The sequence below is a fragment of the Mustela putorius genome, unplaced genomic scaffold, assembly GCF_011764305.1.
Source record: "Mustela putorius furo isolate JIRA1106 unplaced genomic scaffold, ASM1176430v1.1 tig00000743_pilon_pilon_pilon, whole genome shotgun sequence".
Taxonomy (NCBI): Eukaryota; Metazoa; Chordata; class Mammalia; order Carnivora; family Mustelidae; genus Mustela; species Mustela putorius.
The window spans coordinates 6717561-6971624 of record NW_025421464.1 but is presented as its reverse complement, the minus strand read 5'-3'; the positions used below and the strand labels follow the sequence as shown (position 1 = coordinate 6971624).

The window sequence follows — 254064 nt, the reverse complement described above, 5'->3', positions numbered from 1 at the left end:
ACCTCTCTTTTTCTCTCCCTGTATGGTTTTTTTTTTTTTTTTTTTGAGGAAACAAGGTCATTTATCCCACAGCAGTTCCCACAGTCTGGATCTACTGATTACATCCCTGTGGGGGTCATTTCATGGGCTTCTCCTGTCACCTGTATTTCCTGTAAATGGGGAGGCAGAACAAGAGGCGTGATCTGGTTTGGGTTTTTTGTTCTTGTTGTTTTTGGCCACACTCCTCCATAAGTGGTATTACTTACTTCCATCAGGAGGTGTATAATATCTGCTCTCTTATGAGAGCAGCGGTCCTTGGCGATCGTCACCTGGGCCCACTCCCTCATTAGGACACCTGGAGAAGAGCAGTTTGGTCCCACCGCGCCGGCGGCTTGCTGTTCGCGAGAGTACTTACGTGAAGGGAACATTCCTTCCATCAGCTATGCAGTAACCTTGAAGGAGTTTGTGTAGAAAAGCCAGGATAAATACTTGATTTTTTTTCAGCTAAGGGATTTAAAGCACAGATTATGTAAATGTGGGTCTACCCACCCCCCCCCACACACACACACACGCTAAAGGATCCTAGGAGTGACGAATTTCCTCACCATATGCATGGTGAGACTCCATCCGGAGAACTCCTCCTGTGCTGTAGATAACCCCACGCTCTATAAAACCGAGAAGGCAGCTGGCATGGGGATATACTGGCGCCCCCAGCCAGTTCTGGAGAGGCCCACTCATCTCCTACTAGGGTCTTCTCTGCAAGGGCATAAGATGTCTAGCTGGGACCGCTGGTGGCAGCTGCCTGGGTTCTGGTCTGGCTCTGCCACTGAGTCATCGGAGGCCCTCCCTCTCCTTGGGCCTCAGTTCTCCTCCCTGTAAAGTGGAAACCATGCACCAGAGAGACAGCTTAATCTGGGGGATCCTGGGTCTCTCCAGGAATCTGATGACATGACCTGCTTCCCCAGAAACGTTCCTCCTCTTCCCCACCCCCCAAGACTGCAGTCATCCACTATCTCATCTCCCGCTGGGTGGGTCTGCTTAGCTGACCTCACAAATTCTATGGACAATTCTAGAGCCTTCATCTATGAGCCTGCAGGGACCCCAAGTTACGAACCCCTGGAAGAGAGATAATCACTTACCTCTCTTCTAGTTTTAAGATTCTGGGATGATTTCCTTGGGGAAATGCCTTCTAATTGAGAGGACTGTAAGAAGATTCACAGCATTGTTCCCAATTCCACGGGGGACACAAAGTGCTAGGCTAATTGAATCTCTAGGTCCGGACAAATGAAAAACAGGTCAGAGAGGTGGTGGGACTTACCGAGTATTACCTGGCTTCCAGGGTAATTCAAGTAGTCTGCCTTCCCAGGGTGCCTGGGCATGGCAGGCCGTAATGGTGTACCAAGAGGCAAGGAAACACACACACACATCCTGCACCGTGGTGCAGCTTGGGCCCTTGGGAGGCTCTCCGGGAGATAATCCATGTGGGAGGATTTGCCACAGTCTTCCAAAAACCCATCTCGTCCTCAAAGAGTAAAGTTGCTTTTGGATTCCTGCAGGCAGATTGTTGCGCTTGATTTAAAAAAAAAAAGAAAAAAGAAAAAAGAAAACTAATTAGAGTGCCTCTCCAGTCATTATTATATCCAGGCAACTTTAATTTGAACCCATCCAGCTGACTCATTCTAGTCCTTGTTTACGTGGGCTTCTCAAAGCGATCGCTTCCCCCTGTTCAACCCAGCTGGTGCAAGTGAGGGTTTCTCTTTTCATTCATTCAGGGTTTCTGGGTGTTGGTTCGGCTGGAGTTAAGGGTAGGTACTGAAAGGCCTTGAGTTTGAGGTTCAGACATTGAGCTCTGACCTGCAGGCAGTGGATGCCTCCTGGGGGGGGTTCAGGAAAGCACAGAGATGGAACTGGGGTTCCTGCACAGGGTTGGGCGTGGTCCTCAGGAGGCTCGTATTGTAGAAGGAGCTCAGGTGACTCAGAGCTCCTTCGGCACTGGGCTTGGTTTCGGACTCTGCCCCTTAGTGCCTGTGTGACCTTGGGCAAGTGACTTTCCTTTGTTTTCCCTTCTCTAAAATGGATCCGCTGCCTTTGCCTCTTTGAATGGCTTCAGAGGGAAGAGTGAGTGCTGTTGTGTACACAGTGCCCAAGGTTTTGATGCTCTGCATCCCTTCCCTCCGTCCAAACCTACTGCTCACGGCTTTGGCAGGATACAATACATTGTCCTCTGGACAGTTCGCTGAGGGAAGAGATGGTTAAATCTCGGAGCATAAGCCCCCCTAGAAACTAAGGAGGACCCTGATGGAAGATGGTAAGATCCTGGTAGGACAGGCAGACTGTTGGCAGGAAGAGAGGATGAAGGGCAGTCCAGGCAAGGAAAATGACATGACGAAGGTATCCGGGCATCCCTGCCAATATCTGCATTCATCAGAACTCCTTTGGTTGCAACTGACAGGAGACCCGACTGAAACTGGCTTGAGCAGAAAGAAATGTCCGGGCTCAAGTAAGCAGCAGCACACCACCACCACCCCCTGCTCCAGATCCCACAGCCAGGCTCCGCATTTTAGCAGCCTTTCTTTATCAAGTGTCAAGGTCGACCACTAGTTCTAGGCTGAGGTTCTCTGAGTTGAACAAGTCTAGGAGAGTGTGCACCTCCTTCTGGCAGCTCCAAGCTCAAATCCTAGGATTAGTGCCTCCCGCTTGCTCAACAAGTCCTTCGCCCCAACCCAAACCAATCCTTGTGCATCCAAGCAGCTTTCGGGAAAGTTTCTCTGCACAGGGCCAGGTGGTGAATATTTTAGGCTTTGCAGGCCATAGGATCTCTGTGCCATCTTCTTGGATATTTTTTTTTTACAAGTTTTAAATGTGTAAAATCCTTCAAAAATAGGCCGTGGGCCATTCTTTTGCCCTTGGACCTTAGTTTGCTGGTTCCTGATCATTGCATTCTGCTGGCAGGCCTAGAGACAGGTGCTCAGATCTGCTCACCTAAAGCATATGGAGGCAGAGCTGGGGTGGAGTGGTTTCCTCCAAAAGGAAGCACTGCATTTGGTGGCCAGGCAGTGGGCAATGGTAATAGACAGCCACCACCCCATGCCTGTGGCAGGTGACCGGTGTGGCTCAGCATCCTGGGCGGGTATGTGTGAGCAGGTTGTACTCACTGAGGCCATATTTATGAAGGGCATTGAATGCCAACCTAGGGATTCCGGCCTTAACAGATCAAGTGGCCTTGGAAGGTTCTTGAACAGGTGAGTAATGCTCTGAAAGCAGCATTTTAGGAATATTCATCTCGCGGCAGCATCCAGGAGCAATCGGAAGGAGGAGAGACCAGCGATGAGATTGTGTTTTCGAAAGTCCCAGGACGAGAAAATGTACCTCTTCCATCAACCCCAAACTGTTTGACATGCCGTGGTTCATGGGCAACTTGAGGCACATAAATATGTGCTTTAAAGTTTAAAAGTAAGAAGTGAGATGAATGGAGCCTCTGATGAGTCTTCCTCCAGCTCGTGCCGGAGAGTTGAGAAGCCCTAGAAATGATTTTCCGCAGCTCCAGCCGTGATGAACAGCGCGGGGGCCCCTCTCCCTTTGTGTGACTTACCCCAGCCTCTGTGTCAGGCTTGATTGGAAGCGAAGTGCCCATACTGCCTTTCCTCCAGAGTACGGAACAGAGGCCAAATTTCGGAAAATAATTCTGAGTGATGGCTGACTCTGTCGAAGCGTTGATTGCTTTATAAATGGCATTCTCCTCTCTGTGCCCACCCCCGCCCCCCACCACCACTGAAGTTTTGGAGGCAGCGGCTTTTCAAATTACGCTTGAAAAGCAGCCTGATTTCCCACAGGAATCATCTCCTAGATTAGGAGCTGTTCTACCTTTTCCGACAGTTTTACCCAGAGTACAAAGCCTGTCGGCAAAGGGCGAGGAGGGAGCGATGCTGTCCTCCCTTCAAAGCCTTCAGCACAAACCATTTATGAAAATGTCTCTCACTGCAGCCATCTCCAAGCCCTCTGTCCGGAGCTGCCTGCGTCTGCAGCAGGAAAGGGTTAAAAAGCACTGATGAATGGCTGCCTCCACACACCCCCACCCTTCCGCTTTCCCTCCTTATATAATTTACCATTCTTTTTGCACAACAGCTCCTGGGTCTCAACCTGCTCTCTCAATCAGTACCCTCACGTCCTCAGCTTCCTCCCACACAGGCAGGCTCAGAAGTAAGGAAAGCACCTTTCAGAATCTCTGAGGCCGTTTCCAAGGGAGAAGATGTTGGTGGGGGGAGAGGCAGAGAGAAGTAGTGGAGAAGAGTCAGAAGTTCTTTCATGAAATAAAAATGTGGCATTCCCCAAGGCAGAGGTGTGGAGTAGACGCAGATCTCTGCACACCCACCTCCCCTTTGCCCCATCTCCGTGTCCTCTCTCACCTCATGGAACCTTTCCAGTGCACCCACACATTCCACCCAGGACACTGCCCAGTTCCCTAGAAAGGGGCAGAGAGGCCCCAAATGCTAATTGAACCATGCTATAGCTCACAGGTGACCTTGGGCACTCCCTCCCCATCCCTGGACCTCAGTGTCTCTGTCTGCTCCATAAAAGGTTTGAACCAGTCACTGTCCAAGCATTGTTCCCCTCCCTAAAACATCTGTGACTTGATAATAAAGTGTTGGCAAGTATGTAGGGAAACGGGCATGTAAGGTGGTATAAGCTCTTTGGAGGTCAGTCTGGCAGTATTACCAAATTTGAATGCGCGCACCTTTTGACCAGCAATTCTGCTTCTAAGAATTTAATGCTCACACATGTGCACAAAGATGTACGTGCATAGGCAATTCACTGCAACATTGTAATTTACAGAAACTCACAAATACCGAATGCCTGGTATGTGCCAAGCATTATGCCTAATGCTTTGCATTAATATCTCGAGAGACTGGGTGCAAAAGATAGAAAAAAAAACCCCAATCATAGGATAGAAACATCCATCCAAAAGAGACCAAAACACCCCCATTCCACCCCCGCCTCACATCACAGAAAATTCTGGCGAACTGTACGTACTGTAGGATGATCCATCACAAGTCATGAAATGTTAGTGTTCACTATTTCCTAAAAGTAAATATAGAAATTGAAAAGAAAGCAGGAGAAGAGCTTGGGGAGGGAGGGATGGATTGGTTAAATAAACTATGGTACAACCCTATAAAAGAATGAATAAAACAGCAATACTATCTAAATGCAGAATCTAAAATGCACATCCCCTTTGACTCAGCAATCCTGCTATTAGGAATTTCCTTTTCCATGTGCAAAAACGACAAAGTGTTCGTTGAAGCATTGTTTGCATTAACAAAATGTTGGAAACAACTTAAAAGTCCATCCAGAGAGGCCTGGCTTAGTGGGTCTGTGACTAACATGTAGTTTGCCATGTGGCCTTTAAAGGAAAGAGCTAGTTCTCTGTGTGTATCTCCGGGATACATATGAAAGAAAACGGCAAGTGGAGCAATGCAACTGTTTATGGGGGATGAGAGTACCTTAAGTGTGGAATTTCTCTTAAAGAACACCCAAGTGACAGGCTCTAGGAAGGGTACAGGATCAGCAATAAGAAGTCTTTTCACATTATACCCTTTATGCTCTTCACATCTTTAAAAAATATACATGTGTAACTTGTCCACTCACAAAAAATTTATTATTAGGGGTGCCTGGGTGGCTCAGTCGTTAAGCATCTGTCTTCGGCTCGGGTCATGGTCCCAGGTCCTGGGATCGACCTGCTCGGCAGGAAGCCTGCTTCTCCCTCTCCTGCTACCCCTGCTGTGTTCCCTCTCTTGCTGTGTCTCTCTCTGTCAAATAAATAAAATCTTTAAAAACTTTTTGTTATTAAAATAGACATCTGTGAGTCCATAATGCTATGATAAACTTACATTTTGGTGACAGGAGTCTGATATCATCGGGATTTCCTCTCCTGTGCTTTGCATTTCTCAAGTAGAACCAGGGCTGGAGGAGGAGGAGGCATTGCTTAATCCAAAAATGCAAAGGGATCTCGGAGAGGATCTCTTGAGGGAATGGCCAGGCACTGGGCAGGCAGCCCCTATCTCCACCCCCACGACTCCTGTGTGCATGTAGGAAAACCATTTCCCCTCTATACCCTAGCTACCTGAGTCGCTTAGAACCCCAAGAGAAGCAGGTCGAGCCTCAGAGACTTTCGTGACTGCCCAGACAGAAATTAGGGCTCATGCTTAGTGCTTTCAAGGCATTGCATGATGCCCTCTGTCCTGCCACAGCTCCGTTTGGGGCTTGCCGCCTTTTCCCCATGGAAGGGTCACCTTTCTTACCGCATCTTCAGCACCTTGGACAGGACTGGGGTTTCCCTCGTCCTCTCAACATTAGGATGACTGAGCTCTCCAGCGCTGGGCCCCAAAGCATCAAGTAAAGGGCAAACATAGGATTCGAACCTGAGGCTACTAACATCACATGACCAGTTATATCAGATTTATGCAACAGAATCCAAACTCTGCAGGTTGGAAACCAATTCAATTCAAAAAGCATTTGCCAAGGCTTTCTATGGACCAGGCCCAGAGACAAAAAGACATAAATGCTGCCTCCTAGGGGCTAGGCTCAAAGGAGAGCTAAACAAGACATGTCATGAGGAGGCAGCTATCTTCTGTATTAGGAGGAGGTCAGGAGCAGCTGTTAAGAGCATGGGCCGGCTGGGGGGCTGAGTGGATTAAGCCCCTGCCTTTGGCTCAGGTCATGATCTCAGAGTCCCGGGATCAAGCTCTCCGCTCAATGGGGAGCCTGCTCCCCCCACCCCCTGCCTGTCTGCCTACTTGTGATCTCTGTCAAATAAATAAAATCTTCAAAAAAAAAAAAAAAAAAAAAGCATGGCCTCTGGAGATGGACAGCCTGGCTTTGAATCCTCACCCTGCTGCTTTGGGCAAGTCTCTTCATCACTCTAAGAATGGAATGAAATGGGAATAAAAATAATACCTTGATGGAATGATAATAAAAATAATACCTCCCAAGGCACCTGGATGACTCAGTAGGTTAAGCATATGATTTCAGCTCAGATCATGATCTCAGGGTCCTGGGATCGCGCCCAACATCAGGCTCTATACTCAGTGGGGTGTCTGCTTCTCTCTCTTCCTTTCCCTGTGCCCTGCCTCTGCTCATGCACCCTCTCTCTTTCTCAAATAAATAACTAAATAAATAAAATCTTTAATGAAATATATATGTATTTCATTAAAGATTTGTATAAATATATATGTATACATATGTATACATATATATTTCATTAAAGATTTGTATAAATATATGTATACATATATATTTCATTAAAGATTTTATTTATTTATATATACATTAGATAGATAGATAGACAGATACTTCCCTGAGAGCATGTTGAGAAGTCAGCCAGTAAAGTGCTGGACTCAGGGCCTGGCCACTGAGCAGTGTGCTATAGGAGCTGGTCATCATGATGCAGACGATGGTACCTTAAAGGTATAAATAGCATCACAAAGGTTGAACTGAAAGGAAACTGGGAGACTTCGTGGATGAGAAGCCAACCAAGCTAGCTTGCAGTATTTGCCTGTCAGACACAGAGGGGAAGGATCCCTCTGGGTAGAGGAAGCAGCACACGTACAGAGGCTCACAAGCACATTCAGGGCGTTGCTCATGTCAGTGGGAGGTAAGAACCATTAACAGTGAGACTGAAGAAAAGGAGGAAGCTTGGGGAAGGGAGGCTGGTCTGTTCAATGCCCCTATGAAAATTAGTAATGAGAAACGTCACTATAATGGAGTGGGGAGGTTTCTGCAGAGGGAGCTCTCATGCCCTACCACTCATAGTCAATGTCAGACCCAGCAGGAAGAGACAGACTTGACCTTGGGCAGGCTTGACCTTGCACGTGGATACTACTCCACTACCCCAAAGTGGAGAGAGATGTTTTCTTTACCCGCCCCCCCAGCAACAGCTCAGCCAATGAGAAGCCATCATACTTCAAATTCCCAGTTTACTCCAGTGGATTTTTAGTTCCTAACAGCTTCCCAACTTACCCCTTTTCTCCTTATAAAAGTGTATCTCTCCTCTGTTCCCAACTTGCCTATAGTTTTGTTTGTCCCAGATTGCAATTCTCCTTTATTTCCGAATAGACCCACCTTTTGCTGGTAAAATAACTCATAATTTTACTTATAAGGTTAACATTCCAAAGGTGGACCTGGGCTCCCCTGCCAGTGGGCACCCGAAAGGTGCCTGAGGATTGGCTTGGTATTATTCCCCCGGGAAGTTGTTTCCTGGGACTTTTCTGCAGGGCTTCGTTTGGGGGAGGGCAGAGCTTACCCTTGCCATGTCATCCCCAAGCACCCCTCTTCCCTGTCCACAGTTTCTGAAGCCTGTAGTGTAAGCAAAACAGTCCTTCCAGAAGTGAAATGCATGGGGCTCTGAAGGCAGATTGCTTTTGCCATTTACATACTTTGCAGTGTGGGGGTCAAGGACAGGCCACCCCAAGATGAGCCGCTTTTGGCATGAACATTATTTTGAGTTAAAAGCAATCACATCCCATTCAGGAAAACTTTTTACCTTCTCCTCAATGGCCTGCTTGTACTGGGAAGAGAGCTATTCACAGAGATTCCTTTTTACCTCAGGAACTTTACCTGCACAACAGGACAACCTTTGTTTTCCAAACATCTCCGCTCACCTTCCTACTAATGGCCTTTCTCTCCTTTGTATCCTCAGACCCCTACCCTCACTCTCCTTAGCTCAAATAAGCATCATGCTGCTTCACTGTCTTCAGAATGTCCATGTCTGTGTGGATTCCCTGTGTGCACACTATTAAATTTTATTTTTTCCTATTAATCTGTCTCCTGTCAAACTGTTTCTTAGTCCAGCTAGAAGGATCTTGAAGGGCAGAGGAAATTCTTTCCTCTACAGCACTAACCATGTGATCTTTGAGAAGTCGGTTTCTTCCTCTGTAAGATAAAGATGATAATAGTAGCTCATCCCTGTAGCATTGTTTGAGAACTCCGGTAATTTAATGCATGGCACACACTGAGCCCTGAAGCTAGTTAACACTCAGACAAACATAGCTGTTTCTTTTCTGCAGAGCTACCACGCTCCTGGGAACATTAGGATGAGTAAGACCCAGGAATGGCAGACCCACCTAATGAAGCCCAAGACTGGGGAGAGCAACCATTTCTTCCTCAAGAGTCAGAGATGGCTTCCTGAGGAGACGTGTCAGCGTGGCAAAGAGAAAAGACCCAGGGCAAGACCCCTCCCCTCCAAACCTCAGTCTCCACACCTGTAAATACATATGACAATGGCCACCTGGTGGCTTTGGCTGTGAGGATTAAATGACTAGTGCAAAGCAAGTGTGACCTGGGAGCACCCTCTGTGCATAGGGAAAAGGAAAGAGGAACCTGTTTGCTAACAAGACCCAAAGAGTTCAGACCTATAGGGCTGCAGGGTAGCTACATCCTCAAAATAGACTTCCTCCCCGCACAGTCTTTCAAGGAGGATAATATCGAAGTGTTGACATTCCCGACCGCTCAGCTCCTTCTAATCTTCACTGCTAGCCATGAAATTGAATGCTGTGCCCATCGTACAGGGGCAGAACCCGAGCTTAGAAAGCTGGAGAAACAGGCCCCTCATGTGAGAAAGGACTAGGGTCCTCACCTAGGGTATTTCCAGCTTGTGAGCACCTGCTTTGCTGACATCTGGGAGGTCTGTACAAAAGAGGGGGTGCAGCCCTTGAATTTACACTCCAATGCGGGAGGCCAGACTTCCCTGAGAAACATTTTCATTTACTAATGGATTTAATGAGTGCAGAACTTCCCGTTTTAAACAAACAAGTGATTAGCATTGACTACAGAAGTGAAAATGGATCCTAATGAATTGCTAATTAGCCTCCTCCTCTTCCTGGGGTCTTTAGCTTGTAAATTCCCTCTCTGGCTACTGGGAGTCATAGTCAATCTGACTGGAATTCGTTCATTCACTTTTTCATTTTTTTTATTCATTCATTTTTTTCACTCACCATACATTTCTTGAAGACCTACTGTGTGTTGACAAGACAAGCAGGATCCCTTCTTTACAGTCATACAACAGGGAAGACAGGATTAACTAACTTCACATATAATGGCACACTTATAGGACAGGGAGCTGGGACAAAGTGCAACAGGAGGACTGATTCTTTTTTTTTTTTCTTTTTTAAGATTTTATTCATTTTAATTTGACAGAGAGAGAGAGAGAGAACAAGCAGTGGGAGCAGCAGACAGAGGGAAAGGGAGAAGGAGGGAGCCCTTGATCATGACCTGAGCTGAAGGCAGACACTTAGCCAACTGAGCCACCCAGGCACCCCTTGGAGGACTTATTCTTACTTTGGGGTAGTGATGGGGTGTCCCTCAAGGAAGGTTCCTTAGAGGAAAGGTCATCTGAGCCAAGATCTGAATAATAAGTAGACTTAACTAGATGAAAGGGAATGCGAAAGAGTTAGAAGAGTGTCTCAGACAGCTAGAACACTATATGCAAACGTCCTATGGTGGGAAGGAAACAGGGTAAGTCTGAGGAAAAGGAAGAAGCCAGTGCGAGAAATGTACAAGGGCGTATGTGGGGTGTATGTGGGGGTGTGTATGTATATGCATGTATGAGATGAGGCTGGGGCTAAGAATGTTGGTCTTGTGGGGTGTCTGGGTGTCTCAGTCGTTAAGCTTCTGCCTTTGGCTCGGGTCTTGATCCCAGCATTCTGGGATCAAGCCCCACATTGGGCTCCCCACTCAGTGGGAAGCCTGCTTCTCCCTCTCCCACTTCCCCTGCTTGTATTCCCTCTCTCAGTCTCTCTCTCTCTCTCTCTCTCTGTGTCAAATAAATAAAACCTTAAAAAAAAAAAAGTCAATCTTCCTCCTTTGTAGCAGACAGTGCTGAGTTCGCAGCCCATATCCTACTCAACTCACTACTCTAGTAGGCTCCAGCCAACTTCCAGCTGCCCCTTGTTTGCATCTCTTTGCCTGAGGACTTCCTACAGGTAAGGAAGGCCTTCTGTCTTTATACTTTGTAGGCCAGAAGTGCTGGTGAATTAACACCCAGAAGCAACTCTCAGTCAATGACTGAGGAAGTTGAGGTAGAAAAACCACAGGTCCCCAGGCCTTGGCAGGATGACTTTGAGGTGTGTGCTCTGCCCTGGCTCTCAAAGTTCCCAGGTAGGATGAGGCCCCACTTGCTCATAATGATCACTTGCATGACTATGCACACTTTCCCCATCTCATTTCCCCATCCCTTTACTGGTACTTCCTGGGATCACCTCCCAAGTAAACTCCTTGCCCTGAATTTTTGGCCCAGTATCTGCTCTGGAGGAACCCAGGCTAAAACGACTTTAAACAAGACATAGATACTTCCTACAGCTCTATACTCTAGTCATCCTTTCCTGGAAGCCTTCCCCTCTCTCATTTGTTCCCCGGACAGACTCTGGAGCCCAAAGACCATAGTGGCCCAGCTGGGGTCTGCCTGGCATAGTGTAGACCAGCCCCATCAGCTGCTCTCCTTCTTGGCACTCTGCCTCTGTTAATATGACCTGAGATGTCATCCTCTGCAACAGTGCTAGCCAATAGAACCTTCTTCAGTGATGGAAATATTCTATATCTGTGCTATCCAATATAGTATCTACTGGTCACATGTGTCTACTGAACATTTGAAATGTGTCTGGCATAACTGAGGAACTGAATATTTTATTTTATTTTCAATAGATCTATGCAACTGGTGGCTACTGTATTAGATACTCAGTTCTGGGACATACCCTCTGTAGACTTCTAAGTTTCCCAGAGCCCAAGCCTGATGAACTGTGAGAAGGGCGACCACGTGGGCCCAGCTGTCTGCACCCAGTTCAGTGATAGGATCCACCAGAGCTTTCTCAGGAAGGCCACCCAGGGTGCCAGGGAGCTCAGCAGCGTAGGCTCCCCTACAGAGCCCATCATTAATGTCCCCCATCTATAAATGCACCATCCTCCAACTGCTCCCGCCTGTAGCTAGAGCAGACAACCTTGAGGGAGGATCCAGGGTAGCTAATATGGATGGAGCCAGGGGCTTGGGCCTAGAAGTGCTGAGTGAGACACCTCCTATATCCACCAGTCTGTTCTTTTGCATAGTGAATTGGAAGTTTCTCCCTGGAGTTGAGGAATAAACATGTTTTTTAAATAATATGGTGTGTTGAGCCTAAAGTGCCTGGAGTTCAGGACAAAATCGGGCTCGCAGTGTGGCCTCCAGAAAGTGATCCAGTGTCTATCTTCCCTCTCCTCTGAGTAAAAGAGCCCTGCTATTTATCTAGGCACACAACTGTCAGAATAAGGACCACATTTCCCCATCTCCCTTGCAGCAAGATGTGGCCATGTGACTAAGTTCTGTCCCATGACGGATAAGCAGAAATGATCTCCATTGTCAAGCAAGGGTCTTTAAAGAGAGATGTGCCCTTCTCACCCTTTCTCCTACCTGCTGACTGAAATGCATGCCCCATGCAGGGAGGTGGGGTGGCCTTCTTGAGCTGTGAAGAGAAGCCTGACTGAAGGGATGGTAGAGCTCAGGGTAGAAATGCCGACTAGCTCAAAACAAGGGTTTTTGTGACATTTAAGGAAGGAGAAACAGGGCTCCCCCAAACCTCCTTTGATTAGATAAGAGGCAGTAGGTACAAACTTTGGCCCAACTCTTATGCGCTGCTAGTGTTTGTCAGAGACAAATCTTTATCTGTTGATTCATTTACAGAGTGTGTGCCGTCAACCCAGACTGGTGCTAGGCGCTGGGGATGCAGCAGTAGACAGGACACTTAAGAGTCTGTACCCTCACAGAGCCTTCATTACCATTCCTGGCATTTTATAACTCAGGATACATTCTAAAGTGTTTTTACGGTCACCTCCAGTCAAGATGGCATTGAATTCATGCTTTAAAAATAACCTGCTGCTCAACCAGAACCCTCAGACATTGCAGATGGAAATGCAAAATGGTGCGACCACCTTGAAAACCAGTTTGGAAGTTTCTTGTAAAGCCCAACATATGCTTAGCTTACCGCCCAGTAATCCCAGTCTTACATATTTACCTGAGAGAAATGAAAACACGTGTACACAAAGATTTGGATATGAATGTATGTGGACAATTTTTATATAATAACCTCAAACTAGAAACAGTGCAAATGTTCATCAGTAGAAGGATGGGTAAACCGATTGTGATAAACCCACAAACAAAATACTACTCAACGGTACGAAGGAATGAAGTATCGGTGTATATAATATGAGTAAATCTCAGAATCGTTTTGCTTAGTGAGAGAAGCCAAACACAGAAGAGTATCTACTGTCTGATTCAATTTATTTGAAATTGTAGAAAAGGTGAAACTAATCTACAGATAGAAAGCAGATCAGTGATGACCTGGGCTGGGATTTGGGGAAGAGGATTGATAGTCAAGGGGCACAAGGGAAGTTTGGCTGGGGGTGATGGAAGTATTCTTTTCTTGATTATAATGGTGATTACATGATTATGGATTTATCAAAACTCATTGACTTTTACACTTCACATTGGTGCTATTATTGGGTATAAATCATACTTCAATAAAACTGATGTAGGAAAGATTAACCACATTGTCCATGAATTAGTGGGGAAAACATAACCTCTGTTTGTACACTACAATAATATATAAATAATGTTTTAAAAATAAAATCACATAGACACATTCACAAATATGCTAAGCTTCTCTTTGGGGTGGAAAGAGATGAGAAATACAAAGTAAATGGAGGCTGAAACCTCAGATCCTCCAGACTCAGGTTCCAGAAGTGACTAGGAATTCAAGTCCTGAAGAGTAAATGGGACCACATAGATTCTTTGAGACCTGGAGGCCTAGCATCAGACTCACTGCTTAAAACTATATCTTGGGTAATGAGGGCACAGATGCAGATCTGGAAAGTGGGACCTGAGCTAAATCACCCTGACTCAGTAATCTTTTCTGTGACATCTCTGATATGACCCAAAACTAGGAATCTTGAGCTACCTTTAGGAAGCTTGGTTTGGGTAGGGTCCCAAGGGTCTGGGTTTAGACAAGGACAAAGAAAGAGAATGGACAGAAATATTCCTCTTAAAAATAAGCCTGTGAAGAAAACTGACAATGAGACCAGCAGTAAACTCAACTCTTAACGAATGGATTCATTTGTGATATGTGCAAATGTTAGAGCAATCTGGCAATGACTCTAAAATAAGTTTAAGACTTTAATAAAGGTAAAAGAAGGAATGACTTCCTTTCCTATAGAAAGGAAAAAGTTGTGAAGTAAAACAGAATTAACTATTTTTTTAAGATTTTTAAAATTTATTTCAGAGAGAGAAGGCATGCCTCTATTGTGAGGGGGTTGGGGAGAGCAGAGGGAGATAGAGAGGGAGAGGGAGAGAATCTCCAGCAGACTCCACACTGAGCATGGAGCCCACAGAGGGCTCAATCCTATGCCCCTGAGATCATGACCTGAGCCAAAACCAGCAGTCAGATGCTTAACCAACTGAGCGACCCAGGTGCCCCAAAACAGAATTAACTATTTTTTTAAATTTATTTATTTGACAGAGATCACAAGTAGGCAGAGAGGTAGGCACAGAGAGGAGGAAGCAGGCTCCCTGCTGAGCAGAGAGCCCAATGCGGGGCTCGAACCCAGGACGCTGGGATCATGACCTAAGCCGAAGGCGGAGGCTTTAACCCACTGAGCCACCCAGGCACCCCCAGAATTAACTATTGATGTGAAAAAGAAACAATGAGAAATATTAAAAATGAAAAGTATCATTATTGAAATGAATTCAAATGGAATAAACTCTAATCAGACACATTTGAAGAGACAATTAGTGAATTGATAAATATTCCTGAGTAATTCACTCAAAGAGAGAGAGAAAGAAATGGAAAATATGAAAGATCAGTTAAGACATAGTAAATAGATTGAAAGATTCCAATGTATGTGTAATAGAAATTCTAAAAGGACAGAATAAAGGATGTAATGGAGTTACAATATTTAAGATATGGTGACTGAGAGTATCTCAGAACCGAAAAGAATGTCCTCAGATGAAAAATACACACTAATGGTTAAAATAGGATAGTAAAAAATAAATCTCAAAAAAAAAAAAATCTCAACCAGAAAAATTACAATGATAGAGCAAAGTGTCAAAGATAAAAAGAAAAATCTTAAGAGTTACAAAAGAATAAAGACAAATTACTTATGAAAGAATGCCAATTGAACTGACAGCAGATTTCTCATCAACAGCAATGGATGACAGAGGTGAGAGAGTAATATCGTAAACATGCAGAGGGAAAACAATCCAGGGTGCCTGCATGACTCAGAAGGTTAAGTGTCTGCCGTTGGCTCAGGTCATGATCCCAGGGTCCTGGGATCAAAACCCAAGTCAGGCTCCCAGCTCAGCAGGAAGCTGGCTTTTCCCTCTCCCCCTGCTCATGCTCTTGCACTCTCTCTCTCCCTCAAATAAATAAATAAAATATTTTTTTTAAAAAAGAAAAACATTTAAAAAAAAAAAAAAGAAAAAGAAAAGCATAATCAACCTCTCTCAATACACAGCTAGAGGAACATTGAAAAAGAAGAGCAAATTACAACTTGTTCAGACTTTCATAGATTAATAGAGTTTACCACCCATACCCTCATTGAAAGGATTAATAGAGCCTGTACTTCAGCAAAACAGAAAGTGAAAGAAGAAAATCACGGAGTCAGAAATTGGACAACTATATTGGTAAATATTAATTTCTGATCATATAATATTAATTTTTGTGAAAAACAGTATAATTAAAATTCTAGACAATAACAAGGAAGATGGGGGTGCAGGGCAGTTCAACTGGTAGTTACATTGTGTTAAAGGGGTTGTCCTTTTTATTTTTTTAAGATTTTATTTATTTGACACAGAGAGAGAGACATCACAAGTAGGCAGAGAGGAATGGGGAAGCATGTTCCCCACTGAGCAGAGAGCCCAATGTGGGGCTCGATCCCAGGACCCTGAGACCATGACCTGAGAGGAAGGCAGAAGCTCAACCCGCTGAGCCACCCAGGTGCCCCTAAAGGGGTTGTCTTGACAGGAAAATAGAGATACTGAATAACTTTAGACTGTTAAGAAAACACATAGTTAATGGGGCGCCTGGGTGCCCCATGGCTCAGTGGGTTAAGCCTCTGCCTTCGGCTCAGGTCATGATTCAAGGGTCCTGGGATCAAGCCCCACATCTGGCTTTCTTCTCAGCAGGGAGTCTGCTTCCCCTGCCCCCCTGCCTGCCTCTCTACTTGTGATCTCTATCTGTCAAATAAATAAATAAAATCTTAAAACAAAACAAAACACATAGTTAAATAAGTATGTTAAAACGAAAATAAAATCACTAAAAGAAAAATGACTTATAGCCTTCAAATAAGTGGGGAGGAAAAGGGATGGAGTTCTAAAGTCATCAAAAGTCAAGAAAGAAGAAAAAAAATTAAACTAACCACATATGCTCTTCACCCTGCCTCCCCCCACCAAATCTCATGGTAATAGGAAAAACACAAATAACACACACACAAAATAAGATGGCAGAAAAGAAATCCAAATAAATCAGTAATCACAATAAATGTAAGTGGACTAAACTTAGCTATTAAAGACAGAGACTACCAGATGAATTTTTTTTTTTTTAATCAAAATCCGGCTATAAGTAAGCTCTGTATAAGAGATACTATACCTAAGACAAGGACACACAAATGTTCCAAGCAGACAGAAAAAGATCTCCCAGGCAAATACTAACCAATGAAAACTGGTCTAACAATGGTTAATATCAAGCCAAATAGAATATAATGCCAAAAGCACTGCTAAGGATAAAGTGAGTCATTATATTCATGATGAAACCAAGAATCCCATCAAGAAGGTGAAAACTCGTGAACATAACACCTTCCCTAGAATTTGAATGGAATCCTTTTTCAGCTACACTTATTCAAAGATTGATGGTTCATTAAATGCAATCTTTGAGCAGGCTTAGGTCCCTTAATGTGGAAAGAGATGAGGCATGAGGACAATGGGAGATTAAAAAATGAGGTTGCTTACTAAATTATTAACCATAAAGCTATGGGCTAAATCAACATAACTGCAACTAGAACAATAAAGGCCTCGCACACCCTCAATCACTTGTGGTTCATTTGCATATTATATGAGAACGTTTAAGTAACTGTAGCCTAGAAAATGGTCTTTATTAAAATGTGCCCACAGTTAACACTTTCAGAAACGAAACTCATGTGGCTCCAAATGCAACCCAGCAAGCCTAAGTCACTCTTTGCGGGCAGGAGTGGACACAGTGAAAGGGCTGAGTTGTGGGTGAAGGAGATATTGCAGGCTCAAGAAAGCTGGGGCATTTGACAAAAATCACATTTGACAACCTTGTAGACAAGAAAGATGAATGAGCTGGACGAGGCACAATTAGGTAAATTTATCTTGGGCCCCAAAGGACAGCTGATTAATGGATGCTATAAAACAGGAGGAGAGTTCTTCATTGTAGAGTTCTGTAAGCCAGGCTCAAATCCTGGTTCCCTCATTTATTGACCAGCTAGGTGACCTTGGGAATTTTTTTATTTCTCTGAATATTAATCTCCGTAGAGAGAGATACTGCCCATTTCAAGGATTATTGTTGTTTTGTTTTCAAGGATTATTGTAAAAATGAAAGGGAATGGGGTGCCTGGGTGGCTCAGTGGGTTGAGCCTCTACCTTCGGCTCAGGTTATGATCTCAGGGTCCTGGGCTTGAGCCCCATATTGGGCTCTCTGCTCAGAAGGGAGCCTGCTCCCCCCCATCCTGCCTACTTGTGATCTCTCTCTCTCTCTGTCACATCAATAGAATCTTTAAAAATAAAAAAAGAATGAAATGGGATAACTCATTAACGCACTCGACACATAATAAGCACTCAAGTGATGCTTCCCATTCTCTAGAATATGGAGACAGTTTAGGAGCCCTCTGTATGATAAAAATTTCAGATTTCTGGTGGCTTGGAGTTCAACGGTATAAAACAGCAGTTTATATATTGGGCTACAGTAGCAGGAGCATACTGTCGATATTGAGAGAGGTGATAGTTCTGCGTAATACTAGTCAGACCCGTGGCACCTGGGTGGCTCAGTGGGTTAAAGCCTCTGCCTTCAGCTTAGGTCATGATCCCAGAGTCCTGGAATTGAGCCCCGAGTTGGGCTCTCTGCTTGTCACGGAGCCTGCTTCCTCCTCTCTCTCTGCTTGCCTCTCTGCCTACTTGTGATCTCTGTCTGTCAAATAAATAAATGAAATCTTTAAAAAACAAAACAAAACAAAAAAAAAAACTCAAACTAGTCAGACCCCAGCTTGAGTAGTGGTTTCTTCTGGGGAAGCCATGCTTTTATAGGGACCTAGAACAGTGGTTCTCAAACTGTGGTCCCCAAGACAAGCAGCATCAGCGGGATAAGGGAATTTGTTAGAAAAGCAAATTATGGGGACACTCTCCAGCCTTCCTGAATCTGAAACTCTCAGAGTGGGACTTTGAAAGGTGTGGTTTTTTTTTTTTAAAGATTTTATTTATTTATTTGACAGAGAGAAATCACAAGTAGTCGGAGAGGCAGGCAGAGAGAGAGAGAGAGGGAAGCAGGCTCCCTGCTGAGCAGAGAGCCCAATGCGGGACTCGATCCCAGGACCCTGAGATCAAGACCTGAGCCGAAGGCAGCGGCCTAACCCACTGAGCCACCCAGGCGCCCCTGAAAAGTGTGTTTTAACAAGCTAATCTTAACAAACAGCATGATTCCGATGCATGCTGAAGTTTGAGAACCACTGACCTAGATCGACATACATTTTAGGGGTAGATACAGATCTCAAAACCATGTCTCCTGAGAACAGTTGAAGGACCTGAAGATGTTCAGCCTTTATTTAGATTGGGGCCAATCTAAATAAAGGTCAGAAAGAACGAAGGAGCTGACTTGTTTCTCCCTGTCTCTCCAATGATGGTCCTCATCAAGCATGGAAAATATGAGGGAACACAAATAATGGTAGGTTAAAGAAAGTGTTTTTGTCTGCAAGTCATTGACAAGTGACACAACTGGCCTAAATCATAAGAGACTTATTCACCTATGACAGGAATCCAGGGATAGGGAAGTTCTTATCTAACTAATAGACCAGATCAACCACATTCTCAAAGACCCAGGCTTTTCCCGACAGTTTCTTCTACATCTCAAGTGGATCAGCCACTCTCCACATGGTTGCCCAACGGAGGAAGAAATTCCCAAGCACACACGTTTAGACACTAAGAAGCAGAGGAAGCAAGTATGACTTCCTTGTACCTCCTTTGAAGAAACCTTTCCCAACAGGGGCTCCACTGTCCCTTCAGCAGATGTCCCTCAAATTTCATTGTGAAGGTAACACACCAGGTCACATGACACTTCCTAAGCTAATCCCCAGCTAGCTTAGATAACAGAATTGCCAGCGTTGGCTTAGACCAGGGTTCATCCACCTCTTCTGTGCCGTGGACCCCTTGGGCAGTCTGGAGAAACCTATGGACCCTTTCTCAGAAGACTGTTTTTGACTGCATAAAATAAAATGATGGGATTACAAAGGAAACCAATGATATTGAAATACAGTTTCTGAAATATATTTTTGAAAACGTGTGGTAGAGGAATAAACTCGCTTCTTTATTAGTGCATTAAATAACAAATTCTAGCAGCCGATCTAATAACAACCATAATTTCAAAGTAGTGATGAGTGTGAACAATGTTCCGAGATACTGTAATAACTTCTGTGATATGAAAACATTTGTGATTCCTACTGGGGACAAAGTCACAAAGTTACGGCTAACTGTGGTTTGTTGCTTATGTTCATAGCAGGAGGAAATGCTAAATTTCCGTTGGAGGGTAGTGAAGATGAGATCGATTATTACTTTCCCCCCATGCAAGTCTGTGAATCCCATGCACACTGTCCACAGACCCCTCACTGGGGTGAGCTGTGGACTCCCCGTGAAGTGCCCCTCGCTTAGATTAATCAAGATTCACACGGTAGGGCTGGGAGTGGGCAAGTCTTCACCGAGACAAGTGGCCTCAGACAAGTGTGGATTCCTAAGCTAAATCACGGCCAAGTCAAGCAAAACAGGAAGTGGGACTGGGGAGGGGATGGCGGAGCATCGTGGCAGAAGAGTGAGATGGCTATGGCTCCAGTGTTCCCTCCACGTAGCACCGGGGACTCCTTCAGAAGGAGAACCTCCTCACCACCGCAGCGAGAGACCTGGCAAGACCACTCGGACCCCACACGTGGCACATACCAGGATTCCCTTCATTTTATTTACTTAAAAAAATTTTTTTTTAAAGATTTTATTTATTTATTTGACAGAGAGAGAGATCACAAGTAGGCAGAGCATCGGGCAGAGAGAGAGGGGGAAGCAGACTCCCTGTTGAGCAGAAAGCCCGATATGGAACTCCATCCCAGGACCCTGGGATCATGACCTGAGCCGAAGTCAGAGGTCCAACCCACTGAGCCACCCAAGTGCCCCCCGCTTTTTATTTACCTTTGTTTCCTCACTGGTTTTTGAAAAATATCTCTATGCATATCAAGTTACAGGTGGAACACTTGCTCTTTGCAAATATTCAGCCTACTGGGGTGTGTCCCTTCCATTCCACTCCTTAGAAGTGACCGCAGGTCTCAGCGTGGCGGGTGTCTTTTCAGACAACTTGCTAGCCACGCAGGGCATCCCAACAGCTCACAAGGGAGCCTGTGGGGAAGCTTGTGAGCAATGCAGATTCTTGGGAATGAAAGCAGCTTCAGTGTGCCAAATGCTGATTTCACGGTGTTCCCTTAAATTCCGCACCCCTCTCCGTTTTTTAAGTTTGTCAGTGTTGTTTGGGGAGAACAGTTTGTTAAACTGCCTCAGACTGAAAGTGTAGATTTCTCTACCTGGTGCCGGTGATCTCCCACACACCTGAAAAACCTCAGGTGTGCCAAGCAGGTCCTAGAACCATAGCTAGAGACTCATCACCTGTAACGGCAAATCACTAGAAATAACTTAGCTGTCCATCCATAGGGGAGCCCTTAGGCTAACTGTGCTAGAGTATGCATCCATGTGCTGGAAGGCTCTTTGGTTAGCAGCCCCAGACCGCGCTGATGAGAAGCAAGGCCTGTTGCATGAGGGTGAGTGAAACAAACACCCACTCTTATATGAAAAGTTTTTGGTTTTTTTTTTTAAGTTACGTGTGTCTATCTCTTTAAGGGATCATATGGTAAAATTTTTCTCAAACTACCATCCATTGGCCACCTCCCTTGGAATCCTATGGGGCATACAGATTCTTGGGCTCCACTCTGGAACTCCTGGGTCAGAATCTCCAGGGACGGAGCCCCCAAACCTGGGTTGCTCACAAGCTCCCCAGACTCAGAAGCCCGGGTTTGGGCAAAGTATGGGCCTGGGCGGGTAGGAGACCCCACTCACTTCCAGGGTCCCTGGTGGGGCTCTTGAGTCCCTCCCCCCTCCCTTGGACCAGGCCCCCATCATCCCCTGCCCCTGACCTCATTCCTTATTCAGGTGCCGGGATGATTTCAGAACTGACCCCGGCCCTCTTAGTTAGCTAATCACATAGCCAGCCCTTGTCAGGACTAGGAGCATAGTCAGTCCTGCCCTGAACCAGGAGGGCCAACCCCTGGGTTGAAACCTAGTGGCTACACTCTTACCTCCTAAGTTGGGGCATTCCTGCCTCATACTCTGAATCCTGGGGTAAAGGACCAAGAAGGGGAAACAGAAGTCTGTCCTTACTGTCAGTTAGCCATCCCCACCCTGCACAGGGCAGAAAGAGAAGCTCTGGGACAGGGTCAGCAGGGGAGCCCTGATAGGGGCACACACTGGGGGGCGGGGCAGGCATCCAGGGTGTGGAAGGGGTTGGGGCCAGAATTCAGGGCCTTGGAGACCAAGGGAGCTGGGGGCTAGAGATGCAAGAGTTTGGGAGCAGAGCGAGTGTAGGGGAGGATGTCCCTGGTCAGGGGTCTGGTGCCTCTCAGGATCATGAGAACCACCTGGGGTTACTAGCTACCGACATGGGCAGAGATCTAAAGGCCAAGAGGGGGCTGGGGACATCCGAATTTATAACAAGCATACCACCTCTCCATTCTTACAACGCAGCACAAAGGGGACCATGGCCCACAACTAACCTGGGGGTGTGCAGAGGTTTACCTGGGATTCTAGAACAGGATGAGCTATAATTTATATGAACTTCCCTGCCCCAGGACTCATGTTTCTCTCCTGTCCTTGAGGGGGAGGGTACAACTTGGCTCTGGCTTCCATATAAAAGTCACAGCAATATTAATGGGAGCCAGAATCCCCTGGGGGCCTCCCATGTACCTGGTTGGGGCCCTCAGGCACGGAGCTGTAGTTAGGAGTACCCTCCTTTCCCTCAACAGATTTACTGAGATATAATTCATTCACCTATCCAGTTCACCCAGGGAAAGTGTACAAGTCAGTGGTTTTTAGGATTTCCACGGAGTGGTGCGTCCATCACCACAATCAATTTTAGAGTATTTCAGTCACCCCAAAAAGAACCCCATACCTACCCATTAGCCGTCACTGTCCACTCTCTTCTCCCCTGGCCCTGGCAACCAGCAGTCTGCCTATTCCTATTCTGGACAGTTCATATAAATGGCATCATACACTGCGGGACCTTTTGTGTCTAGCTGCTTGCTCTTAGAATAATGTTTCCACGGTTCGTCTATGGAGTAGCGTGTGTCAGGACTGCGATCCTCTTTATGGCTGAGTAATATTCCAGCGTCTGGAGACATCACATTCTATCCACCTGTTCTTCAGTTGATGGGTACCTGGGTTGTTTCCACTTTTTGGCTATTATGCAAAAGGTTGCTGTGAGCATGCATGCACATGCTTTTGTGTGGACAAAGATTTTCAGATGTCTTGAGTATATACACAGGAGCGGAATTGCTGGGTCATGCAGTAACTCTCTGTTTACCATTCTGAGAAACCCAGACTATTTTCCTAAGTGGCTGCATCACGTTATAATCCCACCAGGAGAGCATGAGGGTCCCAGTTTGGCTCCATCTTTGCCAATGCTTGTTATTATCTGTCTCTTTGATTCTCGCCATCCTAGTGTGTGCCAAGAGGTAACTCAGGATTTTGATTTCTATCTCCCTGGGAGCCTCCCCATTTTACAGAAGAGGAAACTGAGGCTCAGAGATATGAAGAGCCTTGCTGGAGGTCCTGAGGATGTCCCTCTGCGTGTAGGGACAGTGTAGGTGGTGTTCGTGGTTCCTGTAGGTGCCAAGGAGGGATCAGCTGGGTGTGAGGGGCTCACCTGAGAGCCCCAGAAGTACACACCCTCAGGCAGATCCTCAGCAGGACCATGGTGGGTGGGACTCTTGCCAGGGATGAGCCAAGGGGGATCCGAACCCAGGGCATGATGGGAGAGGCAGTGAGGTTCAGTGGGTAGGGGAGCGATGGGGGGGCGGTCCAGTTGTGGCAGAGCAGAGTTCAACAACTGGGTGACCTTGAGCAAGCTACTTAAGCTCTCTGATGCTGTTTCCTCGAATATAAGAAGGTGCTGGCAATCCCTGTTGAGGGCAAATGGGATCCCTAATGGGTCTTAACTCACCCTCCCGCCCCAGAAACACACCCCGGAATCTCAGGGTCGCACGCGCTGGGAGACATGGGTGAGAATGCCCTCAGCAGTGTTGCTGAGCAGATGGGAACACACCTTCTTGTCAACAGTAGGAAGAATCAGTAAGTTAAGTTGTGGGATATACATGCACTCATAAAAATGGACAAATTACAGACACGCAACAACATGGATGGATGTCCCCAGCAGAGGGGTGAGTGCAGGGATGGATGGGCTGAGTCCATGCATAGAAAGGTCTAAATGATAGACAAAACTCAACTCCATTGCTAAAGATGATGTATATTTAGGTAGTAAAGCTGTAAAAAGCACATGAAAAATGTGCCTCCCAAGGAAGTCAGGGTGGTGATTCCTCTCTGAGAGGCAGGAGAGGGTGTGAGCAGGGAGACACACGGGCTGGGCTGGGGGCTTCTGTTCTGGAGTGCTGAGCTGCATAGGTGACAGGCTCACCTTGATCTGCTTTCTAAGGTATTTATTGAGCAAACAGTGTAAACATGTCTTATGCACTCCTCTGTGTGTGTATCTCAAAATCTAAGAATAAATCAAGCACCCGGTAGCTGGACAAAGACCGGTTTCCCTTCGCTCTCTATCTGTGCCCAGCCAACTTCTTGTTCTGTGCTGGGGTGGGGTGGGGCGCCCAGAGCAGGAGTGAGAAGCTGCTGAGTGAGGCCGGCCCCTCCCCCGCCACACTGCTCCAGACACAAATGTCCCAGAAAGACACGGCCCAGAGGTTTCTTGAAACCGCTTTATTCAGGTTGGCTGGTAGTCATGGATTGGATCATGTGTACAGGTTACCCACACACCCCTGGGCAGAGCCCTCGGCCTCTCCCACATCCCAACTCCATCACTGAGGGGCGGCCAGAGGTTTGAGCCAGTTCCCAGGGGGTGGTGGGCCCAAGAGAAATATTTACAAATTACCAGGGGGTGGGTGTCCCCCTAATCAGAATTGTGAGGGGATTGGTATTGGGGGTCCTTTGGCTCCCAGCAGCCCCAGGCCCTTGGGTGGGTGTGGCATGGGCCCCAGGAGGGGGCTGGGATATAGAGGGCTGGCAGAGGGGGGCTCCTGGGAGAGCCTCGAAGACCCTTGAAGGGGTCCTGCTGGTGCAAATCTCTGCATAGGGCCACTGGGTCAGAGGGGAAAGGCCCTCCTTCGGACTTGCCATGTGAAGGGGCAGATTCCTGGTTCCCCCACCTCTGTGGACAGTGGGACAGTGAGCTGTTTCTTAGGTATAAGGAAGTTGAATGTGAAGAACCCCCTGACCCAGGAGGCCGTGGGGTATCTCCCTCTCCTCCCAGGATGCCTGTGAGTGACCCTGTTCACAGGCCATGGGCAAGGAGATCCAGGCTCTCCTGGGGGCTCTGTGCCTCTGTTCTTCGCCAGGGTAGAGGCCCTAGTTCTGCTCAGAAGATTCCAGTCCAAATTCGGGGAGGGGCCGTAGTCCACACCCCCAGGTTCAAGCGGAGGATGATGGGGAAGGAGGGAGAGGAAAGCTGGGAGGCCCCGGCTCGGGACAGGACGGGGGACAAGCAAGCAAAGCAAAACACTGGACTCCACGGAAGCTGGTGACAGAGAGGCAGCCTGGCCCCGGCATGGTGCCCGCCCCGGCATGGTGCCCGCCCCAGCATTTGGGGTGGTCGTCCCCTTGGCGCACAGAGCCACCTTCTCCGAGCCAGGTCACCGCAGGGGTCTGAAAAGGAAGGGTTGGGCAGGGTTTACATGCTGAGCGAGGGAGTGGTGGGCAGAGGGCCGACGTGGTGGCCACAGGCAGTCTTGGGGATGGGGAGGCAGCTGGACCCAGGCAGTCCCGTCCCCAGCGGTCCAGCGGCTCCTCATGCACTCTGTACAGCTGTAGGTAGGGGCGTGGGGCAGGTGGGTGGCCGGGTAGGCATCAGTCTAGAGGCTGCAGGCCTCCTCCTCCACAGAACGCTTCCGCAGCTCCTTGCCTGGCTTCGGCGGGGGCGGGGCGGGCGCGGCAGGTGGGGCTTCCGGCAGGTGCAGAACCGAGTTCTCTCCGGGCTGCACCCGAAGGTAGGCCTTGACCTTGTGGTGCCGGGCCTTGCCGTCACTGAAGTCGATGACACGGCACTCGTAGGTGCCTTCGTCTGTGGGCTTCACCCTTGACAGACGCAATTTGTGGGAGATGTTGCTGCCCACCACCTTGACCACCTGGGGAGGGGGAGAGAGAGACCATGACCTGGCCATCAGGCAGCAGCTGGGAAGATGGAGAGCATTGGTTCTGGGAGCCCACTTGTAGCTCAGGGGCCCCAGAGACACTCCCACAACGGCACTGAGAGGCTTGCGGGAAAGTGAGTCAAATAGCAAAAAAAGCAGAAACCACTTCAGTGTCCATCAACAGCACGAATAAGTAGGCGGTGGTTGATTGCATGAACTGCTGCCCAACAGTTAAAAAGCCTGAGCTAGAGCTGGGCTCCCAGACACGCGGACGCGGGGAGGAAGATCTCACGGCACAGCCCCTGCGGGGCCAGGCCGTTTCTGTAAACAAACACATAAAAACACTCGGTCCTGGCTTTGGAGACATGTGTGTGCAAGTGTGGAAACAGACTGGAGGGAATGCGGGAGTCCCAGAACAGGAGCTGAGTCTGGGCTGGAGCCTGGGGGAGGGCCGGGGAGCCACGGGACATAGCAGGGTCAAGTCTCAGCTTTGTGTGAAAGGTCCTACTGCCTCAAACACAAAACACACAAAAAAGAAGGCTGACCGCAAACATATCAGCATGCTAATAACCTCACACCGTTCTCAGGGATCAAGAGTGTCTGTGCTAGTTGTCTTTGTACTTTGGCTCTTTGCTTCTTTATTTATTTGATTAGGTTTTTACATTTTTATTTTAAAACTGAAATATACCTTGGAGGCAGTAAAGAACATAGAGTTTGATGGAATTGTATCCATGCACACCTGTGGGACCGCTGCCCAAAGCAAAGCATGGGACACTCAGAACCTTCTAGAGCCCACCCTTGTGGCTCTTCCTCATCAACACCCCACCCACCCTGACTTTTGTCACTCCAGACTAGTTGGGTCTGTTCTTGAACTCTTTTGTTTGTGGCCACTTTCTCAAAAGGGAATATTAGTGAGGCTGCTCCGTGTTGTTTGCCCAAAACTCTGTGCTTTTTCAATGCTGAGTAATATTCCATCGGAGAAATAGCCCACAATTTGTTTATCCAGCCACCTGGGTGGGCACGTGTGGGTGGTTTCCAGATCAGAGCTCTTAAGAACAAACCTGCAGTGATTATAATGCTAAAAGTTTTTCTTCAATGAAAAGAGAAGAGGCAATTGGCCAGTTTTATAAGATACATGGCTGGGGAAGCCCGGGGAAGGGCACAGGGGACTCTGTGATCTATCATTGTAACTTCCTGTGAGTCCGCAATTCAACGTAGGAAGTTAGAAAGTGGGAAGGGAGGTGGTGGGCCTGGAGAGGAAAGGTGGGAAGAGGCTTCCATCCTTCCCTGGCCCCTTCTTATTTGCCACTGAAAGGAGACCCCCCGCCCCCGCCTCCTGCAGCCCATGCCCTGCCCACACAGAATGGGGAGATCGGTCCCCAAGCCCCTGTCCCTGACCTCACCACCTGCCTCCCCACCTGGCATTACTGTAGGCTTTCCAGGCCCAGGCTGGAGCTGACTGGGTGTCAGCCCTCCAGCCCCAGCCCTATTGGCCCCTTACTCCCCTGAGTGGGGGGCGGGCATAGAAAATCAGCTGTCGGATTCTTGCCGCAAGCCCCAGGTCTCGGAGGGTTGGTCCCTGCAGGTCACCCTTGCCATGAAGAGGCCGGGATGCAAAAGAGGACAGTCTTCACATCTGCAGTGCGGGGCACATGCACACTTGACTTACAATATCTCACTGACCTGCTCGGACCTCCGGGCTTCTTTCAACTCCTCCAAACGCCAAGCTCTTTCTGATCTCATGACCTTTGCGCGTGCTGGTCTCTCTGCCCTGGTGCTCTTCCCCACCTGTCTTCACCTGTTTGACTCCTGTTCATTTTCAACATCACCTCCTCCAAGAAGCCCTCCATCACAACCCCCTGTTTAACTTCTTCATAGCAGTCATTACAGTTTGAGAACCAATTGTCTTGTCTGTCGACTTGCTTTTTGTTTCTCTCCCTGGCCAAACTATAAACACCATGAAGGCAGGGAAGATATCAATTTTGTTCATCTCAGTGACCCTCCAGGGCCTTGTGCCCTATAAATGACAGCGACAACATTTGTTGAATGAGTAGATTCCCTCTAGGTCCTTCTCCTTCCATGTGAAGTGGTACCCAGATATCGTGCTTTCTAACTTGAGGTCACGTACACATGACTATACCCACTTTACAGGTGAGGAAATGAAGTCTCGGAAAAGAGGAGAGGCTTCCTGCGGGCAGTGAGTCAGCGAAGGGCAGAGCTGGGAACTAAACCCAGGCCTGACTCCATGCATGCTATGCCTCCAAATAGTATGACCGGTTCATCCCTGGTCACCCAGGCTGGCAGGGTCAGAGGGGGCATGTCCCAGGCTCCAGAAGGGAAGAGGAAAAGTAGGTGAGCAGCGGCAAGGAGCCTGCCCGTCTGAGACCTCCAGCTGGCCATCACTTCCACGAAGCAGAAAAACTGTGGGCTTCTGGTGGAGCAGGAGGCATGAGGTGGGACACAGGCAGAGCTCCCGGAAGGAAGCAGCGGGAGGCTCCCCCCAGCCGCCCCTCTCGGCGTGGGGCTAAGGAGGACCAGCCTCCCCTGCCCAGCCATGGGATTGGCCCGGCTGGAGGCCACAGGCCCTGCTGATTCCATCACCTCTGACCAAGGGCACAGGGAGGCCCCGTGGCCCTGCCATGCTCTCAGGCGAGTTAGGAGATGCTGTTGCAAATGCACAGCGGGGAGCGAATTACCTCAACATCTGTTTCCCTCACGGATATTAATTATCCTTCATTTGTCAACCCTACAAGGCGCTAATGGAGTAATAATGCGAAGCACTGGGAGAAGCCGCTGCTAGGGAGGGAGCACCAGACGCAGCCCACCCCTCCTGCTCCAGACCCCAGGCGAGGCCCTCCCCTGACAGTCTGCGCCCCACCCCCACCCCCTGACCCTGTTGCCCCCTCACCAGCAGACAAGGTGGCCCTCAGGAGAGGGGAGGAGGGAGTCAGGGAGGGAGCTGGGAGGCTGTGTCTGGCCTGACTAGTCATCAGCACCCAGGCTCCCCGGATGCGTTCTTCCTGCACGTGGTGGACATTCAGCAGACGCCCGCTCTAAGCTGGGTGCTGGGTCACTGCTGGGAATCAGCCAGACCCCAGCAACGCTGCATGGACTCACAGAGAGCCAGACCCCACGCTGAACCGGTACTTCGGGAAGAGTCAAGCATGAGACACGGCTCTCTCCGGCCCTGGTGTCTATCCCCTGAAGCACCATCGAGAAGGCAAAGAAAAAACCCACAGCAGCCGTAACAGCAACACAGGCAGCCGGTGTTTACCGAGCCCTCGATCGCGGAGAGGTAATGGGCTAAAAGCTTCATACATCTTTTTTAAGTCCTGCAATCACCCTGTATTATAGGCCCTGCCAGGATACCCTTTGTATGGTGGGTCAGGAAACTGAGGCTCAGAGAGGTAAAGTACTGGGCCCAAGGCTACCCAGCTGGGGACAAAGATATCTGGGGCACCTCCCATGACCAATAAACCACAGGGCTACCTTTCACTCCCTCCTACCTCCTTCCCCAGCTCCCCAGCCTTCCTTGTCTTGGGGGAGCCCGGCCCATCCTCAGAGGCATATTCAGTGGGAGGGCGGCATCCTACGCCAGCTTCTTGGATGGGAAAGGAGCAGCCTCTTGGATTTCCTCATTCACACACTGCGTGGAAAACTCTATGGCCCAGCTGTCCAGGAAGACCGGAGAGGCCAGGAGGAGAGGAGACCCCGCACCGAGGTCTGGCTTTAAATCATAATCACCTGGGCACAGGCATCGACAGGCCTTCGCGTGTAATTAAGCACCTAATTATGCTGAAAGAGACACGGCGAGTCCATGCCGTGACCAAGCCCAGCCTCCTCGCTGCTCATCCTGGACCCGGGCCTTTCTGGGCATGGCAGGGGCACCCCGGGGCCCTCAAGGTTGGGGTCTTTCCAGAGCCAGGCTGGAAGGAATGAGTCATGCTGATATATGTTCGTGGGGTCAGACCTCTTTGACATGTGGCCTTATGGCGGAGACTGCGAGAGACAGGGAAGGATGGTCCCTGCCCCAGGCCAGGACCTGCTCTGAGCTCTGCCACTCCCAGGCCTCCATCAGCAGCTTCCAGACACTTCCACCAGCCCTCCCTGCCCCACACCGTGTGTTCACAATCCAGCTCAGGGTCCCTCTGAATCTGCACCCCAGGAGGCCTCACCCACTCCAGCCAGACCCTTCCAAGTCATCTCTGCCCTTGCTCCTTGTGCACGCTGGCACAGTCTGATCCAGAATTCCGCGCTCTTCCTTCTCACCACCACCGGGCCCCTCTCTTCCCCTCCAGAGTCCAGCCCCCTTGCACCGACTAGGGACCCAGCTTCTCCCATCTGCTCATCATCCCAGCCTCCTCCCAGGCTCCCTAAAGCCACCGTGGTCCCTTCTGATCTGCTCTCCATGACAGCCAGACAGATCTTTACACATAGAAGTTTCATAAGAAGTTTTCACTCTAATAACCACTGTCATTCAGATAGCTGATCTCTAGGACTTCCCAGGGTACAAGGTGATCTCGGTACAGGGATGCGAGGTGCCGGCCCCACTGTGTCCTCAGCACTGCTGACTCGGATCCTTCCCAGGGTTACCGCTGCAGCCCCAACAGGCCACAGAGCCCTCCTATACCAGGCTCTGGGAAGTGGAAGGTATTTCCTCCCCCAGAGCCTGAGGTCCCACGGCACCCAGGACACCTCGCTAGTACGTGACATGAGCTCAGCTCCCATGGTGATTTTCAAAGTAGGTCCCAACAGTTTAAAATCAGGAGCTGTCCATCATTATCAGGACTTTTAGAAGACAAGGAGTTATGGGGCCAAATTCCTGCCTGGCTCAGCTGGATCCTCCAGATACAGGGCCTGGGTTCTAGGCTCTCCCCATGAGCCACCTTGTGCCTTCAAGTCACCTGTATACATACGCATACAGGCATAGATGCATGGCGTGTTGGCAAGTCTGCATACCAAAATCTGTGTCTGGGTTTATACCACTGTTGGCCTGGGTGCCTGACAGTCATTCAGTTATTTATTGGGCACCTACTATGTCCCAGATGCTGTACTAGGCTCTGGAAATGTAACAATTACTCAGGCAGGTCCAGTCCTGGCCCCACGGAGTCTGGGGGTGACAGGGGACGGATATAAAACAAATTCACACATGGATGATTGCAGATAGAAATGCAGCCAGGACAGAAATGGGATGCCGGCTGAGCCACAGGGTTAAGGGAGGCATCCTGAGCTGAGCTCTGAAGGAAGAGAGGGGGACAGTTTTCTGGGTGGAGGAATTGCCCGTGCAAAGGCCAGGAGGTGGGCAGGAATGGGATGGTGGCAAAGCAGCCAGAGCTGGGAGGGGAGAGGGAGTTAGGTCAAGCAAGATGAGACAGCCCAGTGGGCAAGCAGAACGAGTTGAGCAGAGCCTTGAAGGCCATGGAGTAAAGTCTGAACCTTCTAGCCTGCAGGAAACCGGGCTGTGCATCTGTTTCCAGGTGTCGGCAGACTCCACGTCTGTGTATTTAAGAACTGCCGTGTGTGTGACACTGTCTGGACAAGGAGGTAGCCGATGCCTGTGTGTGAGTTTCCTCCCCAGACCCCCGGAGCCCCAGCTGGAGCAGGAATTGTGGGGGCTGCGGGTCGAGAGTGATTGCACCATCACGCGAGCACATTTATTTTATTTAACTAATTAGCATCTTTGCATTCCCCTCACGTGGGGCCTAGCAGCCTCGAATTCTAATCCTCTAAGTCCATTAGATTATTCTTCCCTTTGCCTGAGACACTCCTTAAACCCCAAACAAAATCCCAGGGGAGAGAGCTGCAGGCGTGTTAATGTATACACAGACCTCTACCCACCCAGGCTTAACCGCTGGGTGTCTGGGCAAGGAAGGGGGTATTGCCGATGGCTGTGCCCTTGGCAGAGGGTAAGGGGCAGGGGTGTAGGGGGAACTGCAGCTGTCCTAATCTGGAAGTGGCTGGAATTTCCAGACCCCAGCTGGGAAGGGCCTTGGGCAGACTGCACAAAAGTTGCTGTAAAGGCCCTTGTTCTCTAGTCTGCCCACCTCCTGTTCGGATGGTTGTAGGAGCTTCCCTGCCTCAGTTCTCCCATCTTCACTACCCAGCACGGAACCCCCTTTGCCTGCTGGGGCTCGGTCTTTGCGCTGTGACTTCTGCTCTGCGGCAAGGCTCTTCTGAACATCTGTGTCTCACTGGCCTTGGGGTCCGGAGCTCCCCCACAAACCCTTGAAAAATTGTGGAAGAATCAGCAGAGAAGAGTGAATTTGGAGGTCACTCCCTGCCCCATACTCACTCATACCCCTGTGGACACCTGCATTTCTGATGTTGTTAGTGGACTTACTAGCGACCTGGCGGACCTGATACCCCATGCACTGATCCAGTCCTCCTGCACAAAAACTGGCGCTCCCTGAGCCCCCTGGGTTCCCACATGAGGCCCCAGCAGAGTCTAGGGACAAGGAGCTCAAGCCCTGAAGACAGGTAGCTCAGACACATCATGGCAAATCTTTGAGCCCTCTAAGCCTCAGTTGCCCTACCTATAAAATGGGTGAATGCTTAGCTGTTCCCTACAGAGTTGTAGCAATGATAAAACAAGTGCATGTAGAAGACCTGGCCAATCCCAAAATCCTTCAGTTGTAGTTCTCAGCCCCAGGAGAACCTCATGTCCCATCTCAGCCCTGGGAGCCACATGACCCAAGTGACCGTGACATGACCCCAGTCAATCATGATGGGCCAAAAAAAGTCAGCTTGGTCCCATTAGACCCTGTTGGTTCCCCAAATTAAAAATGCTGCTGACAGAGCCACAAAGCATCCGGGCCACCCACAGCCTTGGTCGTGACAGGAGAGAATGTGTCTTCTCTCCCCCTGTCATTTTTTATGCCTGTCATTCAATGAACATGAAAAATCTGCATCTTTTAAAAAACAGAACGAAGCTGGTTTTTCCCCCCTTTCTTTTTTCTTCTCCATCTTCACACCCAAGCTCCCAGCTGAACTGGACCCTTTTTTTTTTTTTTTAAATTACAGCTGTGTCCTCCATTAGAGCCCTTGCAAGAAGTCATTACCAAAACTCACACTTATTTTGGTGGCGTCCTTCCCTGTGTCTTCCTGCTGAGATGCTTTTAGCTGTCGGGAGGGAGCAGGAGGGGCAGAGAGAGCAGAGACAAGGCGTTAGCATCATGGGGCGGGAGCACGGACAATAGCTAAGATTGTAGCTTCCAGGAGGACGAGCGATGCTCAGGGGGTCCGGAGTTGGGCATGCCTCGGCTCTGTGTCACCTCGGGGTGGGCGTGGGGGGTGAGTGTGAGCCAAGGACGATGCAGAGGGTCCCTGTAAAGCTACGTGTGCTGTGCATTTAGATAGGTGGGGATCTGTGGGGGTGAGTGAATCTGCCTTCTGAGTCTGTTGGAATGTCTGTCTCTACACTTGGGTCTCTGTCTGTGAACGTGTTCGTTCCTAGGTGTATCATACCCGTGGTCGTGTGTTTGTGGCAAATCCCAACAGTGTCCTGCTCACACACTACTCCCTGCAGTCCGACCGCCCAAGCAGCCAACTGCAGAAAACCCACAGGCTCTCTGCCTCCGGGCTTCCTTGGACCCCCACCCTCCCAATCTGCCTAGTCCTCTGAGCCCCGTGAGGCAGACTGAGAGTGTTGGAGAGTCGACAGCCCCCAGGAGCAAGACAGAGTTTAATAGGTATTTGTGAGGGGCACCTGGGTGGCTCAGTGGGTTAAGCCTCTGCCTTCGGCTCAGGTCATGGTCTCAGGGTCCTGGGATCAAGCCCCGCATCGGGCTCCCTGCTCAGTGGGAAGCCTGCCTCTCCTTCTGTCTGCTGCTCCCCCTGCTTGTGTGCTCTCTCTCTCTCTCTCTAATACAGGCATACATAAAAATCTTTAATATGTATTTGTGAACAAATAGAGGCTATTTCATGAACACGCAAGCATATGTGAGCACGCCCATGTGTGCGCATGCAGGTGTGCGAATGTCCGTGCTCGTCGGGGAGCGAGCGGGCAGATAGGCACGTGCTCGTTCATTATCTGCATTTACCCCCGTGTAAGAATGGAAGGGACTTTGTTTGGGTTCCCCCAGAAGCAGACCTTGTGACAAAGATTCAAGTGCAACTGGTCTCCCCAGGAGGGGACCCCAGGGAGCATCAGGAGGGGAGTGGGCGGAAGGAAGTCAGTAGTGTGCGTGTTATCCAGCCGGGACCACCGTGGGCAGCCAGGACGGATTCCCACAGCTTCCTTCACCCTCCCCCACCGAGGGAGAGAATGTAGAACTCTCTTGTCACCCCGGCTTCGGGGCGAGGCCGCTGGGGGATGCGGCCTCCAGCTCCGTCAGTCATTGCTGGGCTGCCTTGCAGGCCAGCGGGCTCTGTCACCCAGAGAAGATTCTGAGGCAGAGTGGCAGGGCTAGGGGTCGGTCGTGGGGTTGGTGGCAGGCGTGTGCACCTGGCACCAATAACATCCGCTCCAGGGAGGGCGTGTGCAATGATGGGGGTGCCTGCTGTGCCCGGAACCCTTGGCCTCAGTTTCCCCACCTGTACACTGATGGGAGGGCCTCTGTGCTCTTTGCAGGGCCCTCCATGCCGCCGCCACCCTGAGTGTTCAGCCTAGTTCTGCCTCCTGCTCAGAGCGCAGCAAAACGTCCGCACCCTGGAGGCCAGGGTGGTCCCAGCCCCGCTCAGGGGTCTCCCCAGGGGCTGTACCTGGTTCGAGGCCCATGCCTGCTTGTCCGTCCAGTCCCTGTGGCTCCGCACGTACCACCACTGGATCTCCAGCGAGTAGGAGGGCGAGCCGCTGCCGCGGAAGGAGCAGGCCATCTCCACGTCCTCGCCCGTCCGCGCCGTCATGTCGTGGGGCGTCTCTGTGAACAGGGCTGTGTGGAGAAGCGGGTGAGGAGTGGCTGGGGCTCAGGAAACAGCAAGGCCCGTCGGCGCTGGGCTGGCTGTTCGGGGAGAGGGTGGGAGCAGCCGGCTGGGAGTGGGAACGGCCCGGCTTCACGAGGGGCCCCTGGAGGAGCTCAGCGAGGCCGGACAAGGGTTGTGCGATAGCAGCTGGCAAGACATGGGTACGACGGGGCAGGTCCAGGGCCCTGAGGGTCCCACATGAGCTGGGTCTCTATCCCGGAGTCTGTGGATGCCACGGGAGACCCACGCAGGGCAGTGAGGGATCAGGGCAGGGCTGGGTTGGAAGGCGGGAGCAAGGAGACCTCGGAGGAGGCTGTGGTTTTCATCGATTCTTCCAGATTTTTCTAGTCACCCCCACTGGTCTCCCTTCCAGATTCTTCTCAACCCGAGGGCCCAGGAGCCAGTGCCGCAATTTTTGTAAAACCAAGTCAGACCAGGGGAAACCCCTGCTCAGAACCTGCTCTAACTCCCCACTGCCCCTGGGATAAAGCCCACCAGGCTGGGGTTCGGGGCCTGCCCACTGCCCCGTGCTCTCCTCTCTGTCCTGTGGGCATGCCTCGCTTTCCCCTCACTTTTGCCCTGACTGTGCCCAGTGCTGGGATGCTCTATCCTTGGTCTCTCTTTGCCCAGCTGGCTCCTTCAAGTCACTCAGGGCTCTAACATGACCCCTTTTGTCTTTGACCACCCAGAGCAGGAACCCCCTCACCCGACCTCCTGGCACCCCCCCCCATCAGACCATATATCTGTTCACTGCATGCACTGCCTGCTGAGCTCCGTGAGAACAGGGACCTGGAGGGTTTGGGGCTGTGCAGTTCCCAGCACCCAGCAGGCTCTCCGTGACTAGATTGAACATTCTCCATCCTCTGAGGGCCCCCAGAGTGCGCTGGGAGCCACATCTGCCTCCTGTCCTCCACAAGGCCCAGCTCCCCAGGAAAATTCCGAGGCAGGTGGTCCCCCCTACCCCCCACCCAATGACCTAGCAGGAGCCCCGCCCCCTCCCCCCCCCCACACCACCAGGTAAATGAGAAAACAAATCCCCATTTAATGTGGCCCGTACCCCTCCCCGCCATATGTTCTGTCTCTCTTCTCTCCAAACAAATATTGTCCTGAGATGTAATGAGAATTCTTTCCTCTTCTCAGGAGAGATTATCTCGCCCTCGAAAGACGCCTGGCAACATGCAGGTCACCCGGGGAATGTGTGTCCATCAGTGCTCCCACCCCCGGCCCCTCCTGGATGCTGCAGCCTGCAGGGGGCCCGTCCTCCCCAGTGGCAGATGTGCCCCCAGCCAGTCCCAAGGGTCCCCCCTGTATGTCCCCTTCCCCGAGCAGCTTGGGGCGGGAGGAACAGGGGGCCCTGGGCTGGGAGGTGGGGGTCCTGCTCCGGGGGCCACTTGCCTCCTACCCCTCCCCAGGATTCCGAGGGCTTTGAAAGCATCAGGATGGACAAGAACCTCCGTCGGGAAGCTTCTGCTTTTTCTGCTCTACACGTGGGGTTTCCATGTGGAGCTTGACTCCAGGAACTGGTTTCTGGGCTAAGAGAAAGTTTGTGAGGTCCCTAACCCCTGAGGTTAAAGGTTTATGAGGCGCTTTCTGGAGGCTTCCCACATTCCGCGAGGCTGGGAAGGACTGGCCACCGTCCCATGGACACAGCCTGTGTAATGAGAATGGCTGAACTACTGAACACAAGCCCAGTGAGGTGCAAGGTGCCCTCACGTGCAGTCGATCTGAAAGTTGGGACTGTCCTTATTCCCACTGGGCAAGAGACAAAACCGGCCCATGCCCACTTTTCCCCGCTGGGTGCCCAGGCCCCAGAGTCATCCTCGACCCCCCTCACCCTCCCTTCTAGCCTACATTCAGTCTGCAGGGAGCCCTGGGGACGCCACCTCCTGCCCATAGCAGCGCAGTGGCCTCCCACTGGCCTCCCCACGGCCATCTGTCCTCCAGACAATATCTTTGCAACTGGTCAGTGAGAGTTACCTCCGCAAAACATAAACCGATGCCGACTCCTTCTTTCCTCAAAACTCTCCTACGGCGTCTACCATGAAAGGGAAGGGCTTCCATGTTTGGGTCCGTCCCCTCTGGTGTCAGCTTCTGCTTTTCCTCTGCTTATTCTGTTCCCGCCACCATGGCTTCCTGGCTGTTCTCTGAACATTCCAGTTGAGATCCTACCTCAGGACCTTTGCCCTTGCTTGGTATTCCCTTTGGCTGGAACACTTTCCCCTCGACCCCAGATTCCCACATCGCTCCCACCCTCCCCTGCTTCAGGACTCTGCTCAGACGTCACGTCCTCAAGGAGGCGTACCCTAACTACCTCATGTACATTACGTCTCTCGCCCAAACCCATGCTTCAAATTACTGTTCCCTTTTAAGACTTTATTGGTGCCGTCTGACAAACTTTCTGCAATGAGGAAAATGCTCAATATCGGAGCTAATCCAGAAACCACCAGGCACACATGTCTACTGAGCACCTGAAGTGTGGCTAGTGCAGATGAGGAACTGAATTTTAAATTTAATTTCATTTTAATTCATTTAAAGTTAAACAAATAGCCACTTGTAGGTAATGGCTACTGTACCAGACAGCACCGTGAAAACGCTTCTTTTGTGTTTATTGTCTGCTCTCGTGGGAGAAGGGACTGTCCCTGAGCCTGCCTTATTCACTGATATATCCTCAGCTCCTAGAACACTGCCTAGCACCTAGTAGGTGCTCAGTAAATACTTGCCGGGTGAACAAAAAGACAGATAAGACTGGGCAGTGGTGGAGCAGGGTCTAGAGCCAACAGGTCCCCACCTTGAGCATCCTAGGCCAGGCCCAGCCCCCGACACCTTCCTTGATGCCAACCTGCCAGCTCAGGTAGGACTGCAGGGGGCCATGGAGGCTCTGAGCCATCAGGAGGGACTGAGAGGGGATCACAGTGAGTGCTTGGCCCCTTCTCCTGGAACAGCTGAATTTTGATCCAGACCCAGTGGCCTTTGTGAAGAGGGGAGGAGGAGAGTTGGATCCAAAGCTGCCAACTGTGAGACCTGGCTGGCTAAGGGACAGTGAGAGGGACACAGCTGTGACCTTCTCCAGGTGCAACTACTGAGCCACAGGAATCAGAATGTGCTCACCATTTTTCCTCCTGCACCTGGGTAAAAGGGGTCCAGGGCTGTAGGACAACAGATTAGGAAGGCCGGAGCCGGCCCTGGAACCCGGGCCTGTATGACTCCACCCCCCCGCTTCTCCTCCCCTAGAGATGTGTGAGTGGAGGAAGCATGTCTGGCCAACAGGTATGTGGAGGGTCTCCTGGGTGGCAGGAAGGGCAGAAATGGGCTTTCCCTGGGTGGGAACTCCAACGGGGGACCTGGAGAAGGGCCAGGCCTTCATCCACCCTAGCTCAGCTTCCCCCGCCCACGGGCACCCCCAAACTGAAAACCCAATCCTAGCCCACTGGTTCTTTTTACTGATGTATCAAGAAAGGCTCAGAGGGGGTGGGGTCTGGCCTGGCATCACACAGCAGCCAGGGGACAGCAAAGTCAGGTGCCAGGCCCTGAGTCCTTCACCAGGCCCTTTAACTCTCAAACACACTTGGGGGACGACCCCTTCACCCAGGGGGCACCTGTCCTCTCCCTTGTCCCAGTAATGGCCCTCTAGAGGGCGCTGTCCAACAGCCCAGAACGCAAGCCCAGAACTGCAGACACATGCAGAAATTGCCATTTTCTAGTAGCCACGTTTAAAAAGTTAAAAAGAAATTTTTTTAAACAGATGAAATTAATTTTAATCATGTATTTTATTTAACCCAAGATATCAAAAAAATTATTTCGACATGTAATAGAAATGATTAATGAGATATTTTACATTCGCTTTTGCTCTAAGTCTTAGAAATCCAGCATGAATTGGACACGATTACAGTACATCTCAATTTCAACAAGCCACATTCCCAGTGTTCAGCTGTCACAGGGGCGGGGCGCGTGTTGGCAGGTGAATCCTTCCTCCCCATCACACGTCCCCATTGCTCAAGAGAGGCAGCCAAGGCCCAGTGCAGGGCAATGACCCTTCCAAGACCACACAGCGGAGTTAGGATTTGAACCCAGGCCTGTCTGACACCCACGGCCATGTTCTTTCCGGGGTATTTAAACTCTGTCTGGCTGCAGAGGTCTTTCTTAAAAAGTAACAGTCTAAGATGGTCAGCCTTATAGGGTCCTGTGGGGCAGGCTGGGGTACACAAAGACTTGGAAAAAGCATAGAGGAGGCATTTCACCCCTAAGGCAATCAGGGAAGACTTCTCAAAGGAGGTGCTGTGCTCCCTGCCCACCCACCCCAGCTCCAGGTGGGGACATGGTTTGGGGCCAAGAGTGGGGAAGGGCTTTGGGGAGGAGGCAGGATAGAAATCTGGCTGCAAGGACTTCTGGAGCCAGGTGAGTCATCTGTGTGTGCAGAAACCAGCTCCCTCCCCCCACCAAAGTAGACTCTTGTCCCAGGGTCTCTCTGGTCCCCTCAGATCCTGCTAGGAACTGCTTAGTTGGGATGGGGGAGGGCCCTCAGGATCCCGTTGTCTCCCAAATCAGTGATAATAGGGGCGACGTGTCTGCAAGACAAGTGGGGAATGAGGTTCCAGGCATTTGAGGGCATAACCTGAGTCTCCCTGTCCCCGGGCCTGTCCCAAGGAGCCCCTGATGGAGAAGCGGCGTATGCCAATGAGCATCCGGGGCACAGGGCTGGAACCAGGGATGGAGGACTGAGCCTCTTTCTGCCAACGGACGGGCCGTGTGGTCTAGGGAGTATCTCTCCCCTGTTCTGAGCCTCAGTTTGCTCCTCTGTTCAATGGGGGTGGGTGCTGAAGATCTGAGAACCCCACCAGCTCAGACAATCTGGGGGAGAAGGTGATGTACTAAGAGCAGTGTCCTGGGCACTGGGAAGGGGAGGGGTCACTGCTACTTGGGGGAGGAGGAGCATGTCAGCCGGGCCCTGAGATGGGTGAATCCTGATAGGCGGAGGCAAGGAGAAAAGAAATGGTGTGAGCCAAGGCAAGGGGGAGGGAACTCCAGGAAGCTTTCTCATTATTTTTAAAAAGAATCCATACCATTTATGAAGCATCTACTACATGCCTAGCACTATGCAGGCACTATCTCTAAGACTCTCTAATCTGCTCATCCCCATCCGACAGATGAGGAAAATGAGGCTCAAAAAGGAGGCAGGACTTGTCCGAGTTCACAGAGCTGGGTTTTGAACCTGGGTCTGACCAGCAGTTGGGGCCAAGCCCCGGGGCTCCATCAGCCCCCATCAGGATTTAGTCCAAATTATCAGGAAAAGGTCAGCCACCAGGCTCCACACCTCTACATCCCACTTGCATACCTCCAGAGATGGGGAGCTCAGCTCCTCACACCTCCACTAGAAGCAGGCAGCTCTAACCACCAGCAAGAGGTTCTTACTCCCTGTCCCAGGTCTGTGAGAAAGGGTACCCCATCAACACCAGAAACTGGAAGGCGGCCCGCGCTAAGTTTGAGGATGATGATGGCACGGTAATAACGTCGAAGAAATACAGAGTACTTGTGTCAGGCACTGTGCGAAGCTCTGCACGGACATTTGTCCCCACCAAAATGTCCCCACCACGATGCTGTGGGGGCGGGGGGATCATTATTATCCCCATTGTTCAGGTGGGGAAGCTGAGGCCCAGAGAGGTTAAGGATTTGCCCAAGGCCACAGAGAAAGCAGTTGCATTTGAACCCAGTTCCAGAGCACTTAAGTGTGGAGCCCATAACTTCTAGACCTTGCTCCAGCGGCCCCTCTTGCTATCCCCTGCCCTATGTCCTTCCCTTCAGCCACCCAGACCAACCCCCCCCATACCCCGCCCATCTCCAGTTAGCATCCCTGCTGAGCTTGGGACATAAAATCCATCTCTTCTCTTTGACATCCCCCTGTCCTGAGCCCTGCCCCCCTGCTCAGGTAACTCCCCATAGCCGTCTCAGGGGAGGCTGGTATAATTATAGATTTTTGAGAAGGAAGCAATTGCGTTCTCCTGCCCCAGGGCCTGAGCAGGGCTGAGCTTGCTGGGAAGACAATTAAAACCGATGTCCACAAATTAGGATTCTGCAAGAGAAGGAGAAAGGGGCTTGATTGAATGCAACTTCTTCTTCCTTTCTGCTTTTAATTGGGGGAGCAATGTAGTCATTAACCCTAAGCCTGGTAATCAGGGCATGGTCTGCAGGAAACAGCTCTGGGGCCCTGGCCCGAGTCAGTGGGTTTGGCTTCTGGTAAAGGCAAAGGAGGAAAGATCTGGAAAGATCTTGTCTGCCCAGGACCAGGGCCTGACCTTCTTCCTAACCTTCCAGACCCTGATTCGATACCACATCGAGGGCTCTGTCTTCAGGCCTGGGTTCGAATCCTGTTTCTTCTACTCCCCAGCTGTGTGACCTGGACAAGCCCCTTTGCCTCTCTGAACCCCAGTTCTTCATATGAGAAAAGGAGAGAAAGAGAGGGGAGGATGACACAAGACAGCCCGTGCCTCATTCCTGGCACAGAGTCGGTGCTTGACAAGCATCATTCTCTTCGCTCACATTCTAGCTCAAAGTTCTGTCATCGCCGGAAAGATTGTAAAGATGCTTCCTCTTAGCTTCATCAGATCAAGCAGGAGTACAGTGTCTCTACCTCCCTCATGCCTGGACCATGTGAAACCTCTTGTCCACCAGTCCTGTACCTCTGCTCCTTCCTCATTGGCTCCCGACAGCCCCCTGCCCCGTGGCAGCCGGTGACACACAGGCAGGCCACAGGGGACTTGTCCACCAGAGGCAGCCTCAGCCCAGCCACCCCCCTCCCGGCTCCCTCCTCCTCTGAGGCCAGAGCCCATGACCCTCTGATCCAGCCCCATATCTCCTCTCTCCCTTCACACAGCCTTCCTTGCCCTTCTCATCTTCAAATCTCTGCTTTGAGGCCGCCTCCTCCATGAAGCCTGCAGGGACTGGATCCTAGGCCACCCATCAGTCTCTGCCAGAGTGAGAGCAGGCTCCCCGTGGTCCCCGCTCAGCCCATCTCTTGCCAAGTCCTACTGTGTTGTGGCCCGTTCCAGCGATGAACGGATACACAAAATGTGGTTTCTCCGCACAACCGAATATTATCCAGCCTTAAAAGGAGGGACATTGAACACGGACGAACCTGGGGGATGTGACGCTGAATGAAACAAGCCAGAAGCAAAAGGACAAATACCATCTGATTGCGCGAGCCCCGGGGGCAGCCAAAGTCAGAGACAGGTGGCAGGGTGGCTGCCCCGGGGCAGGGGGAGAGGAGGAGGAGGACGGGGGAGCAGTGAATGGATGGGAGCACAGCCTCAGCTGGGGAAGATGCCAAAGTTCTGGAGACGGATGGTGGGGACGGGTACACAGCAACCTGAATGTATTTGACGCCATAGAACTGTACACCTAAAAACGGTGAAAATGGTAAATTTGATGTTGTTTTACCACAATTTTTTTTAAAAGCCTCTTGGGCTTCCCCGGCCCGCAGCAGTGGCTTTCACACCACAAGCCTCTCCGTGGACTTTGTGCCGGGAGTGCTCCCCAGTGCACGGTGGCGGGGTGGGGGTGGGGGTGGGGTGGCGCCAGGCGGGGGGCAGGGAGCGGGGTGGGGGGGGAGGGTAACACCGCCCTCAATTCTTAGCTCCAGCGTCACTGCCTGAGTCTTCCCTACCCCGTCTGTCTGTCTCTTCCCTACTTCACGCTTTCCCCTTACCACTTAGTTCTCTCTGACTTCCCTCACCCGCTAGCCCTCTCCCACCCTGAGTGTAAGCCCCCCCAAAGGCGGGAGATGGGAGTCGGCTTTGTTGACCGCTACGTCCCGGCAGCTGGGACACCAAGCACACCAGGCATGCGGTAGGTGTTCGCGGGACACTGGCTGCTGTGACACCAGACACACACAGTGGCTCTGGCAGAAGGCAGAGAAAGGATCCCTTTCTCTCTTCTCGGCTCTGGGCCACCTGGGAGCTCCAGGAAACCCTCATACTCAGGATGCCCCATGGGAAACTGCCAGCTCTCAGAGCTAGAGTCAGGCTCTTGGGCTGGGCATCCAAAGTCTGTGGCTCTGGTTCTGCTGGACCCCAGCTGTGTCGGCCCCTCCTGTCTCTCCCGACACTTCTAAGAGTCCATAACTGAACCACCCGCCCTGCCCGCTGCCCGCTGGGCGCAGTTCCCAGAGTCGTGGCTCACGGGGGGTGGGGGGGGCCCTGGGCCTGGAGGTGACTTCCCTGCCCAGGCAGGTGTGGAAGCCATCGTTGGAGCCCCGGATGGCCCCCCTGGAGCGTGTCCTGTGACGGACACTAAGGCGTCTGTGTCTCCCCTTGCCTGGGAGCCTCCCCAGCTCCAGCTCTGCCCAGCTGTCCCGCATGTGCTGAAGGAGTGAACAAATGCACGAAGGGAGGAAGTTCACACAAAAACCCAGAGGAGTTCAGTTCTTGGAACTATAAGAAACAAACTGAGAGAGACAGACATTGTTCATTTACTGGGCACCTACTATGTGCCAGAAGAGAATTTCGGGGGGGGAACTGTGCCCAAAAGAGCAGGGATAGGCACAGACAAATGAACAATGTGGACACAGGCATCCTGGGAGGCCCTGAATGGGGCCGCAGCGGCTGGACCCCTCCCCACCCTCCCTCCTTCTGGCCTGGCCATCCAAGCCCAGCCTGAGCGCCCCGAGAGGGCCCCTAAAGTTGTCATATGAAATGTGCCCAGAAATGAAATGGGGCAGAAACACAGGTCAGCAGGGCCAGGAAGTGCTGTGGCGGCATCACGGGGAGCTCTCTGAACCCTTGAGGCCCAGGGCTGGCACCAGCCCCCCTCTGGGCTCACCTTTCTCATCGGGAACCAGATGAGAAAGGCACCCGACAGCTGAAGTGTCTGATCCCACATAAGCCTCAGAGTGACCCTGCAGGTCGTCTTTGACTCTTTACTACAGGTGGGGAAACTGAGGCTCACAGAAGGTCACGGTAGGTTGAGGAGGCGGGATTCAGACTGAGGCGTTAGGAACCCCAAATGCCGAGTACCCTCTACCCCCACCCCATTCTAAGCAGGAAGTAAGTCCACATGAGGGCTCTCGCAGCGCCCCCTACCCACCCCTTCCAGCCATCTGAGCTTTTTCCAATGACTTGAGCAACATCACTCGGAGAACCTGGGGGCCCGCCCCAGGGACCGCAGGAAGCAAGCCCCTCCAGGCACCGTGCACAGGACCCAAGGACTTGAGGAGGTGGTGTTCTTTATCACCTGCCCAATCTCACAGAGGGAGGTAGCCTGGTTCAGAGAGGGCGTGTCAGGGCCTGAGGCCACACAGTATGACGGGACAAAGCCAGATGTCTGCCCCAAGGCTGGCGGAAGGGATCTCCCATGCAGAAGCCCAGTCCTCCCTGGGCTCTCTTCTCCTTCAGCTTTATGCAGTGTGACTCCTTGGGGGTTATTTCCAGAAAGCCTGCTCTGTGCCCAGCTCAGCTGAGAGCTGCAGAAGGCCCATGGCCACCTTAACTCTCAGCTGGGAGGCAGGACAGGGAAAGGCTGCAGAGGGAGTGTTTGAGGAAGCCCCAGCTCACCCGTGAACCTCACCTTGCTCCTAAAATCAGGAGATGTAAAATGTCCCTAAGAGGAAAAACCAGATAAACTGAATGACAAAGCCCCTGCGGACTGAGAAGCCAGGCTTGTAGAAGGAGCACTCTCCTCCCTGGGGATGGGTACAGCGTCTGCTCTGGGAGGGGCAGGGCCCGGGGGAGCATTCTGGCCAGCTGCCTGGAGGGAGAAGGATCGAGGTGTGAGTCGATGAAGGTTGTTTGATCTTGGAGTGGACAAGTTTTCCTCTTCTCAAGAAGTGCAAGGGGCCCGTTTGTACAAAAGCCTGGGGAATTGCAGTGTGCCTTGGTGGGAAGATGGCAGCCTGAGCGTGCAGAAGGACCTCAAGTCCTCCCTGCAAAAGCAATGAAGATCAGCCTTCATGGACCCGTCCCTGTGCTGGGCTTCCCAGGATGCACTGGCCAGGCTCTGGCCCTCAAGGGGCCCAGAGTCCACAAGAAGGGCAGATACACAGACCTATGACCACTGTATGGACAATGACTGGGACTGAACCTGTATCACCATGTACAGTTGTTCAGGGTGTGCACCATTCACAGAGCCATGAATCGTGGTCTCCCCTTGTCCTCCCCAGAGATATGCAGAAGCTCAGAATGGAGGTGCAAGTGTTAGGGAAGATGAAGGCATGCCCACATCTGCCTGGACTCAGGGATAACTTCTGGAAGGTGGGCCACGTTTGGACTTGAAGGCTGGCTGGGATTGGCACGGTTATAAGGAGCTCTGAACAGGAAAGGGCATGCCCGAGGGAGAAAGTCTCACAAGTCCAACCTTTTGTGGACACCCCCTCACCATTTCTGCAGGATCCCTGAAGCACCTGCACTATTATTTACTTAATATTTATTTTCAAAGCACCTTTCCCTTTTTACTTAAATAAATTCAGCTTAAAAGGAGACTTTTATTGCTGCCATAAACGGAAAATCAGCATCACTTGCCATAAATAGAGGGTAACTGTAAAAATAAACACCATGAGAACCATACAGTGTCTGTAAATTCCAGCCAGGGAAGGCAGCTTGCTGAAGGCTATGGGTCTCATTGTCCATTTTCTTGCAGGAACAGGGGAGGTTGGCGAGAGTTGTGCATTAAATTCAGGGGAGGACCAGGTAGAGATGCTTCTCAGTCAGAAAGGCTTGGGATGCAAGGCTGCTGAGGGGCGGGGATGCAGGGCTGCTTAGAGGTGGCCTGGCTTTGGCTTCCTCTGCTATTGACCCTCTGTCACCTTCATCCCCCGTCCCCACCTCCCAGCCCTGGCTTACCGAGAGGCCCAGGAACTGGACCCTCCCTGCCACTCACCTGTCACAACCCTACCGATCCCACCAATCCTGCCCGACGGGGCAGCTTTCTGTCTGATTTACGGCGTCTTGCACGTGGGGAGGACTGATGCCCATTTCAGGCTCAACGAGGCCCGTAGGAGGCCTGCTTGCAGAAGGAGGGAACAAAGAAAGGAAGGGCGGATGCCCTCACGGTCTCCGCTGCTTAAACCAGGGAAGCGACCTCCTGAGGCGTGGATCCCCGCCACCGCCCCAAATGGGGAAAGAACATTATTTTTGTATTAAAACAAACATAAATATATTATGAAATAGAATACGGAATTCATGAATTTTGAATGACACAGGAGAACATCAAAGAAACGTTGCCCCTCGTGGGGGTACTGTTCGCTCTGCCTCGTGGGCTGATCCCCCCAAGTCCATGGCCCCCTGCCTGGTCCAGTCAGAGGCCTCCTTTGTCTCCACCGCGGGAGTACTGATGTGTCCCTAAGGGGGCAGATGGGGGAGGGGAACCAGGAGGAGGCAGAGGGATGGGGGGGTGGGCAGTGAAACCTAGGACTTACGCGTGAGCATGCAAGCTGCGGTTCTGCCCTGCCTTGCTGTGTGGCTTCGTGTAAGTTGCCTGCCTTCTCTGAGCGTCCGTTTCCACGTGGCTCATTGTGAGGATGAAATGAATGCAGGTGAAGAGTGTCTGCATGTGCGGGAACCAGGAGAGCCTCCTTACGTGCCGTTCTCTGGTGGCAGCTGCTCACTGCTGAGTTACATGCGCACACGTGCACACACACACACGCATGTGTACACACACACATGCAGAAGGACACACGCCCAGGTTGGGGGGGGGGTCCTTGCCCTGACCCACTAACTGGGAAGGAGGGCCGCCTCAACCAATAAAAGTCAAATAGCTGGGCACCTGGGTGGCTGAGTTAGTTGAACGTCGGCCTTCAGCAGGTCAGGATCTTGGAGCCCCAGGATCAAGCCCTGCATGGGGCTCCCTGCTCGGTGGGGAGTCTGCTTCTCCCTCTGACCCTCCTCGCTCTCGTGCTCTCTTCAAATAAATAAATAAAATCTTTAAGAAATCCAAATAGCTGACATTTTGAACACCTGCTGTGTGCTAAGTGCCTGGCGGTGCTGTGCCTCGGTTTACTCATCTGTAAAATGGGGATGATGGTAACAGCAACCTCACGAGGCCCCTGTAAGGATTAGGTACGCTGACAATTATAAAGTGGCCGATCTTGGGGCGCCTGGGTGGCTCAGTGGGTTAAGCCGCTGCCTTCGGCTCAGGTCATGATCCCAGCGTCCTGGGATCGAGTCCCACATCGGGCTCTCTGCTCAGCGGGGAGCCTGCTTCCTCCTCTCTCTCTGCCTGCCTCTCTGCCTACTTGTGATCTCTCTCTGTCAAATAAATAAATAAAATCTTAAAAAAAAAAAAAAAATAAAGTGGCCGATCTGGCACAGAGGACTGCTATAGAGATGGGTCCTTTCTACTTAGTTTGTCACTGAGGTAAAATTCACACCACAAAATCGACTGTTCTCACGTGACCGAGCCGGGGGCCCTGAGGGCATTCCCAGTGTTGTGTCACCCACCTCCCTCTAGTCCCCCACATTCTCATCCCCCGAAAGGGAAACCCTGTGCCCCTGAAGCAGGTATGCTCCCTTCCGCCATCCCCTGGCAACCACCAATCAATGTCAAGTCTCTGACTGGATCTGCTGTTCTGGAAAGTTCCCACAAATGGAAGAATATAATACGTGGTCTTTGGGGACCGCCTTTTTTCACTTAGCATCATGTTTTCGAGATTCGCCCACACTGTCCCATATATCAGATTGCGTTCCTTTTTATAGAGATGCTCCTTTCATCAGATAAAATCTCACACTGGTTCCCCACACAACATGGGAAGTAGCCACTCTGACTCTCCTCTTCTTGGGGACGAAGAAACTGAGGCACAGAGAGAGTGCGGGGGGGGGGGCGGGGACTGGCCCGGTCCCTCGCCCAGCCCTCCTGACACTGCTGGGCGGGCAGTGCCGTTGGCTGCAGCTGGGGGCACGGTGCCTCCCAAGGCCACGGGCACATATTGAGGGAGACAGCAGTGGAATTACAAATCTAGGGAGATTTAAGGAGAGTGAAAATATTCTGGCACTTGCAGGATGTGGGAGCGGAGCAGGTTTCCCCAGTGGAATTCCCACCTCCTCTTCCCACACATCTGGGCCACAGGGAGAGAAAGGGTTGGGAGGGAGGGAGGCACGGGTGGGAACCCACAGGAAGGCAGGGACAGGGCCGGGACCGGAATGGGGGAGCAGGGGACAGGAGAAGGCCAACAGGCATCCTGATGGTCGTGCCCACGGCAGGTCTTTTTCTCCTCACCTGCACAGCCTGCGAAGCCGGCGGGGTGAGGCCACTGCACAGACGGCTAGTCAGTCTTGGAGAGCTCGAGGGAACTCAGGATCTGAGCCCTAGAGTCTGACCCCAAAGCCCAGGCACGCACTGTCCTTACTGCCTGCCAGAGGCAGAGAGCGGGTGAGTGCGGGACGCAGCGGCAGGTTGCAACAGCCACAGCGGAGCAGCTGCCTTGGAGCCCAGAAGGGAGCATCCCCAGGTTCACTGAGAAGCAGAAGGCAAGGGAGAGGGGTGGGGGGCACCAAGGCAGGGGCCAACAAGCTCCAGGGCCATGAACACCAGAGCAGAAGGGGAGAGGGCACAAGAAAGCCAAGCACAGAGACCAACAGGAAGGGGGAAACTGAAGCAGACTCTGGCAGCCGTGTCATGTCCCCGCGACCTAGTGTGGGGCCAACGCAGCCCCACTTGGGACCCAGGGCCTGCCCTGCCCCAGCCTTCCACACCTGCCTGGCTGTGTGTGGGAAATCCAGCAGCCCAGCCATTCACGTATGAACTCTGGAGTCAGGCTGACCCCAAAGTGAACCTGAACTGTACCTCCTTGTGGTGGGCAAATCACTAAGCATCAGTGTCCTCACCTGGAAAATGGGTATTGTGGGGACTCAAGAGGATCACCCACGCCTGTAAACATCCAGCACCTAGTGGGCTCTGTGAAGCATTATTAGACTCTCACAGGCTGGACTTTTCCAGCTCCTCTTTCTCCAAGGCTCCCACCTACCCTTTCCTCACCTAGAAGACTAAACTGGCCTGGCCTCTTGAAACACAAGGGCTATTCAGGAACCAGAGAATCTCTAGCTGAAGGGGTTCTGGCCCACCCCAGGGCCTTTGTACTTACTGTCCCCTCTGCTCCGGAGGAGATTTAATGGAAAGCAGAAGGGCCAGGATGGGGCTCAGGACTCCCAATGCCTAACTGGGTTAGGGACCACTGCTGGGGCCTCTGGGGACACAAGGAGACCAGCTGGTGAATCTCAGGGCCCCTGCCCAGAGGTCTTCCATCAGCTGTCAGCCAGCCTGCCTTCCCCCTCCCTCTCCTCTGCCTGCCAGGAGACCATTAGTGTAGGGTTGTTTTGAACGCAATTTCCACTACCATGCACTCTGGCCTCCGGGCCTCCATTAGGGACCCTTTCCTGGGGCCAATGACAGGCGGCAAACAGCTCCCCAGTGAGCCAGCCCTAATTGCTGCTGCCTCTGAGGCCGGAAATAGTTTTTTTAGAACCTCACAAAGCAAAACAGACACCCTGCAGTCTGTTCGCACCTTCCCTGCCCTGGGCTAGGAATCAAGCCCAAGGGCTGTGAGAAAGGGGGCCTCGGTCAAGATCCCCAACCCCAAGTTGGCTAGTGAGGCTCAGAGAGTCTGAGTGGGGGCCGGGATCTGAACCCAAGAGTGTTTGACCCCGAAGCCCAGCCAGGCACCATCCCCTAACACCTTAGTGCGCGTGGTTAAGGAAGAGAAGTTTGGGTTCTGCCCCCCTGGCTTTGGCCGAGGTGTGGGCCCTCAAACGACTGCACCTCTGAAGCCTGTCTCCTCCTGTGCAAGATGGGCGTGTTGATGGGGGCCGCAGGGTGCCTGCTGGGGTCACCATTGTCAGGCTCTGACAGGTGGTGGGGCCCCATGAGGAGGTCTGCAGAGCATGGAGAGAGCCAGAAGGTGGAAGAGGTGGGGAAGAGCCTGCCAGTCAGGTGAAATCGCTGGGCTGAAGTCAGGAGGGATCCTGGAGGTGGTGAGCATTAGAAAGGAAGCAGGGTAGGTACACACATGCGCGCGCACACACACACACACACACACACGCACACACACACACGCACACACACATGTGTGCTCAGCTCCTTTCTCCTGCCCAACCCATGTTTCCTTTAACCCCTCTGCGGCCAGCCCCAGCATCCTGCGAGCCTGCAAACTCGGACCTAGTCCAGGAAGCAGCCTCTCCCCCTCCCCCTCCAAGAGCACCCCCCCAGTCTCCAAGTCCTGTTTGACCCCCACTTCAGTCCCACCTGCACGCCAGCCACACCCCGCGCCTTCCCCTTCAGAACCCCCCCGGGTTGTGGGGGCTGCACCAAGCTTGGCCTCTGCTTCGCCTGATACACATGCACGCTCTCTAGATGAAGCCCCTGCCAGACCCAGGAAGCTCCTGTAGCCTCTGGAGTCCCCACTCAGCCCCAGCAGGCCCTAGAGACCAGGAGCCCACTTCCCCCGGGAAGTCCTCCTGACTGCACTGGGACAGAACCACCACTCTGGTGAGAGAGACCCCTGCGGGAGAGTTCACCTGCCTGAGCCACTTCCAGGGCTCCCATCTCTGGTCTGCTGTGTGGAGTTGTTGGGGGGACTCCATACCCGCTCCTGGCTCTGCTGCGCACTGACCCTACATCCCTGGGGCCCGGCCTGGCTCCACCCTGGGCCTCAGTTTCTTCACAGATGAAATGAAGACCACTTCCCCTGGAGCCACAGGTGAGCCCTGGGGGCCTCCCCGAACCTGCTGGAACGAACCCGAACCCATGTAGCATTTTTCTGAGGCAATGGTCCAGTTTTCATCAGATGCTCCAGAAGACGGCTGCCTCCAAGAAAATTAGGAACCATGTGTCTAGGCAAGCTCCAGGGCCCCCTGGAGCCCCTCCCCCTTGGTCATTCATTCCTCCACTTCATTCATTCACCTGGCATCTGTCGAGTGCCTGCTCTGCGTGGGTGTCACGATGACACACAGAACAGACGCATGTGTAATCCTGAGGTGTCACCTGGAGAGAGGAGTGTGTGTGTGTGTGCGTGTGTGCGTGTGAAGACAGAGAGGGGGAGGTGGGGCGACAAGAAGAGGGAGGGAGGTGGATGCAGCAGACACAGGGAGAGGGACAAAGAAAGATGGAGAGTTTGAAAGAGGGAGAGAGAGAGTGAGAGAGAGCGCGCGTCTGACCCTGGGAGAGAGTGAGCCGGAGAGAGGGGCAGGCAGAACACTTGCCACAGATGGGCACTGCCAGCCCCCTAATTGATAGCTCTGAGTGAACCCCCCCTCCAGCTCCAGCTCTAACCTTCCAGATGCTCCCAGAGCCTCCATGCCTCATGTCCCACGGGCACCCGCTTGCAGGGGCTGGGGAGGCAGGTCCGCATGCCGCACGGAGCAGAGGGCCCAGTCTGGCCCTCTCGGCTGGGACGCTACACGGCCACCCAGGTTCCTTCCCGCCCACAGTTCCTCCATTGCACATGACCAAATAGCCGAACACATACACTCCAGACACACGGTCAGGCAAAACCACCAGCTCCTGGCAGAATACCCCAGCAGGTGCACCCAGGGCCCCACGCGTACTCACAAGGTCCCAGCACCCCCACCGACACGGCTGGGCTTGGATCCAGGAGCCTAGGCTCTCAGATCATGCTCGTGCAGCCAGACCCAGGCCTTCCCAGCATTTTGGCATCCTGGACCCGGAGAGAATCCAGTAAAGCCAGAGTGCCACTCCAGAACAAAGCAACCGTCCCCACGCCCTCCAGGCTCCGTAGCCAGGAGCGGGACAGACGAGCAGGAAAGAACTCCAGCCCTGCAGCCCCACAAGCTGGGCTCGAGCCCGGCTCTGTCATTCAACAGCCGTGTGGCCTCAGGCCGATCCCAGAGCCCCCCCCCCCCCCCAGCCTCCATGTCCTGGTCTCTAAAATGGGAACATCCTCCACATGAGCCTGCAAGAGGCTGAACGGAGGAGGTGAGGAAGATGCCAGGGAGAGAGAAAACGCTCCGGGGATGCTGTCTGGCATCTTGGTTCTTAGAGCCCTGAAGGCCACTGAGACTAAGCACCACGTGCAGGACAGAATCCCTCTCCGCTCCCTCTGCACCTGTCGCTAAGAGGACAAAGGAAAGGGTCACAGAGGGAAGGATTCTGGAGGCTTAGAGCCTGGGTGAACTCACCATTTTCAGGGGTCACTGAGGCAGGCCCAGAGGAGGGCAGAGACCCGCCAAGCCTACCCAGGTAGGCAGAGGCCGAGGGAGGATCAAGGCTCAAGGTCTACTTCTCTCGCCCAAACTTGGGCACTTTAACCCGGAGCTGAAGTGAGTCACAAAGGAGCCACTGCCCGCACTTCTTCACACAGAAGACAGCAGAGGCCCTCACCCCTGCCATGGCCTCCCTGGTTGGAGGCGGGGTGGCCAGGCATCCTCTGAGTTGGGAGCTCTGCCCCTCAGGGCCCATCACTAAATTACTGTGTGACAGATTGCTATGAGCACCCACAGTGTTCTGACTCCTCTGCCCACTTCACCAGTCTGTGCTCCTTGGGGAAATAAAACAGGGATTCTTCCATAATGCCCCCAGCTAGTACATGGTGGGCTCCGGCTTGCATCTCTCGTATGACAGGGAGCTCACTACCAGTCACCCTCGCTGCCTCGGGAGTGCCTTTTCCGGGCTGAGCGTCATCTCTGCTTCTTCACTCTTATCACAACTTATACTTATATATTTTTTATAGGTTTAGTTGTCTGAGCAAGAACCTTATCTGTCTTCTTCGCTGATATGTCCCCAGTGGCTAAAAGAGCCTGGTACATGGCAGGTGCTCAAACACTATTTGTTGAATGAATGAAGGAATAAATGAATGCTCACTTCCAATAGCTGACAGCAGCCTCTGTTAGGCCAGCAGCTCGCGACAACAGCACAGAGTACGAGGCAGGAGGGGCAGCCCCTGGGCCAAGAGCCCCCACGTCCAGCCATTCCTGCCCACAGACCTGCCTGTGTACTGTTCTGTCCTTAATGTTTTCCTATAAACCAACCTTCTATTTTTGAATATCCCTGTTAGTATCCTCCTAAGCAATCATGTCTGCGAAACCACAGTTTTGATGTGCTGGGTTTATTTTTCCAATCCACATTAAAATAAATGCATAACTATTAAAATGTAAGAGGTTTTGTCTGGGTTCTGCCTAAAACCATCTCTCAGGTAGGACCAAATCCTGCCGAGGGTCCTGGGGGTTCTTAAAGAGGGGTTTCCACTGGGTGTGATGGGGCAGAGTCTCAGAGACTCCTCTGCCCACTTCTGGGATGGGGAGGGGGCCCAACCGTGGAAAGGGCATCCTGGAGGAGCAGGAACCTCTCTGCTTCCCCAACCGCCCCCCCTGCCCCACAATTGAAGGTGCACCAGAGGGAACTCAGGGTTGCCAGCAGGTAGAGGGGTAAATTTCCACCCTCTGTGAGATCATGGCCCATTTTCCTCTTAGAAGATTCTTGCCTCACCAGGGCTGCGGAGAAGAGGACAGACCCTAGAACCCCATCACCTTAGGGTCTTAGCATATCATATGCGCTCCAAGGAGCTGGGTCCAGGTCCGCCCACTGCAAAGTGAAGTCAGCCTTGCCCACCCCAGGGTGTCCTTGTACTGGTCCCTAAGGATAAGGGAGGGGCTGTGATCTTGGGATCATTCCACTAAAAACATGGATTCCCTACGAAATTAAAATCATGGGAATGTTTAAAACTATAATAACTTGGAATACACAGAAGTTTTAGCATTTGGACCTCAGACTCCACCCCTCCCCTCTCCAGGACTCAGCAGCATTGTGAGCCTGGGCTCTGGGGTCACGTTCCTGGGATCGAATGCAGGCTCCAACCCTTGCTAGGTGAGTGACCTTGGGCAAGCCTTGTAACCTCACAGAGACTCAGTTCCCGCATGAATGCTGCAGGCCAGGGGAAGTCCCCTCCTCTGAGGGTTCTTGTGGGGGTCAAACGCCATTTAAGGCTCCGGCATGACAATAGGTCAGCATTTGCTTCCCTAGATCTCTCACCTTATTTGCACAGAGTTGAATAAGGGGACACCACAAGCCAAGCGCTGGCCTCCCCACCAATTTGGGTAAAATGCACCCTTGCCTAGGACCTCCGTCTCCTGTCCTGGTGGCTGACCACTCTCCCTCACCCAGACCCTGCCCACTTGTTTGTCACCAGGAGACTTCCCCCCAGCACCCCTGCTGTCACCGTGTCACCATGTCACCGTGGAGATGAGCTGAATTTCTGTCCTGCTGGCCGCCCACGGCTCCCGTTGCTCCGGGAAAAGGCCGCCGGAGCCGCTGATAGGCAAGGTGTCAAAACCAATTGGTGTGAAGAACTCGGGGAAAACCGCTTGTGAGAGCCAATTCCCCACAGGAGGCCGGGAACCCTCAGCCCAAGGCTGAGTGTTTACGGGCGTAATTGATAGAGTAATCACCAACACCCGAGACAACGCGAACACATTTTTAACATCATAACCTTCGGAAGACAGCACTCAATTTTCTCCATCTTCCAGCCACCAAACTGGCTGCCTTATTGATGGCGAGGTACCCACGGCTGGGTAAAGAATGAGAGAATGCCGGGGTGGGTGTTCGGAGCACGGGCTGTTGGCCAAACGGCCTGTGGCCCCCGCCCCTGCCTCCGCACCCTGCCGCTCCCTCCTGGCAACGGAGAGAACCTCAGGACAGCAAATCACTCAATGGACAAAGCGCAGGGCCAAGCCAGGATCTGTGTCTGCATTGGGGTGTATTAATAATTGAAGGTGCTGGCCGAGGGGTGTGTGTGTGTGTGTGTGTGTGTGTGTGTGTGTGTGTGGACGGATGTTTGCTGCAGTGTAAGGCTTCCTGGGGATCCTCTCAGGGTCCACATGCCTGCTCCAGCTTGGTCCTCTCCCTATCTCGTAAACCAAACCAACCCAGCATCCCCTGGCACCAGACGATGTTCCATCGCTACATGTGTCCTCTGGCTTGGCTGAGTGTGTAAGGCCAAGGCTCCCAAACTCCAGGCTGTGTGGGAATCATCTGGGGGAGCTTATAAAATGCAGATTCCAGGGTCTCATCAACAATCATTTTGGCCCCTGGGTCTGGGTGGGAGTTTGCTCCCTGGGGTTTGCATTTTAACAAACCCCCTGGTGAGTCCAAGGCAGGAGGTCTGCAAAGATCGAAAAGATCCTGCCTTCCGGTCCCCTGCCCTGGCCAAGATCTGGAAAACGGACCTGAGAAAGAGTCCAGTCCAGCTATCTTTTTCTAACTTGCATGTGGCCACAGCAAGATCCCCTCTAGCTGCCGGTTCCTCTTGGGGCCCCCCCACAGCTTTACCAGTTCTCTGGGGAGCTGGAAGGAAGCGCTGCGATAGAAAGAACAAGTCCTGTCACGTCACCGGCCAAGCTTGCCTCGAGGTCATCCTAGAGGAGGCAGGCACAGCTCTCTGGCTCTCTGTACAGACTCAGTGACCTTGGGCAAGTCACTGGCCCTCTTTGAACCTCAGTATTCTCTCATATGCCCAACACCAGCCCTGCGTGAATAACATCAGCCTTAAGGAATTTAACACTGGCAAGGGGTTTAGCAGCACAAAGCACACAGTAGGCAGTTCATAAATGCTAGCCCTGCCACCTGACCCCCCCCAACCTCTGCTGGGCTGAAGGCAATGAGCTGACCCTTTCTCCTAAGGAGTAATCAAAACAGCTGCCATTCATTGAGTACCTAGTAAGTACGAACACGGACCAGTGCAAACCCAGCCTCCAATCCCTTATGCCTCTCCAAGGAGCACGTACCACTCACCCCCCATTCATTCCTCATGCCTTTAAAGGCGCTCTGAGAAGTGGGCTGAGTGGAGATAGCAGGGAGACGGGAGGCGAGCCAGATGTCCTTGCCAACCCATCTGACCACGGGATCTCCCTGTGACAAGTCCCGGGCGGGCACAAGGCATCAGCCTGGCTGCTGGGCTGGGATCAGATTGAGCTGGAGAGGTGAGGCGCCACCAAGTGGTTGGGGTTCATGGGCTCCTCTGGAGGAGCCCCCACTTCCAGCCTCCCATCCTCACCCCAGACACAGACACCTTCCTAACCCGGCCACATCTCCTGAATCAGCTGAGGACACGCGGAGCCCAGGAATAATGAAACGATCAGGCTCCAATCTGCTAAACAGCAATTTCTGGGCTTTTTCAGCACACACAGCTTTTATCAAATTGGTATTCTCCTCCTGAACACAAATGGCTTATTAGACATGACCCACTTATTCGCCGCTTCTCACTATCATTAATAACAGTTTCTTTTTGTGATTAAGTGAGTGGCTCCAAAACCTTCCTGTGGTCGGGCGCTTGGCCCAGCAGAGGGGCAGCCATGGGGGCTCCTTGGCATCCACTACTTGGTGACTTTGAACCTGGCAATGGTGGGAGAAGGCAGTCTGGCCCCTGCAGAGCAGCCTGGTCTCCTCGTTTCAGGAGGGACAGAAGGAGCCCCAGAGGGCTGACCCACTTGCCCAGAACTGCACATGGGGTCAGTGAGAGAAGTCAGGTTCCTCTGCAGTCGATGCTGCAACTTCTCTGTCCAGCCCCTCTTCTGGGCCTTAGCGGGACCTAGCTAGGGTTCAGAGGCGACATACAGCCGGCAGGGCAGAGCTGTGCCCCTACTAAGCACACCTGGCACCAGGGGGCAGACAGAAACTACCACGCAAAGGGCAAAACCTGATTTCCTATGAGGGGGCCCCTCAGGGCCGCAGGAATGACAGAATAGCACCCAAATCCTTGGGGCCTGCTGCTCCAGGGACAGGATGACCATAAAACTCAGAGCCCCAGTCCTCGTATCTCTTGGGACTGCAAACTCAGGAAAACCCTTCCTTGGAAAACCCTCCTAGTCTAAGTTTTAACCGTGCCAAGGAACTGAGCAGAGCGAGGAGGGGAGGGAAGGAGGAATTCCCAGTTTCCTTTAAATGGGAGGGAATCTGACAGGGAGATGAATATCCTGGAAAATGATCTGCCTTTACCCAACAGACCCTGTGGCCAGTCCCAGCTCAACCACTCACTCACTGTGTGACCTTGGACAAGTCCCTTCACCTCTCGGAGCCTTGGTTTCTCCATCTGTGAGTTGAGGGTCAAAATAACCCTTCGCCTGTTCACCAGTGCTCCAGCCAGGTCAGTAGAAATTCGATGAGGGATATGAAAGATTCAGAGATGAAACACAGAGCACTTACACCAAACGTGGTGAGGCAGAAGGGTGCAGGGAGTTAGGCTTCCCCAAAAGCAGAGACCCTGAGAAGGGGTTTGGAAGCACCCACACCCCCTGCAACAATCCTACTCGTGCGTCAGTCCCCATCAAAGCCTCCTCTAATTACCTACATCCCCCCACTTTCCCATCAAAATAAATCACACAGTTCTCTGCTCTTTGTGCAACCCCCCCCCCCCCTGCACCCAGCTCTGGGCTTACAGCGCCCAACCTTGGTCCTGCAGCCTCTCCCACCAGACTGGAAAGGGACTGATAGAAGAAAGGTCTCCATTTTCATTTATGCTCTGGTCCCCATTCTGGAGCCTGGCTCACAGGGGTAGGGGAAGCCCCCACAGCTCCCACCTCAGAAGCTACAACTCTGCTGCCAACTTGGGCTCCTTTGGGGCTGAACGGAGCTTCTGACACTCAGGCTACCCATGTGGGATTGCTTGCTTGCTCCCTGGCTCCCATGGTGGCTGAGTTGATTTTCCCACCTTTCCAGTCCTCAGGGCCAAGGATGAGGAAGGGTGGGTACCCGGTAGAAGGATGGCAGGGTCCTTCTGTCCACCCCCAGAGCCGGACAAAAGCCCCTGGCATCCTTCTTCCCCTTTCACGCCCGTGGCTGGAAGCAGCACGGGAATTGCACGGGAATCAACTATTCCAATGTCTTTGAGGGGCTCCCACCAAGCTTTCGTCACCCACCCTGCAGGGACACTTGCAGTCCTAGACTACTGGTTCTCAATAGGCAGGGTTTGCTGTCCCCCTAGGACCTTTCCCAGTGGTTCCCAGTGGCATAAGGGGCAGGGGAGGCGTGGGAGGGGATAAGGGCAGCTGCAGGGTTAAGCCCACAAAAGGGAAAGGCAGATGGGGAGAGAGGAGTGGGCGAGCAAAGTGTGTTCACAAGTGTGTGTGTGTGTGTCTGCAGGCAGAAGGGCAGGCAAGAGTTGTGCAGAGTGTGTGCGCCTGGGCACCAGCTGGTAGGGTGTGAGCCCCCAACCGTAGTGCCTGTGTGTGTGTGTGCAGCGGGCATACGTGTGAGTGTTTATGAGTGAGGAAGGGGATCTGGAAGGTGTCTGGAGATGTGTGAGGGCAGGAGTTGTGAGTGTGAGAACAGTGAGTGTGCCCCTGGCTGCAAATATCTGTGTAGTCCTGGAGGTGGGTGCATCGGCGCGAGTGTGTAGGGGAGTAGGAGGCTCTCCGCGAGGGCGGGATCGGATTGCACACAGGGTGCCCCCTCCTCTGCAGGGGTGGTCGGGGTGCCAGGGTGGGTCCATGGACCCGGCAGGGGGCGCCACTGGACTCCCGCCAGGGCCGGCGCGGGCTCCAACCCCGGGGACGGGGACGGTCAAGTTGGAGCAGCGCAGTCCGGGGTGGGGTTGGGTGGGGAAGTCCGCGGAGGCGGCGACCGAACTCACCGTGGCCGGAGACGTGGTTGTCCCAGGGCGCGTGGCCCGCGGGCCGCGTGGCGCCTCCGAGTTGCAGGAAAAGTGCCAGGTAGTGGAGGGCGCCCAGCGCCACGGCGAGCGGGGCCCCCATGGTGCGCGCTCGGGCCGGGGCGCCGCCGCCTCACATCGGGGCTCAGGAGACCGCAGACCCCGCGCCCGTCGCTCCCTGCCCGATGCGGCCTGGCTTCCCAGCTCCGGCCGCTGCCCCTCGCCCGCCGAACCCGGCCCGGCCCCGGCCCCAGTCCTCGCCCGGCTCCGGCCCAGCCCCGGCTGCGGGTAGCGAGCGCACGCCCAGCCGGCCGCCTCCGACTGCGGGACTCTTCCCTTCCGCGGAAGGCCACTCCGCTCGGCGCCGCTGCCGCCGCACCCCCTCCCTCCCACTCCCTCCCGCCCGCCCAGAGGAGGCGGCGGCGGAGGGATCTGCCGCTTGATTTATCATCAAAGTTTTGCCCAGGCTGGGATTTTTAAAGCGGTACCCGCAACTTCCCCTGCCCGAGAGTGCAAATGGGAGTGCGAGACGGGGTGGAGGAAGCCCCCCTAGGGACCTAGTTCCCGCAAAGCATAAGACAACTGGCTTCAGAAACAGATATACTATCCAGCGGGATAAGGAGAAAAACCACTCCACCTGCCGCCAGACCCAGCGCGCTCAGAGGGCCTCCCAACTTTGCTAGCAGCGCGGTGTTGGGGTCAGGGGGTCGGAGGAGGTGGGGGTGAGGTCGGGCAGGAACCTGGGCTGAGGCACAGGGGACCTGGTGATAGTCTTTAGTTCCCTGTGCGGACGTGTCCTTATGTCTAACCCCGTCTGAGCCTCAAAGTTTTCATCTGAGAAATGGGAAAAGCAGCTACCTGCAGGGGTCCTGGTGAGGATTTATGAAATCGTGTATGTTAAAGCGCTTAGCATAATGCCGTCTTCATGGTAGGAGCTGGATAGATTTTACTTTTGTTATCCTCTCTGTGTCTCAGTTTTCCTGTCTGCATAATGGGAGTGAGGCTGGCCAGTTGCTCGGGCTCCTTCTAGCTTAGAGATGCTGGGCCCTACGCGGTGGATTGGATCGCCCTCTTCTGGACTGTAAATCTCCGTTCCTCGGACCGATGGGCCTAGATGAAATGTTGGAGAGGCGGGCAGGTAACAAAGACACTCCCATTCCCAAGACCAGGAATCCAACGAAAGCCTCCGATTCCGATTCCTTCCCTAACGGTTTTCTTGGAGCTGTTGGGACAGACCTTCAGTAGAGACAAGAGGGCCGACCGGTGGCCTCCTTTAAATTTAATTTAAATTTAAATTTCATTTAAATCGGAGAAGTAGATTCTCCGAGGTCCCACAGAGAGGTCCTTTCCTGCCCTCATCCCTTATCCTTCCTCAGGCCTCTTTCCCTACACGTCCATGTCCGCCGCGGTTTCAGCACTACGGAGGACGACAGCGTCAACTCCGACCCCCATCTTTTTGGCCTCAAGTACCTCGCCTAGGCGGGCTTTTAGATTCGAGGATTCAGCACCATGGACAGACCTTCCAGTTTCCTCTCCTGCCCCGCGGAATGGGAGTGAACGCTGCAAACAGACCACTCCCCTCTCCACAGACTACAGGTGGATCCAGCATTGTAGACAGAGCCCCAAGTTTGAGAATGAGGTTAGAACCCGAGGGACAGCTCCCCGCTTCCCAGTATTATGGTGGGCAGCACACTGGATGGGGCCCCTGGTCGCCAGTAGCAATCCGGTTCGTTCACATCTATGGACAGCCCCTTGAAGTCCCCAATTACAAATGCTATGTTTCAACACAACTGAGCCCCAACGGGAAGCTACTTTCAGCACTGCGGACAGATCCCCGCCGTTGACCCACCGCATTCACTAGAGGAAGGGGTTGGTTTTGTCGGATTGGTCCCCTTCTTTTCACTTCCTTCCTACACAGAGATAGCACCTAGGTTATCCTGGGACGGCCAGGTGTCTTGGACTCTACAAAAGTGTTTTCTCATTCATTAACTTGAACCTCACTCCCAATAGAAATGGGCTCCAATGCCCCCATTATAAAGATGAAGGAACAGAATCTTTGAAATCACATAGCAGCACCGAGACTGAAACCCAGACTCTAAGTTGCAACCTGAGACCTCTCCAGGACAATGTGGTGGTAGAAGTCAGTCTCAAACTTAGGGCTTTCTCCTCTTAACCTACAGATTGTAGGTGGGGGCGGGGGCACAGACAAAGGGACAGGGAGGGAGGGGATTAGAAGAGTGAAAACAAGAGACTCCACTTGGGGGCTGCCAAGGAAGAAGGCCCACTGCTGCTCTGACAATAATCCATTGTTTGACCCTCAAGAATCCTTTCTCCTCATAGTCTAGAATAGGGTTAAACACAGTGACCTCTAAATCTCCTTCAAGGACAGATATCCAGGGATTGTCTGACTTTGAAAAGGCTTACACTGTGAAGACTCTGCCCAAAACCTTCCAATGGCCTTGTTTATTACAGAAATCCCAGCTTCTCTAGCTTGTATTCCAGGTCCCAGCCTCACCTCCTGCACATGCCCTTGGTCCAAATACCATTTCTGCCACGTTTCCTCCCTCAACAAGCCTGATCTTCATTATGTCCTTACCCTTCTCAGTGCTTCCCCCTCCTCTTGCATGCCTTCCCCTCTGTCTAGCTAAGTGTCCCATTGACCAAGGCCCAGTCTAAGTCCCCCACAGGGAGAAACGAATTTTCCCCGCCCCCAAGCCTCTGTTGGCTCATCACTTGTACACACCACTGTGCTATGAACTTGACTTATCCCACTTAATCTTCAGAACAACCAGGCCAAATAGAGTAGAATCGTGTGGTTCTAAGTGTGGATACTAGTTTTGAATCATGCTACTTCCTAGTTGTGTGAACTTAGATAAGTTTCTTAGCCTTTCTGTGCCTGAACTTCCTCATCTGTAAAATAAAGACTGTAATACTTCCATCACAAGATTATTGTGGGGGCTAAATGAAAAGCACTACATAGAAAGCCCTTAGTGGTACAGAGTAAATACACGATACATGTTGGCTATTATTATTATCACTACTACTACTCTTATTTGCAGATAAAAGCAGATGCTCAGAGAGGTTAGGTATCTTATCCAATGTCACACAGAAGGCAGTTATACAGCCAAAACATGTTTGATTCTAGAGCCCATGCTCTTAGGCACAATACTGAAGCACCTCTAATGCAACCATCCTCTTTGAGGAAACTTAGGAAACTAAGACCCAGAGAGAGTAAGTGACTCCCTCAGAGTCACACAGCCAGCCATGACAGAACTAGATCCAGGTGCCCTGTCTCCCAGCTCAAGACTCTCCCACCATATCAGACTGTCCCTTCTGTATTTCCTACAGCACCTGAATTGTAGTTTATAAATCACATTCACATCCATGATCTCATATAATTCATGCAACAAAGCCTGAGGCCAAAATTATTACCTTCCTTCTTTTACAGATAAGGACACTGAAGCTCAGAGAGATGTGGTAACACGCACAAGCTGGCACAGTGAGGCAGGGCAGAAGCTGGAGGTGAAAGAAGACCCCCAGCCCCTACTCCACCCCCGTGTAATTCTGTCTGTTCTGCTCATGGATTCAAGTGCAGGCACTGCGGAAGCTAGATGCTTGGTAGAGGAAGGAGGGAACCGAAAACTATCCCAGAAAATAGTGTCCAGGAATTCACTAGGGTAGGTGATTCTTGTCATTCTGGGAATGCTCCAGGAGAGAGTAAACGTCCCATCCCTGGAGGCAAGCATCCCGTGGTCACGTGGATGCCATGAGACAAATATCGTGTTTCCCAGATGAGACTCCGAAGGCAAACTTCATGTTGGGTATTGCAGGTGGGAAGGACAATCCTTTGATTTTAATACATATATTAAATAGTTATTACATATAATACAAATATATATATTTTATAAATATGTGTGTGTGTTTAGATCTTATTTATTTGCAAGAGAGAGAGCATGAGTGGGAGGGAGGAGGAGAGGGAGAAGCAGACTCCCTTGCTGAACAGGGAGCCCGACGTGGGGCTCAATCCCAGGACCCTGAGATCATCACCTGAGACTAAGGCAGACGCTTAACCGACCGAGTCACCTGGATGCCCCAAGACAATCTTTTTCAAGTTCACCCTAGGCAGGGCATCTTGCACTGTCCCCTGCCTCTGACCCAAGCTCCCTGGAGAGCCTCCACCCTCCCCTTGACTCTGGGAGGCCACCCTCTCCCGCCCCTCCTTGAGAGGTGTCACTTGAGCACCATAGCTCTGTCAGTGGTAACAGCGGTAAGATTTGTCCTTTTAATCCAGGATCAATAACAAATTTCATTTAAAAATAAATTAAACCAGGCATTGGAAATCATTCACCGTGTGGGCCAGGGCCCTATATAGCGCCGTCTAAATGGCTTCCTTTCGCTCATCTATCAATGCCAAGAGGGGGGAAATACCTAAGCTGCCTGATTCATGGAGAAACTACTTAAATGTATCAGCCCCTAACAATGAGCAATGTGAGCCCGGAGTTGCGCCTTTTAACACACCAATAACATGTGCAGCACGGCTTCATGAGAGCTTATCAGAGACCCCACGGTCACTGGCTTCGAGGGATCCCATTTATAAGGGGGAACAATGGCTTCAGTATGTAGCCGCCTAATTTCCAGAATGCATTACTGAGCTCTGAGAAGCACTGGAATTCTATTAGACTCTTATCTGCCATGGGAGGGTGTGAAACCGGCAGGGAAATCCGGACTTGGCATGGACATGCCCAGAAAGTGCGGGGCCTGACCCGTGGAGGTGGGTGAACAAACCTGGAGGAAGGGGGGAGGCAGGCGAGGTCCCGGATGTGTGAAAATATGTGCGTTAATAGAGCTCGGGTTTCCAGCGATTACGTTTACATCAGCGAATAAAACTTGGCAATAAAACATTGGAGCTGCGTCTCAGACAGCATTTCCTTTTACAGCCCGGTGTATTTCACTCATTATAACAGGAGGCAAGGAGCTTCAGGTGTCCCCGTTTCTCCCCCTTTAATTAAATTTCCTAAATTACTGCCCAAGATTTGGATAAAGCGAAAGACTTACGGCTCCGCTAATCGCCAATGCAAGCTCCCGCCCCTCACCGTGGTGGCCCTGACTGTACCAGGTTCCAATATTATTAAAGTGAAATACTGTGAGCACTGCCTGCCTGGGCTCTGGTTTGTAAAAGGAGATGGAGCCTCGGGAAAGAAATTGGCCTAAGCTCAGGAAAGAGGCCTGGGTTCCAGGATGGGCTTTTCTATCACCTCACTGTGTGACTTTGGGCAAGTTACTTCCCCTCTCTGGGCCTCACAAGTCCTATCCCCCTCCCCCCCCTTTCCCTAAATATCCATCCTGAGGCACTTAGAACTGACCTGGGGCTGGGGCAGCCCTTGAAGGCACACTGGGATGACTTGGGAGAGCTTTAACAATATGAATTCTAAGGCCACACCCCAGAGATACTGACACAATTGGTCTGGGTTGAGGTCTGGGTATCAGGCTCCTAAAACATTCCCCAGGTGACTGATGCCAGTGGCCAGCTGGGGTTGAGCACCACTGGCCTTGACACCATTATGAGATGTTAGTGGATAAACGCCTCTGAGGAGTCTAGCTGTGCCTGTGGAGACCCAAGCCCCGCCAGGGGGCTTCTCTCTCAGTCTGGCTGGAACAGGTATCTGGGCCCCAGGGTGTATCTCCTGCAGGGATCCAGGAGGCTACAGAGAGGACTGCAATAGGGTGAAAGAATAGGGCCTCTTCCTTTCCTGTTCCTAGAATTGGGTCCAGCCAGCCTCTGGGGCCAGGAAGCCACCGCTCATCTGGAGGGTGGCACGGGGTGTGCCAAACGGTGACCCCCACCCAGGTCTAGGGGACTCTTCTCTTCTGCTGATGGATTTATCCATTCCCCACAAGGGTGGCAAGATCCAGGAGTGGCCTCCACAGCTGGGCCATGCGCCTGTCGTAGGGGCCAGCCTCCAGGTTCTGATGCCTCTGTCCACATGCCCCACCCTTGGTGCCGACTGAGGTGCCGTCTGTGCGGGTTCAGAGCCTCTCTCTGCGCTCTGCCTCTCTCGGAACCCATGTTCCAACTAGGACAGGCTGAGCGAGCGCCAGGCCTGGGCCAGAGGCCTGGGGCAGGAGGATGTCGTCCCGACAGACTGCGTAACCTCATGAAGACCTGTGGGGCCCCTTGGAGGTACCCAAGTGCACCACACAGAGTGAAAGCATCATCTAGAACCTAGAATTTAAAATGTCACCATTTTTTTTTTAACAGAGAAAGGTCATCAAGGATCAGCCCCCATTTCTCCCATTGTAGAGAGAGGGGAACTGAGGCCCAGAGAGGGATGATGACAAGCCTGTGATCTCACAGGGAAGAAACAGCAGAGCCAGGCCAAAGACCGAAACCCCCTGACTCCAGAGGGGTCTTTCCACTGTCATTGCCTGAGGAGGGCAGAGAGGGTCCAAAGACCTTCTACCCCATGACTTCCCATAGGGGGCACCTCTCCGAGGTCCAGAGAGCACTTGTAAGCTCTGACCCTCACATTGTAACCCAAGCCCAGAAGTTGGGCTCTACCAAGGCCAGTAAGGTGTGCACGTGGTGTGCGTCTGTGTTCTCCCAGCGGGAGGCCTAGTGATAATCTCCATCAAAAGCAATTAACTGCATCAGAGAGACGGGGTTCCTGGGCCCTTCGCCCCGCAAGCTGGGTGCTTATTAAACACGACGGGACAGCAGAGGCTTTGCCAATTCGAGGCTCTGCTTTGTAGGAGTGTTTTTTTTTAAATGCTGAAATGACTTTGATGGCACGCTTCACGCCAGTCTAAATATTCCACGGCTGTGACTAATTAGCTAGACCGACACCACCCAATGGAAAGCAAACGCAGCCTGCTGGTGTAATTTTAAATTTTCTAGTAGCCACAATAAAAAAACAAAGTAAACAGAAATAGGTGAATTTAGTTTAATAATACATACATACATACCCCAAATATCGTCATTTCAACACGTGACCAATATAAAACGTTAGTGAGATATTTTACATTTCTTGTATGTACCTCGTCACCAGAATCTGCGGTGTATTTTATACGCGGTGCCTCTCAGTTTGGGGGGCCCCACTTTCAGGGCTCAACAGCCCCATGGGGGGCAGGGCCTCCCCAGCAGACCGCACCGAGCTGGACCACTCCAAGGGGAGGCCTGGGACGAGTATGTCCACGGATCCCGTGCAGGGTGTGCTCGGCGCTGGAATGAGACCCTGGGGACCTGGGACTGGCGCCATCCAGGTGACTCATCACAGCACCGTGACCAGGGCACTCGCCACACCTCATAAGAACCATCGTGACCTGGGCTGGACACCTCCCATTAGTCTGCCCTTGGCTCCCCTGCTGTCCCCCTGCCCCCCCTGCTCTGGTTACCCTGGCCTCCTGGTGGCTCTCCAAATGCCCCAGGGCTTTTGCATTTGCTCCTCATGTTCCCTGAAACACGCTTCTTTCAGATCTGGTCTCTGATCAAATGTCGCCCCGACCATCTTACCCAAAATGCCCCTCACCTTTCTCTGTCTCAGCGCTTATCATTATCTGCCACTGTCCCTGTTGATATCTTGACTTTCTGTCTCTCTCCCTGCAGTGTGAACCCCATGGGAACAAGGGCTGTATCTGTCCTGTGCTCCTGCCAGGCCCCAGGGAACAGTGCAGACTCAACAAGTGATTACTGAAAAAAAAGTGATTACTGAAAAATCACAAGTGTGATTTTTGAAACTTGTCTGTGCCTGTCTCCCCCGCAGCTTGGGAGACCCTCGAGGGAGGGACCAGGCTGCTTCTGCTCATCCTCTTGTACTGCAGGCCCTGTCACATCCAACAGTGGCCATCCGACCAGTATCTGATCTTGGCTGGGGATGTGATGAGAGCTTGCCCATAGGGTCCAAATCTGAACCCACTGGAACCCCGGGCAAGTGTCCTCACCTCTCTGAGCCTCCGTTTCCCTGTCTGAGACATGTGCTTGCCCTTCCCTCCCCCTAGAGCTGTTGCAAGAGCAGAGGACATAGAATCTGGGCACCCAATTTAGCAAGTAGGCACCAGGCCAGCTCTCGGCATACCAGCTCATTGAAACAGCCCTGGGGGTGGGGGCCCGTGATTCTCCCTAGCGGAGACTGGAGAGGTCAGAGAACTTGGCCAAGGAGCCACATTTGCTTGTTCTCGCTCACTTCTACCCACACCCACTGCAATTTTCTCCCCATGCTCCCATCCATGCCCTTCCCCAAATACCACCTGCCCCAAACCCTTGCCATGGCCCAATTTCCTGGGTCACTGGTTTGATTCAGTGGATATTCCCCAGGTGGGCTCCTGTTCTGGTCTGGGGAAGTCTGAGGAGTGAGGGAAGCTCACTTCTCATGGATGACCATGGTGCTGCCTGGAAATCACTCGCATCTCTTCCAGAACTGGCTCCTGTGTCAATTCCTGGAGGGGCCAACCGTCCCCCTCAGGGCTCTCCTCATCCCTTGTCCTCTCCTCAAGGTTCTCGGGGGGCTTCTAGCCCCACTGGCAACAATAGGGATGAGGCTGTCAGCTAGGCCATGTAGCCCCTGGTAGCATTAACAGGAGCATACAGCCTAGAACAAGGGAGGAGATGGTTTGTCCTATTCTTCTCTGTCCGGCTCTGGTCTCCCCTATCCCTGCCCCAGCCTCTTCTGCCCCTTTCGGGGAAGGGGGCATGGGGATGGGATGGGCCTGCAGACCACATGCTTTCAGCATCTGGAAGGACTGACCGGTCTGGCTCCAGCTGTCATCGGCCCTGACCCAGGCATCACCTGTCTACAGCATACCCCCTCCTGAACGGCCCCTCACATCCAACACGCCTCCCTCCAAGGCTCTGTTTTTGCCCTCAGTCCTGCCCTGCTTTAGGCTTCCCTGTCTCAGGCAATGTCCCCTTCCCAATCCCCCGCAGCTAGCCTGCCCCCCAGAGATGGAATCTGTCCTTAAGCCCCTCGTGGAACCCCTCTCGGCATGCACGTTCTCTGAGCTGACAGGTGGGTGGGCACCTCCTCGGTGCAGGAACTTCCCGTGTCCCCGGTGCCCACCCCTCATGCCACCAAAAGTCAGAGGGAGCCGCTTTGACCAATGCAAATCCCATCTCCCTCCCCCACTTAGAGCTCTGGATGGTTCCTGCTGCTTAGAATAAAATCCAAACGGCTTCCTTAGGTGACCTCACCTCCCACTAGCTCCCCCTCACTCTTGCTTCCAGCCATTTGGCCTTCTGGCGGTTTCTGGAATGTACCACGCTCCCTCTCACCACAGTTCTCTCTGCCTGGAACATGCTCGCACCTCTTCCAGAACTTGGCTCCTGTGCCAGTTCCTGGAGGGGCCAATTCTCCCGCTCGGGACTCTCCTTACCCCTCGTCTTTTCCTGCAAAGCGTTCCCACCCTGACAGGGCCATGAGCACCTCCACAGGAAGGTCAGATCTCTCTCCCTCTCTCCCTCTCACATTCTCTGAGACTGGCACAGGATCAGGCCCCAGTAAATCCCACTGAACGAGTAGGGGAGGGAAGGCATGGAGAAATGAAGAGCTGTAACAGTTCGGGAAGTGGAGGCTGTGGGCTCCCGGGGGCCTGATCGCTGTATTTCAGACATGTGGGGGGCAAGCCCCACTGTGACATCAGCTCCCTGTGCCACTCTGGCGTTTTGGTCCTCCTCTGGGCCTCAGTGTTCCCAGGAGGATGAGGGGCTTGGGGGAGACTTGGGAGGCTTCCCCGCCCCTTGGGGGTCTTTATTCTGGGATGTGAAGGAGGCAGGCTGGTGGCAGAGCCCTGGAGGTGGGGCTGGGGAGGGTTAGACTAGGTCCACGCAAGGGCAAATGCTCCCCTAGCCAGAGCTGTCTGGCCAAGGGACAGGCTGTCTTGGGAGAAAGTGAGCTCACAGGGCACTTGGATGGCTCAGTAGGTTACAGCCTCTGCCTTCGGCTCAGGTCATGATCCCAGGGTCCTGGGATCGAGCCCTGCATCGGGCTCTCTGCTACTCGGGGAGCCTGCCTCTCCCTCTCTCTGTGCCTGCCTCTCTGCCTACTTGTGATTTCTGTCTGTCAAATAAGTAAATAAAATCTTTAGAAAGAAAAAAAAAAAAAGTGAGCTCACCACTGCTGGAGGCATGTAATCAGGGGGCCATAGGGAAGACCCCTGTATTGTCTAAGCAGTCGGACTTGTGACGGGGTACCCAGTCTAGAACTCAGAAAGGCACAGGCTCTGGAGGTCAGTCTCCGCTCTGTTCATATTAGCTGTGTGACCGTGGGCAAGTTGCTTCAGCTCTCTGAATCTCTCAGGGGGCATAATCCAGGACACAGAGGAAGAGCTTTGAACTTGCGATGTCTTGAGAAGATGCACGGGGCCACCCCGCCCGGCCTGCACGTCCAGAATGATGAAAGTTTGGGGTGCACACAGGACCGTTAGGCTGCTTCACCCCCGGAGTCCAGCAAGCGCCCGGCCCCCAGTCACAGGTAGTGGTGGGGTGCTCCCTAGCTGGACCCATGTGCCCAAGGGAAGGGCAGGCTTGAGCAGGCCCCCTCACCCTGCCGGGTGGCCTGCCATCCGTGGGCCTGTGAATGCCTCCTCCTGCACCCCTCCCCCCTCCCCTCCGTGCAGGGAGCCCCCTCCTTTCCATGCCTCCCAATCACGGCGAACTGCCTCATCAATCATGTTCTCTCTAATTAACTTCTAATTTACCTCTTTAGTCAAATCTGTTTACAATCAGAGACAAGAAAACACGCAGCAGCTCGAGGTGCGGACGTGGGTCCCTGCTCCGGGGACCGTGGCAGATCAATCAGCCCTTGACCGGGGGGTGGGAGCCTCGCTTCCCCTTCCCTCCAGGGAGGCCCGAGGGCTCTAAAGGGCAGAGGTGGGGGGGGGACAGTGGCCCAGTGCCCTGGCATCCAGCACCCCTGTCCCCAGGGGCCACACTGCACCCCTCAGTCTCCCCACAGGCTCCCTTCCCTCTGGGCTTTCTGCCCCACCAGGTGGGGAGCTCCTCGTGGGCAGGCGCACGGCCACATCGTGGTTGTGCGTCCTCAGAAAATGCCTTGGCGACTCTGAACTTCTGTTTCCTTGTTTGCAAAGTCAGGGATCAAATACCATCCCCCTCTTTGCGTGTAGGCAATGAGTCCAAAAGGGGTCCCCATCTCCAGGCCGGCCCGGCTAGGCCTGAAAAACTATGCCCAGCGTGGAAGGGTCAGGGGCCTGGTTTGGTTGGGTTTTGTTTCCACATTTTGAACGTTTAAAATTTTTAAAAAATTTGAATTCGTCTTCAACTCAGGGGAAAGTTGCAAGCACAGCATGTGGTACACCACCGTCTCTGAATATTCTAGCACGCATTTTCTAGAACAAAGACCTATAAAACCATAGTACAGGCACCGGAATCCTGGAGTTTGTGTTGAAGCATCACTACCCTTTCATCTCAGCCGGGCCCTCTTACTGGCCGTGGGCCGAGCCACAGGACCCCGTTGAGGCCCAGTTCTGGCCTCTGTGAAGGGGGTGGAAGAGGTAAGAACCCGAAGTCTACCACGCAGGGCTGCTGTGTGACATCCACAGCCGGTGCATGGGAAGCAGCCTGGGGCAGGGGTGCGAGGTCCTGTCCATGCTGGAGGCGAGAGGGAAGCCCAGGGAGGCCAGGCCTTGTTCTAGGTCACGCAACATGATGGCCACAGTCAGATCCCATGGCCTTGAAGAGACAGAGCCCCGCGTTACGGGTGGCTCTTATGTTCTCCCCCCCAGGGATGGATCACCAGGGGCTCAGAAAGCCCCAAAGCTTGTCTTCAGGCTCCGTGACCTACGCAGAGGACGCAAACTGCTGCCGCGCAAAGACAGAAAAGCAGGGAGGGAGGTGAGGGGTAACGATTATTAATGGCACACCAATAATACTAACAATAAATAATGAGCAGAGTCACCTTAGAGGAGGTCCCTTGTGGGGGTGGCATCTGGGCTCGCTGCAGTGGGGAGGGCCCGGCGCCCCGAGGAGGGAAGAAAGGGCACTGAGGGCGCCGTGCCCTGCCTGCGGGAGACTCTCAGGGGAGCCTGTGACCCCCTGCAGCGGAGAGCGAGGGCACCCCGTGGGCTCTGGGCCTGTCTTCCCACAGTGCACCCCCTTCTGCCTCCCCTCACTCGTCCACATACCCACGCACTGGTTCGTTTGACTTGCAGTCACCTAGAATGTCCCCCCAGCTCTGCCCTTGGCTGCCCCTTCTCATTGTTCAGGTCTCAGCTCAAGTATCTCCCAAGAGAGGCCTTCCAGAAGCATCTTATCTCCAGGAGCCCCCACCCCCACCCCCACCCCCGGGCTGATTTGATTCACTCTTCATTCCATCACCTTGTTTCCTGCATCTCACTTATTTCTACCCAAAGTTACATCATTTAATTCTCTTCTTCTAATTGGTCTGGCCTTGCTCAGTGTCTATGTCCCCCAAGCTCATGGGTTCCTCCCGAGCAGGGGCCTCTGTTTTGTTCATTCCTGTCTCCCCAAGACCAGCACGAACACAGCGAGGATAGGGCAAAATGAATCCTGAAATTACCCAGTCGTTACTGTCTGCTCCAGTGCCTCTTGATGTGGGGGACATGGAAACAGGATCACACAGGGCCCCTGCCCTCCCTAGCTTACAATCCTGCTCAGTATAAAATCACAGGTTATCACAATGGGGGTGGGGGCAGCCGAGCCCGGCGCCTGCACCCAGCACAGCCACAGGGACAGAACCTGCTCGGACAGCCCTCCAGCTGGGAGATGGAGCCCTAGTTCCAGGCCAAGCCAGCACGGCTCCAGCCCAGCTCTGCCCCAGCTTGCTGTCCTGCCTGCTGGAGGCCTAGAATGACACCTGTCCCCCACGGGTCCGGGTCCGAGGGGGCGCTGAGACAGGCTCCTACCGACACGCTCCTTTGGCATGGAGCCCTGACTGGCGGCAGCAGGTGGAGTGTGGGGGGTTCTGCCAGGCTTCCTCCAGCTGGGGAGCCCCTTCCTGGGAGCGGGAACCTTATTCAAGGACCAGGAGTTGTGCCCCGTCCTCCTGTCTGGAGGCCTCAGGGAGATGACAGCTTCTGGCGATGGGGAGAGCGCTCTGCTGCCGGCTGCACTGTTTGTTCATATTCCTGTTTCCCTGCCCATGTTTCTCGTTCCAGACTGTGTAATTAGGTGTCCAGGGGTGTCTCTGATTCTGTTCCGATAGAATTTGCCTTGTTTAATCGGTAACAGGATGGCTGCCTCTGACAGCTGTTTTTCCTAGGAAAAAAAAAAAGGCTGTTAGGGATGGGGCAGGTTGGGAGGCAGGTGGGCTGGTATCCGGCTCCTTGGCTTGAATTTCCCTTTGTCACCGACTTGGGCGTGAGCCCGGGGCCCCGTACTGTCCCCTTCCCGGGCCTCGGTGTTCTCACTGGTGGAACGACGGGAGTGGGACCTTGCGATCCCTCCATGGTGACTCTGAAATGGGCGGGTGGGCCGTGCACCCACTGAGCCAGCGGTGCTGCAGCGGGGGGTAGGCTGAGCTCATGGAGCTCATGGAAAGTCATTTGTGGATCCATTTAAGCCCAAGGTGGCATTTTTATCACTGTGTTCTTAAATGTAATTGCCATTTAATTAGATTAATGGTAATTAATAACGCTAATAATGTACTGTCCTTTGGGATCATGACATTGCAAACCCACCTTCTGGAGGTGGAGCTGGGCCGTGCCGAGTTCCCGTGATCCCTTCTTCTCTCCCCACTCCCTCTGATCACCTGTTCTCCGCACGCTGGGTTGGAAATGCCTCTTGTCACGGTGGTCTTCCCATTAGACCGAGAAGTGCTCCTGAGGGCCAGGGACCAGCACAGGCACGTCCGTACCCTGCCCCCCAACAAAGACAGGGACTGGCCCAAGGCAGAGACTAACACATGCTGGACGGAAGGAAGGAGAAGTCGTGGGTTGGTGGCCAGGTGGCCAGAGAGGTGGGTGAATGAATGGCTTTAGTCTCTGGCCAGGGGAGGTGACCGAGTTAATTGACGCCCTCGGGAATGTAACCTGTGCTCCCCCGCTTCCATCCAAGCGAGTCGGGCCCACTCTAACTCCATAATAGCTTTCAAATAGGCTCTCTCCTCCCCATCCTCAAGGTCACCACCAAGGCCTGCCTAGACTACAGCACCAGCCCTCTCCTTCAGCATGAAACGGGAGGGTCATTCAGATTCGCTCAGAGCCCTTCCAGGGCCCCACTGTGTCTTCGGAATAGAGTACCACCACTTGGCCTTGGCCTTGGCCTGGGAGCGTTTCCAACCTGACTCCTCTTCACCTCCCAGTCCCGTTTTCTATCTCCTCTCCTCTGCAACCTCCTCCCCACCCATCAAATCTCACCACCCTACATGGTTGAATTCAAATGCTACCTCCATCACAGTGAGCTCCATGATACCCCAGGAAGAATGAGCTGCTCAGCAATGCCTACAGTGTGTGTGTGTGTGTATGTGCGTGTGTGAGTGTGTGTGTGTGTGTCTTTGACAGTATCGTCCCTCCTGCCTGCCATGAGGACTCCCAACCCTCACAAGAGTGTTGGGATATGTTTTATTGAGGATTCTTGGGCTTTGAGGTCAAGATTCAGCTCTTGCCCAGAAGGGTCGTGTGGCTATCCAGCCTCTTCCCTTTCCCAAGCCTTGGTTCTCTCATCTATAAAATGGGGACAACAGCTTGCCCTTCACAGAGTTGTGGTGACAATTAATTGGATTTGGGTCTGTAAGGCCCCCAGCTCAGATCTGGGCTGTTTCCTGCCTCTCTGCCTCTGCCCCTCTCAGAGCCTTTCCCGGGAGACCCTGCTGTCTCCTTTCCTGGTAAAGTTCCTCCTGCCCTTTCTTCCCCAGGCCATTGTTGCCTCCTTCTGGAAGCGAAGCATCACGAACTCCCAAGACTCGGGTCAGATATTCCCAGAATCACCGCTTCCCACCCTGACTCAGGGTGCCTTTGTGTCTGTCGCTCTGACCACCACGAGCCTGGACTAGGTGCGACCACTCTAGACAGTGGGCCAGAAGAGACGCAGAGGTTAAGGACAGGAGGGACCCAGGTCCTGCTGCATCGGTGGCATCTCCTTCATGCAGGTAGCCAGCTGGGTCCTTTTCCCTTTGCTTTGCCATTCATTCCTTCATCCTCTCTTCCTTCACCCACCCCCTCCCATTCTCCCTCCTTCACTGGGTTGTTATATTCCACACACTCCTGGGATCATTTTTCCCTCCACTGCTTCAAACCCTTGCATGGTTTCCCACTGTGTGTGGAAGAAAATCCAAATTCCTCACTGTGACCAATAAGGGCCTGTTCAGCCCGCTCCCAGCCCATCTCTGCAAATTCACGCAGCTCTCCTCATTCACGTGGCACCTAGCTGTTCCTTAATATGCAAATCATGCTCCTGCCCCAGGACCTTTGCACTTGCTCTTCCTTCTGCCTAGAATCCCAACTTTCCTTGGCACCTGCTCTGCTTGTCAATTCTGTCTCAACTCAGCATCACCTCCTCAGAAAGCCCTTCCCTGACCATCCACACAGAAGGAGCTACTCTTCCTTCCTGTCACTCTCTTTTATTTTGTGTATAGCTCCCAGGACCACCTTGAGCTGTCTTGCTGGTTTGCGAGACAAGGAGCCTCGTTTGTTCTCTAACCCCACCGCCGCACATGGGGCCTGGCACATGGTAGGTGCTCAGAAAAGATTTGCTGAGGAAATGCTGCAGGGGCTCATGCTGAGCACTCAGCAGAGAAATGGAGGAAGGCGGCTCCTACCTTCAGGCAGCTCACGGGGCAGGTCAGGAGAAACAGGCTTGGGGAAGGCTCCCTGGGGATCTGGGGAGAGCAGAGAGGGGGTGAAAGAGGAACTAGGGGCTTTGGGGTGGAAGGCAAAGTGCATGGGGTTCTCAGGACCTCTGCTCGTCATGTTCTGGTTGATGAGGGGTGCATCTGCCTATGAGAACGGGACCCATGCTCCTGTCCCCAGGGAGGGCAGTGTCTGGCCCTGGGCGAGTCTTGAGCGACAGCAGAATCACCACAGAGCAGGAACACAGGGATGGACGAAGGCCTGGGGGGAGGGAGCACCAGAGAGGCTGTAAGCAGTGGCTGGGCAGGTGGTCAGGTGAGGCCCACCCACGCCACTGTGGTTCAACACCCCAGCCCCTTAGAGAATAGCTGTGGGGTATGGCACACTCACTCTTTGCTCCTAAAGGACCTTGGCATGGGTGTTTGCTGATAGAAGGACTGATGCCCTCACAGGTTTGCTCATTCATTCTGGAAGATATAAATAAAGATGAATCTGCTCCCAGTCTAGTGGGGAAAGGGAACAAGAAAATCCGCTAACATAAGGATGACTGTTAATGATGGTATGATCCTTGATCGGCACTTAACCATTGGTCAATGACTTTCTATGTATGAGCTTGTCTCAGGTCGAGACGGCAAGTAGTATCGCTGAGCACTAGCCCCATTTTACAGATGAGGAGGTCGAGGCCCAGAGTGGGGATCGCACAACTGGGGAGGAGCAGGGCTGGGTTTGAAGCCAGGGAGCCTGTCTCCAGCACTCATGCCCGGTGCCCACTGGTCCGGGGGCCAGTCCGGTGAAGCTTGCTTGCATATCTTTTCATCTTATTTATAGAGAGACACTGGCTTACAGCTGGTAAAAGCAGAAACCTGTCCTCAGGCCTTGCTCTCAGGAGGGCTGGAGTGAGGTGAGGAGGGAAGGCAGCTGGCCAGGGCCCTGTCCTGTCCTGGCCACTTAATGAGCTTAACTGATAACCACGGGCTTAGGTGGGTTGCCAGCTGTACACCACTGGTAGGGTGGAGGGTGGCCATGGGGCCAGGGGGCGGGGCCTGAGGATCCCCAGCTGTTTGAGCAATTAGCCGGTCTCTGTGACACAGCTGTGTGACCTTGGACACATTCTTTGACCTCTCTGTGCTTCCTTTGCTCATTTATAAAATGGAGGTGAGCATGGCAACATTCTTGGAAGATGCTCCCGGGACGCAGCCAGGGGCAGGGGACGATGGCCTTCAGTTTGGAGACTACCTGGCACGTAGTAGGCAATCGGTACATTTTCTACTCCAGTCTTTGGAAGGTCTCAGAAAAGAACAGAACATTTGCATAAAGGAGAGAAAGGCAGCTATGGTCAGGCCGAGACAGTCTCTCATCTGGCTGTCGCGGACACGGGCGGTGACCTGGATCCTACTTCTCTCTGGGCCTCAAGTGTTCTCATCTGTAAAATGGTACGGCGCCATTTCTTTGCCTCCTCCCTACACACTGGTGATGTGGAGACGAGTGTGGTGGTCTGTCATGGCATTTAGTTGGTGCTCAATAAAGGAGCCCCCGCCACCTTTGGGAGGGCTGGATCTGCTGACCGTGAGTGATCGTGGGACAGTCCCCTACTTCCTTGGGCCTCTTGTTTTCTCGTTTGTAAAACGGTCTGACCCCAGGCATGCTTTCCCTCAGCTCTGTTGTTTCTGGAATTCAGCAGCATTGGTCACTGTCTTCTCTGAAACCCACCTCAACTGCACTAGCGGGGAGGGGGTGAAGTCTCTGGGAGGGGCTGGAAGTGGAGAGGGGAGGAGGCAGGAATTGCTGTGTCTGATTCCCAAGGGGAGTGAGATCCCTGCTCACTGCTGCTTCTTGCCTGTTCTAGTGGGGTTGGGGGCGCTGCCCTGGGGCAGGAAAACACCAGACTTCTGTGGTGGGGTGGGGGTCCCAGGAATGCTCGGGGGAGGAGAGCCTGGGTCCGGATTCTCCATGGAGCGGGGCTGAGTGGGCCCAGCGTGGAGGCGGGGCCGGGGGGTGGGTGGGTGGGCAGATTCATTGCAGCCATTCCTCTCCCCCTGCAGCGCCTGCTTCTAATGAAATTTTACGGCAGGTGGAAATGATAGGACTCCGCCAGCCCTAAAAGCACTTCTATTTATTCATTAAAGATATTTATATACTGAGCGGCTCTCTCGGGCGGCCCCACCCGCCTCTGGCTGGGCCATTAAGTGGCTCCCAGCCCTCGGTGCTGGGAAAAGGCTCTGGGGGCAGGGTCCCCTCCCTGCATGGTGACCCGTAGCTCTGCCTCAGCCTGTCCCCACAGGCCACCTCCTCCTGGCCCCCAGCACCAGCTTCTCCTCCTTGGGAGCGTGCCCCAGCCTCTTCTTGGAGCTCCTGCTCCTACGCTGTTGTCCACGACAAGTCCTCCATCAAGCAAAGGAATCTTTCCAAAACTCAGATGGCGTCTCTTCCTGGCCCAAACTGCTCCATAGGCCTCGGGGCCCTCAGATCTGGCCCCTGTCTCCCTCCCTGGTCTGCTGCCCCAGCAGCCCCTGCCTCATGGGGGGAACAGCCACATGGCTCCTGGCTCTTTTCTGGAGAATGATGGCCCTATCCCTTTCAGAACTCCCCAGTACTCATTCTTTGTTTACCTGTTTATTGTCTCTCTGTCTGTCCCAGGAGCTCCTTGAGGCCAGCAACAACACCTGTCTTGTTCCCCACACAGCTTACGGGGGTGCCCCGAGCTGGTTGCAGGTGGATTTCCACAGGCTGACCCCTCAGAGACCCTCTTGTTCAGAATGAAGGAGAGCCGAGACTCTCCTTGGAGCCGAGACTCCAAGAGGTGAGGGCCATGGTCTTGTCTGAAGGAGGCTGGGCTTGAGGCCGCAGTGTCCTGCTCTTCTGCTCCATGGCATTTCCAGTCTGGGACCCTCACTGAGGCCCCACCCACAAGCTGGAGCTTTCTCGGAGGTGGCCAGACTTAGGTCCCAGCTTCTGTAGCCCCTACCTCTGGTGCCTTTTCCCATCCGTGCCCTGGGGGCCTCCTGCAGCCTTCCTGCTGCCTTAGGGGCCGAGGCCTTGCTTGTCGCTCAGCTGTCACCAGCATTATCTGGGGCCTGGTTACTTCCCAGACAAACTTGGGAGGTCAGATCTTGCTTCAGGGGTCAGAATCTGTTTCTGCATCATTCGAGGACTGGGGGAGCCTGCAGGAAGGGGAGGCCATGCGTCCTAGAACAAGCTCTGTGACTAGACATGACGCCAAGCTCCCAGAAAGCAGAGGAATCCACATGCGTGTCATTCTGCCGGGTTCTGTCACAGCCAGGAGCTCATTCAGCCCTTGCCCTGGGACTTCTGAGCAGTCTCAGCATCCCTAAAGGCCTGTTTTACCTGGCCCCTGCCCCTTTGCCTGTGCGATTCCTTCTGTCTCGAAGGACTTTCTACCTCTTATTTTTTGAGACTCATGGCCCTCTTAAGAGCCCTGAATGTCACTTGAAATAACAGATATGGCGCACTGTCCTGGCTTTCCTGATCCCTCCTGTCAGATTTGGGGACCCTCTCTGTCCCTTGAGTCTCTTAAAGCTCGTTATCGCTTCCTTGGGACACCCTGTTGGGCAACATGGGGAGTTAACTTCAGGCTGGGGTTCACGCCCCCGTGCCCAGCATGAGGCCCCGTCCAGAGCACGTGTGCAGCAGACATGCTCTGGCCAGGGTTGGGGGGAGTGGGGAGCCGGAAGACATGCGCTGGGAGGTTACAGTGACATGTGACATGGGTTGGGGGGTGCATAAGAGGAGTCTGAGCTCAGTGGACAGGTGAGGAGCAAGTAGATGGGGGAAGGTACGCAAGGATCCTCACTACGAGCTGCTGGAACGTGGCTCCTCCTCCCCATTGCTGCAGAGAGAAAGCCTAACCTTCCAGATGTTTCTTGGACTTCCCCCTTCGCATGGTGGAGCAGCCAGGGCCACACTCAGGTGATTGCCCATGTCCAGCCAGGAAACCTGGCCTTGGGCCCCCCACCCAGGCAAGTGTCGCAGCCAGCTGCCCAGATGTGGGAGCGAGGGGCTCAGGGAGCAGGGGCCTGCACAGCCACCGTGGGCTCCCGTCACAAGGCCATCAACGGGCTGCTTCTGCCTCTGATGCATTCTGTATGGACAGAATGGGGGGGGCTCCCCAGAGATCTGCTGCCACTCTCCAACCTCCCTCGAGCCCCTTCTCTGCCAGTTGGTTGGGAGACAGGGCGGCTCTGAGGTCAGGAGTATGGAATTCAGAGCCAGTCTGCTTCTGTTCTAGGCCCAGATTTGTCACTTTGCAAGCCACAGGCCCCGGCGTCTCATGTCATCTGTGAAAGGGGGCTGATGACAATGGACTTACCCTTAGGAATGAGGGTGCCATGAACTGATTGGAGAGAAGCATGAGCTCACAGAATGGGCTCGATGAGTACTAGCTAATACGTCCATGTGCAATCAATTCATCCTTCTAAAACACTAGATGACTTCACTCCTGGGAGAAATGCAAGTGAAGACGCAACCACTGCTGCCATCAGAAAGGCAGAGACACCAGGGCAGGCGCCGTGCTCGGTGGGGGGAGTGTGTGTGGGAGGGTGGCCCAGGAGCTGTCGATGGAGGGCGGGCCACGTGGCAGCAGGTATCACAGTGAAAAACGCGCATTCTGACTCAGCAATTCTGCTTGGGAGTTTAAACTCACACGTGTGTGAAATGGCCAAGGATGTTCACTGCAGCATTTTAACAACCAAAGATTGGAGACACCCGAACGTCCCTGAATGTGATTAGCGGAATCACGTGTGCCCCGGCCACAGTCGAGCTCAGCGACGGAAGGAGCGGGGCCGCTGGGTGTGTACGGAGGGTGGAGAGCGAACAAAAAGGCGCAGGACGGAGGGCATGATATGCTCCCGTTTGTGTTAAATACGTTTTTATTCACTTAAAAACACATCCCTGAAAGGACAGTCTGGCTATTCAGCAGTGGCTGCTTCTGGGGAAGGGCGCTGCAGGGGGTGGGGGTATCAGACATGAAATACCCTCGCGGACCTTCTCAAGTTTACACCAAGGGCATGCGTCACCTGATCAAGAAAAAGGTGGCGGGGGGAGCCCCTGTCTTTCCCGCAGCCCCGAGAACGGAGGCCCAGCGCTGGGACAGCAGCCACGTTCCATGTAGACCAAGGAGGAAGACAGGTTGAAGACTGTGGTTCTGCTCTTAACCTTTGCTGTTGGGTAAGAAAATCTTATCAGGAAGTTTTTGCCTTTAGGAAAGTGAGTCTTGCCTCTCTGTCAACACTAAATTGACACTCTTGGTAATGGCAGAGGATGCCCCCCGGGGCATGGGTGCTCTGGTTGGGGGTGACCCAAGAAGGGTGGCTTCTAGCTCCCCTGACAAAGCGCTCCCCCCCAGATAAAGGAGGAGTGTGGCCTGCCTAACAATCTCTTTAAATTAGACACGACCGATCCCGCTGCCACTGAACTCAGGCGTGCGGACCAGTCCAGAGCAGCAGGCTGTGAGGGAAGAGGTACGTGACATCCTCGCTTCCCTTGTGAAGAAATTCTAATCCTGCTTAAAGGCTGCTTTACTGCCGTGTTTGGATAGGAAAAGGCGTACCGCCCTGCTGGGATGGTGGGTGCTGGCAGCACGCAGCTATCGACACAAGGATGGCCATGGGGGTTTGGCTTGAAGGGAAGAGTTTGGGAGCCCCAACAGTGGACAGACGTGGAAGTCAAGTTCAGATCTTCATATGGCATGGGCGGCCTTTACTGGATGCCCAAGAAGTCCTTCTGGAGGGGTTGGGGCTGCTTGATGAGGCAGATAGGGTCTCAGCAATGAGCAGACACAAAAGGTAGGCCCACACCCCAGGAGCCCATGGATTAGCAAGGTTAGTAATGAGTATCTTTACCTTGTTCTTAACACCTTTTCTTAGCCCTGTGCAGGGGGTTGTTACAATCAGAAAGCAGAGGGTCAAGATTTCTCCTCATTCCGTCTTCCCAGTCCCTGCAGCACCTCTGAACTACAACCCCCTTCTGAATCCTAAGGGATTATATACCTCATGTCCCCACCCCCCAAAGCCTCCTGTCACAAAACTGATAGAAAAGGGGACCCACTTCCTCATTTGTAAAGTGAAGACAGGAGTTGAAACCTCCTTTTGGCAGAGGGACCTGTCAAACCAACCCCAGGAGGCACCCCCCTGTGGGAAGCAAGGCGGAGTGGAGCGACTGTGGTTGAAGTGGGGTGAGCGGCCCCGAGCCCGGCCCACCCTCTTCTGTGCTGGCTTCTGACGCGCTTCTGGGAAACCTAGAGCCTTGGGAGAAGGCGGGTCTAGGGGTCGGGATGTGGGAGAGGAGATGGCTGGCTGCCTACCTTTCTGTCGAATTTTGAACTTCCGTTCCGCGTACAAGCCTCACCTGGCTAAAAACAGAGAATTTAAGAAAGAGGACAATGCTGAAGGAATAATGCTCTCTGAAGTATCATCCTTAATTCAAGAAGTCTCTGATTCTGCAGGTTACATCTGGACATGCTTTATTCTTTGTGAATTCATTACACCACGTATCGACAGTGGAACCGATCGAAGTGTCATGTCAGTCAGTGATCCGTGGTGGTCTCCCAGTCGAAGCAGCGGGTGGAGGGGAGCGCACAGCCCGCACAGGCAGGCAGACGCGGCTGTGAACGCAGGTGCTGCTGCTTCTCGGGCCCAGGACCTCGCACAAGTCCCTCACCCTCTCTGGGACCCCCGTCTCCGCTCTCGTGAGTGGGGGGTAACAGTGCCAGCAGGGCTGTCGCGCATGTTAAAAGAATGGATGCACAGCAAGAAACACATAACAGGTGTTCGATACACGGGCACTACCGTAGTTACAGGAAAGTGGAATAAAAACACCAAACACCTAAATCCAAAACAACACTATAAGGCCATTCTGATTCTGGCTAGGTCCTGGGGCAACACCCACCCCATGACAAGCATGGGCACGCTGTCCCGTTTCCCGCTGGGCTGACGAGAGCACCAGGAGGGCAGGGTGGTCTTACTCGATACCCTCCCAGCTGCCCGACACTGGGCATGACGCAGGTGCCATCTCATTCGGCGTCCCCTTAGACGGCTGCCCGGAATGGCAACTGGGTCTCCCCCGGCTCGCTGACTGTGGCCAGATGGTGGGGGCGCCCACAGCCCTATACCTGGGGCTCGGTGAGAAGAGCTGGGCTGCCTGGCAGTGTTGGCCATGGGCACAGGCAGGGTGTGCGGCAGCCCCGTAGCCTATGTGCTGACCCTGGGCCATTTTAATGAAATGCCGCTTTTCTGAATTGGCTCATCTTCTACCTCACTCACGAGGACGCTTTTCTTTGGGACACGCTAAAAGCATGCTAACGGCCCGCTGACTTCTGTAAAGGAGGAGAGCCATTTTCTCACACTCTGTGTAAAATGAGTGGGACTCCAATGCTGAAGCCCTAGCATATGGGGGGGGAAGGACAGGAAATCCTACTTCTAAGGTTCCCACTATGTGCTGCATGCTCAGATGACTCCGCTCACCCCCCCGAACACCACCCCTCCTCTGCAGAGGAAGGAAGGTAAACTGGCAGGTGCGGCTGGAATTTGGGCCCAAGGCCTGTTTACTTACTTCCGGCAGTGGCGCTCACCCTGACGCATGGAGCTGCCCAGGAGCTAGAGCCCAGCACGGCACCCGGCCATACCCCAGACCCCGACTCATCAGCCCAGGGTGGGGCCCGATGAGAACGTGTTTGTTCGTGCTCCCCTCCCAACCAGTGGCTCCGATGGATGCCAGGGTCCGGGATGCTGTTCCAAGGTCTGTGCTCTGGGTGGCAGGGGCCTCGCTGGGCCATGGAGGCTTCCAGGGCTGCTTCCACCCCAGCCACATGGCTTGTGTCACTGTTGGAGTCAGGGCTGGACCAGAGAGGTCAGCAGTCCATGTGCTCCCCTTTCCTGTAGGACCACGGAGCAGCTGTGCGGCCACGGTGCGCTGCACCGCTGGCTCACTGAGACGCTCTCTGGGCCTTGGTTCCCTCCCAGGGAGAGTGAGGCCCACCACCGAGCTTCCTCAGAGGTGTCTCCGGACAGCCGCTGGGAAAGAGCCGGGGAAAGAGCAGAGGGTACTGCCCTGCTACAAAGAATGCCAGCCAGGAATACCAAAACTAGCTTTAATTTGTCCAAAAGTCACATTGAGCCATGTAAAAACTTTCTGGGATGGAGGCCCAGAGAGAGTCCATGCTGCCTGAGGCCAAGGGGTTTCTAGAAGTTCTCCAGCAAGCCGAGGATGCGCTTCTGCTCATTCTCCCGGAACTCTGGGCTCCGGCCATCACCGATGTTCTCCGCATACTCTGGGGAGACAAAGGCAGTGTGAGGTGTGGATCCAAGGTGCACGGCTGGGTCCCTACATGCCCTTCCCTAAATCTTGCTCCTGCTGAGGCGCATGCCGTGCTAAAGACCCCGAAGCCAACTACCACCCCGCCCCAGGGCAGCTGGGGCCAAACTCCTGGGTCCTGCATTCGAGAAGCTCAGTCATCAGGGCCCAGCTCTCCCGTCCTCACTCAGGGGCCTCCCCAGCAGCACCCCTCATCCACGCACGAGAAGTGGATGCCTGCAACAGGCACGTTCGTTCCGGCCAGTGTTTGTCAAGAGTGTGACCCAACCAGCAGCAGCGGCAGCAGGCAGCAACTTGTTAGAAAGGCAGACTGTGGGGCCCAACTCAGACCCACTTACAGACCACGCAGTCCGTGTGAACCAGCCCTTCAAGGAATGACGCACAGAAGTCTGAGAACCACCATTTGAGGCCATGGGGATAAAGCAATGATCAAAAGAGATGAAAATCTCTGCTCTTGTGAAGCCTACTTTCTAGTGGGGAAACAACCAGGTAAATAAATAACAGAGACGGGGCTGTCAGAAGGCCTCACAGACATGTGATGAAGACGTGCAGCAAACTCCTGTGGGGAGGTCTGCGAGCGAGCAGCAGAGGGCTGGCCAGTGAAGACTGAGTGGGGAGCTCGCCTGGCTCGGTGGCTCGGTGGAGGGGGAGTATGGAGGTCTGTGTGGCCCGAGCTCCGCATGGGGGACAAGAAGGGGCAGGCACAGACCACAAGGCCTGTGCGCTGCTGCAAAGACTCTGGCCTTTCCCCTGTGACCAGAGCTGTGGGAGGGCTCCACTCCAGCGGCTGTGTGGGAGATGCCCTGAAGGGGACAAGGGCAGAAGGAGGCAGATGTGATTTGATGGTGACCGGGACCAAGAAGGTCACAGTGGGGGCGAGAAGTCTTCAGATCTTACATGCATTCTGAAGCCAGGCTGGAAGTGGGGCGGCAGAGAGACACATGGATATTGACACCACCAAGAAGTATGACTGAGTCGTGGAGAAGGTGACAGCAAGCCTCGAACTCCCCCATGAGGTGACCAGGTGCTGCACCACTAAGGAGGGGTCAGAGTACAGTCCCCTGATGTGAGATTCAAACAGTTGGAAGTTTTTCGGTAAATGGGGAGGTGGGAGAAACAATGGCGTCGAGATGCCCCTCCCCTGTCTTCAGTGGCAGGAGGATGTGGGAGAAAAGCACCACCACGGGAGAGGGGGGTTCCGGAGCCCAGGGGCAAGGAGAAGGCTCCAAGAGGGAGGAGGGTACAGAGGATGGCACTGAAGACAGATCTCCAAAGAACACCATCAGAGTGGCAACGTAGGTCACCGCGTGATCCGCTTAACCCACACACCCCAGCACAATACTTGTAGCTCTCCATTTCATTTTCAGAAGTATCCCCCCTCCAATTATATACTCACGCTGGTTTTAGGGGGTGGGGGCGTATGGTGCAGAAATGCTGTGGATCTTAGGGACTGGAGGGCAGGAAATGGGGGCGGGGAGTGGGCTTCCTATAGTGAGTCCCAGGAGGAAGGATACAGAATGTGCCAGAAGGGAAGGAAGGCCAGCATTCTCACTGCCCACAATCCCAGAGGGAAGATGGTGTGACATCGTGGGCTGGGTTTGAACCCTGTCTCCAACTCACAATCCTAAGTGACCTTGGGAGGGTCTCCTCTGAAAATGTATGGGAAGTACTTGGCAAATAACAGATGTTCGAGACACACTAGCTCCTTCCCCGAGGCTCCTTTGCTCAGGCCAGCAGAGTCACGTGTGGAGAGCCCACATATCCTGTAGGTCCCTCTTAAAGGCCATCTTCTTGGTGAAGCCTACCTGGTCCTCTTCCTCTGGCTCCTGTCGTCAAGCCAGGGTCCCCATCACAGGCCTGAATTCTAGACCACCCTGAACTTGTTCTCCTCTCCCTCCAGATGGGGAGTTTCAGGAAGGCAGAGGCATGTGCCTTACTTTTGGCTGAATACCCAGCAGAGTCTGGCTGAGAGTCAACTATCAGTGTGGCGAGGTGCACGAGCTCTCCGAGCAGTGGATTAGGGCGATGGCTTGCCTCCCTGCCCCACTCCTCACACTGGGCAGCTTCAGGTAGAACAGAGAACCCTGGCCAGAGGCTTTTATATAATAAAACATCTGCTGAGCCAAATCAGACAAAGATTGGGGAGAGAAAAGAAAGTGTGCAACTCCTCCCCTGCTCCCTCCCACCCCCACTGTGCTGGGGAATAACTCTGCTCCTGCCACTTCTTCATTTTTCCTCCTTCCTCTTTATTACTTTGGACATGTGCCGGAAAACGGGATTTGGGATTCAGACATGTGCCAGCTGTGTGTCTCCCCCTGGAAATCATCCTCTTCCGTTAGATGTATCCATCACCTCCAGCAGCACATGGTTGTGATGCCTTCTATTAAAGGCCCCTTAAAGAAAGGGCTGGGGTGATGGGAGAACAGGATCCGGGCTGCGGAGACAGCTACGGGGCCATATGTAAGTGTTATCTCTTACTCACGTGTGAATGATCTAGTATTTGATGCCCCAGGAGACAGAGAAATGACCATTATAGCATTTAATACCCCCAGAGGCATGGTCTGGAAGCAAGAGTCTTAATGGATTGAACTAACACTTTGCTCTCCTAATGTATTCTCAGACCCAGGAGGGAGGGAAGTGGAGAAACAGTCTGATCCTTTGGGGCAGTGATTTTCCAACTCAAGCCAGCTTCCCTGTAGGGACTTAATCTCTTTCTAGAGACCTACAAGGTAGAGGAAAGCAGAGTCCGTATCAAGGGGATTAGAAAACACCAAGGCCTTCGAAAATCCAAGCACACAGAGCACCCATCCCATGGCCTGTCTCCCGCAGCTCTCTGTGGGGAAGGAGGAAGCCATCGGATTCGCCCTTCTCTGCGAATGGGTGGTGAATGGAACAGGCACGATGTGGAAGAGGGGCTGTCTCCTCCGCAGCGCGTGCTGGGCGGGTGTGTCTGGTGGCTCATCTGATCTTCGCAGCATCACACAAGGGAGAGAAGCCATTCTGGTTTGCAGATGAGGAAACTGAAGCTTATTAGAGAACTGGAACAACGTGCCCAAGTCTGGGACGGTAGAGAGGCTGGGATTCAACCCAAAAGGTATAGGAGTTGGGAAAAAGGTACCTGAAGAGCCGGGGGCAGGGGAGCCAGGCCCCGAATTGGCACTGTCTTCCTTAAGCAATATGCTGCCTGGCCTGCTCTCCATCCTTTGGGGAGGAAAGTGCTCTGTGAGTGCTCCAGAGCAGCCCAGCCCCCTGGGGCTTCTGGCTACAAAGTGCTCCAGAAGGCTAAGACTCCAAATGCCATGTCCTGTGGTAAAGGGGCCCCAGTGGCCACAGGTGTGGAGCAGGTCAGAATGTCAGAACCAGCAGGGCTCTCAGAAATGTAGTACAACTCTGAAGGCCGGGTGACTGGCCAGCGCCCCACAGCAAGCCAGCCAGAGCCGGGCCCAGAACCAGGTCTGACGAGGCCCCAGTGCTCTTCCACGACCCCTGGCAGCCGGCACAGCTGTGCCATGTGCCCTCGCCCTCCACCCCCTACCCCTACTCATTCTTTGTTTCCACAGTAGAATCCTATTTAGAGAAAATCTTAGTGGTGCCAGCTACCTCTGGTTATTACAGCTGCTGCAGCAGTTTATAAATATTGAACAGATCCCTCCCAGAGGTCTTGGGGAAGAGTTCTCTTTGCTCTGTGCGTGTGTGTGTGTGTGTGTGCGCGCGTGCGCGCGTGTATGTGTGTGTGTGTAAGAAAGGAAGAGAGAATGCAGGAGAAAGAGAGATGCTAGATGAAGGGGGAACTAGGAGTGGGGGAGCTGGGGGAGACGGGAGAGAAGAAGAGGGTGAGTCGGGCTGGAGAGAGTGAGAAAGGTGGTTCGCACATCAACTCCCTTCTCTACTGCCCCAGCATTTTCAAATGCTCTTATAATAAAGGCTTTGATGGAGCTCAAAAACAGGCAGCAGTGCTGAACGCATAAATATTAAAGCAAACTTTAGACAGCAGGTTTACTATTCAGACATGGAATACAAGCTGTTCTGTTTATGTTAAACGGGAGAGGGAGGGGCCCCGGGGCTGGCGGAGGAGAACTATCTTCAGGGCAGAGACTTACGCTGCACTCATAAGCCTAGCTCGGACCCCTGAAACTGAAGCCTCAAATGCTCACCCTTCAAGAAATGCCGGAGGAAGAGGGGTGAGGGGAGGAGAAGAATGCCCCTCTCTGTCACACTGAAAACTTGGAAGACGCAAGAAACTGGGAAAGGAAAATGCATGTCTAACAGATTCCTTAATGACAGTGACAAGCCTGGAAGGTCTAGTGTCATACTTCCCTAGAAGGACATTCACCTGTAGCTACAGGACACAAGTCCATCAGAAATTCCATTGAAGTGACACCCATTTAAAGGAAAGGGGTACCATCTGCTTCTCATGCTAACAGGGGTCATGTTCCCATTGCCCCGAGGACGCCTGAGTTGCTGGGAAAACACCTTCCCCTCCCCTCCCCTCCCAGGCCCCGAGAAGGAATCTGTCCGGGTGCTGGTCCACTGGCTTTCCTGCCAGCACCTGAGTCCAGGCTGCTGTCACCTCCAGGTCAAAGGATTAGGCTGAGGAAGCCAGGGAAGGAGGCTCCATTCGCTGAGCACATACTGTCCCAGCCGCCCGACTGTAATCTCGACTTGAGCCTTCCCAAGGGGCAATATTCACTCCGGGTCTGTGTTTTACCGAGAGGAAACCAAGGCTCGAATGTGTTATCTACCAACTTAGCCAAAGTTGCAGAGAGAGCCAGAATCACGCGTGTCTGTGCGTCTCCGATCTGTTTCCTGCCGGAGGAGATCACACATGGGTTCTAGCAGCAGAGGCGCTGACATGTAGCAAGCACGTGCTACGTGCCAGCCACGTGTCAGGGCTGTGCGTGCGGATGGCGCCTCCCTGGACTCTCACAGAACTTGGTGAGGCAGGTTATCTCCACCTCACAGATGAACGGCTGTGGCTTACGGAGGGTAACGAGCTGCCCAGGGTGAAATGCACGCCTCTCTCCAGGATTCTCTCCTGCCAGTGGTCACAGCAGCCATGACCTGGGGCAAGTCACGCACACATCAAGAGGTCATCTAAAAAGAAATCCTGTCAGCTTCTGCAGTTTCAAAATGGCAGAGGCAATGCTCAGGCTACCAAGAGCCCCAAATCAACATGGAAATACATGTTTATGAGCTTCTAGAGGAGACTTTAAGCCATAATGAAAAAACAAATCAAAGGGCCAGGAGCCAATTTCTGAAGGCATTTTGAAGTCTTTGGCTCAGTCTTCTTGCCACCAATAAAAGAGTCTGGGGTTAGTAATCCTCTAAGCTTTCCCCTGCACAACAGCCCAGCAGCCATGCGGTCTTCCGGTAACTTTCGCCAGCGACCAAAACATTGAAGAGACTTGCCAGCAGCTTCCACGGTAACCCCTGGCACAAGTATTTACACTAAACAGTATTTCCAGGTCACAGCTCCCACACCACATCCAAGGAGGTGACCCCTTGATGATGGGCATCTGTGCCTGCCCTTAAGAGGTCAATCATGTGCTTCCAGAACCTCCTTAGTCACTTACCAGCTTCACGGAGACAGAAAGGACAAGGGTGGCTGCCAAGAACCAATGAAATGGGGGGAGGAGGGACAGGGAGTGAGTGTTTAATGGGTACAGAGCTTCAGTTTTGCAAGATGAAAATTAAAGGTGTGGATAAGTGGTGGTGACGGTCGCAATGGTGTTACAATGGTAAATCTGACGTATATTTTACTACCACAAAAAGAAAGTACTTCCTCTGTGCAGCCCCCCTGGACCCTTGTTCCTTTTAATCTGCAGCAGAATGAACCATGCCTTCATGATTCCTGCTCTATGTCTTCGCACTGACTTCATGCTGCCTTGTATAGTGATCAGTCATTTCACCTGTGACGGGACTGTATGCTCCCAAGGGACAGGGACTCCTAAGTGTCTCGTTCATCTTAGGAGCCCACCTAGTGCCCTGTGATGCCAACTCGGTGCTCCATAAAAGTGGATGCCCTCAATTTTCTTTCTTAAAAGACGGGAGGATTGGGGGCACCTGGGTGGCTCAGTCGTTAAGCACCTGCCTTTGGCTCAGGTCATGATCTGGGGTCCTGGGATCGAGCCCCACATCGGACTCCCTGCTCAGTGGGAAGCCTGCATCTCCCTCTCTCACTACCCCCTGCTTGAATTCCCTCTCACTGTTTCTCTCTGTCAAATAACTAAATAAAATCTTAAAAAAAAAAAAAGGTAGGAGGACTGTTTAAGCCAATCGACAAAGTTAGAGGTTTCCTTTCTGCCAGATGAAAGACCAACTGTGTATAGTTCCGAGTTTTGGGTTGGTTTGCAACAGTGTTAGTGACTCACTAACTCACTTCTGCAGGGCAGAAGACTACAGGCAGGAAGACTGTCAGGTCCTCCTGGAGCACACGGTGTGGCCTGCCCTTCCCTGGGAAGAGACCACCCTCTCCTACGTGCGCGCCCCAGTGCTCAGGCCTGGAGCAGCTGCCAGCTCCAGGGAAGGCTGGACTTTGGGAGCGCCGAGTAAGCAGTCTGCAGAAAGAGGGACTTTAATGAGCCATCAATTATTCCCAGCTCTCTTGGCACCCCCCATCAGAAGAGGAGGGAGGAAAATGGTGAGAAAGGGGACTGAGATACAACGGGAAAAGTCCCCTGCTGGGCTTGCCTCATCAGCGTTTTCCTGCGACCTCAAGGGATACATCAGCTGTCATCCTGCCAGCAAAACTTAGGAAATATGTAGGCCATAAAATCAAAGAAAGAGCTTGCATCTAATTAGTATGTTAAAAAAAAAAAAAAAAAAAAAAAAAAAGGAAGCAACCCAAACTGAAAAACAAAATTAAAATCAAAGAGGACAGACTGATGAGCTGGTTTTCTTTATGGGCCTTTGTTTTCTCCAGTTTTTGATGGAAGGAAGGGTGGAGGAAGAAGGGGGAGGGAGTGGAGGCTTTTAAAGGGGAGGGCCTGAGCAGAGCCTCGTCATCCACCCTGCCGCCAGCGGGCCTGACCCCTTTTCAACACCAACAGGGCCCTGAGGGGCTTGCTGGCTGCAGACAGGCAGGCCACAGGGCTCAGCTTCCTGGCACACCACCACACGCAGAAGGGCTTCCCCGAGGTGGGAGCGAGCCAGGGCGGGCGCCTGCAGTGCACAGAGGGTCGATAACCCTTTGATGTCCTGTCCTACCCCTGGGTCTCCTCTCTCTCTGCCTGGAATGTGTCTTTACCCCTGGAACACTCTTTCCATTCCTGGGAGGAGCCTCTCCCCACAGGAATGGCCTGTCCCTCCAGAACTGCTCTTACCACTCTGTTAGCAGGCATTCACAACTTCAACCAGCACTTAGCATGCTGTAATTAGTTCCGAGTATCTCTCCCCACCAGACGTGAAGTCTCAAAAATACGGCTCATGCTCACTCTCTTTGCCTCTCAAGTCCTGAACCCAGAGCCAGGCACTCGGCAAATGCCAGCTGAGAAGCTAGCTGCTGGAGCATGTATTTCGCTTCAAGTATGGCTGGTCACTTACACACCGGTGTCCCCCGGATTATAAACCCCATGAGGGCAGGCGCCGTGCAGCACTGGAGGATAGTATCCAGCACGGTGCTTAGCCCTGAGGAAAGTCTCAGCAAACATCTGCCAAATTCAACTTGCACAAAGGTGGGGCTGAAGTTAACAATATGTAAGATACTCAGTGGGTTCTCCTTCGGTGCCCAGCACGGCTCTGGGGGCTGAGGAGACATGGTGAACAAGCCAGACAACGTCCCTACGTTACAGAGCTTACATTTTCATGTGTGAGACACACAAAACGAGTAAACAAAGCCATAAATAAAAACAATTACAGATTGTAATAAAGGCTAGGAAGGAAATAAACTGGGTGCTATGATGGGAAGTAACAGATGGAGACAGCCGCACGGATTCAAGATGGAGTCTAGAGGCGGATCTGGCGGATTTACTACTCTGTGGCTGCACAGGGCGCGGAGGGAGAAAGAAGGGCTGGCCCGAGGCTCCGGCACAGCTGGGGGGGGGAAGAAAGCAACAGCGGACAGGACCAAGAGTGGCGGGAACACAGGCGGCATCTGTGCATCAGCAAACAAACCTCCACTCAGCGTCAGTGTGTGCCCGACACCCCACGAGACCCTGGGGGGCTAGACGGTGCTCTGAGGGAGACAGAGCCCGGCTCACAACCACTGGAAACTCCGTATAACCTAAGGTATACATGTGAGGATTTCACAAAGGAAACATCCACCTACTCCGTGTCAGTACCCGTTAAAACACCTTTTCTTCCTCAGAAGATCACTGCTTTGATTGCAGGGACGGAGGTGCAGGAAGAAGTAGAAATGCGAGAGAGAAGAGCTGAGAGTGATAAAAAGTTCTAATTGAACAAGTGGGCGTTAGACGGAAATGCCATTTAAGAACCGGAGATGCAAATCACCACAGCTACACCCCGGGGAGGAGGCGGCATCGCGGTAATTCAGGTGAACGCGACGCCGAGAGGGGAAGGAGCACCCGGGATGCTGTCGTGGAAGGCAGGGTGCTGGGCTTGTTTCGTGAACGGTTTCCCTTTCTGCTTTCTCTGAGGGAGAAAACAAGATTCTAATACCTCAAATTCTCCATCTGCAAAATGGACACGATGGCGGTCCCGCTGGCACCTGCCCGGGGCGGCTGTGCTGAACACGGGGCTTCCCATGCCTTCACACACACCGTTCTGTCGTTCTGGGATGTCCTGGCCCCAGCTGCTAAGACCCACTTCGATGCCACTTTCACAAGACTTGCCATAAGACTGTAGCCATGCCTCACTTACAGTAACGATGACGACAATTATCACCATCGTATTTCATAATATTCATAACAGCTAACAATTACGGAGAACTTATTAAGGGCCGGTATTTCAATCTATCATCTTATTTAATTTTCTCACCCATACTATGAGATCACATAGCAAATGGGTATCTCGCTCCAGGTGACACAGTAAGTAACAGAGCCAGGATTCAGTTCCAGGAGGCGGATCCCAGAGACCATGGCTCTTAACTTCTCTCCACCTTATTATTATAGATACCATTTATCTTCACATTTCATCCCCCCTGCCTGAACTGGGAGTTATAAGCCACTTACAGGCAAACCCTTAGAGTAAACCTAGCCTACTCCTTCACCTTGTAAATGGGCAGAATATGGGCCAGAGTGGGAGAATGAATATCTGCTCATAGCGACCAGTCTGTCCTGGCTCTCTCTGACCTCTGGCAGGAGCCATACCACGAAGTCCAATACGAGCATCTATACTGCTATGTGTGTGAGTCTGTGCTAAGGGGCCCACGGGCATGGCCGCAGAATCCAGCTCTGGTATCCTTGTGAGTGCGAGCCTGCTCACCACTGCAGGCCTCATAAGCCACTCCAAGCTGAGGAAGGTCCCAAAGATGTCACGGCATCTGAGGGACTCCCTGGGGTAACTGAGGGCAGGGGGGAGGCTCACCTGACCAAGCACTGTCTGGGTGGCAGGCACTACCTACCACTGGGCACTAGACTGGACGCTGTCATGCAGTGTCTCCTGAACCTTTGCAAAAGTTCTAGATCACACTCACACAGCTGGGGGAAGGCAGGGTCAAGGCTGGACGGCAGGTCTGCTCTTTCTGCCACACTACACTGCCTCAGATTCACTTCCTGCGGTCTTGCATGATTCTGGGGATTTCCTGTTACTTCCTTGGCTTTTTTTCTCCCAAAGAAAGCCATTTCCTTCCACTACATGTAGTTTGCAACTGGATTTTGTATTTGTTTTGTCTTCTTCTTTCTTTTAAATTCTTAACAAATATTTCTAAGCCTTGCTGCCTCTCGTGTGTTACACGTTCTTTAAATGCTGGAACGGAAGGGTCAGAGGCATAGAATGAATACCTAGGCTAGTCTTCGGCATCCTAACAGAGATGATCTGGACCCACAGTGCACGTGACAACACACTGAAGCCTGCGGTGCAGAGAATGCTGGGCACCAAATGCCGGGAGCCTCAGACACAAGCAGCACCAACTCACCCTTGATAATGTGTCTGACGATCTTGATGGAGCTCCCCCGCATGTTTAGGATCTGGTGAACCCTCTGGCGAATCTACGAGGAAGGGGAAGGGAGGGGAGAGAAAGGGAAAGCACCGTTTGTCCTGGCAGACACCAGCATCCATCCTGTGGAGAGCATGCCCCGCACACCCACCCCTGATGGAGCGGGCCCACACAGAGCGCAGGGAGGCAAGGAGAGTGGATCCCCTTCTTTCTCGGAGTCTCCGCCCAGGCAGGGGCTCAGGAAGGAGGCAGGCGTGGACAGGCCCGTTGGGGGCAGCCCCTCCTACCTGGGGCACGTTGGCATTGCAGATCTCCGCCATGATGTAGCAGATGTGCTGAAGGACAAAGAGCCCCGCGTCCAAGCGCCGGAGGTAGAACTCGTCCTCCGTGTCGTTGTCTATGATCTCCCCGCGCCGGACCATGTCCTGCAAGCAAATGAGCATTGGGGACAAATGAGCTGGCCAGTGAGCCCACAGTACACAAAAGAATGGCAACTACAACAACAATGACAAGAGCACCAGGAGACCATTCCATTGTGGTCTCCTGCTCCGCCCATTATCTTCTAAAGTCTCCTCCTTACCTTTTCATTTTTAATAGACTAGAGGCCCAGGGAGTCAGATTAAAGCCCCTTTTTTCCCTATGCAGTCAAGGCCATATTCAATCTGAAAAATAAGCTGACAGGGACACAAATCTCAGCTCTATCTGCTTCCAGCCATTCTTCACTCTTTGTTTCTGGCCCCCGTACATCACCTCTCTGGAAGACCTGTGGATCTCTTTCCCTTCCCAGTCAGGTGGAACTTGGGAGGAGTGGTCCCGTGTCCACAAGTCTGTCTTGCTGCCCTGGTGAGGCTGAGGGCGATGGCACAGGCCGTACGCGCGCCCCTCGGGCTCACACCACATCAGCAGCAAAACGCCACCACCCCTTCTGTGGCGCTTCACCAGCAGGCACTCCCCTAGGCCGACACCCCGACAAATGACAGGAGTCTCCTTCCTCAACCGCTGCAACTCCAGACCTATCCGTCTTGCTGTCCCCAGATGTATTCCTCTTTAGCAGATTCTTTTCTTAAACAGCTTTACTGAGATACAATTCACATACCACACAATTTGCCCGTCTAAAGTGCACCGTGTACCGGCTTCTGGTGCGCTCAGAGCTGTGTGACCGGCACAATGGTAGGACAAGTCCACCACCACCCCTGAGCCCCCCAGCTAGCAGATTATCACCGCCTCTGCCACCAGAGCTCCTCTTCCCACCTCTGGGCCTTCACTGCCTTCCCTCCTCGGGATCCTGGGGTATCTCTGAGGCCAGTGCTGCCTTTATGCTACCTCCACCGCTCGCCTTCCCTGGTGACAAGGCTAACACTGCTCCTCTCCACACGCCTCTTCTGCACACGACCTGCTCCCACACGCCATGCTCGCACGGATCCCCACCGTAACCCTCCTCCGTTGTTAACGCCCTGTCTCCAACTCCCTTCATTTCATAAGGGTGCACTATGAACTCTGGTAAGGCAGGGACTGAATTCTGTCTTCATGTCTCCACTCAGTAAACATCCACACACTGAACAAAAGGGAAAAGACATCTCTGTTTCGGGCTGTCGGCTCTCAGGAGTAGGAACTGGGAGTCGGACTCGTTCCATGTGACTGGCAGACTGGCTTGAGAAGACAGGTGCTTGACACATGCTTTTGATGACAACGATCCATTTCTTAATTCTGTCAGTAGTTTTATGGCTGCGGTTCCCTCTGACAGCTCGGGCTCCTGTCACTGATGGAAGCCCCTGGGACCCTGCTTTCCACTCTCCCAAACTTGGAGGACTTACTGCTTGGTCATCAATCTCCAAAGAGAACCCTTAGAGACTATTTAGACGCAGATAATGCTCTTCTTTATTTGCCCAAGGGGCCGGCCTGTAGCAACACAAGGCTACTTTTCATCTCGCTCCTAAAGGCCTCTGTCTGAGGCAAAGGACGGCTGTACTGTCTGGCAAATCAGCACCACTAATTCCTAGCTTCATTTAGTAGCAAATTCCTTGGTAATCTGGTAATGGTGTTAATGTTCATGAGGTAGTCATGGAGCACTGGACTGATGTCCGAGGAGTTTAAAAATAGAAGGGTCTCTTTACTTTCTCATTTACTCATAATTGTAACTTCCTGCTCCAGAACTCCTAAGTGTTCAGCAGCTGGGGGCACAGGAAGCAAAATCACTCCAGACTTCCACTCATGCAAAGAGCATTTGCTGCTAATACTTTACATTTCTATAATGCTGTAGAGTTTAAAGTGTCATTATATCTACGGTTCTGACTACCACATTGAAAGAGAGCCGGGGCGGGGGGGGGGGATTATTAATCCCATCGTACAAATCAGAATCAAAGGCACACAGAGGTTAAGTAAGTTGCCTGTAATTACATGATTACCAGTTACTAGAATATGGACCCCCTGGGGATAGGAATCCTGTCTGATTCACCTCTGAGGTGGAGAAGATGAACGTTAACACCAAGAGCTCAGATAGCAGCCCAGGTAAGCACCCAGCAGCAAGGGTGCCATTCTAAGCATTGACTTAAGGCAGAAAAAGAATGAAAATGGAGGTAAGGGGATGCTCTGGTCTTAGTCATGGAGGGGCCGACTGTCTGGGGAGGCCATAGGGACCCAGGAAATGACCAGAGAGTAATATGATATTAAAGATAATGACAGGTGGTGGGTGCTGATCAGGGTTGGCTAAGACAGGAGGGCACCCAGGAAGAAGGGACTCCCGGGCAGCCTTTCCAGCTCCTGAGAGACAGCAGAATGAAGGCCTTCAGGATGAGGCCTTACAGGGGTCTGAGACCTTGTGCGGCTCATTGCTCTCTGCTCACCAGCAACCCCGCCCCCTCAGCCCCCCTGCCTTGCACACAGAACAGACAGGCCTGCCCTCTGCTCTCTGCCTCTTCACCGTTGCTGGCGATGTTGGTACTAGTCCCACCCCCTAATCTCTATCATAATATAGTTAAAGCCTATAATGGGATATTGCTTTCAAAAATTTTCCTGAGAGTTTTGAAAACTTTTCAAAGTTTTCCAACTTGTAAACTTTTCCAACTACTAGGATTTTTCAGTCTGGAAAACCCTCAAGACTTTGATTTATCCATTTACGGCGTCTCCCATGACCCGCCTTCCAGCAGTTATTCCGATGTGTGCCTCTCACATGTAGGCTCCTTAGAAGTAAGAGCTGTGTTTCAGTCTTCTTTGTGCCCTAGAAAGCACCTCACATACCACTTTGAGCACAGCAGGCTCTTGGAAAGCATTTGTCAAACAGGACTGGGAAACGCAGCTAGAAGTTCAGTGCTGCTTAAGGAGCTGTGTGTGCTAAGACTCCCGTGGATAGGGAGAGGGGGAAGCATCAGACGTGGTGAGGGACAGGACCATGGTGGACCAGCTGATGGGGGCCTGAATGCTGGCGAGAGAACTGAGACACAATGGGCTGCAGGCTGGGGCGTGTGGGTGGCTCAGTGGGTTAAGCCTCTGCCTTCAGCTTGTCATGGTCTTGGGGTCCTAAGATCGAGCCCCTCGTCAGGCTCTCTGCTTGGCAGGGAGCCTGCTTCCTCCTCTCTCTCTGCCTGCCTCTCTGACCACTTGTGATCTCTGTCTGTCAAATAAATAAATAAAATCTTAAAAAAAAAAATTAAAAAAAAAAAAAGGGCTGCAGGCTGCCTGTGCAGGAAAATGTCAAACAGGGGAACAGGCAACTCCTGTGTGACAGACATGCCGGCTCACAGCCCTGAGAGGCAAGCAGAGTGCATGGCTGGGAGGCTGCAGTACCAGCCTCCGTGAGGAGCTGATCAGACGAAGGAGAGAAGAGGTGACGAAGCCCTTAGAGGTTTGCAAACATGGAAACTGGGAGAGGAACACATTTCGTTTGTCCACCTGATAAAGATTTCCTGAACACCAAAAGGTGGGCCAGGTACTGGATGATGAATTAAGAGTCCACATCGTCAAGGAGATTAGAGCCTAATAACATCGCCAAATTATTAATTTTTAAAAATGTAATAATGCCTATGATCAAGGGCCTCTCAAATGGTACCACATGCTGTGGGCACCCAGGACACACTTTGTCTGTCTGGAGGGGTCAAAAGACTTCATAGGAAATGTACATTTGAGGTGGACTCTGTAGGAGTCTGATAGGCTGAAAAGGGCATTCTAAGCAGAAGGAGAAACAGCATGGATCAAGGCACGGAAAAGTCAGCTTGGCTAGGGTGAGAGAGATCAACAGTGGAACATCAGTATCACTGAAAGAAAGGTTAGAAAGGAAGAAGGGAGTGTGGTTTTTTGCTTATAAAGACGCTGGCTGTCGGCAGATGATATTATTTTGATTGATTGCTACAGATGAGGCACTGTGGGAGGCCGTCTGAATACAGACCTCTGCCGCCACCATCCATCCACCTCAGAGGGCCAGCCAGTGTTTACGGAGGGCTCGTTGCGTGTCAGACTGAGTCTAAGTGCGTTTAAATTCCTTTGCTTCTCACAAATATTGGAGGAAACGGGACTCGGCAGAGCAGTCTCCCCAAGGCTAGTGGGTGGCAGAACTGGGACTCAAAACCAAGGCTCAAACCCGAGTTTCATGCTGCCATGTTTGCGTGGGTGCGGGTTTCGGAGCTGTTTCCGAGAACAAAGATGCTCACTAAGAGTGGTAGAGGCTCAAGAATGGAGCACAGCAAAATTAAGTTTCTTCCTTCCTGGTGCTTTTTCCTTTTCCACACTCTCCCCTACGATCTCATCTTCTTTTAACCAGACAGGCACATACTGTACCTTCCCGTTTCTCTAAATACTGTCATCCAGAAAGGACGGACCCAAGAGACCAATGCCAAACTCCATTTTTGTCTCTCTCCTTAGAACTTCAAGACTCTGACAACGTTCAAGTCAACATTCTACTTTTAGATATACGGCCAGATGATTTGAAAGGGAAAATTTCAAGTGTAGATCTGAGATGCGGCTTTAGCTCATCTCCAAGAAAGGCATCACCATCGCTGGGCTGAACATGCACGAAGATGAAGCAGAGATTGGCTTCTAAGACGAAGTCTCTGCCCTGACAGTTTCAGAAGCATCATAGAAACCAGCAAGCAGAGAAGGTGACTGCTGTCAGGATAGCACCTTATCTAGCCTGGTACGACTTGGTGGCAGGGAATATTTACTGCTGACTGCATTCAGAAAAGTTGAGCGGAAACGTGTACTCAGTGTTTAAAGGGAAATAAAAGAAGCAGGATGGTTATGTATCATTCTGAGAGCAAATAAGAAAGTTTGGGGAGGGGCGCCTGGGTGGCTCAGCAAGTTAAAGCCTCTGCGTTTGCTCACGTCATGATCCCAGGGTCCTGGGATCGAGCCCTGGATTGGGCTCTCTGCTCAGCAGGGAGCATGCTTCCCCCCACCCCCTGTCCCCGCCTACTGTGATCTCTGTCTGCCAAATAAATAAATAAAAAATCTCAAAAAAAAAAAAAAAAAAGAAAGAAAGAAAGTTTGGGGACAGTTCTTTTGGAATATCTTCTCGAGTTTTGGTCTGTCTTAAGAAGAAGGAGGATCATATATAACCTTTATTATAAATGGATTAATGAATTTCTGCCTCCTTTCTGGATTCTAAGATACCAGATTAAAAAAACTGATGTGTTGGGCGCCTGGGTGGCTCAGTGGTTAAGCCGCTGCCTTCGGCTCAGGTCATGATCTCAGGGTCCTGGGATCGAGTCCCGCATCGGGCTCTCTGCTCAGCAGGGAGCCTGCTTCCTCCTCTCTCTCTCTGCCTGCCTCTCTGCCTACTTGTGATTTCTCTCTGTCAAATAAATAAATAAAATCTTTAAAAAAAAAAAAAAAACTGATGTGGACATAAGGAAGTGGACCTAACCGTGGAAAGACTTCTCGGGGTGTCTGAGTCTCCAAGATAGTTGCTGGTACAACCCAACTCATGATCATCTGGCTAGGATTCAGTCTCTGAAGTAATAGAAAAGTAACATTAACATTCTAGCATCACCACAAGCTTTTCCCTACTGTCTTATTTTCCTCACAGAAGGCTCTGGAAGAACTGAAGGAGTCCGATTTAGAAAACTCTGATGGTTACATACTAGTAGCACATAAGTAGACTTGCCTCACTAGCGGTAGGGAGCAAATGACTTCTGCCCCATTGACCAGTGAGACATCCTTCAAAGTGACTGACAAGGAAAAGAGTGAGGCTGGCTGGCCCACGCAGAGATTAAACCTGCAGCTCCCCAGCCTCAGCACGTGGGCACCAAACCTAGTAACATGAGTATAACAGGCCCAAACATGAGTATAATAGCCCCATTCTAAAAAGATACCTAACCTCCCTTGCCTTCTTTCCCTCTTAAGAGATCCTCTGACATTACAAGAAGCATTTAGACACTGGGTTTTCTGAATGATGATGTATTAATTCTACAAACAGGTTCCTCTGCCAAGATTGGACAGAGTACTAAATAAACTAACACTTGCTAACTTACTGGTGTCCTTAGAGAGGTCATCTAACTTTTCATGGCCTTGGCTTCTTTGCTTGGAAACGAGAAGCCTGCCCTGGATCAGGGAAGGAAAACAGGTTTCACCTGGAGTGCCCACTCTCATGCACCTCAGTGGTGGTCAAGTGCTCAACGTGGAAAAGGGCTGGGGGACTAATGGGAGCTTGTGCAGGAGGAGCCCTGAGACCAGTTAAGCTGTATCTGCGCTGACGGCAGGGTGGGGAGTGGCAGGAGGCGCCAACTGTCTCCCTGATCTCGTGCTCTAGATGGCTCCTTTCAGCTTTGATAAACCAGGGCAAATCTACAACTGAGCCACCTCCATCACCAGACAGGATGGATTTCTGCCTGTATCTGGGTGTGGGTATGGACGGACTGAAGCTGTTGACTGGTGGTGCTCCCAGACAGTCAGAAGAGCCACTGTGACAAAGGCCTCAGGTAGGAGACAGGGAGCATCACCCTGACATGACGTAGTGGTCAGCACTGACAACGAGCTCATTCTCTCACAGTAAATTAGACTTCCTCGTCCCAAAGAGATGAGCCCTGGATCTGCTGCTACATTGGACAGGACATCTTTAAACAATCTAGACATGAAAATCGAGTGTTCTTCAAATGGCAAGACGATTAACAGAGATTAAAGAGAAATTCCAAAAATCCAGTAACTTCCTCAAGTATCGTAAACATATCTACTTTAAAAAATTTCAGAGTGACTGTCTGCCTGTGCTTGCTCTCGCTTCTCTCTCTATGACAAATAAATAAATTAAAAAAAAAAGATTGCAGAGTGAAAATGTGTGTGTACACTAAACTACATCTAAAATGAGACAGGTGAGTTAAGATGTAAAGGAAGTCTTCCACAAATTCATTCAACTCTCACCGCTGTGGCGAGTGAAGGTGATGGTCCTCTTTGTGAAGCTATGACAACTCGACATCCACTGGAGTGCTTTCTACTTTTGAGAGCAAAGTATCTTCATTAACCTCACTTGCTGTCTATGCCCTGTGTTGGGCATTTCCAGATTTCACAGATGGAAAAACTGAGACAGATGTCAAATGATTGTCACTGAGTTTCGGTTAAAGACTCTGGTGGAACATGATTTCCTAGTCCAAGACCTTTTTCTATTTGTCCTTTCACTCTGGCAAGAGATGGGATGTAGCACATGGAAAATGACAACAGCAACCTTTCCTGAGTCCTCACTGTGTGCCAGGTGCTGGGCTAAGCACTTTCATGGATTTTTCCTCATGAGGAGTTGGGAACTTTGTGTCCGCCTTTCAGATGGGAAAGGAAGGCTTATAGAGGTGGAATGTCTCCTAAGGCCACAAAGCTCATGGTTGAGTAAGAGTTGAAGACAGGATAAAACACACACAGTTTGGCTCCAAGCCTGTGATACCTTTCACAGTCCAAAGAAGGAAAAACTTTGTTTTATAGACCTTTTCCATTATTAGCATATGAACAAAGAGCATTTTTTTCTTGATGCCCTATCTAGGGTCTAATGCAAACCAGCTATATTAAATGTGTGGTCCTCTTGTGTCTTCCTGGGCCTGTCTTTTCCTTGTAAATTAAAGAAATTAAAAAATAAATAAATAGAAATTTAAAAAAAGGCAAAGGGGGCCTGGGGGGCAGGTTAAGTAAGTGTCTGCCTTCGGCTCAGGTCATGATCACAGGGTCCTGGGATTGAGCCCTGCATCAGGCTCCGTCCTCAGAGGGGAGTCTGCTTCTCCCTCTCCCTCTGCCACTCCCCCTGCTTGTGCTCTCTCTTTGCAAGCATGTTCTCTCTCAGATAAATAAATAAATCTTTTTTTTAAAAAAAGGTGCACGTGTGTGTCTGTTTGTGTGTGTGTGTGTGTGTGAATCTACAACTAGGCTAGCAAATTCCACATGCAATTTGGAAGAGTTGAAAAAAACGGAAGACACTCAGAAAGGTTTTGTGTTGCTCATTCCACGAGAGAAGGCTAGAATAAAAACTTAGATGGTAATTCAGTGAATGGCGCATTAAGTAGAACAGATTGCAATTCACAGCAGCATAAGCCTGTTTGGGGACTGCTAAAATCAACAGATTCATCTCCAAAGATACACAAGGAGGTGGTACGTGTGGTGTCAAGGTGCCATTTCTGCAGGGCTGTGTGTTGTTTTCTCCTCCCCCAGCCATATCCTCACTTTAAATGTTAATCTGTCGTCAGGAGCACTACCGAATCACCACCTTTCCACGAGCCTCTATCTCTCGCAGCAGGCAAGTCACAAGCCTCCAAATGAGCATGTGGATGCCATTTCTAATCTGCCCCTGACAGGCAGCGAGCTGCCCCTCGCTGATGGAAGGAGACAGTCATAAAAGAAGCTGCTATGTAGCCAATAAGAATTCCTCTTGCCTTAATAAGAGGGGACGCGACTCAGAGCCCCGATGGGTCACAGTTACGGTCTGTAGTCATGGGTAAGAACGCCCCACCATTTACAAAAGGCCCATCTCTTTTTTCTTCAAAAGCAAGGGAAGAGTTTAAGCCACGGGAGAGACAGGTAAGTGGAGCTGTGTGTGTTGAGGTGTGGGGGTGGGGTGCGCACAAACACCAGCAAATGAAACCTTCTTCTAAGAGCTTCTAAAATAGGGCAGACTATTAGAGAAGGATCCTAGAGACGGCCAGTCATTTTTAGCTGGGGAAACCGAGGCTGAAGAAATAACAAACAGGATTTTGGGGGGAGGGGAGAATGCGTAACTAACTGGCAGAAACTCTCATAAGGGTCCAAGAACCTCAGGCCAGACCCTTGTCCACGGTGGAGAACTGATTATGTGTTAGGCCAAATCCTAGCACACATGCATGTGACTCGTTGCTATAAACAATCTCATTAATCTTTAAAATGGCAAAGTCACTGTGAAAACTAAAACACGCAAAGGACAAGTCATCTCCCCCAAAACAGAGGTCGTGTGTGGCTGAGCTGAGATTCAACCTTGGGCCGCATGACCTCAGGATTCACGCTTCCTTCTAGCTACCATGTCTCCATGATGCGTGTGTCTTCCATTTCTACATTTCTAAATTTACTGAAAAAACAAAACAAAACAAAAAATACCCATGACTGCTCATCTGAATCTTGACAACATATAAGCCAGGCTTGAGAGAACCGGAGCTTCTGCGACAGCAGATACAAGAACACAAGGCCAGAAAATAACAGTCCTGTTGGAGGTGCCGAGGAAGGAAGATCAGGACAGGCTTGTGGAGCCTCAGCTTTAGAGAGAGAGAGACAAGTATACAGGCCAAAAACACTTACAATAATAGCTACCACTTATGGCATACTTGCTTGTGCCAGAAACTGTTCCAAGTGATTTCTGTATATTGATCTATTTCATCCTCCCTGTAACCCTTCAATATAGGTATTACCATTCTCCCCTTTTTCCTGACGAGGAAACTGAAGCAGAGGCAAGATTTGGGTCTACGGCTTGCAAGCTGCTGCGCACAGGGAGCACAGAGCACAGGGGTGGGGGGAGCAGCATGGGGGCCGGGACGCTTTCTGCAGGCACTGGCCCAGCAACACTAAGCAGCATGCTTGGCACATGGTACACACTCAACATGCATCTATTGACAGACTTTTCTGCCAAAGCTCTTGAGGATACAGAGGAATTAGCCAGCTGCAGGAGATGGCTGTGGGAAACATGGTACGGAGAGGTATTCTGGGCAGAGAAGAGAAAGGTTAGGAAGGCACAGGTGGTACAGAGCTGTTTTTGCACGTCACAAGGGGAGGGGCGGTAAGGGATGCAGCCCTGAGGTGGGGAGGCAGGGGCAGGCAGGGGCCCCGGTGGGAGAAGCCTAGCAAGGCCTGGAAGGAATTTAGAGCATATCCTGCAGGTAACACAGAGCCAGTGTGTACTGGGTTTGGGTAGGTGAGTAGCATAGCTGCATTTTCAGTTTCAAAAAAATCTCTGGTTACTGTGTAAGAAATGGATCGGAGAGGAAACAGGTTAGCGAGGAGGGTGCTGCACTCCTACAAGAAGAAAAGATGCTGGCTGCCCAAGTGTCCACGGTGGTAGTGAGGACAGGGAACATGAAGAGGATGCATAGAGATCAGAGGTAAAACTTACCAGACGGACCCAGCAGGCAGAAAGGAGGAAACAGATGCAGCGCAGGTTTCTGACCTGGTGACACTGGTGACTGGCCCCGGTGCGGTGAAGGAGGGGAGGGGATGATACACGGATAGGGCCACAGACCAGGCTTTGGACTGGCTGAGCCACAAAAGCCTCTGCGTGATGGCCCGTGGGAGGGGCTATGAGAGTCAGCAGACACCCGGGAGTCCCTGGCGCACAGCCCTAGAGCCTATGAACCCCGCTGGAACAGGAAGGCAGGGAGGATGACAAAAGCCAAACAGAGCACGCAGGGCCACACTGCGAGGTAAGTGGGAGTGGCACAGGATCAGAACTGAGCTCCTCTGACTTCCCCTCTACTGGCAGAAAGGATGACGGACTGGGAAGGGGGCAGGCAGGGGGGTTACGGAGGGTAAAAGTGCACATCAGCAGGCATCTAAAAGAGAGGAAAAAGCACCAGGACACACCCTCCCCCACCATCACTGGCTTCTACTGGCTATCAGCTGTGTCCTGGCAAATTCTTGAACAGAGAGAGTCTGGGAACGACTGGCTTAAAGAACAGCTGAGGAACTCTCAGCAGGATTCTCTTTTTAAAGCGCATCCCAGAAGCCTGACGCCCAGTTAGCAGAAGAATCAATGGCAGTCTCCTACTTCTCCTGTCTACATCCTTCCCCAGTGCTCTAGGATCACGTTCTGCACGCATCCACTCCTGTGCTCCCCCCGCTCTGTACAGATCTTTAAATGAGTTTCAAATGCTAAGGAAATAGTCCAAGTCTGTTCCAGACATCAAGTCCTGTGGATACTGTTTCATTACAAGGAGTCCATCTTTCTCTTTCCAGGATAAAGCCTAGAATGATTTAACTGTGGCAAAATTAGCATGCAATTTGTAAGTCATTATAGTGCAAAGTATGTGGTGAGAACACTTTATTGAATAAACCTGCTGAGTATAATTTTCCCAGGAACTAAAAAAGGGAAACCTCTCTCCAAGGCTCTCTTCCCTCTTAAAATCCCTGCCAGTACCTATATAATTATGTCTCAGTCTGACAGTCAGAAGCCAGGCATCTCTGTACATTTAACCAAGAGAAGCCAGAAGGAACCAACGAGAAGTCAGGACATCTTCCCAATAACAGGGACCTTGCTGTTTTCCGGGCTTGGTGTTGGTTTGGGAGTCAGGTGAAATCTGCTGAGACAAGCATCCTGAATATTTACAGATCACGGAGAAGTGAGGCTCACTAGAAGAGTCTAAGAATTACATGCCCTTTAAAAGTTCAGGTCAAATCTTGTTAACCAGGAGCCCCGAGGGCATGTCCAGATACACTGTGGCCCTGAGTCGGGCAGTCACGGAAGACATACCAATGCAGTGGGCCACGGCCCCAGACGTGGAAGTCTCTGCCAGTCACAGATTATTGCAGTAATGTGAATGTGTATACAGTTACCAGCTTGTCCTGTAGACTCTTCTAAATAGGCCTGTTTCACCTTACTGAACACCGCCACAGGTAGGCCACAGAACCTACAAAGAGGTCCTGAGATACTTTTGATGATAAGGCTAATCATAGAGCAAACCAAAAAAGAGGGTTAAAAATGAGAGTTAAGGAACAATGTAGGAAAAAACCCTCAGACCTTCAATTTTCCTTAATACTCAGGGACAAATACTAATTTCATCTCGTAAGTGATGGTCCTTCATTTAGTGCATGTCAATCACTATGTAAGTCCTGAGAAAATGATGAACAAGAGAGATTACAGCCCCAGAGACAGAGAATAAACAAATACTGAGAAGTGATGAAGGGCCCTGGAGATTGGGGTGATGCTACTTTACGCACAGTGATGACCGAAAACTCTCTGACGGGGTGACATTTAGGCTGAGACCTGAAGGTGGAGGGAAGCTCCAGCAAGGGAAGAGCCAGGACAATGGGGAGAAGCAACTGCAAAGGTGCTAAGGCAGGAAGGAGTGCCCAGGTGCGGGAGAGGACACTAAAGAAACGGGGGGCACCCGGATCATGCGAAATGTTGCAGTCCTAGGGGAGTTAGGAAGTGTGTGTGTATGCAGGGTGATGGGGTACAGAAGTCCTTAAAGAGACAACGAAAGGTTCTCTGGCCACCGGCTATGTGCCAAGCCCTGTGAAAGAGCTTTCAGGTGTTAGGTCACCAAATCCCTTCTGAATGCACCAAGGTACACAGGTTGGGACATACACCTTAGAAAGAAAACACTATTAAGCAACAAAATAAGGCTGAGAAGTTAAGCTACTTGTCCGAAGTCAGAAAGCAGAAATAAGCCGGGCTCTAGAGCCCACATTCTCCCGTCTCACCCTCTTCTCCTGGGGTTTAACTTCCCACTCACCCCCCCAAACTCGGCTCTCCCTGCCCCTCCTTTGCTCCTGCTCCTCTTCAGTTGGAAATGCCCGATGCATCTCTGTCTTCTAACGTGCAGCTCGTACCCTGCATCATACATAAACAGCTGAGGGTCCTGCAGGGTGCAGTCCACAGCTCCCATCCTTGGGCTTCTCTAGGCCTCGTCAGTAGCACCGCTCCTGGGGCCCCTTCTTCCATGGGCACTTCCAACTCTCACCCCCTGCCAGTGGCTGGCCCGGTGCCTCGCAGAGAGCAGGCGCCTGAGAAATATTTGCCAAATGACTGGATTCTGTCCAGTGACTCCTGGTCAATTGCAAACCACGGCCATTCGCACCGTGCCCGTGGATGTCTGAAGTGTACAGGGAAGATGGGGTTTCTGAGACACTAAAGCTGTCAATACCTGACCTGCCTTATCTGGGGGCAGTCCCCGACCCTGCTATCTAAGTTTTTTTTTGTTGTTGTTGTTGCAGACTTGGTGGAGTGTGGAAGTCTGGGAGATATTTATTCATTACTGATCTGACCGTCAATGTCATCAAATGCATGAGAAATAAGCATTCAATTCGAGTTAACAAATATTTGCTGAGCTCCCAAGGGGTGTAGGACACCTGAGTTTAACAGAGATGGGTGGGGTGAGGCAACAAATTGCTTATGACTTAAGAGAGAAGAGTGCATGAAGGAGAGGTGAAAAAGAGGTCGTTCTGTTCCAAGTCACTCTACACCTGCCAGGCGGCTGCACCTGCCAGGATGGAGCTAGAGTGCTGGCAGAGAGCACTGCTCGCTAATGCATCCCTCGCCCTAGCACCCCGCCCTGTCTCTCTGAGCAACACTGGGGCTGCTGAGCACTAATGGCCTTGGAATGTTTGCCAGTGCCCAGCAAAACGGCCTTGGCATCAAGGAGACAGATGTTTGTCAGGGAACGGCAGGAGCCCCGGTGCCCGTGGTACACAGGCCCTCTGTGAAGGCCGGGGGAGAGTGGCTGTGGCGATTACTCTCCGTCAGTGCTAATCAATTTCACACCCTCTTCAGCGCTGATAATAGATAATCTTGCGGGAAGCGGGCCAAGTTTCCTAACGGCTACATGCAAGCTGCTCCCTCACGCCCCACAGCTTACTCGGTCGCCTTCAGAAAAGCCATCTACTCCAGCTTCCCCTCAAACGAAGTAGATGATGGGGCCAACACTCTGGTCTGTTAGGGGGACTCCTTCTGGGACAGATGGCAAGGAGGATGCCCTCAGGAGAAGGGCCGCCTGGCTCACTTTAAAAGCTGCGCAAGAACGAACACCAAGCAGCAGCGGCTCTCAGAAATGTAGCGACGTGCTTTCTGTACTTTATGCTTCCTCTTTATAATAACCCCCAAAGGGAAGTGTTATTTCCATTTTACAGATGACACAACCGAAGTTTAGAGAGGTCAACTCATTTGTCCAAGGTCTCAGAGCTAGGACGTGGCAGAGTTGGAATCCAAACCCAGGGTTCTGTGACTCCCCACTCACCCAATACTTTCTCGGAGGCTGCCGCTCCTCTGATGAAGGGCCGCGTGGTCACCGATCACCCCCTCCCTGTGCTCTTACTCCACCCCACTGCTAGAAGCCGGCCCAGTGACCCACGGATGTGCGCTTGAACCTGAGGGGCAACACTGAGTTGGAAAGATCTGAGAGGTGTTTGCTGATACCACATTATAGCTAAGAAGCTGGCTACATGAAGCATGGTGACAAGCCAGGGCCACACAGTGATGGAGAGGGGTGCCTGCCTAAAATTCTAGGTCCCTCAACTCCCAGGTCTTCCCTTTACCCCGAAAATCTCCTCTTGCAGATAACATAGGTCTTCAGTCAGAGCTGGAGTTCTAACTGTCTTGTGGCTGTTTCCCCACAAAAGTCTAGGGAAATTTCTTCCAATTATCATTCAGACGAAGAGAAAGAAGACATTACTCTGCCACTTAAACAGTCACTAAGTGTCCACCATGCACAAGTTACTGTAAAGGGAAGAAAGGATGGAGAAGGAAACCCCAGTCAAAAATAAAGGGGGTGAGAGGGCAGAACAAGCACTGCGCGTGCAACACGCTGACTTTTGCAGTCCAGCCTCAGGATTCGGAGCCTCTGCCTTTATCTTGTAGGAGTATCCACTGCATAAACAGGAATGTCCCAGTCAGTCAATTCAATCAATCAACAAACATCTGAGGACTTACTAGGGGGAGGGAGATCCTGTGCACCCATAGCGACCTGTCCCCTGGCATTCATAAAGGAAGGTATAGCTTATGAAGTGGGGGCGGTGGTTACGAAGGGGTGAAGAGAAACAGGACACAGACAAGAGGGTCGCTGTCTCCCCATAAGCTCGGGGCCCTTACCCTGGCCTGAGGCCTAGCTTGGGGGCAAATGCCAGCGCAGTCCCCTGTGCGCTGGGCTCTGCCCCACAGCTGCGCTGCTCCACCACAGATGGGAGCTGGGGCCCAACTCTGGCTCTCCCACCTGTGCGGCTCAAAAGCCTCCAGTATATCTTTAAGGCAAGAAGAACAAAAGAGAATGGAACGATAGAGCAAATCAAGATCACAAAGAAAATGAAGTCTATTAGAGACTTTGAAAAAAAGCAAGGCAAGGATCCTCTGGCAATGTGACCGAAGACTGAGGAATGTCTTGCGGGGAGGAGACCAGACATTAAACAACACAAATGCCTGCCCCCAATGAAGGTGACAGATGAGAAAGGTAGAGGCCAGAGATGGCAGAGAACAAAATGGAAGCAGGTGGAAAGTACAGAAGGCAGGGTAGCAGCATAGCAAGCACAACTCAAGAAACAAACCTGACAGGCTTCACTTCCCTCAGCAGCCATGAGGGGAAGAAATTAGGGTCAGTCCTCTGGAACCTGGTACACAGGCTTTGCTGCAATACCTCTGAGGCCCTTTCTCCAGGTCTCCAGTTTTTCTTATGTCAATGAGTGACCTCGACCTTTCCTTCCAGTTCTTATCCCATGATCACCCTTCCCTCGGACGCTTCCCCTATGACTACAGAAGCCAGCAGGGTGTGAACCAAGATGGACTCTGCCAGCTCTGCCAGCGTGGAACCAAGTCACTACACCGCACTTTGGCCAGATGTTTTAAGAGCAGCTCATGTCAAGGGTACTTGTGCTATCACCCAGACCCCCGGCTGGACAGGGATCATTCCGACACGTCCTCCCTCTTAAAGGACATGCACTCCTATTAGAAGATCTAACCACTGGCAGACTGTCACCTGCTCTGCTCTAACAGGTTAGGCGGCACATGAGGGTAGGTGGTACCTCTGCCCTTTCCTGTCCTATGGGGACAGAGAAGGTACAAAGGGACCCAAATGAAATGCCAAGTCGACGGTCAGCAAAAGACAGGCAGGGATACGTACGTGTTTCTCCCCTTCAATCTTCTTGTCCGCCACCTGCATTGCATCCAGATACTTAAAATGCAACTCCATCAGTCTGTCAACCTGAAAGAGAGATATTTCAGACATGAGTGAGAAGGAAAAAGAATACCAAGGCAAGAGAACAGTGGGGATCCCATTCATCTCACTGTCACTCCGTACAATAGGAGACCCACTCTCCCACTTCTGACATCGAGGATGAGCTCTGCTCAGGAACACAGCAGGAATGGATTGAAGAGCCGGGGCAGAACAGGCCAACACCTAGGATGGGTGCAGTCCGAACACACCCATTCCTCAAAGGGCACTGCATTCCGGCCTTCGAGGGCTCCTGTGAATTCGAGTTGTTAAAAACAAACAGATAAATAAAAATTCAAGTCCCTTCTTGCAAAGAGAAGGAGCCTGAAGTTACATACTTGGTATTCACTTAGAACTTTATAGAAATTTCTTTCTTCCATCTGAAACCTTTCATGTTCAGATTCTACCCCAGAGCTGATCTTTTTTTAAAAAGGTCTGAGTAAAATCTCTTTAGTTGCTTTCGAGTTAGAAGAGAGTACACGAAAAAAACTCTTTCAGCAACTTAAGAAAAGGCCCTGACTTCTGCTCAGCAATAACTTAAAAATCAGTTTTCAACTTAGCAAAAGTCATGCTTCAAACATGGCCCAAGGAACACTTGGTGGGTTTGAAAAAGTTTCATTTTTCCCTAAGACTTCCAAAAGACTGAACAAACACCGTGAAACCAGCTTAGAGTTCTAAACTATCTCTTTACTAGGATGGCACCACCACGGCTCTTGGCAACCCTGATATTTACTCAAGAGCTTATAGTGGTTAACACCAGATGGTGCTTCAACACGCCCTCAGAGTCCAGGAGGACTGTACCCAAATCTTCTCTGGATAACAATGACGACCCCAAGATCTTATATATTTCAGTTGATGGAGTATCTTCGTGTCCATTATTTCCTTACACCTTAAAAAAAAAAACCCTGAGAACGTAGGCAGGAAAGATAGTGACCCTAATTTTAGAGACAAAAAAACTGAAGCACAGACGTTAAATGTCACCAGGGTGATATGTCCTCTAAGGTGTTCTGTGCCTAACCTCATGGTGGCCTCTTCCCCATGCTACACAGCTAGCGAGGCTAGAGGAAACGGTCAGGCGCAAGCTCAGAGAGACAGCCATAAGCCTCCCTCAGAAGGAGGACAAACTTTCAGCCTTTCCTTGGACACAGAAAGGAATTATGGTAAGTTATAAAAGGGGTTTGGGTCTTTGATTTCATTCATCTAGAATGATCTAATTCGTAACTAGCGGCACGCCCATAGTAGACCGTGATCGTGGGCAAGCAATGTAATGCCTTCAAGCCTATTTCCTAACCTGCAAATGTGGATGAAAGCCACACAGAAGGTAAACCCCACGGTGCTGGGAGGATACATGAAACAATGAAAGGGGCCTGCTAAGCCCCCCAATCATTAAATATATGCTGACTCTTAAAAAAAAAATATATATATATATATATAAAATAAAATATATATATATATATATATATATTTTTTTTTTTTTCTTATTCTCTTTTCCCACAGGACATGGAAGACAGGCTCTCCCTTCTCTATGTCCATAACAGAACCTTCCATACTGCCACCTAGGAAGGCCACATTTAGTCTTCCTTTCCTTGACTGTTGAAGATGGGAATTAACATGTCCATTTCAAAGACAGGAAAAACAAGGCTCAGAGTGGTACACATGTTGAAAATAGCAAAACCAGGTTCAAATCCAGACGTCTGAATCTACAGCCTATGGTTCTTGATGACTTTGCCCCAATCCAAATCCTATTACAACCCCACTCTCACTGGGTCTAAAAATCACCCTGAGGTACTAGCTGCTGCCACCCCAAGGTGCTACTACTCCCAGAAGGATGGATCTGGAGAGGAGAGGCAGAGTCACAGAAAAACCCGAGACCCAAAGCTATGCTGGAGAAAATACTTTAGGGCAGGAGCGCTCAGCCCAGCACCCCCTAGATGGCATCAGGTAAAGAGCTCTTCCAGCCCCCCAGCCCTAGGCCCGGCCTTACCGTGCAGCAGGCACACCCACCTTCTCACTGTCATTTTCAGTGAATTTATTCAGAAGCCGGGTTCGCTGCTGCCCTCTCAGGTTCCGCAGGAGGGAAGCCAGGATCGAACAGACATGCTCTGGGTTGGGAAGGAGAAAAGGGAACATGCTGTGATCAGAGCGGTAATTATTACCTCTCTTCAAGCCTGATCTGGCTCTATTGGAGGAGGAATAAGTAGGCCTTCCCTGACTGCTGCTATTGATTAATAAGACAAGAACTTAAATTATGTCATTGGAAACCTGTACTGATCTTGAAACGCTGCACAAGAAACATATTCAAAAGGGATGATATCCTCAAGGACAACTTGAACGAGTGAATCAAAACTAAGTCAGAACTTCTAGTCCACCTGGAATTAATTGATTTTTATTGTTCACAACAGAACCTTAAACTAATCCCCCATTTACAGAAATAACCTGTGAACACAGTATGAATGTCCGCTATGAGAGGAGTATATAATGAACAAACAAGACGTGTTCTATCAAATCCTCAAAATTCCCTCATACCTTCCCCAGGTAAATATCCTGGAATTCAGTAAGAGACGTGACAGGGCACCAGGGTTATCACTGCCATTCTGGTGCAGCTAAAACTCCTTCAAGTTTGAAAGCAGTTGGCCAGTAAGTACTTCAAAATGGTAACGATGCTTTTTGAGTTCATGTAACCCACAGGCTTCTATTATGAGCTACTATTTTTCTACCGTGGGAAGAAGAGGGTAATTGAAGGGTATATTATAGGCTTTAGCTGTGAAGAGATTCTTTTCTTTAAAAAGAATTTTTAAAAATCAAGAATAATGACCTTGAAAAGGAGGCGGCAGAAGTCTAGTCGTGGAGAAATGACAGAGGGAAGTTTATTTTGAGATAATGCCCAGAGCGTAGGCAACAAATACTCTATCTGAAAAGTGACTGAAGAACATCTTCACATGACAAACTCCCCTTGAATTCTCAAAAAGTCACCTATTAATTAAAGCCCCCGGTAGGCATTCACCACAGCATAGATACAACTGTTTGCCCCTCATTTACGTTGGAAGCATTCCCTGCCTCTCCACATCCCCAGTCTTGTACTGCTGGAGGCCGTCTGGCATCCTGTCTTCTATCCACAGTCACCTCTCTGGGAAGGCCCATGCTAGTCCCACTGCTCTAAAAACCACCTCCATGCTGACAGCTGCCAAACTTGGGTGTACCGGCCAGTCCTGTTCTCTGAAAGCAGACTCATGTGCTCACCTTTCTCCCTGCTCTGTCCACGTGGTTGACAACAGCTCCTTTTCAACTGGACACATCCCAAATCCAGCTCCTGCTCTGCCTCCTCAAACCTGTTCCCCACAGTCTTCCCCACCTGGTTAATGGCAACCAAGTTCTCCAGTTCCTCAGGCTGAAAACAGTGGAGATGTCCCTTAACCTCTCCTTCTTCACAGGTCTCACAGGAAACCTTGTCAGTTTTACCTTCAAATTATACCCAGAATCCCACCTCTTCTTCCTGCTGCCCCTCCGGCGGCTACTCAGGTCCACACCACTGTCCTCTCTTGCTTGGAATATTCAATTCAATATTCTCTGCTTCCACCCTTGCTCCCTCTGGCCCCATGTCCACACAGCAGTCAGAACGATCCTTTAGGTTAAAACCCAAAGTCAGAGCCCAACATCTCTCTGCTTAAAGCCCGCTGATGGCTCCCCAAATCACTTGGACTAAATGCCATTTTAACGTCAGGCGAGCTCCTGGTCTCGTCACCAGATTATTGCATGGCTCTATCGTCTCACCCAGTTTTACTCAGCTGCCATCTTCTAGATGAGGCTTTTCCTTGACCACCCCATTTAAAAACGCAATACCCTGACACTACCTAGTTCCAAGTCTTAGCTGCTTTATTTTTCTCTTCAGCATAATTACTTTCTAAAACACCCTATAATTAATTAATTCATTCATTAATTCATTCATTCTGTTCAGTCTCCCTTCAATCAGAATGTCAGCTCCTTAAAGGCAGGAATCTTTGTCTGCTTTTTTCATTGGTCTATCCCTCCCTGGTCCCCAAACAATGCCCCAAGTTTACCCCAATCTCTCTCTTTCTCTTTTGCAACTTTTGTGTGAAGCTGAGATTAAGGTGGTATAATCTCCATCTTGAACAAAATGAAGGGAGCAGAGAACAGGGAATAGGATGGGGTGAGTGCAGAAAGCAGAGAGTGGACAGCATAGGACCTGTTTTCACAAGAAGGCAAAGACTGTCATGGAACCAAGGGTAAAGACAGTGAACCAAACAGCTCAGCTCAGGGTGAGAATGTAGGATAAGACAAGGCCATTTTTGGAGGCACAAGTCAGGGAAAGTTCTCTGACCTCACTGCATGCCAGGGAGAGGAGAGAAGGGCAGAGTAGGGGACGTCATCAGTTCTCCAATCTTAGGCTCTGATCTCTTCAGCTGCTGAGCAGATGTGGGACCAGCCATAATCAATGCAGTGAACTCTAACAGGCTCAGTTCTGAAACTCTGAAATTACTCAGCATAACAAGTGGCAATAATCTCCATGTGTACATATGACAATCTGACAACCACAGAGGAAGAAAAAGAAATCAGCCAGAGTTCTCATAGACTATCTGGGCCAAATCTCTCATTGTGTAGACGGAGTAAAGAGCACAGGGACTGGTCTGCACAGCTAACTGGTGAAAGAGGCAGAACTCAAACTTCAGATGACTCACGCCATCATTCACTGGCTACTTGCTTATCTTTGTGCTGGCAAGCACCTGGAGCTCAGGGGGCCCACAAATAAACACCACATTATCCCTAATCTTAAGGAGCTCCTTATTTAGTGCAGAAACAAAACAATGGTAACAGGGTAGTGTGACAAGTCCCATCACTGAGGTACACAGGGGACCTGGGGAGCACAGAGAAAGGATATCTGACCTAAAAGGATTCCCACTGGAGGTAACAAACAACTGAACATCTTCAAAAAGTTCCAATACAACAGCTCTGGCTGACAACCAGGTTGAGAAGAGGAGAGAGCAACGCAGGCGGAAGGAACAATATATGCAAAGGCAAGTTTGGATGCAGTGTCATAACCACATGGAGGAGGGGAGGCCAGTTAGGTGGCAGAGGGTAGATCATGAAAAAAAGTTGCAAGAATCCACCCATGAATTTCAAGATGGGAAGAGACAAGACAAAATGTGAGTTTAGACCAACCCTTAGCGCTAGAGTCCTTTTAGAGATGAAGATCAGGAAAATGTTTCTCTTTCCTGATGAATTTTTTATGCTTATCAGGGCTCCCTCTTTGCCTTGGCTACTGGGAAGCTCAAAGATGAGTTTCAGCTCACCCATAGGAAACAATTTCTTTTACTGCCTTATTAGGGATTCCCACCATGATCCACCAATTGATTTTAAAATAAAAGTAAGGGGGTACGGGGTCACTCAGTCGATTAAGCATCTCCCTTTGGCTTATGTCATAACCCCATCGTGCTGGATCTAGCCCCATGTTTGGTTCCCTGCTTGGCTTCTCCCTCTGCACCTCCCCACTGCTTGCATCCTCTCCCATTCTCGCAAAGAAATAAATAACATCTTTAAAAAATTAAATAAAATAGAAGTAATGGATACACATGGTAAAAATGAGACCATACACAAAGGTCTAAAACACTATTCAACAAGTATTTATTGTCTTTTCTCATACTGCTGTCATCATCCTTTTCTTCTCTCCCAAGGGGAAAATACCTATAAGATATCTTGTGTATATTCTTAGAGGAGAGGAAGAAAAATAATATACATACATAATAGTAATATACATTCACATAAGATGTAAAAATACACATATATATGTGTGTGTATATATACATATATATATATATATCTTTCCATATCAGTACACACTTCATTTTTTTCTAATGGCGATCTAGGATTCCACTGACCTTATTTATCATAATTTAACTAGTGTCCTGCTCAATCATGAGTATTTTAGGTGGTTTCCCGTTTTCGGTTGTCTGTTTTGTTTTTGCTGTTAGAAACAATGCTGCACCAAACATCCACGTGCACATATTCTGGCATGTGTACTTTTTTTCTGGCATTAATACACCTTTGTATGTGTATTTTTTTTAAAAAGATTTCATTTATTTATCTGACACAGCGAGAGAGAGATCACAAGTGGGCAGAGAGGCGGGGAAGCAGGCTCCCTGCTGAGCAGACAGCCCAATGCAGGGCTCGATCCCAGGACCCTGGGATCATGACCTGAGCTGAAGGCAGAGGCTTTAACCAAGGTGACCCACTGCATGTGTATACTTATGGCAAATTCCTAGCAGTGGAATTGGGTGAGTCAAAAAGTATTCATACAGAATATACTGAAAGACGCTGATAAGTTATTTGCCAAAAAGGTTGTACCAATTTCATGTCCACTCTCAGTGTCACACACACACAGAATGGAAGCAAAATTGTATGTATGTATATACTATATATATATATATATGAATATACAATAGATATACAATACATATATATGTATTTATATTCTTACATATAAAGAGTATCCATTTTCCCATATCCTCACTCAGATTGGATACTATCCAACTTAAAAATTATGACAACTTTTAGTGGGTGAAAAGTGGGCTCTTCTTCTGATTAGCATGTTTTTGCTCTTGTTATGAACAAGGTTAAGCAGCTTTTCTGATGTTTACTGACCGCTTGTATTGCTTTCTGGGTGAGCTGCCTGGCCTTATTTCCAATTTGATTTCTATGAGCTCTATGTAAATTAAGACTATTATCCTTTTGTCATATACACTGCAAATATTTTCTCCAGCTGGACATTTGTGTTTTGACAAATTCTTATTCAAAGCTAAGGTTTAGTGTCACCATATTGTTTTGCTACAAGTAGCTTCAAGTACCTAGCTGAAAGTAAGTAGGGTACAATAGTAACTGTCACCAATTGTGTATCTGTGACAGTAGGCTTGAGTCTGTACACAATTTTCTCACCGAATCCTCACTACTAAGCCATGAGAAAGGTACCATTCTCATCCCTCTTTTATAAATGGAGAATCCAAGGCTCAGAGAGGTTCATCAACTTACTTAATGTCATGTCCTTCAGTCAGTGGTGGGAACTAGGTCGGAACCCAAGATGCCTGACTCTAAACAATAAGCTTTCCTACTATGTTGTTATATGTTGTCTGGATATAAAAAGTAACCATCAGAGCTTTTAAAGAAGATAAAAGAAACCAGAAAGTAAACCATGCAAAGCCTGATGATGTGCTTCATGTGGGGCTCATTGTGTCCAAAAGGTTGGCACTATGTAAATGTGGATTTAAAAAAAATTCAACAATTTTAATGAGAGAAAATGAAGCAACAGGCCATATGGAGTAAGACTCCTACTGAGTTACTCTTTCCAGAGGTGATTTCTACCTGAGTCTAAATAAAGAAGAGACTTTGGGTTTTAGGCAGTTCTGCAAATACTGAACCAGAACTTCTCAAATTTCCCTTTTAATCATGCTGATTATGATGGAGGGTGACAAGTTGCAAGAGAATGTTCTCTATATACCCAAACAAGATGGGAGGGTGGGGTGCCAGTGGAACAGTGCTGCTATCAGGAGCTGTAATTTTCAAAGAGGAAAATGTAATATACAGAATAATCATCTTTTTTGGCACTAGATCATATTAGCATGCATTTCTACAGCTCATCCCAGCCTGGAGCAGGAGATACCTTGATCTATTACAGAGTATATACTAAGAACAAATGGCATTCACCTATTTGGGATTTTAAGCAAAAAACAGGTTGTTAATTTCAGGAGACCCGAAGCTGCTTAGGTAGCTTAGGTACCTTCTGTCTCTTTCTCTCTGGGTCTTGTGGTTGGCTGTAGGTCACTGGTACCTGACAGATAGGAAAACACTTCAGCTACCCCAAGTTTTATACACACACACACACATACACACTCACAGTTTCATTAGCCACTAATAAATGTAGCCTCCCTAGGAACAGATTTCAGCCCAAGGTAGTGTCAATTTTTCATGCACCAAGAAGATGGGGAGAACTGCTGGCACAGAGAGCAGGGGAGATAACAGGTTTATCTGCTGGCCAGCACCACTCAGCTGCTCTGTCATTTCGACAGGATAAAATGGAGTCAAAGGATGGCTATGGAGCTGTCAACGCAGATGGCGTGGATGTGGTGATTCCCACTGCAGCAAACAACCTCTAAGGCAGGGTCCAGGGAGAGCAGAACACAAACACACATATACACACACAGGGCTCGGGGAGAGCAGAATGAACACACACACACACACACACACACACACACACACACACGGTAAAGGAAGCCACAGGCTTCTAGATGGGAAGGCCAAGCCAACCTACAATTTCAAGTCACTAGGTAGGGAGGCCGGGGTCTTGGTGGAATATTCCAGAGCCAGTACTGACACTGTGTCAGTGTGAGCCCCTGCCTGCCTGTGCCCCGCTCAACAGACAACTGCCAGCCTCAGGCACTAATCAGTGACACCACTGCGAGGGCTGGTTCTGGCCCCTCTTCCCTAGCTTTAGGAGCCTCTCAAGGGTGATTAGCAATGGGTTAGACCCCTGGGTATCTGCAGTTTGATTCTCTGGGGTCAGTTTGAGTTCTGTCATTTTCAGAGCTGGAAGGAGAATTAGAAATCTTTGCCTCAACTCCTCTGGAATTTTGAGTATAGAAACCATATCCCTGATAAGGGATGTGATTTGCTTCAGGTTAAAAGTACCGCTGGCATCTAGATCTGCAATTTATCTTTTTAAAAAATAACAACAGAAACTTTCGAGAATCTGATGAACTCATGCATGCTATCCTTTGCAAAACGTATTATATACAAATGTAACACTTCCATTGAATTTCAGAGTGTTTCCATCTCTTGGGGATGGCTCCTTTGTTAAGAACCTATGATCTAGTATACCCAGATCAGAGGTCTTTCCAGAATGGAACAAACCAGACAGTGGCAGTGACTCCAACTAGCCTCGTACAGGGTGCACTGTTTTTGTAAAGGAGGAGATGGACTAACATTTCTCATCCTCGGTCTTAAAAAAGGGTGGTCTCCAAACCCCAGGAGGTTAACAACTCTCTCTGTGAGGAGAGCTCCTTATCCATAGATAGGTCTGTTAACAACCAGGCCTACTGGTGGCCCACTGCTGAGAAAGACGCATAGGTACAGCAGGAAGTCTAACTTCTAGGACCTGCTCCAGAAAGGCCAACAATTAACTAACCTTATGTGGAGCTTTAGGATCAGACTGACTTGGATTTGAGTCTTGCCTCTGGTGCTCACTAAAACCTGGGCATATTGTTTAATCAGTAAGTCTGTTTTCCTGTTTGTAAAATGCGGCTGTCCCTTCCAGCTATTAAATCCCTGTATCAAATGAGACAGGTGCACAACAGGCACCCAACAGACATTCATTTGAGATTTTCTGTGCTGATGAGGAACATGGCAACACAGTCTCCAGCCCACATACCTGTCGCAGATCACCACCTAGCGCCTCCCACAGTGCTTCCTGGTCGCGTGACTGCCACTCAATGTGTTTTAGTCTGCCTGTGCCACCCTCACTAGCCTGTGCCGAGGGAAACAGGAACTTAGGTGGCCTGACTTTCTCAGCTGGTGGGGTTATCTTCTGTAACTCGAGATTTGTTCTAACCCTAAGATGGCGCAAGGCCAACTTCACTCAGACTCTTTAATCCTAGAATAAATTAAAATAAAGTGCTTGTGCATGACTGCCTATAAAGCCAGATAATACAAGTTCTGGGAGACCTGCAGACAGCCCTGCAGTGGGCGGTGGCTATTTACTAGTAAGCTGAAGGACACAGCACAGCGAAGCAGAGATGGTCCTACCTTTTAATAAAAATAAATGTACTCGGCCATGGTAATCATTTGCCTTTTGATCTTGCTGTAGAATTGAAAACACAGCCCATGATCTGTAGAGGAAATGAAAAATACCTTCTCTTTTATGAGTTTTGTGAGCACAGGATAATTAATTACAGGGCATGAAGTGGTGCATACACCAGCTCAAACTTCTGGGCACCTACTATGTGCCGGGCAATGTAGCAAGTGCTGGGACACAGAGAAGAAAGACAGACCACCCTAAAGGAGCTCATCATCCTAGGAGCGAGGCCAAGAAATAAACACCTACCACTGAGTACGTGAGTGTGTGGTACACGTGGAATACGCAGAGCACACATGTGGAGGGTCCCTAACTCAGCTGGGGTAGGGGAGGAAAGAGGAAGGAATGGGAATGGGCAGGGCTGGCTATTTTCGTCATTTCGCATTCTCAGACTCCTGGAAGTGACACAGAGCTGGGTGCGTTACATAGGCAAGTGAACGGCTGTAAGCTCAGAGCTCCAAGCTCTCTGTGGGAAAGCGGATAGAGAAACAGAGGCCAGGATTTTGGGTTCTATGGACACATTTAGTTCTTACAGGTCTCCCAAAGTAGGGATTGGAGTGGGAGGTGGGGAACAGGGGGATGGAGGGGACAGGGAGCACAGTGTCAATCCCTAAATGACTTCCTTACCATTCTGTGCCAAGAAAAAGGCCTCCAGATGTCAGAGGTGTCCTGCTTGCATCTGTTGAAGTTTTGGTTCCAGGAGGCCACCAAAAGAAGAGGCACTAACAACCTGAGCTGGGCCACAGGAGGCAGCTTCCAGGGGTCTTAGACACAGGAACGGACATAGCTTCATTTGTTTATTCATAAAATAGAACCCTACAATGTTAAGATACAGTGTTTGGGGACTTAGACATCCAGACACTGACTCTGCCCTCCAGGTGCTTGCAGTCTATCAAGTCTAAAATTACTTGACAGGCAGTGGTAGTTGATGAGAAAGAGGCAGAAACTGAGGAGGCAAATACTCTGCTAGCCAGGTGTCTGGGAAGACTGGTGGGCAAGATGCCATGTGAGCTGAGCCTGGGAGAAGAGAAGCAAGCAAGAAAAGAGCTTTGAAGGGGAGGGGAGGGAATGGGAACAAAGGTATTCCAACCAGACGGAGAGCGTGCATCAAAGGCGTTAAGCTGGAATGCACAGGTTATGGACAAAGAACTGGGAAAGGATCTGTGTGGCAGAGAGAAGGGAGGATGAAAGGTGATGAGGTTGGAAAGGTGGGGGTGGAGTGCAGACCACAGATAAGTACAAATGCTGGACTATGGACCCTGATCACTGCCTTGCTAGCCTAGCATCTCAATACTGGCCCAGCCTGTGTGGTTGGACAATGAATTCAGGGCCCCTCTGAGGCGCATCCAGCTTCAGAGCCTGCACCTGCGTTCCAGAAGCCCAAATGGTTAAGAAAGATATGGGTCAGCTCCAGCTCTACTCTTAGGATGGAAATGGTCCCTGTACTTCAACCAGCAGGCCCATGTCTTGGCAACATCTTGCAGGGCCACTTTTAAATTCAAGGCCATGCAGCAGGGCTGCCTTTGTTTCCATGGAACATCTAAGGCCATTAGCTCTTTTGTCTTAAGGAGATCATACAGAATTGTTCTTCTCTCGTTTCTAAAATTAAAACCATCTCTGTTTTATTGCCCATGCTTGCTGCCTACCTGTCCCTGAACTCCCTCAGACAGACAGACAGACAGACATCCTGCTTCCTGGTAAGACTCTAGATGCAAACAGGATGTTTAAAATATCCTAATTAAACCGATCCCGACTTCAGCAGTAGTGTGCTGGAATACAGATTAATCTGCTTCATGCCCGGCACTAGCAGCTGAAGTAGCAGGAGGCCCTGTCAAATCAAGCCACAACATTACACTCCTCTGCCTTTATTATTATTTTTCCCCTTTTACATTCCATTATAATGGACATCTGCTTAGCAGGGGATGTGGTAACCCAAGAAGAGTCACGCGCGTGTGCTCAGCCACTCCAGTCGAATATTGATGCAAGTCAAGTCAAACACTCTTCTCGAAACAGATGGATCTGTGTTAGCATCTATATATAGCGCTTTAGACACATACATACAAAATGCATACATTCCTATTCTTCATAAACATTTACTGACTCCTGAATATGAGGCAGGCCCTGGGCTAGAGAGTAGGGACTTAAAGAGGCAATCAATATTTACTGTAAACCTACTATGTGCCTGTGTGTACTCTGCATGTATTACTTCATGTAATACATGAATTCTCATAACAATCCTAGGAAACATGTTTATTATTCTCCCCATTTTATAGATAAGAAACCAAAGTTTGCTTCCCAGGGTTTCACAGCTAGGAAGTGACCTAATTAGTTCCACTATACTAAAACTTGATTATCTTCCTCATGAGTTAAAAATACTCCATAAGCAGATTTAAAAACCATTCAACCTCACTAGTGTTGCAGATAAAGCCATGAGGTAGTTTCATGCGATGAAAATTTCAAAACAGCTGATGCCTGGAAGGCTGCAGGGCAGTGAGCTCCCTACACTGCTGGCCACGGGAGTACTCGGGCTGCTGCACCGAAACCACTGCTCTGCCGTTGGAGTCTTCTCAAGAGATGGCAAGCCTGCCTCCCAAGTGGGGGCCACATCATACTCATCTCTACACCTTCAGCACTTAGTCTTGCACCACAAAAATTCAACTAATACTGAATGTGACATCCTAAGAGAACACCATGGTTTTAAGAGTTAGCCATCAGATATCTATGCATAAAAAAGGAGTAACTGATTTCCTGCGAGGGCCTGGGTCAATCAGGGAATTTTCAGAGTCTCCTCTGAAGACTGAGGAGGAATTTATCAGACACAAAGGAGGAACACCATTCTAGACAAAACACAAGAGGCTGAAAGGCACGGACGTGTGAAGGAGCACAACAGGGGACAGGCTGCAGGGGTGGGTGGTGGCGTGTAAGATGAAGCAAGAGAAGCAGGAACCCTGCACACTCAACTAGAGGCAGAACTTTGTCCAATAAGACCTAAAGAACGCAGGATGGAGAATAAGTAGTATGCTCAGACTTATGTTCCAGAAAGATCATTCTGGAAGATTTACTAGAATGTACACTGGAGGGAAAGCAGGAACAGATCCAGATCATTACAGAAACATAGGAAACAAATGCAATAAACTGCATTTGGGTATATCTAAGAGTTACTTCTCCCTAAGCAAAAACTGAAATAGTTAATGGTCTTTCAGAAACAAGCCCAGTTTCCTTGCTCCCTTCTGGAGGGAAGAAGTAAAGTATGACATAAAGAACACCAGAAAAGACTTAAGAGACAGGGATTTCTAGTACAAACTTTAAAAAAAGTCTTCTCCTTGGCTCTGCATAGGTCTCTTGTCCATCTACTCTCTGGACCTCAATATCCTTGTCTATAAAAGAGAGAAGTAGCCTAGATGACACACAAGTAAGGTCTTCCCTTAATTGAATTACAAGATTCTACTTATCAAAATGAGATGTGAACTACCAAGTGGCCCAGCAATTCCTCTCCCAGATAGTACTCAAGAGACAATGAAAACACATGACCACAAAAAGACTCGGACACAGGACATTCTACAAAAACAACGTTCAGGTCAGCTCCACTCGTAATGATCAAAAACCTGAAATAGTCCGGCAACAGGAAAAATGGAAAAATGAGCCCACACTATGGAATACTACTCAGGGACAGAAAAGAACAAACTATTGATGCACTAGACAGCATAGGTGAATGTCAAAAACAGTCTGCCCAGTGAAAGCTTTATCCCTAAAGGGTATCCGTTGCCTAAGCCTGCAGACATGGAGCTCTAGATGAGGTTCACCTAAGACACGGTAAAAACCTCAGAACAGTGGATGCCTTTGTGAGGTGGGGGAGGGCTTGACTAGGGAAGGGCATGAGGGAATTTTCTGGGTAGCGATAACATTCTGGACCTTGACAGAATATGTATCTGTCCAAATCTGCCAAACAGTGCACTCAAAATGTGTGCATTTCACTCTATGTGCTTTTTGTTGTTAACTAAACTCTAGGCTATTAGCCTACTCCTAGGCTAATACTCCTGCTTAAGTGTTTAGGGTGAAGTGTACTGATGTCTGTAACTTATTTCCTGCATCAAAAATTAAAATGAATGGATGAGAGAAATGGACGGAAGTGACAAAGCAAATACAGTAAAATGTTAACTACAGAATCTAGGTGGTGAGTATGTGAGCATTTACTGTACAATTCTTTCAACTTTCCTGTATGTTTGAAAATTTCTGTAAGAAAATATTGGGAGGAAGAAGGCAAGGGAAAAAAGTGAGAGATGAGCACTTGGAATATAAATGGGATGAGATTCCTAAAGGTTATTTTTCCAAAAAGTAGTTTTTAATATGTCTGTTGTTTGAAATTTTGAATGCATTTTCCATTGAAATAGGCCCACTGAAACCCATTTAACCTGAAATATAGCCAAAATTAATTCAGTATTCTCATTTTTCAGTTGCGATGAGATTCCACAAACATTGCCTAATCACCTACTGACTGCAAAGCAATATGATAGGTGTTGCTTTTGGTTGATTTATTTTTTCTTTCCCATGGGATATCCCCCTCCTTTCAGAGCTTGAGCACCAGTAAGGGTTTAAAAAAGTGTTTAAGTGCTAGCTTAACTAATTTACAGCCTTGAATCTGTGGGAAAATAGGCCTTGCAGCAAGAAAGGGATACATATGCTCAAAAAATACTTCTTTCTGCTACACAACTATTCTCCAAGGGCTCCGAGTGAAAAGAACAGAATGATGTGGTAGCTAACATTCCATCTCAGGGTTTGAGGGGAAAAGCATGAAGCTCTCTAGGTCAAATGTTTGTATATTAGGGAAAGCCCGTACCTCAGATGGGTTGAAAGGGAAGTCCATGAAGCTTTAAGGGCCTGCTAAGTGCACACCCAACCATCTCCAGTGGAAAATGACTCCAACCTGTAGTTTTTGATGACTCCTACAATGTGCTGTGCCAGTCCAATCACCCCATCACTCTAGTGGCGGCAGTGGGCACTAGGAAATGATGCTGGTTCTGGTGGGCACCATGAGGAATGAACTGGCCACCAGTGACTTCAGGAACTCTTCAGAAGGCCTGGACTATCTCCACCGAAGAGAGATGCTCTATGCCAACTGGTAGCATCCTGACTAGTGAGGACTGCCAGTTACCTACCCATTTTCTTTGATTCCTTACCAATAGAACCCATATATGTCTGGTAATTTACCCAGCTTAAAAAAACAACAAAGGCAGAAAAACAAATGACAGCCTCCCTTATAGCTAGGTATGACCTAGCTTGACCCAAGTGACCCAAGTGACTCACTTTGGGTCAAGACTTAAGAAAAATGGGGAAATGGAACTTCTGGGAGGAGATATGTCACCTTCTGCCCTGCCTCCTTCCCCTTTTTGCTTTTCTGCAGCCTGGAATATAGACACAGTTACTGGAACTCCATGATCAAGACCATGAGGCAATCTTGAAAACAGAAGCCAGGCACATTTATATGCGCTTGGGATGCACCAATAAGGAAACAAATATCCCTGGTCCTGTGAGAAGGACAGCAGAGCAGAATAACAAAAGAACGTGGGTTCCTGAAGACATCTTAAAACTACCAGTCTAGGGGCGCTTGGGTGGCTCAGTGGATTAAAGCCTCTGCCTTCGGCTCAGGTCATGATCCCAGGCTCCTGGGATCTAGCCCCACATCGGGCTCTCTGCTCAGCAGGGAGCCTGCTTCCCCCCCATCTCTCTGCCTGCCTCTCTGCCTACTTGTGATCTCTGTCTGTCAAATAAATAAATAAAATCTTAAAAAAAAAAAAAAAAAAAGCTACCAGTCTAGTCCTGATCTCTGGACTTCTTTATTTGAGACAAAAATAAATCTCTAGTGATCTATTTTATTTAAGCCAGTATTATTTCCAGTCTCTGTTACTAGCAATGAACTGTAATTCCTAACTGATAACACTAATCCGGTAAGTTCTTTTCTAGGAAGTCCAAAGAGACACTGTGTGCCTAGAAGCCAGGTATTCATTCCAAGAAAGCTGAGTATACAGTCCCACTTGTTTTGGGGGAGCTAGCCACACATCCCAGTGGGGAAAGTCCTAGAACCAGAGGTAACAGCTAGTAAGAAGGTACATTCCCTTTTTTCTCTGCCTCAATGTCTCTAAGGTTCTATACGCTTTTCCATTATATTCTGGAGAACTTGGCTGGAAGCACTAACATGTTTTTGTTTTTTAGGTTATTAGCCCTCATTCTTGTGAAGACAGAAATAAATGCCTAGTGTTTCAGGACCTCTGTTTTCTCTCTGCACTCCTGCCAATACTTAGGTTGGTAGCACCCACACCCGGCAGTATTGGGAAGAACTGGTCTGAGATGGCCGGAGATGGCCCAGATGCAGGGTTTCTGACTCCCAAGACTGATACCTCCAGTAATGAAGACAGCTGAATGTCAGGTGTGGCTGGTTACAGCTTCCTTTTCCATAGCATATCACTTTTAGGGGTGTTCCACCTAAGTGAATTTAAACTCATTCTGTGGCCTAGAAGCTCTCTTCGGGTCTGAAAAGGGCATGATACAGTTACCATCATCTTCCTTCCCACATCCAAACAAAAACATAGAAACTTTCAGATCGTAAAATGAGATAATCCCCATGAATGTGTGTAGTGTGATTTTTTTTTTTTTTAAAGAGTCCTTTTCAATGGTTAGCTTACTATATTCTCTGGGAAGGCTCAGCACAATCCAGGCAGTTTTTTGGATACCTGGGTATGTATGGACATATCTGGGGCTAAGCATGGGTACCAGAATTCCCCCACATTCTCTCCTCTCCATGATCTGTCCACCATTCCAAGTCCCACTTTCCAAGTACCTGCCTGCCAAGGAGCAGCAGAGCTTATCATCACAGCCCCAAAGCAAGGGCGGTGTTCTTGTGCTCTGAAAGCCATCCCTGGATGCCTGCTTTAGATTAGAAATTCAGTTTAGAGAAGAAAAAACAAGAAAAAGAAGAGCCTGTTTTCAGGGCCTTCAGGGAATGATCTAAACCTAGCTCTTTGCTCCTTTCATCTGCTTCACCAGGCCTGCCTTAGCGCTCTTCAAACAGCCACCGGCCCCTCCTCCCATTCTTCCGCAGTTAGCAGCCTGGCCCTCCTTCCAGCTGCTGTGGCCTCACCAACTGCTGAGCTCCGCACACTCTTCCTCCAGACTCTGGGGCTTCAGCTGATTTCCACAGAAACCAGAAAACCCTGCTTGCAGACCCAAGGCGGCCTTATGTTCATTTGCTTGAAGTCTGACTTCTTAACCTTCTTCCATCAGCCAGTAACACCACAGAGCGAGAGGATAGGAGCATCTCGGTGTCGCACTAACGCAGTACTTTCATTTTCAGTTTCAGGCTAACGAACTAAACTGTCCTCCAGTCTTGCACACACAAAACCACTGCAAAAACAAGTTGTGATCTCTGTGAAGATGGTTCCTGATCAGATTCTAACAGGGATGAGGCCCTTAATAAGGAGGAGAGAAGGGAAGCTGCTTAATCTTAAGAAACACTGCACTTGTGAACAGCAACTCCATGTTCTGGTTAATAAGAGGCTATCATCAACAACTGGCAAATAGATGAAGTGGTCTGCCACCCCCACTGCAACCAGTTGTCCCCGAAAGAATGATGGGCCTGAGAGGTCAACGTGACTTTCCCAAGGGGTCTCTCTCAGGAGGAAAAAAGCATTTATTAGTGTTATGTGCCAGGTTCCTATGCTAGGAGCTTTACACACTCTTCCTCACTTATTAATCATGACACTCTTGGAGTAGAATATTCTCCCCATTTTACAGAGGAGAAAAAATAAGGTGCCTTACCCAAGTTCTCAGAGCTAGTGAGGGTCTGAGACTGATCTGACCTCCAAGGCTAGCTTTCTTTTTTTTTTAAAGATTTTATTTGTCAAAGAGAGAGGGGGAGAGAGAGAGAGAAAGAGCAAGCACAAGCAGGGGGAGTGGCCAGCAGAAGGAGAAGCAGGCTCCGTGCCAAGCAAGGAGCCCAATGCAGGGCTCGATCCCGGGATCATGACTTCAGCTGAAGGCAGATGCTTAACCGACTAAGCCATGCAGGCAACCCCCAACAAGGCCAGCGTTCTTTCTGTCACCCTAAATATGCCTTTCTAGTGGTGAACTAAAATTACTAGCACCCAAATTTCCAGGGTACTGCTTAGCAAACTGAGTTGTGAGAAATAAAAAGAGGCCGTTTTGAACAAACCTACAAACTGAACTGCCAATGTCCCTCCCTATGCTTTATATAAAACAGATGGTTTCTGGCAAAAACTGACTTCAAAGTAATTTCTGTGAAACAAATCCTACTTGTTTACCACTGTGGAACCCCAGATGCATTCCCAAGGAAAAAATTCCCTTGCCTGCTTCATCATAAATATTTGGTAAGGGAGAATGATGAGCCGCCTCGGCGGATACTTGGCGTGACAGCAAATCAGCAGCGGCATGTCCTTGCTGGTCCTGGGATTCTAGAACTCCCCTCAGCGGAGCCACATGATCCTCCCTCCTCAGTGAGCCATCCCCAACAGGCCTCTGACATCACTCTGGTAGCTCCTAGAAAGTCTGTGTGGTAGAGAGGGACACACACTGGCACAGGGACAAGGAAACATTTTCTTCTCTAGCAAGATACTCACAAGCACAGTAATAATCAGAATGGCACTCTTCCTCTGGGACCTCAGTTTCCCCCGTTGTCTTTTGAACAGTGCTCCTAGCCCTCAAAATCTACAAAATTCTTCTTTCTCTATGTCAAAAGAGAGAATCTTTCTCTTTTGAGGGACCTTTCACATCCCTGTCAGAATATGATCAGGAAGCATCTTCACACAGCTCACCACATGTTTTTGCAATGTTTTTTTGTGTGCAAGTTTGGAGAACAGTTTAGTTCGTTAGCCTGAAACTGAAAATGAAAGATTTTCTCTTTTGACATAGAAAAAGAAGATGTTGAGAGAAAGATTCCACTGTCGGAAGCAGTCTGTAATTTTTATGTGTGTGCTTGTGACAACTGAGGGGTGCTACCAGCATCTCCTGGGTGGAGGGGAGGCATGCTGCTGCACACTTTATAATAATGCACACGACAGCCTCCCACCACAAAGAGTTAACTAGCTCAGAGTGTCAGTAGTGCCCAGGCTGAGAATCGCCACAATTGAAGCTACCTCTAACATCTAATAATAAGACACTATGCTATCAACAGATCCTTATGTTAGAATATACATTCTAGCTAGAAAAATGCCTATATCCAAGGCTCTCATTCATTTAAGTTATTAATTTTGTAAATTACAAATTGCACACACACAGTGAAATTATATAATGTCTAATGTTACCTTAAAATATTCCAGGGAGAAAAAAGAGGAGAATGAAATAAGGTTGGCAAATGTTAATCACAGAAGTTGGGTGATGGGTATATAAAGCTCAAGGTATAATTTTCTCTACCTTGTGTTTTTGAAATCTTTCATAATATTTCTTCTTCTTCTTCTTCTTTTTTTAAATACACTCTATGGCCAACATGGGGTTTGAACTCAACCCTGAGATCAAGGGTTGCTTGCTCTACTGACTGTGCCAGCCAGGTGTCCCTGAAATCTTTCATAGTAAAAGTGTTTTTTCTTCCAAGTGAGTTTTTATTCAGAGGGATATAAAAGATCAAAGGGATTCTACCCCTTCCCCCGCTTCAGCTTGAGCCATATCCTATGGCTGGGCAGAACTCACAAATGAATGGAAAAAAGCCAGCCAAGACCACCACACACGAGGATGCTATTAGGAGCCCAAGAAAGGGACCAGTCTAAATACAAATGTGGAAAACCAGGGAATGCTTCAAGGAGGGAGCAGGTTTGGGGGAAATTCCAAGGAGTAAGTAATCAGTCCCACAGAAAAGGAAGTAAAGGAGTGTCTCAGTCAAGGGAAAGCATCAAGTGTCAACACATGGCAGTCAAGACACGGAGGAACTACTATAGTGCAGGCTGGAGACAGGGCAGGGATGAGAACGGGGAACGGCAAGAAAAGACCATACGGGGAGGTTTTCCAGGTCATGCTAAACAATCTAGACTTTCTCCTGGACCTGCACGAAGAAGCCCTCAAGAAAGCAGCAGCACAGTCCTGTGATCAGATACGTGTTTTAGAGGTGCCGGAGGCAGTTCACCTGTGCTTTGGAAGAAGCAAAATGGACTGGAAAGAAGCAAGGATTCCAATAGGGAGTCTGTAAGAGGAGAAAAATGTTATCCTCATCTGAGAAAGGAACTAAAAGGGAATGGGGGTTAGTGTGGACTTACTGGAATTATAATGAGATTAACTTAAGGAGGTATTTATGATTATAACTAATTCCATCAATTAACTGCAAAGACACTGAAAGAGAGATATGCCTTAAGGATACCAAAATTGGGATTAACAGAGAAGAATCTACAAAAGGGCTAGAAAAATAAAATAAATTTAGTAGATTTATCAATGATAGCCAAGGAGGACAACAATACACGGGCTGTGGCTGTTTCCTTTCTCAGTTTTTGAAGGTTTTAGGCACATTTAAGAGCTAGGACCCTGAGTCTAGGAGTGTCTGCTCCGGCTGGGTTAGGAGAAAGCTGTCCCGGCCCAGGTCCTCTGCCCTCTTGGTCACCTCAACTAGCCTTGACAAATACAGTCAGCAGTCTGGTTCACTGTGTTTATTAGACTCTAACCCTAAGACCACAACATCAAATGCCTGCCTCTTCCAGAGCCCCACACCACATCCTCTGGTACTCTGGTAAATGCTATTCCCTCACCTCAAAGCGCTTCCCTTTCTTGTCCACTTGGGACACTCCCACTCACTTTCAACCTTCATTGGGATCAATGAAGGTAATTAATGTGCCTAAGGTTACTGTGATATTGTGATTTATTGTAAGATACATATATTTGGTCTTTGTCCCCCTTTCCGGCCTAAAGTTTCTAAAACCCTTGCAATTTCCTAAGTGAAGAGAGCCATAAAGGTGTCTTTTGTTTTTTTAATTAGGTGACTTCCCGAGTGCCCTAAGGGTGAGGGGCTGATTGCCAGGAAAACCCATCCTGTGATTAGAGGGTTATAACTTTCAGTCCCACCTCCAGATCTCCCCAGAGGGGAGAAAGGTTGCAGGTTCAATCTACCATGCCTATATAGGGAAGCCTCCCTAATACCTAAAAGGACAGGTCTGGAGAGGTTCTAGGCAGGTCGGAGGTGTTGAGAGAGTGGCAGCTGGAGAGGGCATGAAAGCTCCACGGCCATAACCTGCCCTGTGCAGCTCTTCGTCTGCTGTCCCTGGCTCATCCTTTCATATTTAACTGGTAACCTAGTACTTAAATTGTTTCTCTGAGTTTTGTGAACTGCTCTAACAAATTAATTGAACCAGAGGAGGGGGTCCTGAGAACCTCTGATTTTAGAGCCACTTGGTCAGAAGAACAGGTAACAACCTGGGCTTGCAAATTGCATCTGACGGAGGAGGGTAATCTTGTAGGACTGAGCCCCAAATCTGTGGAATGTGAAGCTATCTCTGCGTAGATAGTGTCAGAACGGAGCTGAATTCTTGCTGGAAAGTATGCTGGTGCCCATGAACTGCTTGTTGCTGTGAGGAACCCTCCTCCATCACACTGAAAGCTGAGTCTCAAAACACAACTGGTGTGGCATTTGAACTCAAGTCTGCATCACGTTCTTTCTATATTAAGAACCATGCCAAGCTTCTGGCTCGGAAAAACATATCCAACTTAATATAAAATGTACAGAAAAGAACTTTATTATAATAAGCGTCATTATTTCAAAAATCTAGATTGATGTAAAAAAAATTTCACATCCCACATTACAAAATACACCCGTCCCCCCCGCCAAAAAAAGGAAGAAAGAAAAAGAAAAAAATTCACAACCCATTACCAGATACCAAAGCATTTGTTAATAGAACTTTATAGCCATGCCAGTATTATAAATTTTCCTATTATATTTCTAGAAATAACTAAAGTTACTGGATTGTTGCTTTGGTGATTAAAAGTCATTTAACTTCTTGGTTTTCAGATGTCTCCTTGGGAAACTGAAGCACTGGGTCAAGAATATGGGCTTTGTGTTCCAGCAGAGGTTAATTAATTAATTAATTAACTTTTCAAAGATTTTGTTTATTTATTTGACAGAGATCACAAGTTGGCAGAGCAGCAGGCAGTGGGGTGGGGAAGGAGGCTCCCCACTGAGCAGAGAGCCCAAATGTGGGGCTTGATCCCAGGACCCTGCCAAGTCAGAGGCTTTAACCCACCGAGTCAATCAGGCGCCCCCCAGCAGATGTTAATTTAAACCACGTGCATGATTTGAAAAAGTACTTAACTTCTTTGGGGCTGTTTCCTCAGTCATGAAACAGACTAATGACAACCCACATGGGGCTGATGGTAGGGACACTGATAGCACATATTCAAGGAACACAGCCAATATACTCCATAAACATGACACCACTGCTGCCTTGGTCAGCAGGAAAATCAGCCTGTTACTGAGGCTGGCAAACATTGTTATTCTGCAAGCTTGCCAGCCAGCAGGCGTACTTAACAGAGACATGATTTATTAGTAATCAATACATTTAAGAAAGTTGTAGGCATATTTTTTAGTGATTATCAAAATGATACGCTTAATTTATTTTATGGTAACCCTGCAGCAAATAGGAAACATATTAACAATCATTTTCTTTCTATTTTGGAGCCAGGAACAAGGAAGAAAACTATTAAAAGAAAAAAAAAATATATATAGGAATGTAGAAGAGACCAGGGAAAGACCATGGAACACACACCGCAGAAGAGACCAGGGAAAGACCATGGAACACACACCGCCACACTACAGACACTGCATCATTGTATGGTATACAAAGCACTCCCCCCATACATTATCTTAAGCAATTCTCACACTGAAATGTTACTGTTTCCTTCTTAAAGATGGGGAAACAGGTTGGAAGGGGGCAAACTACTTAACCCAAGTCACAGAGCTTGAGCCTCAGTTGTGCCAGAAACATAAACACAGATCCCCTAACCCAGCCCAGGAGCTTTTCTAACAGGCTACTGAAGGGATTTAAAGTTACTATGTCACAGAGGCACTCAGCTGCAGACAGAAAATCACCCCCATGCCCCATGACTCTCCAGCCCCATTACCAGTGGTGATCTCCTCAGCCAACACTCCTACACTTTAATAGACCCACACCTAAAAGAGAAAAGAGCTGCTTCCCTTGGACCTGATACCTGAGAATAATTTCTGTTTGGGGATCTTCGTTTGGCTACCAGAGAAGAATGTTCAACATCTTTCCAACCTCCTTCTTATGCTAATTACAGCTCATCAGCATCTGGACACCCACAAGCAAAATCAATCTGACTATAAAGGCAAGCCAAAAACATTTCTTACCATAAAAAACACAACAAAAAAATACAAACAAGTAAGACTGCAACATGATTAAATACACAGAGCATTTCCCCAGCAACCTGCAGGCGACTGCACATAAAAAAATCACATCCAGGAGCACCTGCGTGGCTCAGTGGGTTGAGCCTCTGTCTTCGGCTCAGGTCATGATCTCAGGGTCCTGGGATCGAGCCCCGCATCGGGCTCTCTGCTCAGCGGGGAGCCTGCTTTCTCCTCTCTCTCTCTGCTTGCCTCTCTGCCTACTTGTGATCTCTGTCTGTCAAATACATAAATAAAATCTTTAAAAAAAAAAAATCACATCAAATACCCCAAGAGTCTGGGAAGGTGGATACCGACAAACATGGAACTCGTGTAACTGTATTCTTTATGATCAGTGAAATGTATACAAGTTTATTTTCAGTTTACCCCCTTCCACATTGTATCTACTGCTAGATGCCAACATGTCTAACACATTCAAAGTCACACAATTAAAAAAAATATATACCATTTGAAAGGCCTCTTCACGTCCCCTTACCCTGTGACCAAGGGACCGCAGACGTGTTAGCCTTCAGTCCACGCCTCATTTCCTTACCATCCTGAAGTCCCAGCACATTCACAATCCTTGGAGAAGCCCACCTGACTATCTAAGCACAGCTTACCTTTCCAAACTATCTCCTCCACAAGCTGATCATGAAACCTAAAATGTAGCCTGCCTTCTACAAATACCATCTAGCTTCCTAACTGTATTAAAAGACTCACCCCCCACAAATATGCCCAAGACACACTGAGTAAAAACAGCAGGTCACAAAACAGCACACGCACCACGATTCCATTTATGTAAAATTATATGCACATAGACACAACCCCTACTCCTAACATGGATGGGGTCCATGATGCTTCTAGTAATTAACTCTGGGTGGTGAGACTGGGGTGATTTTTACTTTCCCTCCATCCTTTCCACAATGCTTGAGTTTCCTATCCTAGGTTATTCTATTCATACTCAGAAAAAGCAACAAAGCCATTTTTAGCAAGCCTCCCCCTAAGACCCACCATGTCAAGAATCTTCACTTGGCATAGAGGGAAAGCAAAAAGGATGCTTATCTATGCTTCTACTTCTAGCCAGTGGTTCTCAGAACTAGCTAAGCAACGGGCTCTGAAGCTGTTTAAAAATATAGAGGCTCGAGGGGCGCCTGGGTGGCTCAGTGGGTTAAAGCCTCTGCTTTCGGCTCAGGTCATGATCCCAGGGTCCTGGGATCGAGCCCCACATCGGGCTCTCTGCTCCTCGGAGAGCCTGCTTCCTCCTCTCTCTCTGTCTGCCTCTCTGCCTGCTTGTGATCTCTGTCTGTCAAATAAATAAATAAGTCTTTAAAAATAAATAAATCTTAAAAAAATATATATATAGAGGCTCGGAGTCCCAGTCCTCAGAAATTCTGGAAGTGGGGCCCAGGCATGTGTATCGCTCTTCAAGTGATACTGATCAGTGGGGGGGTCAAAAACTACAGATTTATGTCTCATTCTCAAAAGGGGCCCCACGGAGGGAGAAAACAGACCAGTGCTGAGTGAAGTGTTTAAAGGCAGGCAATTGCAAGGGAAGCAGACAGGACTGTTTAGGAACAGAAACCAAAGGCTGAAGAGGTATTGAGCTTCAGGTCTGGGAGGCCATGAGGAGAGAGGAGGCTATCAGTAGGTAGGTACACTTAAAGCTGGAAGCCAAGAAAAGGTGAATAAAGTGTAACAGGGCAAATGTTCAGGATTAAGAGACAGAGGACATTTATGCAATAGTTGGGGGCAGGGCTACTGAGGACTTAAAGAAACTGAATAGGAAAAGGCAGTGGGCAGTTTAAATTAGGTCCGCTACAAGTGACCAGCCCTGATTTATGACTAAAAGAAGAACACTGATTCAATTTTTGGAAGCCACAGAAAAATCCTAGCAAAGGCCATGTCCTATGCTCTGTGATTTTCCAAGACAACAACTTCTCTGTGCCTCAGTGTTTTCATCCGTAAAATGTGGGTAATTACACATGTTTCATGGAGTTATTGTGGGTTATTAGGTGAAATGAGATAATGCATGTAAAAAGCTTCCAGAGTACTCAGAACACCAAATGCTCCCAAATGATAACATTAGGAAGCGAATTTGACTAAAGATAATGTTTTGAATTCTAAGAAACCAGAGCCCTCAGTGCCTGGCCCCTAGGTTACTTCCTCATTTTGGCACCACTTAAAAATGCTGGGGAAATACCATAACAAGGTTTGGCTACTTCCCTACTGTTGCTTCTACATTCCTGGTATTTGTCTTACTTCTGTGAAGGAGATGCATTGCATACAAAACTAGTTCTATAAAATTTAATCAAGATTATAAATGAAAACTAACAGAGTTATATTGACAAAATAATAAATGTACTGGTGGAAAATTCTATATCCAAAATACAAATTCAGCTAATGCTGTCACTAGAGAACTAAGTTTCTACCTGGCAAAATGAAAAACGCAAAAGAAAAACAGGAGGGACTGTTTCTCCTTCATCCTCTCCACTCAGATTTGTGCCAAATTAGCTGAGATAGTCAAACAACTAAAATTATTACTATACCATGATCTGTAGAAATTTGGGGGAGTCCGTTTCTTAGTATAACATAATGAAATAATATAAGAACAGCAATAACCACCACCAACAATGAATGCTAATTATATGCCAGGTACTGTCCTAAGCATCTTACATGAATTAACTAAGTCAGTCCTCATAACAGCTCTATAGGATCCTTCAAGGTCTGGCTTCTGCTTAACTACCTCATCTCTGCCTCCATGCTCTTGTCACCACAGCTGGTGCCAGACTGGTCTCAGAGGGTACTCCTGGGAAGCCGAATATAAATATAGATCTGCCGACATCAGGCAGACTGGTGAAACCGGGAAGTATGAGAAGGTGTCCCAGAAGAATACATTTGAAACAAAATTCCAGATGATTCTTACAGGCAGCTAGGTTTAAGGCTCAGTACAGTCTATCCCTTCCAACTTTTATTTATACGTGCTACTTTATTCTTTCACCTGGCTTACTCATACTGAACACTGGCTCAAGAGCCATGTATGTGACGTGGAATGATTTCTAATATCACTTGCTCTCTCACCACCCAGGACAGATGAGAGAAGTCCCTGGTCCCTGCTCCCACAGTGCTTCACGCTTGCTTCTGCCTTTTACCTTGCAATATAAATACAGGTTTCTATGTCTCCCTAATTGAGCTGTGAGCTTGTTCACTGTCCATCTACAGCACCAAGCCTGGCACAAAACAGGGGCTAGTGATCTGTTAATGAAAGAATGAATGAAGCCTCACTAACCTACCTTCAGGGCTCTTATCCATAGAAACAGACCCTCTACATGCGAGTCAAACTCAAATAGAAGGGTCTGGTACCTCATTTGAGACATGATATATTTTGATGGGATTAGCATGATCAAGATAAGTGAGGCCCCATGTTAACAGGCCATCGAGATGAATAGTGGTTGTTCTATTTCTTTGGAAGTGTTGCTATGACCCAGCTTGTCCATACATGAAGTCCTGGTCCATAACTGGGCTTCACACCCACAAAAGTTAATGAATGGGCATCCTACACATAAACATGAAAACTGGAACAGGTTGACAAAAGGAGACTGATATGCAATATCTATATTATCATTTATTTTTTAATTTTTTTAAAAGATTTTATTTTTCTTATTTGACAGACAGAGATCACAAGTAGGCAGAGAAGCAGGCAGAGAGAGAGAGAGGAGGAAGCAGGTTCCCCGCGGAGCAGAGAGTCCAATGTGGGGCTCTATCCCAGGACCCCGAGATCATGACCTGAGCCGAAGGTAGGGGTTTTAACCCACTGAGCCACCCAGGCACCCTATATTATTGTTTATTAAACTGTCATATGCTGGCTATATAGGATGCTCATGATCGTTATTCTTCACACAGTGTTTTCAGAAAGGTTTTATCCAGCTTGTTGATCGAAGAGGAATTCAAAATCCAGAGAGCATAACCTGCCCAAGGCTACCTGGTAGTTTGGGGGTAGAGCTGGGATTTGAAACCAGGTCCATCCACCTCAAAGACAATCCCTCCCTCCACTGCTCTGTGTTGCCTCTGGATGCCAGCCAGAAGACCACAGGAGCCACCTTGGTGTGGGAAGGAGCTTTGGAAGCAGACCCAGGCTCAAATTCTGCTTTTGTGACTTACTTGCTAAAAGGTATTTGGTAATTAACAAACTCTCTAAGACTCATCTCTAAAAAGAAGATTAAACTGCCTAATTCATAAAGTATGTACCCTGTAAAGCCCTGAGTCTCTTAGTAGATGCCCAATAAATGTGAGCTGGCCATGAGCCTACTTTCCCTCTTGCCCTGCAAAAAAGAGCAGTTTCTTCCGGGATGGCAAATAAATCCTGCTTCATGGTCTTCCTCACTGGCAAATAACTATGTTGTGCTCTAGTTGGGAAAGGCCTGTGGGTAAATCCTTAATATGACTGGAACCAGTTAGCAAGCCAGATGTGCAACACTCAAAATCATCCCCTCAAGCCTGATGAAAGGAACACAAACACATTGCTTATTTCAGCATCCCTACATTTTGTCATCTGAGGTCAGGAATGAGACAAGCAGCTGGAGGGAGAGAAAAGGAATTGATCCAGAAACTGTTCAATTATGAGGTTTTCAAATAGCAACGGAACAACAGCAAGACATTTCCATCCTTGTTTAACATAAAGTGCCTGTTAGTACATGACTTAATGCTATTCTTAAAATTAAATACCGTTCGCTCTTCACTTGCTTACTGTTCTGACCACTATAACCAACCCTTTCGTAATTTTCAAGCTTGAGGAATATAAAAAGGGGGAAAAACCTTTGACGTTTCTGTTTACAGACCATGTGGAGAAGCAGGGACATGGGACTCCCTGGTAAGTCCTCTCTGAGGAAGGTTTTTGTTACCTTCCACAAGGGACCAGTACACAGCTATGAATGGCAGACTCAGGGAGGGAAAGCATTTCTTTAGGTAGATACTTTAAAAATCACCAACAGAGTAGAAAGAAGAGAAACACAAATGGGAAACCCATCTTCATCCCAGCCACTAATATTAAGGAAGCAGACACTGTGCTAATAAGCACTTGATCTGTCTTATTTCACCTAATCCTTGCATAGCACCGAGATAAGATTCCAGTATCATCCTAATTTTACAACTGAGGAAATACAGGCTCAGAGAGGTTAAGCAACTTTCCCAAAGTCACACAGCTTATAAACAACAAGACCAAGACACCAACATAAGTCTTGCTTTAATCAAAAGCCCATATTCTTAATCATCTATATCACAATAACTACCTATATATGCTTTAGCACTCACTGTCCCCCACCCCTGCCATTTCCCTCACTGTACAAGAAGGAATACTATGTATCTTTCAAGGAACACTCTAGTGCCATCTCTTTTCTTAAGCATTCCCAGAATCCCTAGAATACTCTTTCCTCTAGGCCTTTGCAACCTCTAGTATAACAAGTCTTAGTATAGTATGATGTCTAGGGTCAGTATTAAAATAATAATCTATAATACACTAACATTTATCAGACCCCCACATGATATTAGACCTGCATTAAGCCAGTCACCTCACAGTAATAAATCTCACACTAACCCAAGGAAGTCGGTATTAATCCTTTTCTTACAGATGAATAAACAAATATATTTTAAACACTATGGTGGACAAAAGCTGAGTGGCCTTGTGGGAGAACCATACACTGGTTACCATGGCAAGAATCTCTTGAATTGCGCAAAGCTTTTAACTACTAACACGTGCCTTGATCCTAACCGTTGATGGTTAATGTTACACTGGTGTTAAATAAATTCATCTGTACATTCCACCAATATTTACTGAGCACCTACCATAAGTGAGCCCCGTGAAGGGCACTCGAATTGCCTAGACACAATCTCACTGAGTCATTTTGCCATTTGCTCCTAATAACTTGAGCAATTTGAAAGGGTAAGTAATTAAAGTCTCCACCATCTTAATGACCTGCCCTGGGTCAAAGCATCAAGATTAGAACCAAGGTCTTCTGGTTAAGATCTTTTGATTTCACCAGCAACCCAGAGAAGAGCAAGCTGGCTTGGATCCAGCAGAACACATACGATGGCTTAGTTTCATGAGCCGAGTGTGGGATTTGTGGTCAGAAGCTGAGGGTGTAGGTCTCCGTTTAGACACTTACCTACTATATGATTTGAAGTCATTACAATTTCCTCATTTTCAGGAAGAGAAAAGCCACTACTCTTGTGGGGTAGCTGTAAGACTCGAACGCGATCAGATATGTAAAGATACTGCTACAAGCGCTGAATACAGTAATGGCAAACCGGCCCGTTGAAATCCTGGTACTGTCTGTTATTAGCCTAGACCCCTCCTCTCCCTTCCACCGGAAGCGCCTTCCTCACTGAGCATTCCTATTCTCCTGCTCCCTTTAATAATGAAGTCATTCTTGTTCGGTATGTTTTTATATTTGCTAATATGGCTTTCTGGTAAATACAGGTAAAACTGCTTTATTCCCTATGTTTATTCCTTCCCTTCTATGAACTGTAATTTTACAGTTGTGGGCTGGGAGTGTCTCTCTCATTTGGGTGGGGGCATGCAGGACAGATTTTGAGGAGACATGAGAGCTGGGAGGCTAGGGCAGAGAGACTTAGTAAGGCTGTAGTGAGTTAGGAAAGGTGGTAAGGGCAGAGTCACTGGTACTGGCACAATGTAATCAATTACGTGTGGGGACCATGAGCCTTAAGCACGGCGTGTGGATCTCTGCCTTGCCTGGTGGAGTAGAGGGTGGTGCCGTGACCATTTCCAGAGGGGAAAAGCAGATGAGTCTTGGGCAATGAAGGAATAGGAATGGTTTTGAATGAGCTGAGTTGGCCTGTCTGATGGGAGTTTCCTGTTTGTTAATTAGCTGAACTGACTAGAGCCTGGAAGAGACACAAGGTTGAAGATTTGGGGATCAACAGCAGAGAGATGTGGGTTAAAGCTGCAGGAAGTAGATGAAATCAAGGAGAGTGCACACAGTAAAACGCAAAAACAACTGAGGGGAAGACACTGCCAACCCATGCAAAAATGAACGCTTGAGGAACAGGGACAGGGCAAGAAAAAAGGATCTGGAGATGGAATACCAGGAAAGAGCAGCAGGACCCAGGATTTTGTTCCTGTCTTTGTTAAATTTTGAACATAGCAGGAGCCCTGATAAAAGGCAGCACCAAATGATGCCATATCACTGCCACAACCTACTGTGGAGGCATCAAAAATGTTTCTTTTTCACTGATGCTGACCAAACTCGGTTCTCTTCTGACGGTAGGAAAGGTTTTGCCATTTCCCTCTTCTGACTCAGGCAGGTGGCAGGAGCTCTGGTCTATACCTCCTGGCTGCTGGGAGTCTGAGAAGCACCCAGCACTCCTGATGCGTGGAGTCCACTGGAATCACAATTCTTTGCTGATGACAGAAAAGTAGTCTTTAAAACACTGACTTGTTATCAACTGCTGTCACTGTTGATGAGGTAGAATGTGTGCATATGCCTAGCATGCACACCACATACCTATACACTGCTTCCTAGCCCCTGCACCCCCCCAAAGCCTGTAACAGCCTCCAGGGGAACCATGTTAAAACAGCGCAATTAACTAGAACTGCTACAAACTCAATAACTCACCTACCTAATGAAGCAATACAAGGAAAATTGGACCTCTTTTAATAAGAATTTTAAAAGAGACAAGACATAAAGGTCAAATGCCATTTCTGGATCCCAGCTCTTTTCTTCTTCCCTCCCATTCTGAAGCAGTTAATACCAAGGAGACAACGCACACTGTACTAATCCCTATAAAAAAAAGGAGGCAGCCAATCACGCTATTATACCCAAGGGCAAATTTTTTTCTTTCCACCCAACCCCCAAGCTAAGTGCCTCCCCTGATCTTTTTCTGAAAGTTTTATTATGCAAACCTAAAGGATTTCAATTACAATAATTCTTGTCCTTCTCCAGCCCAACTCACAAAAGCAGAACTAAATTACCAGCAATTCTAGGCCATAACGGTGGTTTTTGCTTCTTACCTTCCCTCCAGAGTCACCTTAATCTAGAGAGTCTTCCCTCTCAACCCCTTCTGTCGGAGTGGGGAACACAGCTGTGTTTATGCCACCCCACTAGTTAGCATATCATGACACTGTACATGCCCATCAACAAGCAGTCTGCCCAGTCTACGCAGATCTCATGGAGCAATTACACCGCAGGCTAGTAAAACCCACTCACACTCTCCCACCGGCTTCCCGGTGACCTCTCAGGATGGGTGCATGGGACAAGGGCCCAGAGGGGCAGGGGAGACAGGGCTGGCAGACATGAGAACTTATACTTCTTAAAGAACCTACTCTATTCCGGCGTCCACACTGAGTTTACATAGGTCATTTCCCCTGACGCTCACAACCACCCCATGTGGTAGAGCTAGTATTTCACAGACAGGGCAACTAAGGCTTGGAGAAGTTTAGGAAGACCACCACGGTTCCTAAGCAGTGGAGCTATTGGTAGCGCACCAGGCAATATGGCTACCTGAGGAGTTTAGTGGATGGTGCTGAGAGATGACAAGTGCTGAGCCTTGACCAGGATGAACTTTAAGGCAATCCACTCTTACACGTGACAAGTCTCTGAGGTTTGATAAGAAAGGGAGCAGCGCAGGGCAGCTCTCTAGAGGTTCTGGGCTGGCAAGCTAATTCCCAGCCTATGGTGCTTAATTAGGAGTTGTTGGATTACCAGAAGAAGCTTGTCATAGGAGGGCCTCACTTATATAAGGAAGTTCTATCCATAATGTATGTTAATCTTAAAAATAAAACTTAGTAATTTTACCGAAAAAACAAAAAGGGTTTTCTCAGGATTGGTAGAGAATTACAATTCAGGCCATTCAAGCTATGACAAAATTATAAGCAAGTCCAGAGAACAAAGGAGAAGTCTGCTATTTTATGGGGGGAGGGGGAGGGTTCTGAGGAGATGCTATAAACAAAAGTACATCTGAATAAACCAAGAGTTTGAAGTGTAGTGGCTTGTCATTGGCTAGGCTACTACTGGGCAAGGGGAAAATCTTTCTTCCTCCTGCTGGGTTAGTAAATTATAAGCTTCCTCCTGTGGGGAGTGCAAGATCTGTCTCTTCCTTTTGGGGTCTGCAACTGATAGCAAGTGTTAGGGGGTGAGAGCTCCCCCTTCTGGTCTCCTCGCTCCATATTAAATGAGGTTTTCTTTATTCAATTTCAGAGGTCGTTCTTAAGGGCATGGCTCTAAAGCGGGGCTTCTGCCATAATTTCAAAGCCAGTGAGACAAAGTAAAACTTATGACTAGCCACCCACTTGTTTTTGCTTTCAAACAATCTACTAAAGTCAACTGCATTGACTTCAACTATGCAGGGTTCTAGGAAGAGTCCTAAATCCTTGTTTGTGCTTAACTTTCTTGAAAAGTCCTTTAGAGAAGTGGCTGCTCATTCCTGCAGTCAGTGAATGTTTACTATACATCCCCCACAAGCGGAGCACCAGGCTGAGCCCTGGATCTGAGAGGTGACCCGGCCATCGGTTCCGTAATCTTAGATAGGGCTAGGAAGGCAAAATCCTAGGACCAAGACTCCATGTAACAGGAGGCTCTATTCTAATCTAGGAGCTCATCATAGGCTTCACTGAGAAAGGGACACCAAAACTAAGGACCTGAAGTGGTGCCTGGGTGGCACAGTCGGCTGAGCATTCTGACTCTTGGTTTCAGCTTAAGCTGTGATCACATGGTCATGAGATGGAGATTTCTGTTGGGCTCTGTACTCAGCCCAGAGTTTGCTCTTGGGATTCTCTCTCCCTCTCATGCTCTTGCTCTCTCTGAGTAAGTAAATCTTAAGAAGACACAAAACCCCAAAAACTAAGCACCTGAAAATGACTGAAAGGTATCCAGACAGAAAGGTCAGAGAAAATTGTTGTGGATGGAGGGGAGAGCAGGGTAGAAACCTGGGGGCCAGAATGAGCTGGGCATGTCTGCAGATACTCCTAGTGGTCTGAGGCTGCTAAGCTCCGGCTTACTACTACATAAACCTGGTCCACTTGCATCAGAAGGGCCAGCAAAGGGAGAATAACCCAGAAGAGAGGACAAGACAAAGAAATCTTGCACCATGTGCCCCTGCTCTGCTCTGCCTCCCTTCTCAACTCCCATCAAGGCCTGAGGGCCAGTGTGCCAGGAGTAGCAGCAGCTGGCAGGGGCGGGAAGAGGCCCAGGGCTGCCTGGGTGCGGGTGTGTTCAGAATGCAGCACTCATCCTCACCAGCCATTACAGGCCAAACATGCCTTCCAGGAGATGTCTTACCAAGCCATTGCCCTCACTAATAATAATGTTATCAAATTTCTAATGCGGGTACTCTAAAGCAAATGTACTGTTACCAGCACGCCACTGGGCACATTTTTCAGAAGGAAACAGCTGCTCACTGAATCTGTCACTTTTCCTCTACTTGGTACCATGCGCACAGAACAAGAGCTGGCTGAGGGCTGTTTTTCTACTCTACCTTCCTTTAAGCATGCTCAAGAGGCAGCATCAGGTCTTTCAACAGAACCTAGCGGGTCAGCCATGGCACAGCTCTTGAGGAGTTTCCCGGATGGCATGATGAAGCCTTGACAACTAGGGCCTGTGCCTCGGAATTTTAAGGTACAGATATCAGAGCTTCTAGTTCACTAGTCTAGTCTCCTCATTATAGATTATAGACCTGAAAATGCAGCCCAGAGAAGTCAAGTAAAAGGTCTGTCATCACACAGCCAGTGAGCTGTAGAACTACAAGTTGGTTCCTTTCTCAGCTGATTTCTTTACCGAAAAAACAGATTTATTTTGTAGGTTGTGAGGTCTAAATAAGAGAGCCTGTAACCCAGCAGTGCCAGAAAGGTGGCAAGTGTCCAATGACTAGTGACTGTCTGCAAAACTTTGTCTCTTAGATCTCCGAAACAACCCATTCCCTTTCCTGGGGCCTCATTTTGCTGAATTCCCACAGAGGAGAGAAAACAGACTGGCCATGGGGTTAACGTGTTCACCGCTGGTGTGTGGCCAATAACTGATCAGGGGTCAACTGAGCTCTCTCCTTGATCTCAGATCTCAAGTCCAGTTCTTTGCCCTGCCAGTTTCACCCCTGCCAGACTCTCTGTTGTCTCTGGAGGGCTGGTGTGATCAGAGAAGACACCCCTGAAGAGAGCCACGTCTCCTTCCCTTTAGCTACTCTGAGTTGGAAGAGGCTAATAAGCCAAATCCATTTGAGAAGGCATAGACAGGAACTCTCAACGTTTACCTATGAGGGTGAGGAGTGCAAAAGATCCTGTAGATACCCACACCAATTCTACCAATAGCCAACAAAAAAATCATCCAAACCATGGAACAAACATGAACTTCTGACAAGACAACCAAATGGGCCAATCAGCTCCACAGACCAGCTCCTCAGAGTGCCCCCGCTACCCCCTCTCCCTCCCTCCTTTAAAATAACCATCCAACCATGTAAACTGCCCAGTGCAAGTGTCTGTTAGTCTCCAGCAGAACTGTCAGTGCTCCTAAGTTGCTGGCCTTCCAGATTACACTGTAGCTTCTTCCTTGGGGGAGGGATGCAGCAGGCCACCAGACAATAGCAGGAGGAGATTGGCCGAGCAGTAACTACTCTGGTTACGGCATCGCAATTCATGGCAGCATTTTGCTGGGAGTGTGTACCACCAGGGAGGAGAAACATAAAAAGGGGAACCTGGGCTGTAAATAGTTTATTTCGGCAATTCCTGATGTTGGCTGAATCATACTTTAATACAGAAATACAGGAAAGCACCACTCTGGAGGTGACATGTGTTGCCACCTCATTACTCTTTTCAAAAGGGTCTTCCATCAGAGAGACACCTCACCACAAATTACAGCAAAGAAAACAAAACCCTCATGCACAGACTTATTAATAGAACAGAAGGAAATGGAACCACAGGATTTAAGGGAGCAGAGAACCAAAGCAACAAAGACCATCAGTGATCTGGGGTCTCCGGGCTGCATTTCCATGCACAGAAAATGGGAAGGAAAAAAAAAAAAGTGGCCCTCAGAGTCCGCTCCTCAACTGCACATCACAGTTTTTCAAAGTAGCTCTCATTCCCCCCCCCCATTCCTTCTAATGCACCTAAAGTAGGCTGATTTCTCCAGTGAACCCTACCTTCATGTTCCTTCTCAGTGGTCCCCACTTTCTTGATCTTCCTGGGAGATTTCATAAAGAGGGGAAAGATGGTTCGTAAGCCAAGAATATCAACAAACTTATGGCAATTGTCTGTGCCCTCGGGTCCAATCATGGCATGGTCCAGCACTTTCAGGGCACTGCTCCGGGAGATCTTCTTTTCTCTGGGAACAAAAGAGGTTTCATATAAGGCATGTCATAGGAATGTTCTAGTCTCCAAAAAAGTTGCGGGGGGGTGGGTTTCTCATTATAATTGGGGGAAAAGAAAGAAAAAAACAAAACAACCGTCCACCAATGACAAAATTATTACATAATGATAGATTTACACAGAATATTATATACTTCTTAATAATTAGGAAAGTCCATAATAGAATGACTAAATTCCTATGGTTAGAGTGATAAGCACAAAAGGTAATATTCAAGATTCTATATGAAGCATTACCTCAATTATGTGAAAAATATGCATTAAAAAAGACTGGAAAGAAATGGATCAAAATGTTAACAGGTTATTTCAGGGTGGTGGGATTATGGATTACCTTATTATTCCTTTTCTTTCTTTTAATAGCTTTATCAAAATATAATTCCCATACCACACAATTCACCCACACAAAATACATAATTCAATGAATTTTAGTATATTCACAGATATGTGCAACTATCACCTCAGTCAATTACAGAACATTTTCAATATCCTGACAAGAAATCCCCTACTCTTTAGCTGTCACCCCCACCCCCATCTCACCCTAGCAACCACGGACTACTTCCTGTTTCTATGCCTTTGCCTATTCCGGACACGTCAGGTAGAGGGTATCCTACAAAATGTGGTGTTTTGTGACTGTCTTCCTTCCCTTAGCATGTTTTCAAGATTCATCCAAGCTGTAGCATGTGTCGTATTTCTTTTCTGTGGCCGAGTAACACCTCATTGTATGCATATGCTACAATTTGTCTATCTGTTCATCTACTAATGAACATTGGGGGTGTTTCTACCTTTTGGCCATTATGAATAATGCTGCCAAAAACATTCACGTTCAAGGTTCTGAGTGGACATATGTTTTCATTTCTCTTGGATGTATGTACACATAGAAGTGGAATTGCTGGGCCATATGGTAACTCTTTCTTTAACTTTCTGAGGAACGATCACTGTCCAAATTGACACGCCCACAAACAGTATGTAGGTGTCCTGACTTCTCCACATCTTTACCAATACCTGTCAGCTGACTTGTTGGTTCTGGCCATCCTAGTGAGTATGAAATGTTATCTCACTGTAGTTTTTGTTTATTTGTTTGTTTTTTAAAGATTTTATTTATTTATTTGACAGACAGAGAGCACAAGTAGGCAGAAAGTCAGGCAGGGAGAGAGAGGAGGAAGCAGGCTTCCTGCTGAGCAGAGAGACTGAGGCAGGGCTCGCTTGATCCCAGGACCCTGTGATCATGACCTGAGCCAAGGGTAGAGGCTTAGCCCACTGAACCACCCAGGTGCCCCTATCTCACTGTAGTTTTAATTTATACTTCCCTGATAACTAATGCTGTCAAGCATCTTTTCCTGTGCTTATTACGCATTTTTTTATCTTCTTCAGAGAAATGCCTATTCAGATCCTTTGCCTGTTTTTTAATTAGCTTAATTCTTTTTATTACTTAGTTGTAAAAGCTCTTTATTCTGGATACAAGTCCCTGATATATGATTTGTAAATATTTTATTCTATTCTAGGAGTCATCTTCTCACTTTCCTGATGGTATCCTTTGAAGAACACCAGTTTTTAATTTTGTTGAAATCCAACTGACTTGTTTTATCTTTTGTTACCTGCATTTTTGGTGTCAGAGCTAAGAAAACTCTGCCAAATCCAATGTCATAAAGATGTACACCTATGTTTGCTTTTAAGTGTTTAATTGTTTAAGTTCCAGTATTTAATTCTTTGATTCATTTTCAGTTAATCTTTGTATGTAGTGTGAAATAATGATACAACTTCATTCATTTGCATGGGGATACCCAATGGTCCTAGTACTATTTGTTGAAGACTAATCTTTCCCCTTTCCATAGTCTTGGTATTCCTGTTGCAAATCAGCTGACCACAGACACAGTTTTTATCTTTGGATTCTCAAATATATTCTAATTTATGCCAGTACCACACTGTCTTGATTATGAACCACTGCTTTGTAGTAAGTTTTAAAATTGGGAATCCTACGTTATTATTCTTTTTTCAAGACTGTCTGGCTATTCTAGGTCCCCTGAAATTCCATATGAATTTCAGGATCAGTCTGTCAGTTTTTACAATTAAGTCAGTTTGCTTTTTGATAGGGATTGTGGTGGATCTGTATATCATTCTGGGGAGTACTGCTATCTTCACACTATTAAGCCTTCAATCCATGAATATGAAATATTTTTCCATTTATCAGCTCTTCTTTAATTTCTTTCAACAACGTTTTATAGTTTTCAGAGTATAAATTTGCACTTCTTTTGTTAAATTTATTCCTAGGTATTGTATTCTTGATGCTATTGTAAATGGAACTGTCTTCATAGTTTCATTTTTGGACTGTTCATTCCAAGTATACAGAAATACAACTGATTTTTATACACCGATCTCTACATTACTCTGCAACCTTGCTGAACTCACTTATTAGTTCTAATAATTTTTTGGTGGATTCTTTAGGATTGTCTACAGACAAGATAACGTCATTTGCAAAGAAATAGTTTTCCTTCTTCCTTTCCAATCTGGATGCCTTTTACTTCATTTCCTTGTCTAACTGATCTGGCTAGAACCTTCAGTACAATGCTGAATATAAGTGGGGAAGGAGGATATCCTTGTCTTGTTGGGGATCTTAGGGGGAAAGTATGCAGTCTTTTACCATTAAGCATGATATTAGCTGTGGATCTTTTGTGGATGCTCTAATACGAAAGGTTGGAGAAGTTCTCTTCTATTCTTAATTTAGGGTTTTTTTTTTTTTTTTTCATGAAAGGTGTGGGGTTTTGTCAAATGCTTTCTGCATCTTATTATTCCTTTCTCTATTTTTCAGTATCTTTCATTTTTCCATAATGAACATGCATTACTTTCTAGACTTAGGAAAGTTCAACTGTTTTCAAGAAAAAACAAAGGTGATCTTTCCCCTGCCGCTGCCTACTGTTCTTGCAAACAGTTCTTTAAGGGGTATGATTTTCTATAACCTTACAGTGTTTTCTTTTAACACTCTATGAGGTAGAGAAGAATAAGTCAATTGTTTCATATCCTAGTATACCTGGTAAATCAACCAACCAAGCCAATATTCAGTATTCACTGAGGACTTACTCAGTACTGTAGTAGACACAAGAGAAAATAAAAAATTAAGACATGGCTTCTGCTTTCAAAAACATGAAAATCTATTCAGGGAGACTAAATTAATATGAAATAATAAGGCAAAAGTAGAAGTCAGAAAATAAATTTCTCCCCCATGTATTATTCAATCTAGAAATATTTACTGGCTACATCTCCTGTGAGTAAGACAGATCAAGTTCCAGTCCTCATGGAGCTTATATTCTAACTGCAGGAGACAAATGGAAAGTCAAGATACTTGATAGTGTTAAGTGTCATGGAAATACTGCAATGTAAAAGAATGAACGGAGAGGATATTTTAGGTTAGGTTATTAAGCAAAGCCTCTTTAGGGTTAACATCTGTGTTGAGATCTGAGTGTTGAGAGGATTCAGTCTTGTACATTTTAGGGGCAAACATTAAAGGCAGAAGAAACAGTATGTGCAAAGACCCTAAGGTGGGAATGTGCTGGCATGCTCTAAGAACAGACAGAAGGCTGGCTTTCTGAAGCAAAAAGAAATGGTATTCCTAGCTTAGATCTGAAGGGAAAAATGAACTATACCAAAGGCCATGTTACCTTGTCTTGTATGATACAATAAGACCTTCAAGTAAAGAACTAGTTCTAGGAGTTGGAGATCTAGTTCAATGTACTTGTTCTGAGACCATTATGTATGTTTCAGTTACTTTAGAGGGAGAGATTGTATGTATTTGGAGGAGTACTATAGGAAAAGACAGATATATTGATATATTTGGATATATCTATCCAAATATTTGGATAGATATATCCAAATATATCTGTCTTTTCCTACAGTATATATTTTCTATATATATTTTCTATAGAAATATATACCATATATATAGTATATATTTTCATACATATATATATATATATATATATATATATATATATATTTGAAAGCAGGTGAGAGAGTAAGAGGGATGAGTGTGAGCTACTCCTAGTAAAGCCTGGAGAAGAAAGTCTATTAGTTTGAGAAGGAAACTAGGGTAAGATTTTTTTAAAAATTACTACTTTTAAGAATATGGACAACCCAATCATATCTTCTGAGCATCAAGAAGCCAATGATGAGGGCACCTGGGTGGCTCAGTGGGTTAAGCTGCTGCCTTCGGCTCAGGTCATGATGCCAGAGTCCTGGGATCGAGTCCTGCATCGGGCTCTCTGCTCAGCAGGGAGCCTGCTTCCCTCTCTCTGCCTGCCTCTCCATCTACTTGTGATCGATCTCTGTCAAATAAATAAATAAAATCTTAAAAAAAAAAAAAGAAGCTAATGATGATAAGGATATTAAACATATAAAAGGGGAGAATGGACAGATGGAGTTAAGGTGATTATCAGGAAAGGGGAGGCAAGCCTAACCAAAAAGGTGGAAATAACATAACCCAAAGCCCTTCACCCCATTTCTCACCTGAAAACCAAAGAAAAGGAATCGGAAAGAACATCCCTTTGGCTAGGTCTCTGTAGAGGAAATAATACTAAAACACTGCATTATTAAAGTGCTAAGGATGACAAGGCATGCTTATCCTAGGTGAGAGTAGCCAGCCAAAACTGAGTCCCAGTAAGGGGAAAAAAAGGAGTACGTAAAAAATCTTTTTTTTTTTTTTTAAATTTTATTTATTTATTTGACAGAGAGAGAGATCACAAGTAGGCAGAGAGGCAGACCGAGAGAGGGCTGGGGAAGCAGGCTCCCCGCTGAGCAGAGAACCTGATGTGGGGCTCAATCCCAGGACCCTGAGACCATGACCTGAGCTGAAGGCAGAGGCTTTACTCACTGAGCTACCCAGGCACCCCTAAGTACGTAAAAATCTCATTGACAGTGCCCCTTGGGTTTAGCCCATCTGGGTTTACCTGAGACTGTTCCATTTTTGGCACTAAAAGTGCCACATCCTGGGAAACCTCTTAGTCCCAGACAAACCACGACAGACATCTTACTTGGTGTCAACCTCAAAAGACCAAGGATGTATTGTAAATATTCCTACCTTAACTCTCCTCACCAAAGAATTAATCAAAATAGCTCACAGATACTCACAAATAACACTCAACATAACTACTGAATTTAAAAGAAAAAAAAAAGGTTCCTTCTGAGCTCGTACCTTCATGCAACAGGCACTGCACTAGCTGCTGGAAACTCTAAGCTCCCAGTCTTTGAGCAATTTAAGGACAGTTAAACAAAAATAATATCAAAAGCCCAAAGCAATGGAAATTAAGTCTAAGGAGGTGAGAGGCAGAGAAAATTAATTTTATCTAGGACAAGTCAGTGAAGGTGTCACATGTAGGTAACATCTGAACACAGTCTGAAGAATGAGTATTGGCCCGACAGAGAGGAGAGTCTGGCCACTGGTGACGGTGTGGGTACACAGCCCGTGCAAAGGTATAATCTTATGGGAGACCAGAGGTAGCTGTGAATGACCGGGGCTGGCAGATTACTGAGGAGAGGTGGGCAGAGGTCACAACAGGCCCTAAATGTGTTCTTGGGGCCCCTGGGCTCCATGCCACAGACATTGAGAAGCCATGAGATGTTGGAGAAAAGGAGGGCACTGGACTGGATGGATAATTCTAGAAAGCTTACTCTGGTGGCTGTGTGATGAAGGCACTAGAGCGAAGACAGGGCTGGGGAGCAAGGAGGACAGTTAGGAGACCACGATACCGCTATCAGTGTAAAATGACCAAGAGTTTACCTACCATACTAGTATAAAAAAAGACATATTTGTCAGACATGAAATCTTAAATATCAGGAGTAGGGTAAACAAGGTTCCAAATTCAGCAGAAAAGGGTTTTTTTGCACCAAGCTGGAATTCTAACAGGAAACAAGGCAAATAATACATTTGTTTTCACTGCGGCTGGACTCGAGCATCCGACTTCACAAAGCTGAATTTGCAAAGGTTATGACTAGGGCACATAACGATGTGAGCAGAAATTAGGAAACCGAGCTATAATATCCTCATTGTTTAGTCACTTGGAAAAGGCCTCCTGACATGAAGGATGGTCGTGTACCAGGGCACCTTCAGTTACCATGCAGCATACATTCAAACCATTTCACAAATAACACAGCAATCTTGGAAATACTAAAAGTAAAAGACTCTGATTTGGCCAAGTCTCCCTCTTTCTTTTTTCCTGCCTAAGCAAATTCAACAAACAAAATATTTAAAAAGTAAAACCTTTCTTCACGTAGGCAGTGTAAGACACGTTTAAAGGGGGCAGTAATTGCATATTGATCACCATTTAGGCAAGCTGCATGGAGGTGAACTCTGGAATATTCATTGGCTTAAGTTCAGGCTTTTAGCAATCAATAGCTGTTTGGCCTGACTTTCTTGGGTTGACTTTATTTGAAATATTTATTCTACTGGAGGACAAGTAGTTTATCTTAGTCTTGTCTGGGTTCATCGGGTTGTCGATCATGCCAGGACCAAAGTGAATGCTAGCCTCTGTAAAAGTGGGTGGTTGGGGAAATGACACAGAGTCATCTACTGCTCCTTATTCTGCCAAAATGAACCTTATGATGAGGAGAAAGGGATGGGGAAAGGAAAGGTTCTTAATTAGCTTGTTCTTCTTCACTATGCAAAACCACTTTTGCAATAAACACACATTTTGACTATAATTTTGTTTTGTTCATTTGTTCTTTTCACCAAATATATGAGGTACCTAACAGGTGCCAGATATAAGTTGACGACATAGAGGCAGGCACAGCTTGTGTGTGTCAGGAACTCAGCTCTCAGGCGAGACAGATACGCAGATGATGAGTATAATGAGAAAAGCAAAGCACCACAGTAAAGGTTTTGTTCTACAAAGTAGAAAATGACTGCAGGAAGGAGGGCTGATGGTATCTGCGGCACAGAGGCCTCACAAGAGATGATGCCTGAACCATCAGCCATTCACTGGATGTCTTTCCCAGACAGGTGAAAAGGGAGAGGGTGTTTCAAGCAGATGGAAACAATAGCACATGAGAAGACACAAGTGAGCTGGGAACATTCAGGAAAGTGGTGCATGGTACAGTTAGAATACAAAGAGCAAGAGGGGCAGCAGCAAAACATGAAGCCTGCTGACTCTGTGTATTAGAAAGATTACACCTGCCACAGTGGATCGAACAGTATGTGGTGGTGGTGAGGGGAGCAGAAGACAGAGGGAAAATACATTAGATGGGGGGAAGCAAAGTAATAGTAGACTAGGAGTGAAAAGGACTGAATTCAGATTGAACCTGAGGTGCCTATGAGACATAGTGTCTATGTACACCTTAAACTTATGGGTCTGAAGTCTGGGAATAAGATTAAAAATAGGGGCAAATTTGGAAGAATTATTCAATCTATGGGCAGTGTCTGAATCCATGGTGTAAATACGACTACCAGGAAAGGGTACAGAAAAAAGGGAAGAACCTTGGAGGAAAGTGACTTGAAGAACAAGTGAAAGAGGTAAAGTCTACTCCCTCCCTAAGGGACTGGTGAATGGGGAAAAAAAAGTGACAGGCAATCTTTAAAAGATACTGAGAACCACAAACTAGTCCTGGCAAGAAACTTGGATAATGCCATATGAAATCATTTTTGTTTGCTTGACAATGTACACAATAAAGTTAATTTCCTTTTAGCTCCCAGGACAGAAGATCACTTTCCACGATCTAGGATTTCTATGAATGAGACCGTGAGATCAATGTAACTAAACTAATAATTGCTCTCAAACTATTGTGCCAAAGAACAGTGGTGCTCTGGGAGATGCTAAGAGATACTCTACCGCTAAAACACAATAATGGCGATCTTCTATGTTACTAGACATCGTTTTTCAATTTTCCATTTCTATTCCCATCCATTTTTCATAAACTCCCAGTACCAACCACTGCTTGACTAACTGCCAGAGAACAAAACAAATATGTAGAAAGCAGAGGTTAAGATTTCAGTTTATAGCACTATGGTGGGCCAGATATGCAGAGAAACCACTCACAGAATGGCTGAGCTGACAGTAAAGTAAGATGAACAATCAGTGACCAAAATCCAGGGCTCTGAAGTGCACAGGATGGCAAATGTTATGCAAAGGGCCAGACAGAAAATAACCGTAGCTTCATGGGCCGTGTATGGTTTCTGTAGCATCTTTTTCTTTGTGTGTGTTTTAAAATACATGCGACACTTCTAAGGTACAAAAACCATTCTTAGTTTGTTGGTCACAGAAAAACAGGCCTTTTAGCTGCCAATCCCCAATAAAGAGGATCAACAAAGCTCAAATCTGGTTCTTCAAAACCACCAATAAAATGGACAAACTTTTGGCAAGGTAATCAAGAAAGAAAAAAAAAAGCACACAGAAAAAAACCAATAACGGGTATGGTAAGAAAGGGCGAGAACTACAGATCGAGCCGATATTAAGACGACAGAGCATAAGGCATAGTTTTATGTCAAAAACTTGGAAAACAGGTGAGATGGACAAATACCTAGGAAAATATAAATTTCCCCAAGTAACTCAACAAAAAGAAAAAAGAAAACCTGCATGGGTCTACAGCCATCCAGAAAACTCAATCAGTAGTTAAAACCTTCTCTCAAAGCAATCACTATCAAGTTCTATCAAATATTTAAGAAGGAAATAATTCCAGTATTACTTAAACTCTTATATTCTTTGATTCCTTTAATAAAGCTATAAAAAAAAAAAACCCCAACCCTCTGAGAGTAAACTTATGGCCAAACTCACTGAGGTATAGGTATCAAATTCCTACATAAAATACAGAATCTCAAAAAACATTAAAAAGATGGGCTTCTTCCAGGAAAGCAAGGCTAGTTCGATACTAGAAAATCCATTAATGCAATTTTCACCATATTAACTTTAAAAAACCATTTCAATAAATGTAGAAAAAGCATCTGATAAAACTGGTTGATCAATTATGTAAAATCTGTGACATTAGTAAGAGAAGAAATTTCCTTAATCAGATAAGTGCTATCTCCAAAAAACTCGAAACAAACATTATACTCAATAAAATGCATTCCCTGTAACACCAGGAATAGGAAAAGTTTGCCCTTGATCACTACTCCTTCCTATTTAACCCCACATTAGAAGTCATAGCTAGTAAAATGTAAATACATACATACACACAACTAATAAATTATTGAAATGAAATGTGACAGAAAATAATCTTGTTCCCACCTATTAACTACTACTCCCTAATAGGGGCATATACCCTGGGCTTTCCTAGTAAAAGTTCAACTAGCTCTCCAGGAAAAAAGTGCTGATTTGTCTTATTTCCCAATTTACACGGTGTAAATACTCTCACTATACTGGATTTCAAGTTACCAATGTGATCCCACTAAACATGGTGTTGGAAAGAGAAGTGTACAGTTAGCTTTCATGAGCCTGTACGAGCTAGCTCAAACATATTACTGTTTATACTTCCCTCCTCACACCATGGACATCAAGCTTGGTCATGTGACTTTTTATGGCCAATAAAATGTGAGCATAAGTAATACATGTGTCTTCAGAGGAGAAGTTTAAAGATTTATTGCATTATTCAGCCTTTCTCTCTGCTATGAGAAAGTCACATCCCATTGAACACTGTTCCTTTAGTGTGGATCCCAAAACAAAGATGTGGAGCAGAACTTCAGATGGCCAGTGATGGATGTATCAGGAGTGAAAAATAAATATGTCACTGAAAGTCCTTGAGGTTGCAGAGTTGCTACTGCAACAAAACCAGACTGATATGTGACAGAGCAAAGTTGCTTAATATAAGATCAATATATAAAAGTTATCTGTATTACTGTCCACTAGCACTGAACAGTAAGAAAATGTATACTAGAAAGTATTCTTTTATAAAGATTTTATTTATTTATTTGACAGTGCACAAGCAGGAGGAGAGGCAGATGGAGAAGCAGTACTCCCAATGGGTAGGGAGCCCGATGTGGTGCTCGATCCAGGACCCTGAGATCATGACCTGAGCTGAAAGCAGATCCAACCGACTGATCACCCAGGCACCCCAACTAGAAAGTACTTTTAAAAATAGATAATACACTCTTGGACTTCCACTTTGGGCCAAGATGGAGTAATAGGGACTAAATTTATATCCTCCCCCCCAAACAAACTAACACACAAAAGGACAAAACATATAAAGCAACGGTTTTCAGACACTTGACATCAGATAGCACAAGACAGTGATCCCCAAGAGAGGGAAACACATGCCATGAGCCCAGCTGGCTGCCTGGGAGAGTCTCCAGGCCTCAGAACAGGGTGGAGACACAGGGCAAAGCAATAGGGCAGACGAGTGCAGCTGGAGCTCACAGGGCAGACTGCCAGACCACGAGCCGTGCAGAGATGTGCACAGGGTCTCTGAGTCTGCAGCTGAGTGCTAATTAGGACGTGCCTGTGAGGAAACTAACCAAGGCTACAGAAAGGAGCCACCTGAAAGAAGGGGAAGCAATGCCTAGAACTCATCCAGGGCCAGAAATAGTTTGTGTTCCCACCAGCTGGAGTGGAAAAACTGTGAATTCACAGTGCATCAGGTGGAGTCCTCAGGAGGGTGCTACTTCAGTCCTGAGGCAAAATTAACCAGAGACTAAAGGTTAGTCTGGTCCCACCTAACAGAGCTTAAAAGTAGGCCTCTGCAGGAACAAACTACTTCTAGTAATTTAACTATATCTTAGAAAAAGATTCAAGAATATTTATGAGAAACAGAAACACACACACACACATACAGACAGGCACACACTTCCAGCATCCAACAAGGTAAAATTCACAATATTTAAATTTCAGAAAAAAATTAACAGACATTTAAAGAGGCAGTAAAATATGAACTATAAGCAGGAGAAAAATAATAAAAATAACAGATGACAGAATCAGAAGACATTAGTTTTATTATAACTATATTTGATATATTCAAGAAGGTTAAAAAAAGCTTCAGTATGCTAACTAGAAACAGGGAAGATATCTACAGAAGAAAAATACATGTCTAATGAACAACACACTAGATGAGATTAAGTGCAGAAGAAAAGAGTGAGCTTGAATACATAATAGAAACTAAAACACATTAAGAAAGAAAAGACTGAAATTAATTAATAGATTACCAGTGAATGGTGGTTGGACAACTTCAAATAGCTTAATACACATGTAATTGGAGTTCTTGACAGGAGGACGGGGACAGGAAAAAAAAATTGAAAATCCCAGTGATTTCAAAAATTTCCACTATTGATGAGATCTATAAGCTCATAGATCCAAGACACTCAATGAAGCCCACACCCAAGAGACATGAAGGAAATTACATCAAGGTACCTCATAACCAGACTGCTCAAAATCAGCAAAAGAGAGGATCCTAAAAACATCCAGACAAAAGGGGACACCATTACATACAGAAGAACTAACATAAGAATGACAGCAGACTTCTCAAAGCTAACCATGCAATCCAGAAGACAGTGAAGCAATGTTGTTAAGAGAACTGAATGAAAACAAAACAAAACAAAACTCTATTAAAACAGAATTCTATTCTATATATGAAAATATCATTCAAAGGTGAAGGCAAATATTATTTTAGACATAACCAAGCTGATGAAAGTCATCACCAATAGACCAGCACTACAAGAGATGTTGAAGGACATCATTTGGGAAGAAAGAAACTCATACCAGATGAAAATCTGAATCTATACAAAGAATTCTCAAAGAGCACTGGGTGATCGCAAATGTGTTGGTAAAAATAAAAGATTTTTTCTAACTTTAAAAAAACTCTATAAAAGATATTGATTATTTAAACAGAAAGATAAAACAATACGTATTGATATTTATAACATACATAGAAGTAAAATATATGACAACAATAGCACAAAAACCAGAAGAAATGGAAGTTTATTGTTGCAAAGTCCTTATACTATAGATGAAATGGTATACTACTACCTGAAGACAGACTGTATACATTAAAGATGTATACTATAAATTTAAAAACAACCACTAAAAAAGCAAAGACAAAGAGCTAAGAAACCACCCAAGAAAATAACATGGATTAATAAAAAATGTTAAGTTAAAGGAGGGCAGACGTGGGGCACCTGGCTGGCTCAGTTGGTACAGCAACTGACTCTTGATCCCAGGATTATGAGTTCGGGCCCACACTGGGAGTAGAGATTACTTAGGAAACAAAATCTTAACTAAATAAAATTTTTTAAAAAAGAAGGCAACAAAGCAAAAATGTAAATGGCATAAACATCTCAATTAAAAGGCAGAAATTGTTACAGAAGACTCCAATGTAATACTGCCTACAAAAAAAGTCCGTATTTTAAATATAAAGACACATAGGCTTGCAGATGGCTGTCTTCTCAACATGTCCTCCCACAGCCTTTTTTCTGTGTACCCATATTCCTGATGATGCCTCTTCTCATAAGACCACCAATTCTACTGGATTATGGACCTATCCTTATGACCCTATATAGCCTTAATTACCATCTTAAAGGCCCTATGTCCAGATACAGCCACCTTGGGAATTAGGGCTTCAAATATGAATAGAGGAGTGACAAAATTTACTCAGTGATAGATGGTAAAAGATGTAGTATGCCTATAGTAATCAAGAGAAAGTTGTGGTGGCTACACTAATATCAAACAAAGCAGATTTCAGATCAAGGGACATTAACAGGGATAAAGAGAGTTATTTCATAATGATGAAAGATACAATTAAACAAGACAGCATATACTCCTAAATGTTTAAGCACCTAAAAGAATTTCCAAATACATAAAGTAAAAACTGACAGAACTCAAAGGAGAAACAGACATATTCAGTTATAGTCAGAGGTTTCAACACCCCTTTTATAACTGATAGAATAAGTAGACAGAAAATCTGTAAGGATACAGAAGACTTAAACATCACCATTAACTTAACCTAGTTGATATTTACAGAACATTCTTTTCAGATGCACGTGGAATATTCAGCAACACAGACTATGTCCTGGGCTAAAAACAAGTTTTAATAAATGTTCTCTGACCACAATGGTACTAAAGTAGAAATAAAAAACGGAAATATCATTTGGGAAATCCCCAAATATTTAGAAACTAAATAATACATTTCTAAATAACTCATGGTTCAAGGATGAAATGAAAAGATAAATCAGAAAGTACTTTGAACTGAATAAAAGTATTTTTTAAAAGATTTTATTTATTCATTTGACAGAGAGAGCAAGAGGGCACAAGCAGGGGGAGAGGGAAAAGCAGGCTCTCTGTTGAGCAGGGAACCCGACTCGGGCCTTGGTCGCACGGTCCTGGGATCAAGACCTGAACAGAAGACAGATGCTTAACTGTATGAGCCACCCAGGCGCCCCTAAATAAAAGTATTTTGAACTGAAAACATACCAATATGTGTGTGACAAGGCTTAAGGCAGCAATTAGGAATTTATAGCATCAAACATATTAAAAAATAAGATCTTGGGACTCTTGAGTGGTTCAATTGGTTCAGAGGTCAACTCTTGATTTGGGCTCCGGTCATGATCTCAAGGTGGTAAGATCAAGTCCCCTATCAGGCTCTAGACTCAGCGGGGAGTCTGCTTGAGACTCTCTTCCTCTCCCCGTGTCCTTCCCTGAGTTGTGTGCTCTCTCTCTAAAATAAATAAATAAATAAATAAATCTTTTAAAAAATAAGATCTCAATTAAATGATATTCAATTACCACCTGGAGAAATCAGAAAAATAGCAAACTGAACTCCCACATAATTAGAAGAAAAAAAATAATGATCATAGAAACAAACAAACAAACAAACAAAAAAACAGGAGATAAATCAATAAAGAAAAACCTGATTCTCTGACAAGATCAACCAAATGGGTAACCAGCCTGATGAGGAAAAAAAGACATCAGTGGCCAACATTGGGAATAAGGGAGAGCACTCACTACAGATTCTACAGATATTAAAAAATAAGGGAATACTCATGAATAACTTTATACCAATTTGTTCAACCACTAAGATAAAATGAATTCCTTGAAAGACACTGACTACCTAAGTTTACTCAAATGGGGAAAAAAATTGGTATAAATTTAAAAATTATTTCATTAAAATTTTAAACTTTTCAAAAAACTATGAAAAGGAAGCAGCAAGTTATGGGTTCAGAGAAACTATATGTAAAACATGTATCTGACAAAAGATTGTATCCATGATATATAAAGAACTGTTATAATTCAACAATAAGACAAACAACTCCCCCTCCTCCCACCAAAATGGGCAAGAGATTGAAAAGACACCACACCAAATTGGATGTATGAGTGCCAAATAAGCATATGGGAAAAGTCCATTACCATTAGCCACAGGGGAATTGAAAATTAAAGGCACAAGATACCTATACATACCCATTAAAATGACTAAAACAAAAAACACTGATCACCAAACCAAGAATTAGTGAGGATATGGAATAAATGAAGTTTATACACTGCTGGTGAGAATATAAAAATGGTATGGAGTAACAATTTTGTAAGAACAGATAGATAGTGTCTTAAAAAGTTAACCATATTCCCATCATATGACCCAGACATTCAACTCATAGGCATTTATCCAAGAGGAATGAAAAATATGTACACTCAAAGATATGTACCTAAATATTCGTAACTTTGTTCATTAGAGCAAAAAACTAGAAACCCAAATGTCTATCAACAAGTGAATAAACTGTGATATATTCAAAATGGAATGCTACCCAGCAAAGAAAAAGGAATAAACTACTGATATACATGAAATGAATCTTGAAATAATTAGTTAAATACGCCAGGCCAAAAAAAAAAAAAGAGTACATACTATATGACTCCATTTACATAAAGTTCTAGAAAATGCAAACTAACCTATAATGGACAGAAAGCAAATCAATGGTTGCCTGGAGACTTGAACTGGAGGGAAAGGAGTTATGGATTACCAAGAGGCCAAGGAAACATTTGGGTACAATAAATATGTTTGTTGCTATGTTTGCAGTGATGGTATGACAGGTGGACACATGCTGCAAACTCATCAACCTATGTACTTTAAATATGTACAATTTAGCAGCCCTGGAATGATGAACAGCAATGAAGTCTGATGGAAGGGCTCCGACAGGTCCTTCACCATTTCCTGCCAAGTAATCTTGCTTCAGTTTAATCTGTCTTCCCAGCCACGGCACTTTCCATTTATGAAGAGGTAACACCAGCCTGGAGGGTTGTCGGAAGGATTACTTAGTGCTTTGAAGCGTTTTTCTGGTTCCCAGAGAACAGGTGCAAACTACTATTATCCATCTAAGAAAGAATGATAATACTCAGTGAATGGGGAAAGGGAACGCTTGCTCACTGGACAAACAGTAAGCAGGATGTGAGTACGCAGCTTGGAGCACACACTGTATACAAACCCACCAGGAAGCTCAACTGATTTCTAAAATGTCAGCATTATTATTTTGCTTTTTCAGTTAAATTTCAGAGACTGAAAGTCAGAAGAAAAGGCTGTAGTTCTTAAAAAAACAACAAAAACCTGAAAAGGACCACAAGAATAAAAATGTAACCGAGTTTGGACCTTCCCATGCTCATTAGGAATAAAACCAACACACAACAAGGTAAAAACAAAGGGAATAAAATTCCAAGATTTAGAAGTTTCCCAGGCCAGCCGGCCTACCTTTACACTTTGGTTCAAGCCCACAATCCAGAACTGGGCCTGCAAAAGCCGACTTTGCAGATGGTATACCATCGTCATTTTTTTGTTTTCTTTGTCGGAGGATTTTCTTTAGATTAAGGAAAATCTTACTGAGAAACCTCAGGGGGAAAAAAATGGTGGTTCCTAAAGGGATGTGTCTATGTACCCTTCTCTTTCTTTCTTTCTTTTTCTTCACCCATCTATACAGTTAATAACCAAGACGGGTTCACTGTGTTTCTGCTACACAACCCCAAGCTGCGTTTGTACACATCCCTTGGGATCTCAGTGGTCTCTTCTTTTTCTAACTGGAACAGGGTTTTACAACAGAAGTAATAAGCTTCATGTCAACATTTTCAAGGAAACTGACAATGTAATTCTTCTGTCTCCCAGTGGCTTTGTTGTTTCTTAAAGAACACTGAACCATTTGAAACAAGGACATACTGTTAAAAAAAGCGCTTTGTGGTGGCAGGAATCAAATGATTTGGAGTACAGTCTATAATTAAACCTGATATATTGAAATCTATTTGCAGCAATCATCTTACCAGAGAGACATCTATAACCAAGAATGCAGAAATGGAAAATCAGTCTCCATTCAAGGGTAAAGAGGACTTTGTATAGTTCTACCCTCATGTCTGGATAAATTCTATAATGGCCATTCCCCCATAAGTATAAGTTAGTTTTATTTCTCTGAACTGGACTCTCTGAATCTGATCATTCTGTTAAATTCACAATAAATTGTGACTTCCCTAAATTGTCTTTTTCTCTCCACTATCCCTGACTACAAAAATACCACTTGGTTCATAGTCGTATCTTAACTCTTCTGCTACTAGCCAAAGACCATGCACATCTCTTCCCTATGCCATAACTCTTGACACTCAAAGCACAGTGTGTGTGTGTGTTCACACACACAGAATATTCTGTCCAAGAGGTTCTGCGCCTTCTACCCTCACTCCATCTTTTCTCCTTCCTTATCAAAACACTATGACTAAATAAGAAATTCCTTTGGGGGGGGGTTCCCTAGATGCTAGAATGGCTATCTGCGGGTTTTTCCAAAGCATGAGTTCCATTTTTAAATATCATCTCAACAATCTTTTCTTCCTTTCCAAAATGCTTCGTCTATCCTTTGACAGAGGAAAAACAAAAAATGAAAAGCTTTTTTTTTTTTCTTATTGATTCTGTCGAGTACTGTAAAATCCAAACATTCTTAACATAGGGGAGTGAAAAAAAGTCACCGGACAACTAAACTAACACCTGGGTGGGAGGGTAAAGCAGAGGAGAAGGCCTGTCCAGTAAAGGCAAAGGCATAGTAGACCTCCTTACAGCCCCTATAAACTAATGCTGAGAAACTATGAATCTGCATGAAGGAATTCTCTGGACCTTGAGTAGAAAGGTTACAAAAAATGAATGCCTAACCATAACTCTGAAATACCTTGGAGGATGATGGAGGAAGAGTGTTGAGAGGTTCAAGTGTCCCAAAGGAAGATAAAGTGAAGTGTGGACACTTGTGTTGGCTTCTTCTCTGCAGCACAGCATGAGCACGGGCCGAACAGGGCAGCAAGTCCAGTATTGCAGCTAGTGCCTGGCTTCCCCAGAGTCTTGATGATCAGATTCAAAACCTGATCTGACAGGGAAGAGCACCTGTGTGGCTCAGTCAGTTGAGCAGCTGACTCCTGATTTTGGCTCAGGTCATGATCTCAGGGTCATGGGATGGAGCCCTGCACCTGGCTCTGCGCTCAGCATGGAATCTGCTTGAGGATTTTCTCTCTCTCCCACTTGCCCCTCTCCCTGCTCTCTCTCAAATCAATCAATCAATCAATCAATCAATCTTTTTTAAAAAAAATCTGACAGAAAAAACTAGGACTAAATATATCTAGGCAGAAGAATGAAGTCTCAACTATACAGCTTTTAATAAATCACTCCTCATTCTTTGGGTCTTTGAATAGGATTTGCTAGAAATTCTGTAACGCAATGATTTAAAACATCAAAAATGTTTCTCAGATCCTTCTCTCACTCATTTAGAAAATATTTACAACCTAATATTTATCTATTACTAGGTGCTAGGGATAAAAGAGGAAGACTTGGTTTCTGTTCTCAGGAGTCTTCCAGTACAGTCAGAGACAAACAGATGCCTTCCACACAGAATGGTAAATGCTCCCACAGTGCAAAGGACAGGATGCTAGAACCTAACTCTCAACATCTGTGAGTGGGTGGGTGGGTGTAAGGACAGGGCTGAGGAAGTGACATGGGGGGAGAAGATTCTTAAAGAAATTTAGCCTAATTACCAAGTATTAAGGAGGATATGCTGGAATTCTCATGCTTTGCTGGCGTGTGTGGGGAGGTGGGGAATAGAAAATGATACAACCACTTTGGAAAACAGCTTGGTAGTTTCTAATAGTGAACTTACATTTCCAATATGACCTAGTCATTCCACTCCTAGGTATTTACCCTACAGAAATGAAAATACATGTTCATCTAAAGACTTTAAAGCAGCTTTATTAATAATAGCAAGACACTGTAAACAACCCAAATGTTCATCAATAGGTGACTAAATTAAAAAACGGATATACTCGGGGCGCCTGGGTGGCTCAGTGGGTTAAAGCCTCTGCCTTCGGCTCAGGTCATGATCCCAGAGTCCTGGGATCGAGCCCCACATCGGGCTCTCCGCTTGGCAGGGAGCCTGCTTCCTCCTCTGTCTCTGCCTGCCTCTCTGCCTACTTGTGATCTCTCTCTGTCAAATAAATAAATAAAATCTTTAAAAAAAAACAAAAACCGGATATACTCTGGAATGCAAAAATATAATGAATACTGCTAAAAGTGAATAAGAACCAAATTACTGATATATGCAAAATGAATGAATCTCAGAAAGAATGTGTTGAGTGACACGAGCTAAACAAAACATGGACTAAATAAATTTAAATTTAAATACTGATACTTGATTCAGTTATTAGGAAATATTTAAGTAGGTTTGGAGAAACTTAGGTATGGGAATCTACTTTTCAACTAGAAATCTTATGAAATCTAGATACAAAGCAAGTACTTTATGAAAATTTAGCACTGAATTGAGATGTAAACATGCACTAGATTTCAAAGACTTAGTAGGAAAAAAAGTAAAACGGCTCAGCAGTATTTTTTTGATTTTTGATTACTTGTTTTTACATGGCTATTAAACTGGGTTAAATAAAATGTATTATTAAAATTAACTGTGTTTCTTTTCACCTTTTTAGCATGCTACTGTAAAATATAAAACTATATACCTTGCTTGCATTACATTTCTATTGGACATTGCCATTTCATATCTTCATTGTGTTGAAAACAAAGATGGATGCTTCTGTCAAAATTAAAACTGTACACTTAAATGGGCATGTTTTATTATAAATAAATTACGCTTCAATAAAGTTGATAAATATTAAATTGGGTAGTATATGTATATGTGTGATAATGTGTATGGGTAAATGACTATCTTGCTAATGACCTTTGCTTATCAATAATCAGAAATGTAAAAAAAAAAATTCACAGACATGCAAACCCTTAAGAGGAACGGTTCATTTAACATATTAAATTATACTGCCATTACTTAACATCAGCCTCCTTCACTAGTGACTGAGTTTCTTGAAGGCAAGAATCCTGTCTTGTTCCTCTCTGTATTAAGCCTAGCTCTTAACACAGTGAGTTAATATGGTACTTTATCGGTGTTTTAATAGCTACAGAATTGTCCCAGGCACATTACATGTAATTTAATGTCCATAAAATCCCTGCAAATTTGGCATTGTTACTCCCATTTTTCAGATGAAAAACTAAGGGCTAGAGGTCAGAAAGGTTAGAGTAACTCACCAAATATCCACTAATAAGTGAAAGAGCTATGTTCCAAAACTACACTGACCTCAACTCCCAAAGCCCACTCTTCCATGTTGTAGCACACTGCCACCTTTCCAGGAGGGCATTTCATGACTGCTCAATGCCTGAATCATAGTAAAGACTAATACTTAGGGACAGTGCAACCACAGGAACTTTCCTGAACTTCTGGTACTATAGCCTCCAAGTCCTAAACGGGCTTCTCTCTAGATAGAGAGCAACTTGGCAGCTCTTGCTAGATCAGGATGAATCTAGTAGGAGAGAAAAAATTCCCTCCCAATTAAACTTTCCACTTGGGAGTCTGAAGAAGAAAAAAAACACAGAACAAAGAAGCATGGGAAAGAGAAAAAAGGGAATGCTGAATCTGCTATAATAGCTAGTTAATGCAAAAGAATTAATCTAACAGTAACTTCAGCGTTCAAAAATGAAAAGTTAGGAGATCTAGAGAGGTACAGTTTCTAAGGCTTTTGGAGCACCTTTTTAATTAGGCTCCTAGAATCTCAGCATTCCTGTTTGAATAATCCATATTTCTGGTTATTTATTCAGCTCCCCACTGCTGCACATTACCAAGCCATATGCTACAGGAATACATCACTTCATATTTGTGCTCAACCATCCACAGACACTGGCAGTTCAGACCTTTAAGAATCTTAGGGAAAAGTCCCCGTAGAGTACAGTTTTAAGGTTAAAAGGCCCAAGAAGCCAAATGCATCTTCTTTATATGCTATTTATTGGAGAGGCGATGGGGTCATTTCAACAAAAGGACAGGCAATTAAAAGGGTAAAGGAGATAAACAAACAAAAGACTCAAGAGAATAAATCTAGCAAAAAATCAGCTGAACACTAAAGGCCTCCGAATAATTCCAATGCCCCACTCTGCACTTTAAAAAAGATTTTTTAGAGCAATTCCACAAAGGGAATTTTCAATCAATCCCAGGTCTGGTGTGCGCTGACAAATGAAGAGGTCTACTGTGTCCCCAGCCCTCCACAGGCCTAAAGAGAAGATATTTTAGAAACATATGCCTTGATAAGCTTAAATGTGAAAACAGTTTTAAACAAAAACATGATCATTGTAGAATTTACTACAATATCAAAACAACGGAAACAGTCTCAATATCACCAACAGAATACTAAGTAAGCTATATTTCCTTGGAGCCCATTATGCATTTATTGAAAACTCTCACGAAGATTATGTCACCTCATGGGAAATGCCATGTTAAGTTCAAAAAGAAACAGTATCGAAAATTACATGTGTGACAGGACTAAAAAGCTGGTAAAAACAAGGAAATTATTACAGGAAAGAAAAAAAAAAGAGTGAAAGAAGTCTACACCCAAAGTTGGGCTGTGTTTATATGATAGCTGTTTTTCTAGCTTCTTAGAGGCAAGAATCCGGTCTTCTTCCTTTCTTTGTAAGCACAGCACTTATCAGCATTTTAACAGCAGTTTTGCATGTCTATATTCTAAATTATATTTAATAGCTATATTTATTGAATTTATAAAAATTTTTTTCAAAGAACTAGTTTAACAGCGTTTTGCATGTTCACGAACAGAACTTTTAAGAGTGCAGACTCCAGCTCAATTTCATTAAGAATAATAATGACTAGTGTCTTCCACCCATACAAACATGCTCTAGTGGCTCTCAGTTTAAAAAATGGTTCCTTGACCCCACACCACACTCTGGTCACCATACCTCCTGCCCCCATTTCTCTACCCTTCTTCCATGCCAGATTTCTCAAGAGTTATTGACATAAGCTACCTCCCATTTACTTCCAACAGTAGGATTCTATGAAATATACTAAATATGATATCCATTTTAAATACCTTAAGGAATTAGAACATCAATAATAAGATCTATAAAGAAAAGTTCTAGAACTTTCACATTTTCATATCTCCTATACTAGCCACATAGCTCATGTGCAATTTATAGAAAATAATATATAATGAAAAATATGTATAAATAAAAAATGATATTTTGTCAATAAGAAAAATACAGACAAACATATGGCATTGATAGGTCTATATGTGATACAAAGTTTAAAAATTAACATAGGTTATGTTTAGAAGGTCATGACTAGATTTCCCAAAACCAACACAGTAAGAGAAGGAGCAAAAAGACATTTCCCTTCAATGGAGCGGTCGTATCACCAACTGACACAACAGGGCACAAACAGACCAAAATGTACCTTCTACTTACATACCCTAACCCGAACCCCCCCCACCCCACACACAGAGGCACATGCCCATGCACACACCCACCCCTGAAGGCCTAACTGTTTTTCACATCTAAGAAACTCAATGGACTCAAAGACCATGGACATGTGTTCTGGAATTTGGGCTAACAGTGAGGAGCTGGACAGAAAAAACAGAGGACTAAGAGATAAACCTACCTGAGCATGAGATTCATCAGCTGCAGACCCTCACCCTTCAGGAAGCGTTCACGATTGGAACTGAGCATTAGGCAGGAACAGAGTGAATCAAACAGGTTCTCCATCATCTCCTGCTCCTCAGCAGTGCTTGGATTGTGTCTTTTAAACACCTGTCAAGTGAAGACACCAGAAAGCACAGAGCCATAAGAGAATGTCTTTCATCAGCTAGCACTCAACAGTTTCCAAAGTCTGTTTGTCCTGACAACCCCAACAATTGAGGAAGCAGAAGCTCATCCAACAAGATTCTCAGCAGCTTCCATGTTAGAGAACCTGGACTTTTGGACTTTCTGAGTCACAGGTATTAGATAGCTATCAGTTCATACAAAAAAACAAAACACTCAACTGACTACTGGGCCCATGAGTGACTGATGGCTTCAAGGAGGCAGATTAAAAAAAAAAAAAAAAAAAAAAAAAAAAAAAAAAAAGATTAAAAAAAATCAACAGCAACAACGAACCAACAAAGCCCTTTTTCTGTGAAATAGAACACAGATACAGACTATTCTATAAAAGGCATATACAGCTGAAACCACCACCTCCAGGACAAAAAACAACTTTGCCAGCTACCTCAAAAGCCCTCTATTTGCCCAGCTGAACCATGACTTATTCTACTCCTTCTAAAAGAAACCACAATCCGGAAGGGCCACGACCCGAGGAAGAATTTTCTAACCATTGGGGCTACTGAACTGCCTCACACAGCAGCTGTGGCTCGAAGTCAGGGAAAGAGCTGAAAGCAGACGTTTTGTCTTTGCCAGACATATATGGCATGTTAAGAGGAAAGCCTTTTAACAGTATATACATACCCATAGACTCTACTACGAAATGATCAATAATCTTGCAGAACAGGACTAAGCACCTTCCCAGAAAACTGGAAACAGATTCATATTTCAAAGCTCTATTTTTTGGGGTGGAGGCCAAGCCACTCTGCTGCTGGCACCAAGATGGCAGCTGTATGCAAACTGACATCTCAGACACTCCCAACACTCAAGAGTTTATCCAAATGGTCTATTTTCAGTCTGGGTTTTGGAATAGCACAGATGAGATTTGTTAGAAGAAATCTTAACAGTATTTTCAGAATGCCAGCAGAACATTTCAAGTAGATTTACATGTCTTACAATGAGAAAATGGCATTTTCTAATTTCTTATTCCAGCCTCTAGAACCACATCTTTCCCTATCCTCCTCTGTGACCTCCATCCCACTGCACTGGAACTTGGACTCCTTGAGCTTATGAGGATTCTAAATGGAGAGAATCCATTTTACTGGGAGATTAAAAGGAAAGGAAGTGAAAAATCTCGGGAGTGGGTCAATTGGAAATAATTTGGTATTCTCGGCCCAAGAATATACACTTAAGCAGGAAGCACACCTCTTCTGAATTGACCAATATCAGAAGACGGAGAAAATCCACAGCAGATACACAGTGGTATCTGGGCATAAAGAGCAAATGACTAAGAAAGGGAGGCAAACTACGTAGCTCCACTGTAACCTCAAACCTGCCAACATACTCCATATGGCTTGCATCACATGGCCTATTTCTTCCCACAATTTCCAGCTCCACCTCCCCTTTAAAGCAGGCCATGTATCTTCATGGCAGACAGGAAGCATAAGAATTACTCACGGATAACTGCTGAAGAAGCACATCGATTCCATCCAGCTCCCCAAGCAATTCCCTGTTTTCTAAAAGAGGAAAAAAATAGAGGAAGAAAAAAATGAAGCTAACTGTCAGATTTTACAGCCGTCTAACACTGATACATCAGCAAACAAAATCAATACAGCTTGACAGAGTACAAAAGCTGCACAGAGAGCGAGAGGGAGAGCAAGGGGATGCCAAAGGCAAGAGAGCTCGCTGTCATGATCTGAAACAAGGCTGGCTCCTATCCTAACAGAATATCAATACCGAGAGGGAGTCTCACCATCATTGTCCTGGAGCAATATGGCCAGCACTTCGCTACAATACAGTTTGTTGGCATCGAAAGGCATCTTTGCCTGTGGGGAAATAGGAGAGATGAGAAAAAAACATTAAGGGGCCTTGCTTCCTTCCCCAAGATGAATTTTTCACAAAAACTAGGATCTGAGTTAGAAAGTAGACGTTAGAAAGCAAAAAGGCAGGTTAAAGGTTAAAAAAAAAAAAAAAAAAGAAAAGAAAAGAAAAGAAAGGAGAAAAGCCTGCCTCTGCTCTCAAGAGATCAGACTCAAATACTACATAGTAAAACCATAAATGGCAGATGGACACAACGGCTCTCACATTGCTCATGCCCAGGTATGAAAGTCACCTCCTCAGTGAAGCCTTCCCAGATTCCCCATTTTGAGTCCAGGGACTGCTGTCTAGCACACAGTATATACTGAAATGTGAACTAGAGGAATGACTGAAAGTTTTGAAATTTTAAACTAAAATCCATTTTGAAGCTTTGCTCACATATTACAATCATAAAATTAGGCTGACAGATGATCAGAGAAGGTGAAAAGAAAGCAAGTTCTTGTTTAGAATAGCTCAATGTATTTATAACAAAGTAGTTCCTTTTGGATTTTTTTTAATGCTTAAAATTTAATTTGAAATCATAAACCTATCTGCTCGTGTGCCATAATCTGCCTACTATTTAAAAAGGAAACCACATTAAAAATGCAGAAATGTGTTAATATTTTAACACCCAAATTACTACCCACAATTCTTTCCCTGCTGCATGCTCTGCTACTTGGTGTTTCAGAGGGGACATATCTACTGCAGAGACTATCTTTTATGGCTGTCCATATTGTTGCTTCCGTAGCGAGATGCGAATATCTCACCACTAATAAGGCTCCTTTGGATAAAGGTGCACAGAGAAGAGCAAACCTCATTGACGTGATTTTATTTACTGTCCCTTGATCCTTAAAATGCAGGCACATACACAACAATTGTTAATCAGCAGCAGCTTTGCTACCCACCCAGGTTTTTGAAATGACAAATCATTTCTGTACCTGGAAAGGACAGGGAAGTGTTCATCTTAGAGCTAACACCTCCATCACCTCAGAGCTATTCCCAGTTCTGTCTGGACATTGATTTTGTACTTAAGAAGGAAGAGTGGCCCCTAATGAAGCAACACCCAGCAACTTTTCAGTTTCCTATGCACGTCTTTCTCGTCAAGCCTAAGTGCACCCCACAGGGTTTCAGGAAGCTGACCATCTTAGGTTAAAAGATCCGTTAATGCAAAGTCTTACGTGTACTGACTGCAGGGTATGCTCCCTGGGCAAGCTTGAGGCCTTGTTTCAAGAAATTCAGTATAACAGCCAGGGTTTAAATGCAATTTGTAGTGTGTTTCACTTTAAGGAAAACAGTTTTATGAAAATGAAAACATGGTGATAAGCCAAGGGGTAAGCATCTCTATCAGAATCAAGAATTTGTTAATAAAATTACTTATCCAAAATTATTTAAATTATAAGTATTGGTATTTTAAATGACTTAAGCCACACCACTTCACTTATATGCAGTTTTTCAAGGACGAGGGTTCTTGTTTGAAACAAGATGCACTTAACTAAAAGAAGCCAAAAGATCTCACAGCCTTTCTGTGTTTTCGATGCCTCTTGTCTTTTATTTGATTTTATAAATCTTATCTCCAAGATGAGGGGGAGATTTTCTTTTTGTTTTTCAACAAGTATTTGCTGGGCATCTGCTGTATGCAAGACAAAGAAATAAACACGAAAGCACACGTGAACCTTGAATTAGATGTGAATTAGACGTGAACCTTGTCCATTGTTAATGGCATTTAAAAAATATTACACTGAATTAAAATTAATTTTAGAAAGTAATATGGTCCTGTTAAAGAAAAAAAAGAGAAGAATATCAATCTAGGATTGATGCACCTAGGTTTGACTCATGAGCATGTACTACCTACATGAGACAAAATCTGCAGTTCCCAAACTGTGTGCCAAGGTACCTAGGGTGTCAAACTCAACTCACAGGGGCACTGCAGGGTACTTTAAAATTTCCAAAGAAAGCACAGTGACATATGACATGTGTTGAACACTGCATTAACTACTAGCTCCAGGTATACTCTTTTGATGACATCCTGTCTTTGTGAAGCTGGTTTTTGGTGGTTGCTGTAATAAAAGAACTGTGTGAAAATCAGTATGGAGCAGGAATGAGGGTAGTGGTGTTCAACTATATTCCAAGGCTTTAGAAGTTGTGCAGCACTCAAAAGGCACACACATTTATTAATAAGTAACTGCGGTCTTTAAGTATAAAATAAAAATATTTTTTCTTTTAATTCATGTGTATTATTTTTTCAAATGGCTACTAAATTGTTAGGACATAAATATGTATTAAATCATTTGGATCTAACTACTTAATAAACATGATTGTTAGGTCTCTGGCATAGAGGCACAGTTTCATGTAAACACGTAAAAACGAAATTCCTAAGACATCCAGGGCACCAGGAACGGAGAGTGGACATCTATGACCCAAGAAATGTATCTCGATCTTAAGTTTTCTTAAAGTTTCCTTATCTGTAAAAAGCAAATAATAAAATAACAGCCTAATAAAAATAAAATAATAAAAGATAACATAACATCAGGAGAGTTACTATGAGAAATAAATAAGGTTATAGTATGGAAGTACCTAACATAAATTAAGTACTAGAAGTTTTTCTAATGACTGGAATCAGAAATATCCAGGCTAGAATCTCAGCCTTAATGGTTTCCAGCTACATGATCTTGGCCAAATTATTTTGCCTCTCTTGCCCAATTTCTCTTATGTTAAGTAAAAATAAGTAATAATTTCCTCAGGGGGTAGTTGGATTAAATTAACCAGCTTATATATCACAGGTACCCAACAGCTAGTTCCCCTCTACTGAGAAGGAGTCCCCCAGGAAATCTCCAGCTTTTGCTGTGACACTTCAAGGAGTTTCCAATGTGCCCAAAGTAAATTTTTAAAAATCAAAATAATAATTTCATCACTTTTTCTGTTAAAATAAAGGTTCTTTGAAAAACTGGCATGAAGGAGGAATCTAATTAGAAAGTCAAATGATTAGACCCCATAACTCCACAATACTGAGCCCTAAAATGCTTCAGAGCCTGAAATGGGTACCAGCTGGAAAGTACCTTGACAAGAGGGGAAGGCTTTGGAGATACCCATGCCCAACTGTCACAGGCTCTGCCATGTAATTCCTGTGGGGTTAGGACAATCACTTCCCTTCTGTAGAATTGTTCCAATAACTGTAAACTGAGGACAGGAGCACCCACTTGGAAGGGCGTAAGGATCAGAAATAATATATGTGAGGTATCCAGAATAACACTTCCCATATAATCAACAGCCAACAGCCAACACATGACACTTGTATCAGATGGGAAAAACTTAATGGTGATGATAATGACAACCAAGTATTTTACTTTTGTGGTAAAGAAATAAAAGAAATGGTGGGACTGGTGGGAAGGAAGGAGTCTAATCCTTCACGTCTAACCAAAGACAAAAAGTCACCAAGGAAGTTTTATTTCTACTTAAGTATCAGCCAGAGATGATGGCCTCCAAGCTTACAAAATATCAAAGTGACAAATTACAAGGATAGTTAGTGGACATCAGGAGAAAGGAGAATTCAGTTTGGAGGTATGGTCTCTCGGAGTTTGCAAAGTTAACCAATGGGACTTGAAGCTTCTGGGGGCTCTCTTCTATCCAGGAGCCTGGTGATCCTAAATCTTTCAGCTGTCAGAGTAATTACAGAGTCAAGCATAGGTTTGTACTCAGCATGTACCAGCCTTGAATAAAATTAAACTTCACCTTTCTGGGAACTGCTGCTTTTTTGGAAAGTACAAAACAATTATGCTACCACCCGCAGCCAGAAGCTGCAGGTTATTTCTGCAGCTCACCTCTGGTACCTGGAACACATGGGGCAGGTTCAGACATATCCACAGCTCTGTACAACTGCTGAAGCAGATTGTGCCCTGTAAAATCCCAGCTCCTGGTCATAGGAGGCTAAGAACTTCTCATCAACCAGTTGTACATGTAGTATCGTGTAGCCAGTTCTCAATCCGTTAGCTCATATGCTGAATGTTGCAACTGTTTCTGAAACACTGACATCACTGGGAAACAAAGAGAATCCTAATTTTGTTTCTTTAGAAAAGGAAAAATAAAACTTTGGGTTTGGGCATTATTTTCAATAGTACACAACGTCCTAAAGGCTTGTATTCTCCATAAAAATGAACTGTGATAGTCTCACTCACAATCCTGTTATCTGCTCACCTGCTAACCCATTTAATGCAATCGGTCTGCAGTGGGTTTCATCCTCATTAGCACAAATTAGTGACATTTCACTTAATGGATGAAGAAATCCGTATCTCTATATACTGCTAGGCTACCAGCACAAAAAGAGGACTCATCAAGGTGCCACTCACTAAAGAATTACTCAAAGACTACTGAATAAATACAGGATGATCAGTTAAAGAACAGGGCTTAAAAGGCAACATAAACTATGGTGTTCTCAGATGTTAACCTACCTCCAACTCACCTGGAGGGCTTCTTAAAACTGATTACTAGTCTCACCCAGGAGGGGTGGAGTAAGTGGGTGAAGGGGTGGGTTCAATAATTTGCATTTTTAACAAGTTGCCAGGGAAACCACACCTTAAGAACAACTGAGAGAAGCAAAAATAATGGAGACCCAGTCCTTGCTTTTATTTTATTTATTTTTTTAAGATTTTTATTTATTTATTTATCAGAGATAGATAGAGCGCACAAGCAGACAGAGTGGCAGGCAGAGGCAGAGAGAGAAGCAGGCTCCCCGCCGAGCAAGAAGCCCGATTCGGGACTCGATCTGTCTTGATTTTTTTTTAATTTGCAATGGAAGTTATAAATTTTCTTTCAGTTCTAAAAATGATGGTGGCTACGTGGAAGATTAGGGATTTAAACTGGTTAATGAAGGCTGTGTATACCTGAGAAGTACATAAGAAAGACAGGAGTCATTCCTGGTGGAAAGAGGAGCATGAACAACACAACAGATACAGAGGTCAAAATCATTCTGACCTTTGCAGAGCAGATGGTAGGTAAAAAAAGATGCCTGAAAGGTAATAAGGCCTGAAAGGCAATAATAATGTTTAAAAAGGGAGAAATGAAAAAGTCAGACTAGGCCAGGTATAAGGGGACTTTAAAAGTAGGCAGAGAAGGTGGGCTCTGGTGGAGAAGTCATCAGCATCTTGTAGAGGAAGGTTCTGGAATAGGGAATGGCACACTGAAAATGGAATATTAAATCTAGTGCAGGAGTAGAGCAGAATAAAAATGGCTAACAGTAATGTTCATATCTCCAGAGAACAGAGGGTATCAGTGAGGGCTGTCCATTAGCATCATAGGCGGAAATTCTCTAAAATATGCCAAAGACAGAGACTAGACAATGGGTCTGGGAAACTGGTTTTGTTTTGTTTTTTTAAGAGTGTATTTATTTGAGAGAGACAGAGTGTATGAGAGAGTGTGCACAAGATGGGGAGGGTCAGTGGGAGAAGCAGACTCCCTGCTGAGCGGGGCTGGATCCTGGGACTCCAGGATCATGACCTCAGCTGATGCAGCAGACGTTTAACTAACTAAGCCACCCAGGCGCCCCATGGAAATCTGAATTTTTTAGAGCTCTGCTGGTAAAAATCAGGGTCTATGCCCAGCACTCAGATTCAATGTTTATGACAGTGAAAGTTACAGCAAGCACTGTCCTAGATGATGAGAAAAAAGAGCAAGGCATTGTTTTTTAAAAAACATGCCTTCGTGCTGGCCTCATACTTAAGCAGGATTCTTCTTAAAGATCTGGGCAGCACAGGATTTTTCTAAGGGCACTTGCTTACTAGTAAAATAACTGAATAGCATTTTAATGTTTAGATACCCTGAAACCTTGAAAAAACGGTTTTAGAGACAGCAACATGGCTATTTATGCCCTGAGGATTACATAAACATTGTGCCTAAAAGGCAAGAGTCACCAGCTTGCTAGACTGTGAAGTGGGACTCTTTACTCTCATTAGGGTAATATAATCCAAGCTAAACCCCCAAAGGTCTCAATTTTCCTTCCTGTTACAAATTCAAAAAAGACTGGTAAGTGTCAATACCTTTCGAAGGGCAGAGGAGGCCTGACATCCTGGTTTAATGAAGGATCCCTGAAGTCTCAAGGAACTAAAAGGAATTGGTCTTGATTTCAGAGACAAAAGTCATTGGATTGTTTTGTATATTTTACCATTGGAGCTCTCACCTATGGCCACCCCATGAACAGCTCAGGTCCCTGTAATCTATCCCATCCCCTCAACTCTGTGTCCTACTTTCCTCCCCTCCACTCCTCACTCCCCAAATGTTTTAAGGCTTTGGAGAATAAAAATGTGTGAATGTTGAGGAAAGAAAAAACTGAGAATTACATGGGGAAACAGTTCTAGCCCTTAAAACCAAAGACATGGAGACTCATGAGAAGAGGTCAAGGAAGTTGCAAAGATGACAATGCATGAATTAACCAGACCTGATTTTTTTTTCCCCTAAAAGGTAGGGGTGTGTGTGTGTGTGTGTGTGTGTGTGTGTAAAGGGAGTTGCAATCTACTGAAATAGGCACTGAGTTTATAGTCTGCCAGGCAAATGTGCCCATTCCCACTGATGGAAGTATCTAGACGAGCTGAATATGAATACATTCAAGTCATGCTATATAATCTGTGTTGTTACAGATTTCATGGAAACAAATGGTATTTAACTTATTTAAAGTAGGATTGGGGAAGACCTAGATGGTCAGAAAGAAGGGTAATCATTGGGCATATGCCCTCTTAGGCAGAACATTCTTTCTGAGTCCTGCCAAGACAATGGGGGGGGGGGGGTAAATCTGACCTGACATCCTGACGTACCTCAGACTTTCTGGATCTCTGTGACGCTCTGAAGCATAGCAAGGCCATGAACACTTAGAGAATCATTCTATCTATGAACAAATGCCTCCTTCTCACAGAAAAGCTGGGAATCCTTGCTTGCTAACCATTTCAGTAGCATATAAGCAATCCCAAACTGCCTCCCATCATGCCTTTGGTTAAAACTACTCTTTTAAGAGAAGCTCTTGCCACTTATTCCTCATTTACTCTATGGGACAGCACTAATTGTTAAAAAGATAGTCAAAGGGACTACCCTAAGAAGAAAAGAGAATAAATAATCTAACAGAAATATAAATATGCACAAAGGATAATAGTAAATTAAAAGAGTTGAATACAAATATCTAACAAACATGTAGAAGCCAATATTCTTTCCCTGATTTTAAAATTCCAAAATTAAAAAAAAAAACCCGTTTTCATTTAGCAGATTAACAAAATTTTAAGACTGATAGTACCCAACGTTGCTAGGGGAAATAGATACTCTCAAATCAGTGGGGCACCCTTACACAGAACAACTTTGCAATACCCACCAAAAATGTTAATGTGTATATCCTTTGATCTCTATCAATTCTAATTCCAGGAATTTATCCTACAGATAAACTAAAAGAAGTGTGCAAGAAAAAAAATGTGTATGTGTATATGAGAATAGTCACTATAGCACTGCTTGTAACAGTAGAAGATTGTTATACGGCAGTGAGTAAGTGTTATAAAAAGGGGGAATGGCTAAATTAATTTTGGTATATGCATAAAACAGACTACTAGGCAGCTATTAGTTCACTGAAAAAGCCAACTTGCAAAATAAAATATTGTATAATTCTATTTGTGAAACACACACACTCCTAGATACACAGAAAACTTCTGGAAGGATAGGTAAAATATTGTTAACAGTGGCTGTCTCTGGCAAGCGGAACTAGAAGGACTCTACTAAGAAGAGCTTTTACTTTTACAGAAGGCATTCTGTACCACACGAATTTATTTGTATTTACAAAATGTTTTAAATATTTTCGGAGGTATTAAAGCCTACTTTTAAAGCCTCTTCTTTTAAAACAAACAAAGGAAAAGCAGAAAAAGACAAAAGGGATCTTCTAGTGAAGATTTCCAAACTAGATCCCACAGCAAAAGGGACAAACATCAGTGTGGGTGAGCCAGCTTCAGCCAGACCCAGAGCAAAGGGTGGTGGTGCCATCCCACAACCCAAACTGACCTTCAGCCTCTTCAACAGCCACTGCAGAAGACCCTGCTGGGCAGCCTCGGTACACATCTCAGGCCGGAACTCTGCCATGTTTTCCACAATAGCTAAAGGGAGACAGACACCAGTCATTTGGAAGGGCAATTTTGTTTCCATCTGCAACAAGCCAGCTTCCCTGCCCATGACAGACACCATATTCCTCTTCCCACTTCCTGTATTCCTCCCAGCCAGATGCTATGTTGTCATTATTAGATTAACCAGGGAGATGCTATGGTTTGTTTTCAATTCAAGTAATGTTGCAAGTAAAACTCATAATGAAAATGATGAAATTCACAAAAGGAATGTGATAGATGTTCTGCGCTCATAGGGAACAACCCCAGAGCAGAACACAGGGAAATGTGGGTATCTGCCCGGGAAGGCCTTCTTAACTCATTGCACTGGGGTCCCAGAGACCCGTAACTGAAGAGACGGGACTAGGCAGGAAGCCTAGGAAAAAAATGGGATGGTGAATTCAGTCTCTTCCCTTTCTGATTCATTCACTTTCATTTCTCTTTCTCTGGATACAGCAAAGGAGGAAAGCATGATCCTCTTAATTGCACAAAATAAAGTGCACAGAGGGGAAAGGCCATGCCGGCAGAGGTAACTGTCAGGTACTCGAAGCAAATATAATTGGTCTTGCTATCTCCTACAATGGTCAAATTGCTGCTTAATAGAAAATTAAAACTTAGGATGCCAAAAGAAAAAAATTATTACACGACTATGATACTAAAAAGGGGGATATTTTTAAAAACCCCCTTCAGTTCCATTCTAACACATCCAATGTTTTCATTTCTTTCAGGGCCCCTTCTGCTCCATATCCTAGGATATGTTACATTATAAAGGAGACATAGTTAGTTCCACGTTCTCTAAGCCCAATGCCCAGACATCAGATCTGAGTTTTGAAGGAGAAAGGGATAAAGAAATCACCATGCCTCTTGTTCATCTTCACTCCTCTGCCCTTGTCAGCCAGTGGCAAGTTAAAAGACTCAGTGGGCAGCCTCCTCAGGGCATGGAATACAAAGCCAGGTTAGCAGAGTAGTAAGAGACTCAGGAGAGGCAAGGATCATCACAATACCCTAAGTTACTTTTTCACATTTCCTGGGAAAATCAACTCATTCATTTTAATCTCCAATGCCCTTATCTGATTCCTCTGCTTACACTTTAGATGGCTTCCTGTTGCTCACTACAGTCAAATCCAATCATCCTGCCTCAGTTTACAAGGTCTTCCACCGTTGGGCAAACTCATGCCTCCTGTCCCATCTTCCACTACTGCTACCTCTCACTGCCACAATACATCTCTACTCTTTCCCCAGTCCACGCCCACTCCTGGCTTTGCAACTGTGACTCTCTCCCACCCAAGGGTCCTTCTCACATTTCTCAGTCAAAACGTACCTGTCTTCATACTCTGCCCCATTCAGCTGCCTTTGGAGGCCTTTCCTCACTTCCACACTGTTCTCCACTGACTATTATCCCATTTGTCACCCTGTATTATTTTTTCTTTCCGATCAAGACTCTCCCAGAGTTAAGACCATGCCCAATTCATCTTTAATCTACTCCAGTGCCTAGCCCAGTGCCTCACAAACAGCAGGTGCTCAATAAATGAGAGTGGGATGGATCTCCTGAGCTGCTGGTAGGTGACCATGCTGAAACCAGACAGATCTCTACAGACAGCAAGCCTGGGGCTTTTTTCATTACACCAGGCCCTTTTTATTAACATTCAGTTAAAACTTTTTTTTTTTTTTTAAAGATTTTATGTATTTATTTGACAGAGAGAGATCACAAGTAAGCAGAGAGGCAGGCAGAGAGAGAGGAAGGGAAGCAGGCTCCCTGCCAAGCAGAGAGCCTGATGCGGGACTTGATCCCAGGACCCTGAGATCATGACCTGATCTGAAGGCAGCAGTGTAACCCACTGAGCTACCCAGGCGCCCATCAGTTAAAACTTTTGATAAGCTTTCTATCCAGCAAAATCCAGCATTAGGCTAACAGATGGTAACGCTAAATTCTAGCTCTAGACTAAAGCCAACCCCAAAGTTAGATTGTTGTGTTCTCTCTTCTCTTATTCCCTCGGTGATATGTCTTCCCTCTTCTTTATGATAATGCTCACAGAAGAGAGTATAAAATTACAAGAGAAATCTGTGGTAGACAAAAAGAGCTGAGAGAAAAATCTAATCTCATCAAAATTTCTGCTTCAGCTGGACTTCATTCGTTTCTCAAGCTCTGCTTAAGATATGTCACCTTTATTTTTTTTTAAATAAGACAATGACCAGTGATAAAGAGGACTACTCAAAAGCACAATTTTAAATAGGATAATGGTTCAGCAACTTTGCAGGGGAAAAGATCTGGGAGATTTGAAGAGGAGGAAGGGAAATACAGCAAAGACACCCACTTAAATTAACATATGAGGAAAGTGCATCCAAGTTAACAGCAATATTTCAATTTGGTTCATGTGGCAAACTACACATAAGAAGACAAAGACACACTTAACTGTTTTCCAAATAAACTGTCTTATAAAGGTATTCCACTGTTCCAAAGTTTGTAGTCCCACTGAAGGGAATAGGAAGAAAAACCAATATAGAGAGATTAAAAATAGTAAAATATATACTTTCTAAAGCTAAAAAAATTTTAAAAATTAAAAAAATTCATCCTGCACAGACATGACCCTAACATTTGGAGGCAGAGGTCTGCTAAAAGGGGCCAGTTTTTGTCCAGGAAGTTACCCGACTTAGTGGATTTCTGCTTTTATTACTTGCAAGCCAAAGCAAAGCTGCGGTTATATGAAATTTACACAAGGGTCTTCATTTCTGGAAAAGCAGTCTGGGACTAGAAGGAAAGAAAACACCACTGCTGTTGACTCTATTATGAAGGAAGAAAGAAATGAGCACCGAACCCCCAAACAAACACAAAGGTCTCAGATCACTGGTTGCCCTGCCCCTCACCTAGAGTGTTGTGGACACCATCCGCCTCTTCTTTCACGGACTCATCCAGGCGCTCCAGATTCTGCACTAGCAGGGCCACCACCTGCCCATCCACCTTCAGCAACAGGGGAGCAAGGGGAGAGAGGGATACAAGTCACAGAACAGTCCCAAAATGTTCCCATTCCCATACTTTCTTCTCACCTGCACCAACAAAAGAACAAATCAACTGTAAACCATCCATGGTTTACAGTGTGCTCTTCCATCCCATTACCTCTTTGGGTCTTGAAGTGACCCCAAGACAAAGAAAGGGCAGGCTTCCTTACCCCTAACTTAAGATGAGTAAATCTAAGCTTAAGGAGACAAAGTAAAGTTCAAGGTTACAAAGCTGGTGAGTATCAGCGCTAGCACTTGAACCCAGGCCTTCTGAAATCAAGTTCACTGCTCTTTCTACTTCCCTGTGGAATTTAAACAAACACCTTGCAGAAGTGCCATCTTAAATCGGGTCAATAGTTTGTTCAAGTCAAAATCATGTTTCTAGACCACAGCACCAAGAGATATTTAGTTGGGAAGTTTATTTGCCATACTTTACACTGACCTCAAAATTTAGGGTTAAACTCAAAACATTCCTAACGTTCTGTGTTAAGCTTTTATGAAACTATTACTTCTGATGAATTTCTAATTCCTTCTTGAGAAGAGTATTAACGTAATAAAATGCCTGACATTTGTATTACACGTAACACATAGAACAGCAATTAAATTTCTCTAATTTAATTCATACAACCTTATAGAAAACTTTCAGTAGCCATGTCACAGAGCTGATATTCAAAGATTAACAGCTTAGCGAAGACCAAATGGCTACTGGGCAGTAGAAGAAAAGCAAAAATCAACCTTTCTTCTTTGGTGAAATAACACTTATACTACCTCATGCTTCCCTCTGCACACAATCTGTATTCTTAGGGATACTGCCCTTTGGGTAACCCTTATGCAAACCCAGGAAGGTAACTAAGGAAACGCAGAATCAAGAAGTGATTACCCACCTGGTAATAACTTTCTCATCAGTAGCCAGTCAGTAACCTGCACAGGAAAATAAAACCTGCCGTGTGTCTGTGGTATATCCTCTCTGACTGCCTCCCTTAGCAAACGGGAGGATTTCCCACCCTGGCATACTCTTCCAAGGGTAGTGCAATGCTATGGTACATGACAGATAATCAGTCATTTTGTTAAATTCAAATAAACTGAGAAAACACTTACTTTGTGTACTGCAATCAGGTCTTTTATAGAAACTGTTCCATTTGCTATCACGCATCCTCACAGCTCTTATAGGTGACCAAAAAAGGTCCAGAGAGGATAGCTAGCCTGGCCAATGCCACAAAGGTTGGGGCAGAAGTGACGGACTCTAAGCATCTATTTTTTCCAATCATACCCTGTCACTCTGGGGAGGGGGAAAAGAAAGGAGAGATACGGAAACGTATCAGCTCACTCAGCTGATACTGCCTGAGCACCTGTGTATAAGATACCCTATGACACAGCTCAAACTGAGCCGGAGGATGGAACAATGGCAAGAGAGACAGATCTTGAAATAAGGCCTCCACTCCTGGTGACACTTAAAGAAAGCAGCTGGCAAGGGGGGAAAACCTGCAATTATTGACTGATTTGTGAACCTCAATCATAAACAAGGTAGAATTTTCTAGGCTCTGCCCTTTCTACTGTGAAGAGCAATGCAAGACACTAGCTGCAGATCTGAGGGGATACTGATGCCAGAATTGAGGGTGCCCGTAAATACAAGAATGAGCTGTTTTCCCCTCTTATCCCAAGGAGATATACAATCTCACTCTCAAATCTCACAGCCAGCAAAAGCTTCACCAAAGAAATCCACTGCAATGTTTTCCTTAATTAATTGGACAATCTGAGTATGTGAGAGGAAACAGAAAAACATCTGGGGGGAAAATATGAACCATGTCACAGTTTGTTTTTCCCTAAATCACCCTGATTGACTTATAATCTCCCTGAATCCTAAAGCAGCAGACACTGCAAATCCACTGGGTATCACACTGCTTGTTGGTTCTGCAAACTGCTTCACCCGTTTCAATTGCTTATTGCTGCTTTATCTGCACTACTTTCCCCCTTTCCTTGATTCTTAGTTATGTTTCCCATCTCTGCTATCTGGAAAATGGTAGGGGGGAAAGTGACAGTATGCAATGCATTCAAATCCCAGAACTGAATGGATATCTGGCTGGAGGAAATTTTTTCTTGCCACAGAAATCTAACTTCTAAGAGACAGCCTTTTCAAGCTTGCAAAGTATGAAAGTTTATGTTTAGCTGGGTTAAATGCAATTTTATCTGATTGTAGGAGGGTCAAAGCAGTCAAAATACATTTAGCTCAGAAAACCCTCGGAAAAATATCTGTATTATGCATAGCTCTGAATATCATCTAGTAAGAAGCACAAATTAGCATTCTGTCTCACTCACTCTAGCTGCTTGGGTCTACCACCTTCATGCCAATTTTTTGGACCTGTGACTAAACCTGAAAACAAAAATGAATCCTGGTCAAGGACCAAAGTGTCTGCCAGAGCAACCTTGGCCTTGGAAATCAAGATTGTCTTAAGCCTGATGTTTTCTGGTAAGTCCACCAGATACTTCTCCCCATTAGCAGGTCTCCTAAACAATATTCCGGCAGGTCCTACTAAGACAAAGGTCAAGGGCATGTTCAGATATCCTTTCCCACTTGCCCAGGGAAGATGGATACAAGACAGAAGGAAAACATTTTTAAAAAGGACAGATGAGAAGGTTTGAAGGATTCTTTTTCTATCTTGTACAATCTACCAATAAACTTTCTTAAAAGTGTGGAGTTAAATTTTCTACCTGCTGTGAGTTCTGAAAATTTCATAATTAAAAAACTAAGAAAAAACCTCCTACATCCACTGAATCTTGATCAAGCAGAAAGTTATGAGAGTACAAATGGTAGTATGGTCAGAATGCAAAACTTACGCCTGTTGCCACCTACCTAGTAATATTTTAGTTTCTCCTCTTGCTCCTGCAATTCATTATCCAGCTGCCAAGAACGGTCTTCCTAAACTGTTAAGTCAGACTATGCTACACTCCCTTGCCCAAGATACTCCAGTTACTCCCCTTCACACCGGCAATTCCACCCAAGCTTCCTACCATGGCCTATAAAAACCCTGAGCCATCTGCCCCTGACTGCGTTCTCTCCCCTCCCTCCAGCTGTGCTCAAACAGTTTTTCTGTTCCTCAAGTCTGTCAAGCTCATTCCTGCCTTAGGTCATCCTTTGCACTTGTCCCATCTTGCCCTCCGTCATTCTGAATGGCTGGTTTCTTCGTGTCATGCCAAACTTGGGCCTTCCCCGACTAGCTAATCTAACATGACTTCCCAGTCACCGGACATCACATCTCCCTATTTTAATTCTTTATGTAACAGAGAATCACTATCTGCTTTCTCGTTTGATTACTGCTTCTCCCCACACTAGAATTTGAGCTCCACAAAAGCAGAATCTGTCAGTCTGGCTCACTGCTATATACCCCATTGCTGCAGTCTAGAACAGACAAAGTATTCAATAAACATTGAGAGAATGAATGAACAAATGAATTTTGCTTGGGAACAAATACAAATGAAGGTGGACATTAATAGAAATGAGAAGGGATACAAATGACAGGATCCAGAAATTTACATAATAAATACCTTTAGAGCAACTGAAAACCTGCCAACCTCAGCCTCACCTGAGCAGCACAAACGCAGTGCCAAGCAGCCCAAGCCACAGCACTACAGAACTTCAAAGCTGAATGTTTACCGAAGGGTTAAGTGAGTGCAAGATAATGGGTATGGAGGGCAGTCCCCTGAGTCTCCACATCAACGGGACTTTTGTGAAACTCTTTATGACAAATGGTGGCTCCTAGCCACTATGGCCAATGTCGTGGCCCAGCCACATTCCTACCTCTTCTGCTGGGACACCTGCACACTGGACATCCTCCCACTGAGCTTCCCTTTGAGGGCACAGAAAGTACCTGCAGCTCTGCAGTCCTTCCTGAGTCTTCCCTTCACAACTGGTTGCTACCTCCTCCCCACTTCCACAGAAGCTTACATCTCTCGTAACTGTTCTTAATATTCTGCCTTGCATTATCATCACTACTCATTTCATCCTCGTTTTTTTTTTTTAAGCTAAACATCTATCCTCTCATGCCTTACTTTGGTCCATTCCCTTCATAAAATTTTTTTTAGTAGTCATTCAAAATGCTCTTTGAACATCTGTCAAAATGAGAAAAATGTTTGCTCTCGCTGTATGGCCGATGATACATATCATTTTAACTTGACATTTACTAAGAACTTAGTATGTTCCAGGCATAGTACTTTTATGAAGATAATGGCCAACATTTACTGGGTGTTCACTCTGTGCTGGACACTGTCCTGAAGATTCAATAACTCATTTATTCTTCACTTCAATGTTATGCAACAGGCACTACTGTTATCCCCATTCTACAGAAGGAGAAACTCGAGTACATGGAGATTAGGTAACTTTCCCAAGGACACACAGTTGGTAAATGATACAGCTACCACTCAAGCCACTCTCTTGATGCAAATCACATCTCAGGAAAGACAAACTTATTAACAGATATTTATAAGCCAATGTGACAAGTGCCAGGATATACAAAGTGCTAAAAGAACACAAATACACAAATTCTGTTGGGGGCTAGGATGATGAGCCTAAAAAAAAAAAAACAATAAAAAACAAAAATAAAACAAAACAAAAACCTCAGAAGAGATAAACTTTAAGTCAGGCTTTAAAGGATGAGCAGGAGTATTCCAGGTAGCCCAGGAAAAGCAAGGCTTGCCAAGCTGAAGGCAGATGGGAGCAAAGGCATGGGGCTGCCAAGCACCTGGCAGATTTGGGGACTAGAAAGTAGGAAATGGCTGTCATCTAATCACAACTCTCAAGAAGTCCTAAGACTTCAGAGAAGTGCCATTAAAGCAACATACCCTTGCATTTACTACTCTTAGAAAAGACACTATTTTCTAGGCTACCAAATCAATTTGTTACAAAGCACAAATATTCACCTTCTGCATAAGTAATAGCAGTGGAAGTGAACCAAATTTTAAGCCCCAAAGATCCCCCAAGAATGCCAGGATAGCACTCTCTCCCCAGAAATGTGCTAGTTCATTGCCTAGGACTTCCAATTGGGAAAAAGACCGAGGCAATAACTGCAAACTGCACACCACAATAAATTCTGCTCTGCGCCCTCTAGCCTCTGCTCGTGCTATTCCGGGCCTCTGATACTGGCCCCAAATTAAAACTACAAAGACAACTCAACCCTTGTAATATGAGAATACTTATCAAACTTCTTCCTGAGTGCAGCACAAGGGTAAAAAAATAAATAAATGAAAGACCACCCACCAGTTCTGCTCTGTTATTTACTGATGCCTTCTGACTGGCTGCAGACGAGCAAATCATATATAGGAGTCTAGGAATGTTCAACTGTGATTCACACCAGCCCTACCAGTATAAAGCTGTAAGAGTCAAAATCTTAAAATGATAATAAAAAAAACCCTAAACAAACAGAAAACCCTGTATAGCAGCTACCTAATGGCTCCCCAGACTGAGGATGAACTGTTCCTTTCCAAACAAACAATAAAATCTGCACGATCCAGCTTTGGTTGGTGGGCTTAGCGACACAGAAAACACAAAGGGGGCTTTTGTGTGAACTGCTGTTTCTGGGTGCATTTTACAGCAGCAGCCAGGCTAGCTGCTCCTCTCTCGTCTCCCCTATTCACACGGGCAAAGGATGGTAATTAAAATCAGCCCAGGGACCAGGCAGGAAGGCTCACTCAGGGCCACTGTAATTAACCTCTGGAAGGTAAGACTGCACAAATGACACTGTGGGGACACAGAGCAGGAGCAAGTGCCACAGCCTTCCTTCAGATGCTCCTCAAAACAAAAAGACAACCCAACATCATCCTTTTCTTTCTGCACAGTGGTTCCAGGGAAAAATAAAGGTCCTGAATTCTACAAAAGTGGCAGTTCGCTCTAGGACTGAGCCTGAAAGAAAAATGGCAATAGAAATTTTCATCAAACTCAGTCACAAATAGCCCTGCTGGACTCCAGCCTCATGCTCTGTAGCAGACAGTCCTTCATATCCAGTGGGTTCGCAGCCTTTCCATTCAACCGAATGCCAGCAGCAAGCATGGCACATGGGAAATTTCCAGTGTCAAGGACCTTGAGAGAGAAAGAGTGAGGAGAGGGTGGGTGGAGCACCGATGGGGTGTCAGAACCATTTGAGGCCTGCCCCAGTCCCAACCATTTCTGATTCAGTGGGTTTGGGATGGGGCCGGAATATAGCCTAACACACACCCCGGTGCTTCTAATACAAGGGACTACAGCCTTTTCTGATAAACTGTTAAACTGCATCAAAACCAGTATTTACTAACATTCTTAGCAGAAAGAAAAGACCAGACAACAGAAAACAGAGAGGAAGGAAAATTAACTCCATCCTACAGGAGGGAGACAGCTTGATGGTGGACAGAGCCCCACAGGTGTCAGGGTAAGAGGCTGGACTAGACTCCCTCCTCCACTTGCCGGCTGTGGTGCCTTTCCAGTCTTGGAGGCCTCTACGATCACTGGTGAAAGAGGGAAGCTGGTGTGGCGGGGATCTGAACACACGGGCTCTCATTTCTGCTGTACAGGGCCTGGCTGAATGACCCACTGGATGGCTGCCCTTCTGTATCTGGGTTTCCTCACATGTAAAGGGAGGCGAGGAGAATAGACTGGTTTAACTCACGTATAGACTTTTGACTGGCTGCTGCCTAGAAGACTGTAAAGCCTCACCCAGGCTCCACGAAAAAGACACACAGAAATCCACTGGTCCTGTCTCTACAAGGAGGGGCTGCAACTCTGGCTGGATGAGTTAGAAGGTTTGTTCTTGCTTTTAACATTCTCCGATTCCCTATCTATAAAATAATAATGGTATCTGTCCTCACTGGTGCTGGCAGAGGAGAGAAGAAACATTTGTGAAAAGACCAGCAGCACCACAGTTGGAGACAGAAGAACAGGAACATGGAGTCAAAAAGAATACAGGTTCAAATCCCAGCTGCGTGACCACGGGCAAGCTATTTTGCCTCTCTAAGCCTCAGTGTCACAGCTGGAAATGGGAATAGTAGCAGTAATACCCATCTAAGAGGATATGGTGAAGATCACATAAAGTGGAAAAAAAAATGAGAAAAGGCCTGCCTACAGCAGATATTTAATAAATGCTAGGCCTCTATAACCCCTCCTTAACACAGTTCCAGAGTATCATGTACCCCACAACCCCACAAGTTGCATTTCTACCTTCTATTCTCCTCATTCAATGTAGCCTTGCCACAGAGCTCACACCCACCTGGTACACTCAGAGAAAATGGTGATGATGTTAACACGTACACACACCCGCAAAACCCCCGCTGGATGTGCAACTTACCAGAGCATCGATGAGTACTTCCGCTCCCTCTTCACTCTCATGGAGGGTGTCTATATCTGTTAATTCCTGAAGCAAATCAACCACAGCTATGGACACATGTGAAAAGTGTTAAGGGCATCACGTACATACTGAAACCTTACTGACATTTTATTAAAATCTTTGGTTCCTTTCTGTTTCCCTATCAATCATTTTATTACCGTTCACCTTTAATACACTGTGGTTTTATTAACATCTCTTCAATGAGGTTCTACTCATGGTGGGTGTTCAGTAAATGTTGTTAACTGACTCAGTCTTTTTCCTTATGCTGCCTTCCTGGTCACTTACTCCATAGGTTCACTACATTTTCATAAATTTCAAAATTTCAAATAAATTGCTCAGGAGGTTGCTTTTCCAGTGAGAAGTAGGCCAACACCCTTAACCCTATCTCACGATTTAAATTCTTGGAACTCAGTATAATCTGAACTACCCTGTACAGTTCACCTTCGAAGGCAGTAATGATTTCTGAGATGAGATGGCTGGTGTTCACCTAGAGGTCGGCAGAGAGCGGGGCAGGACAAAATCAGTTTCAGATGTAGAGGGAAGGCTTTATACTGGACTGTGCTAGACCTCCCCCTCCCCTCAGCTCCCTCCCCTCAAACACTGAGCTACTATGGACATAAAAGGAAGAACAACAAGATAAACACAAGACAAAAATAGAGGAAGATATATATGAAAGAAAGAAAACAAGAAAGAGAGAAAAAAGGAGTTATGTTTGGAAACTAGAAGGCAGAACGAAACCGCTTTCCCTCCTCACCTTGGAAACACATTCTCTTTTTTCTCTCACTCTTACACACACACACACACACACACACACACACACACACACACACCACATGCTCTGCCAACCTGCATTTCTGAATGTCTACGATGGAGAAAGCACTGTGCTGGTGACAAAAGCAAATCCACTATTCATTCTGGGCCTCCGTTTCCTCATCTACAAAACGAGGACGTTCAATAATCAGAGACATTTAAAAAATTATGCACCACAGGCAACTGCCAACATGTAACAAATGAGGAATACAGATGTCCTGCAAAGGGGGCGATCAAACTGAACTCAGAAATCAGCCATGATCTGCTAGAGAAAAACTGGTCAGAAAACAGGCAACTAAAAAGGATGAGGGCAGAAGGGTGAGAAAGCCAAGCCATGGGAAGAAGAGGAAGGAGACTGGAAGGCACAAAGGCACATGAAGAGGACACAGAGGATCAGGGAAGGGAGGGAAGGACAGAAGAAAGGGGAGAATAGGGAGAAAATTACAATTAGAGCTCTATGAGGAAAACAATATTTCGAAAGAATACCTAACAGCTGTGTACGGACTTGCACTCAAGCAGAGTGCCAGGGCAGGACTGGGCACATGGGAGGCAGGATGAGCAGGTAGTTGAAGGGGCTGGGCTGGGCAGGAAGCCAGGTCTGGAGGAAAAGATACCACATACAAGAGTCCAGAGTGAGACAAGGTCAGAATCAGGGCAGTTTCCCCAGAACTGGAAAGAAAAAAGTAAAAGGAAAGATAAAGGACATAATAACAGGAATGATAGGGCTTGCTAACAACCAGCTAATGTTCCAGGTATTTTATGAACATCTTTTGCCGAAAGAAATGCTATTGGAGGGTTGGTTTATTCATTTATAACTGACTGGCTGATCATCATGCACAAGTAACTAAGCTATCAGTGTCATCTTCTTTCATTCTTTAAAGTGTTATGTACCCAAAACACTGGAGTGCTATAAAACTGAATATGTAAAAGAGCTGAAAGGTCTTTGGACAAAACTCCTTTATGTGCAGTGTCTAGTCTTCATTAACCAGAAAGTGGTTGACACAAAAGACCACGTAACATACTTGACATACAGTAAACTAAAACACAGTTGTTTGAATTAATTTTAAAAAACAAAAACTGGCTCCCAAATTAACCCCTAGAAACTCCAGAGCCACCCCTGACTAGTAGGAATTAGTAGGACTGCAGTGGTCACCATTGTAATAACATGTCTAAAAGTCATCATTACACCAAGTGCTGAGCTACCAAATTCTCACAAGGGCATTATAAGATTTTACAGGTCAGAAAGCTAAAAGCTCAAAGCGGTTAAGTAACTCACCTAAAGGCGCTGCAATAGTAAGGGGGAATGTTTGGTCCATCTGATTCCAAAAATGATAATTTTGCCACTATACTCCAGATTAATGCACAGGGAAATACAAACCAGCTTTAAACAGGGCTAGGTTCCAGGAAGTTCTAGCCAATGACCCCATTGTAATTACAAAGATCTGTCACATATTTCCACCAAAACTTATTAGAAGTTTCAGGAACAAACAAGATGCTGAAAACTCCTCCTCATCCTCCTCATCTAAGAAACTCCCAAATATATTCTCTTGAAAAGTTCTTACATGTACATCATAAAAATCTTACCTATTCACATGCTTATTTAATGTATATATGACATTTCATCTATGTATCCATCCATCCATCCATCCATCCATCCATCCATCGACCCACTGTGGAGCCAGATGTCTACAGGACAAGAATACGAATCAGGCACATAATAAGCACTATCATTACCTCCCTTGAACAGTGCCACACAGAACTAAGTATTTATTAACTCATCTGTTCATTAAACAACAGCCTCAAAGAGTGCCTGGGTGGCACAGCTGGCTAAGCATTTGCCTTCGGCTCAGGTCATGATCCCAGGGTCCTGGGATCAAGCCCCACAACAGGCTCCTTGCTCAGCGGGAAGCCTGCTTCTCCCTCGCCTGCCGTTCCCCCTGCTGTGCTTGTTCTCTGTCTTGCTTGCTCACTCGCTCTGTGTGTCAAATAAATAAATAAAATTTAAACACACACACACACACACAAACAGCCTCAAAACACAGATGGGGTATATTTGAAAGAACAATAGATGAAGAGTCAGAGCAAACATGAGGACAGGAGTCATGTCGTATTCATCTCTGCTTCCTATCTTTAGTGAACTGACCTATCCCCAAATTATCACTAGCCATGTAATCCTGTCCAAGCCCCTTTATCTCCTTATAGCTTAGTCTCCTCGCCTGTAAAATGGTGGCAATAGTTTCTGCCTAGCCCATCTCGCTGAGTAGCTAAAAGGAATAAATAAGGTCACATATGTCGAAAGCCAAGCAAATCAAAGTACTAAGAAAATATGAAAACGTTTTATAATAAAGATTGTTAGTTAGGTCTTCCCACAGAATGGCCAAGGCCCTCCCTGTTGCCTTCACTTTTTCCTGAAGCCTCTAAAATCTAAAATGTAAGCTAACAGCAGCATGGTCTCCCTTTCTGGGTCACAATGGGTTAGAAGATCTAATTTTATTTTTTGGCTATGCTACAGACATTCAGATTGATCAAGTCCTTTTCCAGCCTCTAAGGTCTATGGGCCGGGTATCATATATTTCTTTCACTAGTCTTATGCCATGCTCACAGATGTGTCACATTAAAAGGAAAATAATTTTTTTAAAAGGAAAATAATTGACAATGGTGGTGGTTTTATGTAGGACAGGATAAATGTCTAACTTTTTACCAAGGAAAATCACTTTTAGAAATGTTCCAGTGGTTATCTCCTTGCCTACCCTCCTGCCTCAGTTGAGAAGTCAAACATGAAAGGAGATATCAGCTATTGGGTCTGGTAAACATCTCAATTCTACTGCTAGCTGATTTTACATAAATTCCTAACTTTCACCAAATAACATTTCAGCAAGGCAGTAATGAGTCCATATTGTAATCAGCAACTCCTGGGTAATATAATATTACCCAGAAGACAGAGGTCATTTGAAGACCGGAAAGAGGAATGAGAACCCAAACTAAAGATAGACAAAGGGACTCTCTATCTTGATGAGAAAATTCAGCATGGTCTGCCGCCCATCCAACATTTCTTCACAAGCAGACTCTGGGCATGGGTGATAGGTTTTTCCACTGTAGTTACAATTTCATTTCACAAGGTAAAAGGCTCTCCCGTCCAAGTATAATAGGAAAACAGAGAGCCTGTCTCTCTGTGAATTACTAAAACACAGTTTTTGATAGCCTATTTTGTCATGTCGAGTAGAAAGGCCACCCCGCACACTCCCTCTGTACCTGTCCACTACTGGGGCAATAAGCTAGTGTAATAGGAGGTGAAGGAGAAAAGACCAGCTGGGCACAAAATGGTCCATAATACAAAGGCTTTTGGAAAAAGAGGTAGTATTTACTTCCACTTTTTGGTTTATACATTTGCTTTTGGGTATGATCCATGTAGAGTTTTGGTACAGAAACTGAATGTTAATCTCATTAATCTCCAATTAGATGTGTCTGTAAGGAACAAAGTTACTTAAAAAAAAAAAAAAAGAATAAGATGTAGTAAGCAGATGGTTTTTTTTGAAAAAGTCATTTTGGGGGCACCTGGGTGGCTCAGTGGGTTAAGCCTCTGCCTTCTGCTCAGGTCATGATTCCAGGGTTCTGGGATTAAGCCCCTCATCAGGCTCTCTGCTCAGCAGAGAGCCTGCTTCCCCGCCCCCCGCCGCCCCCCCGCCTGCCTCTCTGCCTACTTGTGATCTCTGTCTGTTAAATAAATAAAAAAATAAAATCTTTTAAAAAATAAAAAATAAAAATAAATAAATAAGTCCTCTCAAAAAGAATTCCTTAAGAAAAATAAACCAGTCTAGATTCAGGGACTACAACTGATTTAATGGAACAAATGTCGGTTTAAAAACAAACAAAAAAACCAAACTTTTTTCTTTTACTTCTAGATTAGGACAATGATTAGAAAAGGCTCAGTTAATGTAGATCAATTTCAAAACACAGACACAATGGTCTTTTCCTCCTTTTAAAACAGTTGGCACAGAGCTACCTAGAATAAACCTGGACTCTTAATTTTCTCCCACTCCTAGATCAAACTAAGATGAGGGAGAAAATACACTCATTCAAGATTCATTAAGTACCTACAAGTGCTAATGGGCACTATTATGCCACAGGGGAGATGTCCAAAGCACATTATAATCACCCTAACCTTCTAGGGGCATGGCATTCACCTAAAATTCATAAACAAGAACAAAAGCTACATTAAGAGGTCCTTTTCCTAGACTGACATTTGGCTCTTTTTACCTGATCTGACTTTCTCCAGAGCGAATCTAAAAGGCTCCAGAAAAATGGGTGATTTATCTGTACAGATTATCAGACATGTCAGACTACTGATGAGAAAAAGAAGTACCTTCTCTGCAATATAGTTTTGATTCTGGAAATGTCAAGATGAGAACAGCTCCCAGCAAAGTAATAGCTCAAGATTCACAAGTCTTGTTAGACAGTGTTTGCAGGAAAGCACTGGAGCAATAGCCAACTCCCTCCCAGTCCAATTAGAAGAAAGCCCTTAAGAGGCTCAAACCCTTTCCAGCCCTATTCCTGCTCATTAACACTGGGGCTCTAATACATGGCACCCCTGACTATTGTACACACCCTGTGGGACACTATGGTGTGTTGCAGTCAGTTTGTTTCCCTTCAGCTTTCTCAGACCCAAACTGCTCAAATTCAATTGATCCCTGCTGGTCTAAAAAAAAAAGTTTGCCTGCTCTTTATTTTCCAACCCCCACAGTAATTCTTCACAAAATCCAAAAGGACAACTTTGCAGGTCCTCCTGGCTTTCTACAGTCAAAGAAAACTAGGCAGTAGTATAGAAAAGAACAGAGCTAACAACCATTCCCTGAAATTATCCCAGACCAAAAAAAAAAAAAGCTGTCCCATCAACACCAATGATCTCCTATGTAACTAACAAATTTCTCCCTTCCCGCATTATTAGTATGCAACGCATTGTAATAATGCCTTAGGTCAACATTACGATGAGACCTTATTTTTCTGAGTCACAAACAGGTAGAGACAAAGCAGTCTTTGAACAAATGGGGATACTCAATAAACTCCAATTTCTTTCTTTTCTTTTCTTTTTTTTTTTTTAAATAGAGCACTTAGCTGGAAAGCAGTAGTCTTGGTGTTTTATTTTTGTTTTTGTTCTGTTTGTTTGTTTTTAATAAAGTCCTGAGCCTGATATCCTGGTTAGTTTGTAGTGACCACATGAGCACGTCAGCTTCTAGCATGTAAGGAATGGCAATTTCCACTGCCAAGGTACAGACCATGAAAATAAACTAGAAACACACTCTAATCTCCACATCTGTCAAAAGCTTACCCATCTCCAATGCCCAATTCCCTTATCACCCCCAAGCCAGAAATGACTCACACCTCAGAACTCCAAAGGCATTTCGTGAGCGTAATACTCCAAGGGCACTTACCACACACAGTAAGTAACTTGTAAGTGAGTGAGTGTTTTTTACTCTACTGGAGTTATCATTTCTTGTTTCCCCAACAGGACCCAACAGGGCTTATCACAAAAAGGAGGAAGCCCATAAATGCCATGATCTACCACAAAGACTTTAGAAAGGATTCCACTCACTCAAATTGAGAATGCAGCTAATGACATACAAAGATAGGATGTTTTTGGATTTGGTGCTGTGGTGATTTATTTTTTGGTTGGAGGTAAAAGGGGTGATGAGTCACCATCTGGGGTTTTATCTTCCCCTTGTTTTATTCCTCCTTGTTCCTTTGGGCAAAATGAGTAAATATGGCTTAAAATGGGCCACAAAAACTGTTTGTTTAGCAGTACCTTAAGAAAATATCTTTAAACGTACCTTTGATTTTATGTTTCTGTAGAAACACTCCAAAAGGTTCACAAAAAAGGGCTCTAAACACATTTAAATGACTACTTCAAAGGAAAAATGGTTTTAAAAAACAGTATTTCTAAAAGGCAGCAGCTGTTGGATCATACCGTGTGTTTCCTTCTAGCACATTCGGAGCGAGGAGCGACTCTTCAATACCGTGTGAGGGGTAAGCCCCTCCCTCTCTGCCCCTCACCCCCAGAGGTGCTCTTCACAGACCAGAATTCCACTCTGTAGCCAGCCGATGGCTGGGCTCCAGCCTCTCAAGGGGGGAGACAAGGCACAGAAGCGCTGACAGGCCCTCACGAGCAGCAGTGATGCAGAGCGCCGGAATAAACTCTGAAGCTGCTTCTCACGGTTGAAAGGACAAGGCACAAGCTGTTTTTTCGCATCCTCTGCCTCTTAAGGTTACAAGAACCAGACTCTGATCCAATTAAAATCCCTACAGTTGATGTTTTCTCAGAGAAGGACAAAGCAAAGATGACCTGGGCTTGTCGGGAGCACAACCAGCCACATAAGGTGTTGGTTGATAAATGAAGAGTTAAAAAAGATGAAAAAATTTAAGTCATGACTGCCATGAAATTATTTATTCATGGTAAGGTGTTTCGGGCAGTTACAGCTGTACAACAGTAAATTGTTAACAAGCATCTCCCGAAGAAAAATCTCCATTATAGATCACAGATAAGACAAGATGCAGAGTACACTGCTACTGGGAGATCAGTGCCCCGGAATGGGAGAGGATGTGTCAGATGCAAGTCAAGAGGGCCTACCCTATCCTGAAACCACTTTCAAGAAAAACTGTACTTTGAGGAGGATGACATTTACCCTAATTGCTGCATCTAATTAAAATTAGGTAATTAAAAAAATTTCAAATGCTCTTTAAATTTGATGTAGGGCATAATTAAAAATCAGATTTTTAAAAAATATCATTAGGGCAGTAAGGTGAAGGTTGGCATACGGGGGGGGCGGGCACAAAACGCAGTTTAGCTCTCAGAAAACAGGAGGGAAATGGCAGTCTGTCAAAGTTATTATAGGGGGACTTGTTTTTTTCCTTTTTAAAGACCAGAACTTAACAACTTGGAACATCTGTGCCCTTGCCTTTCCCAAGTATGCTGATGTCGAGCAGCACTTCTCGTGTCAGTCTCCTCCCCAGCAGGAACCAGGCTGGTGAATCAGCAAAATGTCAGGATCTTCGGGAAGCTGCCACTATTACTTTGAGTTAGCAGGAACAGAAAAAGAACGAGAGATGTGTTTCCAGAAACAAACTTGGTGATTCCTGCGTGAATACACAAGGTAGCAGATGACACTATGCAACTCTTTCAGGGATGTAATAAGTCCTGCAGGGGGAGGGTTTAGGACGCATTTGAAACAAGGCCAGCCTGGAAATTGGGGGCCCAGAGGGCCAGACTCAACCTCAACAGTTAGCTGTCCACTATTTGGACCTCTGATTTGTCACTAAATAAATAAATAAGGCAATGGGCTAAATCATGTGTCAGGTCTGCTTAGATTCTGAAAATCTATCATTCTGTAGGTGAATTAAAAGGTGAAGTCACAACTAAGAACTCTTTCTACCTTACTAACTCTGTGAGGACTAGTCAGTACCTTGAATAGGGCTGATTATATAGTAGATATTCAAATATATATTTACTAACTGATGCTGCTTGAACATCCAGTCTAGTCCATGGTTCCTCGGGGTCTAGTACAGTGCCTGGTACATAATAAGCACTCAAAGCACGTCTACTGCATGAGTTCATGAGACCCTATATTAAACTGATCCAGAAACAAGCTGATCCACCAGGGTTCTCGTACAACCCAGAACCCAGCAGTAAACCCTAAGACAGAGTGATTTTTAATGCTATCTAACCTTACAAGTCTCAGAAATGGCTTAAGATCACCCCTCAAGAAGCCTGCATTAAAATTATTCACTGATTTATTTCTATGAGAATTATCAGGCAGGAAAGAACCTAGTCAGACATGCTCTCAGGAGAGAGATTACCAGGAAGATGAAAATAACATGAAGCAGCAGCAGATTCCCCGTGAATATCACTCAGGAAGACTAACTACATTTGTCTCCTACCTTCGGAAATCTGGATTCAAACAGAACCATTGGAAGAGAATTCGCTTTAATGAACATATCCCCGACCACAGGCATATCAAAACCCGTTTGCAGGAAGCTGCTGCACATCTGAGAGCAAAGACAAAGTATAAAATGGTTTTGGAAGTCATGGTTCAGATTCAGCTAAAAGTAACATCTACTAAGTGCCTACTGTGTATCAGAAATCGCTTGGCCCTCACATGGTCTCCTTTAATATTCCATAACAATGAAAGGCAAAAGTTATTGACTCTATTTCTGCAGAGGAAAATACTGAGGACTGGAGGGCCATCAAATTTCACACAAGAAAGTAAGCTGGGATCAGTAAGTAAGCTAGATCATCTGTTTAGGTCTAATGCTCATTCGACAAATATTACGTGTTTCTGTGCACTGAGGCTTTTTTAAGGAACAGGGAATGTAGCGCTGGACAAAAGAAATTAAAATCCCCGTCTTCCTGGACATTCCAGTGTGCTTTCTACCACGGTTCACTGCCTCCTCTTGTCTCAACTCCACTGGGCCATCTGTTAGCAGAATGATGTCTAGATCAACAGATTCAAATCCTATCTGGCCATGCCGCTATAATGGACCTGGAAAATCAAGACCCTGAGAAATTAACGTTATTAAGGTATGAACAGATACATCACAATGAATTCCAGCACTAATAAGAGAAAATAGGACAATTAAGGATTGCCCCAGATTTATTCATAGATAAAAACAGATTTTCAAATGAGTAAAGAGCAGCGTGTGTTTCAAGATGGGAGATAATTAGAATGAAAATAGAACACCAGACGTGACAGCAGACATCAGCAGAGACAGACAGAAGAGAGTAAACAGTGTTCCCTCACCCTGTCAGCCTTCCTACTGAGAACAGATCTGCAAGGATATCTGTATTATCGTGTCCAAGTAACCCAAGGAGAGACTGCACAGCGTTCAACTCCACCAGAAGGTGGTACAGGTCTGGCATGGTGGCCACCACGTGCATCTCCTGAATGATGTCATTTAGGTCCAGCTCAGATTCCATAAACCTAGGAGGGGAAAACAAGACAGCATCAGTGAAAGGAAAGGGGTACCATCAGCACTGAGGAGCAAACAGCAACATAATCCAGACAGGGAAACAATCTGTCAAAGTGTCTGCAACAGACCAACCAGGAAGTACACTCATCCAAACATCATACTGTCACACAATTTCCTTGAGAAATCGATTTCCTCATTACAAAAATCAATCTTGGATTCAGATCTCATTACTGGGTTCTCCTTACTCTTGCAGTCACAAGTTGCCTTTTAGAGGCTCCTGAAACATTTTGTAGCATTAAATGATCTGCCCACCAGTCCTGTGGATTAGCTACCATGACCATGGTGTTGCCCTGACATAGTTCTCCCACTAATCCCAAAAGGGTTTCTCTTACCTGCCACTTCGGATCAACAGCCAGTTATCCCCCTTACCCAAAGGAAGATACTGAGATTCTCCTGCCATCCAAAACTACCCTGCCTTCCACCAACCCTCTCCCTTCAGTGAGCTGATTTGGGGACAGATCCCACAGTAAAGCAGCGCTAGTCTCCCTCACCCTGCAATCACCACCACACCTTACGTGGCACGGCAGATACTCCACTCATAGTTCCACACCCGAACCCTTCAACAAACCTGTGCCCAGGCGCTAAGAACAAAACTGTTGTGCATTTACCTCTCCCAGTCCTCCCCTGGTGTTTGACATATCAGAAATGCCCACTAAGCCTTTGATGAATAAGACAGGAAGGTTTGCTCTGAGGAAGAAGTGAGCCAATCCATGTAAAGCAACTGAACAATACCCGACTGAGAGTAACTGAAGGGAAGCAGTGGTGATGTTGCTGTGGTGGTTGTTGTTGTGGTGGTGGTGGTGGTGGTTGCTGAAATAGGCTCCATGCCCGCATGAAGCCCAATGCAGGGCTTGAACTCATGACCCTGAGATCAAGCCCCATGTCAGGCTCTGCATTCAGTGTGGTTTCCCTGAGATTCTTTCCCTCTCCCTCTCTCCCTGCCCCTCCTCCTGCTCACATGCTCACTCGCTCTGTAATACATAAATAAATAAGATCTTAAAAACAAAACAAAACAAAACAAAAAGACCAAAGCTGAGACCAAGAGTCACACGCTTAACCAACTGAGCCACCCAGGCACCCCAGTGGTGGGTGGTTTAATAGACTCTGAGTCAGACTGCCTGGGTTTGAACCTGACTTTAGCCACTTAATTCATTTCTCTAAGCCTCAGTTTCTCATCTGTAAATAATACCATAAAGTTACCTCCCAGAGCTACTGTAAAGAGTCAATAAATGTATATATAATATATAAAAATTAAGAAAAAGGCCTGGCCTATAAAAAGCTATGTGTTTGCTCTCATTTCTTCTTCTCCCGCCACTACCATTATTATTTTGTCTATCTTTGTTTCTAGAATGTAAGCTTCTTAAAGACAGAGATTATATCTTTTGTCTCTATATATCCACAGCTGCCTGCTTAATCAAATGGCCTCAATTTAATTTTATATCAGGGTGTTTTAATTTAAAAAAAGAAAAGAAACATAAGCAGGGACTCTTGAAGTTACATATGCCTCATTCAGATGCTGAGGGCCTGGGCAAAGACCACCTCTCCAGAAATCTGGATTCTGCAAGGAAAATAATTTAGACTATTTAGTCTATTCTTTAAAACACACAGACAATATCCTTACCATTGTTTTTTTCCCCCTTATTATTTTTAATCGTAACATTTATATATTTTTTATAATTATAAAATACTACTTTTTATAGAAAACTGGGAAAAGACAAACTTCAAAAAAATAAACAGGGGCGCCTGGGTGGCTCAGTTGGTTGAGCAACTGCCTTTGGCTCGGGTCATGATCCCGAGGTCCTAGGATCGAGCCCCACATTGGGCTCCCTGCTCAGTGAGGAGCTTGCTTCTCCTTCTCCCTCTGCTCTTCTGCCTGCTTATGTTCTCTTGCTGTCTCTCAAAACAAAAGCACAAAACAAAACAAAAAAAACCACAGAAATCATCCGTTATCTCAGTGACCAGAAATAACCACTGGTAATATTCTGGTAGATTTAAGTAGTTTTTCTAAACCCCTAACCTCCCCCACCTATCCCCAAAAAATAAAATAAAATAAAATAAAAAAGGAGCCTACACAGTATACAGTTCTATATTCAATTTTTGCTCTTGTTGTTAACATAGACTGACACAATTTCTCTTATCATTAAGCATTCTTCTACAATAGGAAAAGCCAGTGTCGGACGCAGCTGTCACTCCTTCTCCCAAGGCAAAATCCCTCTTTGAACCCAGCGCCCTTCCGTGGTTAGCCCAGACATGACTTCAGAATCCTTCTCAACACGGTGTTTCAAGAAGAAACCACTAATCAGTCCCACAGTGGGTGTAGGAGATTAAGCCCATCTGAAATTTCTATTCTAAATAACACATTTTAAAAAGCTACATGGTATTTCCTTATGTGGATCTATCATAATTTATTTCACCAGTCCCCCCTTTGTCAGACATTCAACTGGTTTCCAATCTTTTCCCTTATAACAAATGACACTAAGATGTATGTATTCATCAGTACTGTGTTAGGATAAATTCCCAGGAAGGTGCCCAGGCAGAAAGAATAAATAACTTAAGAGATTTTGCTATAGCCTGCCAGAAAGGTCCCAGCAGTGTCAGGAGTGCCTATTTCCTCCCAACATTCCTCAAAGCCAGTATTATCTATTTAAAATCTCCTCTGAGAGAAGAAATAGAACATTTTTTATTTTGCATTTCTGATAATATGTTAAAATTCTATTAATGTTTACTATTATTTGTGTTTCTTTTTGACCATTTTTATTTAAGGGTGCTCAACTTATTCACTGATTTATAAGCACTCTATATATTAAGGAAATTAATCTCTGCCATATATTGTAAAAAAAACAATAAACCAGTGAAAAATATTTGCCCTTTAATTTTTACACTGTGCTTTTTAACATAAAAGTTTTTAAAAGTCTGAGTAGTTAAATCTTAGCCTTTATGAACTCTATGCTACATGTGCCTTGAGTAAGATTTTTTCCTACGCTAAGATCAAATATATTTTACGATATACTACTTCTGTGTTTATACATATTTAAATGTTTAGGAGTAAGTAATTCTGAGATATATTTTAGCATATGAAATAGGGCAAAGATCTAGCTTTATTTTCTGCAAATGTTTGGCCAGTTGTCCCAAAACCATAATCTATCCTTTTTCCACAGATCTGAAGAAATACCACCTCTATCATACACTAAATTTTAATGTATACTCTAATCTTTTTATGGGCTTTTCACTCCATTTCATGGATTTGTTTGCAAATTCCTGAGCCAGGACCAACCACATTTCCACCTTATCATGGCATATTTTACCTCTGTTATTACAAAACACTCCTTTGTTCTTCTTTTCCAATGCTTCCTCATCTATTCTCACCTGCTTATTATTCTAATTTCAAAATTATTTTTCTCAAGATTCTCCTCCACACCAGTTTTTTTAAGGCTGCTTCATCTATGCTTACAAACAGATTATCCTTTCAGATCACTCGGTTCCTTATCACCTAAGGCGTGGAAGCCAAATCAGAATCAAGACTTGGGAGGGATGGTGTCCAATTTAGGTATTGAGACAGTAGATCTGTATAATCCTTGAACCTGAAAGGCTCAGTAAATTCTAAGGCTTATTTGCCTTACGTGAATACTAGGGAGTAACTTGACAAAAGACTTTTACAGTTTACTGGGAAGAACTGGCAAGGGCATTAACAGTCTAAGCAAAGTCATGTTGAGTGCAAGGAAAAGGTTTGGGACCTTGGGGTATAATCAATGAATGAATGTCACCCTGGAGAGAAGCCTCTTGGTGGCATCCTGCAGGGCTCCATCCTTAGGCCTGTTTTTTGTTTTTTAAAGATTTTATTTTTAAGTAATCTCTATACGCAATGTGGAGCTCAAACTCACAACCCCAAGATCAAGAGTCACATGCTCTTCCATCTGAGTCAGCCAAGCGCCTATTAAGCCTGTTTTTGATGAACAACTTGGGTGAAGATATATAAACGGCAAACGTAACAAATGTCGTATGACACAAAGCTTATAGAGATAGTGAACACAGCAGCCGACAGACTCAATTCCAAAAGTTCCTGACAAGCAATCATGATGGGCCAAATCCAACAGGATGAAAATTACCTAGGATTCACACCGAATACCGCACTGAACCATAGTCAGGTACAAATGCACGGGTGAGAAAGATACAGTTTAGTGAGAGCACATGTGCAGAAAGGACTTGATGGTTTTAGTCAATTTTAACTGCAATGCAAATCAGACCTGAGACAGTTCTGCCAGGCAGAGACTAATTCTCCTTCATCTCTGGACGCCCAGCACCGGGCAACACTCTCTGGTCCACCACAGAAATTTGGCAGATACCTGCCAAAGCAAGGAGCAGAGGAAAGTAGCTGCCACAAAAGCTGCTGTGGTTTTAGCCTGCTTAGAAGAAGATAACTTAAGAGTTAGCATGCAGATCAGATGACCCTTAAGGTCTAGGACATCTGTTATAGGAGCCATACTTTATGTAGAAACCTAAGGAAACAATTCAGGGAAGCAACTGAGATTATAAGGAGTCTAGACATCCTCTCATAAAAATGTGTTGAAATTCTTTTTCATTCCAGTTGAAATCTTAGGAGTTAGAGCTGCCAAAGATGAAACAGGTTTCTTTGTAAAGTTAGATCCTTGTCACTGGGGGTAATTAATAATGAGTGACATAAAAAAAAAAAAAAGATCAAGGAGAAGGAAGAATGGACTTCACCTTTCAGTCCCTTCCAACTTGGAAATTCTTCTTCCAACTATGCAGTTTCAACCCAATGTTTTTAAGTTTAGAAAGTCATAAAATTATCAAAACAAAACCAACAAAATAAGCAAAAATTCAACTATGAGAAGGGAAACATCAAAAATTACCACTGGGTCCAGTGTTACATTAATAATGAGTTACAGTAGGAAACGCCTGGGCTTGGGAATGAGACTCACCGGGGTCATACCCCAAGCCATATTTATAGGCTGTGTAACCAAGAGTAGTGTGTCAACAAGCATTCGTGGGATATATCTTAGGTGCCAGTCACTGTGCTGGGCACTGAGGAAATACCAAATAACAAAACAATCCCAGCTACTGTCCTCACAGAGCTTCTAGCAAGGCACAAATCTAAACAATTTATTCAATGCAATTAATTGTAAGGATGTCCAGTGTCGCCCAAGAGAACTGTTACTGGAACATAGATCACAGGGCCCCAGTCTGAACAATGCAGACAGAGAATATTAACTAATCTATTTCTAAACTTCAACTTCCTTAAACTTCCTAGCTAAATTATAGTGAGGATTAAAAGAGATAATAAATGTAATGTGCCTAACAACAGCAGGCACATAGCAGGTGCTCAATAAATCTAGATAACTTCAAGTCTGCTCTGCTCTAAAAAAATGTTCTTCTCTTTTGGCTGACCAAGAATAAGCTTACTCATTTAAAGCACACACTACAATATTTGTAGAGGACTGACCGTCTAGGGATTAGACATACCTTTAGAAACAGCTGATGCATAGCTGGAAGAAAGGATCAAGTTAGAGGTCAATGGGAAAGCAATAGAACAACATATTAAAACAGTAACCCAGTCTCAGGCAGGGTCATCAATTCCATCTGGTATGACAGAGAATATTCTGCTCATTTGCTCACGTACATTTGCTTCAGACCAGCAGGATGTTCTCCTTCAACCACAAGAGTGAATGTTAGCAAATGACCAGTGAAGCAAAAAAATACCAGAAAAGCAAAAGAAACCAATGAGATCTCCCGCAATCATAAAACCAGCTATCAATGCATAGGAAGTATGAGGTTTCTTGAGCCCAAATGAATCAGCAATTCTCAAAGTGTGGTCCTGGGACCCCATGGTGGGGTAGGAGGTAGCCAGAGATCCTTCAGGAGTCTATAAGGCTAAAACTATTTTTAGGGTAAATCCAAAACATTATTTGCCTTTTTCACTCTCATTCTCTCAGGAGTGTACGGCGGAATTTTCCAGAGGGCTGCACAACACGTGGTGCTATCATTGCCCCGAGGGCAATAAAATGTGTGCTTATATATTCCAAAATTTCCTAAGATAAGCACTTTGGGGTACTCAAAAATTTAAGAGTACAAAGGGGTCCTCAGCCACTAACCTAAAGAATTCCAGCCCTACAAAAATGAAGAGGACGAGAGAAGGGGCACACTCTACTCGGTGTGATGTTTGGGAGAATGATCGCACAGTGCAAAGCAGACGCTGTGTAAGGAGAATTGTCAATTGAATCTGAAATGCAGCCAGATGAAGAGAGGCATTTTTGGGTATGCAATCAAAATGACAATTGCATATATGGGAAAATAAATCTGAACGTTTCTGATCTCAACCGGAAAGCTTCATTCAAATATGCTCTAGCAATTTTCATCTTAATTGCACCTCGCTGGTCTAGAGAATTATAAAAGACACTGCACCAGTAAGAATTCAAGAACTCAAGGTTAAAACACAATGTAGTTTCCTAACTGCTTTTGGATATGAAAAAAAAAAATGTTCTTTATGCATAATTTCAATTTTCAAATGTTGTGACTTAAAAACTAAAATAGTGTATAAATTTGTCTGGATGGAAAACACTACTGTTGCTGTTTTTTTGTTTTTTAAACAAAATATTTTCTTAGAAACACTTTATAAATGGTAACACTGGAGCATCTGTGGTACCTAAGATATAGATGGTGAATATAACCCACAGAAACTCAGTGCTCTACACTGACATAAGTACACCTACAAGCCAACAAAGGCAATATTAGCATTCCAAGAAGTACTGTGTTTCTTAAATTTCTAGTGTTACCAACCTACAGCACAGCTTCCTCATACTGTATCTTCAGGTTCCAAGCAATGGGAATGTAGTAAGGATGACCTCAACTGTGTAAGATCACTCATATTTACTGAGCACCTACAGTATGGCAGGTACTGTGCTAGGTACTACAAACAGAAACAAACAAGACACAGTCTACCTCCTGAAAGGCACATGGAGTCTAATGCAGGAAAACCACTGAGTAAAGAAATAATAATAGACCAAATGACAAAGATGTTAAAAACTGATCCAATTCACCGTGGGCAAGAATTTAGGGAAAGAGACCTCCTGGTGGGAGAATAAAAGGCCAGGGTGTGAAATCTGGCAGGAGCTTTCAAAGTTTAAAATACATTCTCTTCAACTGGGAATTTAACACTTAGGTATCTATCCCACAGAAATAATGTGCACTAAGACACATGTAAATGGAGGTTCACTGCAGCATTGTTCACAAAAGTCAGTATTTAAAATAACCAAATATCCATCCAAAGAAAAAACTGTAAATAAATTGCGGTATCTTCACACCACGAAACACTCCACACCAGTCACAAAACATAAGGTAAACATGCATGGAAAGATCTCCTGTCATGTAGGTAAAACCATCAAGGCTCAGAATATGTACAGTATGATTTAGGTAGGGGAATGGCTTCCATATGTAAATGTATGTACAGAAAACAATCTAAAAGAAAACTCACAGAGACAATCTTTGGAGAGCGAAATGGAGAGGGGGTCTGTACAGTGAAGGAGAACTTTCATTTTTTACTTAACCTATGCACGGTTGGTGTTTTTTATAATGACAGCCTGCTCGTGTGCTACTTGTGTAATCAAACGCACATATACAGACACACAGACACAGTGCAGTCTTACAAGTGCTACTACATGGTAGAGGTCAGCACTAAACTGACAGGTCTCTCATGTTGGGAGGGCTGAGCTCTGATCAAGCTACTCCTCCTGTTGAAGACGGTTGTGGCCTAGGTCTGGTAACAAGGCTCTCCTCTCCCTACACCTCCTCACCTATAGCACAGAGAGGACATACTGAATCACATGAGCCTCACTAGGTTGCCAGGAGGACTCTGTGCCTTTGTTCATGCCAATCACACTGCCTGGCAGACCTTTCTAGGTTCTTTTCTGCCTATTAAAATAAAAATCATTCTTCAAGGCCCAGCTCAAATACCACCTCTTCTGTGAAGCCCTCAACTTGCCCCCAACTTGGTATTCATGGTTTCGTTCCCTATGCTCCCACAGCCCTCTGCTTGTATCTCTTTTAAAGTATATTTCCTTCTACCCTGCATTTATAGTCAGTCTCCCTAGTACCCTATAAACTGGAGTACAAAGACTGTACGATTCAACTCTTAATTGCCTAGAGGCCTTGGGTCTATTAAGATTCATTAAAAGTGTACATCCTAAGAGGCAGAAAGACAGGGAAGGAAGAAAAATTTAGAACATTATAATCTGTATAAATATGAAAATTCCTTTAGTTAGAATTCATTTTTTTCCCTACCTAAATCAGACTGTATATATTCCACACCTTGATTTTTTGGTCACATACAGGTGCTCTTTCCATGTCAGTACTCATCAGGATGGACTAGAAGACACCAGATTCCTCATGACGGCACCACACAGCACATGGAGGCACAGGTGTGGTAAAATCACATGAACTGTCATTTCGTGAGCACCTACTGTGTGCCAGGCACTGAGCTAAAGACCTGCCATCACTCTCACTCAGTCTTTACAATAACCCTGTGAAGGAGGTATTCTTTATGCAGATGAGACACCTGAAGCTAAGAAAGGAGAAGCGACTTATTCAAGGTCATGTAGGAATCACACCCATATCTGTCTAACTGCAAAGCCTTGGACATTTTTCTCACCAGTAAAGCTATCACTGATGACAGGCATGGTCCATTTTCTTTGCGCCTTGAGAAGAACAATACAGAAAAGAGCTAACTTAGTAGTCCAGATCTTTAGAAGACTCTAGTCCTAGGTTGGCATCTGGGAACTTGGCTTTTGAAAGGTTCCCTAAGTGGTAAGGGGGTTTTGCTTACCTGGAGCATTTAACTTCTGCTTTCCTTCTGGGAGAGTGGAATTTTGATAGTCATTGCTGACAGAGAAGGCCTACATAACTTGTCCTCAATAAATATCCTGGACTCTTTAGTCTCACTCAAATGGGCTTCCCTGGACAGAAACACCACACATGTTGATGTATTTCACTGCTGGAGAAAGGAACATGTCTGCGTGTATCCCAGGAAGAAAAAAGACAAGAAGCCTATGCATGAACTCCAGAGTCTGACTGATCTGTCTTTCCCTCCTGCTGATCCTGCTGTGTGCCCTCGAATACCACTGGCTCAGAGCCTTGAGTGTTTGCAGTGATTTCCCAGATAGGTGGGTTGTCCTGGAACTCCTGACACAAATCACAAATCCAAAGCAGGCAAACCAAACAAAAAACAAAACAAAAACAACAAGCACAACACATAGGAGGAAAGAAGGTTCAGCAAAACAGAGCCTTACTTCTCTGGATTATCTGGAAACTTGATCCGTAACTCTTGGTTTTTGTAAGATCTTTTCTCAAATGTAAGGATCATTTTCTTCACGGAGCTCTCATCTAAAGGTTCCTCCTGGTACAAAGGGAACAAACAGCAACAATTTCAGTCCAAAGGGATTTCTGATTCACTGATCACTACTTGTTTTCCCCAGCTCTTAAATTTGTATTCTGCCACTCACATTTCTGGGTTAAATATACAGTACATACTTATCTCCCCCATTGGAAAGAAGGTTAAGGGTCTAGATCACATGCTACTTTGTATCACTGTCTCACAACTAGTTCAGGAAGCTCAGTTTAAGGTTTGAAAGACAGCTCATTCAACAAATATTTCTTGAGCATACTGTATGCCATGGAATAAGCAACAATATTAGATAGTATTATTTAATACTTACCCATCCTTCTTGTTGTACAGGTAAGATAACTCTCAGGTTTAAAAGAACGTGTTCAAGGTCAAACCCTGAGTCAGTGACAGCAGACCTCAATCTTTCCTCCGCCCCGGCCAGGGGTCAGCAAACTCCAGTCCACAGGCCAAATCCAACTCACAGCCTATTTCTGGACAGCCCATACCATAAGAATGCTTGTTAAATAGCAACAGTCACAGCTTTGCATTTCTTACACATTACTGTTTTGGGTCCTTACTAGCTGCTGAGAAGGAAATCAGAGAGGCCCAATACAGCATCAAGAATTTAGGAAACTCACTCAGGGGAGACATAAAAAACTAGTAGACCATACAGTGTTCTTATTTCAAACACTGGAATAATAACTACAAAGGTAAATAAAATGAATTTTTGTAAACAGAATCATTTCCCCCCAAAAAATCTACATTAAGATTTCAGGAATGTTTTCTCCTCCGCTTCTTTTCAAGGTTACAGTCACATGCTGCGATGCACTCTGCCTCTCTTACACCCAACTCCTGGCTTCACAGTTTTTGTGGCCACTGACCACAGCTTACAACTAAAAGCAATACGAAGACTGCTATTAAGAGAACCAGAAACAGATCCTTTTGGAAAGCACTGAATCATCTCATAATTGTATAAGTACTCAAAAGTGTTAGATATTGTTTTATTAAATTTCAATGTTCATATGTTGGGGTTTTTTTGTTTTGTTTTGTTTTCTTTTATGTTCAGCTAGCCAATATATATCAGGTTTTATGTAGGAGTTATTTATAAATTTGTTTTGGGCATGACAGATTTCTTAGATTTTATCAATGACTCCTGGCCCCTGAGGGCCTCTTTTGGACTCCCACCCCATGCCCAGTTACCTGTAGCGTAAAGAGAAATTTCAGAAACTGAACTCAGTGTCCCGGCTCAGTCAGGACTCAGAGTCAAGCTTCACTACTCACTAGCCACATGGCAATATTACTTTGCTGAATATAATCCTCAAACCCTCACCAAGTCCAATTGCCTCTACCTCACAAGTCCTTGAATTCAACCACTTGGCATTCAGAATAAAATTCTAAATCCTTCACATGACCCATGTAAAGAAGATCTGGCAGGATCTAGCCCAGACAATCTCTCCAACCCCCAACCAGACAATCTCTCCAAAACACCCCTTTTGGTGGTCCACGTCTACTTGTTCACTGCTGACTCTCCAGTGCCCATCACAGTGCCTGGCGCATAGCAAGCTCCCAGGGAAGATGTGCTGAAGGAAGGCAAGCAGGCAGGGAGAGATGGAGGGGGAAAATATTACCTGTCTCTTTCAAGGTCATGGAGATGACCTATAGAGATGGGCATAAACTGTTGTACAAACGAAAGGATGCTACATTAACGTAAACCCTTATTGTTCTACTAGCAACAGGGACGATGTATCCAATGTGCCACATGGATTTCACTACATAATCTAAATTTTTAGGAAGGGTTAAGTCACTTTCAAGCAACTTCAATCGCCACTTCTTTTCTTTCCCCTAGCTAACATCTTGCCCACTCTGTAGAAAAAAATGGTTTAATAGTACAGCTCTCACAGGATCCCCCAAATCTTAGCCTCTCCAGGGTTTGGCCTTCCCTCCTTTAATTTCCCTCCAACGCTGGGGGAAAACTGAATTATCCGTCTTAGTCATCGACCACAGCAGTATCTCCAATAGCTCAATGTCAGAAACCAGAAGGAGATTTCAGAAAGATGAATGCTGGTGATGTAGCACAAAAAGGACAATAATATTTTACAAGCCCACGTGACTTTACAGGGGCAAACATCACTTGTTTTTCATTAAATGGGACTTTGGTGGCAGTGAGAAAATAACTCCTGGACTTGCAGTCTTCCATGTGTCATTTTTACAAAGCGATCTCTTTTTCCCTTGTCCCTTAACAGAAGGCCTGGTCCCACACTACATTTCTGTCTCCCAGGCTAGAAACCACTTACCCATGACAGCTACTATCCTAATCCTCCAGTACCAGCCTTGCCCTACATGGGAATTATACCTGCCAATTAACTGCTGCTGCAGGGCTAACAGATTGAGCCGAAGCTAGTGAGGAGGGCGGGAGGGAGAAAGGGAAGAAGGGGGAGTGGAGAGCAAAGGAAGAAGGGAGGATGAGCTACACACACTGTTTGTCTACGCCAGCAGGGTTACTGCCCTCAAGAGAGGAAATTCAGGACTGTCGCCCACCACAGATTTCCAAAGTGTCACCATCTTTTAGGGGCAGACCCCAAATTAGCACTGGTACAAATCCTAATGAGGAGAGAGTTATTGTCACAACACAGTAAAGACCTTTTTGGAATATGAATCCATTTTTTTTTTTTTTTCAGATTCACACTCCAGCTTCATTTTTTAAATCCAAACTTAGCATCATGTCTTTCAGGGAACCAGAAAACAGCTGGCTCTTAAGAATCTATTTCCATAATTCATATTGAACAAAATGCCAGAGTGAAATAACATACAAGTTAACACTTAAGGATATAAAAAGACACTTAGGTAAGGTCATTTTATTTTTAATCACTGGCATTTTACCTCTACTCTTTTTAGCTTCATTTATTCATTCAATAAATATTTATTAAGGCCCTCCAAGAGCTAGGCACTGCACTGAGTGCTAGAGATACAGCTGTGAACAAACAGAGCCAGTCCCTCCTTGCCTAAAAGGTGAAGGAGAGGATAGCAAAAGAGGAAAATAAACAAGCCAGGATTTCAGATCACGGTAAGCACCATGAAGAAAATATACTGACCAAAGTGTAGGAAAATGACTTACATGTCTATCTCAGAGAGAGGAAAAGTTTCTTTGAGGAGGAAACATCTGAACTGAGACCCAAATGAGAAGAAAGAATCCCACCATGCAAAGCCTTAGGGCACAGAAGAAAAAAGGTCCAGAGGTAGGAATGAGTATGCATTAAGGCATCCTGAGGATGAGCAAATAGCACCTCTTTTCCAAAACTGTATTTTTTCAGTTACACCTAAATACCTAATCTCTTACCTCCACCTTGAACTTCTCCACCTCTGTTGCTTTGCTAATGCCATCTCAACTGAAAAGCCTTCTTTCACCAATCTGATAAAATTCTGCTCCTCTTTCAAAGACTAATGACTACATTAAAAAATGGAAGTGCCGTCCATTGTCCAGCCTGGGAGGCCTCCCTGACCCTCCCCAGTCAACAGCAACAAGCCCACAGTTCAGTGCTCAGGCCTCGATTAGGACACATAATCCAGAATACTTTAAAAATGATCTTCACAATTTGAAAATGCTTTCCAACTCCATTATCACACTTCCCCTTCATGTCAACACTGTGCAGTAAGTATTCTTAACCCTATTCTACAGATGAAGCTGCAAAGCTCAGAGAAATTAAGGATTTGACCTAAAATGACAGTCTAGAGCCACTGAGTCTGGGCCAGCCTGGCCTGCAACCTTACCTCCTCCTCTTCCTCCTCGCCCTCTCTGTCAATAATCTGCAGCAGTCTCTTTTTGTCATCATCTGCTTCTTCTACCACCGTCATTTCCTCTTCCCGATAGCGGCCGCGGTCTCGGGGACCAGCTTGCCTCCGACGCATTTTCAGCTCTTCCTCTTCATCATCCCGGGGACGTTTTGTGCCCCTGTTGGGCTGAGAAAGAAAAAAAGAAACATGGGATTCCAGAGCTGGAAAAGACCTAGAAGGGCACACATAGCAGACATTCTAGAAGCTTTCAAGGATTCACCAATGAAAAGCTCCACAGTATGATTTCTCCCACAAAATGAAGCTCCAAGTGGTCATTTCTTCAGACCCGTAGTGATTCTATAAATATATGACTGAAGTCTCCAGTCTCCCACAAGGGAGCTGGCTTTTTTTTTTTTTTTTCCCCAGAATTTTTTTATTTTGCAAAGTTTTATCACTTTACAAAAGTTGCTGTGTATACAGAAATCACATGGAACATAGACACTCTTGAGATGGGTTAGGCTCAATTTACTAGTTATGATACAATCCCCCAACACCAAACCCTTTGCAAGGTTTTAATTCACATCTAAGAAAGAGTACAGTCACTCACAAGTACTCCATACAGAGAAGATTACATATGTAACATCCAAGGGTCTATTGCACTCCGAAGTCCTACTTTACGGAAGAGCCGGGTAAAGTAAGGGCCAGAGGTAGTATTACCCAAAGTCACAAAGCCAGCAGCAGCACTGAAAACACAATCAGTGCTTCCTGACTTCTGGTCCAGGGCTCTGGCTGCCACACTGTTAGGTCCTCGTTTTGCCTTTGACACTGCAGTCCATGAAGGAGTTCTTAACAGCGGCCTTCCATTAAATTGGAATAAAATGAAACACTACTGGAATGGGCTTCAGAGCTGAGGAGAGACAGCACTGCACCAGGAATCAAAGAGCCCAATGTCTCCAAGCAGCTCAGGTTACTACTGGTGCAGCTCTGGGCACGTCATTAATCTCCCTATACCTTCGCTTCCTCATCTTCAAATGGCAAATGGAAATTCTAGACTTTTTCTCTGTGAACTTCAAAGGACGCTTCTATGCGTGTGTATTTTTACCATTCTTTCCCCAGCTTCACTGAGATATAATTGACATATACCATTGCATACAATGTGATATTGACTCATGTATATATTGCAAAATGATTACATTTGTTAGTTAGCTAACACCTCCATCACCTAGTAAAATTACCCTTTTTTTTTTTTTTTGGTAGTGAGAACTTTTAAGATCTACTCTCTTAGCAACTTTCAAGTATACTATACAGTATTGCTAACTATAGTCACTCTGCTATACATTGGGTTCCTAGAACTTATTCATAACTGGTAGTTTGTACTACAAGGTGCAAACTTCAGTGAAAGAATGCTTGGTAAACAAGGGGCATATGGGTGGCTCAGTCCGTTGAGCGTCTGCCTTCAGCTCAGGTCATGATCCCGGAGTCCTGGGATGGAGCCCTGCATTGGGTTCCCTGATCAGTGAGGAGTCTGTTTCTCCCTCTCCCTCTACTACCCTTACCCTCCCCCCGGGCTCATGCATGCTCTCTCTCTCTCTCTCTCAAATAAAGTCTTTAAAAAAAAAAAAAAAAAAAAAAAGAACGCAAACGACAACAGTACTAAACAAATAGAAAAGATTATTACTATAAGGTAATTCACATGATTCTGTCTTCCTCAATATAAGACATCTGTGTTAGGCTCAATGAACTTTTCTTTATATGTTATGATAACTACACATAGTGTGTGATAACTACACACTAATAGTGTGCTAGGTGCAACATGATTTATTAGGATCAACAGAAAAGAATGCCACATTTCCTGCCAACCTGCTAAGTTGTTTGGTGGTGATAAGAGACAAATTTCTACTATACACATTACACATCTCACCTTGTGGCTTATAACCCACACTGCTACTGAACTCCACTATCCCAGTGGTGCAAAGTCATTTCCCTCTATAGTCACATACCCTGCTGGTTCCACATACCAGGTGTGCCAGTAAGTCTAAGCATATGACATTGCTTAGAAAACTCACGTTAGACAATTCGGTTTGTAGGTTACCACCTGCTATTTTTCACTCTGTTCCTAGCCTCCATGAGATAGATTATAATTTCATATAACACTCTATTCCATAAATACAAAAATTATAAGAATCTATTGTTATCATCACTGGTTGGCACTCAGAAAAAGAGGAGAAAAAAGAAAGAAATCAACATGCCAGTCACCATGGACTACAAGCAAAAGGAGGTGGTGGTTTTCATGTGAGAAAGGAAGGAAAGGTAGCTTGATCCTAAAGGAGGGCAGACTTCAAACCAGAAATCTGCAGCTCCCCAGCAGGTAAGGAACTTCAGCCCCCTGGGAGCACTAATTCTTTCAGGATCATAAAACGAGGCCTGCTGCGATTCTGATTAGCGTGAGGCTGCTGCAGCAGTCAAATCAAAGCACGAGCTCCATAGTTCTCCACGGAAAGGAGATTTCTGGATTGTTTATCTCTGAGGGCAGAGAGAAAAGGCAGTGGACCACAATTAAAAGGAGAAAGCCAAATACCGCCACAGTTAAGAAATGCAAACCTAAAGAATACTGGCAGTCTCTCTTTGGAATACATCTTCCAATCTACTTTTTTAAAACAAACATTTCAAAGGTAGGGGAGGAGTTTCACTTTTACCTCTAATAATTGTCCTTGAAATAGCACTTTCCTCCTGCAGAACTTAAAGCACCTCTCTTAATCTTCACCGCATCTCTGGGCAAGAGAAGTAGGTTAACAGTTCTATTTTCTAAGAGGGGAGACAGGATGCCTGAGATCCTTTAATAAACTCCTGCAAAGACAACCTGGTCCCTTCTCAAAGTTGAACCTGATCTCCGGGAAGTTTGCTAATCTATCATGATGCCAGGGCCCTAACTGAGACAGGTCTGAGGGACTTTCAGTCAAGATTATATGACTTGGTCAAGTTAAAATGATATTTGTTAAACCATTCATTCAACAAATGATGTATTGAAGAACGGCAGGACTTGAAGGTCTTCAAGTAATAAGGCAGCCCAGTGGCAGTCCCAGGCTTCCATCTGGGTCACGTCTAAATGGGGAAACGAGGACAGCCAGGGCCAGGATGGATTCTTGAGACAAGAATAGCTCTGTTAATCTTTAGGAATAGTCTAAGCATAACACCCTAAGAGGGCAAATTTCAGGTTCGCTAACTCTTTGTACAACTCCCTGCTCTGTCACACGGGACATCCAGCTCGAGCTCCTCTCAGGACAACTCTCCAGCGGAGCAAAGCAGAACCCCTCAGGGTGCTCTGCCATGATTCCTTCACCAACATCATCTGCTCCCACCTCCAGCAGACAGGTAAGGCATTCAAAGGCCCAGAGATATTTTATTTCAGCCATTTTTTTCTCCCAGGGCAAAATTTCACGAACTTTTGTTCTTCTCAACAAGCGTTGTCTCTTTTTCAGACACTAACCCTCCAAAAGAGAAGTTTCTACTCATATCTGAAATTTGACCACTCTCAAGAATAAAGTTTAGGATTTATTTCTTTAACAAATATTTATTAAATGCCAACTATGTATAAGGCCTCTGCTGGCCACTGGGACATAAATGTAAGACAAGCATTGCTTTACTATCATGGGGCTTAACAGTCTAGGACATAGCTGCCCAATTAAAATGAAATGCAAACCACAGATGTAATTTAAAATTTTTTAGGGGCCACATTTTAAAAAGTAAAAAAAAAAAAAAAGCAGATGAAATTAATTTCAATGTTTTTAATCCAATATGTTTAAATAGTATTTTAACATGTAATCAATATTTTAAAAATTACTAATGTGATATTTTACTTTTTTTCATACTAAACAAGTCTCTGAAATTTGGCATATTATTACATTCAGAGTGTATCTCAACCCAGACCCAGACCCAGACCCATTTCACATGCCCAACAGCCATATACAGCTAGCAGCTACCATACTGGCTACCACAGGTCTCCACAGGTCTAGAAGATTTTCATCCAAGGGCTTCCTGATCCCTGATAAAGACAAAATGGAACCATCTTTCCAGCAACCCTGCATAAAATACAGACTCATAGAAAGCTGAAGTCCTATTTGTGAAAGGTCCCCACAAAAATTTATAAAGCTAACAAGATTCTGACCTGGAAATAAATGTCTACATTGTATTTGCCAATATTTGCTATGGAGAGAGGGAGAGAGTGATCAGTTCCCAAAACAAAGCAAGAATATATAAGTGGGGAAGAATCTCAGAGCTGTCAGATGGATCCCACTACAGAAGAGCCAAAGGGCTCTGGATTCAGGAAGGGAATACAACACTCGCAGCCGGTCAGAGAGGTCGCAGCCGGTCAGAGAGGTCAGGGCTCAGGTATGAGCTCTCCTTGTGTCTTACAAAACCAATCCCAAAAGGATTAAGCCATTCTTACCAGTCACCTTTGGAGATTAATTTGTTTTGGTATCTGAAAGGTGTTTGGAATCCCTCAAGATGAAGGAATGACAAAAGAAACTGTTACTCATAAAGTCATTTCTTGGTTTCTGCTGCCCACAAGACTAGAGAAAAAATGATTAACTCTTAACTTCTGATGTACCAGAACATCAGCCTTTAAGGATTTAAAAAATCGACTACATTCCCTGCCCTACTCCCAATAGGTGGTGAGTGGTATAAATGCTCTCTAAGCATTTGCCACCATCCAACCACACAGCTGGTAGCCTTTCTAGGTTACATAAAGGACTTCCACTTGTTCAAAGCTTATAGTAAGCTTCAAGATTATATACATAAGATGCTATTACTTTCCCAAAAACTTGAAGCCTATTATGTGTGTGTGTGTGTGCGTGATGGATGATATATATATATATCCATCCCCCTGGAAACAGAAATCAAGACATCTCCACGAAAGCTTGGAAAGAGTTAAAGAATTAAGTAAGTAATCTGCCTAGGATACTCCCTGTGTACCCAGACAATATCCAACCTAAGCTGTAGGTTTCATTTTTCCCTCTCTCCCTCTCTATTTTTTTTTTTTTAATTAAAAAGCAGTGAGAAGCTGTAGCTATAATGAGGAGCTGTGGGAAAATGCAGTTATATTGGGCTCAAAGTAATGTACCATAGGAAGAGGCTACATCACCAGAACGAATCCTAAATTAAAACTCCACTATGAAACCAACTTCATTTCCTCTGAGCATGCAATCTATATTATCACATTTATGGTCTTGTCTCGACCTCAATTAGACTTGGGGTGGGGGTGGGAGAAAGGGGCCTTCTATAATAAGCAATAATGGTATCATTATGATAAATTATGAAAACACACAGCACAATTATTAATGTGAAGAGCACATCTATACCAGGATATAACAGTGGAGATGTGGGGGAGGGGGCAGCATCTAAGTAAGTTCAATATTCCAGGTTACCTGGGTTAGGAGGGGGTGATTTTCATAAAATGTACTTTCATGTTAATGGAAAAAAAAATAGGTTCGATTCTATTTTAAAAAATGGAAAAAGTCAAAGGAAATCTTCTGAAACCTCATAATAAGCCAGGAATTTTTCACCTAGCACCAAGAAGCTTCCGAACTTCAGAAAAGGGACTTCCGACTAGGGGCATGAAGTACGATTTCCTGAATATCAAACAATGGGAAAGACTTAGAAATCTGGGCTCAAACGAATAATCTAGTTTATCCCTCTCTTTATAGAAATAAGGAAATCAGAGCTCTGTGGCTTTAAGCAATCTGTCTGTGATAGGCAGATAATACAAAGCTTCTAATTCCCAATATAGTGCTTTTCCTACTTTGCAATACTAAATAGTCATTGCTAACCTATTTGCAATTGGTGATACCCTACATGGAGAATGAGTTTAGGAGTCAAATCTTTCTAAATTCAAATCCTAGTCCCTCTACTTAGTTAGCAGTCCTGGGAAGTAATTTAGGCCCTCTAAGCTTGAGTTTTCTCAATCTATAAGCTAGAAACAATAACACTTTCATACATTTATGTGTATATATGTATATAAGCACAAAAAGGCCAAGGTTTCTAGAGTGCCCAGCAGAGTTTGGCTCATAGAAGATAGTACATGTAGCCTCCACCTCTCGGACACACCTGATTCAAAAATCAAAGAACTCCAAGGTTGGAAAGGGTGTTAACCATTAATAGGTTTTAAAGGGAAAATCCTTTTTTAAAAATTTTTATGTCAAAATATGACAGGCCCCACCTGCTACTGCACCTTTTAATATCCAATGACTGAAAAAGAACACAAATATATTACTATTTTACAATACTTTAATTGCATTTGTTTTTAACTCCTATATTTACGAAAGATTTACACAGAGACATAGATTAATTTTGAGAGAGATTTTGAGAGACTGAGATTCATTCTACAGAAAATGCCTGTGTACATTTGTCTCAATTCACAATCTCCTACAGTAATTCTGAACCACTAGAGCCACCCAGACTTTAGGAAGTCTTGAATCTAACCCAATCATCTATTTGAGGTTTGAATCCCCTTTAAAACACGATCACTGGGTATAGACTGGGGCTTTCCTAACACTTCCAGTGAAACTTAACCCCTCCCTAAACCGTGCCCCCTCCCCCACCAATCTTTGGATCACTCACAGAGTTTGTTAAATTGAGGAGAAACCTTCCAACTTACAACTTTCTTCCTTGGTCCTTAATCTTCTCTTTAAAGCAATATAAACAAGATTAGTCCCACTCTCTCTTTAAAAAAAACAAATTTCAGATTATTTCAAGACAGTAATCCTATTTCTTTCTTCCTCTATCATTACCTTTTCTTTTTCAGAATAAACACTTTCAATATGGCAGGGTGCACACAATGCAGGGGACAAAGGTAGGTATACAGATAATTAAATTCCTTCCTGCCATTAGGTTTCGTAATTTTAAAGCTTTCTGATACCTCTAAAGGTAATTAGACATATGGAATGTCACGAACCCAGGCTGTGGATGGATTGGTATAACCAACTTGAAATGCTCAGAAATCATCTGCTGTTAACCTCGCCTGATTACATTTTGTCAGAATAAAAGGGAATTTTCAAACATTCATTTTTACCAGATGGTAGTGAGTGGCCTGACCCAGAAGTTACAGATGAGCTGCAGTAATGAGTTTTCCCTTGCCTTTGCTGGCTGCACATTCACTGGTGACATTTTACAGCTAGGACTTCTGGCTCAATCAATATTTGCAGGCATGAAACCTGCCAAAGTTAACATCAGGGCTCCCTTGCAAATTTGCTTAAGGCACCAGAACTGAAAAAGCTCACAATCTCTAATGCTGCAACTACCATCAGCCAAAGTTCATAATCAGGGATCAAAGCCATCAGAGACAGAAAATTCTACCTACCTCAACTCAAAAGGTTATTGTGATGACTAAAACTCCTTACAAAGGGGCCCTATGTAAACTATCAAGCGCTATATCAACAAAGGATTATCATAGATATTTTTAAGAAATATCCAAGAAATATTCCAGGTATTCATACACAATTACATATTATGTCTTTATAAGAATTAAAGCTTAGGGAAAACAAAAATCAATGAATCATGACAATTTACTACCTTTTTTTTTTCTGGAAGAAAACCAAGTACCAGAACCTCAAAATCTCAAAGCAAAATTATTACAAATATAAAACAAAACTCTCATTTACTTGATTCCCAATTAAAAAAAAAAAAAGGTACTGAGAACACAATAATTACTGGAGAACATGGGTTTTAACTGCCCACAAGGAGTCAGGGGTGGGGAGGAATCAATGTAACAAAAATTAAAATCACCAAGACTCTCACTTAAGATCTATAATCTGATTGGCTGACAAGTAACATGGATGTGATTTAGGATTTAAATCACTAGTCATTAAGATTCTACTTAATCCATTTTTCCTACCAAAAAAATTCTTACTTCTTTTTAAAGCCTGAAATATCTTCATCTCACCTCCAAAGGGTGTGTAGATTTCCTTTTTTAAAAGTACAAACTATACTTTAGCATCCATGATTTACTTTGACATCTTCTCTGATTAATTCTGCAGCTGCATCAGAAAGCTGAATGTTGATTCAGTTTCTTTATTTATCAAGGCTAACAGAGGCAGATACTTGTAAAATTGTTGGAAGGTAAACTACCCCCATTTTAGCAGACTTATTAGGAATGTTTTGTCAGTTACACCCTGAACCATCATCATTCATTCATTCACTCAGCAAGTGTTTACTAAGCTAATAGAACCTGAACATCACTCTGTTAGGTACTAGAGGGAGTATCAGACATCAATCCAATAACAATAACAACAGAATTGCACTGATCTAAAAGCAGCAGCATAGTACAATGCAAAGAGCAGCAAACCAATAATCAGAAAGAAAATGTAGGTGTTTATGAATCACTTAAGAGTCACATGACCTTATCAGTGCAGCATTTCTAAAAAAACTGCTCTGCCCTTGCTCTATATCACAGGACTGTCTTAGTAAGATAAGGAAAGTAAGATTAAATAAGATAAAGACATAGCACTTTGAAAAGAAAACAGAAACTATGATTTAATTTCCCTTAATGACTGCAAAGTTCTAATATATACAACACTTTTAGATTTACTTAAAATCAGCTTTTGACCAGGAATATCATCACAATTATCACAAAAGAAAAAAAAAAGAAAAAAAAACACCGGGCACCCCATAGGTATCTAGAAAGGGACCCAATGTCACTAGTAATGAGGAAAATGCACATAAAAACCATAAGATATCAGATTGGCAAAAAATGAAAAATTTAAAATCTAGCCATGTGTTAAAGATGTGGAGAAACAGGAACTGTTAAAACTTACTGATAGGGGGTGCCTGGGTGGCTCAGTGGGTTAAAGCCTCTACCTTCTGCTCAAGTCATGATCCTAGGGTCCTGGGATAGAGCCCCATGGGCTCTCTGCTCAGCAGGAAGCCCGTTTCCTCCCCTCTCTCTGCCTGCCTCTCCATCTACTTGTGATCTCTGTTAAATAAGTAAATAAAATGTTAAAAAAAAAAAAACTTGCTGATAGAGAAGTATAAATGAGTATAGGACTAACTGGTGATACCTAATAAAACTGAAAATGCATATATTCTGACTACCCCAGCAATTCTTCTCCCAGGTATATACACAGAAATTGTCAGACATATGCACAAGGAAATACTTAAATAATGTTCACTGGAACATATCTGTAATAAGAAAAAAGAAAATTTCAACCATCACTGGCTGTACACATAACAATATAAAATGTGTGGGAATAATAATCACCAAATTCAAGATAGTGATTGCTTCTAAAGAGAGTAATAAATTGGATTAGGGAGGGGGCACACAATAAAATGGGATTAGGAAAGAGTATATAGGAGACTTCAATTGTATTTATAAAATTTTATTTCTTAAAGATCTGAAGTAAATTTGGCAAAATGGTATGGTTATGCACACAGTTACAGGGAGAAAAGGGGGACCACTAGAAGCTAGCAGGGAATCATGCAGAAGAAGTCATGCCCCACTGGTTGCAGTTCCTTGATGTTGTTGTGGCTCACTCAGGTTAAGGGTTTACAACACATACTGGGTAACTTTATCTCAACAGGATCTTTCACAAAGTTACTCAAGCAGGCAGAAAGAGAAATGTGGATGAATGGCAGGCAGCACAGATAGGTAGAACCATAATTGGTCGAACCAAAAGAGTATAAGCACTGTGGAGTCCTTTTGTTTAAACTCAAAATAGCAAATACATAAAGTCCCTGTCAGGAAAAATGTGACTTAAAAAAATTCAGTCAGAAAAGAGCTGATGGCTTCAGTAAATCTCCAATTCAATGAATCAACAGGATGACCAACTTTAAATATCCTTAAAGCTAATGCATATTAAGGTCCTACTATCAGAAGTGTAATATCCAATCTGGCTACAGTCTCGCAGCATTGAATTAGCCACCACACATGAAAAAGAGGCATTACATATAGATAATGTATGAGCAGGACAGTACAGGGTCTGGAAACCCTGCTATAGGAAAACCAATAAGGACATCAGCAAAGATTCAGGGAAGGACCCAGGAGTCACCTTGGGTTATTTAAACAATGCCCTGGAATGGGGTAAATCCGTACTGTGCTACCACGAATAGCAGATCACTTTCCTTTCCTCTTTCATTCTGGAGAAATCCTACTCAGCCTTAAGCTCCAGTTCTAAGGTCACCTTCTCTAAGGGTATTCCCCAAACTCCAGTAAGACCTTGGAGCTTCCTCAGCAGTGTATCTGATCATCCCTCTATCAGCACATAACACATGCATTGATAAATCTCCATCTCCTCTACCAATTCATAAACTGGGTCCTCAAGAGCAGGAACCATGGGATCCGACCCTTGTGGCTAACACCTCAGCATCCAACGGTGCCCAACATCAGAACAGGAACTCAACCCACGTTGCTAAATCAGTGATTGACAGATGGGGGAGGGCAGCTAAACGAATGAACTACCCAGGAATCATAACTTACTATTAGCAAATATATATAAGGTACACATATTCTCAGGGGTCCTTGGGTCTTTAACTTGACTGCGGCTAGGCAGGATTCATTCGCACCTACATATCTGATCATTTTATGCCATCCTGGATTGTATTTTCATGTATCGCTTTGTTAATTCTCTAATGGTGGCATCAAGCGATATAAACAATAAGAACAGTAAAACTCAGATTCAGACAAAAAATATCAGTTCAACCTCATAATTTACCAATGAATAGACCAAGACTCAAGAAGTGACAGGACTTGAGCCTGAAATCATAGACAGAAAGAGGTCTGAAACCTCTCACTTTTTTTTTTTAAGATTTTATTTATTTATTTGACAGAAAGAGATCACAAGTAGACAGAGAGGCAGGCAGAGAGAGAGAGAGAGGGAAGCAGGCTTTCTGCTGAGCAGAGAGCCCGATGCGGGACTCGATCCCAGGACCCTGAAATCATGACCTGAGCCGAAGGCAGCGGCTTAACCCACTGAGCCACCCATGCGCCCCTGAAACCTCTCACTTTTGCGGGAGCAGTACACACAACCTCCCGATCCCTTTCCTTAGTCACAACCCTAGGAACTATAATCTGAAAGGCCTAATCTTCGTCATTGCTCCCTGTTGCCATCATCTTTCAACTAACTTTAAAATTTCTTCTGCTACTTTTCTATCTATGGCTTTAACCAGGAAAGCTCTTCTCTGTCACTTCTCCTTGCTCATTTGTAAAAGCAACGTTTTTTTCTCTGTACGGAAATTGCGCTAAGAACTCCCTCCCCCAGACCATTTAGGGAACCCACCCAGTCCACTCTGAATCTTTAAATATTAAGTAAAAAATTAATAAGGCAATGTTATTTTAAATTATTTATAGTTAAAGCAAAGCTCAGATACAATGAATTCACTTTATTCTTTTGGGTGACACAAAGGTTAGATACTTTATAAGTGCTTGTCACAGAGGCAGGGGAGAGGTAGAGTACTGGTTCAGCAAGCAGCAGCCCCACAGAGTGGTTCTGCACGTAATATGGCACACCTGTTACATGTAATTACGCTGACAGAGAAGATTCCAGCCAGAGGAATATTGCTCCTAGCAATGGACAATTTCATTAAGGCTAAAGTGGGGCAAGGAAATCTTTAATTACCTTTTCTGTAAGTTGCCTCTGAGGTCACTGCCAAGACTTAAAACTTCATTCCTCTTTCAAACAGAAAAGAGTGGTTGGGGAGAAAGTATGTACACTCCCAGGGAGACAGGTAGGAAAGAAAAAACTGAAGATGTTCTGAAAAAATGGGAAGGAGGGGGGATGAATAAGCTGGGACTGAATTAGTGAGAACCAAATCGTAAGAAAGAAATAAATAATTTCATTCATTTACATAATCAAGATCTTTCACAGCTGCTCATTAATTCCTTAACGGTTCTGATCCAGTTTTGATCTCAGGAACTTAAGACATTAGCTACCACCATTACTTGCTTTCAAAGCTAAAACTTAACCCACATAAGCCTGTTACACAATAGTTGCCACATTTATTTCAAGGAAGACAGAACTCACATCAAACTTTACCCTGAGTATCCTGTTAAAGAGAGTATTTTTCAACATTATGGGTAATACTTTAAAGTCTGAAAACATAGCATGATTATATAATATACTTGCTGTCTAGTGCCCATTTACCTCTTTCAGCTTGAACAAAGTATCTGGTGTATCTGGCCTCAATACATGCTTGTTGATGAGCCCATCAAAAACAATGAAAAGAGATGCTTTCATGTCACTTTTGTCTAAGATGCACTTTATTTTCCTCAACTCAAAGGCCTTACTATTTCTAGAAGCTTTACAAACTGCTCAAGTTTGCAAAACACCTCCATTCCCAATAAAGACAAGTATGGGAAATGAGTTCTTCTTATAGTCAGAAATATTTCCTCCACCTAGAACACAGAACAAACACTGACCACATGGCCACAAGGAATATGATCAAAAGGAACTGTCTGGGAGCCTGGGTGAATGCCTCTTGCCACCTACAAACTCCCCCTGCGAGCTCTATCCCCACCACTACAACTCTCTTGCAAGAAGGTTATAAAACTGACTTTAAAGTGATTTTAAACTAGTAACTCTTCATTTCAAGAACATTTTAGGACACTCAATTTCCTAGCAGTAGCATCTCGTAGATCAGAGAAGGCAAAAATGCCCATTTTGCTGGGCAGGAAGGGACTCTACCAAGAATTAAGATAATTAAATAACTGTCTTATAGAGAAACATAAATAAAAGAATAAAATAATGTGAACCATCTCGCCCCTTTTTAAAGTTTTCTTTGAAGCTTGGCAGGCTTCAGTACCAAAACAAAAAGCAAAACAAAACCAAAAAACCCTACAGAACCGGCTGCCTTAGAAAAAGGTACCTGAAAACAGCGCAAACGGCAACTGTTTTTGTGCACAATGCAGAGCCATTATTACACGTTATGGTAGCTTTACTTTCTGAGAAAGGAAAGGAAAGTGAATTTTCATAAGCAAGCTTCCTCTGTGGGTGAATCGCTAGTCAGTTACAACCAACTCAGAGAAAGCCATCAAGGCAAACTACCCATTAGCTGTCAATTTAGAATGACTCCAGAAAGCCAGTCCCAGAGCTCCACTGATACCTCTCAACAACCTCTTAATCTTATTTATAACACCTGTGTTAAAGCAGCCTGCCATCAATCCAACTCGCCTCAGACTGAAATTACTTAGAAACTTGAGCATCTCTGCAAACATACCAAAAAACAGAGAGACGCTGGCTGAAAAACCCTGCACACAAAGGAATTTGGCCATCTCTTTTAAACAAAAGCTGCATAAGGAAGCCAGGCGGGGCCTCGTCAGGCAAAGTCAGATATAAATCTTGCAAAGGGCTTCTTAGGAGGCACTGAGGTCAGAGAATCTTAGGGTTTAAAGAAACCATAAAGAATTCTTCTACCGCTTCCTCACCAAGTGATTATCCAAGCTGTGTAATAGTTACCATTAACTGTGTGATTATGTTCAATATCTTTTTCCTCCCCACACAGCCCTGCTAGGTAGGGGACATCGGTTCCCTGTTTTTGCAAGTAAAGAAACCAAGGCTCAGGTGACTTGCTTAGCGAACTGCCTAAGCACCTAAGAAACTGATGCTAAATGAGTCCTATGAAAAGGGGAGACTGGTGCATTGAGAAGAAAATGGACTTCAGCAGTCAGACATCCAAGTCTGTTACTAGAGTGTGACCCTGCGTAAATCACCACCTCATCCCCGGAAAAAAATGCTGTCCCAGTGAGGAAGCATCTAACCCAGTAAAGTACTTAATACATGTTATATAAGGGAAAAAAAAAAAATGGAAATGGATATGCCGAATAAAACAACATGAAATAAAAACTAATCTTGTTGTTTGTATTATCTCTTACTTTTTGTCTCTAAGGTTGGGTAAAGAGAAAATAGCAATTATGGCCCACAGCAGACCTGCAGCAAATCCTGGGCAAATAAATGGATCAATCAATCTGCTGCTTTGGAGTCAGAGACAACTCCAGTCCAAAAAAAAAAAAAAAGGCCATCACTCTCAGGTTATGACAGTATTAGAATCAAGCTTTTATGAAGATCATCTATTGTTTTTTTAAGGCAATGACTGAATCACTGTCACAGTGGCTTACTCTACTCTCCATTGAGAAAGAAGAGACAAGAAGGAGAAGGCAACTGTGAAGGTGCTAACGGCACCTAAAGGCTAAAGATGCCTTTAGAAGAAAACCAAATTCAGCGGCTAATCACTGATTCACTGCTTCATTCATTTCCTTATTCCTTCTTCCTTATTTCCATTCTTCTTTTCCTTTCTTCAGTCAAGAGACATTTAGTGAGCTTGTACTACATAGCATGCACTGATCTGATCAGTGTCCTTGAGGAACTCAAAGTCTAATGGGAAGAAAGACACATAACCAAGTAATTTCAATACAGAACTGCTGGGAAAGGCAGTCCACGCGTGCGGTATTTCCAACCCCCACTCGGCTGCACAGGACTGGGCCTCAGGCCTGGAATGGGTAGTAAGGAGCCCATACGGCTTGTGCCAGGCTTAACACCTTGTATGGCAATATCGGTCTGTTTTTGCTCAACGAGTGTCCCCTTGCTCTGCTTAAACATGTACATCAGTGCCCCTCAGGCACACCACCAGCTTTCAGGTTGGGGTCCTTCTGCTGCAAGAGAGATGGATACATGTAGGTCACTGCCCTGCGCCAGCTTCAGAGGAAGGAGGAGGGCCCCGCTAGCCACAAGGGACTAATGTACAGCCCAGTAGCTGGTCTTGCTTTGCCTCTTCTCTGTGTGAGTAAAGCATTAGTCCATCCAGTACCTGACTGTGTGGGGTTTTCACTGGCAACTCCAGTACCAAGATGCAATGGGCAGAAGTGTTTGGAGTCCTCTCCCGGGACTGGTAACGGACGGGAGTGTTCTTCTCCCCTGGGTTTGATAACCAGTGCACGGTGTTCTGATGGTCAAGAATGATACACATGGTAGACTCAGGCAGTACAAGACTGCTGCATTCTATTTCCCAAGACACTTCTGTTTTTAAGCTCCCTTCACCCACCAGAGCCCTCTATTAGGAAAATATTTTGCCATTTGCTTTCTTGTGTCTTTGGGCAAGTTTACTAAACCTCTGTGAACTTCCTTTCCTCATGTACAAAATGGGAATAAGAATATTGACATTCCCAGGGTTGCTTTTAGGATGAAATGCAGTAACACCTATGAACTGAAGAGCACAGTACCTGGCTCTCAGTGAGCTGGTAGTTCCTAGCCCTTTGTTCTGTTCTGATGTGGTGGCGCAGAGGGGGAGAAAACACATACTCTTTTTTAACAACACTGAAATTTCTACGAGCTCCTCTATGAGCTGCTTTTCATTCACTTCAAATCAGGACCATACTTTCCCTGTAAGTAACCCTTTTTTGCCACAAACACAATCTGTCAATTGAAGGCAAATCTGCCATTAATGCAGAGGCAAGACTTCAAGCCCAGCCACATACCATCTCCTGATATTATCCTTTTAGGCTCAGTGTCACGCTCCTGAAAAAAGCTCTATGCACTGTACATAGCAATCGAAAAGTTCACATGGTCAGAAGTGCCTCTGCCTCACACAAGGTGAACCATGGTCAAAATTGCTTTTTTAATTAAAATAAGACTTCCTGAACCTCTTGCTGACAATCACAACTGAATGTGGAGCCCAGTATCAGACAACCAGTCTCCATCTTTCTCTAATGGTAAGCACACGGAGGAGATAGGGGGAAAATTACTAATTTAAACAAAATGTTTAATCATCTAATTATGGGACAGGCTCCAAGAAGATGGAGAGTGATTTGCAATCCTCATTATGGAACCCGCGTGTGACCACTGGCAAAAGTCATGTCATCCAGAAGGCCACTATCATCTCTTCTTCCCCCACTGAGTTTTCTGTGTCCTTGTAAATGCTGTGGGAATGAAAGAAATCTTTGGGGGGAAAAAAGTCTCCCCAAGTTCATTGTGCAGAATGAGGTATAAGGATCCCCAGTAAGAAGCCAGGGAGATAATATTTAGTGACTTTACACTGGCAGATTGAGCAGCCCGAGGGCCTTTGAAACTCACAAGTCTTGTAAAAACTGCCCAACTCAGGTGGTGGTTAAGCAATTCTTTTTATTTGCTGAAAAGTCCTGTCATCAGTGGTACTGAGATGCATTGAGAATTAGGGTGGTGCCTACCAATAGCACCTTTGGTCAGAAGGAAATCTGTTCCTCTGCAGATATGCTTGTTACCACTGCTAATTTGTGTTATCTCTGCCCATTCAGATCTCCATGCTAACTCAGGAGAAAAAGTCCCTGCCAACCAAGTCTGACAAGTCTGATGGCAGAACTCCCACTGGAGAATCAGCCGAGACAGCAAAGGCAGGCAATTATTCCCTTTCATTAGAGAGAGTTCTTTTTAAGTTTGGTTTTTGTGGGTTTTTTTTTTTTTTTTAATTTTGAAAACAAAAAGTAGCCATTCACAGCCACTGCTCACTGCAGTCACTTACACAACTGGCAGAAACTTAAATTCCCCCCCTAAGCCAACCAGAAAGAGCTGTGCCCCTGTAATTACCCACTGTAATGTAAAACCAGACGCAGAGAGGATGGCTACAGCAGATCTGGGCAAGACAGCAGTGATATTTAATCATCAGTCCAGACCATCTGCAACTGTTTTGCAGAAGCACATAAAGTTTATGGATTCCAAAGCTCCCTACAAGTTACCAGGTGCTGAAGGTCAGCTGCACTGTCCTCTTGTCCACTGGGGCTGCTTTCTTCATTCTCTCCAGGCCAGGGTGCTCAACAAAAGGCACTATGCCCACATTCTCTGAGCCAAGCCTGGCAGGAGGAGAGTGTTGCTTCTTGATTAAGCCAGAACGTAGATTAAATGTTTAGAACTAGGAGATTCTGAAAACAACCTAGGTGGGAAAGCAATTATCCTAGGGAGAGCAGAGCTTCGGCTGCGGCCCCCTGCAACACAAAGGTGAATTCTACCCACTTTGAACACCTAAGCTGGCCAGGCTGCTCCCTTACAATCTATTCTACATTCTGCAGATGCAGTGCTCTTTTCAAACATAAACCAAATTGTGGCACTCCACATCTTCAAACCCCTAATGGCTTCCCACTGTACCAACAACAAAATCTAAACATTTTAAGGTTACTTCCCCTCCCCACAGCTGACCTCTGTCCTTAATTGTTTCCTTCTCACTCACCATGCTCTAGCCATTTGATTCAAACATGCTAAGTCTGTTCCTACCTTAGGGCTTTTGTACTGGATTTTTCCTAGGCCTATGCTGCTATTCCCACAGCTCTTGAGAGAGCTCGATCTTTCTCATCATTCAGTTCTTAATTCAAATGTTACCCCCTCAGAAAGGCCTTTTAGAACCTTCTGATGCTTCACCATCACTCTATTACATCAGCCCATACTTTCCCCTTCATATCCCTATTTGAAATTATCTTGGTTTTGTGTATGTGGTATTTGTTTGCTTGTGTATGCATTCTTATTTATTTGTATTTGTTTTGCTCGTTGATTGTCTGTCTTGCCCCCCTTGGATATAAGTTGCATAAAGACAAGGCACTGCAAATGTCTTGTGCGTATCTACTCTCAGTGTCTAGTTTAACAACTTGCATTTAGTAAGCATTTAATAAGTATATGTTGAATAATTAAAAGGAAGGTTCAATATGTATCACTAATCTAAATGCAATTTCCTAACCCTCAAACACCTAGACTGGCTCACAGGCTGTCAGCATGTTTCACAATGCCCTAGAAAACACTGATTCTTTACCAACCCCTGGTGAATGATGAGGAAACAATGGCAAAGACAAGACCAAGGAGAACTTGTAGACTCTCAAAGTTGCAGAGTTTGGAAAATCTGCAAGCCTTTTGGGTGGAGTCTTGCCCAAATTGTCCTTTCACAGGAGGATCAGATGGGCTACCAATGGCTGGGGCCAAAACCCAAAGTTTGGGTCTTAAAGATCCAGCAAAGGCAGGGTAAACCATATGAGGCAGCCCCAGCCCAGTCAGCCAGAGGTCCTTCTGGGTGAGGCATCAGTTGGGAGCCAAAGAACATACTTGGGAGAGGGAAAAGAGAGAGAAAATGAGAGAGCCAAGAGCAAAGCACAAGACAGGAATGGGGCAGAGGCATGAAAAGGTCAGGAAGGGCGCCTGGGTGGCTCAGTGGGTTAAGCTGCTGCCTTCGGCTCAGGTCATGATCTCAGGGTCCTAGGATCGAGTCCCGCATCGGGCTCTCTGCTCAGGGGGGAGTCTGCTTCCTCCTCTCTCTCTTTCTCTCTCTCTGCCTGCCTCTCTGCCTACTTGTGATCTCTCTCTGTCAAATAAATAAATAAAATCTTAAAAAAAAAAAAAAAAGGTCAGGGACAAGCATATGGGGTCTCAGGTGATTGCTACAATCTAGATTTCATGGGCTGGTGGGTGTGTGAAGTTGGATAGAAGACTAGCTTAAAAATATAGTGTCAAGGCCATCAGACGGATAAATGGCTCCCCTCCAAAAATACAAGCAGCCATGAAGGAAAGGGGCACTCCACAGAAGGCCAGGTTAAGCTTCTGTCTGTGAGTGCTAGTTTCTCCTGAAAGACTCATGATTAGTGAGCACTGGTAACTGCTCAGATATTCTTCAGTCCCCAAAATGGTAGTGGTCGACAAAGAGAGCTACAAGAAATGCTGGATGAAAAATGAAGACAGGTGACACTAATTTGATCTCTAGTATCTTACAGGCCTTCAGTAATTAACAGAAGAGCCCTCAAGTTTTATAGTTCATCCAAAGATGACTAAGAATACTAATACTTCATCCAACCAACAGCCACAACTTTTCAGAAATCATGGGGAAAAAAAAAAGCAAAAAGGGCCTCAGAGGTTAGATTTTACCCTATTGTATCCTATTAAACAAACACCACCACTAAGAAGTGACAGGTGACACCAAAGAAAAGCAAGAAAAACAATAAACAACAGGCATAAGAACTCAAAATTTCTCTGTAATACTCCCAATGTTTTAATGCAGGAGTAAAAACTTTCCACACTTCAAAAGATCAAGGGAGAAATCTGGGCACAATTAACATGTGTTCATAATAATGGCCCTAAGACAACAGTCTGACCTATTGAGAAAGGCATAAATGTTTGTTTTAGAAAGAAACTCCAAACAAAATGATGAAAAATTCAAGTTTTAAATATGGAAAAAAGCATGGTTCTGTTCTAAGCCCCATTTTATGACCTGAGGCAAGTCACTCTCTTCCCTGTGCCAGGCCTTCCCCATTTGTAAAAGGAAGAAGTTCTTGTGCTGGCACTTTTGCTGCTCTTCTCAGTTGCTGCTATGTGGAAAATCTGTTCAGGAAAAGTACCCCATTTGCCAAAGACACCAAATAAAAGAGGCGTTAGTGCAATTCAATACAACCCTCACCTTTTTAAAAAAGGAACCTCAGGGGCTCAGCTGGTTAAGCATCTGCTTCATCTCAGGTCATGATCCTGGGGTCCTGGGATCAAGCCCCACATGGGGCTCACTGCTCAGCAGGGAGCCTGTTTCTCCCTCTCCCACTCCCCCTGCACGTGCACTCACACACTCTCTCTCTCTCCCTTTGTCAAATAAAATCTTTAAAAATAATAGTAATAAATAGGGAATCTCATCGGGGGTTTCTTTTCATGACAACCCCCAATTCATCAATGATAATGTCCTTTTCTTATTTCTTTATTGCTGCATTTTAACATTCTCTTTCTAATAATCATTTCAGTAACATATAATGTATTATTTACCCCAGGGGTACAGGTTTGTGAATTGCCAGACTTACACACTTCATAGCACTCACCATATCACATACCCTCCCCAACGTCCATAACCCAACCACCCTCTCCATACCCCCTTTCCCCCAGCAATGCTCAGTGTGTTTTGTGAGATTGAGAGTCTCTTATGGTCTGTCTCCCTCCCGACCCCATCTTGTTTCATTTTCTCCTTCCTTACCCCCCAAGCTCCCCCTGCCCCGCCTCTCAAATTCCTCATATCAGGGAGAGGATATGATAATTGTCTTTCTCTAATTGACTTATTTCACTCAGTATAATACCCTCTAATTCCATCCATATCGCTGCATATGGCAAGATTTCATTTCTTTTGGTGGCTGCATAGTATTCCATTGTGTATATCTATCACATCTTCTTTATCCATTCATCTGTTGATGGACATCTAGGTTCTTTCCATAGTTTGGCTATTGTGGATATTGCTGTTATAAACATTCAGGTGCACATGCCCCTTAGGATCACTACATTTGTACCTTTAGGGTAAACACCCAGGAGTGCGATTGCTGGGTCGTAGGATAGCTCTATTTTCAACTTTTTGAGGAACCTCCATGCTGTTTTCCCAGAGTGGCTGCACCAGCTTGCATTCCCACCAACAGAGTAGGAGGGTTCCCCTTTCTCTGTATCCTCTCCAACATCTGTTGTTTCCTGACTTGTTAATATTAGCCATTCTGACTGATGTGAGGTGGTATCTCATTGTGGTTTTGATTTATATTTCCCTGATGCCAAGTGATGTGGAGCACTTTTTCATGTGTCTGTTGGCCATCTGGATGTCTTCTTTGCAGAAATGTCTGTTTATGTCCTCTGCCCATTTCTTGATTGGACTATTTGTTCTTTGCGTGTTGAGTTTGATAAGTTCTTTACAGATTTTGGATACTAGCCCTTTATCTGATATGTCAGATATCTTCTCCCATTCTCTCAGTTGTCTTTTGGTTTTGTTGACTGTTTCCTTTACTGTGCAAAAACTTTTGATCTTTTGCGAATATCTTCTCCCATTCTGTCAGGTGACTTTTGGTTTTGCTGACTGTTTCATTTGGCTGTGCAAAAGCTTTTGATCTTGATGAAGTCCCAACCCTTGCCTTTGGCTATGTTTCTAGGAAGAAGTTGCTGTGGCTGAGGTTGGAAGAGGTTGCTGTCTATGTTCTCCTCAAGGATTTTGATGGATTCCTGTCTTACATGGAGGTCTTTCATCTATTTTTTTTTTAAGATTTTATTTATTTATTTGACAGAGAGAGATCACAAGTAGGCAGAGAGGCAGGCAGAGAGAGAGGAGGAAGCAGGCTCCCTGCTGAGCAGAGAGCCCGATGTGGGACTCGATCCCAGGACCCTGAGATCATGACCTGAGCCGAAGGCAGCGGCTTAACCCACTGAGCCACCCAGGCGCCCTGAGTCTATTTTTGTGTGTGGTGTAAGGAAATGGTCCAGTTTCATTCTTCTCCATGTGGCTGTCCAATTCTCCCAACACCATTTGTTGAAGAGACTGTCTTTTTTCCATTGAACATTCTTTTCAGAGTTGAGGGTGTATTTCTGGGCTCTCTATTCTGTTACATTGATCTATATGTCTGTTTTTGTGCCAGTACGATAATGTCTTGATGATGACAGCTTTGTAATACAGCTTGATGTCTGGAATTGTGATTTGCTCATTTTTCAAACATTCTTCTGGCTACTCAGGGTCTTTTCTGGTTCCATATAAATTTTAGGATGATTTGTTCCATTTCTTTGAAAAAATGGATGGTATTTTGACAGGGATTGCATTAAATGTGTAGATTGCTTTAGGTAACATAGACATTTTCACAATATTTGTTCATCTAATCCATGAGCATGGAATGCTTTTCCATTTCTTTGCGTCTACCTCAACTTCTTTCATGAGTACTTTATAGTTTTCTGAGTACAGATTCTTTGCCTCTTTGGTTAGGTTTATTCCTAGGTATCTTATGGTTTGGGGTACAACTGTAAATGGGATCAACTCCTTAATTTCTCTTCTGTCTTGTTGTTGGTGCACAGAAATGCAACTGATTTCTGTGCATTGATTTTATATCCTGACACTACTGAATTCCTGTATGAGTTCTAGCAGTTCTGAAGTGGAGTCTTTTGAGTTTTCCACATAAAGTATCATATCATCTGCAAAGAGTGAGAGTTTGACTTCTTCTTTGCCTTTGCCTCTTCTTATGCCTTTGATTTCTTTTTTTTGTCTGATTGCTGAGGCTAGGTTCTAGTACTATGTTGAATAGCAGTGGTGATAGTGGACATCCCTGCCATGTTCCTGATGTTAGGGGAAAAGCTCTCAGTTTTCCCCCATTGAGAATGATATTTGTGGTGGGTTTTTCATAGATGGCTTTGATGATATTGAGGTATGTACCCTCTATCACTACACTTTGAACAGTTTTGATCAAGAAAGAATTCTGTATTTTGTCAAATGCTTTTTCAGCATCTACTGAGAGTATCATGTGGTTCTTGTTCTTTCTATTATTAATGTATTGTATCACATTGATTGATTTGCGGATGTTGAACCAACCTTGCAGCCCAGGAATAAATCCCACTTGGTCATGCTGAATAATCCTTTTAATGTACTGTTGGATCCTACTGGCTAGTGTTTTGGTGAGAATTTTTTGCATCCGTGTTCATCAAGGAAATTGGTCTGTAATTCTCCTCTTTGATGAGGTCTTTGTCTGGTTTGGGGATCAAGGTAATGCTGGCCTCATAAAATGAGTTTGGAAGTTTTCCTTCCATTTCTATTTTTTGGAACAGTTTCAGGAGAATAGGTATTAATTCTTCTTTAAATGTTTGGTAGAATTCCCCCTGGGAAGCCATCTGGCCTTCAAGAGCCTGGGAAGCTCTTGTTTGTTGGGAGATTTTTGATGACTGCTTCAATCTCCTTTCTGGTTATGGGTCTGTTCAGGTTTTCTATTTCTTCCTGGTTCAGTTCCAGTAGTTTATACATTCTTAGGAATGTATCCATTTCTTCCAGATTGTCAAATTTGCTGGTGAATAGTTGCTCATAATATGTTCTTATAATTGTTTGTATTTCTTTGGTGTTGGTTGTGATCTCTGTTCTTTTATTCATGATTTTATTTATTTGGGTCCTTTCTCTTTTCTTTTTGGTAAGTCTAGCCGGGGGTTTATCCATCTTATTAACTCTTTCAAAGAACCAGCTCCTAGTTTTGTGCATTTTTGCATTCTGATGGTTCTTTGGCATCTTTACCTTCCTCTGCCCAACAGCTGCTCCTAGCCAGAGCCCCCACTTCATGTTTCAGCTTCTCTGTCAGTAATTATGTACCACTGAAATGCTCAAATTTCCCTTATCATTAATATGAGAAGTAATTAGTTGTTTCCATGGAAGTATTAATGTTTGAAGAGGCCCATAAAAGATAAAACAAACTCTAGCCACAATTCTTTTATTTTATCCAAAGCTGTGAAGAAAATCGCATTCTAACATGAAACATCAGAAGACTGATGTACTGTTAATGCTTAAATTTATTAAAAATTCCAAAAGTAATTTTTAAAAAAGATTTTATTTATTTATTTGACACAGAGAGAGACAGCCAGAGAGGGAATACAAGCAGGAGTAGTGGGAGAGGGAGAAGCAGGCTTCCTGCTGAGCAGGGAGCCCGATGCAGGGCTTGATGCTGGGACCCTGGGATCATGACCTGAGCTGAAGGCAGACCCTTAATGACTGAGCCACCCCAGTGCCCCTCCAAAAGTAATTTTAGACTCAACTGCTCTTAACTTAGGGGGAGGTCAAATAAAAAATTAATCCTCAATTTTATGTATTAACAAAACAAACATAAATAATGCCAAATACTAAAATTAACAGGTCAGGAAACAACTGATGTTGGCAATGATGCAGAGAAAGGGGAACCCCCCTACACTGGTGGTGGGAATGCAAGCTGGTGCAGCCACTCTGGAAAACAGTATAGAGGTTCCTCAAATTGTTGAAAACAGAGCTACCCTATGACCCAGCAACTGCACTACTGGGTATTTACCACAAAGATACAAATGTAATGATCCAAAGGGGCATGTGCACCCCAGTGTTTATAGCAGCAATGTTCAAAATAGCCAAACTATGGAAAGAGCCCAGATGTCCATTAACAAATGAATGGATAAAGATGTGGTGTGTGTGTGTGTGTGTGTGTGTGTGTGTGTGTGTATATATATATGTATATATATATCACATATGGGCGCTGGACATAGGGGAGGGTATATGTTTAACGAGCATCGGGTATTATATAAGACTGATGAATCACAGACCTGTACCCCCCAAACAGGTAATACATTGTATGTCTAATTAACTGAATTTGAACTTAAAAAAAAAAAAAAGAAAAAAAAGAACACCAAACAATCTGTTCAATAAACAAGTATACCTGCCTTTGGAATACAGTCAGACACACTCAGAGGGAAGCATCATAATACTCTGTGCTTGAGGTCAAATCCTTCTCAGTTCAGTCAATGACTTTGGACACTGCTGGGTAGTTGAAGGGAGGTCTAAGAAGCCCAAGCAGATAATCTGCTCACAGACAACTGATGATCTAAAATGAGTTAACAGATGAAAATGCACTGTGTCTGTCTCACTAGATTGTTCATTGAGCTCAGGACAAAGATAATCTAGTTTCTATCTACCAACCCACAATGGGGTTTTAAAATTTAGGCCAACACACTCTCAGATCAGTCACTCCTAGAACACTGCAGAAAAGAAAACGGCTTTGAGCTATTCAGCTGAAATACCAGAATCAAATGTCTGACTCTGGAAAAAGTAAGAGAATTTCTGCTGTATCTTATAGCCATACAAGACTCAAACCAAAAACAACCACTTCCTTCAGGAACCTTGAGGGGGAAAAAAAGAAAGAAACAAAAAGAAAGGAGTAATTTGTAAATGAGATTTCTGGCTCCAGGAAAGGGGAACACTGAGATATCTCAGAAATATTAAAGAGACCTGGGGAAAAGAATTACTGTGTTGATGACATAATTCTTGATATCAATGACTGCTAACTGTGGTGGAATAGGGTTGTACTTTAATCTATTGAAAACAGTTCTATACTGTAGCATGTGTGGGTGACAAACTGTTCTCATTTCCTTTTACGGCATTCTAAACCTTAATCTCTGAGGGACCAATGACCTTGGGAATACTGAGGCAGCCTTATAGAATTGAAAAAAACACTTTTTCTTTGGCTAAAGCATGTGTGTTGATTGTAATTATATCAATAATTAAAATTTAACAGCTAACATTTACTGGGCACTTACAATGTGTCAGACACTATACTACTTAGCACTACCCACCCTGTCTTATTTAATCCTGTATTTTTAAAAAGATGACAAAATGGAGATTTTTTTTTTTAATGGTGGGCCGAGATAAACTGTTATAAAATCTCCATGTTAAAGATGAAGACCTGAGGCTTAAAGAGGTTAATTAACTACCCAAAGATAAACAGCTAGCAAACAGCAGAGGTGGGATTCAAATACAGGCAGTCTGACCCCAAGGTAGTGTTCATTCACTACACTAACATGAAAAGACACCTAATAGACACACTCAGAGGGCACATGCCTTGAATTATTCTCTCCAATAGAGCTGATAGGCTTTTCTGAGCCATCCACATTCTCAAATGTACTTATTTTTACATCTGAAAACTTCTCTATTGGTGTAAATTTTATAAATGCAATCCCTTTATTTATTTATTTATTTATTTATTTAGTAAGATCTACACCCAGTGTAGGGCTTGAACTCATGACCCTGAAATTCAGAGTCGCATGCTCCACTGACTGAGCCAGCCAGGCATCCCTCTAACCCCCATTTTAAACAACACCTAGTGAGGGACTACAGAAAGGTATGGCTGTCCTCCTCAAGTTCACCTCCAAAATTAGGCCATCTCAATAAAACCTACCTCCAAGGAAGCTAAAAAGGTAGGACTGAAGTCTATGACCAGTGAAAACTGTTCTGTTGGCCTATCGAAGAAATAAACCCATGTTCAACATGCCAATATATGATCCACAAAAATAAAAAGTAAGACCAACCCGAAAGCTACTTATTGACAAAGCCTCAAGAGTCTATACTATGATGGAAGGAATAAAGAGAAGACTGAAGAAGCAACACTTTCTCTGCAAAGCTTTCCTGGTGGCAGAGCTGTTCCTGATTGTGCCACCAAATTTTGTTCATTCTTCTGTCACCACAATGACACTGTGTACTAGAGTATCAGTTTTCAAATTTGTGGAATGCCATCCTTAGACTGCAAGCTCCATGAGAGTAAAACTGTGGCTTAAACATTTTTATATCCTGACACTGTCTTGATCCCTGAGAAAGGAGGTAGACCTCTTTGTTCACAGGATCTTATGATCCATGAGGAAAAGAACCTTGTCCTTCAACTTTGAGAAATAGCTCCAATGCTTCTTTAAAGTCTGCTGAACAGAGACACCCCGGACTAAAATGCAGAACTGGGGATAGGTGGTGGAGCCCATGGAGAGATACAGAGAATTATGTGATCCCAAAATATCTGGCCAGAATAGACAGATGAAACTGACAGATGAAACCTAGATCATGGCTGTGGAGCTAACAGTTGTCTATATCAAGGTGCTGAAAGACATAAGAATGAATGAGTTCGGGGCACCTGGGTGGCTCAGTGGGTTAAAGCCTCTGCCTTCAGCTCAGGTCATGATCCCAGGTCCTGGGATTGAGCCCCACATCAGGCTCTCTGCTCAGCAGGGAGCCTGCTTCTCCCTCTCTCTCTGCCTGCTTCTCTGCCTACTTGTGATCTCTGTGTGTCAAATTAATAAATGAAATCTTTAAAAAAAAAAAAAAAGAATGGATGAGTTCATCTATGATGAGGGACAGGATTATAAAATCAAATTCTAAGAAAAGTCAAGGGTGATGAGGCTCAAGAAAATCTTTTGCAGAGTGTATTGGCAAGCTACAAGAATGCAGGTTTTGGACATCATACAAAACAACTGAGAAGTACTCTTCAAAAAGGTCAAGACCATAAAAAACAATGAAAATCACAATGAAAAGTAACTGCAATATGGGACTGTGGATAGGATCCTCAAACAGGAAAAGGATACAAGTGGAAAAAGTAGTGACATCTGAATTAAGTCTGTGGTTCAGTTACCAGAATTATGAATTCCTGGTTTTGATCATTGTACTACGGCTACAGAAAATGTTAACTTTAGGGGAAATTGGATGAGGAGTATATGGAAACTCAGAAACTCTACTGTTTTTGCAAATTCCTGTAAATTCAACATTAATTCAAAATAAAAGTTCAAAAAAATGTAGGTTTTACAGCAAGAGTAGCAAGAGATGATATGGATGAGGAAGACAATTCAGAAACTGAAGTAACATATATGAATCAAACATTCTTGATGTCTAACATGAAAACAAAGACATACAAGTCAGCAAGCAACAAGATATCAGAACAAAAGCTTTTCAAAGGGGAAAACAACCAGAGCATATTTGAAGGTATATACTGGTTCATTCAATCATTAAACAACCATTTATGAGCCATCAGTTATGGTTAGACACTTTGCTACGTGCTAGTCCCTGCCTCTGAGTTAACCATGTAGTGTGTGAGGAGACACATAAATATGTGTTTTGTGAGTATGAAGAGAATGTGCCAGGAAGAAAGAGGATGAGAAAACTGCAAAGAGAGGAAATGAAATTAAGAAATCACTCAGGAGGTGAAAGAGAAAACACCCTGAAATGGAAATATCAATGAAAATAGCTCTTTATCTGTTATAGTCCCACCATTAACAAGAAGTAACTTTGAAAAGCACTAGTCTAGGGACGCCTGGGTGGCTCAGTTGGTTAAGCGGCTGCCTTCGGCTCAGGTCATGATCCCAGCGTCCTGGGATCAAGTCCCACATTGGGCTCCTTGCTCGGCAAGGAGCCTGCTTCTTCTCCCTCTGCCTCTAGCCTGCCACTCTGTCTGCCTGTGCTTGCGACCTGTATCTCTCTCTCTCTCTCTCTAACAAGTAAATAAAAATCTTAAAAAAAAAAAAGAAAAAGAAAAAGAAAAGCACTAGTCTAAACTGTCATGCAAAAAGTGTCTATATCACGATGCTCTAAAAACATCGTGAGAAGAATATTCTCAGGGTTATAGGTGGAATGCGGCCACTACAGAATGAGCACGTGTGTTCAGTCTTCTAAAACGTTTCTTACATACACCCCATCAACAACAACAACAACAAAACACACACAAGAGAAAAGCTCAATTACAAACTACAGCAGTACCTTCCGGAGGAAGAGGCAGATGATAAGAAATACAAACGATAACACGTACAGGGGAAAAATGTCTATTACAGCAAACTTGAACCAATACTTTACATACCAACTAGATTAATGAGACAAAATTAAATTGTGACAACTGGTAGTATCAAGATTATGGTAAAACTGGAACACCTACTGCTGTTAGCACCATAAACAAATAAAAGATGAATTCCATATGAGCACAGTATGTTCCTTAACATATCTGTAGCTGAGGTGACCCCATCATCTGCCACTCCCCTCCGTTTACTCAATGCTCCGACATTTCACTCCCATGCTTCTGCTCTCACTAATGCCTAGTCAAGAATGACTTTTCCTCGGCCTCCTTCATTACCCACAGAACTCCTATTCATTCATCATGGCTGAGATTCCAACATCCTATCCTTTTTCTTCAATGAGCGCATCCATTAATACATCCCTTCTCCAGGCATATCCAATCGTTCCTTCCATTGTGCTTCCATAATACTTTATTCACACAGTTCATTGTTGAAGGAAATGTCTGTCTCATTCCTCAAGTTACAAATTCTTTAAGGTCCAGGACGATGTCTTAATAATTTTTGTACATGTAATACTAAGCACAGGAGATGGCACGGGAGATGGTAATTTCTAACAGCAGGTGGGAGGGTGAAATGCCAAACAAAAAGAAGTTTACTGCAATAGTATCTCCAAAAACAAACTCCTGAAGACCATTAAATAATAATAAATAATTCCTCTAAATAATAATAGAGGAACAATTTAGGGAAAAATGGTTGGTCTATCATCTGAACAAAAAGTATGAAAACATTAAAAATAACATGAGGACCATGCAGAAACACAGGAAATATTTCTGGCAGTGTTAAATTAAAAGTGTAGAACACAAAACAGTAATAACACAATGGTTATTGCTATGCAATATACAGTAACTGTGGGACTATAAAAATACTTGTTAGACTAGGGTCCTTTTCCTTTTCTCAAATACTTTCTTTTAACACTATTCCTGTCAGTTTATTGTCATTAAAAATTTTTTATTTCAAAAGAAAGAAGTAAGGGGAAAGGAGCAAGATTAAATTCCTACAGGCCCCTGCAATCCAAGGAAATGCTATGGTACTACTGATAGGTCACAAAAGGAGTGAGTGTCTGCAGTCTTGCTAAAACCAAGGGTCCCTGACCCCAATCTGCCTCAAAGAGAACACTTCTCATGTCACAAAGCAAGTCATTTCCACTGAGCCAAGGTGCACTAAATGCGAATTCTTTATTGCAAAACTTCGAAGGTAAGAACTTTTTCCAGACATCTGTGGAATTAGTATTAATGAGAATGCCCTGAAGTTCATATGCGTGCCTGTGCAGCAGAAACTTCTCAGCCAAGGAACTGCTGGGCACACTTCTTGATGAGATGTCTAAGCCCGAAGGCATCAAAAAAGTACATTTCCATATTGGGAACATAACTGGCTTCCTCTTTAAGACTTTTCCCACCACCTCCTGTCCACATTGTAATTCTCCTGTCTTCTCAAATGAATAGTTAACATATGTCAAGGATATAAGGCATATACTGAGGCACTTACTGCCTAACTCTATTACTAGAAGAACCAATCTCAGCAGAAAATTGGAATCTTCCCACCATGCTGTACCAAAAATGAAATTTAGGAAGCACCCAAAAATATTAAATACTTTAAATAAACACTTGACATTACATATTTTTCTTGCATACCTTAATCTCTGAATTCCAGGAAAGGAAACTAATAACTCTTAGAGCTCTATCCCCCCATTTTATAAGGTGGTAAAAAGATAGAGAGGGGAAGTGACTTGTCCTGAGTCACCCACATAAGTAATGATAATGGGAGGATTAAAACTCAAATCTCCCAGATTTTCAGCCCCGATTCATTCTCCTACATCAAGCATTTTTATCCCTTGAAAGCTCTAGAGCTCTCTTGGCCTAAATAATTAGTATTTAGTATTTGGCCTAAATAATTAGTATTGAATTTAAAGTTAGAAGAGACTTCAAAGAGACTTACTTAATCCCCTCATTAGGCATATGAGGAAACTGAGGCCCAGAAAGATTAAGTGATTTGCTCTCAATATCGTGGATAGCAGGGAAAAAAATATGACTTAGGCTCAAAAAAACTAAAACTAACAGCTATGAAAAGGGAGGAAAATCTCAGCTGGGAAAAATTTTTAAAGGAATTTAGATCATTCTAGACCAGATACACTTTCAAAATGTAGTCCCTGGACCACAGCTTCAGCAACACCTGGGATCTTGTTAGAAACACAAATTCTAAGGTCCCACAGGAGACTCAATGAATCAAAGTCTGGGGGTGGGGATGTTTAAATCAGACAAGTCCCTGAGGAAATGAATTTCAGTGGTCATGCTGAGTCCACTTTGTAAATCACAACTATAATCAACAGCACTAAAATACATGCATTCTTCTATGGATGTACCATACTTCAGTTTTTTAAGCTTTTAAAAAACTGAAAACAAAATGGAAACTCAGATTTGAGTATTCATTTGGTTCCAATTCTGGCTCTGTTCCTTACTGGCTGTTTGTCCTTGGGCAGGTAACGGACTTCTCTAGCTCAAGCTTCCTTCTCTGTAAAATAGGCAAGCCACCCACCTCAAAGGGCATGTTGAGAATTAACTGTAAGAATGCATCAGAAAGCACTTTAGTTCAGCATCTGGCCCAGAGTAGGCAGGCAGTACAGCACAGTTATTAGAAGCTTCAGCTATGAGGCAGGTACTTTTCTGCACCTCAGTCCCCTCATCTGTACAACAGGGATTAAAGATAGTACCTTCTTCATAGGGTTGTTATAAAGATTTTGAGAGATGGTGCAGGTAAATAATGCATCTTTCATACCTATAAAATGTTGCTGTCTTTGAAGAGTTTTTGCATCCATTAATTCAAATGACCTTCAACCATTTCCACGAGAGGATGGGTGCTACTTCATTGATTATGGACTAGATTCCAGACTGTACCATCTTTTAGGAACAGAAGGATAGACATCAGTCCCGCAGAAAGGAAACTGCATGAATAGTGCATGTGGGGAATGAACAGGACTGAAAATAAGGAGATGGGGATTCTGGTTTCAACTATGCTACTACCTTAGCCCACAACCTTGGGGAACTGCTTTACCAGAATGGGGTTCACTTTTCATTGGCAAATAAGTGGTCCGTGTGAGGTCATCTATAATATCTCTCCAAATAAAATTCAAACTCCTTATCATGGCCTACAGAAAGGCCTAAGTGGTCTGTCATCTGCCTACATTTCCTATTCATCACCTACCATTCTCCTACTCACTCACCATGTTCCAGTTCCATCAACCCTCTTCCTGATCTTCTAACAGGCCACACCAGCTTCTACCTCATAGCCTACATACTTGCTCTTCCCTCGCCTTGATCCTCTGCCCTTTTACATGATTGGCTCCTTCTCAACCTTCAGTCCTTTAACATCCATTCCTTGGAGTCCTTCCCAGATGGTATTACCAAAAGGAATAGGTCCTATCTCCTACTGTCAGGGGTTATTTTCTTTTGTAGCACTAATAAAAACATACTGAAAGCCATAGATGAGCCACATATGTAATTTTAAATTTTCTAGCAGTCACATTTAAAAAGTTTTAAAGAAGGTAACATTAATTTTTTTTTAAGATTTTATTTATTTATTTGACAGAAAGAGAGAGATCACAAGTAGACAGAGCAGCAGGCAGAGAGAGAAGGGGAAGCAAGCTCCCTGCTGAGCAGAGAGCCCAATGCAGGGCTCGATCCCAGGACCCTGAGATCATGACCTGAGCTGAAGGCAGAGGCCCAACCCACTGAGCCACCCAGGCGCCCCGGTAACATTAATTTTAATAAAATATTTTCTTTAAGCCAATATATGCCACATATCGTCATTTCAACATGGAATCAATATAAAGATTATATATGTTACATTAATTTTTTTCATACTAAGTCCTGGAAATCCAATGTGTATTTTACACCTATTACTCTCAATTCCAACTAGCCACATTTCAAGTGTTCAGGAGTCACAGGTACCCAGTGGCTACCACACCAAACAGCACAGTTCTATAGTATACCCTGCTTATCCTTCAAAGTACCTATCACAACCTGAATTTCTTCTTTATTTACCCACTTATTATCTTGTTACTTTCCCACCAAGTTCTTCAAAAGCAAGAACTCTGCCTATTTTGTTCAGTATCCTATACTCAGAGGACTTGGTGCCTTGCACAGTAGTCGTTCAATAAATTTTTGAGCAAATGAATGAACCTCTTTTAGCTTTAATATTCTGAGTCAATGGGCTAGCCATTCTGCAACTCCCAAAAGACACAGAACCACTCATTCAACAACCCTCCTATTTCCTGTCTTCTTTCATGTTCAATAACTGTCTTAAAAAGAGAACTCTCTTGACTATATATCAACCATTGCTTCAAAGTTCTTTTCTACAATGTCTAGAGCCTCCAAGGTCCATTCTTTGTATGTTGGCTGAGGGAGTAGCATGAGTATAATTGCTAACATGCACTGAACTTTAACTCTTTGACAAGCATTGGTCTAAGCATTTTACATTTCACAACGGCTTCACAATAGACTTCTGTGGTAGGTGCCATCTTTGCCCCAATTTACATATGACACCAATGCATAGAGAGGTTAAGTATTTTGTTCAAGATTACAGCAGCCAGTTAATAGCAAAATAGAGATTCCAAGGAACATGCAGCCCCTGACACATAGCTCTTAATCACCTATTCTCTACTGCAAAGCTGTCCAATGGAAATATAAGACCATTGACATATGTAATTCCTAATAGCCACACTAAAAGGCTAGTAGCTACATTAAAAAGCCAACAGAAACAAGTGAAATTTATTTTAAATTTTATTTCACCCATTACCCATATGATTAATCAACATGATCAATAATCAAGGTAATTGATCAATATAAAAAATCAGCATAAATACTTTATTTTTCATATTGAATCTTCAAAATTCATCATGATTTTACACTTAAGAGTACTTTTCAACTCATACTAGCTCCACTTCAATTGGACACATGGACAGCTACCATACTGGACAGCAGGGTTCTACTGCCTCTCACAAGGAGCCACGGCAGGAAGTCAAAGATGGGTAAACTTTGAACTGGGAGCCAGGACACCTCAGCTCTAATCCAGCTCTTACTTGTTGAGTTATTCTGGATAAGTCCTTTCTGCCCTCTGCACCAATTCCCACCAAGTTGCCTGAGCAGGGAAGACAAGATTTCTAGGGTCCCATCCCATAGGAATTCCAAGTATCTCCCAACAATGGCAGTTAAAATGGGAACAGATTTTTGCACTTTAAAATTGGCTTTCACATCCAGTAGTTAATAGAGTCCTCAAACAACCCTCTTGGGTAGTTATTACTGTCTCCGTCTTATATGTTCAAAAACTGAAGCTCAAAGAGGGCAAAAGGACTTATCCAAAACCCACATGGCCAGTCAGTGGGGAAGCCGGGCCTCAACTGCAGGAAAGACCAGTGCCCTCCCACCACCACCACCACCACCACCACCACCACCACCACCACACCACCACCAACAACAACAACAACTCAACAACAACAACTCAGCGACAACAACAACAACAACAACAACTCAGCGACCGGGGGACAAGAGAATTGAAGGGAGATGATTGTGAAGATGATCCGGGGCCTTCAGAAGAGTTGAAGGGAACCAGGCCCCAGTCCAAGGTAGGCTAAGAGGAGGCCCAGACTGGAGTTGAGAGGAAGGGGCCTGGGCTCTGAGAAGCTGAAAGGGCCCAGGGGAGTTTCAGGGGAGTGAAGTGAAATAAGAAGCTCGGACATGAGAAATGAGGGGACGCGGGCCGGGGACAGAGGTGAGAGGAAGTGAGATGAAGGGACTCTGGTCCCGCGACCGGAGACCCTTGCCCGGGTGAGGGGACGGTAGCCCGACCCTTCTCGTCTCTCATACCTGGTAGCTGAGAAGTTCACCCACATCCATGGTTCCAGGCCCAGACAACACCTGCTATTCGGGTTCCCTCCACTCACGCCCAAACCGCGACCCCTCCACTGCAGCTCCAGCCACACTGCCGGAAAGCGCTGTAAGCGGGTCGCAGAGCCAATGAGGTAAAAGTATGAGTAACACGAAATCCGGCCACACTGCGGTAAAAGGGACCGCCACCGTAAAGCGCGCTGCATTTACGACGGTGCTGCTTCCGCCCGGAGCCTGAAGAGGGTGGGGAAAGGGGGCGGAGACTTGAAGGAGGGAGGTAAGGTGAGAGGAAAAACCCCAAAGGAGGCAAGATTTATTGGGTGCCCCCTATGTGCAGGGCGGAGCGCTGAACGTTTCACTTTTGTTCTCCTAATCTTTCCATGACCTAGTCAATTTTATCCTCATTTCACAAATAAGAAAATTGAAGCATAGAACTGCACTGTCCAGTTCTGTAACCACTAACCACATGCGGCTACTGAGGGCTTGAAATATAGCTAGTCTGAACGGAAAAGTGCCATACATGTAAATAAAATGCACACCGGGTTTCTACGCGTTCTATTGATTACATGTTGAAATTATACTTTGAACATATCGAGTCAAATAAAATACAAAATTAATTCCCCCGTTTCTCTTTACTTTTTAAATGTGGCTAGTAGAAAGTGCAAATTACCTATGTGGCTCTCTTTATGGCTCCCTTCGTGGTTTTGTTTTGTTGTTTTTTTCTTTAATGATACTGATTCAGAAAGTATATTATCCAACACCTACAACTATTACTGACTGAGAAACTGTTGGCAATCACATCTCCCTCTCTGGCCTTCTACTTACTCATCTTTGCAAGTCCCGAGGGGAACTGGGTGATCTTGTTTCTACCCCAGACATATAAAAAGGTTTTCTGTAGGAGGAAGTTGGCCGTGATTTGAAGAGAATCATTCAAAGGGTTATGAGCTCCTGAGATTTAAATAAGAGTGTTAAACCTCTCCCTTAGTCGTCTTAGCCATTTAGCCCCCTGACCTTCACATCCATGACATTTGTCTTAGTCCATCCAGACTGTTATGAGAAAATATCACACACTGGGTGGCTTGCAAACAACAGAAATTTATTTCACACAGTTCTGAGGCTGGAAAGTCCAAGACCAAGACACTAACAGATTTGTTGTCTGGTGAGGTTGCATTGTGGTTCACAGACTTTCTCACTATGTCCTCACAGATAAAGGGCTAAGTGATATTTCTACATCCTCTTAGAAAAGCACTGATCCCATTCATGAGGACTCCACCCTTATGACCTAATCACCTCCTGAAAGCCCCACTTCCTAATACCAGCACCTTGAAGGTTAGGATTTCCATTTATGGATTTTGGTGGGATACAAACATTCTGACCACAGTACCCTCCCCATCTCAGCTCTGCTTATCTCCAATTATACATAAGTTATTCCTATAGAACTTTTCAAAGAGCCAAATCTTCTCCTCTTCTTCCTGGCCACCAGCCCCATACTTCATCCAACTCCTTCTCATCCTTCATGTCTCAAAGGTCACTTTCTTAAAGTAGCCTTTCTCAACCCATCTTCAGTCCAAGTAAGCAACTCCTTCTTATTCCTCATAATTCTCTTTCCCAGTACCTCCTCTGTGGCACACAGATCTCCATCTGTAATTTTCTACTTAGTGGTTGATCACTTGTTTATTGACAGCCTTATTTACTGGACACAGTCTCCATGAGAGGAGGAACTGTGTCTGTCATGCTCACCATTATATCCTGGTACAAAAAGCCTAGTACTGTGCTTGGCACAGGAGGAGGTTTCATGATGGCCTTTATGGGCCATGGTAAGGAGACTGGGTTTATGCTAAAAGCATTGGGAATAAATTGAAAAAAAATTTTTTATTTTATTTGACAGAGAGAGAGATCGAAAGTAGGCAGGGAGGCAGGCAGAGAGAGAGGGGGAAGCAGGCTCCCTGCTGAGCAGAGATCCCAACTTGGGGCTTGATCCCAGGACCCTGAGATCCACCTGAGCCAAAGGCAGAGGTTTTAACCCACTGAGCCTCCTAGGCACCCCAGAAATAAATCGAAAATTTTTAAGCAAGAAAGTTTTGCAATTGGGTTTATGTTCTTAAAGAATCACCTACGCAATCTGTTTTGAACTGAATTATTTGAATGTCCTCCCCCTCCTACCTCCCTTAGCTGAATGTACTGTGCCTAATTCAAGGAGACAGGATGAATAAAGGTGGCAATGTACCTTTTGGAACTGTGTAACCTTTAGAATTATGTCCCAGTACTTGGTGTTCTGGAGCCAGCTTGTATAAATAAGCTAGCAAGAACCTATGATTAAATTTTCAGGAAATTTTCAAGTTGACCGCAGGTTGGTTGCTTGAAATTGGCCACGGTGGGAGTATTTACACCATGAAAACCAAACAAGTGTTACAAACAAATGCTACAGGGTTACTGGTGTTTCAGAGAGCTGGTTGTTACACATTTACCAATACACCACTGACTCTGATTCTCCTCAAAGTTCCACTGCATCTACTTGTCTGCTCTCTGGTAAGTTACTTTCTCTCTCTAAATTGTGGTCTCTTCATCTATAAGGAGACTCATTCATTTGTTTAACAAGCATTTGCTCAGTGCCTCCTCCATGATCAACACAACTCTAGGCTCTGAAGATGCAGAAGGTTGTATGAAAACGAGTTCCTGCCCTCTTGGAACCCATATTCTAGTTGGAGAAAGCCTAATGAGGAACATAGTGTTATGATCCCCATTTTACAGCTGTGGAAACATTGTCAGCCAGCTTCACCTCTACATGCCTCATCCCCTTGCCCTCAAGTGGGTATTCAATTGCACTGACCTCATAAGATTACAGGGAATTTATATAAGACGCTGCACGCAAAGCACTTAGCAGGTGCAGAAAAGTACTCCGAAACTGTTTGGTCTTAATGTTATGGGGAGTTAAGTGGGAATTGAACGAGCAGAGAAGCAGGAAAAATTAGATCATTCCTATGCCCTTTCTTTTGCATTCAATCTTGTCTGTGTGTCTTTAAAGACCAGTGTTAAAACACAGAATCATAAGGCAAACCCCATGAAAATCAGATTCGGTGAGCACCCTGCAGCATGGCTAAAGTACTCTGCCAAGGAAGGTCTCCCAGAGAAGGTGCCATTTGGACTGGGGTTTAAAGGATGAGAAGAGTTTGCCAAAAAGATATAGTGGTAAACTGGTGACCCAGGCAGAGGAAGAAGCGTAAGCAAAGACATAGAAGTTGGAACACTTCTTGTAGACGAGGCATAGGATATACAGAGGAAAAAGTGGGAAGTAAGGCAGGAGAGGGTGTCTGGGGAAGATCTTGAATAAGGTTGCCAAATTTAATGCATAAAAATTTAAGATATTCAGTTAAATTTGAATTTCAGTTAAACAATGAAATTTTTTAGTATGAATATGTTCCATGCAATATTTAGTAATGTATTAAAACTTTTTTGTTGCTCATCTGAAATTCAAATTTAACTGGGCATCCTGTATGTTATGGCAGTCCTAATCATGGAGGATCTTGAATATCATACTAGGGCACTTCAATTTAATCTTGATGAGAGGGTTCATTAGTACTTTCTTGGGAATCTCCAGAGGATAAGGTTTGAGAGACCCATCCTTCAGGTCTCAGCTAAGGTCACTGTATCAAAGGGGTCTCCTCTGACTTACAAGATCTAAGCAGTCTCTCTGCTTCCCTCAAGATTCTCTATCAGCATTTCTAACTATTATCTTCAGAACATTCGTGATTGGTGTTTCTATATTTATTTGCTTTTCATTTGAAGTCTGTTTTCCCTTCCATATTCTCAGCTCCAAAAAGCCAGAGATTGCTGGATTGTTCACCATAATAACCCCAGAATCTAACACAATACCTAGCATTTAATTGGCACTCATTAACTAGTGGCTGGTTTAATGGATGAGCCAATCAATCTACAGATTGACTCATTCCAACCAATAATACTAACACCTTCAAATCCCTACCCTAAATCCTACTGCTATGCTATTCCAATTTTAAAGATGTGAAATGGAAGCTCAGAAGAGCTACAGTGTATGCTAAGTGAAATAAGTCAAACAGAAGGAGATAAATACCATATGATCTCACTTATATGTGGAATCTAAAAAACAAAATAGCTTGTTGATATTGGTGACTGCCTGAGGTGGGGGATGGGGGGGTCAGAGAAATGGGTGAAGGGGGAAAAATTTACAAATTTACAAATTTTTGGTTATAAAATGAATGTCACGGGGATGTAAGAATAGCTTGGTGATTGTAGTTAATATGGTACTGCCTATTTGCAAATAACTAGGAGAGTGGATCTTTAAATTTTTCATTACAAAAAAAAACGTTTTTTGTAACTATGTAAAATGATGGAAGTCAACTGTACTTATCATGGTGATCATTCTGCAATATATGTAAATATCAAATCTTTACCTAATATACCTGAAACTAATATGATGTTATGTCAATTATACCTCAAAAAAACTAACAATGGGGGGGGGGAAGGGAGGCAGCTATGAACTATGCACCAAGCAGTCCAGAAACATGGTGATGATGATGATGATTTCAGAGTGGAATCCACAGAGACAGGAGAAGGGCACCACCCAAGAGACCAACTGCTGAAATGTAATCTTTTTAAAAAATGTAACTTGGAAGCATTATCCCTTCCATAAAGTTTTTAAATAGCTGTGGGTTGCCTAGCTTCCTTATACTTCAAGCTTTAGGTGCTCCAAGATGTAATCAGAGTAGCTTCCTCCATCTTTCATTGCCTCAGTAAATTATTTATTGGAACAGCCTTTAAGAAAATATCCTCAAAAAACACTCATAAAGTATATTTATCACCAATATTGAGTTCCTACCCTGCAATTGTGGGTTGATTGGAAACATGTAACAGTAACTCCTCTATTTAGGCACTGAATGAGTGGGGAAGAGTTACAGGGTAGGCAGTGGAAAGGGGAATATGTTTTCTGGGGGGCAGAATGCAATTGCTGGGGTTCATCACCCCAATCCAAATCCCTGGATCCTCTCCACTCTAATATTTTTAAATAGTTGTAAAAACTGAAATGTAGAGAATTTAGTTACTTACCTACAGTCAGAGTTAGTAACTGGCAATACCCCAAACCAAGCCTGTCTGACCATGCATTTCACAGCAGGAATCTAGGCTCAGTTAACCTTTCAAATGGTACCAATACTTATGATCCAGGCACAGATGATTGTTGAATGCTAAAGAGTAATTCTCTCTCCCAGAAAACCTTGGTCTTAATTAGATACAAGAATTTATATTCTTAGATATACTGTGAGCCAAGTAAGAACTCAACGGTCATGGATATGCAAAGAAAAGGAATTATTTCGAGTTTTGTTGACATGTGATGATAGAATTGGATTATGCTGTTGGAAGATACATACTAAAATACTTTCAAAGATACATACTAAAATCTATATATGAAATCTATATATGAAATAATATGAAAACTAGAATTTGCTTCAAAAAAATCCAAGGTGGGGGCTGGTGTGGGTGCAGACAGAAGTAGAGATGAGAGATTGGTGAGTTGATAATGTAGAAGCTGGAAGAAGGATAGGTTGGAGCTCATTTTATTATTCTTCTGCCAACAGGATGGCAGCAGCAGTTCCAGGCACAACAACAAGAAGAATAAGAGAGATCATCCTTTTCTGAGCCTTTTTCTTAGGAATTAGGAATGAAGGAAGCAAGGATGCAGGTAGGGACCAACTATGTCCATTGCATAAAAAAAAGGATTTTGCAGTCAAATATGTATGACTGGAAAAGCTATGAAAACCAGCACTCACAATGGCTCATAAGAATGTAATCACTTTCGGGACACCTGGGTGGCTCAGTTGGTTAGGTGTCCAACTATTGATTTTGGTTCAGGTCATGATCTTAGGGTTGTGGGATAGAGGCCCTCAGCAGGCTCCACACAGCATGGATTCTTGGATTGCTTGGGATTCTTGGATTGCTTGGGATTCTCTCTCTCTCTCTCCCCCTCTGCCCACCACCTTGCTTGCTCTCTCTTGCTCTTTCTCTAAAAATGAAAAACAAAACAAAACAAAAAAGCAGTGTAATGACTTTAATAAACCCCTAATTTTGAGGGACTTCACTCATTAATGCTACAGACCAATGGTCCTCATGAGTCAGACTTTCCAGAGATACTTTCGTGATAAGAGATGGAGAGAACTATTTATGCAATTACTATTTGGGGGTCAGTGAAAGAATATTGGTCAAGATCACTTCTGGCTTGGGAAATAAGCAGTCTCCTTAACCAGTGAGCTGAAGCATTTGTTTATTACTGAGCCTTAGCACTAAGAATGTATATTAGTTATCAATTGCTGTGTAACAAGTTATCCCAAAATATAATGGCTTAAAAGAACAATGGACATTTATTATATCACACAGTTTTTGTGGATCAGGAATTTGGAAGCAGCTTAGCAGGATATTTCTGGATAAAGGTCACTCCTGAGATTGTAGTCAAGATGCCAGTCACTTCCAAGATGGCTTACCCAAAGGTTGACACTGGTTCTTGGCCAGAGACCTTGCCACATGGATCTCTCTATCTGGCTGCCCGAGTGTTCTCATAACATGGTGACTGGTTTCCCCAAGAGCAAGTCATCCGAGAAAGACCAACACCAGGTGGAAACTGCAATGTCTTTTGTGACCTAGTCTCAGAAATTGTAGCCCATCATTTCTGCAATATTCCATAGGTGACACAGGCCAGACCTTTCATCGTGGGAAGGGACTATACAGGGAATGAATGCCAGGAAGTGAGATTCACTGGGTCCATCCTGGAAGTGGAGCCTCTGATTCCAGTTAAGCTTTCAGATGACTGCAACCCGGGATGATATCTTCACAGCCACCCCTTGAAACATGGGAGCCAGAATCACCTATCTAGGCTGCTCCTAACTTCCTCATCCACAGAAACAGTGAGCTAATAAATGCTTTGGTGTTTTAACCTAACTTTTTAGGTATTTTACCATGCAACAATAGATAAACAAAATCAAAGCAGCTTAGGTACCAAAGAGTGACATTCCCATCATTGGCAGCCCCTGTGATTTATTGATAAACTGAGCATTCGATTAGTACCCATTAGACTCTGAACCATTGCCAGCAGATATCAATGAAGGCAGAGAATGGCCATGTACCCCAGATCGGCTAGAGGGGAAGCTGCTGAGTTTATACCTTCTCACAGAGGATCACAAGGCACCTTAGTATATCGAAAGTTCTGAGCAGTCTTGCAGGGGGAAACCTGTTCCACAGGTTTTCCATCCCCTTTGAACACAGAGACCATTTTTCACATAACGCCTATTTGTGTCCTATGGAAATGGTGCTATGAAAAACATACATCAAGAAAACAAGTACTGATCCATCTCTTCAGTTTCGAATTTTGGCTTCGAAAAGAAAATCTGTATACATCCATTTATATATATTCCAAAGGCCTAAATTTCCCCAAGGTTGACATCCTGGGCATATAAATGATGTCCCATTGCCATTAAGTAACATCTCTGACTCAGAGCTCCTCTGTCCACCAGTATAAGTCTGTCAGCAGAGCTCCCATAAATGACTGAGTTTTTCTGGGTGCACATAAGCCCAGGTGTACTCCTGGATGATCCTCTCAAGGGATCCTCTGCTCCAGCCTCTTCATTGTCATCTGCCCCCCCACGCTCCCTCCCCATTGTCACTGGAAGGAACCTCACTGCTGCCCCTGCTGCCCTGTCCAGGGCATTGCTCTCTTGCACTCCAGAAGCTGCAGGACCCAGAAGGTACCATGACCTCCTGAGTGGGTCACACAGTCCTGTTGTCTTGCTCTAAGGAGGCCACCGGTGGGTATTAAGCAGCTAACTAGCAAGTATGAAAACAGGAAGTTTGTCCATTAATAAATTTGCCCCTCTTATTCTAACCAACTCATCCAGTGGTATTCAAATCATGCTCCCATGGAACACTTCTATGAACTGGACCCAGCTGTTCTAAAATTCAACCGTGGAAGACGGGAAGTTGTAGGCCAGTTCATGGAGAGAAGGGTTAATGGGAAGAATTGCCTTTATTTTAAATTATTCCCCAATGCATTTCCCCCCAGCTTTAGTACCTGCTTCCACTTTTTCTGGTAGAGTGCAAGATGGTATGTGATTTTTGCACATTATATATTCACTCATTTTAAAATTAATTTGTCACTATTTCATGGTATTCTGCAAAAAGGACTGTGATTTCAAGGTATTTCTCCACCATCTAAAAATGTTGGGGGAACACCCAGGTTGTGCTATTTGTGACAGTTCAGCTGAGGGGCCGTATTTGAGCACCCACAATGTATCAAGCACTGTGACAGGGGCTAGGAAATATTTTTAAAAGAGCACAATAAAGGGGCGCCTAGGTAGCTCCATCGAATAACCATCCGACTCTTGATTTCTGCTCCTGTCGTGATCTCAGGGTCTTGAGATCAAGACCCCCATCAGGCTCCATACTCAGCATGGAATCTCCTTCAGATTCTCTCTCTCCTTCTCCCTTTGTCCCTTCTCCACTCCCACTCTCTTTTAATTAATTTAAATCTTTTTAAAAATGAGTACAATAAAGTTTATGCCTTCCAGAAACTTACAATATAGTAGAGGAGATCCACACATCTTGATTTTTCTTTTCCTTTCTTCCTTTTTTTTTTTTTTTTTTTTTTTTTGCCACTGTGCCATTTATCTTTATGCTACTTTCCCTCTAGGTTCTCAACATGAAGGCTAGGGAATCAAGACTCTTAATTGTATCCATTCAACAAATATTTATTGAAAGCTAACTAAGAGGAAAGCAACATCAGTTACATTCTGGTAAGTTCTGGAGTCCAAATACTGGCTTCGCAGCTCCTGCCTGTACAACCCTGGGCAAGTCACTTCACCTTCTAGAGACTCTTTTCCATCATCTTTCAAATGTGGGTAAAAATAGTGGAATAATCAAAGCTCTCTAATTTCTGTAATAAATAAGAAAATGGATGTTTATTTCTTGCTCATAAAGTAGTCAGAAGAGGATGTTTGGCACATGGCCTCTTATACATTAATGCAGTCATCCAGTTTCTTTCCACTCTGTGGCTTTTCATCCCCTGGAGTCTTGAGGGACATCGTCTCCAGCTAGTGGGTGAAATGAGAGAGCATGGAGACCCAGGAGAGAGGTAATATATACAGGATCCTAGCTTGGAAGTGGGGCATTTCACACCTGCCCTCATCCACTGTCCAGAAAGTAGTCACATGGATACTACAATGCACAAGAAAATTAAGAAATGTGGTCTGTCTGTGGGCTCAAGAAGGAGAAGGGGTAAGATTCAGTGAACTCTGAGCTGTCTTCCTCAAACACTTACCTCACAATGTTGCTGAGGATTCGATATGAATGAATATGCCTGGCATAGAGTAGGTGCTCAGTTAATGCTGTTTATGAAGTCATGAGCTATGTTTGGGCAATAATAGCATTATTTATCAAACATCCAAACCATGTATCAGGCACTGGCCTCTGTTGGGTCCCTGCGCCTCCCAACAACCACACAAAGCCAGAAGATTACCCTTTCCTTACAGAGGAGAAAACCAACACACAGAGAGGGTAAGTGATCTGCCCAAGGCCACACAGCAAGAAAGAGTTGAGCCAGGATTCAAACCCAAGTTAGTGTGACTCAAAAGTGATCTTTTCACCAAATTGTGATACTGATGGAATGCACAGAATACACAGGTTTGGACCACAGGAAGAGAGCTGCCTTGGGCCAGTCTTCATAAAAGGTGACATGCAAAAAGAAACCACACACACAGAAACCAAACAAACCTTGAAAAGTTCCTGGTGAAACTGTAAAGGGCCATTATTGAGTAGCAAACATGAAAATGTGCTAACTATTCTCCTCACCCATTTCTAGTCCCACTGTATAATCTACACACCACCAGCCAATATCTCTTTTCTTATCCTTCCCTGTGGAATCTTGTCTGCCTCTCCCCTGCCTCCTCCCTGCAATGATGGCCCTCCTGTTATGATCTTAGACTCTTAGTTTCTTTCTCTTTTTTTAAGATTTTATTTATTTAGTTTTGAGAGAGCGAGAGAGAATGCATGAGTTGGGGGAAGGGACAAAGGGAGAGGGAGACGCAGGCTGGACTCAATCCCAGGACTCTGGGATCATGACCTGAGCTGAAGGCAGATGCTCAACCAACTGAGCCACCCAGACAACCACCTCTTAGTTTCTTTTAAATTCATCTCTATACCCAGTATTCCAATTGGCACAAGAAAGGCCTCCATAGAACCTTCATTCATCCATTCATTCAGTCAACAAAATATTTATCAAATTCTTGCTATACACCAGGCAGTCTCTTGGGCTCTGGAATTCAGAGTCTGGTAAGAAAGAGAGATACTACTGCATAATCACACAAATATAGACCCAGAAGAGAAGGAATCCAGTTGTCTCAATGGAGAACTGAGGAAACATAACCAGCATGGGAGATGGAATTGTGTGACCTAGAGACCTAAAG

At 45.8% G+C, this 254064-nt stretch overlaps 2 protein-coding genes across 2 annotated transcripts; both read right to left on the bottom strand.

The window, feature by feature from the left end:
* Positions 1-24270: 24270 nt before the first annotated feature.
* VSTM2L (V-set and transmembrane domain containing 2 like) lies at positions 24271-58538 on the bottom strand. Its single transcript, XM_004746459.3, has 4 exons — positions 58172-58538; positions 34417-34586; positions 32785-32835; positions 24271-25710 (listed from the first exon to the last, which is right to left on the bottom strand). Exons 1-4 carry the CDS (start codon positions 58290-58292, stop codon positions 25438-25440), a joined length of 615 nt encoding a protein of 204 aa, XP_004746516.1. The 5' UTR covers positions 58293-58538; the 3' UTR covers positions 24271-25437.
* Positions 58539-82035: 23497 nt separating this feature from the next.
* Positions 82036-243711, bottom strand: CTNNBL1 (catenin beta like 1). The gene is made up of 16 exons (XM_004746461.3): positions 243566-243711; positions 209641-209829; positions 205778-205884; positions 196290-196429; positions 186612-186709; positions 179173-179266; positions 176213-176304; positions 168090-168162; positions 167795-167853; positions 166143-166291; positions 144034-144215; positions 110663-110760; positions 108569-108649; positions 92615-92752; positions 92307-92379; positions 82036-82229 (listed from the first exon to the last, which is right to left on the bottom strand). Exons 1-16 carry the CDS (start codon positions 243593-243595, stop codon positions 82141-82143), a joined length of 1692 nt encoding a protein of 563 aa, XP_004746518.1. The 5' UTR covers positions 243596-243711; the 3' UTR covers positions 82036-82140.
* Between the last annotated feature and the right edge of the window lie 10353 nt (positions 243712-254064).

Bases quoted from the DNA above. Each gene is read 5' to 3' on its own strand.
- VSTM2L (XM_004746459.3), bottom strand. From the start codon at position 58,292: ATGGGGGCCCCGCTCGCCGTGGCGCTGGGCGCCCTCCACTACCTGGCA. The intron at 32,836-34,416 runs GTACAGCCCCTG...CCCTCCCGACAG, and splicing joins AGGCATGGGCCTCGAACCAG to CTAAAAGCATCTCAGCAGGA. The intron at 25,711-32,784 runs GTGAGTTTTGGT...CCCCCTCCCCAG, and splicing joins AGGACGCCACCAAAATAAGT to GTGGTCAAGGTGGTGGGCAG.
- CTNNBL1 (XM_004746461.3), bottom strand. From the start codon at position 243,595: ATGGATGTGGGTGAACTTCTCAGCTACCAG. The intron at 144,216-166,142 runs GTAGGTTTATCT...TTTTGTTCCCAG, and splicing joins CTGATGAATCTCATGCTCAG to AGAAAAGAAGATCTCCCGGA. The intron at 92,380-92,614 runs GTAGGAGGGGCT...CCTTCCTCGTAG, and splicing joins GCAATGCCAACGTGCCCCAG to ATTCGCCAGAGGGTTCACCA.